The sequence below is a fragment of the Scyliorhinus canicula genome, chromosome 9, assembly GCF_902713615.1.
Source record: "Scyliorhinus canicula chromosome 9, sScyCan1.1, whole genome shotgun sequence".
Lineage (NCBI taxonomy): Eukaryota > Metazoa > Chordata > Chondrichthyes > Carcharhiniformes > Scyliorhinidae > Scyliorhinus > Scyliorhinus canicula.
Window position 1 is genome coordinate 37,933,978 of NC_052154.1, and position 283,222 is coordinate 38,217,199.

Genomic DNA, 283,222 nt, shown 5'->3' on the forward strand with positions numbered 1-283,222 from the left:
CGGATCCGAGTTTTTGTGCAAGGATGGGGAAGGTGATTGATGATTATGGTGGAGTTCAATAAGAATGGGGAGGTCTCACCGTCAGTGGTTTGGGAGGTATTGAAGGCTGTGGTGATGGGCGAGATAATATCATTTAAAGCACAGGTGGATCGGGAGGCAAGAGGAGAATGGCAGTGGCTGGTGGATGAAATCTTGGAGGTCGATGGGAAGTATGCGGAAGATCCTACTCCGGAAAGTTTGATCGATAGATAGGAGCTGCAGGCATGTCCTGTCTATAAGGAAAGTAGTACGTCAGTTTGAGACAGGCGAAAGGGGTAGTATATGAATATGGTGATAAGGCCAATTGCTTGTTGATGGGACAGCTCTGCCAGCTGGCAGCGAGAAATTGTTCAGGGGGTGAAGGGGCTGATGGTGGCACCGGAGCATGTGAACAGGGCATTTGGGGAGTTTACAAAAACGTTGTCTTGGTCAGAGCCCCCTGGGGAATGGGTAGGATATGAGAGACTTTTTGGGGCGGCTGGAGTGTCATACAGTGGGAGTGGGCAGGGTTGGAAGAGCCGGTGGGGATTGAGGAGGTTCAGAAGGCGATAGGAAAGCTGCAAATGGGTAAAGCACTGGGGCCGGATGGGTTCATGGTGGAATTCCATAAAAAGCTTCTGGATAGTTGGCGGCGTTGCTGATGATGATGTTTGACATGATTTTGAGATGCTGGCGTTGGACTGGGGTGAGCACAGTAAGAAGTCTTACATCACCAGGTTAAAGTCCAACAAGCTTGTTTCAAACACTAGCTTTTGGCGCACTGCTCCTTCCTCGGGTGAGGAAGGATCAGTGCTCCGAAAGCTAGTGTTTGAAACAAGCTTGTTGGACTTTAACCTGGTGTTGTAAGACTTCTTACGATGATGTTTGAGGATGTGATGGTTAAGGGGGTGCTCCCAGAGATGATAAGACAGGCATCTATTTCACTGTTGATAAAAAGATAAGGACCTGGTGGAATGCGGGTCGTATCAGCCAATATCTCTGCTAAATGTGGATGCCAAGGTTTTGCTGCTTATGTTGGAAGAGTGTCTTCCGCAGGTGATTGGGGAGGATCGGACAAGGTAGGCAATTGTCCTTGCATATGCAGCATTTGTTAAATGTGGTGCTCTCCCCATTTGAAGCGGGGGGGGGGGGGAGGGGAGCCGGAAGTGGTGGTGGCGCTGGATGCAGAGAAGGCGTCTGATCGGGTAGAGTGAAGTTACTTGTTTGAAGTGTTTGGGGTTGGACCTCAGTTTGTGATGTGGGTTAAGTTGTTATATAAGGAGTTGAAGGTGAGTGTACGTACGATTGAGGTGAATTGGGGTTATTTTCAGTTGAATAGGGGAACAAGATATGGGTGTCCGATGAGCTCCCTCCTCTTGTTTGCATTGGTGATAGAGCCCTTGGCCATTGCGCTGGGATGTTTGGATAAGTGGAAAGGGATAGTTAGGGGGGTGTGGGGGTTTCCTTGTATGCTGATGACCTTTTGTTGTATATTTCCAACCCGGGTCCCATGGTGGGGGTGTAATGGAGCTGCTCAATAGCTTTTGGCTTTTTTAGGATATAAACTGAATTTGGAAAAAACGAGTGCTTTTTGGTTTCTGCTTCGGGGGCAGGGGCTGACTCGGGGGAATTGCCGTTTTGTGTGGCGACTACTCACCTCAGGTATTTGGGGATGCAGGTGGCTCACGACTGGGCCCGGCTCTGTAAGTTGGATATTACGAGCCTGGTGGGTAGGGTTAAGGTGGATCTGTCGAGGTGGGATAGCCTTCCCTTATCATTGGAGGGCCAAGTGCAGACAGTAAAGATGAATATCTTGCCGCAGTTCTTATTTTTATTCTAGAGCTTACCGGTCTTTTTGCCGAAAGCATTTTTTGAGGGTGTGGAATGGTTGATTTTGGCATTTGTATGGGCAGGTAAGGTAGTGAGGATTCGGAAGATGATGCATCAGAGAAGGTGACAGTCGAGGGTTTGGCTCTTCCAAATCTGTTGTATTATTATTGGATGATGAACAGCGAGAAGGTGCAGGGCTGGGGTAGGGAGCCCGAGGCAATCTGGGTGAGGATGGAGGCAGGCTACTGTAGGAGGTCTGGTTTGGCGCCTCTCCCGTTGGCTCCAGGGAAATACTCGGGTAGTCAGGTGGTGGTGGTCACGCTGAGGATTCGGTGGCAGTTTCAGCAGCATTTTAAGTTCGGGACGGGGCCGAAGTTGATGCCAGTTTGCGAAAATCATGTGTTTGAGCCAGTGAGACTGGATGCTAGGTTTCAGCGTTGGGAGGAGTGGAGCTGGGGGTGACAGAAATGAAGGACTTATTTTTGGAAGGACAGTTTGCGAGTTTGGAGGAGTTGACGGAGAAGTTTGGGATTTCACAGCTGGAGGCCTTTAGCTAAATTCAGATGCAGGACTTTGCAAGGAACGTTTTCCCGATGATTCCGGTGAAACCGGCCTCCTCATTGTTGGAGGGGTGATGTTGGTGATGGGGTTGGAGGGAAGGGTCATTTCAGCGATTTATGGGAGAATTCTGGAGGAGGATTGATGTTGCTGGATAGGGTTAAGGCCAAGTGAGAGGAGGAGCTGGGAGTGGCGCTGAGGGAGGGGTTGTGGTGTGATGTGTTGCGGAGGGTGAATGCCTCAACCTCGTGTGTGAGGCTGGAGTTAATACAGTTGAAGATGGTGCACAGGGTGCATCTGATGAGGTTGAGGATGAGCCAGTTGTTTGAGGGGGTGGAGGACATTTGCATGCCATGTGGTGGAGGTGCGGCCAACCATGTACATATGTTCTGGTCCAGCCTGAAATAGGAGAAATTTGGGGGTCTTTTTCAGCACCATGTCGGCGATCCTGCATGCAGACTTGGAGCTTATCCCTAGGGGCCATATTTGGGGTATCGTACATGCCAGAACTGCAGACGGCAGGGAGGCGGATGTTTTGGACTTCACCTCGTTGATTGCTCACAGGTGGGTCCTGTTGGTTGGAGGTCAGCTTCTCCACCTTGTGCCTCACTATGTCTTGGATATCTGATGGAGTTTCTGTATTTGGAGAAGGTTAAACTTTCTCTGAGGGGATCGATTGAGGGGTTCCACAGGGATGGGGTCTGTTTATTCTACACTTTCAAGAGTTGGTATCATCAGCTACTAAGGGAAGGGTGGTGGTTGGGTGGTGGGGGTGGAGGGAGCAGTGGGGGGGGGGGGGGGGGGGGATTTGTAGTGTTATTCGGGTGTTGGCATATTGTTTTTACATTGTTTTGTTTTATGTATAAAATGTTAAAAAACAAATAAATATATTTTTTCAAAAACTCCAAACATGCTTTTCTAATAGTTAGTTTGTTTTGTCAAATCAATGTAAAAGGGAGATTCTCATCATCTCCAAGTGATAGTTGATTTGGAAACACTTCATATTTTAATTTGGTTGGAAAGTGAAAGAGAAAAGAATCCTTGAGCATTGTTATTCACCGTTCTGCATATCCAAAGGTATAAGGATTGAAATAGTTTGAGTATCAAGTGAATTTTCTGGGTGTTGTCTTCTGATTCAAATGTCTTTGTCTGCTAGCTAGCTGGAATATTCTTCTAAGAATAAGCAGACTAATCATCATGCTATAGCGAATCAGTAGTGTCATATTGGATTAACAGAATAATCTTGTGGGATGAACTAGCTAATAAAGTACTGATTATGGGCACAGGCTGGGACTCTGTAGAAACACTCATGTTTTTTTTACCCAGGTCAAGGTCAAAGTGCAGGAGACAAGAACAGGCGTTATAGAAAATTTTGTCACTGAACAGATATTTCTGATCATGCAAATACAGTATGGATTTTAAAATGAGACCAAAAATTCTATTTGAATGCAGCAAAACATAAATAATATATAAATTGAGTCGCATTCTTTAATATTTTAATGATTGTTTTGAAGCAGTGAGGTGTCTCCTCTTTCTCTGCCCTCTGATCATTCCTTACCCACAGTTGATGCCTCTCTCCTAATCATTTAATCCCTCTTCCTCGTGTTACCTCAGAGTCACTACTCAGGCTCAAAATTCAAGTAGTCCTCAACAGTGAGCAGACTGGGCATCTGCAGTTTACCAACATGATATGAATAAGGCTTGAGGCCCAACATTGAGACCCATTTCAGCAAAGGGATCATTCTCTGCAGCATGTTTGGACTGACAGTTAGGCGATGCACTATCTTGTATGCTGTCCCATGATACTGCCTCTACTACTCCAGATCCAACTGTTTAGAGGTGTGAAGAAACATCTTAATCATTTTCTTTTCTTTTTTTTTGTTTTTTGAAAATAAATCTAGAGTACCCAATTAACTTTTTCCAATTAAGGGGCAATTTAGCATGGCCAATCCACCTACCCTGCTCATCTTTGGGTTGTGGGGGTGAAACCCACGCAGACACGGGGAGAATGTGCAAACTCCACACAGACAGTGACCCAGAGTTGGGATCGAACCTGGGACCTCGGTGCCATGAGGCAGCATGCTATCCACTGCGTCACCGTGCTGCCCATCATTTTCTTTTCTTATTAGATATATATATAATATCCTACTGGACTGACAGCTGTTAAGAACATTGGACTCTAATTTAGAAGATTTGAGTTGACATCTCAATTATAATCCATTCAAATTTGCCACTCACAACGGTCAATTCTGTTTGTTAGTCCACAAGAGGATCTACCTTGGTTTGGTGAAAATAAATGCTTGGCTTGTGGTCTTTGCCTAAACACAAAATAGCCATGTAGTTGGTGAAAACAACATAATTGGTAATAGCTCTAGAGAAACCTAGTCAATGTGCTCAGCTCAGGAGAGGAACCTGAAGTAAGAAGAAATATTAAACTTGTTCATTATCAGGCTTGTGAGATCTTCCTTTACACATGAGAATTCAGAGAAAGTACAATTAAAGATTGATGTAAATCAATCAACATTTTGCACACCGAAAACTCTTATATTAAAGCACATTTGAAAATCTTGAAGGAAAATATTTGAAGGACTTTGGAGTTATCAATCAGTTTTTTTAACAGGAGTTGTATGAGTGAAGTACAATGAGGTTGGCTATTTATTGCTTTACATAGTACTTGGAATAAGATATAGGGCTGGATTTTCGCATTTCCCATTGAAACCACCCCATACCACTGGGAAACCTGCAGGTGGGTTGCACTGCCGGCAGGAACAGGGATTTCCAACGTCGAGAGAATTCTGGCCACATTGTTTAAAGGTGCACAGCCATAACCAGAATCAGTTTTCACAAGTGTAAATCTTTGCTCACTTGCAGTAAGAATCTAAAGAAAAATTGCACTAAAGTGCTGTGCAAGAAAAATTATTTTTAAAGCTTAAATAAATTTCCTTCAGGGCATTAGTCATTTCATTATTCCAGGTTTATTGTTTGAGCTGAACCGAGTATCAGTCATTAACTTACTATGGTGAGTGGTGGAATTTTGTTCCCTATGTCAGTTTTTAAAATATGATGTATGCGTGATTCAGTAAGAACCCAAGAGACTGCTATTATATTGAACAGGAGTGAGTTGGAAATGTATTCATTGTATCATAATGATTTAGGAGCATTGGTTGTATCATAACAGTTACTGAAGGGATTTAAGAAGGTCACCATGGTTTTAAAACTACCGTACAGAAATCCTTATAAAATGAGGCATTTTTGAGGGAGAGTGAAGTGATAAACAAATATGAAAACAAAGACAAAGACCTGGTGTAGCTTTGAACTATTTCTTTAAAATTAAATTAGAATGAATATAATTCGTAAGTCAACATTCCCTTTTAAAGCATAAAATCTTCACACATTATCAGAGAGTAAAGAATGAATCTTCAAACATCTGCTTACATGCAAAAAAACATTTTCAGGTTGAAAAAACTGACAGATTCAAACCATTGAACTCTACTTTGAGTCACAAAAGGCAACAACTTGTTTATCATAATAGGCATTTTTGTGCTGTCTGAGGCAAAGTGTATACTTGAACAAAGTTTTTGTTTGCATGTTATCAACTGCAAGTAACTCTGTCATGCAATGTTCAACAAAGTTTAAAATAACACAGAAACCGTAGTTGTACATTGGAACTTATTTCCCATCTGGAAAGCATACAGAAACAGAATTGTATATTTGAGATTGATATTTTGTGATTTAAAACTGCAGTATCCGATATCCAACATACAAATTTCAGACCAATTTCAAAAATCATTACCTATGAATCACAGATCATAATTGGGCTGATTTAGAAGTCAACTATAAAATAATTACTGCAATCAAATTCAAAATTTGTAAATGAAATTTGGAAATGAATACATTATCACTTTTTAAAAAACCAACTAACATAGAAGTCCAAAACAGAAATAGTGAATCGTTAATGCAACTTTTGTTAATTAGAAACTTAGAAACCCTACACCAATTTACACGGCTCTTAAATTTGTGTCAATTGGAATTATTAAACCAAATTAATTTACCCTTGCAGAATTTTATTATGATACACTGCTCTCTGAAGGTTGCTAATATAACTAAGTAGACAAATAACATTTCTGTACTGTTCAATGATTTACTAGTTTGCAGTTGAATTCTAACCAAACCTGATGAAAGCAATACCTTCTCATAGGCTGACGTGTACAATGCCATAGCTTTCCATGCTCTGTGCAGAGCTGCAGCATGCAGACTGTACATTAATTGGCTAGATTACAGTCCATGTACTTCATCAAAGCCCCAGCATAATAATTATAAAGTAGATCAATGGTGGTTTTTAGCAGTCTAAAAGCTTGTTGCATTTTATCCCTGTAGATGAACTGTTATATTATGACACATGCAAAGAAATGCACAGGGCCATTTTAATAGTCAATACTTTTAAGATTGCACTAAAAATGAAACATGTATGTATTTATATATTTCCCAAGTTTTTCTCTTTTCTGCCAAAGTCTTCCATAATGTCATATTCTTCATTCAAAAGATCAGGGCCTGCAGTGGTTCTGGGCTTCTCTATGACAGCAGATTGGCCAGTAGAAGGCACACTTGTAGTTGGACAACATATACAGTATTAATAAATTGCTCACATTGCTGCCAATGGCTGCCAATCCTGGGTCTGAAACAATAAAAGTGAAAAAAAGGAGTGCTGATACTCAGGCCGTGCTATTCTACTCACCCACTAAGGGGTTTAGTCAATTCTTCTCTGGCTGTAAGCTTTAACAGGATTACCTGCCAAATAAAAGTGCCCACAAAATGCATAGAAGGGTGGAAGGTTGGTAGTGTAGTCTCCAGGTGGCCCCTGACTTTAAAGAAAGAGTTGTCGATAGTATTTACACATTGATAAAGTCGTTATCAATTTTAGTTGAGTGCACCTCTGTGAAGCACCTTGGGGCTTTTTTCTATGTTAAAGATGCTATTTAAGTGTGATTTGTTATTGTTGTATTATTTCTGGTCTCATCAATACAACTGCTGGATATCCTTGAACAAACGTTATGGCAGAAGTGTTAAATCATATAATGATGCTTTACTTCCATTCTTCATTGAACCCTTCTCTCCAGAGCATTCAGAACAGTTTGTAGTCTAGATGAAATACGCTTGAGTATATTGTGTTCCCAATGCTTGATCATTTAACAAAATAAAGAGAAGAATCTTCAATAGTCATGGACTTCTCTATAGCTTTAGATGTAGTTCACAGAAAAAGATCTCCATTTTAGTACCTTTGGAATTCTGAATCTTCAGATATAATTTCAATAATTTTATTGGAGTAAGGTGATGATGTTACACATTGTTGTACCAACTCACTGCACCTTATAGCGGTCGGATGTGAGTTCATGCCTGTGATTCTCATTCAGCCCGTTCCTAAACTTAGATGAGCCATTGAAGGGAGGCAGTAATTGGAAGCTGAGGAACAAAGAAGAGGGAAAATTTCAGGGTCGGTCACCCTGGCCCACTTGTCCTAAAGCTGGTTACAGAGTCCGTATCTTTTGTGCTCATTACTTTGACCAGGGACAAAAAGTGGGAAAATAATTAAAAAGCAGGGCTTTGAAAATAAATAGTAAAAACATTCAGTTTACAATATGTTATGAGGCTTTTGTAAATTTGACTTGAAAAGAGTTTCAACATCTTATCAAGTGAGGGGAAATACACTGTACATCATCTCTGCTCTTAATATCATCCAGGCTATAGGAAATACTCACTTCATATTTCAGGCACTTATAAAATCAAGCTGGAAAAGACCTGGTAGTCTTTCCCCCTCTGTTGACCTTGTTCTCTTGACTAATACCAAGAACTGTTCGAACAAGCAGGATAGCTAACAATAATGACCAATCTCTAGAGTAAACTCTGACAATTTAAGAAAATCCAAATATATATCCTATTGTACACATTACAAATTTACTCAGCTGACCCCCCCCCCCCCCCCCCCCCCCCCCCCCGTAAAGAGGATGGTCTAACCCAAATGAAATCTAAGATTAAGATTAACACTGGTTTGAACTGTGGAACTGTGGAAGTGAGATTAAGAGTATTAGACAGTTTCACTTCTATGCTTAAGAAAACATATAATATCTGAGGAGACCCAAGGCATCATGCTGGTGTCTCATTGTACATATGAACATTATGGGGAAATGCTTTTTATTTGCAAGCTGATATCACCAGTGTGAAAATCAATCATGGAGATACTGGGTGGGATTTACCAGCTGTTCACGCCAGCAGGAAATTCCGGTCCCATGCCAGTGCACAGGAGTCTCAGCGAGGAGGGGAATGCTGTCACCGGTAAATCCCATTGACAAAAGCGGGGTCGGTAGATCCCGCTGGTGGGCTGCCTCTGCCACTGATAAACATGCGGCAGGGTGGTCGGTAAATCCTGCCCACTATCTCTGAGGAACACTAATAGTTATTGCCAAAGAACAAGATTACCACCCCACTCCAGCCCCCCAACATGGCTCACTTTCCTCCTCCCACCGGATAATCAGAGATCCTTCATTTCAGTCAGAGTCAGTTATTATACATAAGATGGTTCACTCTTTTTAAAGTATTCCGTCTATGTAATCAATCAGTATTGTTGGACCTAACTCATGCCTTAATCAGAAGTTGTAAGAAATTTTCTTTGGTGACTCTAAAGCCCTGGGTGAAGCACCAATAAAAAAGAGAAGTGACCCATCTTGCCTTATTTTACAGGACCAAGGAGACTAAGTTATAAATACCAAATTCCAGAAAGTTTGAGTAAAATGTATCTCTCTTTGAACTGTTAATGGCAGGATTGCAAGAAGGGGCCTCTTCTGAATATGAACTTGTTTCTTTAAGGACATTGTAAAACAATTTATCCAGAGCCCTCAGAATGTAGCGATTGAATGACAGGTATTTTACAGTAGGGATGGGCAATAGCTTTTCAAATTAACTAGCCCCATTTTGTTTTTCCTGAGGCCCTGGCACATTAGCCTAGAAAATTAGCATAGCTCTTAGTTTGTAAAATGCTGCCACTCAGCTGGGTAGAAAGCCCATGGAAGATCTAACGATTTTAAAAGACAGACTTTCAGGTTAACTAGCATCCCTTTTCACCAACTTTTTCTAGAACCACAATTTGAACAATATTACACAAAATCTGCAAAAAATGAGGTTGGAAGTTGAAGGAGCTGATTGTTCCTTGCCTGAAGGAAACACATTTTGCCATGTAAAAGACAAAGTAGAGGATATCAGGAAATGTATTCTCTATAATACATGTATAGGCAAAACTCCGATATCAGGATAGAAGATCAATGGGGTGAAGAGATAGAAAGAGATATGGATGAAGCGTTAGCCTTCTCGCGTAATCACAATTTGTATCATTAATACAATTTAATGAATTTCCAAAAATGAAAAAAATGGAAATTCAGGTAAGCATTGAAATAAGGTTAGGGTGGCACAGCGACCCAGTGGTTAGCACTGCTGCCTCACATTGCCGAGGTCCCAGGTTCGATCCTGACCCTGGATCACGGTCCATGTGGAGTTTGCACATTCTCCCCGTGTCTGCGTGGGTCGCACCTCCACCACCCAAAGATGTGCAGGGTAGGTGGTTTGGGCATGCTAAATTGCCTCTTAATTGGAAAAAACGAGAATTGCGTACTTTCATTTTAAAAAAGTGTTGAAATAATATTGAGGCAATGTTCAATAGTGTTCAGGTGTTGGTAACATTTCCTCTAATTTGTTTTTGTTGTGCATGGCCTATTCATTTAAGTGTGTGGGTATCTTAAAGGGGCTAATTTGTGTTAGGTCTGTGTGGGAACATTGATCATTGGTCACTTCTGAAATCATTATTACTGGAAGATGCTTTTCAAAACAAAACATTCTTTGACACTAAAACTGCTGTTTCTTTGATTCATTTGAATTAAATAAAGAGGGAAAATGGCAAAGCAGAACACCTCAGATTTGGAAATATAGATAAGGATACCAGGAGAAAAGAAGAGCAGATATGCTGCTAGGGATATGATGAAAGGTGGCACGAGACCCATGTGAACCATAAACATTCACATAGACTAGTTAGATCGAATAGTGCATGTTCCGTGTAATATAAGAAATATGAATCTGAAATGATTTGTTCACAGATTTGTTAAAGATTATTTATAAACAAATAAACATATGACTTAAGCACGTTAACAGTTAGTTTACATACTGAAGGAAGAAGATCATTACTGTTTTTGTGTGTGATTTAAATGTGCCGTAACAATATATATCACCTGAAATTTATAATGCAAGGTGAGACAATATTCAAATTTTTCTTTTTCTTATTTTGACTGAAGAATAGAACATCAATTGTCAACCACTCTCTGGATCAGATTAATAGTTTTGGAATGATGGCAAAACATTTTGGATTTTATTTATTGGGGTTCAAAGAGAAGCAATGTAACTATTAGTGAAAAAATTTAAAAATGAAGGAGGGAACTTATAAACTGCATTAAACATATTGAAAAAACTTACATATGGAGATATTAGTATACTCCAAATATCACACTAAGATCAGACATAGTCATAATTGATCAAGTTTTATAATTTATCATAATTTATAATTAATGCACGCATAGCATTTTAAGACAAATTTGTATCATGCTACTGCTGTTCTTTAAATTATAATTTACCACTTTTTATTTGGATTTAAATAAAGCAGTCACATCAGAATTACTTAGGAACTCTATGACCATCCAACCTCATACACAATATTCTTAGTCAAATTAAACTGATAATATGAAGAGATCCTAACCCCACTTCTGGCTGAACTCAGCTGATATACCTTCAGAAATTATACTCTCACACCATGTTCACATGGCTGCCAGCTTTCTGATCAATACACGATCAATCATTACAATTTCTACAATTTCCTCGATAGTCAAACACAACAATACACCCAGGAGTTCGAGAAGATTACAGAATTATAACAAAAATCCATCCCTGACTAAATACTGTTGTTATTCATAGAATCATAGAATTTACAGTGCAGAAGGAGGCTATTCGGTCCATAAAATCTGTACTGACCCTTGGAAAGAGCACCTTACTTAAGCCCACACATCCACCCTATCCCCCGTAACCCACAAACCCCACCTCATCTTTTAGACACTAAGGGGCAATTTAGCATGGCCAATCCACCTAACCTGCACATCTTTGGACTGTGGGAGGAAACCGGAGCACCCGGAGGAAACCCACGCAGACACGGGGATAAATTGCAAACTCCACACAGTCACCTGAGGCCGGAATTGAACCTGGGACCCTGGAGCTGTGAGGCAGCAATGCTAACCACTGTGCCACCGTGCCGCCCTGACAAAGAACTTCAAAGACCATCTATAATCTCAACTTAATAGTTAATTTCTAGTTTTGCCACTGCAAATCAATAGCCAATAAACAAGCATGTGACAAAAAATATAATCTTAAGTCATACAAGTGCAGCCTAGACTCAGTTGAAGCGCACTTGCTTCTGAATCACAAAGCTCCAGGTTTGAATCCCATGTCAAGTTTTGAGCACAACAATCAAGTCATTCCCGGAATATTTATCCCTCAATCAACATCATAAAAACAGATTGTCAAACTTTAGTGCATTGATATTTGTGGGAATTTGTTGGGTGAAAATTAGCTGCCATGTTTTCTACATTCCAACAGCAGCTACACTTCAAGAAAGTTCTTAATTCACCATAAAGCGTTTTGAGATTTCTGGTGATCATGAAAGGTGCTATTTAAATATCAGTCTTTCTTTTTCTTTTTTTCAAATTGACTGACATGAGATTAGTTTTAGTCTCCAGTCAACTAACAGGGTCACATGACTTTTGTTTATGCAATGTGAGTTTCACGGTGGAGACCAGCATTTGTTGCCCAATGCTAGCTGCCCTTGGGAAGATGGTGGAACACAGCTTTCACACACATTGAATTTGTCACAATACCAGCATGCTCCAATGAATATAGATAGGCAAAGCAAGCAAACATAAAGTGACATTTATGTACCATGGAAAAGGTATGTGGTTGGACAGTTCCTTATGGCTAAAATAACTGAATTAATCAAAATAACTTTAATGTTGAAGAGTAGGTATATTAGTTACTGAGACAGACCATGGAAACAGCAGTGTGGATTAGTTAATGATACAGTGAAACATTTATGAAACCATTGAGGAACTTGGTGAAAAAGTGGGAGTGAGGTCAGCTAAAAAGCAATGATTTTCTGGAGGTAACTGACCTTTCCACATTCCTAAAATGGAATATTTTTCAAAATGGCATGAACCTCTTTGGATTTTGTTTTGTCTCCAGTAGAAGTAGTTCACAGAAGTGTAAAACATGACTGACGTGTCTTGCAAGATAACTTTTGACATTGGAGCCCTACAGTGGTAACTCCATCATGACGAATGTTGAAAAAGGTTTAAAGCAAAATAATCAAAGCCTAAATTTCTGATTCATAGTTGAAAAGATTAGCCACTTAGAACCACAGAAACTTGATCAGGAAACTTATTTGGTGGGATATCCTAAATAATTCATAGCATTTTAAATGTTGAAATGTGGCTCAGGTAGTTTTTTTTTTTAACTCTTAAATTCAGGTATTTTTATGTTGTAAACTTGTCAAAGTACTACAATGTGATATAAAGTAATATAAAGTACTATAATGTGACTATAAAGTACTATAATGCAATGTACAAAACAAATAGTTATATCTCATCAAGCAGCAAAGTTGAAAAGTTTATACTGTACTTCTGTGCAGGTTATTGAAGTACGGGGTGGGACTGTGGTTTATTCTGCGTACAATGTTGATTTCCATTCAAAACAAAACATTTTTTTGTGCGCATGACTGGTGTCAAGGCATAAAATGGATTGGATAAAAATCTCACAAACTGTGATGAACCCAGGTGCTGCAGAAAATTAAAATCAAAAACTTTACTGAACACAAAGCTGGACTTTAAAAAGATGCCTTTCTGTGTAAAAATCTATAACATGCAAAAATAAGCTGTTTAACATACAGGTGTTACAACTGCTTTTGTGACAGGTTTTAGTCTTTGTTGTACTGTTTCACCTCTAGTTGTTGGTTGATCCATGTACTTATTTCTAACTAAAAGCTAGTATATAAAATAAATGGATTATCCCATTCAAGAAGTGAGTAATACAATGAAGGTTTGAGTCTGTGAATGGCTACTTACGCACGTTTTTAGTTGTTTAGACGTATTTCTAATGCTGGGCAAATACCCATGCAGTCCAACTCAGTCAAAGTGGTGTTCTTAACCAAGTATCAACTTAGCTACACAATGGCCTAAGTATCATCATTAGTGGTGTGTGTCTAATTTTCCCTATTTCCCTTGTTTAAAAAATCACAGTAAACTTTTACATGTGGCTGGCCTCAAATTTCTACTGAGAAGTAATACTTTCCAGTCAAAGTGCTATCAGTATTATACCCAATCAGGTAGTGGATGTGCAGTCAGGTTCCTTGAACAAGGCCAGCTTGAAGTTTCTCTGCCTTTACTGTGATTTATCTTCTGTTTATTAAACATTTTTACTTGGTAAGTGATGAGATGTAAAGGATTTGGGTAGGTTGTGCACCAAAAATATACTTGTTTAAAGAAAAATATTTTTAGAGAAATAGAATTCCATTTTAAAAATGAGTTTTTCCCTAAATTTGTTGATTTCTCACGATTATGTGGAAATATTTAGTTTGAAACATATCAATTGAATGGCACACAATGGCTGCAGTAATATTTATTTCTGACAAACCGAATGTCAAGTGGCCCAGAAAAATAGATGATGTATAAAAAATGTTGGTGTGTTCCTTGCAAATGTCAGCAGTAACACTTACCTCTTAGTCAGAGGGTTGTGGGCACATGCTCTAGTACAGGACGTTAGCATTTGACCCGAGGAAATGCTGCCCTGTTGAAAGTACCACATTTTGGATATGATGTCAAGCAGTCATTAGTCTGTTTAGGTCGCACCATTTGAGAAAGCACATGGGATTTCTCTCGGCGTCCTGTTTACCCCTCAAGTAAAAAATATGAATTGACCATTCATCTTATCTGTAGAATGCTGTGTGAAAATCGGCTGTTTTGTTTCTCTACATCTACATTACAATGATGAACACCCTTTAAAGATATTGAATTGAATGAGCGTTTTGGGGTATCCAGAGGATGTAAAAAGTGCAGCGTAAATGCAAGTTCCTTCTTCTTTCTGTCACTTTATGACTGTATTTTTTTTATTGGTCATCTTCCCAGCTGATGTGTTCATTGAACTCAATTATGAACGTTACCGATTGTATGTGTATTTGTAAAATAGTGTCAAGTGTTAGAATTGTTAGAGCGGAATAGTCTATCTAAGGTCGGGGTATTGGGTTGGGGTTGGTAAGAGAGGGATGAAATGGCTGTGTTTTTCTTGAAAAGGTGGTTCCATTGGGTTAGATTTTCACAGAATCGCCGAGGCCTTTAAAAATGGCGGGCAGGAGCCAGATTCAGAAGTCCGAGCCCATTTCCAACAGATCCCATTTTTGCTGGCAGGAGTAAAGAGGGTCTGGGTGTGAATCGCACAAGTAAGAAATCCAAACTCAGGAGGACCTTTTGAAGTTAGTGTTGAATTCAAACATGCACCATTTTCCTGTTCCAAGGGCCTTAGCACACTGTGGAAATCACAAATTGCTACAATAGACGTTAATGTTTTTGACAGGTGGATAAAGTTTAAGTGTCATGATCTGAAGTTTTTTTTAGTTCCCCAGTCCTTTAATTAAGAAAAAAACAGGCTGACGCTGTAAGTTAAAGTAATGTTGTAGGTTAAGAAACATTACTATCTGTTCCTACAGTTTCAACAGTTATTTTTTGACATTTTAAAACATTAGGAAGATTTAAAATCTTTGAATGGGTTTCATGAATGGGAGTTTTATTTCATTATCAAGTGTGTATGAGTAAGAGCTATATTAGCTTGCTCGGAGTTTATTTTTTTTCATCTCCAGATGGCTCCTGAGGCCTACCCATAGTGAATACTGCATGAGTGGCTATATAGGTGGCATGGGCGTGTGAAATGGCATGGAGGGGGCATGGGGTATGAGGTGGCATGGAGGTCAGTGGGGGGCATGATTTGGCAAAAAAGGGGCTGTGGGGAGAGGGTGGGGATGGAGGAGGTTTGAAAAGTGAGGGCTAGAGGGCCTAACATTTCTAAAACAACTGGGACAAGTTCAAGAGAAACTGACTTTCTAGCCAGTCTGCTTCAGCAGCCACCCACACCTGTGGTCGTCTATGGCCTACTTCTGAGATTAGGGGGCCGGATTCTATCCCACCCCGCCTCCATGAAAATTGGGTGTCATGGGGCCCTTTAAACTGAGGTTGGTCTGCTGAATCGGGAGATTTCCCATCTGACGTTATCCGCTTCGGTAATAAAAATCTGGCCCACTATTTCTGATGCCTGGTTATAAACTCATTACTGCCAACCTCAAGTGGCCAATGTTCTGTGAACAATTAATTGCAATTATCACTTTTTTCCCCTCAACTAATAATGGGAATCCAGATAATACCAATATAATTACAATGATTTATAAATTCCTGCTGTGATCTGACAATCTGTTAATTGTTGACACCTAACTTGGGGGAAAAACTTTTATTAAAATTAAGGAAAGCTCAATTTCAACATGATTGATATCTGATCAAAGAAACATATAGCAGTAGCAATTCGGTTTTTTGTTGGACTACCAAGATTCTAAATTTTCTAACTATCAATCCCTGCCCCGGGTGCAAAGTCAGATCTTACTTATTTTGTAGCCTGCTTTATATTTACAATTATTAAAAAGTAAATGCACAACCATTTCACCATTTCATGCCAGCTGTAGCTTTGGAAGCAGTCTTGCATTGTTGCATATTGAACAACTATGAGAAACCATTGACAAAATATACTTTATAAAAATTAGATGCAAAAGCCACAAGGTTGTGTGGTGGGATTTCCTCCGTGGGCTTCAGGACCCCCACTGTCTACTCAAATGGGGGTCAGAAACACAATTAGTAGTCAGGGCGTAAGATCACCATCCAATTGAGTAGAGCAGGTGGGTTTTCAAAGCTGGAAGGTCAATAGGAGGTCATCCAGCTTTGAACCAGCAGCAGGATGCCATGGTAGGTATGTGAGGGAAAGGGCACCTCAAGATGGAGGTGACCTCTTTCCAACACTTCTAAATTTAAAATAAACAATGGCCTCAGCAGCTGGCCCACCATTGTGTGGTGGGGGGAGGGTGGTGGTGGATCCCTCCATAGGGTGGCCTGCAGCTGAAGGCAGATAGGCCAGAAGGGTTTCTAAGTCTGTGTGGAGCGTGGTCTGCAATCTGCCACCAGGAGGCTGCTTCTAAACAGCCACACTGTTTTCCAATGCCTCAGGGAACTTGGAGTCAAATGGGAAAATTCGAGTCAGCCTCCGACTATAGGCCATATTAGGCCACCTGCCACATTGCCATCACCCTCCCCCACCATCACACCGCTGCCACCACCCCCCCCCCCTCTTCCCCCCCCCCCCCCCCCCCCCCGACAGGAAAATGGCCAGGTGCTAGATGAAGCCAGAGAACTAGAATGCCGGCCAATAGTGCAAATTTCCACACCTCTCGTACCCTTCCCCAACAGGGCTAGAAATCCTCCCTTTGGATTCAGCATTGACCCCTTAAGCCCTGAAACCTTTATGTTTCAAGATGTACACGTTTTCATGCCTGGAAAATTATTTTCATTAAAATTTCAAATATTAAATATTATGAAGTAAAATTACAGAAATGGTCCATATGGAGCCAGGAACACCTCTTAATTCACAATCTCTGAAAGAGCTAAACAGTCATTTGCAGATTCTGATTGTGTTTTGATGCAGAAATACTATTGTTATGCAAAAGGTTAAATAGCTTCTATCACCTTTTAAGCTACTGAACTCTTCAAAAGGATGTGTTTGATAAAAACTGATCAAAAGTTATGAAATAATTGTATAGATTTGTGAGTGAACCTAATGAGTTGATTTCTGTGGCATATTTGTTTTCTTATTCAGCTCATTTTAATCAAAATACTATGAATGTTTCCACAACGATAAATAAGAGAATATTACGATAGTTTTGAAAATTGACTTGAGTAGACCAACAAAAAAGATAATGTAAACTATACATTCAGAATAAATCCTCATTGATAACCAAATGGACATTTCATTATTTTAAGTTTCTTGATGTCAGTACTAAGGTAATGTTACCTTCCTCCTGGTTTGTCTATAGTTCTGCTCTTCAAACATTGCATGTTAAATCATTGAAGTAATGGGGAAGCATATTTCACCATTCTGTCATGCCACAGAGCTATTTTATTTATGCCATTAATTTTGACTAAATTCCAGTATTGTTATCTAGGAAAGGCAAAATGTGAAGAAGTTGACCATGTTCTCAGTAAAAGCTGACTTTTTCAGATTGAAGTACATCAGTTTCCTTTTATGCAATTTCATGTTTTCTCTTATTTAAATTGACAAATAGGCATTCAAATAAAAAAGTGAATAAACAAAATGGCGACACTGATGTTTAGCAAAATCACCATAGCAACCAGAATAGGATTGGAGCCCTAAAAGAGAAAAGAAACAAACATATGAGACATGGAAATTAGGTGACCACCAACAATATCACAAATAAGTATGTTTGACATAATTCTTTTTCTTGTTTTTAAGAAGCAAATTTACCCAAACGTTTCACTCCTAAAAAATGGTAGTAATTTTTAATAGCAGAAACAACTTTGTGATATGTACTCACCACTGTTAGCCCTTTATGAAATAAAAACTTACAAAGAATTAACCTGCACATATACGTTTGACCTTAAATTTCTGTCAGCAGCAGTCACTGTTTAAACAACAGCATTCAAATGAAAACAAATGAGAAAACTGAGGTGAAATTACTCTTCATGTAAAATAAATGAATGCTGCTTTTTCTCTATAATTGATCAAACATTAATATATGTTTAAAAGTCTTTGGTCTGATGAGCCTGTTTAGGGAAGTTAATTATAGAAACCATATCCTCCTTACCCAGCATATGAAATATGTTGGAAAACTTATTTTGGAGAGTGAAAAACCAGAAGTTTGTCCCAATGATTTCATAGGCACGTGAGCAATTAATACTGATCTACGACTAATAACGTCAGATTTCAGAAAGAAATGTCTCTCAATGTCGTACTAAAAGATGGTGGTCCATTATCATATTGCAAATCTATCAAGAGAACATTCCAGAATCTGATGTTGCAACGCCCATTATCATTCAAAATGTTGCATTTGCAATTTGCTGCTCCAGTTTGCAATCGTTAACAATTTTAAAAGTTGAGATTTGGATGGGGCACCATCACTTCTTGTGCAATTTTAGGTTCATTAGTTATTCTGGAACTACAACTGGTAACAACAGCCGGGTCATTTGCACAATTCAAACATAAATTTGGATTAATCAGAGCATTTCAGTTAGCCTCTGATTGTACAATGAAAAGGATGTTGTCCCTGTCAAAGGAACTGTATCTGTTCCGATACATTTTACGTTTAAAAGCTATAACTTCCAATTTTATGACAAAAATGTATGTCAGCTGTTGTCTATACAAAGTAATCTTATTGAGCTGCAGGTGATATATCTCAAATATATCTTTTAGAAGTAAATCACTTAAAGATTTTTAAGTAGTTTTCCAGGTACACCATTGCACTATGACACAGAGCAAGATTTGGGTTTTCCTCTGTGCTTCCTAAAGCAGCAGGCAAAGAACTAGGGAAAAAATTTAACTGTATCACCATTGCTCGCTTGGTCAAGAATGGTACATGCAAAAACCTGGGTCTAAATCACCGGCCAAATCTTGCAGCTTGGAAATGGTTCATGGAATACATGGCATTTAAAAAGAAAATAACAAAAATCACAGAGAAATAATTTTTAATTACTCTTCAACCTGATTATTTACATGGTATTTACATGGTACCACAAGTGCTAATCAATATCTGAGTAAACTGTCAACAATTGTAGCTAATATTTAATGCATACCAATATTTAGACTGCCTGAAGAATGTACTGCGTTGCAATGCTTTAGTGCAGTTTTTGTTGAGTGAGGCAAACATCTGTGTGACTGCAAGTACTTTTGTTAATATTCTTTAGACTGTGTGGGATTTAAGTAATTAACAAATTGAGTTCCCTTCCTATTCATTCCTTGCATTCTATACTGAAAATTAATTCCTAGTGAGGATAAGGCAATATTATTTAATAATGTACCATAGTTATAAAGAGGTTAAAAGCGATTTGCCTTATACAGGCAAGCTGCCACAATCCAAAAATAATTTATTATGTCCGACAGGAACTTAGATTAAGCGGCTAACGCAAAGTATTGAACCTGAACCTGGATTAATCAGGCCATTTCAGTTAGCCTTTGACTGTACAGTGAAAAGGATGTTGTCCCTGTCAAAGGAACTATATCTGTTTCGCTAAATCATATGTTTAAAAGCTATAACTTGCAATTTTATAACAAAAATATATGTCAGCTGTTGTCTATACAAAATAATCCTATTGAATTGCAGGTAATTCTGTTCATTTCAGATACGTCTATTTAAATACAGGGAGCCTTTAATGAAAGTATAAGCTGTTGCTAGGTGACTACTGAGAAAGCTAATGAGATGGCAGTATTTAAGGGCTCAGCAGATCTTAGGCACTGAAGTAGTTGTGCTGCTTAAAATGAGCTAATGAAAGGTTGGAGAAATAGCTAGGGTAATATACAGAACTGAATATCAGTATGAAGTGACACCTTACTCTTTATATATGTGTCAGATGTTAAATGGATCCTTATGCTGATTTTCATTGGGATATTGATATAAATAATGTGATGCTGGTATTAATAAAGGACAAACCTGTCAATTTCCATAAACTGGTTAACATCCAGTAAATAGAACATTTTTGTGACAGAAGGAAATCATTTGGCCCATTCCTAAAGTAGCAGACTAAGAACTGGCTAAGAATATTTTGTGTATTTCTTTAAATAATTGTCCTGCAAAAGTCACATCATATTTCATATCAGCCTCAGTTAGTTTACATCATCTCTACACGGTAATAGTAGTATTATAATAGAAGTGCTGCATTTAAAGCATTCTTACGACACTGATAATGAATATCTTTCACCTAATGTATTAGTTAGATGCAAAGAGAATTATTTGACGGTGATAGTGTAAAGTGGGTGATCGGGAATTGAAGCCCAGTTAACATCTCTCCCAATTTTTTGTTATTGAATCTATAACTGGCTTTGCAATCCCTTCAGCTCTAATGAATGTTTCAACTGTCTGTGCATCTGAATCAAAATCCGGTCATGATGCAATCTACTCCAACCCTTTAGCAGAAAGAAGATGCACAGTCTTGCTGCTGGAAACATAACAAAATATGTGGGATATTTACCAATCCCAAATAGTTTTGTTGCAGGTATAAATGACTTGGACTTGAGTATAGAGAATAGAATTTGAAGGTCTTCGCTTGAAAACCAAAAATTCCTGATATAGTAAATAATGAGCAGGATAGTAGCAGAATTTAGGAGCATATGGACCGACTTGGTGATATGGGGTAGACACATAGTCAGTGCAATTTAATGGGAGTAAGTGTGAAGTGGTGCACTTTTGGAGAAATTACATGGAAAGGCAGCATAATATAAATGATGCTGATTTGAGGGGTTTGAAGAACAGAGGGAGCAAAGGGTATAAACTCACAAATCTTTGAAGGTGGCATGGTAAGTTCATAAGGCAGTGAGGAAAGCATATGGGGTACTTGGCTTTGTAAATAGGGGCATTAAATACAAAAACAAGAAAGTCATGCTGAACATTTACAAGTGACTCGTTCAGCCTCAACTGCAGCATTGTGTGCAATTCCAAACACCACAGTTTAAGAAAGGACGTCAATGCCTTGGGGAGAGTGAGGAGATGGTATACAATGGAAAGGGGAGTTAAATTATTTAGACAGACTGGGGAATCTGGGATTGTTTTCCTTAAAACAGAAATGGTTAAGGGGAGACACAATAATGGTGGATTACAAGGGTTTTTTTTATCAAGTAATCGGAAAGAAACTGTTTCCACTGGCAAGTGGGTTGGTACAGAAACCACAGATTTAAAATAATTGGCGAAAGAGCTAAAGAAAAAAATTAGGAGAAATTTCTTCACACAGAAATTGTTAAGATCTGGGATGTCCTGCCTGAAATGCTGGCGGAATTAGATTCCATAGTAACTTCCAAAAAGCAATGGGATATGCAATTGAAGAAGGTTAATTTACAGTGTTAAATGGAAAAAGATGGGAAGGGAGACTAAATTGAACAACTCTTTCCTAACAGGACAAGTGGCTTCCTTTGGTGTTAAAAGATTCTCTGATTCTACGAAATGTGTACTCTGTAATTGTAATTGTAATCTGTAATTGGGCAGCACGGTAGCATGGTGGTTAGCATAAATGCTTCACAGCTCCAGGGTCCCAGGTTCGATTCCCGGCTGGGTCACTGTCTGTGTGGAGTCTGCACGTCCTCCCCGTGTGTGCGTGGGTTTCCTCCGGGTGCTCCGGTTTCCTCCCATAGTCCAAAGATGTGCGGGTTAGGTGGATTGGCCATGCTAAATTGCCCGTAGTGTCCTAAAAAGTAAGGTTAAGGGGGGGGGGGGGTTGTTTGGTTACGGATATCGGGTGGATACGTGGGTTTGAGTAGGGTGATCACTGCTCGGCACAACATCGAGGGCCGGAGGGCCTGTTCTGTGCTGTACTGTTCTATGTTCTAACACAAAATCAAATCTCCACTGATGGAATTTTGAAGTGGACAGAATCAGATATTCTGTAGCAACTTCCATATTAAAGATATGGGAGATTTTAACACACTCCATGCTTTTACCGTAAAATTGATGTAATGTTAAAATATAACTTTCATGTATTGACTTTTGCGCAAAATGAATGATCCAACTTTGATATATCTGATCTACTCGCTACTAAACCGTTAAATATGGAATGTAGCCAATGAGCTGTAGGACGTACGCTGGTTATTTGATTAAACCTGCTGAATAATCTGATAAATCGATGGATATTTTCTTAGTAAGTATATCAAGGTATATGAAGCACAGGCAGGTAAATGCAGTTAAGGTACAGATTGACCATAATCTAACTGAATTGTTAAACAGCTTTGAGGGGATTGAATGGCCTCATCCATTTTACCATTAGATGAATGATTTATTTAATAGCTACCATTAAGACTCTCTGTTCTCCACAATTTTCAATTGTGAATTAAAAATTTCACCACTAATACTAAATATTTGTCGGTATGTGTGATATTTTACAAGCAAACAGTATTTTTTTTCTTTCTGATTTCACAGATTGCTAGGACATTAAAACAAATAACTCTAGTGTGCTAGGTAATTGGCTTTCTCTCTGTACCTATATTCAGTGTGCCATTTGCCAGCAATTTTAGTCTGTATTTTGTGTCAGAGATAATTCAAAGGTATAATTTTGTTTTAAAAGATCACGACTGGAATTTTTTTGCAGATGGTTGGTTTCCTATATAATTTTAGAATAATTTCACCGGAATTATACAAAGTAAAATCAACTTCTAACTGACAGCCACATTGGTAATCAAGGATTGCCACCAGTTGAAAAGGGCGTTAAGAGTAAAAGCTATGCCAAATGTTTTGAACTAGTTTTAGGCCCCACTGGGTACTGGATCACAGTTGGGTGGGAGTTAAAAATAGCCCAGTTGACTGGCATGGCAGTTCCCCGGTTCCATCCAGCCCCTGGGCCATTATTGCGGAGAAACGATGGAGGGGTGGCAGGATTATCCGCTCACACATGGCAGGCTCAGTTAGGGCCTCAGTAAGGATTTCCCAGGTTCTGCACGCAACTGGATCAATTTAGGTACCCGTAGGGAGCCTCCTTGTGGCAGACCAGGGGACAGTTCTCCAAGGGGCTGGTTTAGCTCACTGGGCTAAATCGCTGGCTTTTAAAACAGACCAAGCAGGCCAGCAGCACGGTTCGATTCCCGTACCAGCCTCCCCGGACAGGCGCGGAATGTGGCGACTAGGGGCTTTTCACAGTAACTTCATTGAAGCCTACTCGTGACAATAAGCGATTTTCATTTTCAAGTGGGCTGCGAGGCCCACCCTTCCTGCTTGGGTACCCCACTGAAGGGAGGGCCTGAAAAGGTGGCCTGACTGCAAAAGCAATTTTTTTAGTTCAAACTTTATCAAAGCTGGAGAGTGTACGCCTCCATTTTGAAGCACCAATTCTCTTACTTACGTTCCATTGCAGCCTGCTATTTCTTTCAGGCTGGAAGGCCTCTGATTGGACCTCCAGCTTTTAATTCCGATCACCATCCTTAATTGGATAGTGAGCCAGTCCTCTGCCCATTAATTGGCTGCCCTGGGGAACTCACATCGAGGGACCATTTCCCACACTGTGGCCTCTAAACTACATTTCGGTATCTCGGCAGGGTTTGAAAGCCTTCAGGAGATATCCTCTGCCTCTGGAATTAGCTTAATGCTCGAGCAGGAAAACCCTCCCTCCCATTCAAAGTGGGCATTCCTTTGTCTGGCCAGTGCTTAGCTAAAGGTCAGACCACACTTTCTGCTAATTTGAAAATAAGGCGAAAAACCTCAGAGAATGTAGCAATTAAAAATGAAAGTTGGTGAGGCCGAGTCCTTCTAAAACATTAAACTAACTTGTAGGATATTGCTTCTCAAAAAATAAGTCAACTGGCGTCTGAGAATAATTGCGCCAGACTGTTTTGAAGTTTTTCTTTGATAGCTGTAAACTACAAATAAAACTTGCAGCTTGAACCATATCTCAACTTTAATTTTATATTTTTTTGTGAATGCTTGTGTTTATCAAAGTGCGGGATGGCACTGCAGGAAATTGAACAGACACAAAATAGGGACTTGATCCGAGTGTCAGAGCTGCAGTAACATATAATGAGATCCTGTTGCTGGTTATTGACATACAGGAATTTATCCTGTGCCCAGGGAGCTTCAGTATACGTACAAGTTTGTCTTTAACCTCAAACAATCAGTAAATATAATTACATTTCCAAAACCTGAGTTTGATTTGATCAAAGTTGAAATTAGTTGCTCCTATTTAACAAAGGTAAGTTTTGCAAACTACTTACTGAATTAGATTTATATTGAACCATCATTTCCTCTTCACACTGTGGTATAGTTACTGTCTTTGAATTTGGTGACATACTAATATCATGCCGTGATGGTCGAGGCTCCAGCTTTACATTCATTCTCAGTGTCTCCAGCCTTTGTACATTGGGCTCAGAGGGGGACATAGGTCTGAAGTTCTCTGTATTTTGTGTTGTGTGTTTTAGCCTCTGGACTCCATAGCTGAGAAAGTCTGGGTGGTAATCTTCCATCATGTTTTTGGAGCTGAGATTACTGTGGTGTTTTTCTGAAAATGTATCTTGCACATAGGACTCCATGCGTTGTAAGGGCTTCATTTCCATTTCGTAGTTACTAAGTTTTTCTTCGTCCTGTTCATGCAGCTGGCTACCTGAATCATGATTATGCAACCGATAGGAAGTCCATGAAAACGTTGGTGACTCTGTCTCTTTTCTGTCAGTGGATCTGTGTTTGTATTTGCATTCATTACCTCTTTCCCTGATCTCCTCAGCTATTGATGGTGTATTTGGGTGGCTGCTTCCTTTCCTTCGATTGCCCAATCGCTGCTTATCATTCCAGTTAGTAGCTCTTGGGTATTCATCCCTTTCACCTTCCAACAGCACCTGAATGTCTTGCCCTTTGTCATGTTCTATGTTGACCTGCCTCACAAGCCTTGAATTCTTTTTTCTGTACTTTGGCGGTGAGGTTGATGGTGAGCTGGATGATCGGCTTGGCACAGGGCTGTGTTCTGGCGTAAGGTCTGGGGGTGTTGTTCCCTTCCGGTAGAGCTCTGGACTCTCTTCAGCAGGTGGACTTTCTGATGAAATTCTATCTATCTCATTCTCAGTTGAATTCTGGTGTTTCGGCCGTTGATACTCAATTCCTGAGGGGAAAACAATTACAGCATTAAACTTTCAATAAATCTTCAATATGCACACCCCAACACCGCTTGCTAAAATCTATATCATTGAATGTTTATTTAAATACGAATGATGCACAGTACCTTACTCAACTGATTATGAATAGGAAAACCTTTTTAAAATCTATTCTTTTCACAGGATGTCAAGCATTCATGTAGAGAGGGCTAGAATACAAGACCAGGGATGTACTTCTGAGGCTGTATAAGGCTCTGGTCAGACCCCATTTGGAATATTGTGAGCAGTTTTGGGCCCCGTATAGAAAGGAAGGATGTGCTGGCCTTTGAAAGGGTCCAGGGGAGGCTCACAAGAATGATCCCTGGAATGAAGAACTTGTTGTATGAGGAACGTTTGAGGACTCTGGGTCTGTACTCGTTGGAGTTTAAAAGGATGAGGGGGGATCTTATTGAAACATACAAGATACTGCGAGGCCTGGATAGAGTGGACGTGGCGAGGATGTTCCCACTTGCAGGAAAAACTATAACCAGAGGACAGCATCTCAGGTTAAAGGGCCGATCCTTTAAAACAGAGATGAGGAGGAATTTCTTCAGCCAGAGGGTGGTGAATCTGTGGAACTCTTTGCTGCAGAAGGCTGTGGAGGCCAAATCACTGAGTGTATTTAAGACAAAGTTAGATAGGTTCTTGATTAATAAGGGGATCAGGGGTTATGGGGAGAAGGGAGGAGAATGGGGATGAGAAAATATCAGCCATGATTGAATGGCGGAGCAGACTCGATGGGTCGAGTGGCCTAATTCTGCCCCTATGTCTGATGGTCTTATGTGGAAATTGCTGGCTAGCCCAACATTTGTTGTCTATTCTTAATTGCCTTTGAGAAGGTGATGGTGAGTTGCCTTCATGAACTGCTGCTGCCCATGTGTTGTAGATGCACCCAAAGGGCTGTTCAGGAGGGAGTCCCAGTATTTTGACCCAGGAACAGTGAAGGAACGGCGATATAATTCAAAGTCAAGATGTGTGTGCCTTGGAGGGGAACTTTCAGGTGGTGGCGTTCCCATGCATTTGTTGCTCTTGTCCTTATAGATGGGAGAGATTGTGGGATTGGAATGTGCTGTTGAAGGCGCCTTGGGGAGTTCCACAGTGCATCTTGCAGATGGTAGACACTGCTGTTACTGTGCATCAGCTGTGAATGGGGTGCCAGTCAAGTGGGCTGCTTTGTCCTGGATGGTGTTGAGTTTCTGTTGTTGGAGTGGCACTCACCCAGGCAAGTGGAGAGTATTACATTACGCTCATGACTTGTCCATTGTTGACAGTAGGCAGGCTTTGGAGAGTCAAGAGATGAGTTACTTTTTGAAGAATTCCCAGTCTCTGACCTACACTGGTAGCCACTGTATTAATATGGCTAGTCTAGTTCAGTTTCTGGTCAATGGTAATCCCCAGGATGTTGTGAGTGGGGTATTCGGTAATGGTAATGCCATTGAATGTCAAGGGGAGATGGTTGGATTCCCTCTTGCTGGAGACAGTCATTGACTGGCACTTGAATGGCACAAATGTTAATTGCCACTTATCAGTCCGAGCCTAAATGTTGTCCTAGTTTTGCTGCATAGGGGCACAAACTTCTTTAGTGTCAGAGGAGTTGCAACTGGTGCTGAAAATTGTACAACAATCAGCAAACATCCCAACTTCTGACCTTATAATGGAAGGGAGGTCATTGATGAAACAGCTAGCTTGATGGTTGGATCTAGGACACTACCCTGAGGAACTCCTACAGCAATGTTCTGGGACTTAGAGTATTCACCTCCAACAACCATGACCTTTGAGAGTTTTCCCCCATTCCCATTGACTTCATTTTGCAAGGACTCCTTGATGCACACTCATCAAATGTTGTCTCGATGTCAAGGGCAGTCACTCTCACTTCACCTCTTTAGTCCAGATCTTTAATCCATTTTGACCAAGGCTGTAATGAGTTTGATAGCTAACTAGTCCTGGAGGAACCCAAACTGAGCTTCAGTAAGCATTTATTTTTGAGGAAGTGCCTCTTGATAGCACTGTCAACAACATCTTCCATCACTTTGCTAATACTGAGAGTAGACTGATGGGGTGATAATTGGCCGGTTTGGATTTGTCTTGGTTTTTGTGCACAGGACTTACCTGGGAAATTTTATACATTGTAAGGTAGATGCCAGTGTTGTAGCTGTACTGGAACAACTTAGCTACGGGCTAGTTCTGTGCACACATCTTCAGTACTATTGCCGAAACATTGGGCGGGATTTATTGACCGCCCCGACCCATGCTTTTCGGTGGTGGAGATGGCCGACCATCAGGATCTACCAGTCCCAACATTATCAACGGGATTTCCTATTGACAGCATCCCTCGTCACCGGGAAAGCCGTGCGCCGGCATGGGACCAGAATTCCCCGGCGGTGTGACCAGCCGGTAAATCCTGCCCATTGTCCGGGCCCATGGTCTTTGCAGCATGCAGTGCCTTCGGCCATTTCTTTGCATCATGTGCAGTGAATCAAATTGGCTGATGACTGGCTTCTGTGATGCTGGGGAACTCAGAAGAAGAGCGACGTGGATCAACCACAAGGCACTTCTGGCTGAAGATGGTTGTAAAAGCTTAAGCCTTGTCTTGTGCACTGATGTACTCAGCTCCCAATCATTGAGAATTGGGCTATTTGTGGAATCTCCTCCTCCAGTTGTTTAATTGTCCACCACCATTCACAACTGGATGTGGCAGAACTGCACATAATTCTTTTACTGAAATCACTGCATGAATTAAAAGTATTCCCCTCTTGAAATGAAAATGCAATGCTTTTCTCCAGAATAAATCAAAACATAGGATAGATTTTCTGTGAGGTGTACACAGGGAGCTGAATCCTGTGCAGCAAGTCATCTGCCATTTGTGGTGAATTCTGAGTGCCCAGGACCCCAGCCTGGAACCGATGTTTTTTTGTTTTGAATATGCTAATTGTCTGATTTAACACCCCACTGCCAAATCTGTAAAAACTGGGTGGAGCATAGTTCTCAGTTCTTTCAGCTCTTTAGCAATCAAACTAAGGACAGTTGTTGACCACAGAAGAACATATTTAGGATTTGTATTGAATAAGGAGAACTTGCCTGCACCTCGGTATTGCAGGCTGCTGTTTTATCTGCTGAAATATCATAAGACCTGAAACTTTAACTTTGTTTTTCTCTCTTTACAGTGGCTGTCTGACTTGCTGGATATTTCCACTTTCTATCTGTAGTGTTTTGTTCTTGTATTAACTGGTCTTTTATCTGATTGTGGAATCTTGCTCTCCACAAATTACAACACTGATTGCATTTCAAAAGTTAAATTGATGGTGAAGCAAGCTGGGACATTCTGAGGGCTTATAAAAAGCTACCAAAATGAAAGTTCCTCATTCCCTCATAGAATTCCTGCGGTGCAGAAGGAGGTCATTCGACCCATCGAGTCTGCACTGACCCTCCAAGAGTGTACTGTACTTAGGCCCACGCCCCTGCCCTATCCACATAAACGTGCGCATTAACCATGGCCAATCCACGTAACCTGCACACCTTTGGACTGTGGGAGGAAACCAAGCACCCTTGGATGCAGACACGGGGAGAACATGCAAACCCCACATGGACAGTTACCCAAGGCTGGAATGAACCTGGGTCCCTGGTGCTCTGAGGCAGCAGTGCTAACCACTATGCCATCGTGCGACCTGTAAACATGATGAAAATAGGCACCTTTAGATCAGATCCCCATATGTAGGTTTCCTCTTTTTCAGGTGTAAGTTTGATTCATAGGATTAGCCAGTGTTTTATTCCATTTACTAACATACTACCTGATATCTGAATCCAGTGCTCCCCTCCTGTCCTACATCTGTCTCCTTTTTTCTCGACTTATTTAACCTCAGATACTAGTTCCTGTGTATGGAAGATGGGCGAAGAGATGAAAATAAAACCTGAGAGGGAAAAATATAGCTACGGATTGAAGGTCAAATAAGAAATGTGTAATCAATAAGCACTTAATGGAGGACAAAATAAAACACCTGGGAAAACCTTTGAAAAGATTTTGGAAGCTGTATACTATTTGTAACGTTTGTTCATCCAGCCATTTTATTCACAGAAGCCTTTTTTTTCCAAACAATCATTTTCTCAGGGTATCATTTTTCACTATTTTCTCTTGTACATTTTAGTATGCAGTAGTACTGATTAAAGGACAGGTATGGTTGCTTCTCCCCAGAGTGCTCACAACACGATTGTTTCTTCAGCAGTATTGTTACCAATACTTGAGGAAACTCCTGCTCTGAATATTGTATTTACTATTGTATGACTATTTGCTAATTGACAAATATACATAAATACGGGTTAAGATATTGTTCTAGTGTTGAGCTTTTTACTGGCAGAAAAGGCGTGACAGTGCAAATTTACAGCTTGTTTTACTGCAGGATAATTTATTCCTTTGAGTGTCAATATGGTCAATCCATGCAAAGCAGCAATAAAACCATCAGATTGGAAAGGAGATGCATTTCATATTGCTCAATGCATGAATTTCACAAGCTATCATTAACACAGTGGGATGCCTGTCAGTTCACAATTCGATTGACCGCACCAAGTGGTTATGAATTGTTTGATGTGGAGCTATGAATACAAATGCTTGTTTTTATAATGGATTAAGCATTTGAATGAAATAGTTGTTTTTATGAGCTATTATATGGTAGAAGGAACACGAGGCCGGGATTTTCCATTCCCGTTAGTGTCGGGCGCGTTCGGCGACCGGAACGGAAAAATTACAAGAAGGGGCGGCATTGTGGCGCATTGGTTAGCACTGCTGTCTCATGATGCTGAGGATCCTGGTTCAATCCCGGCCCCGGGTCACTGCTCATGTGGAGTTTGCACATTCTCCCCATGCAGGGCCGGCCCAAGGCACCGGCAACTCGGGCAGTCGCCAGGGGCGCCATGTGTTAGGGGGCGCCAGAGACTCGGGTCCCGCGCATGCGCAGTTGGGCCGGTGCCAACCAGCGCATGCGCGGTGGCCGCCCTCCCCCAGGGTGGCCACCTCCGCCCCCCCCCGCCCCCCTCCGTCCGCCCCCCCTCGGCCCCGCCCCCCTGCCTCGGGCCCCTCCCCCCGCCTTGTGCCGCCCCCCCCCCCCACCCTCGGGCCCGCCCCCCCCCCACCTCGGGCCCGCCCCCCCCCGCCTCGGGCTCCCCCCCCCCCCCCGCCTCGCCCCCCCCGCCTCGGCCCCGCCCCTCCCCCCGCCTCGGCCCCGCCCCCGCCCCCCTCGCCCCCGCTGGCCCCTCGGCCCCCCCCCCCCCTCGGCCCCCCCCCCCCTCGCCCCCCCCCCCCCCGAAGGGCCCCGAAGTTCAGCTTGCCCGGGGCGCCAGCAACCCTAGGGCCGGTGCTGTCCCCATGTCTGTGTAGGTCTCACCCCCACAACTCAAAAGATGTGCAGGGTAGTGGCTTGGCCACGATAAATTGTCCCTTAATTGGAAAAGAAAATTGGGTACTCTAAATTTTTTTAAAAAGAAAATATCATCAGAAAGCCAAAATTGTGTTTACGCCAGTGTGAAAGCTTGCCGTGATCATCTCCTCCCCATATCAGTGGCAGGCTGCATTTCCCATTGGTCAATGTCAGGAGTCTCATTATAATACATTTGCATCTCATTATCGTGCCAATAAGTCAGAATCATAACCCCCCCTCCATCAAATAATCTATCCACGGTGGTGGGATGTCAGAACAGCACAAACCATGACTGATTTCAAAAGGCATGCAGCTGGCGAGCAGCCCTTTGAGGGGACTTTGGAGGTCAACGCAGTTCTCATGGAATGGCTCCACATATTAAGGGGGTTGACTTGGAAGTACCAACTCTGATTGAGGATGACCAACATTTGACCGGGGTGACCAGCCTTTGACTGGGGGACACCAACATTTGACTCGGGGGAAACTGGGGTAACACTGGAGAAAGACCGGAATAACACTGGAAAGTTACCGGGGCCTAGTTGGGTGAGACATGGGTAGACTGTAGGGTAATGGTGGTAGGACCCAGGAGAGGCTTGGGGTAGACTCCAGGGTATCCAGAGGAAAACTCCAGGTGGAGGAGTGATATGTTTCCTCTGATGAGGAGGACGCAGATGAAGCTGAGGGGGTCCTCAAGGGAAAGGATGTTGGCCATGAGGCAATGGCAATGTCCAGATGAGGCAGATGAGTTGAGATGCGTTTATTGTTAGATTCCTGGAGGGTGATGAGGAGATCCAATGAGGACATCCAATTATCTTCACGTGGCTCTGTGAACATTGCTCTCCTGTCTGACTGAAAACAGCACGCACTCTCTCTGGTAAGGCTCCTGTTATGGGGATGCAGCTGTTACCCATAGTCCCCCCACTGGAGGAAGATGATGATGACTTACATTTGGGACAGTCCATAGATCCTGTCAGACTCATGCCTGGCTGATGGCAGCTTGCTTGCTCTCAATGACCCGAGTTATATCATGGTGATGCAGTGGAGAAAATTCACCTCTCTTAATATAATGTCATCCTTCATGAACTGTACCATAAGGTTTAGTGTCACCGGAGGCTGAGAAATATGGGAGAGCGGAGCCAGCTACAGCTCAAAGGTGCAGAGAGCAAGCATGGACAAGGATTGGAATGAGTGACGCTCGCCCTGTGCATTGTAGGAGACATCCTCATTCCCTCTGAGATTTAGCAAAGACTGATGTGTTCAGTCACTGTGAAGGGATGCCACCAATGTGCTGGCAGCCTTGCACAAAGCACTTGGAGGAAGCCCTGGGCTGAGGAACTGCCTTTATCTTGTTCAGGGATCTGTTTTCGGGTTGGGCCTACAGGAACTCAACTCGTCACAACAATGAGCCATAGAAAGGATGCCATTAGTGATAGTTTATTTACCGAGGTAATTGTGGCAACTGCTTAACACTGTGGCCACACAGTGTAACTAGCGATTCTTAACCTTTCTAACTGTTATAACCTGCCAGCAACTCCTTTGCTGCTCCTCTCCTCTCTAGCTGGTTCCAAACTGGCCAGCTTTATTTATGCAGGAATTCTGCCTACTGTTGTGTGTGTATGGTATATATATATGTTATTGTAAATAAATTGTATTTCTTTCTATCCTTCAACTCGTGCTTGATTCTTCCTGGCCCTCATAAAACTAACATTGCCACTACGTCTTGGTGCATCCCAAATATCCACAGTGGAGGTGGAGCAGCCTGCAGTCTGCCATGCCCTGCTGTCTGTGATGACACTGGCGGACACCTTCTAGAGGACTAAGACCTGGAGGGCCCAGGCCTGCTTTCAGGGTTCTGCTGTGGGGCAATGCCACCCTTCTCGGTTGATGGAGCTGGAATGGCGACAGGAAGAGGGGATTCGGATGGACGGAACACTCCCGGAGTCACCTGGACATGCATCAACTGATCTTCCTCTTAATGTGTGCCCAAGGGGCTCTGGCCTCCTCCTTGAGACATGAATAAGAGTGTTTTTAATGAATAAATGGATTTTTAATGAAAATAAAGTCTGCAATTGACTCTGAGAATTTTTATCTCAGCATCTCGTAAAGTCTGCCCATGGTAGATACTGGATGCTTTGGCATTTAGGGTGTGAGGGCAAAATTGCCTTTTTGGGGTATGGGTTGGTATGAGTTGTTACCAAGTTGGCATCAGGGCATCAGCCCCATAAATTGTCCCACATAGCTATAGATTTTATATGGCAACCTGATGGTGAACAGCATATTTTCCACAAGGGCTAAAAAGGCAAAGTAACGAGAAAAAGTCATTCAGCACTTGCAAGTTGTCCCACTCAAGACCTCCAGAAACTAATCTTAGCATCAATTCCACACCTTTCTACTCCTTATGCAACTCCTAAAGTTTCTGACAGAATTTTGAGCTTCCAGATGGATAAATGATTTAACCAACTACAGTTCTACTATAGAAGAACACTTATGCATCACTTCAGTACAACACCACTGATGGTTAATTATTAACAATATATGAACAAAAGTTCATTAAACCACTTTATTTATAATGCTTGCATTCTTATCTGTCTTGGTCACAGCACAGATGGCATGTAATAAAATGTGGGCTTAGCACACTCTATATGTTTTTGGAAGCAATCAGGACTAAGTACTTGTATATATTTCTTAACTTTGTCCCTTTCTCAGACCTGTGACAAAAACGAAAATTAGCAGAAAACAGTGATAACACCTCTATCCTCGAATTCAAGTTGCACTGTGAAAATTGCACCTATGAATTTTGTCCAGCTCCCAGTGAATAATGCATTGCACTCAAATACTCAAAATGGGAAATTTACGCGGACAAACAATTCTGCTGAGATTCAGCGATCAATCCCGAAACTGACATCTTATAATGAACACACAGATCAGAACAGAAACCAGCTGAAACTTGCTGACTGCGATTTCATGATTGGCAACTTGTACGTAACTGTCAATGTTTCAATATACTCAGCAATTTAATCCACATGCTGACATCAACCAAGAGAGGGCCAGAATCTGCATATGACAATAAATAAAGAATTTAACCCCATGAAACTGTGGAACAAAAAAATAAATCGGAACCAATCCGATTAAGTATTTTCTTTTAAAAAAGGGTTTACTCAGGTGAAAATTCTTTGCTGACTTTATATTAGCTGAAGAGCTGAAGTTAGAAAAATATAATTAATGCCTGCAGATACCAGCCTTCTTTTCTTCAGAAATCCCAGGAACTTCTGAAGATTAGAACAAAAAAGGATGTTTGGTTATACAAAATTTGCTATTATTCTCATTGAAGTTTCGTAAATCATATCTGTTGTGATGTCGGTCCTGGATTACATTGTGTATGAAAATGCCTAGGATGTCTCTCGCCACACCAGAACATTGCCAATTTATTCTAAAACCTCTACTCAAACAGTGGAGGGAAAGATGAATAGACCGATTGCTAGGCCACAGTTCTTAGCTCACATTTTCAGAGTCTAATTGGAATGTTTTGTCAGATCACATGGAACTACAGTATGCTTCAGGGAACTGAAGAATAGTAAACCAGTTTTATGAAACAGGCAAAGATCAAATTCTTTTGAGAGTTTTACAGTGCCTGAAAAAATGTCTCAATATTTGTTGAAAGGAAATTAACTTTGATGAGGAGAGAGGTATTGGAATTTTAAAAAAACAAGACATATAGGCTAGTGTTAGGAACAAAGTATAACTTTAAGTTTAATTATATTTCCATTTGCATGTTAAGAAATGTTTTTTGTATTCTGGATGCTGGAAAGAATTTTTGACTCATGCATTTTGATTGAGGTTTTACAACCCTTGAAGTGTTTCAAAGGTTACAAAGGGATTATTAGTACGATGAAACTAAGCTCTCCAGCTGCACAGACCAGTTTTCTCTCTGAGTAAAAACAATGAGTGGGCAGGGATTACGCCCTAGAGAGCCTGAGAGAGCCAACAAGGCTGTTGCCACATACTCCGTTAACTTACTTCAACATACTCCATGGATATTGGAATGCCATCTTTAAAGAGTGCCCTGATCAGCACTGAAGTGCAACTTCTCCTCCCTCACGCCAATCACAGAGACATTGGGGGGCTCCCCTCCTGCTGACAATCATCGGTTGCTCTCCACCCACCCGGACAATCGTCGGGGGCTTCCCCCCTGCACAATCAACAGGGGCTCCCCCCTAATCACTGCGGAAATATCACCAACATTCCCCCTCCATGCGTGTAAGTTCCCCCCTCGCTGTCTGCTCCTCCCCACCACACATAACTGGAAATCTCACCTCTCCATGGATCTCTACGAGGGCCCGCCCCAACACTGACCCCTGTCACTGCCCCTTGGCACAGGTTAGATCTGGTTGGCACAATGTATTGAAATCCATTAAAATGAGATTCTCGCCCATTGTGAGTGTGGGGAATTTGGAAACATGATCAGCTCACCAGCAGGAAATCTCTCTGAATGTGGCCCAGTGAGGAGAAACTCCTTAAGGCCAAATAAAAGCCTGCTAAAAAAGTGCCATTGAATAGTGGGTTGATTCTCAGGGCGGCAGTCAGTGGGAAATACCCCGCCAAACGCAATCAAAAGTGGACTTTAACATTTGTCTGTTGAATCATGCACGTAGTGGTTTCTCTGACGTTGAAGTAATGATGAGTTTAGATTGTGGTTTTTGCGTGTCTCAGGGAGAGATATCAACTGCGGGAAAAACATCTAGAGAATGCTCAGAAATCCACCAGAAGAAAAAATTGTATGCATCAGCCATGCCAAGAAAGAAGCTTTTATGTTGGGATAGTGGGAAATCTTCACTGGGATTTTGTGTCTGTAAAAGTATTGCTGTGATAAAAGGAATAATGTGAGTTTGAATTGCTTTCTGGTGTTTGTATTGAAGTCTTTCCAACCTTTTTGTCTCGTCTAATATAATTAATTTGTCTTGTGCAATAAACATTTTATACCTTGTGTTAAAATCACACTGGCAGACTCTTGTGAATGTGTTCAGTAACTGGCCTCCATGGTTTCTAAGAAAAGTTTGGATCTATTAAGCCAGGTTTGAATCTGGAACCTGACTTGTCCACTATTAACATCAGCTGGGGTCATAACATCTAGAAAAAAAGCTGCAACTTCAAGCGTATCTTTTCACAAATTTTCACAAATGGATCTAGTTTGGAAAATATTGGCCCACATCTTCTGGGGAGCAGCAATCATAGGATTGCCACTGTATCTGTAAATTTCCCAACCCAACGCTACTCCATATTTCTGCTTTGGTCTTCCGAACTAGAAATACAGAGTGCAATGGAGAACTCCATCGGATCATAGTAGAAGGGAAGACATGCCCCCTTTTTATGAAAATAGCTGTGGTGTGGTTATTTTAAATATCCAGTCTGAATGTTGGTTCATCAATGAGTAAATTGTTGAGAATGGAGTAGTGAGTAAATGACAAGGTGGGTGAGGTGGGTAAGAGGTTAATTGTGTTGGGGTAGGTAGGTGAGGTGGATAGGTGGGTGAGGTCGGTAGGTAGGTGAATAAGGGGCTATGTGTTGAGATGATGGATGGATGAGGTGGGTAAAGGGTAGGGGATAGGTGCATGTCATAGATATGTGGGTCGAGGGTAAATGGGTGAGGCTGGTAAGTGGGTGAGGTGTGTAGATAAGTCAGTGGGTAGGGAGTAGGTGGGTAAGTGTGTAGCCAGGTTGGGGGGTAATGAGATTAGTCAGTGGTTGAGGGTAGGCAGATGGTTGGGCGGTGGGCAGATGGTTGAGAAGATAGTCATGTGTTCTAGGGGCAGTTTGCTGCTCAGAGGGGGCAGTCAGCAGGTTGAGAGTATAATGGGAAGTTGGGAACAACTGGGGAGTTGGGAGGGTAGTCAGGAGGTGGGAGGTAATCTGGAGGGTGGGGGTGTAATTAAATAGTCGGGGGGGATTGGTTGGGAGGGGGCAGTTGAGTTACTTTAGGTTGTAATCGGTCTAATATTTTCTGGGTAATTATTCATGGAGCAGTTGTGAAACTTTCTGAATCTTAGAGCCATAGAATCCCTACGGTGCAGAAGGAGTCCATTCAGCCCATCGGGTCTGTACTAGCCCTCTGAAAGAGCACTCTACCCAGGCCCTGTCCACCCCGGCGTAACCCCATAACCTAACCTGCTCATCCCGAGACACTAAAGGGCAATTTAGCATGGCCAATCCATCTAATCTGCATATCTTTGTCTGTGGGAGGAAACAGGCGCACCGAAAGGAAACCCACAAGGTATGAGGAGAACATGCTAACTCCACACAGTCATGCAAGGCCAGAATTGAACCCATGTCCCTGGTGCTGTGAGGCAGCAGTACTAACCACTGTGCCACCATAATCAGTTAAAGGAGTCATTTTAAAAATAACCGTGTTGTGAAGTTCCATATTTGTAATACTTCTGTCCAGTATGTTTCTGACTCTAACTCAGAGATGGAGACATTTGCAGAGGGTCCCAAAAGGCAGTAATATTGCCCATCTGAAGATCAAACTTCTTGGGCAATTCACAAGGAAGATTGCATATCAGGGATGGGATTCTCCGACCCTCCGCGCCGGAATCGCGCTCCTGCGGGGGGGGGTGGAGAATAAATGTTCACGCCAGAAATCCAACGAGATGGCGCTTCCACGATTCTCTGTGGACCCGCCAGTCGTGCTCACGCGGTCGACACGGCGCCGGTCGGGGGGCCATTGAAAGCGGCCCCTGCGACAATTCTCCGCGCTCGACAGGCCGAATGCTTGGCGAGTCCCACCGGTGTGGTTCATATGTGGTCCCATCCGGCGGGACCTCGCCGTTCTGGCTGCGGGTGCCGTCCTCGTTGGGGGGGGGGGGAGAGAATCTGACTCTGGGGGGTCCTCCAGAGTGGCCAGGCCATGATCAGGGGCTACCGATCGGCAGGCGCACACATTCCGGGGTGGGTGCCTATGTTCCTTTGCGCTGGGCCATTGCAGGGCTCTGCAATGTTGTGCGGGGGCTGGCGCGGAGACGGCCGTTGCACGCATGCGCGGACCCGTGGCAGCCGTGCAGGGCAGCCTTTCAGCACCCGAGGAGCGTGCAGTTGTCCGGCTCCATGCTAGCCCCCTGAACAGCGATGCATTGCTGGGCCAGGGGGCCCGTTGACGCTGGAGTACATCACTCCGATGTTTTGGAGAATCCCAGCCCAGAGATTTGGTCCATTGTTTGAGCTTTGATGTTGTTAGTGAAATAACTTTTTTCAGTATTATCCTCTCCTCTTATTGCTGGAATTGCCATGTCTTGCTCATTTCCATTTATATTGGTTTTCAACATTCTTTCCCTACCGCGTATGACCCGTGGGTGCAGGTTATGACAATTGTGCAGTGAAAAACAAGAATTATTTAATTATATGAATGTAGATGCAAGGGTGAATTTAATTAGATGAGTTTGTTAATGATAATTTTAACTTATATAATACAATTTAGCTCGTAACTAATTGAAAAACAGGCCCTATAGGTAATTGGAATGTTGAGTTTGAGCACATGATTGTAATAGAACATAGAACAGTACAGCACAGAACAGGCCCTTCGGCCCTCGATATTGTGCCGAGCCATGATCACCCTACTCAAACCCACGTACCCACCCTATACCCGTAACCCAACAACCCCCCACTTAACCTTACTCTTTTTTTTAGGACACTACGGGCAATTTAGCATGGCCAATCCACCTAACCCGCACATCTTTGGACTGTGGGAGGAAACCGGAGCACCCGGAGGAAACCCACGCACACACGGGGAGGACGTGCAGACTCCACACAGACAGTGACCCAGCCGGGAATCGAACCTGGGACCCTGGAGCTGTGAAGCATTTATGCTAACCACCATGCTACCGTGCTGCCCGACTTTAATGAAAGTGGTTGAATTCTATATACCAGTTTCTATAATGGAATCTTCTGGTCTCTGAATGCTGAACTACTATTTTAAAAATGTCATTTTTTTAATAATGTTTCTGGAATCTAATATGAGGCTAACTTATATTCAGAAGAAGAGGGTAAAGTATAATTCTGCAGGTTACTGTTGTATCAGTTCCATATTAGAGCATGAATGGCAAGATGTTTAAGGACTTTGGTGGCTTGTGTGTCTGTGTTAAGTGAACAGATTTGTGCACTTGTTTCGAAAATGTTTCCTGCCAAGTAAGACATCAAGCAAACCTAAAGATTTACTTGCTCAATACAAGTCGAGTATTTTTTGTGTCAAATATATCTTGTTGCCAGGCGGTTAGTTAGATTTATCAATTAAAAAGAACGTTGGTTACTTGAAAACATATTTTTGACAAACTTTCATTTGGTTGGGGAGGAAGAAGGACCATAATTTTTGTTGCAAGAGCCCTCCATATAATGATGAAACAATGCAACTTATAGCATTGTGCGTTTGTAAACCAAGAAATGGAAACCAAGAGAAAAAATTGTATGGCCTTTTCCTTAAAGGTCATGTTGTTTTAGAACATAGAACAGTACAGCACAGAACAGGCCCTTCGGCCCTCGATGTTGTGCCGAGCAATGATCACCCTACTTAAACCCACGTAACCCGTATACCCGTAACCCAACAATCGCCCCATTAACCTTACACTACGGGCAATTTAGCATGGCCAATCCACCTAACCCGCACATCTTTGGACTGTGGGAGGAAACCGGAGCACCCGGAGGAAACCCACGCACACACGGGGAGGACGTGCAGACTCCACACAGACAGTGACCCAGCCGGGAATCGAACCTGGGACCCTGGAGCTGTGAAGCATTGATGCTAACCACCATGCTACCGTGAGGCCCAAAGTTCCATGTGTTATAATTTGAGAGAAATAGGAGGGAAGCAAATAATATTTTTGAGTTTTTCTGTTCTGTTTCATTGTGTATCACTGATATTCCAAGAATTATCATTGGCTAGCAGATTTAACAGTTCCCACGCTCATTTTAATAAAATCGAATTATTGCTAATCTGCATGAAGAAAAAAGCTGTAACAAACCCGACATAACATGGTTTATGTTCTTTCCAGATGCAGAAATGACACTATAACTAACAGAGGTTCTAAGTACCATTTAAGCATTGTCGAATATCATGGGGCGGGATTCTCTGTCCTGCCACACCCATTTTCCGGTGCGGTGCGCCCCCACTAGCAGCGGGGCACATAGTTCTGGCAGCCGGCCAATGGGGTTTTCCATTGTGGGCACCCCATGCCGTCGGGAAATTTGCAAGCGTGAGTGCGCTGCCGGCGAAGCGGAGGATCCCGCCAACAGAGAATCCTGTCCTTTAACTTTAAAAGGACAATAATGAACAAAAGTGCCGTCAGTTCCGTCAGTAATAGCGGGAGTACCCAAACTTGGGAGAAATAAGCATAATATCTAAGCTCAATTTAATGCAAATGTGAAGAATCTTGGAGCAATCAGATTATTTTCCCAAGTTTGTTTGCATAGTTAAGATGGGAGTTCTAACTTTGGTAAATAGTGCCGTTGGAACCATTTCCTCTCATGACGAACTGAGGTATAAACAGGATTCTAGAGGCAATGGGGTGGAATTTGAAATGGGAAGCAACTCAGAAATATTAGTTTATAAAAGAATAATATTAGGGTGACTTAGCTCAGTTGCCTAGATGGCCAATACGTGATTCCAAATAACGGCAACAACATGGGTTTGATTCCCATTCTGGCTGACATGGGACTTCCCTCCTACCCCTGAGAATAGACGGCAATGGCAAGCCACCACTGACAAAAACTGCAAAGAAAATAGCTCAGTGTTGTATCAGCAGACAATGAGTCAAGGAGTTACCTTTGGCCAGAGCACACATAACATACTATAATAAACAGAAGAATATTTATAGAGCACTAGTATGTTCAAATATATTTCAAAGAACAGTTTTGAGAGTTTACAGCAATATGTAGACAATGTAATCCATTAAAGCAAGTTAGGAGAAGCACAAGAAGAATATGATAACTGTGTGAGTCTGTGACAGATGTGAGCTAAAAGTTAAAAAAATGAGGCTACCAAATAATTGGAAAAATAAAACTACAGACAATCTGAAGAAGGTAAAGCATTGTGGCTGGAATTAATGCACGGCACAGGAAGGTGGAGACATTTTAACATAGTATATAAAGAAATTGTGTATCTTTCTATTAATGTTGTCCAAGATATATTCATGTGCAGGTAAAGTTTAATTACCCGTTACTTTGCTATTTAAACGGAAAAAGTGCAAGCTAGGATTGTAAACCTTGAAATTGAGTTTCATTCTATTTGATTGAACTTCTGCTGAAACCTATTTATTGTATTTTTAATGATTACATTGAAAATTGTGTTAATAATGACAGTGCAGGAGCAGTGAAATAATAATTGTTAGTAATATGTCATGATCAAACGACATAGAGGGAAATTATATTTATATCTACGTCACCTACTTTATAAAATTACAATGAAAAAAAATGGACAAATGGCTGGACTGATAAAATTAAAGTTTCTGAAAAATGGTCAAGAGGCTAACACATCAAACCCTGGAATGTAACACTCCTTGCATTGTATAAATTCAATTCAGCACGCCAACACAAACATCTGCACCAGCTAGCTATGGACAAAGGCAGATCTCTTTATGACTCCTCGTCTTCATGGGTTTTAACCAGGGGCTTAATTAGCTGCTCAGCTCGACACAATATCACCCTGTCACATAACCGAATGTTGAGCTTTTGGAATTCCTTTAATTGAGATGAAATGAAAATCACTTATTGTCACAAGTAGGCTTCTAATGAAGTTACTGTGAAAAGCCCTTAAGTGCCACATTCCGGTGCCTATTCGGGGAGGCTGGTACGGGAATTGAACCCGCGCTGCTGGCCTTGTTCTGCTTTACAAGTCAGCTGTTTAGCCCACTGTGCTAAACCAGCACCTTACTTATACAGCTTTTGAATTCCACAGTCAGTTGTAGTTCAACCTCCGAAAAGAACTAGACTCCAGGCGAGCAACCTGCTTTCCACATCCATTTCTCTCAAAGTCTGATCTCCAGAAAGAACCCTGTATTTCACCGCCAGAGTGTGTAGTGATCTCTGTAAATGTATATACATGAAGGGTTAATATGTAGTCAGTACAGTCAGACGATCACTAGAGTATTTGCGTGGATTTCGCCCCCACAACCCAAAGATGTGCAGGCTAGGTGGATTGGCTACGCTAAATTGCCCCTTAATTGGAAAAAATGAATTAGGTACTCTAAATTTATTTTTTTTAAAGATCACAAGAGGGCAACACTAACAGGGAGTATAAATACAAGCTCAATCTGCTTTCCCGCTCGCTTCAGGTGTGTTGTGGCTAGAGAACAGAAGTATAGTTAGCTCAGAGAACAAAGTATAATATTCATAGTTAATCTAATTCAATCTCGATCATTTGACTACTAGTAAAAGTATTGAAGACTCACAAGTTAATTGATTAGTTACTCAATAAATTATTTGTTCTCACTGGACGACTTTGTATATTCATCATCATCAAAGTTAAGTACAACTCAACATAAACAAATGAGTAACATATATTACTCCAGGTAATATAACAGAGTGAACTCATTTCCAGCACGCAAGAACTTTGTTGCATCTTCAATGGACTCAACCTGTAACTGAGTTCTTAGGACCAAGATCAGGAATTCTGCCAGACAAAGCCACCTGAACGAATCTTTGTTGGACATTTTCTTACTGAACTTACGTGAAACCATAACTTTTATTTTTACCGTGCTCTTTGCCCTGAACCCCTTTCCCTTATCCCTCTTTTATTAGATGAATGTAAAAAGGGGGGATATTGCGATACCCATTCCCATGTTTTGTCTGTGTCTAAAATAAACCAACCTTCTTATTCCACCATGTCTCCAGTTTGCTGTGGGGTTATTAATGGAGGATTGGATCTCTCCAAAACTGAACGGGTTGGGGAAAATCAGAAATCAAAAACAACGAGCGGAGAAATCAGGACTGTTTAAATTAATCCCCCTCCTGTCTTAACCAATGTCAAATTATTATCTGTTTAGTTTTTGGTATTTTTTGCAGTGAACTGAAAGTCAAATGCAGCCTGATCAATGTTAGATTTAATTCCTGCTTGGTGCTTGAGCTATGTTGAATCTTCCTGGTTTGATCCATTTATGTAGCACAAATCAAACAGAATTGGATACTGCATTGGACATTGCAAAGCTAAACCATGTTCTATTATTTCCACATGCAAAATCATTCCTGTTTCAAGATCATTTTCAGGCTGAGGTAAAGCCACATGAATTCTCACATCACGGGTGTGATTTAATGGCCTTGTCGCGCTCGACTTGGTGTCACGACGAGACCGTTAAATCTCGCATGAGGCCTCTCATGAGATTTGCGATGCTTGAAACGTCTCGCCAGATTTAATGAGAGTCGTGAAATGTCGTGATCCAGATCGGCATATTTAAATGAACCGTTAGAGGCTCATTGCAATATGCATTTGCAGGATTCTCCCATCACCCAGAACCTATTGGCTGCGCCTTGGAGATCTCGCCACGGCACCGTTTAGTACTGGACCAGTCGTAATGGCATGGGGCGGGGGCTGGAGGGGGTCTCCCACACCATTAGAGATTCCCGGGTGGTTAGGGACAGGACAGGTTAGCACACTGGCACTTCCTCTGGCACCCATGCACTGTGGCACTGCCAGCCGGGCACCCTTGCACTGCAGTAATAAAGTTTGTTTATAAAATAACTACGCCCTATTTTTTATATTTTCACTCCTGGAACGAATCAATCTTTCCACACCACATTAAAACTTTAAAAGGTTATGACATCTGTTCCAGTCTCTTAGCCACTGTTGAAGGGTGACCAGGCATCCATAACACTTGACAACAGCATCCTTTTAGTGATGAATGGCACTTGTGTTGCTACTGCATTGTAGAAGAGTGAAACAGCTAGCGTCATCTGTTGCTCAAATTTTGAGCTACCTTACACTTCCAGAGTAATCTGAGGTAAACTGGATACTTCTCAGTGCTGAAAATGATGGCCTTAGACTCGTTCATGAGTTTGCATGATATGTAGACGGTATGTTTGCTATATTCAAATCCACAGCTCCACATAATAATTTCCTTACGGGCCTTAATAGACTCCGTCTCGCACTCAAATTCACTTTTGAAATGGAGCTGTCAAATTAACTACCTTTCCTTGATCTAGAAGTTGAGAAATCTTCCAGGGTTTCTCTACCATGGTCTACTGCACGCCTACCTTCACTGGTCAATATACATGTTGGGATGCTCACAGTTCCACGGGCTATTAGATTGACCTTATCGGCAACCTTGTAAATAGTGACTGAGCCATTTGCTCACATGCAATCTCAATGCTGAAATAGGATGCATCGAAGACATCCTGTGGGATAATGACTACCCTGATCAGATCATTTTGCACTGTATGTCGAGGGAACTGATCTTTCCCACTTCCAGAGACACATATATAAGTGAGGTGAAGGCTATTAATTAACTCGCTCACCACTAATGAAACTGCTGATCAGCCAATGGGGAATAAAACAGAATCAAACGAAGCTGCAGATTCTCACAGACTGCTGACATATGCCTTCTGTTTCCAGCAAGCAACTCTTGCTTCCCAGTCATTATTGTGGTCTGAATTTGTGCCCGAGCCCCATGATTGCAGAGATAAATGAGAAAAAGGGATAAACATGGAAAGGTTAAGAAAAAGGAAGATAAACACAGAATGAAAAAAATGTAAAAGAAAATAAGTAAAGCAGCAGAGAAGATGAGGAAAACAATAAAGGGGCCAAGAAAGAGAGCCTGGTGAAAAAATAGGGAGGTACATTGTTCAAGGACTCCGAGAAATGCAAAATAGATTTGTAGTTGACTATACTACTTAATATGATTTAAATCTACTAGTTCTTCTCATGTTGCAGAGCAATATTCAGATCACTGCTCCAAAAGACAACTTTGCTTCACTGTAAATAAGTTAGAGCATGGCATAATGGCACAGTTGTTAGCACCATTACTTCACAGCGCCAGAGACCCAGGCTCAATTCCCGGCTTGGGTCACTGTCTGTGTGGAGTTGCATGTTCTCCCTGTGTCTGTGTGGGTTTCCTCCTGGTGGTCTGGTTCCCTCCCACAGTCGAAAGATGTGCAGGTTAGGTAGATTAGCCTTGCTCAATTGCCTCATAGTGTCCAGAGATGTGCAGGTTAAGTGGGGTTACGGAGTTGCAGGGAAAGGGCGGGAGACTGTTTAGGGTGCTCTTTGAGAGGGTCAGTGCAAACTCGATGGGCTGAATGGCCTCCTTCTGCACTGTCGGGATTCTATGATTCAATAGAAAATCTGCAAAATGTATAGTATTAGTGATATAAAAACTGTTTTATCAATTCTACTAAAAATCTGAAATTACCATCTTGAAATCAATATTGTCTCCGGAGCTTTGGAATTAATTTTGTGTGGGCCTCTCTTCAGAATAGAAACATCTTGAATGCATACGGAATACTGATGCCTCTGTCGAGTGTTATGGTATTACACAATCAAGTTGCCCTTCTTTTGATTAAATATTAAACCAGGCTCCCCTTATGCTACATGGCACTGTAGCACAGTGGTTAGCACTATCGCTTTACACCGCCAGGGACCCGGGTATGATTCCTGGCTTGGGTCACTGTCTGTCTGCACATTCTCCCATGTCTGTGTGGATTTCCTCCGGGTGCTCCGGTTTCCTCCTACAAGTCCCGAAAGATGTGCTTGTTAGGTGAACTGGACATTCTGAATTCGGTCTGTGTACCCATACATGCGCCAGAGTGTGGCGACTAGGGGATTTTCACAGTAACTTCATTGCAGTGTTAATGTAAGCCTACTTGTGACACAGATAAAGATTATTATGTAAACTGGGCAGCACGGTGGCACAGTGGTTTAGCGCTGCTGCTTCACAGCGCCAGGGACTCAGGTTTGATTCTGGCCTTGGGTGATTATGTGGAGTTTGCACGTTCTCTCCTTAACTGTGTGGGTTTCCTCTGGGTGCTCCAGTTTCTTCCCACAGTCCAAAGGTGTGCAATCTAAATTGCCCCTCGGTGTCCAAAGGTTAGGTGGGGCTCCAAGGGATAGGGCGGGTGAGAGGGCCTGGGTGTGTGCTCTTTCAGAGGGTTGGTGCAGACTCGATGGGCCGAACGGCCTCCTTCTGCGCTGTTGGTATTCTGTGATTCTATAATTCTAGGAGTCAGAGATTCCTTGCCAATAATTTTTCAGAATAAACCTTTGTTGCACAGTATGGAATCCAGCACCATAATTTGAATCTTATCAGAACATAGATTGCATCGCGTGTTTATCTTTGTTCACTGTGATCAGCCTTCTATGCTGTTTTACACATTTATTGCCCTGGTCAATAGTTAACAGACTGATGGAAAAACAACAAATTTTTAACATACTAACCATTGCCTGGGTGTTGGGTGGTTGGTGAGAACTCTTTGGCAGTGATCCTGGCAAGCTGCGCTTCATCCTGAGCTTTGTGGGCAGCTGTTGCAGCCACCTCCGATTTTGACTTAGCATGAGATGTCCTGCATAAGGAACATGAAGCAATAAAGCTCTTCAGAGGAGTGACAAATACCTCCGACAATTTATAAAAACAGCATTGTGTCCAATCTATAAAATTCATTCATCTTGTTGAATTTACTAGCATACTGCAAACAAATTACACATTTGGTTACCATTGTTGTTTCCATCTTAAATAAACAGGGAGCTGAACCTTTTGCTCCAGCTGTAGTAAACCAAGAAAGTAATGGTCTTATCCTCTTCATAGTTTTACTAGCTTTCTACGTCAAAATTTGGATTACAAAACATCTTCACTTTTTGTTACTGAACTACCAATTCTGGATCTAACACCTCGCAAATTCTGATACTCTGGAGAAATTACATTGGCAAATGCTCAATTCTACTGCCTCTGAATAAAACTGCAATACAATCCTTAAAATTGATTTTTCAATAGTGATTTTGAAGAAACAATGATGGAATTACTTCCCTGAAAAATCAAGTCAATTGTTGATTATGAAGATAATTTAAGACCATATTTTTCTAAATATCCACTTCTCAAATTTTCCTTAAGAAAAGTACATGTAGAGTTTGGGTTAAAAAAAATAGATTCACAAAATTAGCTTATTCTCCAAATCACACACACAATCCAGAAAAAACATTGACCCTTATCTGGAAGAGCAGGAGAAAAATAATTTTTAGAATTTTAAATCTGAAATTTAGTATTTCATTCTGGAACTTGGTTGAAACGAAGAAAGACGTTTTATTTTGCTCATCTGCTACATAGCAGGGGATTTTCCAAGCTTGTTTGCTCTGGGCACAAGTCCTGTTATGGCCGCTAACTCTCACGAGGGCCTGACGGGATTTGGGCCATGGAGATCTCAGAATGAGATCTTCTCCCCCCCCCCCCCACCCCCCCACCCCCCCCCCCCCCCCACCCACCCACCCACCCACCCCACCCCCCCCCCACCCACCCACCCACCCACCCCACCCCCCCCCACCCCCCCCCCCCCACCCACCCACCCACCCACCCCACCCCCCCCACCCCCACCCCCACCCCCACCCCCACCGGCGATGTAATCAGGTTTGCACCCTCTCCATCAATTTGTATGGATTTAAATGTGCCATATCATCCGGGGCATCAAATGTTCCCCCTCGCCGGCATTGCATCATGCTGCTGGGAATCACTACCGTTCTCCAGCAGGCGAGATGACCACACCGGGGGACAAAGAAGCAAGCGTAGCCCCTGTGTGGTCAGTGATATGGCAGTGCAGACCCCTGGCACTGTCCCTGGCAATCTGGCAGTGCCAACCTCACACTGCCAGGTTGGTAGTGCTGAGGGTGGGGCCAGGGCCTCCAGGGAAGTCAATTGGTGGTGGTGGGGGGGGGGGGGGGGGGTGACTTCCCACTATGTGGGGATGCCTACAATGGTGGCACTAAAGCCCCAGTGCTGGCTATGGTGGTGGGGAGGAGCCTTTGCTTTCACTTAGAGCCAGGCTTGCCTGCTCCATGATGCCCCACCCCCTCCAGACTGACGGCGTAAAAAAGGCCCCCTGCTTTTTTTGACAAAGGGTCAGAAGATCTGGAGAGAAAACCTGCTCGTTTCTCTGGGAAAAAATATTTGCCATTTTTGGGGGAAAATTCCACCACAATCTAAGTGAAGGCTAATATCCCATCATGCACTACACATCATAGCCACATTATTCTTTCTTGCCAGTGCCAGTGATGTGATCAGTGACGAGCTCTGCAAGCTCAAGTAGACATAATATAGATATTCACTGGTTGCAGCAGTATTTTTGAAGCTGTATCTGCAGAGCGTCAGAAGGAACAAAATTCAGAAAATCGACTTTGAATCGGAATGAAAGTAGTCAATTAATGATTGGCCAACAGGGCTTCAAATTTAACATAACTAGCATCATTTACTTATTAATGAATCCCCCGTGTGGTAAATACACCACTTCTTCCAACGTCCAATTCTACGTTAATTTTTAGAATAACGGATGACATGTTAATGACAATGTTTAAGGTTATTTTAATTATCCCAGCACATTATACAGGTGGATGTTGGTGGAAGCTTTGGTTTTTCTTTTTCTCTCCATTTCCATTTTACACTCATTCAAAATCTTAAATTTCACAACTAATTGCCAATCGGTACACTAAAAAGGTCAAAATGTAAAGTCGTGAAATCTGAAATAACAATAGATGAGCCGTTAATATATTCGGGTACGATATATCTGTGGTAGCGTGGCCCCTTTAAGGAGGTGGGCTTGCGACCACATGACCGGCTCAGGGCCAATCGCGAAGGAACTCGCAAAACCCAGCCAAATTGGAGTTTGCGTAGGGCCCTGGGAGCAGCGGGGACCATGGAGCCGAAGAGACAAGATCCATCTTGTTCCTGTATAATTGCCAGCCTTTGCCTTTCGTTATTAACCCCCTTTGTCACTACTGGAAGCCTCCAGAGCGCTTCTTGAGCTACAACAGTATTCTTCATGAGAACAGATGGCGGGTACATGCCAAAAACCTGATCTTCTCTTTACAGATTTTACAAACCTGCTGTGTATTTTCAGCACTTTTTGTTTTAATTTCAACTTCCAACCAGAACTTGCGAGTGAAATTAACTCTACACCATGAACCCACGGCCATTCCATCCTGAGGCACCCTTTCAACAAATGTTAAATTAAAAATGGCCTCAGTGTCAGGGGCCTGGTTCAATTCCGGCCTTGGGCGACTGTGGAGTTTGCACGTTCTCCCCATATCAGAGTGGACCCCCCCCGCCCCGCCCCGCCCCCCTGCTCCGCCCTGCCCCCCCGCTCCGTCCCGCCCCCCCGCTCCGTCCCGCCCCCCCACTCCGCCCCGCCCTGCCCCCCCACTCCGCCCCGCCCTGCCCCCCCCGCTCCGCCCCGCCCCCCCGCTCCCCCCTGCCCTGCCCCCCCGCTCCCCCCCGCCCCCCCCGCTCCGCCCCGCCCCCCCGCTCCGCCCCGCCCCCCCGCTCCGCCCCCCCGCTCCGCCCCGCTCCCCCGCTCCGCCCCGCTCCCCCGCTCCGCCCCGCTCCCCTGCTCCGCCCCGCTCCGGTTGTCTTCCGTAGTCCAAAAATGTACAGATTAGGTGGATTGGCCATGCTAAATTGCTCCTTAGTGTCCAAGGATGTGTAGGTTAGGTTAAGGGGTTATTGGGATAGGGTGGGAAAGTGAGATAGGGTGGGAAAGTGGGCTTGACTGGAGTGCTCTTTCAGAGGGTTGGTGCAGACTCGATGGGCCAAATGGCCGCCTTCTGCACTGAGATTGTATGATTCTATGCTTTGCTGGTCCACCATTGTGGAGGGATTCATTCCACATGATGGCCTAAGTAGGCAAGGTGGGGCAGATAAAAAGCACCCTGCAGCATCAGCCCATAGCTCCACCCCAGTCTGCGGCCTGTTCCCGGAGCCAGGCCCAGTGGCTAACTGGAAAATTCCATAATTGGCCTTTAAATGATCTTAAACTACCCACCGTTCTGTGCACCACCCTCCTCCCCCCCCCCCCCCCCCCCCCCCGCCCGAACCGGCCTCCAGGGCAATTGCTTGGGGAACTATAGTGCCAGCTAGCTAACATAAATACTGGTGTGAAATTACATACCCACCAGCATCCGCCCCACCCCATATCAGGGCAAAATCTTGTTTCAGATAACTGAAAGGCTGATGTAAGGTGGGCAAGAATCCATAATGTGGATGTCGGAGAAGTTTTTAGTGTCTCCACATTCACTTGGCAAAGTGAAGCATGACAGTGCTGGAAATGACCCATCTTCCTGCTTTGAAGTTAATGAAAAATCCAATCAGCTGTGCATGGCAGCTGCGGCTCAGTTGCTGGCACTCTCAGCTCTGAGCAGAAGGTTATGGTTCAAATTGTACTCCAGAGACCGGAATCGGCGGCAGGAGCGCAAGATCCTGCGGGAGGCCCAAAATCCAATTTACGCCAAGAGGATGTCCCATTACGATTGCCCAGTCAGTGGCGTAACGGGAAGCCCATTACAATAAACCTGGATTTCATTATCAGCCCTCTGTGTCTAATAATTCCCCTCCCCCATTATATAATCTTTTCACATTGGCATGCGGTCGTGCTGACCTGAATTACAATAGGCCTCCCACGCATGCACCTGGCCAGCTGAACTCACCAGAGGAGTTCAGGTGGGCCCATCACTTGGAGGAGAGGGTCATGCCTGGGCACTGCCCCCTGACTGCCCAGGCACGTCCTCTCCTCGCACACAGGTGTAGTTAGGACACTCACTGATAATAGACCCTCGGTGTGGCAAGTTGCCCCCACTATCTGGGTCTCTGTTCCACAGCCTGCTGTCGATGGTTAAGCCCCCCTGGCCATGTCCCCCATGCAGTGCCTCCTACTAGAGTTGTGTGCACTGCTGACCCCTTTCCTTCCTTCCCCTCCTGTACTGATTGAGGATTCTGAGAAAAGCTGCCTGCATCATTAGATCCATTATCACTTTTGCCTCCGCTCTGAAAAAGTATATTGAAGACCAGAATGTTTAAAAGGTGTGAATGAGAGGCCTATGGGCGAAGTAGGGCAGCTACACTTTGGCAGCTTGGATTGTATGTTCCTCATTCTAACTTACCCCTGGGACTCTAGCACAGACATAGAGACAAGCAACATTCCATTCCACAGGTTTTACAGCTGGAGCCCTGTGGGCAGTGAGAACTTGTGAATTACATGATTGAACCAATGTGGTTCTGAACTCCACTCATTGACTTGACGAGCTCTCGGTTGCTCAAGGTGAATGAATGGGATTTGGGTACTCAAGATTAGCATAAATTGTTAACCCATGACTCCGTCCTCTGATCGGATGGCAGAATTGATGCAGCTGCGCCTCCTTCACTATAGCCTTCATCTTCCAAGGCTTCATTCCTCTCTTCCACTATGTAGCTTTTCAAACTTTGATGTGAGGTTATTGAATTGTGCCGATTCCTTCAAAAGCGCAAAATTGCAAATCGAGCTTGCTGTAACTTCCTGGGCAACAGGCTCTGAGTCCTATATAATTGACCTGGATCCGGTCCACTGTAGCAACACCGATACTTGAGTATGTGTTCCAAGAAGGAGCCCCATAGCCCAGCTTAACGATCCTCCTACACTTCATCCTCCCCCTCAGACAGAATCGATCTTGCTTTTCATAAATTCTCAACAGTGCAGAAGGAGGCCATTCAGCCCATCGAGTCTGCACCAACCCTTCGAAAGAGTACCCATGCCCACTCACCTGACCTCCCCATCCTATCTCTGGAGCCCCATAACCTAACCTGCACATCCCTGGACACCAAGGGGCAATTTAGATAAGGCAAGATAAAAATTTATTGAGAAGGAGAGCTTGGGCTCAACTTTACAGATGACTGGTAGGAGGAGGCCCTTTTTAGGGTCAACTCCACATCCTCCTGTGCTCAGTTAAGCTTAATTCAGTTTAAAGTTCTACACAGAATTCACTTTACTAAGGCCAGAATTAGAACGTTTTTCTCTAACACAGGCAACACATGTTTTTTTAAAATAAATTTAGAGTGTCCAATTCATTTTTTCCAATTAAGGGACAATTTAGCATGGCCAATCCACCTACCCTGCACATCTTTGGGTTGTGGGGGCGAAACCCATGCAAACACGGGGTGAATGTGCAAACTCCACACAGACAGTGACCCAGAGCCGGGATCGAACCTGGTTCCTCAGTGCTGTAAGGCAGATGTGCTAACCACTGTGCCACCGTGCTGCCCCCCCAAGCAACAAATGTGACAGGTGCTCACTCGCCCCTGCAGACCATACCCACATGTTCTGGTCGTGCCGAAGTTGCCCGATTTTTGGACATCCTTCTTTGACACTCTTTCCAAAGGTCTAGATATTGACCTTCAGCCTTGTCCATTAATAGCCATATTCAGAGTCTCATCTGCACTGGTCAGTTTCACGAAGACTGAGGCAGACATCATTGCATTTACTTCATTAATAGCCCACAGGTGGATTTTGTTAACCTAGAAGTTCCCCAAGCCACCAAATGCCTCATTCTGGTTGGAAGACTTAATGTATTTTCCATATTTGGCGAAGATTAAGTATACAGGACCCTCTGAAAATGGTATGTGTTGATGGTAACCATTTTTCTCTAAAGAGTTAATTACTGCGGACTGTTAATTACTTGGTTTTGTTTTGTACAGCTTTTGTTTATCTGTTTATTGGGAGGGGCTGGAAAATCCAGTCCATTGTCTTTTGGCTGCACTCCAAATGTTCCTGTTCCCTTCTGTGATGATGCTTGCCACTGATGGGGCCAGAAAATCCTGACCCCAAACTGGCTTTTTATACCTTTGCAAAACAGCCACCTTCCACCACTGAAACTCCAGCTCAGTTATCCCAGTTCCCTCTTTGTCAGCATTTTATCCCTTATAAACTCAAGTTTGCCTATATTCAGATGCCTGTAGCTTCTCCTTTACAAAATTCAACTCAACCATCAACCCTAGTCTGCATTAACATTCCTTCATTCACTCCCAGCTAACGCATTAAATTTATTTTTTTCAATTTAAAATGTTCATCTTTGTATTAAAAGAACCCCGGCTTTGTCCCAACCAATCTCTGCAAACCTTTCTAGCCTTATATCGTCCGTCACATATCACGTTCTGTAGACTGGCCGAAGTGAACGATGAATGACAGAACATGTAGTTTAAACTGATTTATTATAGAATAAATTGCATGGTAAAATAACTAGGGTAAATTAACTAACAAACAACTAACACTAAACAACTCTCATGGAACTACTGCGAATATGTAATCTCTGAGCACGGCCAACCCCCAACTCCCAGATCACATGGTAATGTGATGATTTACGATGTCACCTGTGGTCAGAGGTCGTGCATAACATTACGTACAAACTTACGTTATGCATATCATCACATCACGCATTTTGGATCCCTGACTCCGGCCTAATATGAATGATTCTGTTCTAAAATTGGGAACAAAGTTTACCTCTAATTTGACCTTCTCTAGAACTCTCTTTGCAAACTTCTTCACCTATTAAATATGTATACAAGTCAACCTTCCACTGTCTAAATCTTTCCCTTCGTGGCTTGAGATCTGTTCCCCCCTTTACGTCCATTGTGAGGTACCTTGTGATGGTTTGTAAGTTAATGGCTACAGAAATGCAAGCTCTGGTTGAAGATCTCAAGTGAAATCAATTGGAATAAAATCTTCCCATTTGTTTGTGTTTGATCTTTAATATTATTAAATTGTTATAGACATGTTCTTTGTTTGCACTTTATTTTAAAGGCTACATGGATAAATTATTTGGCTGCAAAAAGAAACACTGACAGGAATCCAAATAAATTGCTTTTTTCTGAAAGGAGCATGTTTGAATTTTCAAATGGATTTTGAACATCTCACAACTATATTGATCGATCAGAGGTTACTGAAAGAATGCTGCTCTTCTATCTTGAAGTCATTACAGGAGATGATGACGTCATTGCAAGGTAGCTTTTTATTTAATGACTAACTAATGAAATTGCTAATAAATGCCAGCTTATTCCCCAGTGCTCATTATTTAATCATAAATCCTTAATGTTTGCTTAGTAATGGTGAAGGAGCTGAGTAAGACAAACCAGAAAACCATCAGATTAAATTTATGGCAATTCTCTCAAATACTTGGCCTGCTTCATTCTGCTGGAGCCAGTGAAACTTGCAGTAACATGGTTTTTAATCATTAAAAAAACACTACTTTATATGAGAAATATGGGGCAGGATTCTCCGTTTCAGCGGCTAAATGGTGGCTGAAACACTGAATTTGTGGGCGTTTTACGATGCCAAAATCGGCGCCGTAGCCTCACCGATTCTGGGACCGGTGAGGGCCTAGTAGCGGCGCCAGGTAAAACTTCCAGCTGCTGTGTCAAAAATGGGCAGATCCGTGGCCGTGCCAGTGCACGGCGACGACCTGCAGCGGTCGCGTCTTACAACTTGGCACAGGCCATGTACGGACCTGACCTGCCAAATACAGCCCCACATGCCACCCCAGGCCACCCCCCACCCCTCGCGGATGCCCCCCCGGCCAACGGCACAGCTCCCGGCCGTGTGTGATGCCGCTGGACGCAGTCCGCAGCTGCCGCACCGGGTTTCTGACGACTCAGACCACACGTCAACCACACTTTTTAAAAATACATTTAGAGTACCCAATTAATTTTTTCCAATTAAGGGGCAATTTAACGTGGCCAATTCACCTACCCTGTACATGTCCGCTATGGCTAGGGGATCCACCATGTAGGTGGCTAGCCTCACCTCAGTGTCCCACAAACTCAAACATTGAACCCTAGTCCTGATTCTCTTGAAAGTCTGTCTCCCAATTAACAAAACAACGGCCCCTGTGTCCATCTCCAGATAGCCGTTCACCTGAATGGTAATTCTAATGGGGTGCAATGTGGTGACGCAATGCAAGTGCTTACACTCCTCGTCGTCAGGCTGATCGTGGTGGAGGATCTGGCCTCTGGGCTGGTGTCTTTCTCCGGTAGGGTGGCAAGTTTGCTGGCTGACCTGCGATATCCTATCCCTGCGCTTCCAACTGCCACAAGTGTGCGTCGCATTGGATCATCCTCCGACTCCAGGTAGGTATACCTTCTGGCTATAGTGGCCCTTGACCAATGGGCCTGGCCCTGGCGGTGCTCAGGCCAGGGTAGGGTCCCGGGGTTCCTAGTCCTGGGGGGCACTGTGCACCCTACGCCGTTTATCTCCATCCCTAACATTCACTGGAGTTCCTGGACTCCTTTCTCAGCACTCTCCCATGAGACGGAGATCTCAACTGCCTTCTTTAGGTCCAGCCATGGCTTGGCCAGCAATTTTCACTAGGTCACCATATTGTTTACTCTGCATACAAGGTGATTCCCAAAGCATCTCGGCTAGGAATGGGCCATCGTTACAAAATTCTGGCATTTTCCCAAACGCGGCAAAAACTCGATAACGGACACCCGTGGGGTCCTCTTGGCCGTATTAAATCGGTACCTCTGCACGATAACCAACGGCTTGGGGTTCGTCAGGCTCTTTATGGCATTAAAGGTGGGTCCCCACAGGCAGTCAGAAGAATTACCGTCTTGGTGATCATCCCCGATGATAGCATGTACCTTAAAAAAAATTGTGCATACGGTCCACGTACTAAGTCCAGTCCTCCACACATACATCAAAATCATGGAGTCTGCCAAAGAGCAGCATTTTCAAGATGGTTCACGAAGCATAATGGCTGAGCTCCAATGGTTAGCAGCGCAGACTGTAGTTCCACTTTACCCTCATTGTCAATTTAGCAGTCATGGAGGAGTCCAGAAAGGTGAGTTAAAACAAACAAATGGCCAAAGAAAATATATACAAGTAACAGTCCCAATTGGTACTACTCTTCAGCTCAGCTCCCACCTGGGCCAACTTTTAATGTCCAGAGTTAACTATCCCACTGATGGAGCTCATACTCCTCGAGGCTCATGGGGAGATTAATCATAGAACATAGAACATCCAGTGCAGAAGGAGGCCATTCAGCCCATCGAGTCAGCAACGACCCATTTAAGCCCTCACTTTCACCCTATCCCCGTAACCCAGTAACCCTTCCTAACCTTTTTGGTCACGAAAGGCAATTTATCATGGCCAATCCAGCTGACCTGTACATCTTTGGACTGTGGGAGGAAATCGGAGCACCCGGAGGAAACCCACGCAGACAGGGGGAGAATGTGAAGACTCTGCACAGACAGTGACCAAGCGGGGAATCGAACGTGGGCCCTGGCGCTGTAAAGTCACAGTACTATCCACTTGTGCTACCGTGCTGCCCAAATTGGGTCATTCCCGTGGGTCTTGTGGGGGTTATAACAAAGTTAAAGTAACTTCAAAAATGAAGAACAAGAAGATTTTTAAAGATGCAGAAGCGAATTGGTAATATGTTGAATCAATACTGTCATAATATACACACAAGTATATGATGATGCACACAGGCAATGATTGACACACAGAATGACCAATGAACACACAGAACACAGCAGCCAATCACCAGACAGGACACGACCAGAAAGCCATAGGGCGGTAGTTTTCCCGCTCTCTTGGGATCCAGCCTCTGAGACAGCCAGAGCCTGTGAGCAACAACTGGAACATACACCATGTCGCAGTAAGATAGTCTGGTCAGGTTAGCCTCAGGTCTCCAGTCAACTCAGCATAGTGTCAACCCACAGTTAAAGTCTGTTTAATAGTTAAGAGTTCAATAAAATAGAGTTACATTTCTTCAAGTGTTGGAAGCCTGTCTCTCTCACTGCTGCAGTAAACGCAGTCCTCGCAGACCCAGCATACCCAACACATCAAATACAGCATTTCAAACTGCAGTTGTGACTGAAATTACTGGCTCCAATCGGGGTTTTTGGATAGCATCACAATTCAAGCATGACCAGTGTGTCCACTCAGTTGAAGCTAATTTAATAATAGCACTGCCCAATGAACTGAGGAAAATATTCTCTTGCCTTGTCCAAACAAATCTGAAAAAAATCCTTCCTCTTTTCCTATTGTTTTCCATAGCACTGCCTGCAGTAGGCCAGAAAACAAGCTTTGCCCAAGACTTGAGGAAAAGCAGAAGGATTTTCACTCAGTGAGATATCCATGTTGTAGTGAACGGACTGTTGGATATTTATAAATCGGAACAAAGTTCAGAATTCAGAGAAACTCAGATTCCAGATTAAAGGATTCTACTTCATTGTGATATATTTGCAGTACAGGCCAGTACTTTGATAATTTGTCTAAATTTCTTAAGTGATTATGTAAAGAAAGGAGCTTTCTTTTTTTAAAAATTCTGTGGGTGTAATATCACCACATTTAGATCGGCTAATTCACCGAGGAAATAAAATTTAAAACTCAAAATAATGCTTTTAGTGTCCACTTGTAGAACAGATCAAATATCCCATCCATGATTTCCATTATCCTTTTATCATATAGCAGACCATCATAGCTCTTCCACGTCTACAGCACTCATGAATTATAGGTCTCTCATACCAGTGGAAGACAGGCCATAACTCGCGGTCACTGAAGAGATCCAGTACACTCGTCCACGCGATAAGCAAGGTAACATTTCTTAAAGTAACTGGGGATTGACCCAGGGTTGACAACATTACAGTAAATAATGTGATTTTTGGAGCACTAAGGAAGCTACAAGAAGGATAATAATGTGGGGAGTTTTACGGCACCCCAACCTGTGTATTTCCACGCGGGGCAGGGAGTGGGGTGGGGGGTAGAGGCATGAAAAATAGATGGCCAGCCCACCGCCTTCCCACCCATCCTCCATAATACAGTGGGTGGGTAAGGCATCAGCCATCCCGCCTATCCTGATGTCTACTGTTAATTCATGGCATGGTGTCATCATTGGCTGGGCCATTTATTGCAAATCTCAGAGGGCATAAGAGTCAACCATATTGCTGTGATCTGGGGTGACATACAGGCAAGACCAGGTAAAGATGACAGACTTCCAGATGGGTTTTTACAACAATTGATAATGGTTTCATAATCATCATTAGGCTTTTAATCCAGAGTTCTATTGCATTCTAATTTCACTATCTGCAATGGTGGGATTTGTACCCGGGTTCGCAGAGCATTACCTGGGTCTCTGATTACTAGTCCAGCAACAATACCACTGCGCCACTGTCTCCCCTAATGACCAATTAAGGACATGTTTCCACCCTTGCCACAAAAATATGTGTGGCTGAAGAAGGAAGGAGGCAAGCCCCTACTCCACCATCTCCGGTGAAAAGGCAAGAAAGAAGAGGTTTGCCTCCGTTGAGGGTTCCCTGTGACCATTGAGGGTTTCACCAATATGTTACCTCTCACCTTGTGATTCACTCCCTGGCATCCAAAATCCGGCCCCCTCGTCCCCTTTGTTCCTCCTCACTATGGTCTCTGATCCCTCCATAAGCAAAATCCCCGGATTCACCTTTGTGCAGTACAGTATCCCTGTCTTCCTTCTCCGGACTGCTTGCAGTTCCAGCAGTGGCCACTACTAAATTCTGGCGCTGGTGGGACTACCCAGTACCTGGCCAATCATTGATGGGCAGCTCTTGAGGGATGGAAGTCCCATAATTAATTAATTAAGGCCATTGCCAGTGCATAAGCTGGTCATGTCACGGTTGCCTTTTCTACTGGGGTGGGTTGGTGGGCAATACAGCTCTCAGTAATATTTGGCTCTTTCTCAAACACACACACATACTTATGGTTAAAGACTGGTGCAGTTTCAATAAATGACTTTAAGAAGAAAAGATATTGGAATTAAAGAGTTATTGGGGGGGAAACTTAATTTATTTATGGATCAGTGAAAGAATCTTGGGCGGGATTCTCTCGTACCCGGCGGGGCGGGGGGTCCCGGCAGGACAGAGTGGCGTGAACCACTCTGGCGTCGGCCCACCCCAAAGGTGTAGAATCCTCCGGCCGGCGTGGAAGGCATTTGGTGCTACGCCAGCCGGGGCCGAATGGACTCTGCCGGCCGATGCAAGTCCGCGCATGCGCGGGAGCGTCAGCGGCTGCTGACATCATCGTTCACCTTCGCGCCGGCCATCACGGAGGCTGACACGGCTGATGCGTAGGAAAAGAGTGCCCCCACGGCACAGGCCCACCCACAGATCGGTGGGCCCCGATCGTGGGCCAGGCCACTGTGGGGGCACCCCCCGGGGCCAGATCGCCCCGCGCCCCCCCGGACCCCGGAGCCCACCCACGCCGCCAGGTCCCGCCGGTAAGGGACCTAGTCTAATCCACACCAGCGGGACTGGCAAAAAACGGGCAGGACTTCGGCCCATTGCGGGCTGGAGAATTCGGGCAGCCCTGAAGCCCATTGAGTCGCGCCGGTCCCTGCCATTCTCCGAGGCGGGCGGCGCGATTCACGCCGGGCCGATTTTTGGGGGGCCGGAGAATTTGGAGGACGGCGGGAGCGGGATTCATGCCGACCCCTGGCGACTCTCCAACCCGGTGGGGGGGTCGGAGAATCCCTCCCCTTGTGTTTAGGTTTGAAATATGATCATTTCTACATGATATGACTTTCCATAGTTGGGTGACCTGTGCCACGAGGCAATCCCTGTAAGCTGCCATCGTAGAATCAGTTCAATAAAGACTTCTGACTGAGAAGACACTGATGAAGCTCTGCAGCCTTTAAAGATGTAACATGGTGTGAGGAAGAGGGGATAGAACTGATTTTTGAACGCTGGAAGTATCGTAGAGAAGGATCAGCTGTTCTCGATGCTAGGCCCCAGGGTGGCCTGCACTATCCAAATCCTGCCCTGCTTGATTCAGAAGGTCAGGCGAAATACAGCCAAAATAAATTTGAGGTAGAAAAGGAGGAGTGGAGAGGCAATCCGACTCTGGTTGCCAATCCATGGAAGTTTTATGGAAGGACACAATAGTCTTCACAACAGAAATTTCCAGGACTGCTGCCAATGCAACTGGGCTTAAAACCTATAAGATATCCCCTTCAGACAAATGTTTCCATTTGTGATCCATTCTTTTCTGAGTTGGAGAAATTTATGACCTGAAATGATTATTCTTTTAAAAATCCAGTGTCACGGGGCTAGATTTTAGGGCCCAGGTTGGGTGGGCAGGTAGAGTTCACCATTAAACTGGGTCCCCTAATCCCACAACCATTTCTCCAACAGCTGGGGAAGCATTGAGAGGCCTGGAAAACTATGGGTCAATTGAATCCCTTAAGTGGCCTTTTAATGGGCAATTAAGGGGCTTTTCCTTCCACAGCTTAGATTAATGCATTGGTGGAAGAGGTCCTCACGAAGTGTGCAGCCTGGCAGTTCTCACAGCTCAGGCTGGTGGATGGGTAAGGGAGTGGTACCTCATTTACAAGACCCTCTGCCCATCAGAGACCACCCACAGTCTTCCCACATCCATGTCTCTATGGGGTAAATTGAGCCAGGGTTCTATTCAGCGATCTTCCCATCTAGCGATAAAACCAACTGGGATAGCAAGACAGCACCCCAACCAACTCGCCAACGTTGCAGGGGTCTGCCAGTCTCTTGCATCTGGTTCCATTAACAATCGCCAATGAGGACTGGATAGTGTTCTAGACGTAGTACCCAGTGGCGCTGCTGGAACCAGAAACTTTCTGACCGTTTAATTGGTCAGCAGCATTCAGAGGCAGGACTTCCTTGTCAGATGGCGGCAGACGTTTCGCCTCAAGTCAATTATCAGCCCAATGGCAGTGAAATGCTTGTGGGGCAGACCAGCCAAGCAAGGATCGGGCTCACCCCTCACTTTTATGCTGGAGATAGTTGGGCCCTGTACAACCCCAACATCCCCTGTAAATTCCGTCCCCTGGTTTTTCAATGTAACCTAATAAATGCTACCTCAAACAGGGGACTGACGTTTGTCCACTGACTGTATTTTCAAAGTCTTTGGGTCTTTTGTTCAATACAATTTGAAACAATTATCCTCTTCAGAATAGAAGCTGCTGAGGACCCAGCATCAACACCCGTGCCATATTTTACTTGCTGATTTATGAGAAGTCAAAGGTCAATAACTAATAAACCCTGAAAGGGAGAAACTCAAAGCTGGGTACTAAATATCAGATGTTGCATCCTGAACTGACAGTAATACATATGTGTAGGTCCCAGTAATAACAGGGAGTCAAGGAGGGCACAGGGAGTTTGGAATTGTTCTGGTGAACCTGAGGGTATACAGGCTCTGCCAAACTTTGTGGCAGGGCCTCGTTGGAATATTGTTGGGCCCGCCTCTTGCTTAGCAGCTAGCCAGGTTGACTGTGAGTCCAATGGCAGGAGAGAAAACTGGTGGCAGGAGGTCATAGCCAACCACAGCAAGGATGATCCCAGCACTCAAAAAGCAGCATCCACTCCAGCCTCTCGTCCGAGAATGGCAACATAGGAGGCTGGAACAAGGAGCTTTGGGAGAGGGTGTCTTACTAGGATCATGGCTGGGTACAAGTCAGTCAGAGGATGTTCAAAGCTCTTTGTGAGGTCTGGAGGAGTGATCCAGTCCCTTCCAACCAAAAGAAAACCTGAAAAATAAATTTGAAACTTACGTTCTGGTCCTGTCCTGCTGCCAGTTCTTGTTTCCAGCATTAAAATTGGAATAAGGGCTGGGATTCTCCCCTACCCGGCGGGGCGGGGGGTCCCGGCGTGTTGGAGTGGCGTGAACCACTCCGGCATCGGGGCGCCCCAAAGGTCTCTGCACCTTTAGGGGCCAAGCCCTCACATTGAGGGGCTAGGCCCACGCTGGAGTGGTTCCCGCTCCGCCGGCTGGCGTGAACAGCCTTTGGCGCCACGCCAGCCGGGGCCGAAAGGCGTAAGTCCGCGCATGCGCCGGAGCGTCAGCGGCTGCTGACATCATACCGGCGCATGCGCAGGGGAGGGGGTCTCTTCCGCCTCCGCCATGTTGAAGACCATGGCGGGGGCGGAAGAAAAAGAGTGCCCCCACGGCACAGGCCTTCCCGCCGATCGGTGGGCCCCAATCGCGGGCCAGGCCACTGTGGGGGCACCCCCCAGGGTCAGATTGCCCCGCGCCCCCCCCCCCCCCCCCCCCAGGACCCTGGCGCCCACCCGCGCCGCCAATCCTGCCGGTGAGAGAGGTGGTTTAATCCATGCCGACGGGAGAGGCTTGTCAGCCGTGGGACTCCGGCCCATCGCGGGCCGGATAATCGCCGCAGGGGGTCCGCCGAGCGGCGCGATTCCCGCCCCCGCTGAATCTCAGGTGGCAGAGAATTCGGGAAACAGCGGGGGTGGGATTGACGCCGGCCCCGGGCGATTCTCCAACCCGGCGGGGGGCAGAGAATCCCATCCCATATTTCCACTGCTCTAATTCCCATAAATATTTTTATATAGAAACCCAAATGTATCTCTTTTTAGAGAAAGTTAGGTTTTTCTCAGGACTGCATGGTGGCGCAGTGGTTAGCACTGCTGCCTCACGGCGCCGAGGACCCGGCATCGATCCCGGCCCCGGTTTCTGTCCGTGTGGAGTTTGCACATTCTCACCATGTCTGTGTGGGTCTCATGCCCACAACCCAAAATGATGTGCAGGGTAGGTGAATTGGCCATGCTAAATTTCCCCTTCATTGGAAAAAAATAATTGGGTACTCTAAATTTAAAAAAAAGGAATTGCAAAGGATCGATAGAAACAGGGGTTGGATTTTCCAGTTCCCCAGCCACCTGTTCCTTGGCAGCATGCCATTCCCTGGGAGCAGGATTCAATACTCCTGTAACTTGTCAATGGGATTTCCCACTGAAACTACCCCATGCTGCCAGGAAACCTGCAGGCAGGGATGCACTGCCATCAGGAACAGTGAATTGCAACAGCCGGAGAATTCCAGCCAGGATCATTTGGCCCAACAGATCTATGCCAATGTTTGCACTGTAATGACGCACAACAGATTTCATTAGAAACACAAAAGGTATCTATCAATAAGGAAAACTGTACAGCAGCCCATATGGTTGCCCTAGTCCCCTACATGTTACCCACTCACACTCCCAATTGGTCCCCCAAACCAGGTGACATTTATGCTGCTGTGTTACCCTTAAAGGGACAATCACCCGGCCAATTTGGGCTGCAATGTAAATTAAAAGAGACATCAGGCTTGTAGTGACATAACAGGATGGCTCAAGAAGCTGATACAATTTTTCTTATCAGAAAGGGGGGCGGCTTATCTCTGGTTTATTTAAAAGAGCTTCACAAAGACAAACTAGTCAAATTGGTGGGTGAATTAAGATAAAGGTACTGGCTAGAGCTGAAAAGGTGGAGATAATTGAAGTGATTTCTCAACATTTAAATTTGAAAGAAATGCAGGAAACACAGTGTCGGTCAGGGCAACAATCAGTAGAATTGGTTAAAATCCAGTTACACGTGAAACAATTGGAAATGCATGATGGAACCATCAATTCACTGAACACGTGCTTTAAGATATGAACAGTGGTTTTAATCTACTTACAACAGAGCCAGCCTGTTCCGCGTTGAACTCTCGATGAACTGAGCGACTGGCTCTGAGCATTGGTATTTATACAGCAGTCCAGGGGGAGGAGTCATGGGCGGAGCCAAGGGTGGAGCCCTGTACAAACTCCTAAGCATTCCCAGCGCTACTCTCCCTAGTGGTCGGGCAACGCAACTGCGCTTACAAATGCATGGTCTCATGTATATACAATACAGTGTGAATTACGGAGTTACATTTACCACAATGCAGCAAAAAGAAAAAGAAATGGAGCTGAGGCAGCAAGGCAGAGCAAGAGAAATGCAGCTGGAAATTAGGAGCTTGGACTTAGAGAGCGAGAGAGAAAGAGACAGAGGTCAAAGAAAGAGAGAGAGCGAAGGGAATAAGAGAGAGAGGAAAAAGCAAAGGGCGAGATCCTTCCAGCTAAAGGCACAAGAACTGAGTGGGAAGCTGCCAGAAAGTAGAAGGGAGCTTAATCCTAGAACAGAACCCAGTGGCAATATGTTGAAATTTATACAGGTCTTCCCCAAATTCAAGGAGAAGGATGGAGAAACATTTTTAGGGCTTTTGGGAAAATAGCAACTCAAATAGAGTGGCCAAGAGAAAAGTGGACATTAACCGTGCAGAGTAAATTGGCGGGACGGGCAGAGCAAGTTTATGCTTCCCTGTCAGAGTGGGTGTCGAAGAATTATGATGAGGCAAAAATGTATATGAATTGGTTCCCGAAGCATATAGACAAAAGTTTCAGAATTTAAGGAGACAGTCGGGACAGACTCGGAGAATTCGAAAGGGTTAAGCAGAAACATTTTGATAGGTGGGTACGAACATTTGAGGTTGTAACTACCTTTGATGCTGGAAGTGACGTCATTCCCTTAGAGCAATTTAAAGGTTTTCTACCTCCTATAGTAAGGTAGACTAGAGGCTGAAGACTGCTAGGCAGGCAGCAATTAGGAGCTAATCCATTAATTTAAACTTTTGTTCCATTGCCCCCATAATTTTGAAAAGGATAGGAAGTGGGAGGGTGGGAAGGTAAGGAATTGATAGCTAGGAATATGTTGAGATCTCCTCCTCAGACCAGGAATGAAGGTATTGAGGGTGGAGGTGAGACTTGGAAGCCGAGATGTTACCATTGTAACAAGGTGGGAAACTTCCATTCAGCATATTGGAAGTTGCAAGGAAATCCTTGGACTTGTGGGAGTTAGGGCAGCAGGGGTTAGCACTGCTGCCTACAACACTGAGGACCCGGGTTCGATCCCGTCCCCGGGTCACTGTCTGTGTGGAGTTTGCATATTCTCCTCATGTCTGCATGGGTTTCAGCCCCACAACCTAGGGGCAGCACGGTAGCAAGGGGCAGCATAGAACATAGAACAGTACAGCACAGAACAGGCCCTTCGGCCCTCGATGTTGTGCCGAGCAATGATCACCCTACTCAAACCCACGTATCCACCCTATACCCGTAACCCAACAACCGCCCCCCCCCCCCCAACCTTACTTTTTTGTAGGACACTACGGGCAATTTAGCACGGCCAATCCACCTAACCCGCACATCTTTGGACTGTGGGAGGAAACCGGAGCAGCCGGAGGAAACCCACGCACACACGGGGAGGACGTGCAGACTCCGCACAGACAGTGACCCAGCCGGGAATCGAACCTGGGACCCTGGAGCTGTGAAGCATTTATGCTAACCACCATGCTACCGTGCTGCCACACGAGTGTGGTTTAGTGTCAAGTTCAATAGTTGTCGGAGTGGTTAAGGAATGCCCAGCGGGTGGAGTGGACCTACTTTTGGGGAATGATTTGGCAAGAGTAAAGTTGTAGCCTCGCCCATGATTACAGAGAGTCAGAAGGAAGTAGTGCATGCAGCACATGAAACAAAAGTAATTAGTTACAGCCTCTTGCAGTAAACCCACTGCATCCACTTTGGTGCAAATATTTCCTACAGCATGCCTGCTTTGAATAAAAATCCCAGGTTAAAGTCCAACAGGTTTGTTTTAAACACTTAAATTCAAAACAGCGCGAGAGGAGAGACAGCCAGGACATTGAAAGGAGCGCGAGAGGAGAGACAGCCAGGACATTGAAAACAGCGCGAGAGGAGAGACAGCCGGGACATTGAAAAGAGCGCGAGAGGTAAGACAGCCGGGACATTGAAAACAGCGCGGGAGGAGAGACAGCCAGGACATTGAAAACAGCGCGAGAGGAGAGACAGCCGGACATTGAAAAGAGCGCGAGAGGTAAGACAGCCGGGACATTGAAAACAGCGCGGGAGGAGAGACAGCCAGGACATTGAAAAGAGCGCGAGAGGTAAGACAGCCGGGACATTGAAAAGAGCGGGAGGGGACACATTGAGAGCGGCGGGGTGCCAGTGGGAGCAAAGATAATATAAGGCGGGAACCGGAAGTACGACCCGCGGACTTCTGGGAAGGATTTTCTCCTAGCCAATAAATTGTGGTGGAGCGGATACCCGAGACACTACACGTGTAGTGTCTCCCACCCGCCCTCCTCCTCTAACCTAATAATAAGACCCATTGGGGTGAGCAGGTAAGTGCTATATTATATTATTATTTTTTTATTTGTTTTATATTTGTTTACCAGAACTTGGTTGAAATTAAGTGGGATGGCAGGGAAGGTAGTGCAATGTTCCTCCTGCAGGATGTTTGAGGTGAGGGATGCTGTTAGTGTCCCTGCTGATTTTACCTGCAGGAAGTGCAGCCAGCTCCAGCTCCTACAAGACCGAGTTATGGTACTGGAGCTGGAGTTGGATGAACTTCGGATCATTCGGGAGGCAGAGGTGGTCATAGATAGGAGCTTCAGGGAAGTAGTTACACCAAAGACTGGAGATAGATGGGTAACTGTAAGAGGGACTGGGAAGAAGCAGACAGTGCAGGGACCCCCTGCGGTCGTTCCCCTGAGTAACAAGTATACCGTTTTGGATACTTGTGGGGGGGACGACTTACCAGGGGTAAGCCATGGGGTGCGGAACTCTAGCACGGAGTCTGTCCCTGTTGCTCAGAAGGGAAGGGGGGAGAGGAGCAGAGCATTAGTAATTGGGGACTCAATAGTCAGGGGCACAGATAGGAGATTTTGTGGGAGCGAGAGAGACTCACGTTTGGTATGTTGCCTCCCAGGTGCAAGGGTAAGTGATGTCTCGGATCGTATTTTTCGGGTCCTTAAGGGGGAGGGGGAGCAGCCCCAAGTCGTAGTCCACATTGGCACTAACGACATAGGTAGGAAAGGGGACAAGGATGTCAGGCAGGCCTTTAGGGAGCTAGGATGGAAGCTCAGAGCGAGAACAAACAGAGCTGTTATCTCTGGGTTGTTGCCCGTGCCACGTGATAGTGAGACGAGGAATAGGGAGAGAGAGCAATTAAACACGTGGCTACAGGGATGGTGCAGGCGGGAGGGATTCAGATTTCTGGATAACTGGGGCTCTTTCTGGGGAAGGTGGGACCTCTATAGACAGGATGGTCTACATCTGAACCCAAGGGGCACCAATATCCTGGGGGGGAGATTTGTTAGTACTCTTTGGGGGGGTTTAAACTAATTCAGCAGGGGCATGGGAACCTGGATTGTAGTTTTGGGGTGCGAGAGATTGAGAGTAGAGAGGTCAGGAGCACAGATTTGACTTCGCAGGAAAGCGGCAGTGTTCAGGTAGGTGGTTTGAAGTGTGTCTATTTCAATGCCAGGAGTATACGAAATAAGGTAGGGGAACTGGCAGCATGGGTTGGTACCTGGGACTTCGATGTTGTGGCCATTTCAGAGACATGGATAGAGCAGGGACAGGAATGGTTGTTGCAGGTTCCGGGGTTTAGGTGCTTTAGTAAAGTCAGAGAAGGGGGCAAAAGAGGGGGAGGTGTGGCGCTGCTAGTCAAGGACAGTATTACGGTGGCAGAAAGGGTGCAAGATGGGGACTCTTCTTCCGAGGTAGTATGGGCTGAGGTTAGAAACAGGAAAGGAGAGGTCACCCTGCTGGGAGTTTTCTATAGGCCACCTAATAGTTCTAGAGATGTAGAGGAAAGGATGGCGAAGATGATTCTGGAAAAGAGCGAAAGTAACAGGGTAGTTGTTATGGGAGACTTTAACTTTCCTAATATTGACTGGAAAAGATATAGTTCGAGTACATTGGATGGGTCGTTCTTTGTACAATGTGTGCAGGAGGGTTTTCTGACACAATATGTTGACAGGCCAACAAGAGGTGAGGCCACTTTGGATTTGGTTTTGGGTAATGAACCAGGCCAGGTGTTAGATCTGGAGGTAAGTGAACACTTTGGAGACAGTGACCACAATTCGGTGACCTTTACATTAGTGATGGAAAGGGATAAGTATACCCCGCAGGGCAAGAGTTATAGCTGGGGGAAGGGCAATTATGATGCCATTAGACATGACTTAGGATGTGTAGGTTGGAGAAGTAGGCTGCAAGGGTTGGGCACACTGGATATGTGGAGCTTGTTCAAGGGACAGCTATTGCGTGTTCTTGATCAGTACGTACCAGTCAGACAGGGAGGAAAGGGTAGCGCGAGGGAACCGTGGTTTACCAAAGAAGTGGAATCTCTTGTTAAGAGGAAAAAGGAGGCCTATGTGAATATGAGGCGTGAAGTTTCAGTTGGGGCGCTTGATAGTTACAGGGAAGCGAGGAAGGATCTAAAGAGAGAGCTAAGACGAGCAAGGAGGGGGCATGAGAAGTCTTTGGCAGGTAGGATCAAGGAAAACCCAAAAGCTTTCTATAGGTATGTCAGGAATAAAAGAATGACTAGGGTAAGAGTAGGGCCAGTCAAGGACAGTGGTGGGAAGTTGTGTGTGGAGGCTGAGGAGATAAGCGAGATACTAAATGAATACTTTTCGTCAGTATTCACTCAGGAAAAAGATAATATTGTGGAGGAGAATGCTGAGACCCAGGCTATTAGAATAGATGGCATTGAGGTGAGTAGGGAAGAAGTGTTGGCAATTCTGGACAAGGTGAAAATAGATAAGTCCCCGGGGCCTGATGAGATTTATCCTAGGATTCTCTGGGAAGCCAGGGAAGAGATTGCTGAGCCTTTGGCTTTGATTTTTAGGTCATCATTGCCTACAGGAATAGTGCCAGAGGACTGGAGGATAGCAAATGTGGTCCCTTTGTTCAAGAAGGGGAGTAGAGATAACCCCGGTAACTATAGGCCGGTGAGCCTAACATCTGTGGTGGGTAAAGTCTTGGAGAGGATTATAAAAGATACGATTTATAATCATCTAGATAGGAATAATATGATTAGGGATAGTCAGCATGGTTTTGTGAAGGGTAGGTCATGCCTCACAAATCTTATCGAGTTCTTTGAGAAGGTGACTGAACAGGTGGACGAGGGTAAAGCAGTTGATGTGGTGTATATGGATTTCAGTAAAGCGTTTGATAAGGTTCCCCACGGTCGGCTATTGCAGAAAATACGGAGGCTGGGGATTGAGGGTGATTTAGAGATGTGGATCAGAAATTGGCTAGTTGAAAGAAGACAGAGAGTGGTGGTTGATGGGAAATGTTCAGAATGGAGTTCAGTTACGAGTGGCGTACCACAAGGATCTGTTCTGGGGCCGTTGCTGTTTGTCATTTTTATAAACGGGCATCGTGCGACTATCAACAGGCAGGACTGTTCCCTTCCAGTTGGGGAACACTTCAGCAGTCAAGGACATTCAGCCTCTGATCTCCGGGTCAGCATTCTACAAGGAGGCCTTCAGGAGACGCGACAACGCAAAATTGCTGAGCAAAAACTTATAGCTAAGTTCCGCACGCATGAATGCGGACTCAACCGGGATCTGGGATTCATGTCGCATTACATTCGGCCCCCACCAACAAGCCTGGACTTGCAGAGGCCTACCGACTGAACTGGCTTGGGACAATTCACACCTCTTTAATCTGGAGTTACCTCTCTCTCTGCATCTTTGATGATTTGATTGCCTGCAGGTGCTCGCATTCCGGGGCATCTCTGACTGTGTCTATATAAACATTTCTGGAACAAGCCTTTCCATTCACCTGAAGAAGGAGCCGTGCTCCGAAAGCTCGTGTTTGAAACAAACCTGTTGGACTTTAAACTGGTGTTGTAAGACTTCTTACTGTGCTCACCCCAGTCCAACGCCGGCATCTCCACATCATTTTTATAAATGACCTAGAGGAGGGAGCAGAAGGATGGGTAAGTAAATTTGCAGACGACACTAAAGTCGGTGGAGTTGTAGACAGTGCGGAAGGATGTTGCAGGTTACAGAGGGACATAGATAAGCTGCAGAGCTGGGCTGAGAGGTGGCAAATGGAGTTTAATGTGGAGAAGTGTGAGGTGATTCACTTTGGAAAGAATAACAGGAATGCGGAATATTTGGCTAATGGTAAAATTCTTGGTAGTGTGGATGAGCAGAGGGATCTCGGTGTCCATGTACATAGATCCCTGAAAGTTGCCACCCAGGTTGATAGGGTTGTGAAGAAGGCCTATGGTGTGATGGCCTTTATTGGTAGAGGGATTGAGTTCCGGAGCCATGAGGTCATGTTGCAGTTGTACAAAACTCTAGTACGGCCGCATTTGGAGTATTGCGTACAGTTCTGGTCGCCCCATTATAGGAAGGACGTAGAAGCTTTGGAACGGGTGCAGAGGAGATTTACCAGGATGTTGCCTGGTATGGAGGGAAAATCTTATGAGGAAAGGCTGATGGACTTGAGGTTGTTTTCGTTAGAGAGAAGAAGGTTAAGAGGTGACCTAATAGAGGCATACAAAATGATCAGAGGGTTAGATAGGGTGGACAGCGAGAGCCTTCTCCCGCGGATGGAGGTGGCTATCACGAGGGGACATAGCCTTAAATTAAAGGGTAATAGATATAGGACAGAGGTCAGAGGTGGGTTTTTTACGCAAAGAGTGGTGAGGCCGTGGAATGCCCTTCCTGCAACAGTAGTGAACTCGCCAACATTGAGGGCATTTAAAAGTTTATTGGATAAGCATATGGATGATAAGGGCATAGTGTAGGTTAGATGGCCTTTAGTTTTTTTTCCATGTCGGTGCAACATTGAGGGCCGAAGGGCCTGTACTGCGCTGTATCGTTCTATGTTCTATGTACTAGCTTTCGGAGCACTGCTCCTCCCTCAGGTGAATGAACCTAAGGAAAGAGCAGTGCTCCGAAAGCTAGTGTTTGAAACAAACATGTTGGACTTTAACCTGGTGTTGTAAGATTTCTTACTGTGCTCACCCCAGTCCAACGCCGGCATCTCCACATCTTGAATAAAAATATACATGATAGCATGGCATTAGTTAGTCAGTCATGGCGGAGACAGTAAGGACTGTGAAGTGATAGCAAGCAAACGCTTGGTTAACCCACATTCTTTTAAAGGTCCACAGTGCTTCTTCAAGATAAAACAAGCAAAGAGCAATGGGGATTGGATAGTCAGTAATCAATTGTTTTTAAAGATTAAGAAGAAGGTGGATGAGAACCATTTGGTGGTTCTACCACCCTATCTATTAACAACAACCAGAAAGTTTGTGGCATTAATAACGTGCCATTCTCTGATCCTGAAAGTAAAGAACAATTGAAATCTAGAATTGTTTCAACCCGTATTACCAAAAGGGGATAAGGGCTGTGATTCTGAAACTCTGATTAGGAGGTAAAAGTTGTAACTCCAAGAATGATGCATATAAAGTCAACAAACTCTGAGAGGATTGAACCCTCAGCTGTACTTGTTCCTGAAGGAAGCCATGTGAAGAACAAGAGAGAATTAAATTTGGAGGGGTTGAAGAGTGTTTATTGATCAAAAATGAATCAAATATTCCACTCAACATTGCCGATACTGCTTATAGTTTGTCTCCAAATTTGGTTACACATTCATTCGACAATCAGAAAAGACTGAGTGCATTACGCAAGATATTGAAAGAGTATAGACAAAGGTATAGGGAAACACCAGGGGGAACTCTGTTAGCTACTCATGGTGTAGACATAAGAAAGACTGAACCAATAAAGCCACACCTGTCTTGACTAAACCACGGAAACTGACTTTTTTTTTGTTTATTGCACGTGTACAGAGGTACAGTGAAATGTATTTTTCTGCGAGCAGCTGAGCAGATCATTAAGTACATGAAAAGAAAAGAAAATAAAAGAAAAATACATAATAGGGCAACACAAGGTATACAATGTAACTATATAACACTGGCATCGGGTGAAGCATACAGGGGTGTAGTGCTAATGAGGTCAGTACATAAGAGGGTCGTTTAGGAGTCTGGGAACAGCGGGGAAGCAGCTGTTTTTGAGTCTGTTTGTGCATGTTCTCAGACTTTTGTATCTCCTGCCCGGTGGAAGAAGTTAGAGACTGAAATATAATGCATGTTGGACATGTTGAAAAAACAAGTGAAACCGCTGTAGTCCAGCCAACACCAAGTAGGGTGTGAGAGATTGAAGGCCATGTTAGTAGATGAACAGATGCTGGCTGCTCAGGACTTTCCCCGACCATTTAAAATGGCCACGGATACCAGTAACCTGGGGACCGGGCAGTTCTATTACAAGATGAAGATGCAGGAATAGAGAGGCCAGTGGGATATTTTCCAGAAAAAATTAAATCTGTGCCAGAGAAAGTATTCCACCATTGAACATAGAACATAGAGCACACAGTGCAGAAGGAGGCCATTCGGCCCAGCGAGTCTGCACCGACCCACTTAAGCCCTCACTTCCACCCTATCCCCATAACCCAATAACCCCTCCTAATCCTTTTGGTCACTCAGGGCAATTTATCATGGCCAATCCACCTAACCTGCACGTCTTTGGACTGTGGGAGGAAACCGGAACACCCGGATGAAACCCACGCAGACACGGGGAGAACGTACACACTCCCCACAGACAGTGACTCAGCAGGGAATCGAACCTGGGACCCTGGCACTTGAAGCCACAGTGCTAGCCACTTGTGCTACCGTGCTGCCCTTGCTACAATAATGATATTCAAATGGGTTGCAACTGCACACAGTGCGCGTCTCGATGATGCCAATTTGGAGGGGCAGAGCATCGTGACCCAGCGTCAAACCACTGCCTGCCGCGATTTCAGCATCGGGAGCCATTCGCCACCCGATCGCCGTTCACAATTTCGGCGTTGGGCAACAGAGAATGCCGTCCTATGTTCTCCCGCCAGAGCTGAATTGCACTAGTTTATGCTCCCATTGAAGTCATAAAGCGGGATGTAATTCAGTGTCCCACACCATGCCATGCAATGTATGCATGGTGTGGTATATGAGGGATTCGCAGCGGAATCTCGACATCGGGCTGATATGTGAGCATGCCGATAGCAGAATTCCGCGGCCAGCCAACACTGCCCCCCCCCCCCCCACACTGCAAAGTGGTCTGACCCACCTGTACTGCAAAGCAGCCCCGAGCCGCCTCCACATCGCAAATCGTTCAATCTCTGCACTGCAGGAGGTGAAAGTGCAGTGAAATCACACGCCTGAGTGATTGGAATGCACTTATTGACCTATCATCTCTTTGATGTGGACAATGTTTACAAACATTGGGGCTTCACCACTTAGGCCACGGAAGCATTAAGGGATATGAATGGATCAAAGCTGCAGATGGTTTTGACAAGCTGTCAATCACTATTTGAAAGCCATGAATGGACTTCGGACAGTGGATCCGTGGGAACCAGGTGCAGACACAGCTGCTCCCCTTCAAGGAATAGACAGGTGGAGCTTCAAGGTAAGTATTACAGGTATAATACTTCCTGCAATCCCTGTCTGGACTGGTCTTTTCTGAGGGTGGGGGTGGGAATTTGTGGGGAGGGTTCCCATAGTCAGAGGGTCACTGGGGGGTTCCTGGGGAGCCCCTTTAGTCAGGGGATCACTGGCGGGTCCCTTTACTCAGGGGGTCCCTGTAAGGGTCTTCCTATCACAGGGGTCCCAGTGGGGGGTTCCCCCAACACAGGGGCCCCTGTCGGGGGGGGGGGGGGGGGGGCGGCGGCTCAATATTACTGGGGTACCTGTGGGGGTGTCATAGGTTCATACGTTCATAAGATATAGGAGCAGAATTAGGCCATTTGGCCCATCAAGTCTACTCCACCATTCGATCATGGTTGATCTCCTCCTGTCCTCCCTATTACAGGGGTCTCTGTGGGGGGGGGGTCCGCCTAATTCTGGGGTCCCTGTGGGAGGGTCTACCTAATAGAGGGGTCCCGGTGGGGGGCCCCCCTATTACAGGGGTTCCTGAGGGTCAGCAGGGCGGGGTGAGGGGCACCCAGGCAATTCAAGGGTTGGGGCTGCTGTGCGGTGGGGGGGGGGGGGGGGGGGGGGGGGGGATGGTCAGGGCTGATTTGCAGTGTGGGGCTTGATGGGCTCGGGTGGTCTCTACCATGGTGGTCCTGGCATGGTGAACCTCGCTGTGGGCCAAGGAGCCCCCTTGGTCCACTGCAAGATCCACCATGTGAGGTTCACGGTATAGAGACCACAAGTGAACCTTGCCCACGTGATCCTCGGCCATGAGAACCGGAGTATCATGGGAGGGCGAAGCATTGGGCGCTGGGCCCACTAAAGCTCCTGCTGGCGTACGGCATGGAACCCGTTCACACCGCCAGCAAGGGGGCGGAACATGATGTTTGGGTTGGCATCCGGCACCGATCCTGATTTTGTCCTGACACCTTTTTGTCCGTTCCATCAGGGAACGCATTGTAGGTGTCCCGGGCACGGAGAATCCTGCCCAATGTGTTTCCGGTTTCGGGACATGAGGTCATTGCCAAGTGGAGCTCAAAAAGACAGAGAGGCAGTGAGTTTGGAGAAGCTTTGAGAGAGAGAGAGGAGTTGTGTTCTAATGTCTGACTCTGAGTCCACAATTCTTTCCAAATAGGATAGTTAAAAAAAGTAATAATATTTTAAAGTAGAGCAGTCTTGTCTGGGACAGCAAGAGGCTGAAACTACCTAGTTGAAAGGCTATTTAAAGATGTTCAGCCAGAGTCTGAAGGGTTTCCAATCAGAGCCAAATCTGTTTTATAAAGCGAGTATTCCTCTATGCCCTGCTAATTTTAAGGTGGATTAAGAGCAGTATGTTTCTTGTCTTGTTGTTTAATAATTCTTTAGTTGTGTTAAGGGGTAATTGTAGGCTGTTGTTTTTGGGTGTGAATTTAAAAGTGTAATATTGTATTCAGAATAGAGTTTTGTTTTAGAAATACCAAAGCCCTATTTTTCTGTGCAATAACTCCTGGAGTGAATTATTCTTTTCACACAGTCTTAAAATATTGAGGTCCGGTATCCTAGCCACTGTTGGGATCTGGTCTGGGATCCTAATACGTTGTCTACTCCTTGAGGTCTTCATTGCCTCCTCTGAGGTTTTATATTGCCTCTTCCTTGAAGTCTTCATTGTTTATGGACCTTTTTTGGGACTTGCCCTTCACCTGAGGTCTTCTCCAATTTCCTGTCCTTAGCCATGGCAGTCACTTCTTCTGATTGCCACTGTGCATTGTCACTTTGAATGCATGACTGGTTTAAGACCGTCATTTTCTTACTGAGCTGTCCGCAGTTACCAGCTTTCTGTTGTTCAGTTGTTCGTGGGCTTCTGGCTGCCCTTTTTTCAACGTTTAAAACTACACTTTTACTGATGAAAATCCCTTTTAGTGATCTCTTGTATTTTTTTCCCCCCTCTGGCCATTTGAAGAGTTTGTTTTGTTTCTTCTTTTTGATGTACAAGTTGTTTCATCGTAATTCAGTGACACTCGAGATCCAATGGGGCCATTGTGTTTCAATTGTTGAACTTATTTTTATAAAAAGGTTGAGGAGCTTGTTTATTTTAAAACTTCTGCAGTCCATCAATGCAGCGAATGGTACCACGGATGGACCCCCCCCCCCCCCCCCACCTCGCCGCTCGCGCTTAAAACGTCTACGGTGTTCTTACTTTAATACAAAACTTTGTTGCAACTCGTTTTTTTTTTACTTAAGTTCTATTTCAAAAACTTAAAGCCACGTCTCTTGCTTCGCTAGGTTATTTTTTTTCTCTAAACCTTTCACTGCCGGCTAATTCAGGTTTCTTCTGTGTCTGTCCCTCAGGGTCTGGTAATATCTCAGTATCTCAAATGGGTTTATTTGCCCAAAGAGAAGCATTCTCATGAGTATTTTATCTCAGACGTTGTTTAAAACAGGATGCTCACAGGTGTTGGGACAGAGGCAGTATCATGACAATCCCATCCTCGTCACCAAATGGGTTCACTTTCACAAATTCCATTAGAAAGCAAAAGTTATTTATAAATAAGAAAAACTGTACAACAGTACGGCTGCCCTAATCCCTGACATGTCTTTTGCCTAAGAGAGGACTCCACCCCCTGGGGTGATTACCCCACCTCACTCCCAATTGGCCCCCCAAACCAGCTGACCCTTACTCTGCTGTGGTGCCCTTAAAGGGATAATCATCACAAACCACAACTCATAGGAGCCTCACCTCACTTTCATAACCTCTACCACCTTGCTCCTGTATCTGAGTATCCCCTTCACACTCATGTATTTGTAAATCCTTCCCTTAAATGTATCCATACTATTTATCTGCTTCAACTAATCCACCTGATGGCAAACTTCACATTCTCAGTGTACTTTGCTTAAAGAAATTCCTCCAAAATTATTCATTTGCTCTGTTGGAGGCGCTGTTATGTTTGTGCCACGTTGTCCTGGACTCACCCTCAAGTGAGAGCAATCCCTCCATATTAAGCATCTCAAACCCCTTCACAATTTTAAAGACCATCACTAGAAAACTATATCGTTATTATTAAAATATTTTGCACTTTTAAAGAGTCTATGAATGGAAGTGCATGCTTAAGGCAGCATGTTTACAGTACCAATTAGTGCATTTCTTCTGAACCCAAGCAGCAGCACAGATTTACTCTTTTGAGCATGTAGCGAAGGTTTTGCAACAGCTCCTTAGCTAAATTATTGTTTCACCTGAATGCACACTGATGAGTGACAGCACAGGTGAAGGAAATCCAAGTCAAACTGCTGGGAGGATCAGAAGGTGAACAGTATTGAGACTCAGTTAGATGGGCAAACACAGCAGGATTGGGACTCACACAAGTAACGGTACTTGTCATGTATTGAATGCATGGCAATAGTTGGGAGAGACTTCAAAAAGAAAAATTTGAATGCCTTTCTATTCAGTGAGAGCAGGATACAGGTAAAATACTCAGGTGCATGGACAGTCCACTATATCGATGTCCTTGTATTCCATTTCAAATATTTTGTTAGGTTAGGGATAACTGCATAGAGATTGAGGAAAAACTATGATAAGGATAATCATATTTTAGTAAAGTCTCCACTCCCCTTGAGTACCTGATCAGCAGGCTCTTTGTTACAGTGTAACCTTGATTACTGACCATTTCCCACCAGGGAATTCTTCTCAATTACAGTAAATGATCAAGGTTCCACTCTATTAAGCAGTTAGCGATTTCTGAATAATAGCTACTTACAACTGGAATATAAAAAATGGTGGATTTATTTGAACGAGCTAACACATTTTATGGTGGATTAAAACAATAGGTTCAACATTGGTGTGGCATTAATGCATAGATCGGGGTGTGATTGAACCATCGCGGTACGCCTGACGCGGATCTGGGTATGACGGTTAAATAGCGGGAAGGGCCAAAATCGAGATTCACTCCAGACACGAATCAGTTTGCCATCTAACCGGCCCGCTCTCGATGGCGCCCAAATATGGCGAGCATATCCTTGACCCCAATTTGCATCAATTTCCATCTCATTAGCCAGATTGAAGTTGAATCTAAAGGGCTCCCGGGAATTAACCGGCTCCCCAGTGAGAAATAATGCGGGCCTCATTTACTATTGCTTTTTAAAAACGTGAAGCTGGCACAGTGGCTGCTGAGGGGAACTGAGGAAGTGGAGTAGCCATTTCCATTTTCTGGCATGCAGCTCCAAGGCACTGGAGCTGCTGCCCCAGTGTTCAGGGGGGTGGGGGGGCACTGTGAGGGGTTGGGCTTGGTAGGGGGGCTGAAGTGTTCCAGGTCGGGGGTTGTTTTTATGTCTCTTGCTAATTTACTCTCATATTTTATCAATTTTTTTAGTCACCATTTGATGAATTCTAAAATCTTCCCATTGCTAAGGCTTACTATTCTTTTTGGCAACCGTCATGGAATAGAACTGTACACTGTAAATTTTTATTTAAAAATATATATAATAATTTTTATTAGTGTCACAATTAGGCTTACATTGCTACTGCAATGACGTTATTGTGAAAATTTCCTAGTCACCACACTCTGGCGCCTGTTCGAGTGCATTGAGGGAGATTTCAGAATGTCCAATTCACCAAACAAGCACATCTTTCGGGACTTGTGGGAGGAAACCGGAGCACCCGGAGGAAACTCACGCAGACACAGGGAGAACGTGCAGACTCCACACAGACAGTGACCCAAGTCGGGAATAGAACCCGTGTTCATGGCACTATGAAGCAACAGTGCTAACCACTGTGATACCGTGCTGCCCAATACTCATTGCTATTTCCAAGTTTTAAAACTAAGCATTGGTTGAACAAGGTCCTTAAAATGGCTGAACCAATGTTTTTCTGTGACCCTAGAACAAAATAAGTCACTCTGCAGTTTCAGGAAAACACATACCTCATTATCTCGGAGGAACCACTAACAATCACCCAGGGACTACAAAGCCCAGCTTCAAACAGGGCTATACAAATTCATTTGCATTTGATAAACCAGGTTTGTCAGCAGGAGATAGAGAGTCTGCTGAGACAAAATGCCGCACAAGCATTCATTTCAACTCATAATGGTTGGGATGTTCAGCAGTCTTTGAGACCCAGTAGAATTCCACATGATGGATATACACCTTTGTTGAAGATCTGGTGGGGATGTAGGTGCCATGTGACATAGGCTTCTGGCTTGTTGAGCAAGCAATATTGCCTTGCTGAGCTGAATACCTCAGTGTGTTCTTTAACATCTGACTAGCGGACAAGGAGCTCTACCCAGGCAAACACCTGCCCCCATCTCCACTGCTTCTGTTGGATGTTCTGTACCATCGCCTACAAGGCTGATTTACCTCTGGATGCCTATTTCATCATATGAAGTCAACACCACCAGGACAATGTCTTCTGCAACATTAGTTTTCAGCCTGCCAATATCTGTGAAGGAATACCTCACTGGACATTGATTCTGTAACTCACGGAAACAATTGTGAAGGGACTAAAGCATCATTCTGTCTATTTTTATGAAATATGTATGGATACGCTCAGACTTATTTCTAAAATTCAAAAAACTGGACAATGATCTTTTAAAATGGCTGAATCAATGTCTGTGACCCCCGAACAATAGTAGCTACCTAGCAGTATCTGGAAAACGTGCATTTTCTTATCCCTGAATAGACACCAATGACCCCACTGTGGGCTACCCCTTTGTGAGCTACACAGATCAAAGAGATCTATACAAAGGCCACCTGTATTTTATAGCTCAGGTTAGCCAGCCGGAATCTACATGTCTGCCAGGACAAACAAATTTCCTTGAGGCATTTAACCATCTTGGTGACCCAGACAAGGGATACATATCCCTAGTCAACGGCAATGCGGAGAGGTTGGAGTCATGTGACATGGACCGCTAACTTATGGAACCAGCTATATTGCCTTGCTGCACTGCAAAATCTCAATCTGCTGTTTAGCATCCTACAGATAGCCTCACAGAAAATGTGCTCTGTCCAGGTTGAATCCCAACTCACACCTACACTGCTTCGATTGAAACTTCTGTACCCTTGTCTATAAGACTAATTCATCTCTGTAAGCCTGTCTCATTGTGCAAAGTCAACACCACCGGAATAGGCAGCAAATATAGCCATGGTAAGGAAGTAGGTAGTGGGGGAGAGGTCGGTTTGGGAGCGCTTGGAGGCAGCCTCGTGTAAGGGTGCTAGTTCTCACCGGCCAGGTACTCCACAAGTCCGGTAATAGTGGTGGCCCTAAGGGTGTGGGAACAGTGGCAACAGAACCTGAGGCTTGGGGGGGCCTCAGTTTGGGCCCCGATCTGTGGGAATCACAGGTTCGCTCCAGGGGAACTGGACGGGGGCTTTCAGGGTTGGCGGCGGACTGGAATTGAGTGGTTTAGAGATTTGTTCGTGGAGGGCAGCTTCCCAAGTTTGGAAGGAGAGGTGGAGGAGCATGAGTTACTCACTGGAAATGGATTCCAATACTTACAGGTGCGGAACCACGTGAGAAAGCAGGTGCTGACTTTTCCTGTTCTGCCACCCCTGGGTTTACAGGGCAAGGTGCTGTTGAGAACAGGGGTAGGAGAGGGCAGGGTGTCAGAGATATATAAGGATTTGATGGACTGGGTGGGTGCCCCGATAGGAGTAGTTAAGCGAAAATGGGAGGAGGTTCTGGGGGTGAGCTGGACGCTGGGTTATGGGAGGAAGCTTTAAGGAGAGTGAATGGGTTCAAGTGTGCCAGGCTGTGTCTCAATCATTTTAAGGTAGTCCATAGGGTGTATCTGACAGTGACCAGAATGAGTAGATTCTTTGAAGGGGCGGAGGATGGGTGTGGGCAGTGTGCGGGGGGGCCCCCGAATCATGTTCACATGTTTTGGGCCTGCCCGAAGTTGCAGTGATTTTGGTGGGGGTTCGCTGGCGTGATGTCGGAGGTACTGGGGGTGAAGGTGGTCCCAAGTACGGAACTGGCAGTGTATAGAGTGTCAGAAGACCCTGGAGTCCAGGGGATGAGAGAGGCCGACATTCTGGCCTTTGCTTCTTTGGTAGCCCGGAGACGGTTCCTGTTGGGGTGGAGGGATTCAGAACCTCCGAAGCCAGGGGAAAATCCGCATGGATTTCCTTAGTCTGGAGGACGGGTTGCGGTTGTAGGCTATTTATTGAGTAATGCTGTGTTCTCCTGTTTGTTATCTGTTGGTTAGCTTTTTTTTTATCTTGGTTGTCTTTTATTTGATGTTTATTTATAAATGCCTTCATCAAAATATTTTTTAAAAAACACCACGTGAAAAGTGAATTATACCGCATTGCTTTTCAACCCACCGACCTCCGTGAAGGAATATCTCATTGTTTTTGATTCTAGACTCGGCTCGTGTAACAATATTGCTTTTTTCTGCAGTCTCTACAATGTAAATCTTTACTTCTTTCTATCCCTTTTCTACTGTACGAATGCAAAGGAGGCAGCATTGCTACCCTCCTCCCACGGTTTGATTGTTTGCAAGGAAACTAAACTTTGAGTTCATCCTATCTTGTGTTTGTTGTGGGGTTATTAATAGAAACTTGTATTGCACATAAACCGAGGGGCTGGGGAAAATGCCCCCAGCTCTAAAGAGAGAAACACATCAAAATTAGTGCTGTTTGACTTAACCCCCGCCTCTCCGTAACAGAACTTTATATTCCCTTTTGGCACGGTTGGCATGGCGCCGGTCGGGGGCCGCTCAACGCGATTCTCCCCGTGCGATGGGCCGAATTCCCGCCGAGTTAGGCTGAGTCCTGCCGGCATCGTTCTCGTGTGGCCCTACCCAGCGGGACCTCGGCGTTCATGCTGCGGGGGGTGGCCTGGTTTGGGGGGGGGTATCTGAACCCGGAGGGGGCCTCCATGATGGCCTGGCCTGCAATCGGGGCCTACCGATCGGCGGGTGGGCTTATCCCTGTGGGGGGCCTATGTTCCTCCGTGCCAGGCCCCTGTAGCTCTCTGCCATGTTGCGTTGGGGCTGGCCGCCGTGGCGCGCATGCGCGGACCCCGCGGCGCCCATGCTGAAACCCGGATCGGCAGCTGGAGAAGCATCAGGCTCTCCAGTGCCATGCTGGCCCCCTATGCTGCGCGGGATCGCTGATCCTAGGGACCAGATGACGCCGCCGTTAAACGCTCTGGCGTTTACGACAGCGTCAACACAGCCCCAGGATCAGAGAATCCCGCCCATCCTATTTACAAACCAAGCAGTAATTCCAAAAATAATGACTTATCACATCGCAACAGGAACCAGCTTTATCCAGTTTTCTAAATATCTGGAACTGTTGCTGATGAGGACGCTGCAGTAACATTTCCACAGCAAGCTCATTACATGCAAACTCTGCAGTTTCATAACCACTGCATTAATCAATTGCAAAAATGTCTGCTAGGATTTTTTTAAAGCGCAAACAGACAGAGAGGAAATCTCTTCACGGAATACCCTATTTATTCCTGCTATCAAACTGTTTTTCACCTTACACCACCATTACTTGCCGTTAACTGCTAACCCAGAGCTGACATATAGTGCAAGAGGGAGTGTTTTTTACAGACATCAACTGCACAGCCAACATCTGGATATTGATCAAATTTCCTTTCACCTGTGACATGAAAATGGCCTAATGCTGGGGATTTAACAGGAACAAACGCACAATCAGTGAGTTGCAAACAGCTAAATCATTGTTTTATGGCTCCTGATGCAATACAGAGACATCAAATGAAACCTGATACAATTTGCTTTCAGTTGACAAGTTAAACTGGAAAATATACTGTGGTTTAGATTAGATCTTTCTAGCTTCCTGAATGGACTCTGGGAAAAGTTGAATAATGTCCCCAGGCTCGTCTGTCTCCAATGACACATCAGCTGTCATTAAGAATTTGAATATTTCATTTGTTATCATGCAGGACGTCAAAATTGTCTGGGATGCAACAACAAATTCTTAATCCTAATTTATTTCAATGTGTTGAATTACTATTTTCGTAGTTTAAATGCTACCAGGCAAACATGAAGAATTTTGCCTTTCAGATTTTACTGTATAATTAGCATACAATCGTTAATGATTTGTTGCTTGGCAACATTCTGTATGTAGCACACACGATAGTTACTTTCAGGGTTTATACAGGACATTCATTACAGACAGTTGATACAATCATCTCTCATCTGGAAGCAATAGGTTGTATTTTTTAACAGTATGTATATCCACTCAGATCACCCTATCTGCTGCATTTTCTCTTTCTTCAGTGTGCTCTGCTTCACTCCCACATCATTTATCAAAACAACTGCGTAGAATTGTGTTTCGGGTCTATGTTATATTTGTTATCTCCCTTTTATGAAAACGGTGTACAAATCTCAAACTGCTAATTGCACAAAACTCATTTTTTTTGTAGTTAATAATGGGCTATACATACTTCAGAGTGGCAATCAGCGGTGGATTGCCACTCCATACCCACTTATCTACGCTTAAATTTTAAAGCACCTGTCAGACCCGACCTTCCTGACTCAGGCTGGGTGGGACTCTGGCGGCAAAGCGCCTCCCTGGCGAAGGAGCGGAGGGAATGAGGACATGCCCCCTTTTTATGGCACTGGATGCTGCAAAGCTGGTGAGCCCAAAGGTCCCATTGCCCATCGCAAGGGAGAACGTAAGTGAATGGGATGTGGGAGTGGAGGTTTGGACATTAAGGACAGTCAGACATGATGGGATGGAGTTGGATATGGGTGGGGGGTGCGTGTTTCACACAACAAAGGGAACTGGGTGAGTGAGGGGTCCAGACGTGGGTTCTTCAAGATGGTGGGGTAAAGTTGGACATGGGGGGGGGGGGGGGTGTTTGAACATTGGGAGGACTGGGGGGCTCGGAAATCGGAGGTGGTGTGGCTTCAGACATCGGGGGAGTTGGGGGCTCGGACAATGGGGGCTGGGGAATTGGACATCGGGGAATGCAGACATCAGGGGGTGAAGGGTTTGACATCTGGGGCATGGAGAGCTGGGCAACGAATGTAGAGCATTCGGACATCAGAGTATGGCGGAGGTGAACATCGGTGTGGGGGTTTGGACATCAAGGGGTGAGGAATTGGACATCTGGGAGCTGGGTTCAGACATCAAGCATCAGGCATCGAGGAGTGGTGTGTTCAGACATCGGGGAGGGTGAGGGTTCAGACATCGGGGAGGGTGAGGGTTCAGACATCGAGGAGGGCGAGGGTTCAGACATCGGGGAGGGTGAGGGTTCAGACATCGAGGAGAGTGAGGGTTCAGACATCGGGGAGGGTGAGGGTTCAGACATCGGGGAGGGTGAGGGTTCAGACATCGAGGAGGGCGAGGGTTCAGACATCGAGGAGGGTGAGGGTTCAGACATCGAGGAGGGCGAGGGTTCAGACATCGAGGAGGGTGAGGGTTCAGACATCGAGGAGGGTGAGGGTTCAGACATCGAGGAGGGTGAGGGTTCAGACATCGAGGAGAGTGAGGGTTCAGACATCGAGGAGGGTGAGGGTTCAGACATCGGGGAGGGTGAGGGTTCAGACATCGAGGAGAGTGAGGGTTCAGACATCGAGGAGGGCGAGGGTTCAGACATTGGGGAGGGTGAGGGTTCAGACATCGAGGAGAGTGAGGGTTCAGACATCGAGGAGGGCGAGGGTTCAGACATCGAGGAGGGCGAGGGTTCAGACATCGGGGAGGGTGAGGGTTCAGACATCGGGGAGGGCGAGGGTTCAGACATCGGGGAGGGCGAGGGTTCAGACATCGGGGAGGGTGAGGGTTCAGACATTGGGGAGGGTGAGGGTTCAGACATCGGGGAGGGCGAGGGTTCAGACATCGGGGAGGGTGAGGGTTCAGACATCGGGGAGGGTGAGGGTTCAGACATTGGGGAGGGTGAGGGTTCAGACATTGGGGAGGGTGAGGGTTCAGACATCGAGGAGGTTGACGGTTCAGACATTGGGGAGGGTGAGGGTTCAGACATCGAGGAGGGTGAGGGTTCAGACATCGAGGAGGTTGACGGTTCAGACATTGGGGAGGGTGAGGGTTCAGACATTGAGGAGGGAGAGGGTTCAGACATTGGGGAGGGTGAGGGTTCAGACATCGGGGAGGGTGAGGGTTCAGACATCGAGGAGGTTGACGGTTCAGACATTGGGGAGGGTGAGGGTTCAGACATTGGGGAGGGTGAGGGTTCAGACATTGAGGAGGGTGAGGGTTCAGACATCGAGGGGTGGGAGGTTCAGACATCGAGGAGGGTGAGGGTTCAGACATCGAGGAGGGTGAGGGTTCCGACATCGGGGAGGGTGACGGTTCAGACATCGAGGGGTGGGAGGTTCAGACATCGAGGAGGGTGAGGGTTCAGACATTGAGGAGGGTGAGGGTTCAGACATTGAGGAGGGTGAGGGTTCAGACATCGGGGAGGGTGAGGGTTCAGACATCGAGGAGGTTGACGGTTCAGACATTGGGGAGGGCGAGGGTTCAGACATCGGGGAGGGTGAGGGTACAGACATCGGGGAGGGCGAGGGTTCAGACATCGGGGAGGGTGAGGGTACAGACATCGAGGAGGGTTCAGACATTGAGGATGGTGAGGGTTCAGACATCGGGGAGGGTGAGGGTTCAGACATCGAGGAGGTTGACGGTTCAGACATTGGGGAGGGTGAGGGTTCGGACATCGAGGAGGGTGAGGGTTCAGACATTGGGGAGGGCGAGGGTTCAGACATCGAGGAGGGTGAGGGTTCTGACATCGAGGAGGGTGAGGGTTCAGACATCGGGGAGGGTGAAGGTTTAGACATCGAGGAGGGTTCAGACCATTGGAGGAGTTCTGGAAGGGGGTGGCGAGGACGGTGTCAAGGGTGGTGGGATCCAGGGTCAAGCCAGGATGGGGACTCGCGATCTTTGGGGTTGGGGTAGAGCCAGGAGTGCAGGAGGCGAAAGAGGCCGGTGTGCTGGCCTTTGCGTCCCTAGTAGCCCGGCGAAGGATTTTGCTACAGTGGAAGGACGCGAGGCCCCCAAGCGTGGAGACCTGGATCAATGACATGGCGGGCTTTATTAAGCTTGAGAAGGTTAAATTCGCCCTGAGAGGATCGGTGCAAGGGTTCTTTAAACGGTGGCAACCTTTCCTCGACTTTCTGGCTCAACGATAGGGTACTGGGACAGTAGCAGCAGCAACCCGGGGGGGGGGGGGGTGGGGGGGGGGGGGGGGGCGTTGATTATGTTAGCTTATTTTATTTAAATTTGATTTATCTAATTTTAATTTATGGTGAAGTTCTCTTGTTTGGGGGGGGGGGTGGGGGAATGTGATACATGTGATGTTACGGTATGGGGGGAATTGTGGGTGTTATGGGGCTGTTAGTTGCATATTACTGCTTTTTGCTATACTTTTTGTTATATTTTCTGCAAAAAATTCCAATAAAAAAATTAAAAAAAAAAAAAAAAAAAAAAAATAAAAAAAATAAAATAAATGATATTGGGATAATTTAGGGTTATTATTATCGTGTCAAATAAACTTGGTTGAACTTTAAAAAAAAAAAAAAAAAAAGAGGAGGGTTCAGACATCGAGGAGGGTGAGGATTCAGACATCGAGGAGGGTGAGGGTTCAGACATCGAGGAGGGTGAGGGTTCAGACATTGAGGAGGGTGAGGGTTCAGACATCGGGGAGGGTGAGGGTTCGGAAATCGGGTAACAGAGGTTCAGATATGGGTGGTGGGGGTATGGTTATCGGGGATCAAGAGCGTGGCGGGATCGTACATTGCAGGGTTCGAGGGTTCAACTGTCGGGGTAGGGTTAAGACACCTGGGGCAAGGGTTCAGACACTGCGAGGTGGGAGTTCAGACACTGGGAGGTGGGAGTTCGGACACTGGGAGGTGGGGGTTAAGACACCTGGGGCAAGGGTTCAGACACTGGGAGGTGGGAGTTCAGACACTGAGAGGTGGGGGTTCAGACACTGGGAGGTGGGAGGTTCAGACACTGGGAGGTTCAGACACTGGGAGGTGGGTGTTCAGACACTGGGAGGTGGAGGTTCAGACACTGGGAGGTGGGGGTTCGGACACTGGGAGGTGGGGATTCAGACACTGGGAGGTGGAGGTTCAGACACTGGGAGGTGGGAGTTCAGACACTGGGAGGTGGGAGTTCGGACACTGGGAGGTGGGAGTTCGGACACTGGGAGGTGGAGGTTCAGACACTGGGAGGTGGGAGTTCGGACACTGGGAGGTGGGGGTTCAGACACTGGGAGGTGGAGGTTCAGACACTGGGAGGTGGAGGTTCAGACACTGCGAGGTGGGAGTTCAGACACTGGGAGGTGGGAGTTCGGACACTGGGAGGTGGGGGTTAAGACACCTGGGGCAAGGGTTCAGACACTGGGAGGTGGGTGTTCAGACACTGGGAGGTGGGTGTTCAGACACTGCGAGGTGGGAGTTCAGACACTGGGAGGTTCAGACACTGGGAGGTGGAGGTTCAGACACTGGGAGGTGGGAGGTTCAGACACTGGGAGGTGGAGGTGCAGGCACTGGGAGGTGGAGGTGCAGGCACTGGGAGGTGGAGGTTCAGACACTGGGAGGTGGAGGTTCAGACACTGGGAGGTGGAGGTTCAGACACTGGGAGGTGGAGGTTCAGACACTGGGAGGTGGAGGTTCAGACACTGGGAGGTGGGAGGTTCAGACACTGGGAGGTGGGAGGTTCAGACACTGGGAGGTGGAGGTTCAGACACTGGGAGGTGGGAGTTCAGACACTGGGAGGTGGGAGGTTCAGACACTGGGAGGTGGGAGTTCGGACACTGGGAGGTGGAGGTTCAGACACTGGGAGGTGGGGGTTCAGACACTGGGAGGTGGGGGTTCGGACACTGAGAGGTGGGGGTTCAGACACTGGGAGTAAGGGGTTCAGACACTGGGAGGTGGAGGATCAGACACTGGTAGCTGGGAATTCAGACACTGGGAGGTGGGGGTTCAGACACTGGGAGTAAGGGGTTCAGACACTGGGAGGTGGAGGATCAGACACTGGTAGCTGGGAATTCAGACACTGGGAGGTGGGGGTTCAGACACTGGGAGGTTAGGCTTCAGACACTGGGAGGTGGGGGTTCAGACATCGCTGAGTGTGAGGGTTCAGACATCGAGGGGTGCTGGGTTCAGACACTGCGAGGTGGAGGTTCAGACACTGGGAGGTGGGGATTCAGACACTGGGAGGTGGGAGTTCAGACACTGGGAGGTGGGGGTTCAGACACTGGGAGGTGGGGGTTCAGACACTGGGAGGTGGGAGTTCGGACACTGGGAGGTGGAGGTTCAGGCACTGGGAGGTGGGGGTTCAGACACTGGGAGGTGGGGGTGCAGACACCGGGAGGTGGAGGTTCAGACACTGGGAGGTGGGAGTTCGGACACTGGGAGGTGGAGGTTCAGACACTGGGAGGTGGGGGTGCAGACACTGGGAGGTGGGGGTTCAGACACTGGGAGGTTGGGGTTCAGACACTGGGAGGTGGGAGTTCAGACACTGGGAGGTGGGGATTCAGACACTGGGAGGTGGAGGTTCAGACACTGGGAGGTGGAGGTTCAGACACTGGGAGGTGGGAGTTCGGACACTGGGAGGTGGGGGTTCAGACACTGGGAGGTGGGGGTTCAGACACTGGGAGGTGGAGGTTCAGACACTGGGAGGTGGGGATTCAGACACTGGGAGGTTAGGCTTCAGACACTGGGAGGTGGGGATTCAGACACTGGGAGGTGGGAGTTCGGACACTGGGAGGTGGGAGTTCGGACACTGAGAGGTGGAGGTTCAGACACGGAGAGGTGGGGGTTCAGACACTGGGAGGTGGAGGTTCAGACACTGGGAGGTGGAGGTTCAGACACTGGGAGGTGGGGATTCAGACACTGGGAGGTGGGAGTTCAGACACTGGGAGGTGGGGATTCAGACACTGGGAGGTGGGGGTTCAGACACTGGGAGGTGGGGGTTCAGACACTGGGAGGTGGAGGTTCAGACACTGGGAGGTGGGGGTTCAGACACTGGGAGGTGGGGGTTCAGACACCGGGAGGTGGGAGTTCAGACACTGGGAGGTGGGGGTTCAGATACTGGGAGGTGGGGGTTCAGACACTGGGAGGTGGGGGTTCAGACACTGGGAGGTGGAGGTGCAGGCACTGGGAGGTGGGGTTTCAGACACTGGGAGGTGGAGGTTCAGACACTGGGAGGTGGGGATTCAGACACTGGGAGGTGGAGGTTCAGACACTGGGAGGTGGGGATTCAGACACTGGGAGGTGGGGGTTCAGACACTGGGAGGTGGAGGTTCAGACACTGGGAGGTGGGGGTTCAGACACTGGGAGGTGGAGGTTCAGACACTGGGAGGTGGGGGTTCAGACACTGGGAGGTGGGGGTTCAGACACCGGGAGGTGGGAGTTCAGACACTGGGAGGTGGGGGTTCAGATACTGGGAGGTGGGGGTTCAGACACTGGGAGGTGGGGGTTCAGACACTGGAAGGTGGAGGTGCAGGCACTGGGAGGTGGGGTTTCAGACACTGGGAGGTGGAGGTTCAGATACTGGGAGGTGGGGGTTCAGACACTGGGAGGTGGAGGTTCAGATACTGGGAGGTGGGGATTCAGACACTGGGAGGTGGAGTTTCAGATACTGGGAGGTGGAGGTTCAGACACTGGAGGTGGGAGTTCGGACACTGGGAGTTCAGACACTGGGAGGTGGGGGTTCAGACACTGGGAGGTGGGAGTTCAGACACTGGGAGGTGGGAGTTCAGACACTGGGAGGTGGAGGTTCAGATACTGGGAGGTGAAGGTTCAGACACTGGGAGGTGGGAGTTCGGACACTGGGAGGTGAAGGTTCAGACACTGGGAGGTGGGAGTTCGGACACTGGGAGGTGAAGGTTCAGACACTGGGAGGTGGGAGTTCAGACACTGGGAGGTGGGAGTTCAGACACTGGGAGTTGGAGGTTCAGACACTGGGAGTTCGGACACTGGGAGGTGGGGGTTCAGACACTGGGAGGTGGGGGTTCAGATACTGGGAGGTGGGAGTTTGGCATCGCCGACTGGGGGTTTGGATATCGGTGAGTGGGGGTTTGGACGTTGGCGGTGAATTGCTGTGTAGGTGGGGAGGCCGGATTCCTGTGTGGGTGGGGGGGTTAAGATTCCTATGTGGGTGGGCGGTGGGGAGGCGCGGTGTGGATTCCTGTGTGGGGGGGGGGGGGGGGTGTATTCTGGTGTGAGTGGGTGGGGGGTGTGGATTCCTATGTGGCTGAGGTTGTGGATTCCTGTGTGGCTGGGGGGGGGGGGGGGGGGGGTGGATTCCTGCGTGGGGGTGTGGATTCCTGTGTGGGTGGGGGGGGGTTGTGGGGGGGTGCGGGGGTGTAGATTCCTGTGTGGGTGGGGGGGGGGGGGGTGGGTTCCTGTGTGGCTGGGGGGGGTGGATTCCTATGTGTGTGGGGGGTGTGAATTCCTGTGTGGCTGTGGGGAGTGGATTCCTGTGTGGGTGGGGGGGTGGTGGATTCCTGTGTGGGTGGGGGGGGTGTGAATTCCTGTGTGGCTGTGGGGAGTGGATTCCTGTGTGGGTGGGGGGTTTGTGGATTCCTGTGTGGGTGGGGGGGGGTGGATTCCTGTGTGGGTGGGGGGGGGTGGATTCCTGTGTGGGTGGGGGGGGGGGTGGATTCCTGTGTGGGTGGGGGGGGTGGATTCCTGTGTGGGTGGGGGGTGTGGATTCCTGTGTGGGTGGGGGGGGGGGGTGGATTCCTGTGTGGGTGGGGGGGTGGATTCCTGTGTGGGTGGGGGGTGTGGATTCCTGTGTGGGTGGGGGGGGTGGATTCCTGTGTGGGTGGGGGGGTGGATTCCTGTGTGGGTGGGGGGTTTGTGGATTCCTGTGTGGGTGGGGGGGGAGGGTGTGGATTCCTGTGTGGGTGGGGGGTGTGGATTCCTGTGTGGGTGGGGGGGGGGTGTGTGGATTCCTGTGTGGGTGGGGGGGGGGTGTGGATCCTGTGTGGGTGGGGGGGGGGTGGATTCCTGTGTGGGTGGGGGGGGATTTGTGGATTCCTGTGAGGGTGGGGGGGTTGGATTCCTGTGTGGGTGGGTGGGGGGGGGGGGTTGTGGATTCCTGTGTGGGTGGGTGGGGGAGGGGGGGGGTGGATTCCTGTGTGGCTTGGTGGGGGTGTATGGATTCCTGTGTGGGTGGGGGGTGTGAATTCCTGTGTGGCTGTGGGGAGTGGATTCCTGTGTGGGTGGGGGGGGGGATGGATTCCTGTGTGGGTGGGGGGGGGTGGATTCCTGTGTGGGTGGGGGGGGGTGTGGATTCCTGTGTGGGTGGGGGGGGGGGGGTGGATTCCTGTGTGGGTGGGGGGTGTGGATTTCTGTGTGGGTGGGGGGAGGGGGGGTGGATTCCTGTGTGGCTTGGTGGGGGTGTATGGATTCCTGTGTGGGTGAGGGGTTTGTGGATTCCTGTGTGGGTGGGGGGGGGGGTGGATTCCTGTGTGGGTGGGGGGGGGGGTGTGGATTCCTGTGTGGGGGGGGGGGTGGATTCCTGTGTGGGTGGGGGGTTTGTGGATTCCTGTGTGGGTGGGGGGATTTGTGGATTCCTGTGTGAGTGGGGGGGGGGGGGGTAGGATTCCTGTGTGGGTGGGTGGGGGGGGGAGGTGTTGTGGATTCCTGTGTGGGTGGGGGGAGGGGAGGGGGGGATTCCTGTGTGGCTTGGTGGGGGTGTATGGATTCCTGTGTGGGTGGGGGGTTTGTGGATTCCTGTGTGGGTGGGGGGTTTGTGGATTCCTGTGTGGGTGGGGGGTTTGTGGATTCCTGTGTGGGTGGGGTGGGGGGGGGGGGGGGGGTTGGATTCCTGTGTGGGTGGGGGGGGGGGGGGGTTGGATTCCTGTGTGGGTGGGGGGGTTGTGGATTCCTGTGTGGGTGGGGGGTTTGTGGATTCCTGTGTGGGTGGGGGGGGGGGGTTGGATTCCTGTGTGGGTGGGGGGTTTGTGGATTCCTGTGTGGGTGGGGGGGGGGGGGTTGGATTCCTGTGTGGGTGGGGGGGGGGGGGTTGGATTCCTGTGTGGGTGGGGTGGGGTAGGATTCCTGTGTGGGTGGGGGGGTTGTGGATTCCTGTGTGGGTGGGGGGGGTTGGATTCCTGTGTGGGTGGGGGGGTTGTGGATTCCTGTGTGGCTGGGTGGGGGTGTATGGATTCAGTGTTGGGATAACCATGGGAATTTGAGGTGCTTTGTTGGTGAATGTGGGATCCCCTGGGGGTCCGGGGTGTGGGGCTGGCTTGTGTGGTGCCAAGTCTGGGTGTTTAAAATAGTCATGCTGAAGTTAGCAGTGCGTTTATTCATTTTAAATCTTACCGAGTAACTATCCGCGTAAAACTGGCAGAACCATCTGTAATTAGCAATTTAAATCGCTTTGTCGGATGCTTCCCAGCTCAGTATTGTCCAGGGAAAGTTAACCCTCATGGACAATTGCCTGGGTGCTTCCGAGAGGGATTCCCCAGCGTATTTTTGGGGGACACCCCAAATTTGACGCTGGGGTGCCAGGAAGTTATGGGTAATATCTTCAAATGGTGCTCGGTTCAAGTCAGGAGAAATAAATGGGCATAAACAACACAGCTTAACACTAGGAGTATTAGAATTTTGTTTACTGAAATTTACCTAGTCCCTTTCTCCCCTGAAAATTTGGTAGAATTGCTGATTTTCTACTTGGATGACACCTGTGATACACGCACAATACAGAATACATCTAATCACTGATATCACTCATGGTCAAGGAAACACTTTCCAATGAGCATTAGTGGCGATTGATAACACAACAATTAATGGATATTTATTTTAGAAAGAAAATCCCCTGCCTCTCATCACAGAGATTTCCTTAATTTGATCTTTTGTCCTTCTACAAGTTTTTGCTTTCTGAAACAATACAATCTTTGGCCATAATTATCTGCTTGTATCGTCCAAACAACTTAACTTGTACAATTGATTCCTTTATCATTAACCCAGCATTTCCTTTTTAATATCAAGGTACTGCTCCGGTATTATTGTAATTTTCAGGTACAAACAAGAGGAAAGAATCTTCGCCAACTCTTGCCCACTTGCACTGCTGCTGAGTGACCGAAGACACACAATGGCACTGGTAGAATGGCCCTGAAGGCTGTTTAAAATTGTATTTCTGGCGATTTTCAGTCATAATTTGAAAACAATGACAGGTATCGCATGTATGCTGCCAACACTCAGCTTCACTCCACCAACACTTCTCTCACATCTCCAGTACCTCTGCTTTGTCACATTGTTTGACTGATGACCGGTACTAGATGCATAGAAATCCCTTCCAACTACATATTAGGAAGAGCAAAGCCATTGTCTTCAGTCCTGACCCACACTGCATTTCCCCCCACCAATTCCATCCCCCTCCCTAACCACTGTGCGTGCTTGAACCAGACTGTTTGCAACTTTAGTGTCTTATTTGACTCTGAGCTGTACCTTTATCCATTCCAATACCATTACCATTCATTTCCACCTTCATAATATCGCTCATCCCATCCCTTCTTCAGGCAAATGCTGTTGTTCATGTTGTTGTTATGTCCAGATGAGATTATTCCAATGTCCTCCTGCACACTCCTTCAGCCCTGCAACTCTTCAAGAATTTTACATTTTTCCAATTCTAATTCTGACTTCTCAAGCAACCCCGATTCTCTTTGCCCCACCAGTGACTCCAGCTAGGTTGTAAGCTCTGAAATTTCCTCTCTTTCTTTAGGATGAACCTTAAAAGGGAATTCTTTGACCAAGCCGGTTTTAATTATGTGAGTCAGTGTTGAACGTTTCTGATAATGCTTCCCCTTGGTGCATTTCACTATATTAAACACAATGTATAGATGCATGTCATTATTATGAACTGATTGGTTCATTAAATTCTTTGGTATGTAATAAACATATTTGTTATTTTGCAGTGAGCTAAACAAATAATATATCTACGATTGTTCGAACATAATACCTATAGAATGTTTTACTTTGGTAAAGGCTCAAGTGCTGTGCACTGTGCTCCAAGGATGGTCTCACTGAAGTCCTATATAATTGCAGCAAGACTTCCTCACTTTATCACACAAGCTTTTGTAATAAAGGCTGAAGTATTTGCTTTCTATAGCTGCATGTTAATTTTCTGTGATTAGTGTGCAAGAACACCCAAATACCTCCAAGTACCAACATTTACTAACCTCTCTCCCTAATAAAAATATTGTTTTTTAATTCCTCCTACCAAAATGGATAATTTCACATTTGTCCACTTTATATTCCATCGGTTGCCTTCTGACCAATAAATTGACTGGTCCCTTTACATCCTCCTCACAGTTTATATCCCCACTTAGTTTTGTATCCGCAGCAAACTATTATAATCCCAGACCCCAACAGTGGACTGAAACCCCAATATTTTAGTTTATTTTGTAAGACTGTGCAGAAAGAAGGATATTCTCCAGGAGCATTAATATTCTTAATATTGCATTAAGAAAATAGGGATCTGGTATTTTAAAACAAAACTTTATTATGAATGCAATATTAAACTCTTTAATTTCACAACTAAAAAGAACAGCTTACAATTACCCCTTAAACACTACTACTCAATTTTTTTAAACATTAATTTGCAGGATGTGGGTGTCACTGGTTATGCCAGCATTTTTTGGCCATCCCTAGTTGCCTTCTTGAACTGCTGCAGTCTTTGAGGTGTAGGCACATCCTGTGCTGTTAGGAGGGAGTTGCAGAATGTTGCCCCAGCAACAGTGAAGGAACGGTGATATACTTCCAAGTCAGGGTTGTGAGTGACTTGGAGGGGACCCGTCAGGTGGTGAGGTTCCCAGGCATTTGCTGCTCTTGTCCTTCTAGATGGTAATTGTCATGGGTTTGGAAGGTGTTGTCTAAGGCACCTTGGTGAGTTACTGCTGTGCATCTTGCAGATGGTTCACTGCTGCTACTGTTCTTCGACAGTGGAGGGTTTGAATGTTTGTGGAAGGAGGAGCAACCAAGCGGGTTGTTTTGTCCTGGATTGTTTTGAGCTTCTTGAGTGGTGTTGGAGCTGCACTTGTTCAGGCAAGTGGAGGGTATTCCATTACACTCCTGACTTGTGCCATGTAGATGGTGGGCAAGCTTTGGAGGGTCAGGAGGTGAGTTAGCGATTCCTAGCCCATCCCATTAAATTCACCATTGAATTTCCCATTAAACACCAAGAAAAGAAACATACAGCTCCCAATCCAGCTTAAAATCAGCCTAGCATAGAGTAATACTTGCATACTTGCTTTACAGAAAAGATTTGGGCTCCGTTTAGAATCCTTTCATACTCTGTGAATGTCTTCAAATAACGAATTCAACTGGGTTGTTTCAGCCTCTTCCTTGTCTTCAGACACGACTGCTCTGCATTATGTATTATTACTCTCTTTTTTTAACTATCCTGGTGTGAGAGAAAACTGCCTTTGCTTCTGGTCAAAACAAGGCTTGCCAGATCAAACTTCAACTCTTCTCAAAAGCTTTTTCAAAATCTCTCTGAATCTCTTAGCTCCACCTAGCAATGACATCATCTCCACAAGCTGAAAAAAAATTAACTTTCCAGTGACTGAAAACACATTAACTTCCCTGGGGCTGCCCCCAGTCAAACCACAGTGCATTAACCCAGACTGCAAAACACATTCCTCTGGTCAATTTCACCTTCCTGCGCCTAAAACTCCCCAGGCCCTGCAAAACAGAATCCTTTTTAAAAACATGACTACTGCATTCAAACACACTATAACCCCTGGCTCTAAACCCTTAAATTGCTGAATATTTTGAATCTAATATTCCTAAAATCTTCCAGATGTGACACAGCCCCCTTAAAAAAATGAACCAGTAATATAACCAGATGGCTTTATTTTTCAAAAACCTTTTAACTTTAAACATTTCTTATGATTATCTGCAACTTACACTCTATGAGATATATCGTTGTACATTTTTAAACAGGCAAACATAACCATGAGTATAGTCCATTTTAGTCTTCCCACATGTCACAGTTGTGGGAATCGACAATCACATTTTCTCATCCTGTCACACGTAGAATTAGTAAATTAACCGGTTGTAACAATAAACTCCATCAGAACAGTCTTGCATCTTGATTTTTTAATTTTTCTAAGAATTGTAGTGCAATATGATCTGTACAGTTGTCTCAAATAAATTGCTAGTCACATAAATGTTAAAGTGTTGTCATGCCAATACCAAACTCAATGTCTCCTTCTCGATGGTCAAATATTTCCTTTGGTGAATATTGATTTTCCTTGAAAAATACCCGATTGGTCTTTCAGTTCCTCCGTTGTCTTCCTGCAGCAGTACAGCACCAACACCCACACCACTTGTATCAATTGTCACCTTGAATGGCTTGGCATAATTAGGTGTCACCAACACTGATGCGGTGGTGAACACAGTCTTCAGATTATCGAATGCCTCCTGACATTCCGAAGTCCACTGAAATTTGTTGTGTTCTTTTCGACGTTCGGTCAGTGGAGCAACTACCTGCTGAAATTTGACACAAACGTTTGGTAGAAACTACTCATAGCTAGAAATCTCAGGACTTCTCTCCTAGTTGATGGGATTGGAAATTCTCCAATAGCTTTTGTTTTCACATTCCTTTGGGCCATCTTACTATGTCCAATTTTATGGTGTAAGAATGTGACTTGAGCTTCCAGCCAAATTTACCACCAATCCAGGATCCTTTAGTCGATTGAATAATTATTTCAAATGTTCCAAATGCTCCTTTCATGTTTCTTTGAACACCACCAAATTGTTGATGTACACTGAACAATTGTTTAGTCCAGAAATGACCTTGTTGGTCAGTCTTTAAAATACTACAGGTGCATTAATCATTCCAGATGGCGTAACCTTAAATTAATACATTTGGCATCACCAAAGCTGAAATTCCTGTCTGACAAAGGTACTTGCCAATATGCTTTAAGTAAATCAAGTTGGGTTATACAATGTGCTTGGACCACCTTTTCAACATAGTCTTCCAAACGAGGACGAGGATAGGAATCTGGCTTTGTAACTGCGTTAATCTTTTTATAGTCCACACACATTCGTTGTGTTCCATCAGGTTTTGGAACCATGATAATTGGTGAGATCCAATCGCTGCAACTCACTTCGATGATATCTTCCTTCAGCTTGTTGTCAATCTTCTTTTGTACCTGTGCTAACTTTCATGGATTGAGTATGTACGGATGTTGTTTAATGCGAATAGCATTTCCTACATCTACAGCATGCATAATTACTTTCGTACTTCCCACTTTAATAACTCTTTTAGGCCATTTTGATTTTCTTCCAGAAGGTAACTCATAGTTTATCCCAATTTTTTAATACTTCCTCATTATTCAGTTTCATTTGAGGAATATCAAATTCAGAATCATCTGGACTTATCTTTTCTCCCCGAGTTACAACAACTAACAGTTCATCCTTCTTTCCTTCTCTATCAATATACCTTTTGAGCATTCGTTATATACATATAAATGATTTGGATGAGAATGTAGGAGGCATGGTTAGTACTTTTGTAGATTACACCAAGATTAGTAGCATAATGAATAGTGAAGACGGTTATGTAAGATTGCAGCAGCATCTTGACCCATTGGGCCAATAAATGGCAGCTGGAGTTTATGTGAATAAATGTGGATAAATGCGAAGTGATGCATTTTGGTAGATCAAATCAGCGTAGGACATACTCAGTTAATGGTAGGGAGTTGGGGAGAGTTATAGAACAAAGAGATCTAGGAGTACAGGTTCATTGCTCCTTGAAGGTGGAGTCACAGATGGACAGTGTGGTGAAGAAGGCATTCAGGATGCTAGGTTTTATTGGTCAGAATATTGAATACAGGTGTTGGCGTGTCTTGTTGAAGTTGTGCAAGACATTGGTAAGACCACACATTGAATACTGTGTTCAGTTCTAGTCACCCTATTATAGGAAGGATATTGTTAAACTAGAATAAGTGCAGAAGAGATGAGGATGCTACCAGGACTTGATGGTCTGAGTTATAAGGAGAGGCTGGATAGGCTCAGATTTTTTTCCCTGGATCATAGGAGGCTTGGGGGTGATCTTCTTGTGGTCTATAAAATAATGAGGAGCATAGATAAGGTAGATAGTCATCATCTTTTCCCAAAGGTACAGGAGTCTAGAACTAGAGGGCATAGGTTTAAAGTGAGAGATACAAAAGAGACCAGAGGGGAAATTTCTTCACACAGAGGGTGGTGAGCATCTGTAACGGGCTGCCAGAGGCAGTGGTAGAGGCGGGTACAATTTTATCTTTTAAAAAGCAGTTAGACAGTTACATGGGCAGGGTGGGTATAGAGAGATATGGGCAAAATGCGGGCAAGTGGGACTAGCTTAGGGATAGAAACTGGGTGGCATGGACAAGCTGGGCCGAAGGGCCTGTTTCCATGCTATAAACATCTATGACATCTATGAGCATATTAACATGACACACTGTGAATTTTCCTTCTGTCTGGCATTCTTATCAAATAATTCACCTTACTCAATTTCCTTTCAATTTGATTAAGCCCACTAGATCTTGCTTTTAATGGTTCACCTACCATTGGTAACTGTACTATGACTTTCTCCCCACTAACAAAACTAGAATTTTGATTTCTTATCCGCCTTTTTCATCACAGGTTGTGACCATTTTAAATGTTTCCTAGCCAACTCACCAGCCCTAGTTAATCTCTCTCTAACGTTTGACACATAATCCAACAACGTAGTCCCCAATTGCTGACTCACCAGTTTTTCTTTCATCAATTTAAGTGGTCCTCTAAAATCATGCCCAAAAATCGATTTGAATGGACTGAATTTAGTTGATTCATTAGGTGCATCCCTAATTGCAAATAGTACAAATGGAATTCCTTTATCCCAATCCTCTGGATATTCCTGGCCCTCAACATGGTCTTTAGAATTTTATGCCACCTTTCTAATAGCCCTTGTGATTCCAGATGATAGGCCGTTGAGTTAAATTGCTTTATTCCTCAGTTATCCATAACTTCCTTGAATACCTTAGACATAAAATTGGATCCCTGATCTGATTGACTTTCTTTTGGTAGTCCATGACTCGTAAAAAAAAGTGGTTAACTCCTCTACAACCCTTTAGATGTAATGTTTCTTAATGGAATTGTCTTCAGAAATCTAGTAGACACATCCATTATGATCAACAGATACTGAATCCTACTTCTGGTTTTAGGCAGGGGTCACATGCAATCAATTAGGACCCTGGTAAATGGTTCCTCAAATACTGGAATGGGTATTAAAGGTATTAGTTTGATTACTGCCTGAGGTTTCCCTATTACCTTACATGTGTGACATGTATGGCAAAATTTAACTACATCCTGATGCAGTCCAGGTCAATAAGAATATTTTTGCTTGAGTTTTCATTACTCCTAAATGACCCCCTACTGGAATCTCATGCGCTATCTGCAAAACCTCCTTTCTATAAACTACCAGTATTACCACTTGATGAACTTCTGCCCATTTCTCATCTGCTTGAATATGTAACGGTCTCCATTTTTTCAATACATTATTTATAATCTAATAACACTCCATTTCCGTATATGCTTTCTGGTACAACTGCTTTATCTCTGAATCTTTTTGCTGTAATTATACCAACTTGTTTGAACTAAAGATATCCATTTTATCCACCACCTGCTCTTGATCTTTACCAACCATCTGATCAAACTTGGTTTCTGACAACTAAATCTCAACGTCCCTATCGGCACGCCTCAGGTTCTCTTCCTCCTGTCTCAACCATATGCTTTATAATCTTGTTGCCACACAATCAGGAAACACTCCAGGATATACTTCTTGCAACACCTCAGTTGTCTGACTTTCCACTGGATTTTCAACCACAGTAGGTTGCACTCCCACCAGTGATCCAGCTATATAATTCCTCAGGATAAGCTGTATCCCTGAAAAGGTAGTTTTTCTATGACTCCTACTATCACTTTACTACTTTTCACCAAACTCTCTAACCTTACTTTACATAGTAACACACCACGACTCTCATCACTAATTCCACATATTACTACCTTTTCTGGCAATACTCCTACCAAACTACTTATCTCCTTATCTGTCGTCATTAAAGATTGACTTGCGCCTGCATCCCTTAAGATCTTAATCTCCTACGCCACCTTGTACACATGAGTAAACCTCACCCTCATAAATAAAATCCTTAAAAGGTTCTGGTACTGGCTTTCCAGCAACCTCTGAACAGGTTGTACACTCTTGCACCTCTTCAACTGGGAAGAGGTGCAACTTTTTTCCCACTTTAATAAACCCCACTGACTTATTCAGTTTTACCAAGTCTGTTTGTCCAGTACTTTTCTTAAGCCACGAACACTGCGACTTTACATGTCCAACTTTACTACAATGAAAAAACTTACGTTTTTTTAAAAATCTCTCTACCACTATCATAGGGTTCCTTTTTACTCTGAAGCACATTCTCCTTCACATCACCAACTAAACCTCCTTTGCGTTGACCACCTGTAAATTTCTTATTTCCCCAGTTTTTAACTTTAACAGATTGAAATTGATTTTGTAAACAAAACTTTGCTTTGTGAACCAATTCAAAGTCATCTGTTGTTTCTGCTGCCTGTCTAGCAGTTTTAACTCTTTGCTCTTCCACATGAGTTCTGGCTACTGCAGGAAGTGAATCTTTAAATTCCTCCAAAATAATTGTTTCCCAAACAGACCTTTGGTCTATTTTTAATGCTCTTATCCACCTATCAAAATGATTTTGTTTAATTCTTTTGAATTATATGTATGTCTGACCTGGTTCTTTCCTTAGATTGCTGAACTTTTGTCTGTTGGCTTCTGGCACTAATTCATATGCACTTAATATGGCTTTTCTGACCTCATCATAATCCCTAGATACCTCCTCTGATAATGATACAAACACCTACCTACAAGCTTTGTTTGAACCAACACTACCCACATGGTCTTTAGCCAATTCAATTGTTTAGCCACTTTCACAAATGAGATGAAATAGGCTTCCACATCTTTCTCATCAAATCTCGGCAATGCTGGAATGTATTTCAACATATCCCTAATAAGCTTTGAGCAGGCAGTATTTTTTTCTTCTCGACCTACCTCAGCTTCTGCTTTAAACTCCAATCTTTTCAGTTGATGTTTGCCTTGCAGTGTGAGTTTCCAAAGTTCACATTTCCTCTATCTTTCCTTATCCATTTCTTCCGTTGATAATCTTTCTCAATCTTCCTCCTTGCAACTTCCTTTTGAAAAGGTCTCTCCTTTTCCTTTGCTTCTGCCATTGCCAAATTCTCCTATTTCTTTGCTTCGATTTCCAATTTCTTCACTTCTATTTGTAATTGAATTCTAGCTCATTCTAATGATTCAGGCTGTCTCTGGCAAATTTAAATATTGAGCGATGGGCTTGTATTATCTCTACATACCTCACCCATTTAAATAATGCTAACTGCTGCTTCTCTGCCAAACCCAAACGTTTTGCTTATTCTCCCTTTGTAAACCATCCCGAGTAAACTTCCACACCCCAGAGGGTTTTGCAACTAGAAGAGCCATCTCCAGTCACTCTTTATTTAAATTTCAAAACTTGAAAGAATGCAATTGTTCCACACACACTCACTGTCTTTAAATTCAATAATCCCAAGCCAAAGGAGGAATTATACAAAAGATCCCCGACGAGCCTCCAATTTTATTATGATCCTAGACCAGATCCCAACAGTGGCTAGGATACTGACTGAACCCCCAATATTTTAGTTTATTTCATAAGACTGTGTAGAGAGAATGATTTGCTCCAGGCTGATTGAATTTAAAAAAAATAGGGATTTGGTATTTTAAAACAAAACTTTATTTATGAATACAATATGAAACTCTTTAACTTCTCAACCAAAAAGAACAGCTTCCTATTACCCCTTAAACACTACTACTCAATTCCCCATTAAACAACAAGAAAAGAAACATACAACTCTCAATCCAGCTTAAAATCAGAATGACATAGAGCAATAATTGCATGCTTGCTTTACAGAACAGATTTTGGCTCCAGTAAGAACCCTTTCAGACTCTGGCTGAATTTGTTCAAATAGCTGTTTCAACTGGGTTGTTTTGCATTTTCCTCGTGTTCAGACAAGACTGCTCTGCTTTAAATAATATTACTCTTTTTTATAACTATCCTGTGGTGAAAAAAAAACTGCCTTTACTTCTGGTCAGAATAAGGCTTGCCAGATCAGACTTCAACTCTTCTCCAAAGTTTTTAAAAAATCTTTCTGAATCTCTGAGCTCTACCCAGCAAAGACACCACCTCCCAAGCTGAAAAACAAGTTAACTTTCCAGGGACTGAAAACACATTAAACCCCAGGGACTTTCCCCAGTCAAACCACCGTACATTAGCCCAGACTGAAAAACACATTCCTCCGGCCAATTTCACCTTCTGGCTCCTAAAAGCTCCCAGACTCTGCAAAACAGGTTCTTTAAAAAATACAACCGCTGCAGTCAAACAGACTATAACCCCAGGCTTTTAACCCTTAAATTGCCCATAATTAGAACACAATATTCCTAAAAATCGTCCAGTCATCACAAAACTTAGATATTTACATGTGGTCCTCTCATCTAAGCCATTGATATAGATTGTAAATAGTTAAGGCCCAAACACAAATCTTTGTTTTAGTTCTGCAGTTACAGGTTGCCATCGCAAAACTGAGCTTTTCATTCTTCCTGTGCTCTGTTTTCTATCCATTAATCAATGCCCAATCCATGCTGATACACCTTATTGAACGCCTTCTGATGATCCTAGCCGCTTGTGTGACACCTTATTTCATAGATGTCATAGAATTTGACAGAAGGAGGCCATTCGGCCCATCGAGTCTGCACCGGCTCTTGGAAAGAACACCCTACCCAAGCCCACTCCTCCACCCTATCCCCATAACCCAGTAACCCCATCCAACACTAAGGGTAATTTATCATGGCCAATCCACCTAACCTGCGCATCTTTGGACTGTGGGAGGAAACCGGAGCACGCGGAGGAAACCCACACACACACGCGGGGAGAACGTGCAGACTCCGCACAGACAGTAACCCAAGTCGGGAATCGAACCTGGGACCCTGGAGCTGTGAAGCAATTGTGCTAACCACTATGCTACTGTGCTGCCCCAAATTGAATGCCTTCTGATGATCCCATGTGTTTCTATTTATTTGTGGGATGTGAGGGTCGTGAGTAAGGCTAACATTTGATGCCCATTCCGAATTGGCCCTGGGTAAGTGGTAGTGAACTGCCTTCTTGAACCACTGCACTCCATGTGGTGTAGATACATCCACGGTGCTGTTTTGACCCAATGGCAGTGAAGGAACACTGAAATAGTTCCATGTTTGATGGTATGTGGCCTTCAAGGGAACTGCTGCTGTAGGTATCCCCAATTGTCTGCTCTTGTTCTTGTAGGTGGTAGAGGTTGCAGGTTTGGAAGCTGTTGTCAAAGGAGGTTTGGCCAGTTGCAGCATTGCATCTAATATTGGCATTAATTTCATAAAACTGTGACCTAATACTATGATTTTCCAGTTTCCTGTTACAATGTCATGAGGAAAAATTCTAGTGGTTTCCCTACTACTGTTATAAGGCTAACTGGCCCCTTGTTCCCTCTTTTCTCTCTCCTTCCTTTCATGAACCGTAGGGTTACATTCATATCCTCCCAATCATTAAGTCATAGAAATGTACAGCACAGAAAGAGGTTATTTGGCCAATCATTTCAGGATTCTGTGAAAGAGTAATTGTACTTAGTGCCACATCTTTGCTCTTTAACTGTAACTGCACTGTTCTCAAACCTAGAATATTCTGGAGTATCTAAGCCAATGCACCCACTACCTCTGAAGTCCTAGGATGTAGGCCATCAGGTCTGTAGGATTTGGCAGGTTTTAGTCTCATTAATTAATTACTGAAAGCTAACAAGCAGGTACAACAAGAAATTAAGAAGGCAAATAGTATGTTGGTCATTATTACAAGAGGATTTGTGTATAGGAGTAAAGATGCCTTACTTCGATAGAGCCTTGCAGAGACCACACCTGGAGTATTGATTGCAGATTTGGTCTCTCCTACTTAAGGAATGATGGATTTGCGGAGGGACTTAACTGAAGGGGAGTTTCTTAACTCGGAGGGTGATTAATCTTTGAAATTCTGGCCCAGAGGGCTGCGGAGGCTCAGTCAGTGAGTATGTTCAAGACTGAGATTGATAGATTTCTACATATTAAAAACATCAAAGGATACGGGGCTAGTGCAGGAAAATGCTGTTGAAATTGAAGATCAGCCATGTTCTAACTGGGTGGCAGGATGAGCTTAAAGGCCAGAATGGCCTACACCTGCCCCTATATTCTTATGTTCTAATGTTCTAAATTCTCCTGCACCTTTTCTTTACTAATATGAATTATTTTGGGGGAATGTTCATTGATGATTGCACAATGTTCGGAATAATTTGCGACTCCTCAGATACCGAAGCAGTCTATGTCCAAATAGAGCAGGATGTGGACAATATCCAGGCTTGGGTTGATAAGTGGCAAGTAACATTTCTGCCACGCAAGTGCCAGGCAATGGCCATCTCCAACAAGAGAGGATCTAACCATCGTCTCTTGACATTCATTGGCATTAATATCACTGAATCCCTCAATATCAACATCCTGGGGGATGCCATAGATCAGAAACTGAACTGGATTAGCTATATAAATACTGTGGCTACAGGAACATGTCAGAGACTAGGAATCCTGCAGCGACTAACTCACCTCCTGACCCCCCCAAACCACTCCACCATCTACAAGGCACAAGTCAGGAGCGTAATGGGATACACTTCACCTGCCTAGATGAGGGCAGCTTCAACAACACTCAAGAAGCTCCACACCATCCAGGACAAAGCAGCCCGCTTGATTGCTCCCGGTCCAAAAACATTCAAACCCTCCACCACCGACGAACAGTGGCGGCTGTGTGTACCATCTACAAGATGCACTGCAGTAACTCACCAAGCTTCCTTAGACAGCACCTACCAAACCCATGACCACAACTGTCTCGGCGGATAAGAGCAGGAGATATCTGGGAATCCCATCACCTGGAGGTTCCCCTCCAATTCACTCGCCACCCCAACGTGGAAATATATCGCTCCCTAACAGCACAGTGGATGTACCTACATATCAGGAACTGCAACGATCCAAGAAGGCAACTTCCCACCACTTTCTAAAGGGCAACTAGGGATAGATTCTTGCCTAACCAGCGATGCTCACATCCCGTAAATGAATTTTTTAAAAATGCAGCTTAAAATGTGCTCATCACATAAAGTAAGTCTGATAAATCACAGTGTCCATCCACCACCATTTCTAGTCATTAAAGATATCAAGGGATAGGGGGATAGTGCAGGAATCTGGCGTTGAGGCCAAAGATCAGCCATGATATCATTGAGTGTGGAGCAGGCCTGAGGGGCTGGTTGAACTCTGGCTACTATTTCCTATGTTCATTTCTGGGACCTCCTGAAGGCCTGCAAAGGGGATTAATTTACCCTTTGGCGGTTGCCATTTTGTGGGCGGGGTCAGCCTCTAGAACGCTATTTCTGAAGCTAGTTCAAAAGATCACAGAAACTTGAATTGCACTGAACACAATTTATGCCTAAAATTCCTCGATCTTCTTGCATTGCCCATTCAGACACAGGGGGGGAATTGTGTCCTATAAGCCAGAACAATCTAGTTGAAAGTCCAGGTTCTGATTTCCAAGGGCTTCATTGAGCCATGGGTAGAAACGATCCAGAGTTACAATATTTGTCACATTACCAAGAATTTGCATTGGAATTAGCATCCGGAGGATGGTATGTTATATAACACCTGCTACCACATCCTTCTTGGAGAAGTATTAACACTTTTGGGTAACACTGCTGTGAGAATTGGTGTATCAGCTGCAGAATGATTGAAGATGGTGGGATGTGGGGTGAATATTGAAATCCACACCAATTCAGGTTCAGGCCTACTTTGTATCTTCTGTTTGACACAGGAGTCAAGCTATTTAACTTGTATATTTGAACAATGAAGAGGTAAGTGCACTTCTAGTCAAATAGTTTTAGATTTTGTCTTTATGGTTATTGGAGAATCAATGTTTCTCCAAGCGACGAGCACAAGAGATGCAATTCTTATATAGGAAAGTGGTAACATTGTCTTGTAAATAATCTAGCCTGATAGGTTAAGCATAATATATTATTGTTCTTTGTGATAACAGTGTTTAATGAAATGCCTCCACCTAAAATAATAACTTGCCTTTTCTCCTATCCCCACACCAAGGTTCTTCAGGCCACTTCATTACCAATGGAATTGATGTGTCTTTCCAGAAATTCTGATTTTAATCCAAAGTTTTATTCATAATTTCTTCAAAATACCATAATACACCATTCCACCAGCAGGGGGAGGAGTTATCACAGCATGTGTGTTGCGGGGGGGGGGGGGGGGGGGGGTTGTGTGAGCCACCTGATTCTTCCATGAAAAGCAGATGACTTACAGAAGAAAGTCTTGTCAGGCAGGCCTTTAATTGGCCACCAGTACTCCTGTCCAAAATAGGTTGCTTCAGTATGCAAATTCCTCCTGCATTAGCTATAATTTTAATGTACAAATGGTGGAACGAGAGCCATGTACCAGGTGTCAAGCAGACGAGCAAGCAGCCCATAAACCCGTAAAAAAACTTTTGGAGGCTGCTCACGTAAAAAAATACATTTTTCTTCATCTTTGTGGGTCCAAGATGAGCACAAAAATCTTTCAGACTGTAGATGGCCCTTTCTCATTCTCCTAAGGACTTGCACCACATCAACAGATCATAATTGCTGGCTAGCTCGTTACAGAATTGGACTACTTCACACTGTTTGGTAGCAGCAAGCTGCAACCCACCTGGGTGCCTGCAGCTCCCCAGTAAACATCGAATGAGGCCTGCATCTAAAAATGATCTGGACCTCCCAACAGGGTAGTAGCTCGGGTATACCATTGGTTGAAGCCACAGCTATCCTGTGGGATAATGGCTCCCCCGATCAGATCATTGCTCACTGTGTATTGTACTTTTGGACCTGAAATGCCAGTCTACCTAAATTTAAGATGCTGCCCTCAAGCTAAAAATATGTTCTGCCTACCACACAATGAGTGCCGTGATATCTGAATTTCAGTGTCGGTGCGATACCAGGTATTAAACTCCACGTCCCAGGGACTGGTGAATTGTATCAAACAGCATGTCCCTTCACTTGTTCACAATAGGCAGTGTACTGACTGTACTCGACCAACTTGTGTTTGGGGCAGTATGGCGGCGCAGTGGTTAGCACTGCTGCCTCACAGCGCCAAGGACCCGGGTTCAATCCCAGTCCCGGGTCACTGTCTGTGTGGAGTTTGCATATTTTCCCCGTGTCTGCATGGGTCTCACCCCCACAACCCAAAGATGTGCAGGGTAGGTGAATTGGCCATGCTAAATTGCCCCTTAATTGGGAAAAAAAGAATTGGGTACTGTAAATTATTTTTAAATACAACTTGTGCTTGTGAAACTTGGACATAGGGAGGGAATTTCTACGCAACCTGCCGCATGTTTTTCTGCACCGGAGGGGGCCAGCCTTTGCCCAGAGGCGGGATCTTCTGGTCCCTTTGTTGTCAACAATGTCTTCCCATTGAATGCATCCCTTGCCACTAGGCAACCCATGGCAGGGGTGCATCGTTGGCGGGATCATAAAACCCGGCTCAATGAACGGCCAGAAAGTTCCAGCCAAAATGTTAGGCTTGATTCCATGATTGGGCAGCATTTGCTGAACAATCCCAAGTGTGCTAAGAATTACAGTAACAATCAATTTTAGATTATTAATCGGGCTGGTAGAGTAGCGCACTTGTGCTTACCAGAAGCTATGGGCATGAGCTACCAGTCACATTGCGCCAGGCACGAAAACGAGCAGGTCGGTTAGATCACGGGTGCGGCCAAAATCGGGAATGACGCTGGCCGCCGATTGGTTTTTGATCTAACCGGCCCGCTCCCATTTTTGGGATGAGGATGCTGCCGTGGCGTGAAACCAAATTCACCAATTAAGTCCAATCTCCATCCCCTTAACAGGAAGGACCCCGTATCGAACTGCCACTTATGATCTAACCGCCTCCCATTGAGCGGTCTGATAGATGCTGTTTAGTACACCTATTTAAAAATGTGAAGCTAGTGGGATGATTGCAGTGCAGATCTGAGGAGGTGAGTTGCCATCTTTGAAATCGGGCCAACGAAAGCCACCAGAAGTCCAAGATTTCTATTTCGATTTCAGTGTCTCGCAGTGTTTTGCCCAAGTCATTTTTCCAAAGAGTCAAGCAGCTTCTTTCTGTTTTTATATAGGTGATAAGACGTAAAGGATTTGGAGGGGGTACTCCAGATGGAGAGACAGGCAGGGGGTCTAGCGTTGTCAAATTTGCGGTACTATTATTGGGCCAAGTGGAGAAGGTGTTGGGGTGGTTCGGGGACTTGGGGCCCTCTGGGTTCAGATGGAGTCAGGGTTATATTGGGGGAAAGGTTTGGAGGCATTGGTAACAGGGCCACTTCCATTGGCGCCAGTAAAGTACTCAATGAACCCAGTGGTGGTGTCCACACTACAAATTATAGAGGCAACTCCGCCAACATTTTGTGAGGGGCAACTCAAGGCCTGATCCCATTTATGCTAACCACCTGTTTATGCTAACCACAGTTAAATGCCACATTTGGTGTCTGAAGAAGGCTGGAGAGAGGAGGGGGAATTATTTTTGATGAGGCGGTTTGCCAAACTGAAGGAGCTGAAGGAGAAATTTGGCTGTTAGGCTTGGACGTGTTCAGGTACCTCCAGACGAAGAGCTTTGTTAAGAGGTTTTTGTTAGATTTCCCAGTGGTGCTGCCATCTTCCTTATTGGGCAGGATTCTCTCCTGGTCGGGGTTGGGGGAGAGCATTACATCTGGCATTTATGAGTGGGTGGTAAGGGAAGAGTTCAGTTCGGTGTAAGGGGAAGCGAAATGGCAGGAGAAGTCAGGGCCAATATTGGAGGAGGAGGTGTGGAGTGAAGGGCTGCGGAGGGTGAATGCTACGTCGTTGTGTGCGAGACTGAGCCTTATGCAGCTGAAGGTAGTGTTTCATGTGCACCTCACTCAGGCTAGGATGAGTTGTTTTTTGAGGGGGTGGAGGGTAGATGTCAACGCTGCTCAAGGGGGTCCATACATCACACGCATATGTTTTGTTCTTGTTCTAAGCTGGTGGGTTTCTGCAGGTCTTTTTTCCATACCATGTTGGCAATTCTAAATATAGAGCTCGAGCCCTGCGCCCTGGTAACTATTTTTGGATGTGCCACAGCTTCCGACAGGTGCGGGGGCAGATGTCCTTGCCTTTGCCTCGTTGGTGACGCAGAGGTGTATCCTGCTGGGTTGGAGGTTGGTGATGCCACTGAGTGCCTCGGTGTGGCGAAGGGATTTGGTGGAGTTTTTGCACCTCAAGAATGTTAAATACACCGTGAAGGTGTTGATTGAAGGGTTCTACCGGAGATGGCGGCCATTTATACTATATTGCAGAGAATTGGTCGCTATTATATGTTGGATGGGGGGTGGGGGGGGGGGGGGGGGTGGAAGAGAGATGAGTAGCTAGTGGTTTCTTTTCTTTTTTGTTTTTGTTGTCTCACGGGTTGAAAGGTTGGGGTGGGGGTTTGTATGGAGTTTGTGTTTGGTTCAAGGTATTTGTTTGTATGTTTTTAACTTTGTGTAAAACGTTAAAAACTTAATAAAAACATTTCCAAAAAAATCGAATAATATACTATGTCACAAACAGTCCTGAAAAACCTAGCAATGATTTCAAGGTGTGATTATATAGTAAACGGTAGGTGGTGGAGAGGACTGGATGTAGCAATATTTATTACGTCTGACAGGGATTGTGTTTTTGTTTGTGGCGAAGGTCATGTGGTACTGGTGTCACTCAATGGAAGTCCATGTGCTACCAAAAGTAAAATATTACAAGATTATAATGCTCTATCAATAACTTGTCACTCTGCTTCTATGTCAGAGACACAAAAAACCTGGTTTCACTGCTGATCTAAAGGATAAAAGTTGTTATACATGGGTGTTGATAAATAGCAATTAAACTATGATGCGGAAGTATAGTGTCTATATTCAGAGTGAATTCATCAGAAATTAAATATTTTCCAGTACTATTTATAGATTCCTAATTCATGTTATAAATAAGCCTCGACAGGCTGAGGAGAACAATTGCATATTCAGATGAGTACATTATATGTACATTAGTACATTATTAGGGCAGCACGGTAGCATAGTGGTTAGCACAATTGCTTCACAGCTCCAGGGTCCCAGGTTCGATTCCCGGCTTGGGCCACTGTCTGTGCGGAGTCTGCACGTTCTCCTCCAGGTGCTCCAGTTTCCTCCCACAGTCCAAAGATGTGCAGGTTAGGTGGATTGGCCATGCTAAATTGCCCTTAGTGTCCAAAATTGCCCTTAGTGTTGGGTGGGGTTACTGGGTTATGGGGATCGGGCGGGGGTGTGGGCTTGGGTAGGGTGCTCTTTCCAAGAGCCGGTGCAGACTCGATGGGCCAAATGGCCTCCTTCTGCGCTGTAAATTCCAGGATTCTATATAATGAAAGATGATCACCAAAAAGGATGTAGCAACTTTCCTTTGAAATTATATTTCTGTCATCTGAAAGTGGTGATTTCAAAGCTATGGCAAGCTTGGTCAGAGTGTCAGTTTGTACAGCAAGAACTAGTATAAGAGTCTGTTTGTCACAACCACAGAATTCCAGAACATCCCCTCCCCTCCAACGTATCCTTCCAAACGCCAGTTTTTCTTTGGTCTACGTTGCAATTTTATTGCTGGAGAAATCCGCTGTTAATGCCTGTTTACTGAAATGCCCTGTGGGCCGCAAGCTTGAGTTAAAAATTCTTCTGGTAATACGCCTGACAGTGAGTTCTCCAGTAAGTACAAGAGCTAAACACAGGGGGATATTAATTCCCCCTGGTCGGTGCACAGTTGGTTTATCCTGGTTGAGGCAGTAGTGGGAATATTACAATTGACCTCCATCCCCATGAGTTTATAAAGAGAAAAATCAATCAGAAATGCTGCCTTTGATCGCTGGTTTGTGACTTGCGTGAGAATACCACTTTGAGAACAGGATTGGGTTCAACAGAATTGTTTTTACATACGCCTGTGGGCAAATAGACTAAATGCTCACTGTCAAGGTCAACGTGTTTGTGGTGGCTCGAGGCAATACCAGGTGGATGTCAGTAAGGAAGAACAAAGGTTTAATTGAACTAATGACGGTAACTTATAACTCAGCACAGAATCTCTATACAGATCCTCACACACAGGCTCCGGGACCAGGACCCTGTTCCCCGGGCCCCCTGCTTTTCCCTATTGGTCAGGGTTCGTGCACCCCCACACGATAGGCCCCAGGTCAGTTACATGGACCGTGAGAGCATGCCCCTTAAAGTGGCCACACTACCAAAAGGTAAATAATGATCATTAGAGTCAAGTACAGGAGGGTTTCAGTCACCCTTGGAACAATAACCCAGGAAGAGGCTGAGTTCAGAGGGGGTGGGAGAATATGGCAGGAAAAAAATGTTATTTTAAATAATTTAGATGAGTCAATGATGTGGAAGGAAGCAACATACGAGGAGTCATGTTCCTTTTTACAAAAGCTCAATCTAATCTTGCAGTCTTCCTGTCCATATCTTACGTAGAATCAGAAATAAATTATAACAAGAAAAGCCATTCAGCCTACTATTCTGTATTGATATCTGTAAATTGTTCTAATTTATTTACCATCCTATTTCTATATTATTTCTACCCCTTTTCATTCATTCATTCACCTATCCAATTAAACCTTGAACACATATCAATTTTACCTCAACCATTATGCAAATTCTGCAGCCTCACATATTTATTCTTGTTTCTGTGGCGCTTCATGTCCGACACCTCAGCCAGTGAAACAGTCCACTTTTATCTACCCTGTCCTCCCTTTCATAATTTCAAACACCTCTATTATATCTACTCACGCTCTAGATTCTTCTAATGAAAAATGCCCAGGGGAAATATTGGATAAGGCCCAGAAACAGCCACCGGGGATCAGAATGTGTTTATAATACTCGTCTGTTTGTTCCAATACTGGCAGCAATCAAACTTTATGCTCCCTGCTCATTTACAGAGTTGCAATGTGCAGCCAGCACTAAGTCTACTGTTCAGCGGCTGCATGTTTGCGCAGTGGGTGCAAAATCTTAAGGAGCCAGTATGTTCAAAGCTAGTCTGTACTGCTTAAAACAACAAGCCTGCCATTCTTAAAGGAGAAGTTCATTTTAGCTGCAACAGGTGCTGGGGTTCATTTCACAAGTGACTTTGACCGAAGAAAGATGGAGGAATGGCAAAATTTAATATAGAGTAGTCTCCAATGTTCTCCAATGTAGCACTGGAGGCTTTGCTGCATTAGGTCAACAGGAGGAGACAGGACCTGTATCCACAATGGGGAAAGAAATCAGACACATTTTGAGACGGAAATGGGAGCAGATAGCCATACAAATCACTGTCTGCTATATGGCCCTCATTCAACCTCACATAAGACATAGGAGCAGAATTAGGCCACTTGGCCCATCGGGTCTGCACCGCCATTCAATCATGGCTGATATTTTCTCATCCCCGTTCTCCTGCCTTCTCCCCAGAACCCCTGGTTCCCTTATTAATCAAGAATCAATCTACCTCTGTCTTAAAGACACTCAGTGATTTGGCCTCCACAGCCTTATGTGGCAAAGAGTTCCACAGATTCACCACCCTCTGGCTGAAGAAATTCCACTTCATCTCTGTTTTAAAGTATCGTCCCTTTAATCTGATATGGTGTCCTCTGGTTCTAGTTTTTCCTACAAGTGGAAACATCCTCTCCACGTCCACTCTATCCAGGCCTCGCAGTATCTTGTAAGTTTCAATAAGATCCACTCTCATCCTTCTAAACTCCAACGAGCACAGACCCAGAGCCCTCAAACGTTCCTCATACAAACTGTTCATTCTAGGGATCATTCTTGTGAACCTCATCTGGACTCTTTCCAAGGCCAGCACATCCTTCCTTTGATACGGGGCCTAGAACTGCTCACAATACTCCAAATGGGGTCTGACCAGAGCCTTATATAGCCTCAGAAGTACCTCCCTGGTCGTGTATTCTAGCTCTCTCGACATGAATGCTAACATTGCATTTGCCTTCTTATCTGCCGACTGAACCTGCACATTAACCTTAAGAGAATCGTGAACAAGGACTCCCAAGTTCTTTTGTAATTCTGCTTTCTGAAGCATTTCCCCATTTAGAAAATGGTGTATGCCTAGATTCCTCCTTCAAAGTGCATAACCTCACACTTTTCCACATTTAGGACCCTGGGGTGGAGCCCATCTTTTAGGACCTGGGGTGTAGTCCATCAGGTCCAGGTGACTTATCCACCTTCAGACCTTTCAGTTTCCCTAGAACCTTCTCCTTAGTGATGGTCACTGCACTCACCTCTGACCCCTGGTTTCCCTGGAGCTCTGGCATCCCACTGGTGTCTTCCACCGTGAAGAATGATGCAAAGTAACTATTCAGATCATCTACCATTTCTTTGTTTCCTATTATTACTTCTCCTCTTTTATATTACTCGCTAGCTTGCACTCATTTCATCTTCTCCCCCTTATTGCTTTTTTAGTTGTCCACTGCTCGCTTTTAAAGGCTTCCCTCTGGTTTCCCATTAATACTCGCCACCTTGTATGCTTTTTCTTTAGCCTTTATGCTGTCCTTGACATCCCTCGTCAGCCATGGATGCCTTGTTCTCCCCTTAGGATGTTTCCTCCTCCTTGGGATGAATTTCTGTTGTGCCTCCCTAATAACACCCAAACACTCCTGCCATTGCTGTTCCACTATCTTCCCTGCTAGGCTCCTTCTCCAATCAACTCTGGCCAGCTCCTCCCTCATGTCTTTGCAGTTCCCCTTATTTAATTGTAAAACCGTTACATCTGATTGCAGCTTCTCCCTCTCAAACTGCAGGGTAAATTCTATCATATTGTGGTCACTGCTCCCTAAGGGTTCCTTCACTTTATGTTCCCTGATTAAGTCTGCCTCATTACACATCACCAAATCCAGAATTGCCTGTTCCCTAGTGTGGTCTACCACAAGCTGCTCCAAAAAACCATCTTAGATATTCCACAAATTCCATTTCTTGGGATCCATTACCAGCCTGATTTTCCCAGTCCATCTGCATATTGAAGTCCCTCATGATTATTGTAATATTGTCTTTTTTGCATGTCTTTTCTATTTCATGATTTATTCTCTGCCCCACATCCTGACTACTGCAAGGGGACTGTACGTAACTCCCATCAGGGTTTTTTTACCTTTGCGATTCCTCAGCCCTACCCACAGAGATTCTAACCCTTCTGATCCTATATCGCTCCTTGCTATCGATTTAACTTCATTCCTTACTAACAATGCAACCCCGCCCTCTTTGCCCATCTGCCTGTCCTTTCAATAGGACACATATCCTTGGATATTTAGATCCCAACCCTGATCCCCATGCAGCCACGTCTCTGTGATGCCCACAACATCGTACCGACCAATTTCAATGTGGGCAACAAGCTCATTTACCGAGTTCCATATACTGCGTGCATTTAGGTACAACACCCTCAATCCTGCATTGACCACCTCCCCTTTCACACTCTCCTCAGTCCCTGTACCCTGTACTGTGGCCCTTTTAGATTTTTGACTATGACTTCTCTTTCCCCCTTACTGCTTTTTGTTTCTGGCCCCGTGTTACTTCCCTCCAACTTCCTACATTGGATCTCATCCCCCTGCCACATTAGTTTAAACCCTCCCCAACAGCTCCAGCATCCCCCCCCCCAGGACATCGGTTCCAGTCCTGCCCAGGTGCAGACTGTCCGGTTTGTACTGGTCCCAACCCCCCCAGAACCGATTCCAATGCCCCAGGAATTTGAATCCCTCCCTCTTGCACCATCTCTCGAGCCACGCATTCATCCTGTCTATCCTGACATTCCTACTGTGACTAGCTCGTGGCACTGGTAGCAATCCTGAGATTACTACCTTTAAGGTCCTACTTTTTAGTTTGACTCGTAACTCCCTGAATTCAGCTTGTAGGACCTCATCCCATTTTTTAACCTATATCGTTGGTGCCTATGTGCACCACGTCAGCTGGCTGTTCACCCTCCCCCCCGCCAAGATTGTCCTGCAGCCGCTCCGAGACATCCTTGACCCTTGCACCAGGGAGGCAACATACCATCCTGGAGTCTCGATTGCATCTACAGAACCGCCCGTCTATTCCCCTTACGATTGAGTCCCTATCACTATCGCCCTGCCATTCTTCTTCCTGCCAGGCTGCGCAGCAGAGACAGCCACGGTGCCATGAACCTGGCTGCTGCTGCTTTCCCCTGGTGAGCCATCTCCCTCAACAGTATCCAAAGCACTCTCTTCCTACTCTTTTGTTCACCCATTTTCTATCTCCCTCAGTAACCTTCACCTGCGGTGTGACCAACTCGCTAAACGTGCTATCCACGACCTCCTCAGCATCGCGGATGCTCCAAAGTGAGTCCATCCGCAGCTCCAGAGCCGTCAAGTGGTCTAACAAGAGCTGCAACTGAACACACTTCTTGCACGTGAAGGAGCCAGGGACAGTGGACGTGTCCCTGAGCTCCCACATCGCCTACGAGGAGCATGACACGGGTCTGGGATCTCCTGCCATACCTTAAACCTTAGGTTAAATTATACAACTACAATTCCAAAAAACGAAAGAAAAAATAAATAGACAAATGAAAATAAAAACCACTTACCAGTCACTTACCAAGGATAAAAAGCACCTCCTCCCAACCCAGCTTTGAATTCCCACCTATCTTCAAATTCCCAAACTCACTCTTCGCTGTGGCTCACTCTGGCACGAGTGGTCAAGGTTGGTGAATACATTTTCAAACTCCACTGCTGGGTTCACACTCTGCTCAATGCACCACAGTTATCACTCACCTACCAACAAGTTCCATCAGTCACAGCTCACTACCTAACATCCATAACTTCACTACACCCGCATACACATAACGCCATCCAAGCCTCCGCCCACATCTCACAATTTGTACACACTGTCAGCTATTCGATGTGGAACAACCACATCACCCACATGCAATACATCACACGGACTGACGTACTTCCCTCTCTCTCGGAGGTTAAGGCATATAAGGCAGACAGGAGCATGTAATCATTGAGGGGGAGGAGGGACTGAATCTCCTCCCTGATGGAGGAAACAGTGTTGGCCATTACCAGAGATGTCACATCATGGCCAATGGCACAGCTGAAAGGATCAAAACCCCCATCTCCCATTCCACATCCCTCTCATCACTCAATCTCTTCTGATTCCCAATCTGCACACATATAAGGACACACCTCTTGCTTTTCCCTGCCCCCTTCACCACAACCCTTGTGTCTTTCTCCTTTCAAATACACAAGAAGTGCCATCTAACTCGGCAGAAATGCAGAGTGTGAAATGGAGGAGGAAGGAGAGTCTGATGATGAAACACCATCACTCAATCTCAGATCCATGAGCTCAGATCCCGGCACTGTGCATACTTTAGAGGGGAGGATCGAGGCAGGATCCGCAGAGGGTAAATTACCAGCCATAATATAAAACCAAATTACTGGGATGCTGGAATCTGAACTAAAACAGAAAATACTGGATAACTGAAGCAGGTCTGACAGCATCTGTGGAGAGAGAAGGGAGCTAACATTTCAAGTCTGGATGCGATTGTCTAGTATTTTCTGTTTTTGTTTCAAATTACCAGCCATGATGGACCTACAACAAAGACAGGAGGAAAGGGCCGCGTGGGTGTCAGATCACTGGAGTGTGAGGTTACACACAGGTCTGCTGCTGGCATCTCAGGTGGAGACTTCAAAGAGATGTCACACAGGAAAGGTTGATAGGTATGCGCACAGAAAGCTGGGCTATCACAAAACCTATGCTCACTGTTAAGGAGCATGGGGGAGTTGGCTCCAACCTGGCATCAGGCTCCACAGAGAACTTAGAACTTACCGTTTCTATCACAAAGTGGTGGTCATCTCCATCAGCACACTTGTGGATCCGCCCATGGTGCAGCATCTGATGACCAATAACTCAGCTTCCAATGCAGCACCAACAAAAGCCACCCAATATCTGAGTGCTGCAGTGGAAGCTCAGATTGAGGTCATTCTCCACATTGCACCTAGCTCATGCAGACTCAAACTGCGGCCATCATGACTGTGGATATTGGTGCTCAAAGGGGCTTGCAGTGTCTCATTGAAGTCCAGCAATCTGTAATCCAACAGATTACAAGGTGTCATCGCAATCACGGGGAATTCACTGTGGCTCTGTGGAGCAATAACCTGCTATCCATGGTCAGGGTGATAGCATTCATCCTCCCACCACTGCCACTGCCACTAGTGACCTTGTTGTTGCCCGTCAGCCAGTCTAGACTGCTACCACCTATGCCAAGATGGTGCAGACCAAAGCTGGGCCTCCTAGGGCTAGAACTCCCTGATGTCACCCTGCTAAATCATCAATACTCTCCCACAGTGCGACCTAGTAGCCGTCCACCAGCCATGCTGCAGCCACTAGAGTAGCACTGGGTAGGAACACTCAGTCAGGCAAAAGCACATGGAAAATAGGCACTGGGGGAAGCATAAAATTATTACTTGGAATGGCTTTTATTTCAGTGTGTGGCCGCAGGCATTGTACTGGTCAGTAAAAGGAGAAATATAATGTGAAGGGCTGTTGTGGACTGAAAATTGGGGTTACGTTGACTGGGCCAACTGTTAGATGAGCTGATCACAAATGGCCCGTCCAGTAAGTAGATTTCTGGCCTCCCCACTTTCTCTTCCTCCACCACCTGCTCATCTTCCCCCACTTCCTTCTCAATTGTATATGATATACCTGGTGGAAATGGCTGCGCCTTCATGATGGCAGGGTTTTGTAGCATACAGTAAGCCACAATGAATCATGGCATACGCTCTGGAAAGTACTCAGGGATCCTCCCAAGTGGCCTAGGCAATGGATGCATTCCTTACGTATCTCAAAGATTTGTTCAATGTCATATTGTGTGTGGATTGTGCACCAGAGCCATGAAGCAGATGAAGGGAGGTAGCCCTTGCTATCTTTGGTTATACGTTGTGCACATATACAAATGCCACATTGGGCTGGCACAGAACAAATTGACTGCTGCCAGGACACTGGGCATCCACCTACATGACGTACTGAGCATGATCATACACTAACTGCACATTCAGGGAGTTGAATCCTTTTCAGTTGCAGTATACCTCATATCTCTGCATTTAGATGTTGTGCTCAGAAACCAACATATGGGGAGTCAGTGGCTCTGTGCACCATGGGGAAGCCTGCTACCCTGGCAGACCCACATGGATATGGGGGGTCAGTGGCTCTCTGCACCATGGGGAAGCCGGCTACCCTGGCAGAAGCCTGCTACCCTGGCAGACCCACATGGATATGGGGGGTCAGTGGCTCTCTGCACCATGGGGAAGCCGGCTACCCTGGCAGAAGCCTGCTACCCTGGCAGACCCACATGGATATGGGGGGTCAGTGGCTCTCTGCACCATGGGGAAGCCGGCTACCCTGGCAGAAGCCTGCTACCCTGGCAGACCCACATGGATATGGGGGGTCAGTGGCTCTCTGCACCATGGAGAAGCCTGCTACCCTGGCAGAACCACATGGATATGGGGGGTCAGTGGCTCTCTGCACCATGGAGAAGCCTGCTATCCTGGCAGAACCACATGGAAATGGGGGGTCAGTGGCTCTGTGCACCATGGGGAAGCCTGCTACCCTGGCAGAACCACATGGATATGCGGAGTCAGTGGCTCTCTGCACCATGGAGAAGCCTGCTACCCTGGCAGAACCACATGGATATGGGGGGTCAGTGGCTCTCTGCACCATGGAGAAGCCTGCTACCCTGGCAGAACCACATGGATATAGAACATAGAACATAGAACAGTACAGCACAGAACAGGCCCTTCGGCTCTCAATGTATGGGGAGTCATTGGCACTCTGCACCATGGGGAAGCCTGCTACCCTGGCAGAACCACATGGATATGGGGGGTCAGTGGCTCTCTGCACCATGGAGAAGCCTGCTATCATGGCAGAACCACATGGATATGGGGGGTCAGTGGCTCTGTGCACCATGGGGAAGCCTGCTACCCTGGCAGAACCACATGGATATGCGGAGTCAGTGGCTCTCTGCACCATGGAGAAGCCTGCTACCCTGGCAGAACCACATGGATATGGGGGGTCAGTGGCTCTCTGCACCATGGAGAAGCCTGCTACCCTGGCAGAACCACGTGGATATGCGGAGTCAGTGGCTCTCTGCACCATGGAGAAGCCTGCTGCCCTGGCAGAACCACATGGATATGCGGAGTCAGTGGCTCTCTGCACCATGGAGAAGCCTGCTACCCTGGCAGAACCACATGGATATGCGGAGTCAGTGGCTCTCTGCACCATGGAGAAGCCTACTATCCTGGCAGAATCACATGGATATGGGGGGTCAGTAGCTCTCTGCACCATGGAGAAGCCTGCTACCCTGGCAGAACCACATGGATATGGGGGGTCAGTGGCTCTCTGCACCATGGAGAAGCCTGCTACCCTGGCAGACCCACATGGATATGGGGGGTCAGTGGCTCTCTGCACCATGGGGAAGCCTGCTACCCTGGCAGACCCACATGGATATGGGGGGTCAGTGGCTCTCTGCACCATGGAGAAGCCGGCTACCCTGGCAGAATCACATGCATATGCTGCCTGTTTCTCTCTGGAAAGAGAGATAGCAATATATTCTCCTCTCCTTGAACAAAGGGTGTCAGTAATATCCCCTATACAACGGTGGCCAGAGAACTATGAGAAGTTAGAATGTTGTTGTTCTCGCCGAATGGTCTCCTTCTGCACTGTAGGGATTCTATGAAATCTACGAAAGGATCTCGATGTGAAGAGGTTCATGGCTACATTCACCTTTACAACCAATGGCATTGTCACCCTTCCTCAGCTCTGAGGCTGCAGATGTGTCAACCTGTGGCAAATTTCTGTGAGCCTCTCCTCTGAATATCAGAGATGTGGCAAACATTGATCCTCACTATCGTTGAGAAACAAGAAAGTTCCTTGAAGACCCTGGGTCCCAGTTTTCTGCTGAAAGGCCTTCTCACAAGTGGTCTGAACTGAGTCTTTAAAATGAGAACCAAACCCTTCAATATATGCTACACCACCCCCCTGTATACTTCACCAATGTTAAATAGCAATAGAAAACTCAGGGCATTTCTGCAAACTCAAAATTAGACAGTGGAAATCCACCAGTAACTAAGCTGAAATATTGCTAATGGGAGTCATTCCTGCTGCTGAAAGTATGTTCAGCTGTGTGAGGTTGAGAGAGAGTTTTAGCTGGAGCATTGAGATTGAAAATGGCCCTGTTACACTCAAATCAGCATAATAATAATAATCTATAATCTTTATTATTGTCACAAGTAGCTTCCATTAACACTGCAATGAAAATCCCCTCGTCGCCACACTCCGGCTCCTATTCGGGTACACAGAAGGAGAATTCAGAATGTCCAATTCACCGAACAAGCACGTCTTTCGGGACTTGTGGGAGGAAACCGGAGCACTGGAGGAAACCCACACAGACACGGGGAGAATGTGCAGACTCCACACAGACAGTGACCCAAGTGGGAATTGAACCTGGGGCCCTGGCACTGTGAAACAACAGTGCTAACCACTGTGCTGCCATGCTGCATCACACATTAACTGGAGCACAGTCTGCTCACTCTGCATACCCACTGCAGACGCTGCAGACACACAGGCTAACATCCTCAGCAAGGTGGCATCTAGCACCAGATATTTGTACATGTGGCATAGATGCCATTTTGTACCCAAATTGCATCTATAGCGCCAAGAGAACTGGTGCTATTGGCTGAATTTTCCAGTTCCAAATTTTCAAGTCTTTCTTTATATTTCCTTGCACAAAATAGCACCCTCTTGAATCTGTGTACCCTCTTTGTGGCCTCAATAACGTTTCTGTAGCATGGATCCCAATACCACACACATTCCATAAACTGAGGTCCTACTATGGTTTTATGTCGACTCATCATTACCTCTTAGCTTTTATATTTTACACATCATAGTAAAACCTGAAAACATTATCTTACCGTAAAATCTTGTTTAACTATTGTTTAATCTTGCCTTTTCTAAAATCTTGTTAAATCTTGCTGCTGCTTTTAACATTCTATCAATTTGCACCTCTGTTCTTCTACATTGCCAAGTTTCTCCAATTCAAAATATAATTGCTGCAGTTACTATCTTTTTAAGTCAGTTACTTGTAGCGCCGCAAAAATTTTTTTTTAAATCTCAGAAATGTATCATTGTTGTATATACATAGACCTCCCCTGCCAAAAGAACCTCAAAATTAGATTTTCAAACTTAAAACATTAATGGGCGATTGTATTTTTTATGCAGAGTGTTCCTGAACCAAAATTAATATTGTTTCAATTTTGTTATTGGAGTGCAGATTTAACTCGGGTGCCTCTGTCAGATCACTTTATTTAATCTGTAACTAGAGTGCAGCCAGTCACAAAATGAATTGTAATAGGAGTGGAGTGATACATGACAAAGATTCACAGAAAGTACAAATTATCTCAGTACTGTACTGAAAACAAAATTAAATTATCCTGCAGAACAGTCTGTGTTCTGTACACCCATTAAATACCAAGTTACTGTCCATGTGGAGTTTGCACATTCTCCCCGTGTCTGCGTGGGTTTTGCCCCCACAACCCAAAGATGTGCAGAGTAGGTGGATTGGCCAAGCTAAATTGCCCCTTAATTGGAAAAAATTAATTGGGTACTCCAAATTCATTTAAAAAAAACAAAACAACCAAGTTACTGATACATTTTATGGTCTACACGTGAGGATTGTCTAAATCACACTTGAGTGAACATTTCTAAAGCTGAGGATTTAGTTTCCAATAAGTGATACGTAAACTATAGGAAAAAGAAGCGTCAGTTTTTGCCATCGAGAACACCAAACAATGGAAAACCTTTAGAAATTGGTCTAAAAGGTTTGTTTGCATGAAGTGAAAGGCTAGTTTCGGAATGCATTAAGGACGTGAATTGATTGATTAAAGCTAAAATTCACAAATGACTTAGTTTTTAAAAAAAAGAATATATACCCAGAATGTTTCGGAAAAAGGCTAAAGGATTGTAATGGATACTTTTTATTTTTGATTTTTGAGTTGAATTGTAGCCTGGGTGGGTTAGTCAAATGGGATACTGCCTTTTAAAATGGTAAACGCAGCATGTAAAATCCTATAACCAGCCAGTCTGCAATTGAATTATCATCCATTAGATTCTAGCTAAAAGCCCACAGGGACATCTCTCAGTCCATCCATTGCATATACATCTCTTCCTTGATCGTCAAAAAAAAAACTGACCTTCGCTTGAATAACTAACAACTATCATATGTACTGTCTACAAATCCCACTCGAAACACACTGTACCTCTCAGTCAGAAAGGAGTCTAATATAATTTTAACAAAATATAATCTAAAACATTTTTTTATAAAAGTTGAGAAGTTTATTTTGGAGCTGATTAAATTTGACGATTTTAAGAGCTGATAAAGAATAGATAACCAACATAAATTGAAAGAGGCAGTAGCTGCTATGTGTCTTTGGTTAAAAGATGCATTTTATCAAACCCATTCAGCAAGGCAGAGTTGGTTAAAATACTGTTACATCGTAGGCACAGCAAAAAACCTTCCACTTTCAGACGCAGGAAGCCTTCTGCTAAATTTTGCAGTAACCTTGGAAACCATTTTATTTGAACAAAATTACTGATCTGAGAATTGTACAATTGGCTTCTTGCTGGCAATCCCACTTTACATGACATATATGTATATTTGGAGGAGGAAGAAGAAGAGGAGCAGTAGCAAGCTGTCGGGGAAGCCAGTTTAATTAGGCAGCATTAGAAAAGAGTCAGAACCTTGATCAGGATCTATAGACCCAGTCACACTTTCCAAGATCATCCTGAGAGTTTTATTTGATGCTTATATTCTCAGACGGGCTGTTGTTTGGGGGTTGGTGGAAGAATGGGATTGTTGTTGTTGATAAGGGGATTGACATTGTATTCGTTACCGTTTACCGTTGGTGGGGTGTAAACTTTGAAGAAAATATGAAAATGGAGAATAAAATATTTAGCAGAAAAAACATGGAGGACTGGTATAATTATAAATAAAGGTTTTATCTTAATTAAAAACTTTAGTGATTGGAAGCCAGTGTCCAGTGGCATCCCACAGGGATCTGTGCTGGGTCCCCTATTATTCCTCATTTATATAAATGACTTAGATGACTATGTCGTGGGTGGGGGGGGGGGGGGGGGGGGGGGGGGGGGGGGGTCGGATCAGTAAGTTTGCGGATGACACAAAGATAGGCCGGGGGGGGGTGGTTAACAGTGAGGCTGAGAGTCTTGGGTTGCAGGAAGATATAGATGCAATGGTCAAATGGGCAGAAAAGTGGCAGATGGAATTTAATCCTGAAAAGTGAGAGGTGTTACACTTTGGAAGGAGCAATTTGACAAGGAAATATTCAATGAATGCCACTACACTGGGAAGTCCTGATGAACAAAGAGACCTTGGTGTGTTTGTAAATAGATCTCTGAAGCCAGACGGGCAGGTTAATAGGGTGGTGAAAAAGAACATTCGTTTTTATCAATCGAGGCATAGATTACATAAGCAAGGAAGTCATGTGGGAGTTATATAGAACATTGGTGAGGCCACAGCTTGAGTACTGTGTGCAGTTCTGGTTGCCACATTATTGGAAGGATGTGATTGCACTGGAGCGGGTGCAGAGGCCTTTCACCAGGATGTTGCCTGGGATGGAATATTTTAGTTATGGAGAGAGTTGGATAGGCTTTTGTTGTTGAAGACTGAGGGGCGACCTGATCGAGGTGTACGAGATTATGAGGGGCATGGACAGGGTTGATAGGGAACAGCTATTCCCTTAGTTGAAAGGTAGGTTACAAGGGGACACAAGTTCAAGGTGAGGGACGGGAGGTTCAGGGGGGATTTGAGGAAAAACCTTTTTACCTTGAGGGTGGTGACGGTCTGGAATGCACTGTTTGGGAGGGTGGTAAAGGCGGGTTGCCTCACATCCTTTAAAAAGTTCCTGGATGAGCACTTGGCACGTCATAACATTCAAGGCTATGGGTCAAGTGCTGGCAAATGGGATTAAGATTGGTAGATCAGGTGCCTTTGATGCGGCGGTGCAGACTCGATGGACCAAAGGGCCTTTTCTGCACTGTATTTTTCTGTGATTCTGTGAAATAAGAAGGAGATGAGGATAAAGTAAATGGGCGGGACTCTCCGGTCCACCAACAGTGTTTTCCTGCACGATTCACACCCGCTGACAGCGGGATTCTCCGTTCCCACAGCCAGTCACTGGGGTTTCCCATTGTGGCCACACCACGCCATCGGGAAACACATGGGTATAGGTGCGCTGCCAGCGGACAGGAGGGGCTGACGTAGGATTCCGTTGAATGTTTTTCTCACCATGGCGGTGCTGGATACCTTTGAGGTAGTCTCTAATTAACGTTGCCCATGGGACCCCAGTAATATAGCCAACTCCAAAACTAATGAGATCCTGGACTCATATTCTGGTATAACTAAGAATGAGATTGCATTTCATATATAAGGAAGCAGTTGCCAAGTAAGATTACATTCTTGAATTTAAAAATAACTGTCTCATATCATTGATGGTAAAGCGCAAACTTAGAAATCAACCTCAGAGACACACTTGTAGGAGGCCTCAAGAAGAATAAAATCCAGGCCAAGTTTTTAAGCAAAGGTAATAAGCTGATGAGGAAGGAGACCTGTGCTGAGGCCACAGCAATGGAAAAAGTCATAAAAGCGATAGTTGCAAATTGCAAGGGAGTTCTTTTCCTCAGCTGGGGTTTTATGTATTAGGACAGGAGTCTTCATCAGTGTCTTGTGTCAGTGAGAGGCTTTATTGAGCTGGGCAGAAATGGCCGCCTACTGTCAGTTTGCCTTTTAGGAGCCTGAGAGGTCTTTACAGAGTGGATGTGGAGACGATGTTTCCTCTTGTCAGAGAATCTAGAACTAGGGGACACTGTTTAAAAATAAGGGGTCGCTCATTTAAGACCAGAAGAATTTTTTTCTCTCAGCGGGTTGTGAGTGTCTGGAACTTTCTTCCTCGAAGGCAATGGAAGAAGAATCTCTGGGTATTTTTAAGGCACAGCTAGATGGATTCTTAATTGACAAAGGGGTAAAAGATTATCTGCGGTAGGTAGGAATGCGAGGTTGAGGTTACAATCAGATCAGCCATGATCTGAGTGAATGGTGGAGCAGGATTGAAGGGCCGAGTGGCCTACTCCTGCTCTTAATTCATATGTGCGTATGTATATTCATGACAGAGTCACATGACTATGGTATGCTAGGTAGTACTCTTACTAAGATTGCGTTTTCAAAACCCAAACCATGCCCCTTTTTGTATCAAACAAATGAAACTAACACCCCCTTTTTCCTAGCAAACAAAAACAAGATTTGCATGCACGATCCTGTGTGACTGTGAGTTACCAAGTTACTCACTCTACACCCACTGTTCTTATGCATTAACAACTGTTTGTTCTGCGAGTCAGTCACTGAACATGCATTTCACACAGTCTTTAAACTGTGCAGATCTCTTAATGGAACGCGTTCACGTTGACATTGGCTGTTCATCTGGTTGATGTTCCATATCCCGAGAATATTGTTCCTGTGGCCCTTGTTATGTTGGTGACTGTTGTTGTTCTACTCCGGTTGTTGGGGATTTGGGGATCTCTGGTATTAATCATAGTTCTGTATTCAATACAGCTGGTGACATCCCTGTTCCTTAATCTGCTGATTGCAATGAAGGAACAACTTCACTCGTTAAGAATATATGCCTGCAATTGGGCTGATATCTTTGGTCATTCGCTTCCATTACGTGCAATCAAGGTGACATTTTCTCTACACATGTCTCAAGTTTACAGGTGGACTGACTACTGTTCAGAATGTTGAGGGTTTGTACCCTAACTGGCTCCTCATGTTTTTCCATGGCTACATATTGATTCTTCAAGGATTCTTTCAAGATCGCATCTACTGCCAACAGTAGAATTGTGGATCATTCTTTCCTCCAGTTACTTAGTGTTGTCCCTGCAATTTGCTTTTCCTGATCACACACAGCTTGATTCATTGAAGACTTCAGTTTATCATGAGTTTTCAATGGTATATACTCAGTTTGAATCTTGCCCTTCAAATTCCAGTTCCACCCTGATATATACATTTTCCTCTAGATCTTCTTCATTTACCTTCCACTTGCGCATTTCCTTGCACTGGTGTTGGCGGCAACCATCTTCTGGTTTACTTACACATAATCTCCCTCACTCTGGAATCTTTTGTTTTCCTATCTCTGTTGGTATGTTCAAGGTTTTTTTTCTTTATACATTTAGAGTACCCAATTCTTTTTTCCCCAATAAAGGGGTAATTTAGCATCACCGATCCACCTACCCTGCACATCTTTGGGTTGTGGGGGTGAGACCCACACAGACACAGGGAGAATGTGCAAATCCCAACAGGCAATGACCCTGGATCGGGGTCGAACCTGGATCCTCAGCACCGTAAGGCAGCAGTGCTAATCGCTACGCCACCGTGCCGACCAAGGCATGCTTAAGACTATCAGTCCAAGCTTTATACTTGCTTCAGCTGAGATGAGTGGCCATTGCATCCCAACTATGATCTAGAACCCCCGATCGTCTTTCATACCATTACATTTGGTTGTCCGACTAATTTGTACTCTCGGTATGAGTATCAGATAGCCTCAATCTCATTTTCGAGGGCTTCATTTTTGAACTATTGAGCCACTTCACACAAATCTGTGAAGGTCATTGTACATGATGTACCAGTGTCCTTCTGACATTTTTGTTCACTTGATTATCTCCCTCTGCAGTCACCATGGGACCGTTTGCCACCTATAGACTTTACTGAACCAAACTGTTGTATCATATATAATTCTATTATTTGCTGATACCTCCCCCATGGCCACATGTATAGACTTGTTTTGCTTCTTTCTAGCCAAATATTTGTGCAAAATGATTCTGGTTCTTACATTTAATACACTGTTCTCCCCATGCCAGAAACTCCTTTTCCTGTGTTTTCTGTCCCCTGCAGTATTTGCATTCTGCCCTTTATTTGCAATTGTTTTGTTATTTCGGCTTGGACGTCTCACAACATAATATATTTCCTGATATGCTCTGCCTTACATAACTCCACTTGACGTTTCACAAATTCCCCACTTTAACACATGTCTATCGCTCTCTTTAAGCATCAGTTCCTCATATTTAAGTAGACCTGCTTTCACCGAGAGGTCTCGCACACCAAAGACTAATCTTTCAGCTCTCCAAATTCATATCATTCTGCCAGCTGCATTATTGCCAACACATACTGTTCATTGGTCCCCTTTTCATTCTGAACTCTAGTATTGAATGCATAATGTTCATATGTAACATTCACTCAAGGTGAACATGCAATCAACACATTCAAAATCTCTGCTGTGTATTTTCTTTGCTTGTCAGTTAAATTTAGGGTGGTATACACTTTGTAGCAGTTCCTTCCTAGCAGTGTTAAAAGTGTAGTTATTCTTATCTTTTCAGGCGTGTCAATTAAGTCTGTTGCAATCTCATAGTTTTGCCACTATCATGCCATATATCATCATTCATTATGACTAAGATGGAAATGGAAAATTTACTGCAGTCATTTTTACTCCACAGGTTACCTTGCAGTCATTGTTTATGTTCCTTGTGCCCTTTCATGTCTCTTTTCCTTTCTCCCTTTGCAGTAGCTGTCTGTAGATTTGAACTTTGCTGTATGCCTTTCTTAGTTGTGTCTTCTCTCTGCAGCCAATATTTCGCTTCCAGCCTGTGTGTGTTTTTATTTTGTCCTGTTTTTGGCATTTTTTATTTGCAGATTTCAACCTTTCTGTGTTCCTGGGTTTTCAGTGTATTTTCTGCATCAATTCCAGGGTTCAAAGTTCTATTATTCCTCCACTTTTGTACACCATGTTTCATGTATAAGGACAGCAGTGCTTCATCGGTGTCTTTTCTCAGGAAGTGGCTTTATTGAACTGAGTAGAAATGGTAGTCTACAGTCAGTTTGCCTCGTGACAGAGTCACATGACTATGACAAGCTAGATAGTACACGCAAATATAAGGACAGATACACTTCTTTGGTCTTTCTCAGTCTTTATTGAACTGGGTAGAAATGACAGCTTACAATCAGCATTCGGGTACACACAAAGAGAATTCATGACAGCTTACTCTCTCTATTACACCCTTTCTCTAATTCAGGCCATGAGTACTTCCTTATCAAACTCTTGAAAAGTTGCCTTTTCATCTCTTTATCTCCTGCCCTTTCAATTTTTGCTCTGAGTGACTACTTTGCCTTTCAATTGCATATAGCCCTTCAAACTCAGAAGTTGTACCCTTGCAAGATGCCCCCTTTTCTGAATCTTTTGGCTTGCCCTGGCATTATTGGCCTCCTGCTGATGGATCTGCTTTTGAGTTAAAATAACTGATCCCGGGACTTCCGGCGGCGGCAATGAGTGAGTGAGCCGCACATTCGGGGGCTCTCACTCCGGCGGCATTTGAGGACCTGGTTCCCCGGTTTTGCGGGACTGTGGAGCGGTGAAAGGACGGCCAGGGGGGTGCGGAGGAGCGAGCAGAGCTGCATGGAACCACGGGAGGGCAGAAAGCAGCGAAAACGGGAGAGGAAGGGACAAAGGCAAGGTGCAGGGGAAGCTGACCCGGGAGCCAAGATGGCGGACCTACGGACCTCGGACCCGGTGATCCAGCAATCATTGGAAAACATGCTGCAGGTTATTAAAAACAGTTTTGAGTCGTTGAAGCGGGATAACTTGGACCCACTTCAGAAGGCAGTGGATCAGCTGAACCAGAGGCTGGATGCCCAGGACAAAAAAGTTAAGGAGCTGGGAGAGGCGGTGGAGGAGCAGGCAGATGCGCAGACGATTGCGGCGCTAGAAGTCGACGGGTTGAAGGAAAGACAGAGAAGACTGCTGGACAGAGTAGAGGAGTTGGAAAATAGAGCCCGTAGACAAAATCTGAGGATCATCGGCCTCCCGGAGGGGGCTGAAGGAGCTGATGCCACAGCATTTGTGGCTGACCTGTTGATGCAGCTGATGCCTTTCCGTGACCGCCGGAGCTTGAGGGGGCATACAGAGTACATGCGAGACAGGTGCGTCCGGGGGGGTCCCGTCCCCCCCCCCCCCCCCCCCCCCCCCCGTCCGACGGTGATTAGGTTCCACAGGTTTGTGGAAAAAGAGCGGGTGCTGCAGTGGCCAAAGAGCGCTAAGAGCAGCACGTAGAATAACAGTGTTCTTTGCATTTACCAGGACCTGAGCCAGGAGGTGGCTAGGCGGCGAGCAGCCTTTAAACAAGTTAAGGAGGTGTTATTCAAAAAGCAGGTGAAGTTTGGTCTGCCCTTCCCGGCCCGTCTTTGGGTTACGCTGGGGGGGGGTCTGAAATAGGTAATGGAAAGGAGGTCGGGGTGGAGGCAGCTAAGAGGCGAGCCAAGAATGGCGCGGCGCACAGGCCAGGGGCGGGCCCAAGAAAGGTTATGGCTGACCGCCGTTGGGGGGGGGGGGGGGGGGGACCCCCAACCAGGCTGATCACCTGGAATGCCAGGGGATTAAATGGGCCAGTTAAAAGGGCACGTGTGTTTGCGCATTTGCGGGCTCTGAAGGCGGACGTAATTATGTTGCAGGAGACACAACTGAAAGTGTCTGACCAGACTAGGCTAAGGAAGGGCTGGATCAGCCAGGCCTTCCACTCGGACTTGGATTCTAAGTCCAGGGGGGTAGCAATTATGATCAATAAGCGGGTTCAATTTGAGGCGGAGGGCGTAGTCGCAGATGGCGGGGGCAGATTCCTTATGGTAAGGGGCAAACTGGAGGGGAGAAGAGTGGCGCTGGTGAACATATATGCTCTGAACTGGGACGATGTTGACTTTATCAAAAGAGTGCTGGGGAAGATCCCGGACCTAGACTCACATAGGTTGATAATGGGATAATGGGGGGGGGAGGACTTTAATACGGTCCTTGACCCGGGGCTGGACCGGTCATGTCCCAGAACGGGTAGGCTCCCAGCAATGGCAAGTGAGCTGAAAGGGTTCATGGAGCAAATGGGGGCAGTGGACCCATGGAGAGCCAGACGGCCGATGGGAGGGGGCTACTCGTTTTACTCGCCTGTTCATAAAGTATATTCTAGGATTGATTTTTTTTATCATGAGCAGGGGCTGTGTAGGGGAGGTAAAGAATACGGAATATTCAGCAATCACTATTTCGGACCATGCCCCACATTGGGTGTGCAGATCAGTGGGGTGAATTACCAACGCCTGCAATGGAGGTTAGACGTAGGATTGTTGTCGGAGGAGGGGTTATGTGAGAGACTTCGGAAGTATATGCAAAACTACTTGCAGCTGAACGATACGGGGGAGGTTTCAGCAGCGACCCTGTGGGAGGCGTTGAAGGCAGTAGTGAGGGGGGAGCTGATTTCAATTTGGGCTCACAGGGTCAGGGCGGTCAGAGCAGAAATGGACAGATTGGTTAGGGAAATTTATTGGATAGATGAGGAGCATGCGGGGTCCCCGGGGGAGGACCTACTCAGGGAGAGACGGAGATTACAGGCGGAACTGGGGGTGCTAGCCACGAGTAGGGCCGTGGAACAACTTAGGAAGGCGAGGGGAGTGGTGTATGAGCATGGGGAGAAGGCCAGCAGATTGCTAGTGCAGCAACTCAGGAAGAGGGAGGCGGCCAGGGAAATAAGTAGAGTGATTGATGGGGAGGGGAGCAGAGTGGAGGACCCGGCAGGACTGAATAAAATATTCCAGGACTTCTATAGTAAGCTGTATGCTTCAGAACCCCCTGAAGAGCCGGAGGAGATGAAAAGGTTCCTGGACGGGCTAACATTCCCAAAAGTAGGCGGGGGACTAGTGGACGGGCTGGGGGCCCCCGATTAGAGCGGAGGAGGTATTGGGGGGCCTAAAGGCCATGCAGTCGAGGAAAGCCCCGGGGCCGGATGGATACCCAGTAGAGTTTTACAAGAAGTTCTCGAGATAGTGGGACCGGTCTTGACTAGGGTTTTTAATGAGGCAAGGGACAGAGGGATCCTGCCGCTGCCGATGTCGCAAGCCACTATCTCGCTGATATTGAAGTGGGACAAGGACCCGGAATCCTGCGGGTCATACAGGCCAATCTCCCTGATTAATGTGAACGCCAAGCTCCTGGCAAATGTCCTGCCGATTAGAATTGAGGACTGCGTACCGGAGGTGATTGGGGACGATCAGACAGGGTTTGTGAAAGGCAGGCAGCTGACAGCTAACTTGAGAAGATTGCTTAATGTGATCATGATGCCCCTGACGGGCAAGGAGGTGGAGGTAGTGGTGGCAACGGATGCTGAGAAGGCCTTCGACCGGGTGGAGTGGGGCTATTTGTGGGAGGTGCTTGGACGGTTTGGGTTCGGGGAAAGACTGGTTAATTGGGTCAGACTATTGTACCAGGCCCCAAAAGCTAGCGTTAGGACGAACAGGATAATGTCAGATTATTTCAGACTACATCGCGGGACCAGACACGGATGCCCACTCTCCCCGTTGCTGTTTGCGCTGGCCATAGAGCCGTTGCCGATTTTGTTTAGAGCTGCGATGGGGTGAAAGGGAATGACAAGTTAAATTTGGCCAGGGTGGTGGAACAAATGAAGAGGGAGTTTCGGAGATGGGATGCACTCCCGCTGTCACTGGCGGGGTGGGTGCAGACTGTAAAGATGACAATCCTCCGTAGATTCCTGTTCATCTTCCAGTGCCTCCCGATCTTTATCCCATGGTCCTTCTTCAAAAGGACTGGCAAAATCATCATGAGCTTTGTCTGGGCGGGAAAATCCCCGCGGGTGAAGAAGGTGATGCTTGAGAGGAGCCGCAGCGAGGGAGGGCTGGCATTGCCGAGTCTGATCAACTACTACTGGGCGGCTAACATAGCCATGATAAGGATGGTGGGTACGGGGTCTATCTGGGAGCGGGTGGAGGCGGCTTCGTACAGGGGCACCAGTTTGGCAGCCCTGGTCACGGCTCCACTACCACTGTTGCCGGCCAGGTACTCCACCAGCCCGGTAGTGGGGGCGGCTCTGCGGATATGGGGTCAGTGGAGGAGGCATGTAGGGGAGGTGGGTGCATCTGTCTGGGCTCCAATATGTGATAACCATCGATTTTCCCCCAGGAACATGAATGGAGGGTTTTGAACATGGCGGCAGGCGGGGGTGAGGAGGGTGAGCGATATGTTCCTGGAGGGGAGCTTTGAGAGTTTGAGGGGCTTGGAGGAGAAATTTGGGCTGGTAAGGGGAAATGACTTTAGGTACTTACAGATGCGGGACTTTGTCCGCAGACAGGTCCCATCCTTCCCACGCCTCCCGCCAATAGGGATCCAAGACAGAATAGTCTCTAGAAGAGAAGGAGGAGACGGTAGAGTCTCAGATATTTACAAGGTGCTCATGAAGGGGGAAGAGTCCCAGATGGAGGAACTGAAACTTAAATGGGAGGAGGAGCTTGGCGGGGAGATGGAGGACGGGCTGTGGGCAGAAGCCCTGAGTAGGGTAAACTCAACCGCAACATGTGCCAGGATCGGCCTGATTCAATTTAAGGTCGTTTACCGGGCCCACATGAGGTAGCTTGGATGAGCAAATTCTTTGGGATAGACGACAAGTGCGCTAGATGCGCGGGAGGACCAGCGAACGACGTTCACATGTTTTGGGCATGTCCTAAGCTTAGGGGGTACTGGGAGGGATTTGCGGGGATCATGTCCCGGGTGCTAAAAACAAGGGTGGTGATGAGTCCAGGGGTGGAAATTTTCGGGGTTTCGGAAGACCCGGGAGTCCAGGGGGAGAAAGAGGCCAATGTTCTGGCCTTTGCTTCTCTGATAGCCCGGCGACGAATACTGCTGGCATGGAGGGACTCAAAACCCCCGAAGACCGAACTATGGCTTTCGGACATGTCAGGTTTTCTGGGTATGGAAAAAATTAAGTTCGCCTTGAGGGGATCTGTACTGGGGTTCGCCTGAAGGTGGCAACCATTCATCGGCTTCTTCGCGGGAGAGTGAACGTCAGCAGGGTTGGGGGGTGGAGGAAGAGGGGGGGAGGGGGGAGATTAGAGTAGAGTAGGAGGGATAAATAGGCAGGTAGTGTCTATGGGAGAGCAGAGGGCATGTGCAGTATGGTTTGATTGAAGTATTGGTTTTATGTTGATGTTTGCACATTTTTGTTATCTGTAACTGTTTACAATGCCGAAAAATACCTCAATAAAATTGTTTGTTTAAAAAAAATAGCTGATCCCACCATTTCTGATGGGGTTAGTCTCCTCCAATTTCAATGGGCATAAATCCCACTCTAGCACATTCCAGTGAAGTGAAACTCTGAGTTTTCAAACCTTTATAACGTAAGTAGGTGTAACGTTTATTTTCCAGCATCAGGCAAGCTATGTGGAAAATTATATGGTAGAAGTATTTTGTTTCCCATCAAAAAGAAAATCTAGTCCAATATTTATCAGTTTTGCAGGAACCATGAATGCTACTTGTCGCAGTGGCTACTATGTAAATTAGTGCTGGACCAGATCAAACTGGTAAATGTTGATTTTAGATTTTTAGAAATGTCCACCTCTATTTTGTATTGACGTGTTTATTAAATCTCTTGATAAATAACGTATGTATAAGTTAACTTCAAATTGGCTAACCAAATAATGTTGTTAATATTAACAGAACGCTCTGTTGTTGCTGGTCACCAGGAGCTGAGAATGTTTAAAACCTGGTTTAGATTGCTGGCTGGGGTACTTCTGCCAATCATGTGTTTCTTCATTTAATTCAGCTTGATGTTTGCAAAAAGAAATCCTGTTTCTTCATATGAGCTTGCTTGAAATGTGCTTCATTCCCGGCAGCTGAGTGTAGCTACGTTCTGATCTCCGCAGTCTCTTGTCCCATGAGTCTTTGAAAGCAGACGCTTGCTGATCTTGCCTCCAGCTCAGTTTTGCATCACTGATGATTACAAGCTCAGGGAAGCATTATTAAAATGGGCAGCACGTGTAACTTTCTCCTAATCAGTACATTTCTGTTTGGGTGGCAGGAGGTGAGGAATGTAACCTCTAATTAGCTTTTCCTAACTGTCAGCTCCTCAAATATTTGGCAGGAAACTAATAATTTCACAAGAATTTAAGCAAACAGTGGAATGAGCAAAGGCCATTCAGCCCATCAAGCTTACTTCCTCTACCAAGCACCTAAATTTAATGTACCAAAGGCTCAAGCCACCCATTTCATCTCATTAATCAAACTTCGAGGGCGGCACGGTGGCGCAGTGGCTAGCACTGCTGCCTCATGGCGGCGAGGTCCCAGGTTCAATCCTGGCCCCGGGTCACTGTCTATGTGGATTTTGTACATTCTTCCCTTGTTTGTGTGGGTCTCATCCTCATAACCCAAAGATAGGCAGGGTAGGTGGATTGGCCATGCTAAATTGCCCCTTAATTGGAAAAATTAAAATTTAACTCAAGTATCTAATTTATCTCAAATTTAACTCAAGTAACCCGTAACCTCAGTCCGGGTGCTCTGGTTTCCTCCCACAAATCCCGAAAGAAGTGCTGTTGGGTAATTTGGACATCCTGAATTCTCCCTCAGTGTACCCGAACAGGCGGTGGAATGTGGTGACTAGGGGATTTTCACAGTAACTTCATTGCAGTGTTAATATAAGCCTACTTGTGACAATAAGAATGATGTTTAAAAAAAGATTAATAGTATAGTCTGGGTGATGTGTGTTGAAGTACGAATGTTCACAACCAGAATAAGGAGAAATATCTATTCAATCACCTTGATTTGAGCTGTAACGCCATGCTGAGTTGGCTCTCCAGAATGTCGGAGGAAAAATTGGAATGGAAATCCACACATGAGAAATCCTTAGTGACTGGCTAGGAGCATTTTAATATCAGTGTATAAGCAGAAAAAACATCAGTGTTAGTTATACAAAAATCCAAATAAATTAAAATACCAGTTTAGCTGCTAGTTGTATTGTAGATAGCATTTCAAATTGCATTCCAAATCATCATTTAAGTTTTGATGCTGACATTTGTCCGCTTTTTTTTTTAAAGGAGTTAGTTGATATTAATTTCTTTTGGTGGAGTCTGTTCCATAAATCCACTCTCTGATGAGATTGAAATTATTCTATTCTCTCATCAAACTTGCGATTTCCTAGCTCTATGTTTGCATTTTTTACTTGAGCACTCATAATCCATGTTAAATAGTGGTCCGAACTTTACATGAACCGTGTCCCTCACAGTTTTGTACGCATAGATGATCTTCTGTTTAATCTTTTTCCCTACTGAAAACAAGTTTACATCTGTATGTGTTTCATCCTAATTTAGACATAAACTGTCTTCAATAACCAGTATTCGTTTGACAGCAAGGTGCTTGAAATTGGGCAACTACTTACATCCCAATTGCATACAATTCCGTGTTCCCTACCTCCTAATGCTCACCCTATACACAGAGGATACGCTAATAATGGATGAGTCCCTGAATTACACATTCCATTCTGAAGAAAGGCTGTCAGAAGATACAGGGAGGAAAGGGCAAGCTGCCAAAGAATGTTATCAATTGCAGGCACATTTGTCTTGTAGATATTGAGCAAGCTTTGCACCTAATGGCAGCAGATTCAGGTTCTACTCAAAAAGACTTACTCCAGGATAAAATAATTTGATAAAATGAAGCAATTCATCTGTTAAATATCTGTAATTACAACAAACAAGTTCACAGCCATCTCACACCATATACGTCACCCTGAAGGTCACAATGTCCAATGTGCCATTCTGCTTCCAGTGCTGACATTTTGATGCTACCCTTCCTAGTGACCCAGCTGAGAAGATGCAAGATGATGTTCATATCTGTGGACAATGGCAAGCGGGTCTGTGCTGACTACGGATAGAATGTTAATCTCCAAGTCTGACAGGCAGGTGCCAGGTTTTATGTGTTAAACTGATTTTTTAAAATTCCAAGATAGAGTTGGGGGTCTCGATACAATGTATTGGTACTTCTACCTGGATACAAGGCCCATGAAGTATGTGCTGCCATGGAGTTGGACTTTGGGAAGAGGAGAGTCCAGAGCAGTATATCGGGTTTCCTAACCACAGACCCAAGTCAGTCTGCAAGAATCTAAGAGAGAGGCAGTAGGAGATATAGGCAGCTAGTCCTGCACCGGGAACAGAGAAAAGGTGGATGCTAGGATTCATCATGAAGCAAACAGTTTGTGAGGAGTTGAAGGGGGCTGGAAGATTCATCTAACTTGGGCCAAAGGGAAGAATCCCCAGTGTAACCCTCACAGTGAAGATCTATTCTGATGTTCGGAATTACCCAGCTGGGAAAGGAAAAAGGAGGCAGGACATCGGGAATGGAGATCAGCTTTGTGATTCCAGAAGAATAAAGTGTCCACTTAAGGACACCATAAAGTAGGCTCATGGCGAGTAATATTCGGTCACTATAAAAGTTAAATAAGGAAAGTTGAGTTGAGAAAGGAGTTAGAGGCGGCACTGTGGGAGGATGTGCTGAGCAGAGTCAACATGTCCTCATCATGTGCCAGGCTCAGCCTGATACAATTCAAGGTGGTTCACCGGGCACACATGACGGTGGCCCAGATGAGCAGGATATTTGGGGTGGAGGACAGGTGGGTGAGGTGTGCAGGTGGGCCTGCAAACCATATCCACATGTTTTGGGCATGCCCGAAGCTTAGGCAATACTAGCAGGGATTTGCGGATGTCATATACACGGTACTAAAAACGAGGGTGGCACCAAGTCCAGAGGTGGCGATTTTTGGTGTTGGAAGACCCGGGAGTCCAGGGGGCGAAAGAGGCTGACGTTTTGGCCTTTGCCTCCTTGGTAGCCCGGAGACGGATATTGCTAGCTTGGAGGGACTCGAAGCCCCTGAAATCACGGGTATGGGTTAGCGACATGGCTGGGTTTCTCAGGCTTGAGAAAATTATGTTCGCCCTGAGAGGATCAATGTTAGGGTTCGTTCGGAGGTGGCAGCCATTTATCAACTTCTTCAGAGAAAACTAAACTGCCAGCAGATTCAATAAGGGGGGGTGGGGTAAGGGGGGTAGGGGGGAGTTAGGCTATTTTTTGTCTAGATTAGGCAAGAACAGTGGGAGATGGAGGGATGTGTTATGCACTGAACTATGATTACATTTGTATTTGTATCTTTTATTGTTATAAAACCATAAATGCCTTAATAAAATGCTTTTTAAAAAAAGGTAAATAAGGACGCATGGCTGTAGTTTAGAGTATATGTTGTCTACAAAAGTAGTGTTTTGTCAATATTGTTTTTCCATAGAATCCCTCCAGTGCAGAAATAGGCCATTTGGCCCATTGAGTCTGCACCAACGCCCTAAAAGAGCACTCTACCCAAGCCCACTTCCCTGCCCTATCCCTGCAACCCCTTGTATTGATCATGGCCAATCCACCTAACCTGTACATCTTTGAACTGTAGGAGGAAACCGGAATACTGGAAGGAAACCCATGGGGAGAATGTGCAAACTCCACACAGTCACCCAAGGTCGGAATCGAATCCAAGTTCATGGTGCTGTGAGGTAGAAGTGCTAACCACTGTGCCCTTAATTTGTTTATTGCAGTAAAACTCTTAAAACCTGAAACATTGATGTGCGATCCTTCCAATCAGTCCCTGGAAATTCAAATATGCTTTTAAACATTAACGGCTTGTGCGAGGATTGTAACATTATGGCTAAAACACATTTTAATGAGGGTATAACAACGTTTATAGAAGAATGACGACTTCCGGTGGCTGTGATGGATCAGTAAGCCACACATTTGGAAGCTCCCGTTTTAAAGAGATTTTTCGGCTCTTTTGAGAGCCCAAAACGGAAATTTTTTGACGTCTCCCGGTGGGGGAAGGCGTGCTGAACGACTTTCCCTGCAGTCCATGACTCGAACTCGGAGTGGAAAGGGGGAAAAAACAGCAGCAGCTCCTCAGAAAAAACGGGGGAAGGGATCCAAGATGGCCGCCGGAGGAGCCCCAGAGGATTGGAGGCTGTGGGCCCAGGAGCAACAAACTGATCTCCTGCGCTGCTTTAAAGAATTCAAGGATGAAGTACTGAGCTCTCTGCAGGAAACGAACAGAAGGCTGTCAGAGATTCAGTCCACCCAGGGTGCTGCCATCAAGAAGTTGCAGACACAGGCCATTGAACGAGAGGAGGAGGCCGTGGTCCTCATGAGTAAGGTGGAGGGGCACGAAGCACTCCACAAGAAGTGGCAGGAACGCTTTGAGGAGCTGGATCACCGCATGAGGCGGAAAAACCTGCGGATTTTGGGCCTTGCAGAGGGGCTGGAGGGATCGGACCTGACAGCCTATGTGGCTGTAATGCTGAATTCGCTAGTGGGGGCCGGATCTCTCCATCTGCCCTTGGAGCTGGAGGGAGCGCACAGGGTGCTGGCCAGGAGGCCCAAGGAAGATGAACCCCCGCGTGCAGTGCTGGTGAGGTTCCACCGGTTCAGTGATCGGGAGTGCGTGCTGCGCTGGGCCAAGAAGGTGAAGAGCAGCAATTGGGAGAATGGGGTAGTGCGGATCTACCAGGACTGGAGTGCGGAGGTGGCTAAGCGGCGGTCCGGATTTAATCGGACGAAAGAGGTGCTTTATAGAATAAAGATAAAGTTCGGAATGTTGCCGCCCGCGCGCATGTGGGTAACTTATTTGGATCGGCACCATTATTTCGATTCCCCGGAGGAGGCGTGGGCCTTCGTGCGGACGGAGAAACTGGACTTGAACTAGGGGTTGGGGGTTGCGAGGTCGGCTGTAAGATATTAGTGCTGGATTCTGCTGTTGCTGTGTTCTCTTTTTCTTCTGTTGTTTTCTTCTTGTTTTAGTACTTTTGCAATTTTGATATGGTTATTTGCGGAGGGGTTGTTCTGCTATGTTTTTGTTTTTGTGCTGTGGGACATTGTTTGGGCTGTGTATCTTGAGGGGAGGGTCGGGGGGGTATGTTGTATTCTATGCCGGAGTGGGGGTATGGAGTGGGGCTGATATTTGGGAGCTGCGTCAGAAGGGTGTGGTGGGGCAGTGCGAAAGCGCGGGCTTTCCTCTGGTTTCCCGTGCTGCGGGGCTGGGGGGTGGAGATGGTGATGGGGGAGGCGGGGCCTTAACTGGTTCTTCCCCGCGCTGGAGCAGTGCCAGGAGGAGGGATAGATTGGGGGATGATCCCACTTCGGGAGGGGTCGGGCTATTGGCGGGAGTTTCCGGGGTCAGCAGAAGTTAGCTGACCCACGGAAGTACAATGGAGGACGGTTCGCGGCTGGGAGGGTTCCTAGCCTGGGGGGGAAGGGAGGGGGGGAAAGGGGAATACCGGGTTGCTGCTGGTAGGGTCAAGAAGGAGCTGGTGGGGGCTGGGGGGACAGAGGTGAGGGGTTGTCGCTATGGGGACGGGGTCGAGCAGGGGGTGCTGGCCTGGGGCGGGCAGTCGACGGGCTATGGCTAGTCGACGGGGGAGGGTGGCGGGACGCCCTCTGATCCGGTTGGTCACCTGGAATGTGAGAGGGTTGAATGGGCCGGTGAAGCGGTCGAGGGTACTGGCTCACCTGAAGGGGCTAAAGGCGGATGTGGCAATGCTTCAGGAGACCCACCGGAGGGTGGCGGACCAGGTCCGTCTGAGGAAGGGATGGGTGGGGCAGGTTTTCCACTCGGGGTTGGATGTGAGGAACCGGGGAGTGGCGATTCTGGTGGGGAGAAATGTGTCGTTTGAGGCATCGGAGGTGGTGGCGGATAAGGGGGGTAGGTATGTGATGGTTAGGGGCAGGCTACAAGGAGAGAAGGTGGTACTGGCTAGTGTGTATGCCCCAAATTGGGACGATGCGGGCTTTATGAGGCGTATGCTGGGACGGATCCCGGATCTGGAGGCGGGAGGTCTGATCATAGGAGGGGACTTTAATATGGTGTTGGATCCTTCACTGGATCGGTCCAGCTCTAGGACGGGTAGGAGGCCGGCGGCGGCCAAGGTACTGAGAGGGTTTATGGACCAGATGGGTGGGGTGGATCCATGGAGGTTTGTGAGGCCGAGGTCACGCGAGTACTCTTTCTTCTCCCACGTACATAGGGTCTACTCTCGGATAGATTTCTTTGTGGTGAGTAGGGGACTGATTCCGAGAGTGGAGGAGGCCGAGTATTCGGCCATTGCAATCTCCGACCACGCTCCGCATTGGATAGAGTTGGAGATGGGAGAGGTGCGAGACCAACGTCCGTTGTGGCGGTTGGATGTGGGGTTGTTGGCGGAGGAGGAGGTGTGTAGGAGGGTCCGGGCAAGTATTGAGGGGTACCTTGAGGTGAATGATACGGGGGAGGTTCAGGTGGGGATGGTCTGGGAAGCCCTGAAGGCAGTGATTCGTGGGGAGCTGATATCCATCCGGGCACACAGGGAGAGGAGCGAGAGGAGTGAGAGGGATAGACTGGTGGGAAAGATGCTGGAGGTGGACAGGAGGTATGCAGAGGCACCAGAGGAGGGACTGTTGGGGGAGAGGCGCAGCCTGCAGGCTAAATTTGATTTGCTGACCACTAGAAAGGCGGAGGCACAGTGGAGGAAGGCACAAGGGGCAGTGTACGAACATGGTGAAAAGGCGAGTAGGATGCTGGCTCATCAGCTGCGTAAGCGGGATGCGGCTAAGGAGATTGCTGGAGTGAGAGATAAGAGTGGGAATGTGGTGCGGAAGGGGGTAGAGGTGAATGAGGTCTTCAAGGATTTTTACGGGGAACTGTACCGGTCGGAGCCAACGGGGGAGAGGAGGGGAATGGAGAGGTTTCTGGACGGGCTTTCTTTCCCGAAGGTGCAGGAGGAGAAGGTGGAGGGGTTGGGTGCGCCGATTGAGCTGGAGGAGCTAGTTAAGGGGATCGGGCAGATGCAGTCAGGGAAGGCACCGGGGCCGGATGGGTTCCCGGTGGAATTTTATAAAAAGTTTGTGGATCTAGTGGGCCCCTTGCTGGTGCGAACACTCAATGAAGCGTGGGAGGGGGGGACTTTGCCCCCGACGATGTCACGGGCACTGATCTCGTTAATTTTAAAGAAGGACAAGGACCCCTAGCAGTGTGGTTCATACAGGCCCATATCTCTCCTCAACGTGGACGCTAAGGTGCTGGCAAAAATCCTGGCCACCAGGATAGAGGACTGTGTGCCAGGGGTTGTGCACGAGGACCAGACAGGTTTTGTGAAGGGAAGGCAGCTGAACACGAATGTGCGGAGATTGCTGAATGTCATTATGATGCCGGCGATTGAGGGGGAGGCAGAGATAGTGGTGGCACTGGATGCGGAGAAGGCCTTCGATAGAGTGGAGTGGGGGTACCTATGGATTGGATTGGATTGGATTTGTTTATTGTCACGTGTACCGAGGTACAGTGAAAAGTATTTTTCTGCAAGCAGCTCAACAGATCATTCAGTACATTGGAAGAAAGGGAATTGAACAGAATTCAAGAAAGTACATGAGAATACATAATAGGGCTACATATAGGCCCCGATGGCGTGCGTGGCCACGAATAGGAGGAGGTCGGAGTACTTCCGGCTTTACCGAGGGACCAGGCAGGGTTGCCCCCTGTCCCCCTTGTTGTTTGCACTGGCAATCGAGCCGCTGGCGATGGCATTGAGAGATTCAGAGAGGTGGAGAGGCTTGGTGCGAGGTGGAGAGGAACATAGGGTGTCGTTGTATGCCGACGACCTGTTACTGTATGTGGCGGACCCGGTGGGAGGGATGCCGGGAGTGATGGAGTTACTAGCCGAGTTTGGGACCTTCTCAGGTTATAAATTAAACTTAGGCAAGAGCGAGGTGTTTGTGGTGCACCCTGGAGACCAGGAGGAAGGAATTGGTAGGCTCCCGCTTAGGCGGGCAGGGGAGAGCTTTAGGTACCTGGGGGTGCAAGTGGCCAGGGACTGGGGGACTCTCCACAAGCATAACTTTACCAGGCTGGTAGATCAGATGGAGGAGGAGTTCAGGAGGTGGGACATGCTGCCATTGTCGTTGGCGGGGAGGGTGCAGTCCGTCAAAATGACAGTGCTTCCGAGGTTCTTGTTCCTTTTTCAGTGCCTGCCCATATTTATCCCCAGGGCCTTCTTTAGGAGAGTGACTAGCAGTATTCTGAGTTTTGTGTGGGCACATGGGACTCCGAGAGTGAGGAGGGTGTTCCTGGAGCGAGGAAGGGATGGAGGTGGGCTGGCACTGCCCAACCTTCTGGGTTACTATTGGGCAGCCAATGTGTCAATGGTGCGTAAATGGGTGATGGAGGGGGGAGGGGCGGCGTGGAAAAGAATGGAGATGGCGTCATGTAGAGGTACGAGCCTGGGTGCCATGGTAACGGCACCGTTGCCGCTCTCCCCTAAGAGGTTTACCACGGGCCCGGTGGTTGCGGCGACCCTAAGAATCTGGGAACAATGGAGACGGCATCGGGGGGAAACAGGGGGCTCGATGGAGGCTCCACTGGGTGGCAACCATCGGTTCATCCCGGGGAACACGGATGGGGGATTCAGGGGGTGGCAAAGGGCGGGCATCAGCAAATTGAGGGACCTGTTTATTGGCGGGAGGTTTGCGGGCCTGGGGGAACTGGAAGATAAATTTGGCCTTCCCCAGGGGAACATGTTCAGATACCTGCAGGTAAAGGCGTTTGCTAGGCGACAGGTAGAGGGATTCCCTTTGCTGCCCTCGCAGGGGACGATGGACAGAGTGCTTTCGGGGGTGTGGGTAGGAGAGGGGAAGGTGTCTGACATCTATAAGGTAATGCAGGAGATGGAGGAGTCGTCAGTGGAGGAGCTGAAGGCTAAATGGGAGGAGGAACTCGGGGAGCAGATAGAGGACGGGACTTGGGCGGATGCCTTGGAGAGAGTCAACTCTTCCTCCTCATGTGCGAGGCTTAGTCTCATCCAATTTAAGGTGCTGCACCGGGCCCACATGTCCGGGACTAGGATGAGTAGGTTCTTCGGGGGTGCGGACAGGTGCACCAGATGTTCGGGGAGTCCTGCGAACCACGCCCATATGTTCTGGGCATGCCCAGCACTGGAAGAATTCTAGAAGGGGGTGGCGGGGACGGTGTCGAGGGTGGTTGGATCCAGGGTCAAACCAGGGTGGGGACTCGCGATTTTTGGAGTTGCGGTAAAGCCGGGAGTGCAGGAGGCGAAAGAGGCCGGTGTCCTGGCCTTTGCGTCCCTAGTAGCCCGTCGAAGGATTCTGTTACAATGGAAGGATGCAAGGCCCCCAAGTGTGGAGACCTGGATCAGTGACATGGCGGGATTTATAAAATTGGAAAAGGTCAAATTTGCCCTGAGAGGATCAATACAAGGGTTCTATAAACGATGGCAGCCTTTTCTGGACTTCCTGGCTCAGAGATAGGTAACTGGGTCAATAGCAGCAGCAACCCGGGGGGGGGGGGTGCGCATTATTGTAGTGTTTATTCTGTAACTTTATAGTGTGTTAATTTGCGTTGTTGTTAAAATGCTGGGTTGTTCATGGGGATGGGGCGAATGTATATGATTGTTAATATTATTGTTATTTTCGGTATTTTACTAAGGTGCGTCAATGTTGTATAAAATCAAAATTTCTCCATAAAAATTATTTTAAAAAAAAAAAATAGAAGAATGACTAGATGGGCTGAATGAATTCCTGTGTCTACATTTATCATTATATGCCAATAAGGTAGTTTATAGAGGTTATACAATTGCCTATAACTCTGCAAGAAAAGTGCAAAGTAGTGGGTATATAGACACACCAGTGATGAGTTAAGACAGCATGATGGCCATAATTCAGGCCAACGGTAAGAAGCATTGATGACCAATTTGGAGACATTCACCACCAAAAAGTCATGCTGATCTCTCTCAAAACACATCAGGGATTGAATTTCTCTCCTGTTGGTCACTTGTGACTTTGATAGCCTAGGAAATTCAGACTAATAATGTAAATGCCATCTAATCCATTTTCTGTGGTTTACTTGACTCCTTCCATGAATGTACAACAGACAAGCAGGAGAACCCAGTTGGGAATTTATCCACAGTGTGGACGCAGATGGCGCGATTCAGCCGACTTGAGTTAAGGGGCCGAGAAACACCCTGCTATTCAATGGCACTTTGCTATTTTTCTGTGGCCTCGGGGAAATTATTTCCACTGAGTCGCACTTAGCGGGAATTCAAGCTCGCCAGCAGGAAAAGCTCCTCGCAGAACGGGGCAGCATTTTGGAAATCTGCCACAATCTCCCCCCCCCCCCCCCCCCCCACTTCAGACCCCCTGTTTATGACCCCCCCCCCCCCCCCAACCCGGTAAGGCTTCCCGGGCCCGATCCCCTGGCACTAGCAGCCTGATGCCAGGCTGGAAATCCAAGGTGCCTGGGTGCCAGAGAGAGAGCCAGGGTACCATCCTGCCCTGCCCCCGACCATCCAAGCATCTCCATTGGCCTGGGGACGTTACAACGGGTCCGGCTTTGTGTGGATCAGTAATAAACGGGGCCCTGGTGAAGTCTCCCAGGCGCGGCCATTGAGTCCCGGGTGTCGATTGAATCCGGAGAACGTATATTTAAATGAGCCGTACGGCTTGGGCAAGATCCAGATTGTGACATCTTGCGAGATTCAGCGGCCTTATCACAGCACCAAATCGGGCATGACGAGGCCCCTGAATCGTGCCCATTATATCCCAGGAAAATATACCCTTGGCTTTTATTGTGCTCAGAAAGAGAAAGATCTTCAGGCTTACTTTATCAATATTGATTTCAGGGTCAGAATAGAAACATTGTACTGAAAACAAAGAAATTCAGACTTAAGTATTGAATCCATAATCCAATGTCTACACTTCCCAGCGCTGCTTAGTACAAAAGCATCTGGGCATAGGAAGGGAAAGAAAATAAAAATTAGAAATGTTCATGGGCTTCTCTTTCAAACTTGATCCAGCTGTGACCACTTCCTTTTACAAAAGGAACTCCACAAAAATTGTAATGATTGATTGTACGATTTTGTTTTAATCTTAATCAGTAAAGATAAACAATAACATCCTCTATGATAATCCTCAATACCGGGGCCCTGCTAGGCTGCATACTTAGCCCCCTCTGTACTCCCTATACACACACATGACTGCATGGCAAAATTTGGCTCCAACTCCATCTACATATTTGTTGATGACATGAACATAGCGCGTTGGATCTCGAACAATGATGAGTCAGAATACAGGAGGGAGATCAAGAACTGAGTGGAGTGGTATAACAACCACAATCTCTCCCTCAATGTCAGCAAAACTAAAGAGCTGGTCATTGACTTCAGGAAACAAAGTATCATTCATACACACCGCTGTCTGCATCAATGGTGCCAAGGTGGAGATGGTTGACAGCTTCAAATTTCTAGGTGTGCACATCATCATTAATCTGTCTTGGTTCACCCATGTCGACATTAGTATCAAGAAAGCACAACAGCACCTGTACTTTCTCAGGAAACTAAGGAAATTCGGCATGTCCACAACAGTTTCTTCCCCGCTGTTACCAGACTCCTGAATGAAACTCTTATGAGCTGATCTGAGCTCTTCACACATCTTCGCGACTGAATAGTACTGCACTCCTGTATACTTCACCCGATGCCTGTGTCTATGTATTTACATTGTGTATTTATGTTTGCCCTATGGTTTTTTTTTCCATGTATGAAACGATCTGACTGGACTGTACGTAGAATACTTTTCACTGTACCTCGGTACATGTGACAATAAACAAATCCAAATCTAATTCAGAAAAAGATGGTAATTTGTCTAAATTACAGTTTTCAAATTTATAATGACAGTGCTCTGCCTTATGAAAGTTTGATATACCCTTGTCTGAAATGCACAAATCAGAGGATAATTACCCATTCTACTCAATGATGGTTTGTTCCATTTTATTAAAATGAGCTAATGTTATAATGGTAAAATCACATGAGTTCGGGCTGATATGTTAATTCATTACAAATGCTTGCTGTGATATTTTGTGAACAACTTGGAGGATGCTTATGTCATGTTGCCTGTGTCACACAATTCAATGTGTGTCACAAACCTGCCCTTGGGCATCTAGATGTCATTTAAAGTCTCCCACTGTCACAACCTACAGTGTTGAGGTTTTGACAGGCCAGTATGTCAAACCATGTAAACCAACCAATGTTAGCACAGCACAAAAATAAAGCCAATCTGTGTTAGCCTTTCAGATTGGGCAGTAAATATTCTAAGCTTAAAACCTGCAGAAAAAGGGAGAGTGGCACTATTAATTAAAGACACAAATGCAACAGTAAAAAAGAAGGGATGATAGTAAGAATGATCATGCGATGGAAACAGAATGGATGGAATTAAAATACACTAAAAATGTAATGCTTCTGTAGAAATTATCAACAGAGCTACAGATGGTAATGATACAGTAACGGAATGTGGAGATATAGAGATCAAAAGCGTGTCAGCACTTATAATGGAGATTTTAATTATGTCAAACTGGGAGAAGCAAAATAGCTCAGACAGTCTAGGCACTGAATTACTAGACTGTATCCAGAACCTGAAAATCTCTGAAAAGGGAGATATGTTGTCGAAGCTTTTCATTTTTCATTCATCAGGCCCAACTATCACAACAATTTATACCGTATGAAAAGAAAGAAGCTAATTGGATGGCAAGAGGACTCTGATTGGCCAAGGCATTGCCATAGAGAAAGTAACAGGTAGCTATTGGTTCCCATGATTCTGGGTGATTCAAAAAAAAGCACAAGGTTTGAACATATTCCTTTTGTTTGTAGAGAACATGCCCTTGCAAATGAATGTATGTCACTTCTAACAAGAATAAATGAGCCGCATTATGAACTCAATCTAACAGTATGTTAACATTACAATCCTGTCACAATGAAATGTATGCTTTGGTTTAGCATACCAGGGGCTGGTTTAGCACAGTGGGCTAAACAGCTAGCTTGTGAAGCAGAACAAGGCCAGCAGCATGGGTTCAATTCCCGTACCGGCCTCCCCGAACAGGCGCCGGAATGTGGCGACTAGGGGCTTTTCACAGTAACTTCATTGAAGCCTACTTACGACAATAAGCGATTATTATTATTAGTTGTAAATGAGAACAACTGTTACTAATTGGAGAAAGGTTATGGCATTATTCTTAAGTATGTATAAGAACCCGTTTTCACCTGTGAGGGTTAAGGAAAAGGAAGACTGTGCCTGTGTTCTCTGGGCTTTGTGAATAAACCTACGTTAAGGAAAGACTGGCTTCAGATTCCTCTTTTAGTCAGTGAATAAAAAGCCAGTAGACATTTTGTTTTGGGTTCCAAGTGTGGGCTGATTGAGTATGGCCTGTACTCTGCCTATTGAGTAGGGCCTGTACTATACCTATTGAGTAGGGCCTGTACTCTACTTATTGAGTAGGGCCTGTACTCTGGCTATTGAGTGCGGCCTGTACCCTGCCTATTGAGTGCGGTCTGTACTCTGCCTATTGAGTGCGGTCTGTACTCTGCCTATTGAGTGCGGCCTGTACTCTGCCTATTGAGTGCGGCCTGTACTCTGCCTATTGAGTGCGGCCTGTACTCTGCCTATTGAGTGCGGCCTGTACTCTGCCTATTGAGTGCGGCCTGTACTCTGCCTATTGAGTGCGGCCTGTACTCTGCCTATTGAGTGCGGCCTGTACTCTGCCTATTGAGTGCGGCCTGTACTCTGCCTATTGAGTGCGGCCTGTACTCTGCCTATTGAGTGCGGCCTGTACTCTGCCTATTGAGTGCGGCCTGTACTCTGCCTATTGAGTGCGGCCTGTACTCTGCCTATTGAGTGCGGCCTGTACTCTGCCTATTGAGTGCGGTCTGTACTCTGCCTATTGAGTGCGGCCTGTACTCTGCCTATTGAGTGCGGTCTGTACTCTGCCTATTGAGTGCGGCCTGTACTCTGCCTATTGAGTGCGGCCTGTACTCTGCCTATTGAGTGCGGTCTGTACTCTGCCTATTGAGTGCGGTCTGTACCCTGCCTATTGAGTGCGGTCTGTACTCTGCCTATTGAGTGCGGTCTGTACTCTGCCTATTGAGTAGGGTCTGTACTCTGCCTATTGAGTACGGCCTTTACTCTGCCTATTGAGTGCGGCCTTTACTCTGCCTATTGCGTGCGGTCTGTACTCTGCCTATTGAGTGCGGTCTGTACTCTGCCTATTGAGTACGGCCTTTACTCTGCCTATTGAGTGCGGCCTTTACTCTGCCTATTGCGTGCGGTCTGTACTCTGCCTATTGAGTGCGGCCTGTACTCTGCCTATTGAGTGCGGTCTGTACTCTGCCTATTGAGTAGGGTCTGTACTCTGCCTATTGAGTGCGGCCTGTACTCTGCCTATTGAGTGCGGCCTGTACTCTGCCTATTGAGTGCGGTCTGTACTCTGCCTATTGAGTGCGGTCTGTACTCTGCCTATTGAGTGCGGCCTGTACTCTGCCTATTGAGTGCGGCCTGTACTCTGCCTATTGAGTGCGGCCTGTACTCTGCCTATTGAGTGCGGCCTGTACTCTGCCTATTGAGTGCGGCCTGTACTCTGCCTATTGAGTGCGGCCTGTACTCTGCCTATTGAGTGCGGCCTGTACTCTGCCTATTGAGTGCGGCCTGTACTCTGCCTATTGAGTGCGGTCTGTACTCTGCCTATTGAGTGCGGTCTGTACTCTGCCTATTGAGTGCGGTCTGTACTCTGCCTATTGAGTGCGGTCTGTACTCTGCCTATTGAGTGCGGTCTGTACTCTGCCTATTGAGTGCGGCCTGTACTCTGCCTATTGAGTGCGGCCTGTACTCTGCCTATTGAGTGCGGCCTGTACTCTGCCTATTGAGTGCGGCCTGTACCCTGCCTATTGAGTGCGGTCTGTACCCTGCCTATTGAGTGCGGCCTGTACCCTGCCTATTGAGTGCGGTCTGTACTCTGCCTATTGAGTGCGGTCTGTACCCTGCCTATTGAGTGCGGTCTGTACTCTGCCTATTGAGTGCGGTCTGTACTCTGCCTATTGAGTAGGGTCTGTACTCTGCCTATTGAGTACGGCCTTTACTCTGCCTATTGAGTGCGGCCTTTACTCTGCCTATTGCGTGCGGTCTGTACTCTGCCTATTGAGTGCGGTCTGTACTCTGCCTATTGAGTACGACCTTTACTCTGCCTATTGAGTGCGGCCTTTACTCTGCCTATTGCGTGCGGTCTGTACTCTGCCTATTGAGTGCGGCCTTTACTCTGCCTATTGAGTAGGGTCTGTACTCTGCCTATTGAGTAGGGTCTGTACTCTGCCTATTGAGTAGGGTCTGTACTCTGCCTATTGAGTGCGGCCTGTACTCTGCCTATTGAGTGCGGTCTGTACTCTGCCTATTGAGTGCGGTCTGTACTCTGCCTATTGAGTGCGGCCTGTACTCTGCCTATTGAGTGCGGCCTGTACTCTGCCTATTGAGTGCGGCCTGTACTCTGCCTATTGAGTGCGGTCTGTACTCTGCCTATTGAGTGCGGCCTGTACTCTGCCTATTGAGTGCGGCCTGTACTCTGCCTATTGAGTGCGGTCTGTACTCTGCCTATTGAGTGCGGCCTGTACTCTGCCTATTGAGTGCGGCCTGTACTCTGCCTATTGAGTGCGGCCTGTACTCTGCCTATTGAGTGCGGTCTGTACTCTGCCTATTGAGTGCGGTCTGTACTCTGCCTATTGAGTAGGGTCTGTACTCTGCCTATTGAGTGCGGCCTGTACTCTGCCTATTGAGTAGGGTCTGTACTCTGCCTATTGAGTGCGGTCTGTACCCTGCCTATTGAGTGCGGTCTGTACTCTGCCTATTGAGTAAGGCCTGTACTCTGCCTATTGAGTGCGGCCTGTACTCTGCCTATTGAGTGCGGCCTGTACTCTGCCTATTGAGTGCGGTCTGTACTCTGCCTATTGAGTGCGGCCTTTACTCTGCCTATTGAGTGCGGCCTGTACTCTGCCTATTGAGTGCGGTCTGTACTCTGCCTATTGAGTGCGGCCTGTACTCTGCCTATTGAGTGCGGCCTGTACTCTGCCTATTGAGTGCGGCCTGTACTCTGCCTATTGAGTGCGGTCTGTACTCTGCCTATTGAGTGCGGTCTGTACTCTGCCTATTGAGTAGGGTCTGTACTCTGCCTATTGAGTGCGGCCTGTACTCTGCCTATTGAGTAGGGTCTGTACTCTGCCTATTGAGTGCGGTCTGTACTCTGCCTATTGAGTGCGGCCTGTACTCTGCCTATTGAGTGCGGTCTGTACTCTGCCTATTGAGTGCGGCCTGTACTCTGCCTATTGAGTGCGGCCTGTACTCTGCCTATTGAGTGCGGCCTGTACTCTGCCTATTGAGTGCGGCCTGTACTCTGCCTATTGAGTGCGGTCTGTACTCTGCCTATTGAGTGCGGTCTGTACTCTGCCTATTGAGTAGGGTCTGTACTCTGCCTATTGAGTGCGGCCTGTACTCTGCCTATTGAGTAGGGTCTGTACTCTGCCTATTGAGTGCGGTCTGTACTCTGCCTATTGAGTGCGGCCTGTACTCTGCCTATTGAGTGCGGTCTGTACTCTGCCTATTGAGTGCGGCCTGTACTCTGCCTATTGAGTGCGGCCTGTACTCTGCCTATTGAGTGCGGCCTGTACTCTGCCTATTGAGTGCGGCCTGTACTCTGCCTATTGAGTGCGGCCTGTACTCTGCCTATTGAGTGCGGCCTGTACTCTGCCTATTGAGTGCGGCCTGTACTCTGCCTATTGAGTGCGGTCTGTACTCTGCCTATTGAGTACGGTCTGTACTCTGCCTATTTTGAACAATGGGGGGAACGTGTTGTTTGATTTGGGCAGCCAATCATTGGGATGTACAGCCCTTGAACCTGGTTTTGCACTACCACTGAAATTCATACATGGATTTGCTCAATTAGGTGACAGGTATAATGTCCTTTTGGACTGACAGCAACAACCTTTGAGTGGAAAATACCACTCATGTAGTCATTGCTTAGTAACAGCACAAGATAGCTTGCCGAACTGGTTGTTTGAATCTTTGAGATACTTTGCCTTGCCAGGGTTGGTAGACTAGGCACTTTAAAGGTCCAGAAGTGGTGGTCTCTAGCCCATTTGCAAGTTTGCATGATACACAACAAATAATGATGTGATCAGAATTGCATTGCCCTGCAGATAACTTTGATGTGCTCTATTTCTGTGCCAAGCTTGCAAGATGGGCAAATGGATAGGGCCCGATTGATGATAAGGCCAATTGTATAGCATGTGGAGCCGTACCAATCCCAATGTATATATTGACCAGTGAAGGTAAGCTTGCAGAAAGCAGTGGTAGAGAAACCATTCACAGATTTTTCAGCAAGCACGTTGAAGAAAGGGAGTGTGATACACTGCTCTATCTCAAATGTGAATTGGAACACAGGACGGAAAGGATTAGGATCAACACATGGGATTCTATAACTGCACACTTTAGAAAAAGTATCAGAATAAAACAATTTTCCAAAGCATGAGTTGGGTAAGGAGGCAGGCCCTGCATCTACCTCACCTGTGCTATTGGTGTAAATCTGGTCAACACACGAGGCAACTGAGCTAACTGGTCCCCATACATTGATATATTTCATAATTTAAAAATTAGTGAGAGTTCACGAGTAAGCTGATTTTCCTTTTGGATAAAGTGCTTTCCTTACAACATTTTAGACATGGTTTAACCACTGGGTTGTGCTCGGTGTGGATCTGGGTGCGCCAGTTAAATAGCAGGAAAGGCCAAAATTTAAATTCACACTGTGCACAAATCAGTTTGCCATCTAACTGGCCCGCTCCCAATAGCGAGTTCTGGACCTTATCCAAATACGGAGAGCATATCATAACACCAATTTGCATTAATTTCAATCTTATTAGCTGATGGAACCATCAATTCACTAGACACGTGCTTTAAGATATGAACAGTGGTTTTAATCTACTTACTACAGAGCCAGCCTGTTACCCGTTGAACTCTCGATGAACTGCAGGCTGGCTCTGGACAAGGGTATGTATACAGTAGTCCAGGGGGAGGAGTCATGGGTGGAGCCAAGGGTGGAGCCCTGTACAAACTCCTGAGCATTCCCAGAGCTACTCTGCCTAGTGGCCGGGTAACGCTACTGCGCTTACAATGGTATTGGTAAATACAGTGTGAATTACTAAGTTACAACCACCACATTAACGAAATTGAAGTTGAATGAAACAGACTCCCGGGAATTAACCAGCTCCCAGCGAGAAATCATGCAGGCATTATTTAGCGCTTCTTTTTAAAAACGTGAAACTGACGTAATGGCTGCTGAGGGGAACCGAGGAGGTGTGTAGCCATTTTCATATACCGGCATGCAGCTCAAGGGCACTAGAGCTCTCACTGGGGCTGGATTTGTTCGGGGGGCTGAAGCATTCCAGGTCAGGGATTGCCCCTGGGCCGGGGGGGTGGGGGGGGGGGGGGGGGGGGGGGGGGGGGACGCAGTCATCCGTGATGTATTCACGCCATCTTTAAATATTGCGAATACTCATTTTTAAAAAAATAATTAGAGTACCCAATTTTATTTTTCCAATTAAGGGGCACTTTAGCGCGGCCAATTCACCTACCCTGTCCATCTTTTTGGGTTGTGGGGCTGAAACCCACGCAAACACGAGGAGAATGTGCAAACTCCACACGGACAGTGACCTGGGGCTGGCATCAAAGCCGGGTCCTCGGTGCCGTGAGGCAGTAGTTTTACCCATTGCGCCACTGTGAACCACACATTTGATGGGTCAGGGAGGTCTATAGCAGGTGGAATGTGTGGGCACCGCACCTGGACGTGAAGGGATTGTGCTGGTGGGTGTCAGTAGGTTCTGTGGAGCGAGCACAAAGTTCGGATGTGGGGAGGGTGCGAGGTTCAGCCACTGATTTAGGGAGGGTGGGGTGGGGAGAGTGGGAATTTGAGGGGTGGCAGGTGGAACTGATGCCAGGAGTCAGGTGGTCACTTCCCCTTGCAGCTCATAGATCATAGAATTTACAGTGCCGAAGGAGGCCATTCGGCCCATTGCATCTGCACTGGCCCTTGGAAAGAACACCCTACCTAAGCCCACGCATCTATCCTATTACAGTAACCCAGTAACCCTACCTAACACCCGGAGGAAACCCACGCAGACATGGAGAGAACGTGCAAACTCCACGGGAATCGAACCTGGGACCCTGGAGTTCTGAAGCAACTGTACTAACCACCGTGCTACCGTGCTGCTCAGTGGAGGTTGTTGGTCATCTCCCTACATTGGACAGTGGTCGTCTTTGTCCTGCTGCCCACTGACAGCCATTGCCACTGCCTCCCAAGCGGTATTGGTGACCCTGCTGCTGTTCCTCTGACCTTCCTCGGGGGAACAGGATGCCCTCTCTCACATCCACAGCATTGAGAAGACTGGCCAGGTTGGCAACCCCAAAGCGAGGAGCAGGTCTGCACGCTGCCATGCTTGTGTGTTGACTAGAGTGAGTGGTAAAGGAGCCGATCCCCCTTGTCAGCAGCAAAACTGAGGTGCAAGTCTGGCGAATCAGACAGTGAGAGAGTAATGGCAAGAAGCTCATGGGGGGTTATTTCCAGCACTAAGTGCCATTAAATACGGGCTGCGATCTCGCCAACACGGCCATCGAGCAATACCCTGCCAATCGCGGCCAAAATGACACTTCAAAATCTTTCCATTAAATCATGCCCGTTAATTGTTCTTGACTAAATATTTCTGCCTATGTTCATGAGAACCATCTGCATGTTTTGAAATGTTTAGCTGTCTGTTTTTTGAAAGCAAGCAAAAATTAGCAAGTGAAAAGCACCATAGAAAGGAAATTAGTTGAAGTGTAACAGGTGTAGGTCCCATTCCATTGCAATACTCACTGACGATGTATGGTCACTCATTTTCCACTCCAACATACAACATGGTTTAAATATTATCGTTCTGTACAAAAATCATTATACTGCATTACAGTAATAAGGTTTACAGGAAAAAAACATGTCACCGGTTTTTCCACCCTCCCCCCTTCCCAAAAATAATACAACCGTGAAACCCATATTTTCAACTGAATATGAAAATGCTGAGGGGTACTTTTGGCTGTGTGCATCACATTTCATGGAATATTTAACTGTAACATTTGTTATGGATAATCCCCGACCAGAAATTTAAAACAGTAATGTATTTTATTATGTAGAATAAAGCCGTCTCTTGTAGGCTCTGATACTAACTAAAAATCAGCGGACAAACCAAGAGCCTGGTTTTAGTCATGGCCCAAGCCTATTTTGCTGACTCACTTTTAATATTGGTGCAGTATACATCAGCTTCCATTATAAGCAATCCAATTCCCAGTGCTGTTCAATATATTGTCATGCAGATACACAGAAAATGCAGACAAATATACAGTTAGGCTGCTACTTTATTTTGATCTGGGTTATGTATTGGGAATTGGCTCACCTACAGTAATTATTTGCTGATTAGTTGTAATTATATATATTGCTTTTAGATGTTGCACCATTTTAGAATGAATATACCATGCTATTTTGCTATTAGATATATGTCCTCACACTCCCCAGCCCTCTCAAGATATTGCTATGTTGCTAGGGTACAGCTCTGTGACAGTCAGTCAGCCAAATGACCAGTTTTTAGTATGAGCCATAACTTTAGCACTGTGTTCAACTGCATGAGCATAATAACCATGCCCATCAATCGTGTACATCCACAGTCACCTCCTTCCAGTATGGGTCACAGAACAGCAACAAACTCTCTCTCTCTCTGTCTGTCTCCAACCTAGATGTGCTGAGGCCAATTGTATTACCTTTAAACTAACCCTTTGCACCCTATTCTGAATGTCAACAAATTGCTACAAAAACACCTTCAGCTGTGTGGGTTTTGATGGGGAGATGGTCTGCCCCACAAGAAAAGAATATTCTTTTGTATGAAAGTCAAACAGCATTTTACATGCTTAAAATTGCAGAAAACAGTTGCTGCACTTCCCTTGCAAACAATTTTCAGATCATCTTAAGTGGCAAATCCTGAAGAATAGGATATAATCCGTACAGTGCAGAAGGAGACCATTCGGCCCATTGAGTCTGCACTGACCCTCTGAAAGAGCACCCTACCTCGGCCCACTCACCTCCCTCTAGCTTAGTAACCTAACCTGTACATCCCTGGACACGAAGGGGCAATTTGATCATGGCCAATCAATCCATCCTAGCCTGCACATCTTTGGACTGTGGGAGGAAATCTACGCAGACACAGGGAGAACATACAAACTCCACACAGACAGTCATCCAAGGTCTGAATTGGAGCAAGAATTTTTTTTTAGGTTTAGAATACAAAGGCAATCGGAACATCAACACTTCAAATATATTATACTAAAGGTTAACATACTTCTGGTTTGACCATTTTTATCCATTTTTGATTTTGTTATTCCCATGGTATATGTTTTGTCAAAAAAATATTCATACACAAACATACTGAAGCATTTGACTGGAGTCTTCTTTCATTCAATAGAAACACAACGGAGATGAATTTCTGCAAAATTTCTCCCGTTCAGTCACCCGAACTTTGGGTGAAGAGATACTTTTCCAATGTTTCCGCTGAGGTTATAACAGTATAGTAAGTGGTGGAAGTGAAGATCAAAGATTTGAAACGGAAATTGGATGGATGGGAGCTTGGAAATAAACCTGCAGGGATACAGAAACAGAACAGGGAAGTGGGGTTGACAGTTTTTCTCTACAGAGTCGGTATAGACTCAATAGGCCCAATGGCTGACTTCTGTATGATGATTATTGAGCCAGATTTTCAAATGGGACCCCTGGTGCGGATGTAAGTAAAAGATTGAGGTCCAATAGGCTGCCTCAGGTCCCAGATGCCTCTGAAACTGTTTGAAATTTTAAAGGGCTGGCAGGGGAAGGAAACTCAAAAGCCATTTTCCCTCAATTACCGCCCATGAAGTTCGTTCATGAGTTTGTCAAGGAGCATGTCCAGTGGAAAATAGAATTATTACAAGTTTTTATCAGAGAACCAAAACAATGATCCATATTAGTCACAGCTGGTGCATTTGCCCCAGAACCAAAGAAAGTTTATCTGTTCTTGGCTTAAGACAAACTTTGAGGAGCTAACTAACACTGGTCAAATGCTGTACCTTAGCCTGGTGTCCATAGGCACTTTCCTCTGTGTTTCGGCTCCTGGTCTTTCCAGGAGCTGCCTCTCCTATCCGGCAAGACAGCAGCAGCCCCCAACATGGCTGTCACCTCCCTTTGCCACTTGCACCAAGCAGGCAGCTCCCACCTCCTGGAGACATTTGACCCCACTAATTGAGGGTCAATCCCACCTCATTCAGAATTAAGTAATGTGTATTTTAAAATTGAGTTGAGACACAGAACACACCCGGGCTTTGTGATCCCGACCCCTGGTTTGAAAATCCGCCTCTATGATTTAGATTGGCAGGAGCATCACCAAAGAACTTCGCCCTCATGCACGATGCCTTTCATATAAGGGATATAATTTCCACAAAGATTCCCCAATCTCCTGCTGTAAAGTCAGTGGAAAACTAACAGAAGCCCTGAAAAAACAATGTTGAGATCCAACAGGAGGTCAGGGAAACACCTGTGGAAATTACAGGCATTTTCTTTCAATTGAAGGAGTGAATCTTCGGCAAGATTCTCCCATTAGTTTGTTGTAAGTTGGCATTTGCCTACTTACTTTTTTATTCATTCATGAGATGATGGTATTGCTGGCAAGGCTATCATTTATTGCCCAACCCCTTGAGAATGTGGTAATGAGATGCAATGTGGTGGTGAAGGTACTCTCAACATGCTGTAAGGAGGAAGTTCCAGGATTTTGACCTAGTGATGATGAAGGAAAGCGATATATTTTCAAATCAGGTTGGTGGGCAACTTGAAGGGGAAATTGCTGTGGTGGTGTTCTCATACATCCGCTGCCCTTGACCTTTTAGGTGGTAGACCCTGGTTTGACGGGCGCTGTCAAAGACACCTTGGCAAAGTTACTATAGTGATCTTGTAGATAGACTTCACTGCAGCCACGGTGTGCTGGTAGTTCTCACTTTTTATATTCATAGCAAGACAGAAGAGAGATGAAACATTTTCATCCTACTATAACTTGCATTAACTACCAGCAAACTACATCATATGGCCCTTCTGTTACTCCTTCTAATGAACTCTGCTCCTAATCTCTATTCCTCCTTTTTACATTCTCTCTCCTCCCCAAGACACATGGCTAAACTAACACCCAGCTTTGTCTTTCCTCTTACCCATCCAGATAGAAATGCTCTCTGGACGTTATAATGCCTGGAAAGAAAATGCAATAATTATTGTAGCGAAACATTAGTACTTGATTAATGAGTTAACTCGGAGTATTAAGTTACCAGAGAAAAATTTTCAATCAATGTTCGTGATCTTTTTCATGATGGGATGTAACAGGAAGCAAATGATCCAACTGTAACTGGGACAGATGCATTGGGCATTAACTTCAAATTATTTTGTAAATTTGAATCTCACTCTTCAATATGAAATCTCTTCCTGGGAGCATATATTAATTAGTCTGGCGAATCAGCAATACCTGTTTGGTCAAATATGACACACTTACCATTATCATATTTGTTTTGTAATTTTGCTGTTTAAAAAGTGCATTCAAAAGTATTGCACCAAAATCCTAAAATTATTCCCAAATTAATATAGTTCAAATATATTAAGCAGCAGAACGAAACATGCCAAATTTAAGACTAATTGGTTAAATTAATGTTACAGCTAGGTTTTTTAAAAAAAACACTGAAAGATTGTTTTGAAGAGCACTTATAAGAACTAGGTTCTACATTAACAAATGCAGTAAGTAAAGATTTTCTCAGTTATTCTGACGGCAGCTACTTTCTCAAGGACTGCACTTCACACCGTACTAGGTGTTAGCATTTGGGTGTGCTGTGAAATACAACAGACACAATCACCAAAATTTGAAACATAGTAAACTGCAATTGGAATCAGCTCTGAAAGGAATCACTACCACCTAACCCCATCTGTATATAGCACTTGAATAATTTGACAACATAATGACATAAAATAGTCACACATAGATGACATACTAGAGTAGGAATTATCGAAAGGCTGAGAGGGCAAAAGCAAGCCATGAGAGAGTACACGGGCCCGTGGCAGTGCACCTTACTAATCCAACAATATACTTAATTGTGGTGAATGTAACTTGGTAATTCACACTGTATCTTTGTAAGCACAGTAGCGTTATCCGACCACTAGGGGGAGTAGCTCTGGGAATGCTCTGGAGTTTGTACAGGGCTCCACCCTTGGCTCCGCCCACAACTCCTCCCCCTTGTGCTGCTGTATAAATACCCTTGTCCAGAGTCAGCCTGCAGTTCACCGAGAGTTCATCAACGGGTAACAGGCTGGCTCTGTAATAAGTAGATTAAAACCACTGTTCATATCTGAAAGCACGTGTCTGGTGAATTGATGGTTCCATGACTAATCACTGGTATATTGTACTTTTGCTAACATTAATGAAAATAAAAATAAATTGTGAAATATGAATCATGAATTATTAAATATCAAACCAATATTAAAATTTCCGCCTCAGGTGATTAAAAACAATTTGGCATGGTTTTTCAATATCAAGTGGTTAGTGTTAAGGACGCCAAAGTAAATTGATATCCATTTTTGTGTAGTTAAATTTTGTGGATTTGGATTGTGAAATTTAGAAGGAAATGGGTATGGAATGGAATATTAAACATTCCCTTTCTGGCCAACTAAGTACTTTTGAAGTGTAGTCACTGTTGGAAATGTGCAGAAAACTCACATGATCAGCAATGTGACAATGGCAGATAATCTGTTTATGTGATGTTGATTGAAGGATAAATATTAGTCGGGATACCAGGCATTAATTCCCTTGCTCTTCTTTGAAACAGAGTTTTATTGTGTGCCTGCCAGCTGAGCCACTGCTGGGACAAGCACACAATAAAAAAATTAGAAATTTCCATGATTATTTTTGATGTATATGATCGTTTAACTTTTGGAGGAAATTTGTTTTTCCTTGAGTCTGTGTTTTGTACATTCTTACATACAACTGTACACTAAAAGCCTGATGAAACAAAGGAATGCTTTGCTATAGTCCAATTTTCAATGTGGCGACAAGCATTATTTCTTCTCCAGATTAGATTCTATTTGCATCACAATCAGTGTAAATTCTGTAGATTGCTCAGTTAACCAAAACACTGTTATTTAAAATCACTAGTTAACAGTGATTACTGTTAACTCATGGGAGGCCATTCAGCCTATCGGGTCTGCACCGATCCTCTGAATGAGCACCCCACCTAGGTCCACTCCCCCGCCCTATCCCTGTAACTCCATATCCTCACCTAAGCTGCACATCGTTGGACACTTAAGGGGCAATTTATCATGGCCAGTCCACCTAACCTGCAAGTCTTTGGACTGTGGAAGGAAACCGGAGCAACCGGAGGAAACTCACGCACACACGGAGAGATTGTGCAAACTCCTCTCAGACATGAAGTGGAGATGCCGGCGTTGGACTGGGGTGGGCACAGTAAGAAGTCTTAGACCAGGGGTGGGCAAACTATGGCCCGCGGGCCGCATGCGGCCCGCCAAAGGTCTTTATGCGACCCACCAAGTCATTAAAAAAAAATTTTTTTTTTAAATTTTTTTAAAAAAACATTTTTTTTTTAAGGTTAATGGGGGGGGGGGGGGGGGGGGGGGCTGTTGGGTTACTTACTGGTATAGGGTGGATACGTTGACTTGAGTAGGGTGATCATTGCTCGGCACAACATCGAGGGCCGAAGGGCCTGTTCTGTGCTGTACTGTTCTATGTTCTATATGAGGCGCCCAGAATCATAACCGGGTGAAGTAATTATTTTACTTAATATACTATGCGACCCTTTAAAATTGTGAATTTCTGAATGTGGCCCTTGCACGGAAAAGTTTGCCCACCCCTGTCTTAGACCATCAGGTTAAAGTCCAACAGGTTTGTTTGGAATCACTAGCTGCGCTCCGAAAACTAGCGGTTCCAAACAAACCTGTTGGACCTGGTGTTGGAAGACTTCTTACTGTCCTCTCAGACAGGCACCGAAGGCCGGAATCAAACCCAGCTTCCTGGCACTGTGAGACAGCAGTGCTAACCATTGTGCCACCATGCCATGTATTACTGTTTATTAAGGTTCTAAGTTAATTCGAGTGTAAAAATCCATGCTTATTTCCACTCTGATCTTCTGGGAAAGTAATAGCACTGATGGTTCACTCACAAACGGAAGCTGTTCAATTTTTTTTTAGTGTTTGAAAATGCTATTTTCTTAAATAATTGAGCTGAGCAAGATATACCTTTCGCTTAGACAATTCAAATCCTATGGTATTCAGTGAAATGAAACAGTGGAATAGTTACCAATTTCTTTATGACATTAATTTAAGTATCATTGTATGTATAGTATATAAAGTGTAACTGTTCTAATTCACCTGTACTTGCACTGCTGCTTTTTCCCCCAAAAGCTTTATGGAATTTACAAATCCATGTGTGTCAAAATAGTCTGCTATTTGTTGACTTTAAATGACTGGTTAGCATGGAGGATATTTTCAAGATGCAGTATTGCAGCTTTAATATCCAATAGTTATAGTTTTGTGTCCAGATAGCTATCGCTAAAGGTTTGTTTGCTGTGTTGAGGAATGAATTATCAGATGTTGGCAATCTTCTGATGAAAAAATGGAAGTGAAAAATATAAATACGTCAGCCTCAAAACCTCTGACAACATGATTGCTCATATTGGTACATTGAATTATTCTTTTCCGCATAGAACCATATGCAATAATTTAATTTAAAGTTTTATTTTATTATAAAGGTTACTGTTGAATGGAAACTGTTTTCCACCCCGTGTTGAGAGGAACAGTAACCTCCTGATCTCTATCTAGTCTGATAGTTTAATCTTGTTCAGCCTCTGGAATTGGTAAATTGGAGTACTTTCCCATTGAAATGACACTGGTTTCCAAAGTAGAGGGAAAGCAACATCCCCCAATATAATATCAGACACATATTAACCACCCGCAGATTAGTCTGAAGGGAAAACAGTAATCAAGCTCACATAGCTCTTAGTTTTGAACTGAACCATAGCTTATTGTTTACAGCAATTCAAATATTCCTGTTTTCCCACTATCAAAGTGTCCATCCAGAACAACAAGGAGGAAGACGCTTCCATCAATGTTCCATTGAAGTATTTAAGTTCCCCAGAAAGAAGACCGTGGCATTACACCAATGGCATTTGACTGCAATCGATATTCTGACACCTTTCCCACAGTGAAATCTGCAGAATTTTCTTCCATTTGTAGTATCAATTAAACATTTAGTATAGCACAATAGACTGTAGACTATTATTTTGTCGTTAATTAATTATCATGGTAGTTGTTAGGCATAACTGATATTCAGGAAAGATACAATTTCAATTAGCATTCATGTAGCATGAGGATGTACATTTCCTAACATAAACGTATATGAATTAAAAGCATTAAAAAATCAAATGTAAAAGTCTGTGCTGCTTGTTAAGAAAGTAGTTTAACCTTCAACCTAATGTACCCAGTGGGAAACTGATGGGATCAGATTCATTGACCATTTTACCTCCCACCTGATTGAACTCTCCACTGATGTCATATATACATAGGTTTGAAACCGCCTTCGCAAAATTTGATTGCGACTGACGACAGCAAGTGTCAAGCACGCTGGGTCAGTTTCTTCAGGCACTTGATAAAAGCAAATTATTGCGGATGCTGGAATCTGAAACCAAAGAGAAAATGCTGGAAAATCTCAGCAGGTCTGGCAGCATCTGTAGGGAGAGAAAAGAGCTAACGTTTCGAGTGCAGATGACCCTCTGTCGCAGCTTTGACAAAGGGTCATCTGGACTCAAAACATTAGCTCTTTTCTCTCCCTACAGATACTGCTAGACCTGCTAAGATTTTCCAACAGTTTCTCTTTGGTTTCTTCAGGAACTTCAGGCACTTAGCAGTCACTCCAAAAGGTTATTGAAGGTAAGATGAGTTTCAATTTGTTTTTTTAACTTGTTGTGGAGCTGGGAACAGCTGGGGTGCGGGTGGCCAAAATCCATCCCACCTGCAATTTTAAAATGACATCATCAGCTAGAGTCATCTTGTGAATGGATTTGGAGCCCAATCCCCTAGGGGCCATATTTGGGGTGTCGGACCTGCCATCTGAACAGACGAGGGCGGGGCGAATGTTTCAGCCTTTGCCCCGCTGATTGGTGGAGGTTAGCTTCTCCACCCTACGCTTCAGTGTGAATGGGGAACTTAATGGCAATCCTACACCTTGAAAGAGTTAAGTTCACCTTGAGGGGGTTGATCGAGGGGTCTACAAAAGATGGCGCCCATTCATTCTGTATTTCAGAGTTAGTCACCATCAGCTGCTAGGGAGAGAGGTGTGAGTAGGGTTATGGCGGGGTGGTGGGGGGTAAGGGGGGTGTTGTAGGTTTCTCTTTTTGTACTCGTTCTGGGGTTGGGTGTGTTTTCTTATTATGTGTAAAATGTTAAAATTTTATTAAAATATTGCAAAAAATAAACAACCAGAACCATGGAACCAAGAGGCAAACTAGATGGTCATCCAGAGCACCAAAACTTGGCCAGTGCGGGAGGGCTGGGCGGCAAAAAACTAAATGAATTATTCATGAAACTACATAAGTAAATAAACAGGCTTCAGCAGTGGGAATAAGACGTATAGGTCTACTGAAATACATTTATATATACTTACATACAAATATTTACATTGCAATCTTTCCCAAAATTGCGTACTATTATTCCTCATTCAGTTTTTGCAACAAAAAGTTTACAAATTTGTATATCTACATGATTATTCCAAAATTGCAATATCAAAAACGCAAATTAATTTTGCCCACTCCATTATAATGATTATTGATTGTGTAAATTGTATATAAAATCATCCAGTGAACATCATGTGAACCATATTCCACATTATAATGTGCATGAGGTAAAATAAGTTAATTAAGGCTCCATTTGTTTCTTTGTAACAATGTCAAACAGTATAGTAAATGAAGCTTAGCAATATGGTAAAAGCTATTTTTCCACATTCGCCATATTTGGGAAAATGGAAACAAAAATTGATTGCAACTTCAACTGATGTCAGCTACAAAAATAAATAAATTAATACTTATTTCAGTGTTCAGGAGGACAGGCTTGAGTTTGTGGCCCATGCTTAGGAAGAGGGTGTCTCTCCACTCCTCACTGGCATTGAGCTGTGTATCCAACTCAGACTCCCCACCTCGGGGGCAGGTCTTCTCTGAGCCATCTTGGTGGCTGCAGTGAATGTGTGGTAAGTGGAGCCCTTAATAACAGCTCCAGTTGCCAGGCTCTTTGAAAAACATTTCATTGGAGGTATTTTTTAATTTATACAGACCAGAAATGAGCAAACAACAATAGTTAACCATGCGAATTGTCACTATTCCCTCCACCTGTTCCTTTTACATCTGTTGTATTTTATATTTTCCCCGCGTCTTGACTGTGATAGAGAAATTCAAACAGCATTCATTAGGTAAGCAAAACTGAACTTTATTCACTAATTAGAACTGCTAGCAGAAATTGGCTGATACTTGGAAAGTCGGAAGGCAGTCAATTACAAACTGCGGAGTCCGTCCCAAGTCTGCGATAGTACAGAAAAGAAGGCGATTCTTATACATTATAGGATCAAGATAACATGAATACAGCTTGGTCAGGAATTTGATTGAAAGTAAAACATAAGTAATAATCGTTACAATGGCGTCACCTTCTGACCTTTAGGGGACTTGAGTTTCATATCATTATCTTGTCTTTGTTTTAAGAAAGGGACGAAGTTGTTTAGGAACAGGAAGAAATAGTTGTTCAGCTTGTTATGTATTAAGACTACTTCTAGTTCCAAGCCTTATCTAGACTCTCAGAGTCACCCGGTTCCCATAGACAGGCTGTCTCTGTATTCTGGGCCTTAGGTTATATGAAAATCAGTTTAAATTCACTTGTACCAAGAAGACTTGACTAATTTTCCCATCATGCCATTATTTGCTTCACACAATACCACACATCCAGCCTCCCCCGACCCCAAACCCACCACTGATGTGTTACCGTTCCTTAAAGAAATCAATGTATATCCTCCACCTTGTGGAGAACCCCTCCTCTGCCCCTCTTATGTCAAACTTGATTTTTTTCTAGAGCCAAGTTTCTCACCCATGCCCCCAATTTTGGTGGCTCCAAGTCCCACCAGCACAACAAAATTCACTTCCGGGTTGTCAAAGAGGCAAAGGCTATCACTTCAGCCTCTCTCCCGGCAAGCATACCCGGATCCTCCGACACCCCAAAAACCGCCACCCAAGGGCTCGGCACCATCTCCACTCCCAAGATCTTTGACATTACGTTTGCAAACACGTTCCAGAATCCTTCCAAATTTGGACATGCCCAAAACATATGGACATGGTTCGTCAGACTCCCTGCACATAGCCCACACCTGCCCTCCACCACTTGAAAAGCTCATCCTAGACCCAGTCATATGAGCCCTATGCACCTCTTTACACTGTATGAGACTCAATCTTGCTCATGGTGAGGCCGTGTTTATCCACCGCAAAGCCTCACTCCACACCCCAGCTTACATCGCCCCTCCGAACATCTCCTCTCATTTGGGCCAGACCTCCTCCACTGGAGCACCCTCTCACTCCATCAGCTCCTCATGTATATCTGACTCCTTGCCCTCACGTATCTCATCCTCGGACAGAAGCATACCCCGTAGAGCTGAAGACGGCAGTCGAGGGAACAAACCCAACTCCATCCTCAAAAAGTCCTTCACTTGCAGGTACCTGAACCCATTCCCCTTTGGCAGCAAGTACACCTCAAGGTCCTCCAATTCCACGAACCTAACCCTCACAAACAGATCACAAAAATACTCTATCCCCAACTGCCCTCAAAACCTCACATCCAGCCCAACGGAACAAACCTGTGGTTACCGCAAATCGACCCACAGGAAATTTCTTTCATCCTACAGTGCTACCGACATTGGTTGCACACCCTCAACGCTATCTGGCCAGCGAGAACAGAAGAGGTGCCAACAGTAGTGCCCTCAGACTTATCCCTTTACACAAGACCTCTCTCCTCCGTACCAACACCGACCTCTCCTCCACTGCCCACTTCTGTACCATGGCTATGTTCGCTGCCCAATAATAATTCTTCAGATCTCTCTCCCCCCCCTCACACACCACCACCCGCCTATCTCTTTCAGAAACACGCTCCCGGTCTGGGGAACCTTACCCGCCCACACAAGCCACAGTATCATTCTTATTTACCCAACTAAAATATACTTGGGCATGAAAATCGGGAGATTCTGAATCACAAACCAAAACTTTGGTAGCACTGTCTTCTTTACCGTCTGGACCCTTTCAGCCAATGACAAATACAACACATCCTACCTCCTAAAGTCCTCCTTCATTCCCTCCGCCAGTTCTGCCAGATTCAACTTGTGCAGTTGAGTGGAGCTCCCCACAATACAAAACGGGACTATATGTGGTCTCGGCCTCGTGTTCCCTGTTCTAGAACATAGAACGATACAGCGCAGTACAGGCCCTTCGGCCCACGATGTTGCACCGACATGGGAAATCAAAAACTAAAGGCCATCTAACCTACACTATGCCATTATCATCCACATGCTTATCCAATAAACTTTTAAATGCCCTCAATGTTGGCGAGTTCACTACTGTTGCAGGTAGGGCATTCCACGGCCTCACCACTCTTTGCGTAAAAAACCTACCTCTGACGTCTGTCCTATATCTATTACCCCTCAATTTAAGGCTATGTCCCCTCATGCTAGCAACCTCCATCCGCGGGAGAAGGCTCTTACTGTCCACCCTATCTAACCCTCTTAAACACATGGCTAAATACACTCACTGGGGGATTTTGTTACCCTTTCAGGAGAACCGCACCCTAACTCTCACAAATTGAATTTTGCCCACTATTTCAAGGCTAATAGACTTGTTATGGATTTCAAGTATGTTTGAGTAAAATATGCTATTCCCCAGCATTGATAATCCTTCAAAGTGTTGAGTAACAATTTAATCCCTCAGTCCCAAAAGAATTTTCTGCGATTTACCCGCGATGCTGCACCAATATTGAAGCTGTGCACTGTTTTCCTTACAGCTGCTAAAAATGCTGAAGTACAGCAGTTTGATCTATATTTTAAAGCATTGTTGAAATTCAGTCTGCAGCCAACAAGAATCAACTGATTCAGCTTTAAATTCAATTTTGTGTGCAATCTGTTCAGCAGGAAACCAATTTCAGTTTCTGCTGATCAGCTTAATCGACACACCACATTGATCCATCTTCACCAGTTGCTGGGTAAAGGCATTAATAAAGGCCTTCCTTCAGATCCAGTGATGTAGGTCGGCAGAGAAAGCTGAAGTACAAAGAATTTGTCATGGAGTGGAGTACTGTCTGCTGATAATATCCTGATGTTAAAAAGAACAATGCCCCTATTAGCAGAGCAGATCAGCAAAGTACAGGCTGCTGCAGTTCTTCAAGTGAATAGCTAATATAAAATTGCCTGTGTCTGCCAGAACTATCACATTTGCAGAAATACTATAATATTTGATGCAAATTATTCAATAAAATATGATTAATCTCAGCTACCAGAATGGTAGAAATCCAGGTAATCAGGACCAAAGCCTCTTTAAAACACTGTTGATTATGAAGAAACACATTCTGATCCAATGAACAATCACTGACAATACACTTCAATTTTTACTGAAAATATTAAACTAAATACAGAATTCCTGGGAAAAATAGCTGACAATTTGCCACAAATGCAGAAAAGGATGGGGGGGATTGAGTTTAATGACCATTTCTTGTTCATATAATCATACAGCACAATGGAGGCCATTTGACCCTCCTGTGTCTGTGGCAACACCTCTTTGAAAGAGCTATCCCGTTAGTTCCACCCCACTTCTCTTTGCCCAAAATGTTCCCTTTAAAGTGCATATTCAATTCCCTTTTTGAAAGATACAATTGAATCTATGCATTTCACATCATAACAATTAGCTGTGTCAGAAATTCTCCTCATCTCCCCTCTGATTCCATTGCTGATTATCTTACACATGTGTCCACCAGTTACTGACTTTCCTGACCATGGAAAAAGCTTATTTATATTATCAAAACCCTTCATAATCTGAATGCCTTCACTGATTTTTCCTTTGTCCTTCATTGCTCTTTGGAGAACAATCCCAGCTTCTTTAGTCTCTCCACATAACTAAAGTCCCTGGTACTGTTTAGTAAATCCCCTGTTAAAATTATCCCGTTTTATGAACCATAAAGTTAATTCTTGTAGGAAAACCATGGGCTGAATTTTCAGGAAGAGGCTAAAGTCCCATTGCCAGGACCAAAAGCGGGGATCAACCCTGCTTTGTCCTGTGAAAGGATTTTGGAAGTAGTATATTGACAGCAGCGGCTAATTAATTGGCCTGTTAACCAATTTACCATCCAATTGGGGATGACAGCCCACCCCCCCCACCCTCAATCAGTGGGCTGGCAGCTCAACAGCCTTGACTGGGCCACTGTGCGCACCCTTGTACCACAGGTATGTTTAAGGGAGGAAGACAGGGTCAGATAGGTGAATTTCCTCTGTGGCTCATGATGAGTGAATTAGGAAGGAGCCGAAACTTTGATTTCCCGACAGCGGGTTGAGATGTCAAGATTAAGTGAGTGGTGTGTTTGTGGCATGTTGGGTCTCATGCTGGCCTGCAGCGGGTTCACACTTGTAATATAATTGCATGTCATGAATACTCATTAGCAGAAAACATTTATAATTGCATCCTACTTTCAAGATGAAGTCAGTGGTGCAGGAGAATCTCGAGGCACCCAGTTCACATTTGTTTAAAGATGCTATGCATCAGTTGGCTTTGTGCAAAAATGTTTCGTTGCTGAACTCTGTGGCACAAGACAGGGAAACAGGGCACGTCAGGGGTCACGGTGAGTGCGTGGAGCGGGATTGACGGCATCGAGGAGTGGACGAGGGATTCAAGGGAGTATATAAAGTGTTATTAGGGGCTTCAAGGAGTGGAAGGGCCTTGCACCCTGGATGTGGGGAGGGCAATCAAAGTAAGAAAATGGGGGGGGGGCCTAAAGAACAGTGGCAGCTCTTTTATAGCCGCCAGTAGCTACAGCATTGTTGCAGGTTTCACCAATGAAAGTCTTCTCCCTGCACTATTATTAAGAGATGGTGGCTCAGTGGTATTGTCACTGAAACAGGCCATCAGAGACCCATGGTATTGCTCTGGGGACCCAGATTCCAATTGCATCACAGCAGATGGCAAATTCAATAATAATCTAGAATTAAAAGTCTAATGATGGCCATGAAAACATTGTTGATTGTCGTAATAACCCATCTGGTTCACTAATAAAAGATTTAGGGAGCGATTCAGCGGAATCAGCTTAAAGTCTTCTGAAAGGCGGGTTTTTCAAAAATTAAGTAATGGGAGGTGGGCATCGCTGTCTGGGCCAGCATTTATTGCCCATCCCTAATTGCCCTTGAACTGAGTGGCTTGCTCGGCCATTTCAGAGAGCATTTAAGAGTCAATCACATTGCTGTGGGCCTGGAGTCACATGTAGGCTAGACAGGGTAAGGATGGTAGATCTCTTTCCCCAAAGGACATTAGTGAACCAGATGGGTTTTTATGACAATTGACAATGGTTTCACGGTCGTAATGAGCCTTTAATTCCAGGTTTATATTGAATTCACATGTCACCGTCTGCCATGGTGGAATTTGAACCTGGGCCCCCAGTGCATTACCCTGGGTCTCTGGCTAACTAGTCCAGTAACAATACCACTGAGCCACTGCCACCTCTGCCTCCACAGCACCTGCAGTGCTGAGCTATTCAATAGCAGTTTGACTGTTTTGGGGGCTCACCGAGGAACTCCCTGTCGAGGCCAGTATTTAAGTCATTGCCTTCACTGGCGAGCTGAAGACTGCTCGCAGATCAGGGAGCCATTTCTAAAGGCAGCCCTGATCTTATGATCCCCCACTGCAGCTTCAGAACTCCCCCCAGTTCACCCACCTTGACTCTTCCGGGGTCCTCGAGTCCCCCTCACCCACCTCTTATGCGCACGGTCCCCAGGGGTCCTACCCCTGAAATGGGCAATCTGGCATCTGGACACGTGGGCACCCTGGCAGTGCTCCTGCCAATTGGGCAGTTATCACCTGGGCACCAGGTTAGCACTGCCAGGGTGCCAGGCTGTCAGTGCAAGGTGCCCAGGTGCCAGGGGTGTGCCACCCTGCCCAGGGCCCAATCACCCAGTGGCCTCATCTCCCCAGCGAGACCCCTCCACAAAGTGCCATCACGACTGGTTCACGACTTTGTAAACCTGTACCAAACAGTGTCCGGTTAAGGCCTCATTGGCGGGCCGGTGAATCCCGTGCCCCAGGTGAATTGGGCGAGCGTATATTTAAATGAAGCAAGTGAATCGTTTAAATATGCGCGCCTGGATCTCGTCCAGCGAAATCCAGATTCCGGTGTGCCATGAGATTCTGTTGAATCTCGTGAGACATTTCGATGTCGCAAATCACGATGCAGGCCTCTCGCGAGATTCAATGGCCTCGTCCCGACACTAAGTCGGGCATGACAAGGCCATTGAATTGCACTTTTAGTCATCTCAAATAACTGGTAACAGTTGTTAAATACTGATCAGTATGTTCTTTAGTGAGATTTTGGAAAAGGAAACTACAGGTGGCATAAAGAAATATGCAATAAGAAATCACCTTATCCAACTTGTTCCTTGCACGCCAATAAGTGTGGTCTGACTAATCAGTGATCGAACCTGCAGAGTGAGCAAGCTGGCCTGTCTATCTCTCCAGTGAGAGGCCCAGTCCATCTTTAGGGCAGAACCTCATTAACATTAATTAGCTGCACAATCCAATTCCAGATTCTCGAGATCTCACTCTATCTGATATTTCATCATGTCTAGTTTAGTTTCTTCTCATCATTTAGCAGTTGAAGAAAGTGTCATTGGCCAATCATGTCTTGCTCAAATTCAACTAGTTGGATATAAAACTTGAGATTGAGTTGTGACTGCAGGAGGTGAAATAGCTTCATGAAGCCAAGGTGTTGAGACCTAGCTCTGCGTTAAAGTTCAGTTGGGAGACCTAGGGCTGGGATTTTCCAGCCCCCACAGAGGCAGCTCGCATTAGCAGCCGGCAGGACCTGCTAGTCTGGCCGAAGTCTACGGCATTTTGCATGGCTTGCCCACTCCGTCACTAGGGAACCTATCAAACTATCCATGATTGCAGTGAAACTGTTTCCAAAATCCCCATAAGCAGTACAGCGCCAGCAGAAGCTTCTTAACAGAAAATAGTCTACAAAAATCTAGAAGCAGCCTAAAAGGACAAACCATCTAATTACCAATATGTAATGGTGACCCTTTAAATAGCACTGCTGAAGGGTCCTTGTGCCATGCGTCTTTGAGTGAGTTTATCACATGGTGAGTCAAACTCTGGGACAGCCTAGTTTCAGAAAAGGTTCCAATAACAATCCTAGGAAGTTTAATTACTGTTTCACATATATCTGGTGTGCGCCTTGGACAGAGGAGCACAATTCACCATGGCAGACGGTACACTCCCAGAGACAGACCAGCATGTGCGCACAACCTACTATGTTCCCTGCATTGCAATTGTGACTCTGGATTCTCCAGTCTCCCGGCCAAGTGTTTCTCGATGGGTGCTGTCTGCTGGCAGTGGGATTCTCTGTTTCCACCACTGTCGATGGGATTTCCCATTGATGACATGCCACGCCATCAGGAAATCTGCGGGCAAGGGTGCACTGCCAGTGGGAACAGAGAATCTCAACGGACAGACAATTCTGACCTAGCTTTCAAAATTACTTCTTTAATGGCTGTAAAGCACTGAAATGTCTTGAGATTATGAAAGGTGCTTTATAAATCCAAGTTTATTTTTCTACATTGGTCTCTCTTGCACCAATTAATTTCTAGGCCCTGATTTAGTCATTAGCTCCAATACTGACAAACACCCAGTAATTGTTATGCAATGCAGTTCTGTTTTTATATGTGGGTACTCAGATCTTAACAATGCTTTTTTTTTAAAAGTTAGATCCTTCTGGCAGATATTAAGGATCAGAAATGAAACATTTTCCTCCAATAACATCCAGTTCCCAGCTGGTGTGAGATGACAAGAGAAAATTGCTCTTTTTTTCACTTTTGCACTGACTTGCATGACTAAGCATGCTGCAAACAAAAACATCTCCAGCTCTTCAACAACTGCACTCCAAATGAGCGAACTGTGCACAACAGCAGGCTTATTAAAACAAAAATTCATGTTGACTGAACAAAACCAGGAAGGTGCATTTCAAAGCATCATGTCTTCAGGTGAGTGGTTCTACTGAGCCAGTGGTACGAATTTTAAAATAACCTAGCTACAATTTATGTCGCCCACAAACTACAAGTTGACTGATGGTTTTAAAAAACAAAGGCTGAACATTATTTTCTTGTAAAAGAATTTGCATCTCATTTGGCATTGATTGGACATTCATTTTTTTGTCCAAGAAGTAGAAATACTAATTTGTTTGTATCCATTTGAAGGCCATTAATTATTATTTTCCATCTGCATCAACAGGAGAGAGAAATGTACTTATTCCATATTTTAATTTGCTTCTACGGTGATAAAATGGAGTTGGTATATATGCTAATCTACCCCAACTTCAACTTAGATTAGGATAGGTACAAATTGCCTTTAGTTTCCCAATCAAATGGTATAATCAGTGAAGGCTTAATGTTAATGTTTTTCTCTTTGGATATTAACATTGTAAACGTCCACATTTCTGTAATGGAATAAATAACTATTGCTGAAGTACAAAACTGTAGCATGTCAGAACAAAAGTTAACTCGTCCAAAATCATTTTGCAATTGAATAGCTGTTACAAGATTTAACCCCTTTTATTAAGCCAACTCTTACCTTTATTATTTTATCCCTCGTTAAGATCACTCACTTTCATATGTCTCTTCTCGTCTGTAATGTCATGTGGTCAATTCATTGGAAGCACTTCTCTGAGCAGCAACAGACTGTGCTTCAGTTTACTCTACATGAAGTAAACTACCTACTGCTGTAATTTGGTACTTGATAAAATGTATAATATTTCCAGTTGTTAGATTGAAGCATGTGGACAGTAAGTACTGGCATTTCACCCCATAACTGTGTGAAATAGTTACATTTTCTTACTACTTTGGTGCCTTTCTAAACGGAAGTTTAAATGACTGAGTATCTTCGTGAAAATTAATGACCAAGACACAGAAATGATGACTATTTACAAACATCAGTGGAAAAGTGTCAGTTTTGCATTGCACACCAATTAAGCACAAGCATCGCTACTGTTAACGTTCCTTTCAGGATCGGGTTGAAGATAAGGTTGAGGGACTGGAGGGGGGTGGGGCTCAGATTTAATTGACAATCCCTGGATTTGGCTGAGTTTATGCCATTATTTAATTGTCCACTGTAAAATTGCAGCCCTAAAGTTAACCTCCTCCACCAGCGCATGTTCTTCTTCACTTTCATCAGTTCTCCTGTTTGCATACCAGAACCCTTCTCTCTATTGGCTCATTTCTACATTGCACATGCCAACTCCTGCATGTTTTCCAGCAATATTGCCACCCTGGCACTAATTCCCTTCCGGACTCCTCCTTATTGCTCTTTTAATCTTCCAATATTACTTTTCTTGTTCTCCTTTCTAAATATCTGAGATTTTCTTTTCTTGAGCTAATAATGTTATCATTCAGTATCAAGTTGGCCAACCTCAGATCAATTGGGTGTTCATGGGCCTAGCAGCCACTTGCACTGACCACTTCCACTGACTCTGCCACTGTATTACTACCACTGTAATGCTACCACTTGCACACTAGGTCTTCAGTCTTGGCACCTCTAGTGCCATAATCAAAACTGTCTAGGGCATGATTATTTGTTTATGTAAATTTAGGCTCATACAAAATCATTGACAATCTCACAATTGGAAGTGAGTCAGTAGCCAGCTTCTTACCTGGATGCAGAAATCTCAGCTTTTTGTTTGGCAATAGCTGCAGCCCGTTCAGCTGCTTCCACTGCCCTATCCACTTTGTCCCGAATCTTACTTGTCCGGAGAGGAATCAAGTTCTTCCTCTTCCCACTCACCAACACATTTTGTTTATATTTGCCTTCTTCTTTTGTTCCATCTGGAAATGTTGTACATCCATAACCATGCCTCTTGTTGCTCAGCCACTCCCCTTCAAATTTCAAGCCATCTGACCGGTGGCTTAACCCAAAACCAGAGCGTTTGTCATTTTTCCATTCTCCAACATACGTTTCTGTTGTTGTTGCATCTATATCATCTTCAATGACTGACAAATCTGTCTCGACCTCACCAAAACTAATTGTGGAATTGATGTCACTGGCTGTAGAACTGACTGTACTCATCCCAGCTTCACTTCGAAATGAGCTCTGCTTGCTTCTTTGGCTGGCCAAGGAACTTTTGGACTCGGACTTGCGGAGTTTCAGTCCACTCAAAAGGGACCTGCGGAAAATCCCTTTCTTTTTGTTTTTGGTTGAAAGAAGATCATTGTCACTATGCATAGTGAGAACAAAGCCCCCCCTTGATCCTGCAGGACTTCCAGCTGGAGTGTCTGGGTGTATGGCTGTACCATTACTATGTTCACTTCTTAGAGAGTTAATAGAAGTTCTAAGAGGAGACCTGATAACAGCAGCCATCCCATAGGGAACACTCTGACGCACACCATACCCATGGCGCATTCCTCCAACCCATTGTCCTTGATAGGTACCTGAAACAGAGAACAGATCAATTTTAAATATTTATTATATTTATAGTTTATAAATATAATTTAAATAATGAATAACTCTCACTGATCAGACATGGTTAAATAAATCAACAAGTTAATTCTTGTAGCACTAGTCAAATGTTAGATACTGATCGACTCATCTAGGTTTATTGAACTGCCTCTTCCCCTCACATGAGTACCATCTCTAGGAGAAACATCCTTATTTACACCACGTAAACCATAAACAAAATAAAACATAAATGCTGGCAATCGGAAACAAAAGAGAATGCTGGAACTCGCATTGCGGCAGGTGAGTCAGAGAACAAATAAGTCAGCATTTCAGACTGAGTGTGCATTTTGTCTTCATATCTAAGCAAATCTGTTCACTTGTCAGTAAGATTTGGAGATTGAACATAGAACATAGAACATTACAGCGCAGTACAGGCCCTTCGGCCCTCCATGTTGTGCCGACCTGTAAAACCACTCTAAAGTCCCTCTACACTATTCCCTTAGAACACAGAACAGTACAGCACAGAACAGGCCCTTCGGCCCTCGATGTTGTGCCGAGCAATGATCACCCTACTCAAACTCACGTATCCACCCTATACCCGTAACCCAACAACTCCCCCTTAACCTTACTTTTTAGGACACTACGGGCAATTTAGCATGGCCAATCCACCTAACCCGCACATCTTTGGACTGTGGGAGGAAACCGGAGCACCCAGAGGAAACCCACGCACACACGGGGAGGACGTGCAGACTCCGCACAGACAGTGACCCAGCCGGGAACCGAACCTGGGACCCTGGAGCTGTGAAGCATTTATGCTAACCACTATGCTACCGTGCTGCCCTTATCGTCCATATGCCTATCCAATGACCATTTGAATGCGTTTAGTGTTGGCGAGTCCACTACTGTTGCAGGCAGGGCATTCCACACCCTTACTACTCTCCGAGTAAAGAACCTACCTCTGACATCTGTCCTATATCTATCTCCCCTCAATTTAAAGCTATGTCCCCTCGTGCTAGACATCACCATCCGAGGAAAAAGACTCTCACTGTCCACCCTATCGTATCCTCTGATCATCTTGTATGCCTCAATTAAGTCACCTCTTAACCTTCTTCTCTCTAACGAAAACAGCGTCAAGTCCCTCAGCCTTCCCTCATAAGATCTTCCCTCCATACCAGGCAACATCCTGGTAAATCTCCTCTGCACCCTTTCCAATGCTTCCACATCCTTCCTATAATGAGACGACCAGAACTGCACGCAATACTCCAAATGCGGCCGCACCAGAGTTTTGTACAACTGCAACATGACCTCATGGCTCCGAAACTCAATCCCTCTACCAATAAAAGCGCTCCAGTGCTTTGCTTATTGCTTTGTTGAAGACTCCTCACTGGAAACAAATTAATTATTTTCTCTTTCACAATACCTAGATGACTACTACTACTTAATATTATAGCGCAATAAAAGAAATGAGTAGTACTTTGAACAGCTTGCTTTTATTAGGAATTTAAAGGACTCCCTCATGGACTGAGAAGTCATTTGCAGAGGAAGCCCTTCAGCAGATCATCATGTGATTCAAAGCTTAAATATTGATGTTATTAAAGATGTGATAGTATTGATAGAAGAAAATGCTAGTAGTGTCCCTGAAGCTGTAGTTCCTCCTCTTTTAAGCACTCCTTAAAGTGTACCTATTTAGCCTCTGTCTGGCCATCCTAACGTCTCCTTCTGTGGATTGATGCCCAGTTTTGTTTGAAAGTGCTTGTGAAGTGCCTTGAGATTAGTTATTACATTCAAAATGTTATCTAAATGCAAGTTGTTGCTGTACTTGCACTTACAATGGTATTTTTCTCACATGTAGAGGCAGCTTTCAAAGCCAAAACATGAGGGATCCTATTATACACTGGCACACAGCTGAAACACAAGCTGTATTCTATGCTCATTAAGATCTGACCGTCATTTAAGTTAGGTTCCTGCCCCATATTGCACCTGAAGAACCTATTAAATGAAAAGGAGACTATTGCCTTAAAATTAGGGCACAAAATTGTGCCCCCCCCCCCCATCTTTTGTTTCCTATTTCATCCAGGCGTAGCAACATTGCTCCCATTTCCCTACTTCGTCCCTCCTTGGCGTGTGTCTGGTATTATTGCCCCCAATTGAAGAAAGTACCCTGGAATGCTGTAGGAAACTAAAAACAACTTCTCAAGTTGCTGTTGCTCAATAATGCAGCACTACTCCATCATGAGAGATCCTCCAGAAGTAATATTTTTACATGATCTGACCTCACATTACACTGCAGGACCATTGTAGTGCCTGTGCAGGTACCCCAGTGTGCACACATGTTTTAGTGTTTTATACCTGTGGACCATAATTTCTTAAAAGGATAAAGAACTCATAACCAAAGTGACCCAAATTCTGATACTCATCACTGAAACCAAAATGTGACTGAGTCTTTTCAACGTTTCAGTCTGGATTTGCATTCATTCAGAGTAATTAAGTTCAAGTTTTACTTCATGGTTATACCTTTAATTATATTCCCTAAAGTGCATGTATATAAATATTTAGCATTTTACAGCAAACTCGCAGATCTCCGTTGGCATTGACCCGCAGTAGCCTGTGGCTTCAAATTTTGTTTCTGGACTTTAGTCTTATTGCACAACAGCTTAGATATGATAGTATTTGATCTATACCTTTAATAGCAAATTTACGAAATCAGTCTATCACAAGACAAACTTGAAACAAAAATATTCCACACTTACTGCTGGTGAAAAACTTAGTGTTGATGCCAACTCAGAATTTGTGGACTTCCATGACAGCAAAATTAGTGCCGTACCAGGACTGATTCCGTTACTGTTAAAGGGCTAGTACTGGCACCGCGTGGAGCACAATCCATTCCAATGAAAAACGGTGCAGGATTCGTCATCTGTGAGTGACACCCAGGAGGCTGACAAGCTGCAGTCGCATATATACATTACAGTCCCCACACACACTCTTCCCAGCCAACAAGATGGCACTAGTTGTGCTGGAGGGCATCCATACAGCTGATGGGTCGGCTGGGGCCAGAGGAAACCTAGGGGTTGGCCTGGGGGAACACCCATATGACTTGTGCCACTAAATTCACAGTGGACCGTCAGCAGCATGTGCAGCTGCATGGCTGCCATGCTGGCTGCAGCAATGGTGTTCCGTACCCGTCCACACCCGGCCCTGGCAGAATCCCCCCGGTGAGCAGCTCAACTGTCAGCAAACTATGGTGATGTTGGACACTTTCCATATCCCCTCTCTCTCCATCAGCAGCCACCACGCCAGCTTCACGATTTTTGAATGCGCACGTGAACCGCGCCGTCGGGAACTTGTCCCATTGGAGGAGGAGAATCGTGGAGGCCCCGGAGAATACTATCAGGCCTGCTAATGACATGCAAATAGTGTTTACTGCATGTGCGTTCCAGAACACATTGGCGCCACTGTCGAGGTGACGGAGAAACGTGATTTGGCGTCAAATAGGCACCTGCCGCGATTTCGGAATCCAAACCGATTCTCTGCCCAATCACGTTTTGTGATTTTGGCGTCGGCCAACGGAGAATCATCTCTCAGATGAGCTATTTATTTTACTAATTAACTCCAGTTTCAAAACTTTTTGTGACCCAAGAAATTTGTGCATTATCATTTTGTTGCTCTAATTAACAGTGTGTGTTTCTATTATTTGCTTTGCCAGCACAAGTAGTATGTGCGCTCCGTTGGCAGCACTCAAAAGGGAGCTGGATAAATTCTTGCTGTGACATACAAAGGGGCCGTTGGGTACTAGGTAATATGTTTCAATGCCTTGCATTTGTTTGTTCCACTTGGAGTTCGGAGAGGGTATCCCAGATTCTTTTGCCCTGAATTAGGGTCGTATTTACTTCTCTATTTTCTGCTTCTCCCAGAAATGCAGAATGTCCAGAAATGCAGCTGTTGTTGGCTGGGAATACTGGAGGTCATGATGCTGGGTTGCACCATGAAGTAGCAGATCAGTTGGATGGATCAGCTCATTTTTTTCTGTTCAATGTTTTCATATGTTGGTGTATTTTACCCACTCCCTCACAATGGGCGTGATTCAGCGGAAATAATTCAAGTTCGCTTTTGGGACTTTTCGGCATGTTTGGCAGGTGTGTTTTATGACGGCCGTGTTGGTGAGATCCCAGCCTGTATTCAACAGCACTTAATGCCAAAAATGAGCCCCCACCTGAATTTTGCCATTACAGGCTCCCTCGCCGTCTGTTTCTCCCAACTCGCGTTTCAGTTGCTTGCCGCTAACAAAGGGGAGCTGCTTTTAAACGTTCCCTCAGCACTCACTCCCAGTCAACACACAAGCATGGCAGCACGCATACCTGGATTTCCAGCATTGAAAATTCCTTACATTTGATACCATCCCTTTGACATTGAGAGCATGATCCAATGGCCACTCTGCACCCAAAAAGCAGCCCACCGCAGCGCAATGTGGTCGATAGAAGCCAGGAGACCCCACTCCCAGGATCTACCTGGCTCGCAATGCCTCGCGAGTTCTAACTTTTTAGCAAATCTGCATATTTGAGCGAGACAGTTAGAGTCACTTTAATATGCAGTTTCTCGAGGTACCCAGGGGGTTGACAACTATCCCCTTCCCCTAGGAGACCTCGGGCGAGTGTCTTTCAGCATTGGTCTCCACAAACTGGGAGCAGATGGAATTGCAGCCATGGGGATTTTCCAGGGGATCGGAGGCCCCATAAGGCCATAAGACATAGGAGCAGAATTAGGTCATTCTAATCGAGTCTGCTCTGCCAGTCAATCATGGCCGATATTTTTCTCATCCCCATTCTCCTGCCTTCTCCCCATAACCCCTGATCCCCTTATTAATCAAGAACCCATCTATCTCTGTCTTAAAGACACTTAGTGAATTGGCCTCCACAGCCTTCTGCCGCAAGATGTTCCACAGATTCACCACCCTCTGGCCCCAGGTGCAGCCCTTTGGTAAGGTACCCTGGCACTGCTGGTGCCAGCCTGGCAGCACCAACCTGGCACCCTGGTACTGTGAGCCTGGCAGTGCCACCTGGGTGCCAGTGTGGCACTGTCTAGGAGGCACTTCCAGCTGGCAGAGGCACTGCCAGGGTGCCAAAATGGCATTTTGAGTGCTGGCGATTGGGCCAGGAGTGTCCTGCATGGGTGGTGGTGGTGGTGGTGGTGGTGGGGGGGGGGGGGGGGGTTGTTTTTGGGGGTCTCAGAGATCCGGATGCCATTTTAAAATGGCGTCTCAATCTCTCGCTATAGAGGAGTTCCGGCGAGCAGAGCTCCTCGATGTAGAAAAGGGGGCAATGTGCGTCCTCGACCACATGGTCCCCCGCTGAGGCCCTTTATATGACACAAGTGGCGTCTTATAGCCATGTGTATCTCGGCACTGCGAGTGCCGGGAAACAAGCGGCTAAACATGCTCCCTATGGTACTCTGTTCCCATTTAGTTGAATCGCGGCCTCAGTGTCGAAGTTGGAAATTTCTCCCACTCAAAGCCTTCCACAAATTGGGTGAAAGTAGGTAGACTCACCCAGATTTCTCAATGCTTCCAAGATTTACTACTTTTTTGCACAAATGGAAAATATAAAATTTCCAACTGTGACTGAAACATAACACCCGTTTGATGCTTGTGCAAAGAGAACTTTTTCCGGGCATTTTTAACATTTCACGAACAATTTATTATTGAGGTAGAGTTTGCATTAGCTTTATCAGTGTGATCCCAGTGAAACCAGACAAACAAACTCAAAAGATTGTGGAATTTTAAACGTTATTTATGTCAAGCTTAATCGAATTTGTGCAATGTTGCTTAAAAAAATTATTTCAACTGAGGGCAGCCGTATGCACAAAACTGGTGTGACTGCCAGTCAGAATAATAAGCATGGTGGACCTTCTGCCTGTTCTCCCATTTGTGGCCTTGCAAGGATTCAAATTGAACTGCTTTTCTCATGCACACGGGGACAAGTAGCACATTTTATTAGCTTTTACAGGTTAAAAATATGTGATTTACTAAGAAACTAGTAAATGGTTCACTGCAGTGTTTTTAAAGTAATTCTCAGTGATTTAAAATCAGGTTTAATCACAGGTGGAGGTCCAGACTTGCATTAAAAAAAATTTTTGTGATAAATCAATTTTCAACAATATTAGTAAAACTGCAGCAAGTTATCACTCATACGTAAATGAATATATCAGTGAATAATTTTTAATGCAACAATTGCATTTTATTATGCTGACCAATTCCATTAAGTCCTGGATGATTTTACATCTTTGGTTATGCAGAAGAGCAGAAACTACAACCTAGCTAGAGCAATTTATGCCTGATTTTCTGATACGTCCGAAGCAGATGTGTATCACCAAATTGATTTTTCTCACAATTGTTTATCTTTTTATGTAGAAAGGAAATAAAACTTAAATGGAAGAAATATGAAATAATAGCAGAATATTAATAACATTGCTTTTGTTAGCGACACTGCTTCATCACCTGAAAGGGAAAATGGCAGGCAAAGAAATTAATAATTTGATCACATTTGATTGCTCAGCTTGTGAGGATCTTTGGTTGCTGGTTTCAGGTATTGACAAAAAAACCGGCTGAATGGTGCTGTGGTACTTGTTCAGTGAAGAATGGTAGCATTCCCACCCTCACCCATTGAAAGGAAATTATTAATAATAATATTTATTGTCACAAGTAGGTTTACATTAACACCGCATTGAAATTACTATGAAAAGCCCCTAGTTGCCACATTCCGACGCCTGTTTGGCTACACAGAGGGAGATTTCAGAATGTCCAAATTACCTAATAGCGTGTCTTTCGGGACTAGTAGGAGCAAACTGGAGCACCCGGAGGAAACCCACGCAGACACGGGGAGAATGTGCAGACTCCGCACAGACAGTGACCCAAGCCGTGGATCGAACCTGGGACCCTGGAGCAGTGAAGCAATGGTGCTAACCACTGTGCCGCCCGATCATATTGCACCCGTGAAACCACATGTGAATTCAAGACTTCTTAATCTTGCATTCACTACCATTTCTTCTAAGCACTCCCCCAACACCTGCAGCAGGGGTGGAGGCAGCCTGCTGACTAATTCACAGGGGTATCCAACAGCTGCTCCTCATCTATTTGGGTGCCCGAGGGCCCCTGCCTGACTCCTTGAGGGGCAGACACACCTGGAGGGTGGGTGATGTACCCCATCCCCCTCTTGCATAGCCATTGAAAAAGCTCATTGATGATTACAGTGATGGCATGCAGATCTTTGCACATCTCCAGCAGAAACTGGGTGTTCTGCTGAACCAGGCCCTCCATGGCATCCGTTACCCCCTCTCCCCTTGGAGACCTCAATGTGTGCACATAATCAGACGGGCAGACTCCTCCACCTCACGTGCCACTATTTTGAGGGACTCCGATACCTCTGCATGTTTCTGCAACTTTTGCAGTTTCACCAGGATTTTCTGCAGGGCTATCTCAGAGGTTTGGTGTCTGACTTGGATGTTGCGGATGCCTCTTCCCCAGCATCCTCTGGGTGGAGAACATCCCTCCTGGCCTTTATTGCACTGAGAAAGATTTTAAGGATGTGTCACTGAATCTGGGGGCCAGGGTTCCTTGTGATTGGTGGGCCATCTCCTCCTTGAATGATGGGTAAGTTGACGTCCGGGCACCTTTTAAATATGGCACCCAGGATGAGGCATGAGCCATCCATCCCACCCCACTGTGAAAAATGTCAGGAAACCCCCTACTGCAAAAGGAGGCTGGCATCGAGCGATATGGCATAAACAACCCTGAGTCAAACCTCCACCCCGGCCTCAGCTCTTGTCCCATTCTATACCAAATCTCCAGCCAGTGAGGTGCATGGTCTGAGATAATTATCCCCGTATATTCTGCCCCCTCCACCCCAACCAAAATCCCACAACTCACTACAAAGTAATCAATCCTCGAATACACCTAATGGACGTATGAAAAGAAAGAATACTGCCTTCCCCCTGGGTTCTGAAAATGCCATGAATCCACCATACCCATCCTCTCCATAAACCCCTCCAACTCCCTCGCCATACATACCAACCAATCGACCCGGGGCTCGACTTATCCACCTTCAACTCCAGGACACAGTTAAAATCTCCTCCCATGAACAACTGGTATGTGGCCAAATCCGGGATCGCTGCCAGCTATCCCCTCATAAAACCCACATCATCCCAATTTGGGCATACATATTTACCAACATTACAGATGCCCCTTCCAATACCCCACTCACAATCACATATCTCCTACCTGGATCTCTCACACCTTCACACTCACAAATCCCATTTTTTTGCTCATTAAAATCGCCACTCCCCTCGATTTCAAATCAAACCCGAGTGCAAAACCTGCTCAACCCACCCCTTCATCAACCTAACCTGGTCCTTCACACAGTGGTGCGTCTCCCGCAGAAAGGCCACCCCCGCTTTCAAGCTCTTGAGGTGCACGAACACCTGTGACCTTTTAACTGGCCCATTCAGTCTCCGAATGTTATACGTTACCAACCTTACCGGAGACTTACGCCTCCAATCTCCTCTACCGTCAGTCATCTTCCCTACTTAACTCCTGCCCCCTTAATTCCTCCCTATACCTAGCCCATCGCAGATGGCCATTTCCTCCACCCCTGACCATGTCATCACTCCCCCCCCCCCCCCCTCCTCACGCATTTCTTTCCTCTGTTGATGGAATTCCTCCTTGATAAAAGCCACCAGCTCCTGTATCTGGGGCCTTCCAGCTTGCATCAGCCTTTCCCCCGCCTGCATATTTAAAGAGGCTGCTGCTGCAGCACCAGCTTGTTTCAGCGTTTCAGCCAAATCTCTCACTGTTTTCTGCCGGGTCTGGTGACCAGCAGACATATCACTCCCGGGGGAAACCGCGCCTCTAGCATTCACCTACACTTTTCATCAAAATTCCACCCAGTATTTGGTAAAAAGAGCTCTTTTCTGTGACTTTAAGCAGGAGCTACCCTGTATGTGACCATTCACTCCATGGTCACAACCAGCAGAGAGAAGCTTTTACAATTTGTTTTGATGTGTATTTAAAGTTTACTCTCATATCTCTTTCCTCTTTCTTAATCAATTTCTTGGTCCGCCATGGCAGAATTCTAAAATCCTCCTTTGATTTCAAAGAGAGAGGACCCATCATGGTGCCAAGATGGCAGCTGGGCCAGACTGCCCCAACAGAAGCCAAGTTGCAATCACCCAGTCGTCAGGAACACCCAAAGGTTACTGGACAAGTAGAAGTTCCAAAATAAACAATAGCAGCCTTCCATCAGCTTTGTTGAGGCCACAAGGCGAGCATCTCATAGGAGTAATAGATTTAGTAAACTTTTTAAAGAAAGGCACCATTGGTTTACAATGAAAATAGAAAATTCTAGAAATAGGTTAGGCAGCATCTGCGAGGGAGAAAATATAGTTTATGTTTCAGGTCGTTGAGCTTCCGTTTGATCCCAGTTCTGATATAAAGTAATTGATCTGAAAATTTTCCCCACAGGTGTCGGGAACACAATGTTGGATCCAAATTGGCATCCTGAGTCTGCACTCCTGGGAAAGCTATTTTCCTGGAGGCAACTTCCTAATTGACCGCCGCTGTGCTTGCCAATTAAGGATAGTCGTAGGGAACCCAATTCAGTGAGCCCAATCACCCAGTCGTCAGCTTTAGAGTCTCAGGAGCCCCCCACGGCAGCTGCAGACCAAACAGATTGGTTGGCAGCTCCATCAATCCTGGCAGAGCCAAAAGTGGGTTATTGGGTTCTGCCATTGCTGTACCCAGCAGCAAGAAGACGGCCCACGGAGCTCGGAGCTAGGAGGTCTTAGAGGGGAGGGTTTGGGCAGTTTAGGAAGGGGGATGGGCTTGGCACGTTTCAGAAGTATGACCTGCCTACTTCCACCCACTGCCCATGCCAGCCGTTTAATGGCATGTGCATTGTATTATCAAGCTTGTTTTTTTTAACAAATACTTTTATTCAGAAAGTGTTTTGTGATAACAAGGTAAAACAAAACAATAACATACTGCAAACACCATTTCAAAATAAACCCACCCAGATCTACTCCCCATGCCAACCCTCCATAAACAATCAAACGTAACAAAAAAATAAACCCACCCCCCCCCCCCCCCCTCCCCGCAACCACAAGCAACTGATAGTAACCAACTCCCTGAAAAGGGAAATGAAAGACTGCCTCCTCGAGTAGAAACCTTCCACCGACCCCTCATGGTGTACTTAACTTTCTCAAGATACAAAGATTCCATTAGATCCCTCAGCCAGGCCGAGGTTCTGGGCTGTACCGGGGACCTCCACCCTAGCAGAACTTGCCTCCATGCTATCGACGAGGTGAAGGCGAGGACATCCACCTTCACCCTCACCTGCAGCACCGCCGACTCCAATACACCAAAAATAGCCACCAACGGGCACGGCTCCAGCTGAATTCCCAGAGTCCCCCAACATGGTGTTGAAGGAGGAGACCCAAAAGCTTACACGTTTAGGGCAAGACCAAAACATGTGTGTATGATTCACCAATATCCTAGCACAATGTTCACACCTATCCTCCTCCCCCAAGAAGAAATCACTCATCCACACCCTAGTCTAGTGCGTCCTGTGCGCCACCTTGAACTGGAACAAGCTGAGCCTAGCACAAGAGAAGGTGGAGCTGACTCTGTGAAAAGCCTCACTCCACACACCCCCCCCCCCCCCAACTCATCAAAATCCAGAGCCTCTTCACACTCCCACTTTCTTTTTACTTCCTCCAACAAAGTCTGCTCCATGGACAAAATCCGGCAATAGATATTGCTCTTGATAAAAGGCCTGTGATGAACGATTACTGCACCTTTAATGTAATGATCCCTTTAAGACCGGGTTTGGAACCCTGGGGGACTCCGCCTCTGACTCCACCCCCCCAGGGAGCCATATATAAGGTAATGTTCAGTGTGCAGTGAGCACACTTCTCGGTAGCTGTCTGGTGCTCTGCTGATTAAAGCCTTTGTATTACCAATCAGCTCTCTCGAGTTGTAATTGAGGGCATCTCAAGGCCTCAAATGCCGCATTAACCTTCCCTGGGTGGAAACCAACCCACCACCTAAATTCCTTATCAACATTATCTCCCTGCCATCTCAACTGGTGTGCCAAAAGATGACTGGCCTTCTCCCCATATTCGTAAAAGGGTCCCCCTCAAGCTCCACAGCTGGTTCACCACCTTGCCTGTCGAGATCAGCTCAAATTCCATCTGCACTATTTTCCTGCCCACCAACAAATCTGGTGTTGGGGCAATCAAGTACTGCCGGTCCATCTCGAGGATGGAGTGCACCAGAGTTTGCCTCTCCACCCTTCTAGATTTATCCTTATGTGCTTTGTAGGAGATTAACTCCCCCATAATGACTGCCTTCTGAGCTTCCCACAGCATGGAAGGTGAGACCACCTCGCTTCTATTGAACACCATGTACTCCCCAATGGCAGAGGATATACGCTCACAGAATCCCTTGTCCACCAGAAACGCCATATCCAATCTCCACAGGGGTCACTGAGAGGGACCCGGCTCCAACATCCAGTCCACAAAATGTGGAGCATGATCCAAAATAAAGGTCGTTGAGTAGCTTGCCCCCTTCATCCCAGGAAGAAGAGACCTACCCACCACAAAGAAGTCAATCTGGGAGTAGACCTGATGGACTTGAGAAAAAAAAGAAAATTCCTTATTGCTTGGATCCATAAAACTCCATGGGTCTGCACCTGCACCCCCCCCCCCTCCCCCCACCACCACCACCACGCCTATTCTGCTCCATAAAGATCAATATCACATCCTGTTGGGCTCTGAAACTTTGAACTTGACCTGTCCAACTAAGGATCAAAAACGGAGTTAAAGTCCCCACAGAATTAGTTGATGTGAACCCAGATCTGAATAGAAGCCAGCAACTTGTTGATAACTGTGATATCATCCCAGCTCCGTGCACACACATTAGCTCGGACTGCTGACCAATGACCAACTCACAATTGCAAACCTCCCGCCTGGGTCCGCCAATATTTTAGCAGCTGAAAAAGATACCTTCTGTTGATCAACACTGCATCTCCCCGAGCCCTACCATCAAAACCCGCATGGTATACCTGTCCCACCCAGCCCATCCATAATCTGTTTGGTCCTTGATCCGCAAATGGGTTGCCTGCAAAAACACCACATCAAACTTCAAACTTCTCAGCTGCGCAAACACCCGTGACCTTTCTACTGAGCGGTTTAACCCCCTTACATTCCAAATTATCAACTGAACACGGGCAAAGAATCAGTCACCACCCTGCCGTCTACCCCCCACCCTGCCTCCCAGCAGTCTACCCCCCACCCTGCCGTCTACCCCCTACCCTGCCGTCTACCCCCCACCCTGCCGTCTACCCCCCACCCTGCCGTCTACTCCCCACCCTGCCGTCTACCCCCCACCCTGCCTCCCAGCAGTCTACCCCCCACCCTGCCGTCTACCCCCCACCCTGCCGTCTACCCCCCACCCTGCCGTCTACCCCCCACCCTGCCGTCTACCCCCCACCCTGCCGTCTACCCCTCACCCTGCCGTCTACCCCTCACCCTGCCGTCTACCCCTCACCCTGCCGTCTACCCCCCACCCTGCCGTCTACCCCCCACCCTGCCGTCTACCCCCATCCTGCCGTCTACCCCCCACCCTGCCGTCTACCCCCCACCCTGCCGTCTACCCCCCACCCTGCCGTTTACCCCCCACCCTGCCGTCTACCCCCCACCCTGCCTCCCAGCAGTCTACCCCCCACCCTGCCGTCTACCCCCCACCCTGCCGTCTACCCCCCCAACCTGCCGTCTACCCCCCCACCCTGCCTCCCAGCAGTCTACCCCCCCACCCTGCCGTCTACCCCCCACCCTGCCGTCTACCCCCCACCCTGCCTCCCAGCAGTCTACCCCCCACCCTGCCGTCTACCCCCACCCTGCCTCCCAGCAGTCTACCCCCCACCCTGCCTCCCAGCAGTCTACCCCCCACCCTGCCGTCTACCCCCCACCCTGCCGTCTACCCCCCACCCTGCCGTCTACCCCCCACCCTGCCGTCTATGCCCACCCTGCCGTCTACCCCCCACCCTGCTGTCTACCCCCACCCTGCCGTCTATCCCCCACCCTGCCGTCTACCCCCCACCCTGCCGTCTACCCCAACCTGCCGTCTACCCCGCACCCTGCCGTCTACCCCGCACCCTGCCGTCTACCCCCCACCCTGCCTCCCAGCAGTCTACCCCCACCCTGCCGTCTACCCCCCACCCTGCTTCCCAGCAGTCTACCCCCCACCCTGCCGTCTACCCCCCACCCTGCCTCCCAGCAGTCTATCCCCTACCCTGCCTCCCAGCTGTCTACCCCCCACCCTGCCATCTACCCCCCACACTGCCTCCCAGCAGTCTACCCCCCACCCTGCCGTCTACCCCCCACCCTGCCTCCCAGCAGTCTACCCCCCACCCTGCCGTCTACCCCCCATCTTGCCTCCCAGCAGTCTACCCCCCACCCTGCCATCTACCCCCCACCCTGCCTCCCAGCAGTCTACCCCCACCCTGCCTCCCAGCAGTACCACAGCCCAATAAACAAACAGTGAAAAGGAGAACAAAGACCCTTAACCCCCCGTTACACAAAAACCCCAAACAAAACAAGAATAAAATTCCGAAGCTCATTACTTAAAAAAAACTAACCCTAAGTAATGAGCAGCCGGTACCCCCAGTCCTCCGCTCCCATTAACTAACTTTACAGCTAACAGGGTGACCGCTGCTTCAGAGTAAAACCAGAAAAAAATAATCATACCCCCAATCACCCCACCTCCCACATCCAAATTTAATACAAAAAGATAGATGGTAAAAGAACACCAACACCCATCCCATAAACAACCCCAAAAATATAAAATACAAACTCCAAACTCGCCCGGATACCACCCTCCCTCCCCAGAGTAAATTCTTATTACCACATGCCCTCACCCGCAATATAGAAACCTTGCCATATCTACAGATACAAATGCACCTAACGATTAACAATTAATTTGCCCCCCAGCCCATGCTTCTTTCTGAACTCCACGCATCCTCCAACACCTCTAAATAATAGTCTCTCTCTGTAAATGTCCCTTGAAACATGCAGGCTATACCACCCCAAATCGTACATTACTTCTGTACAATGTGGCCTTGTTGAACTCAGCACACTTTCTAGCCAGCTCTGTTCCCAGTTTCAGCACCCACCCACTCTCCGTATTCTGAGGTTAGGCTCTGGGGTCGTGGGAAAGTGGTGTGTTTCTGATGGGGGTAGGCACATAAAATTGGGTAGGTGCCTACCTCCACCAGAAACACACCTATCAGGGTCATGTGAGATGCAGTCTGAGATCTTCTCAAAATGGAAACATCCTCGGAAGGTTAAAACATCAAAATATTTAGAGAGGGAAGGCGGCTGGTCCGACAGAATGGAAGAGAAAGCCCTCTGGAGGGAGCTTTGGGGCCATAGCAACAGCCTTTCCTTCTAAGGCCCCATCAATGGGGTATGGCACCTCTGACTCCGATGGACCCCATGCCTGCTCTAAGGAGGCCACTACCTCAATGTAAGCGGCTTCAGTTGCCTTATTGGCCTCCATATGTGGCAGCAGGTTATAAAATGCCAGCAAGCCCATTAAATCACCCCTAAATGGGGTCTTATGGGTGGCACGGTGGAGCAGTAGTTAGCACTGCTGCCTCATGGCGCCAAGGACCCAGGTTAGATCCCGGCCCGGATCACTGTCCATGTGGAGTTTGCACACTCTCCCCATATCTGCATGGATCTCACCCCCACAACCCAAAGATCTGCAGGGTAGGTGAATTGTCCCTTAATTAGAATTAAAATTTAAAACATTAAAAATACATTTAAAAATGGGGTCTTAAATATTTCAATAGGTTTTCCATTTCCAATCCGTATCCCAGATCACTGGGAAACTTCCCTAGCAGCAGGGATGCAGTCCTGATGAGCGCCCAACTGTTTTTATGGCCTTGCTCCATAAGTTTGAGGGGGAAATTCTGCCCATTAAGTCTGCTTCTCCCTTCATAAGTGTTGTTTGCCCGGCCTGCTGAGTATTTCCAGCATTTTCTGTTTCATTTGAGATTTGCAGTAATCTGCAGTAATTTACTTTTTACCTTTGGTTCATACTCAAGTGCAAAATGAATTCATGGCAATTATTGTGTTTGCCATTAAATTAATCACCGATATCGCATAAGGCACTTGGGCCTGCAGTGTGGGTTAATAGCAGTTTCTAAATCAGTATGTCATTGATATGGTGGCTGAATGGTTTCAATGCTCTTTAGTGCAGGATTAAGGGATTGATGAAGGATGCTATAAGAACTGTTAATCCAGAGGGTCTTTATGTGAGTGATCAGGGCAGAGTGATAAACAAGGCCACCGGATTGCTCTTCATATATTTCATCCCTTATTTCTCTAGCTTCAAAGCTTTGAAGTGAAACTCATTTTCCTTCCAACTATGAATGGTGAGGCTCTGCAGAATGCAGCATATCAGTATGATATGGGAACCCCATTGTGGGGGACATTATAGGGAGTTCATAGATCTGTCTAGACAGCTGAGCCCTTGTTGAAGATGATATTTGTGATCCCATGACTTTGATTATACAAGTGTTGTTCACTCATGATGGGTTTGCTGAGGAGTGTCATGGACCATTATGTAGGTGTGTACTGCGGCAGATGTATTGCCATATTCCTGTAGGGTCAAATAAGAACAAAGAAAAGTACAGCACAGGAACAGGCCCTTCGGCCCTCCAAGCCTGTACCGACCATGCTGCCTCTAAACTAAAATCTTCTCCACTTCCTGGGTCCATATCCCTCTATTCCCATCCTATTCATATATTTGTCAAGATGCCCCTTAAATGTCACTATCATCCCTGCTTCCACCACCTCCTCTAGTAGCGAGTTCCAGGCACCCACTACCCTCTGCGTAAAAAACTTGCCTCGTACATCTCCTCTAAACCTTGCCCCTCACACATTAAACCTCTGCCCCCTAGTAATTGACCCCTCTACCCTGGAGAAAAGCCTCTGACTATCCACTCTGTCTATGCCCCTCATAATTTTGTAGGCCTCTATCAGCTCGCCCCTCAACCTCCGTCGTTCCAGTGAGAATAAACCAAGCTTATTCAACTGCTCTTCATAGCTAATGTCCTCCATACCAGGCAAAATCCTGGTAAATCTCTTCTGCACCCTCTCTAACACCTCCACATCCTTCTGGTAGTGTGGCGACCAGAACTGAACACTATACGCCAAGTGGGAGAAATTGTTGAGTATTGTAGGGTAAAAGCATCATGACATTTGCCTGGGAACCTCACACAGTCGTGTATTATCCTATCTCTGTGACTGGAAACAAATTGTTCATAACTGGTTGGTTCCCCTTCTTATTTACAAAGGCTGCTGGCTGGTACTCTAGTGCCCGGATAGCATCATGTGTACAATCTATTATACCTGGAAGTGAAGGATGCCAGCCACTGCTCTAAATCTCTGAGCTCTCCTGTTGATGTCAATGGGGAAAGTAATGTACTAGTTAGCCCTGGCAAACAAAGCTTGTTGCAGCCGTGCATGATGGAATGAAATATATGGGGAGATGTACCTTGAAGCAGCCTGGAGAGAAAAAACTGTGATGACTTTTACAGTCACCAGCAAAACAGCCTGCACAGAGAAACACAGCACCATTGCCCCCTATTCTCCCCCCCCCCCCCCCCCCCCCCCCGGGTGGGGGGGGGGGGGGGGTTAGGAGCGGCGTTCCATAAATCTCGGCCGCCGGGCCTTGACGCTGGCGTCAAGGCGGCGTGCTGAGAATGACGCGGCCGGCGGCGCCTAATGACGTCAGCCGCGCATGCGTGGTTGCTGTCTTCCCCTCCGCTGTCTCGCAAGTCGTGGCGGCTTGATCTTGCGGGGCGGCGGAGCGGAAAGAGTGTGTCCCTTGGAGACGCCGGCCCGACGATCGGTGGGCACCGATCGCGGGCCAGTCCCCTCCCGAGCACGGCCGCGGTGCTCAATCCCCTCTCCGCCCCCCACAGGCCCCATACTCACCTTTTGCACTGTGTTCACGCCGGCAGCGACCAGGGGTGGTTGCCGCCGGCGTGAACAGGTTGGGAACGGCAGGCCGCTCGGCCCATCCGGGCCGGAGAAACGCGGGTCGCCGTGAAAAACGGCGACCCGCGATTCTCCGAGCGGCGTGTCGCGTGGGAGATTCACGGGGGGTGCCAGAGCGGCCCTCCCGTGATTCTCCCACCCGGCCTGGGCAGTGGAGAATCACGCCCGTGGGCTCTGTGGGCTGGGTATGGCCTTCTACAAGCAGCCACCCTTACCTACCATCTTTTAAAAGGCTCATCTGTTGCTTGCAAATTCTGCTATCATTCCTCTTATCCAAATCAAAATATATAATAACATTTATAATGTGATATGATAGGCTGGCAGAGATTAATTGGAATAAGTAAGGTTTAAAAAAAATCCTTAAAGCAGCAATCTGGTGTCTGGAAACTCTCTTGGTAATCCAAACTGCACAATGACACATAGATCCCTGTGATCCAATTGCCAGTACTCAGTTCCCTTTTAAATACAGCTGTTAGTGGCCCAGAAGGACCAATCCCCCGAGGTTTTAGAAGCAGGTTGTATGCTGGGCAGGATGAAAAAAAAAGAAGTGCATAGTTAAAATAATAGTTGGCTGGAAATCAGTATTAGCTACCTAGGGGCAAGTTTAACTGTGCTATACCGCCCCTATTTCTGCCAGACAAGGTTAAATCTGCTCCAGAATGTTTACAGAGAGAACATGGGCAATGAAGTCTGTGAATTTTAAACTATATTGGAAGCTATGTACCAAAGTCTTTGCTCATCTATTATCTTTAAGGATCATGAAGTGCAACAATTGTCCAGAATCTGTGTTTGTTTTTGCGATTGGATGCAACAATTAGCTATTTAACCGATCTCAGTTGGGAAATTGTCTCCTCCGAGTGCCCCCCACCTTTCAATGAAGCTTTCCTGCAGTTTGAAATGCAGTGGGATTCACAATGAAAATAGATGTAGTGCTGCTCAGGACATCGCTAATATGGTTGTCAATGAGAATATCTGTCCAATTGCCATGTTGTTCGACATTGACACTTGAGCAATGTTTGCCTCAATAATGTTTCACATTTAAAAGTGTTTTCCATTTTCATTAATGTCCTTATTTCAAGAAAATAGCTATTTAGAAGGGGCCTATTTTGTCATTATTCTGTGCATGTTCAGTGCATTTAATTCCATATTATTATTCCTACGCATTTGTTGACTTAATTCCTCTGTTATTCTGTCTTATTGCAATGTTCATAAATAGCTTGCTTCACTGCTCCTTCATTTTGTGACTATGATGGTATTGTAAAAATCCAATTGGTTTATTAATGTCTTTTGAGGGGGGGAACTCTCCTTACTCAGTATGACCAATATATGATTCTCAGCATATGCTAATTTTGTTAATGATTAACCATCCTCTGAAGTGGTCCAGCAAGCCACTCAGTTGTGCCAAACCACAGTTCAACCTCTCCAGAAATAGGTCCATCTCCGCCTTATCAGTACAACTAGGAATGGGTAATGAATGCCAGTGGTGCCTGCATCCTGAGAATGTAGGAAGAGGAAAATTAATTATCCTGGATGGATTCAGTGGATGTGGTGCTATTCAATCTGATGGGATCTTGTGGCTTCTAACAACAATTTTCATGCTCAATTTATTCCTGTCTGGGCATAAATTTGTCACAACTGTTCCTGAAGCAAAAGGTTTGCCGACATCCTCATAGTAAGTTACTGGAAACTGATCAGAACCATGGTGAGCTCCCTGTCAGCAAGATGTTGTCTGAAAAGTTTCCTTTGGAGCTCAAATATTTACTGCTAATTCTACATCTTTAGTCAAAATAATGTGATACCTCTGGTATGACTCATCTGTCAGTGTTCTCAGCTTGGCCTTGCAAAGAAATCTAACGTGGAGCCCACCAAACAAGTCCAACAGGAAGACATGGTTTAGTGGTAATATTAGTTTCTCAACCAAATGCCATTGAACCATCAACCTGCTTCATAGCCACAGTTCTTGTTTAGCTTGAAGATCTATTTCTCTTGGCATTTGGTTGAACAACTTATACCAGTGAACAAGAACAGCCATTGTGCCTGTTGCTCTGTTACAAGCACACCAGGCAACCCGACATGCCATCATCAATAAATATTCAGTCTTGACTGCTCTGCCATCATACCTGAAAGATACTGTGAAAATAAGGTAATCATGGGCGAGAAAGAAGCAAATGCATTGGTTAAACTGACTAGTACATTTTTTTAAACTGACTAGTACTTGACAAATTTTGGTTGATAATAAACCCAAGCGAAAAGAACTGATTGAAACAGATATATTTATATATATTGTCAAAAATCAAATACATTATGGTGAGTTTTAGTGTTGTGGTACAATTCAAAGTGTTATATAGAATCATCAAATTTACAGTGCATTTACATTCGGCCCATCGAGTCTGTACCGACCCTTAGAAAGAGCACTCACTTAAACCCACGCCACCACCCTATCCCAGTAACCCCACCCAACCTTTTGGACATTAAGGGGCAATTTAGCATGGTCAATCCATCTAACCTGCAAACCTTTGGACTGTGGGAGAAAACCGGAGCACCCGGGGTAAACCTACACAGACACGGGGAGAAAGTGCAAACAGTCACCCGAGGCCGGAATTGAACCTGGCTCCCTGGAGCTGTAAAGCAGCAGTGATAACCAGTTTGCCACTGGGCCAATATAGTCCTCGTACTGTACACAATATTATTATTTTTAATAAATATAAGAAAAAAATCTAGCGATTTTATTCAGTGATATGTATGTTTTTTAATGTAGGCAAACTTGCAGCAAATCTGTGCTTATTGTCCAACAACACCCCCCCCCCCCCCCCCCCCCCCCCTCCACTGACATCTACCACACCTTAAAGAAGATGATGAACAACCTATACTTTGAGAAGAAGCCCTCCTCGGACCCCCTAATGCAAATTTTTATTTTTCCAAGTTAAAGACTTCCGTCAAGTCACTCCCCCCACCCTGCTGCTTTGGGCAGCAGGGAAGCCCGCCACCCTAACAAAATCCACCTCCAGGGAGGCAAAGGCCAACACGTCAGCCTCTCTCGTACCTGCACACCCAGATCCTCCAACACCCCATGGACTCAGGACAAACCTCACTCCCAAAATCACCGACATAACCTCTGAAAGAGCCTCCCAAAACTCCCCCAACTTTGGGCATGACGAGAACATGCGAGTGTGGTTTGCCAGCCCCTTTGAACACCACCCACGTTTATGCTCCACATCCATGAAACTGTCATGTGCGCTCTCTGCACCACTTTGAATTGAATTAGGCTCAATCTTGCACAAGAGAAGGTCAACTTTATCCTCCGCAAGGCCTCGCTCCATATCCTGCTTCATAACTCTCCTCGCCCAGCTCTTCCTCCTACTTCCGTTTTACCTCCCCCATCTCCCTCTCCATTAGTTCCCCATAAATATTAGAGACCCTCCCCTCCCCTATCGCGTCCTCAGACATAATCATTTCAAGCAACAAGGTGGCAGCCTCGGAAATGTGGCCAACTGCTTCCTCACAGAGTCCCAAACTCGGTCAATACTCCCATAATCCTAACCATACTATCCACCAGGTCTGTGTCATACAGCAGCAAGTTATCTGCATACAGAGGCACTCAATGCTCCATCTTCCCTCTCTCCTTACCCCTCCACCCAGTTGAAGCCCTTTGCGCCATCACTAATTGCTCAATCGCCGATGCAAAAACCAACGGGGACAGTGGACAGCCTTGCCTCATTCCCTGGTGCAAACAGAAATACCCCAAACTTGTATTATTCTTACATACACTGGCTTTGGGAGCCCTGTACAACATGCTGATCCAACCCACCAAGCCTGGCCCAAAGCCAAACCGCCCCAACACTTCACACAAATAATCCCACTCAACCCGGTCGAATGCCTTCTCTGCGTCCATAGATATTATTACCTCCATTTCCTCTCGCCCTCGGGGGTGTCATCACCACATTTAGTGACCTTCTAATATTAGACGCTAGCTGTCGCCCTTCACAAATCCCGTTTGGTCCTTTCCTATCACTCCAAGCACACAATCTTCCATGCGCTTTGGCAGCACCCTAGCCAACAACTTCGCAGCCACATTCTAAAGCGATGTCAGACAATACAACCTACCTTTCTCTGGATCCTTATCTTTCTTTCAAATAAGCAAAATAATGCTTCTGCCAGCGTGGGCGGAAGCTCCCACTTATTAAATGACTCAGTAGCAAACGTTTTATAGAATTCAGCTGTGAAACAATCCTCTGCCGAAGCTTTCCCAGACTGCATCGACCTGATACATCTCATCCAACCAAACCCAGCCCCTCCACCTTCCCCTCCTCTACCTCCAGGAAATCCAACCTATCCAAGAACTGCCTCATGTCCAGGTCCCCGGTAGACAAAAGTTTGAACTCCATCCGGATCTATTCCCTCTCTTTCAACAACTCCTCCTCAGGGGCTGCTGAGTAACTCCGATCCACCGCTAAAATGGCCTCACTCACCTCTGCCTATCCAACCACTCCAACTTATCTCTGTGCGCCTTGATCAAAATAAGCTCCCCCTGAATTATCGCCTTCAGCGCCTCCCACTGCAGGGAGGTAGAAACCTCCTTTTATTAAGTTCCACACAGGTGTGTGTAGCCACCCCTAACCTGTCACACGCCCCCATATCTGCCAACAATCCCACACCCAGTCTCCACTGTGGTCGCTGAGAGCTCCCATTTCTACACACAAATCTACAAAATGCGGCACATGATCCAACACCACAATCGCTCAATACACTGCCCCAACCACCCCCGCCAACAACATCTTATCCATAATAAAGAAATTGATTCTGGAATACACCCGATGTACATGCGAGAAGAACAAATATTCCTTCACTCTCAGTCACCCAAACCCCACAGACCACATTCGCCCCATGAACCCCAACAATTCCCTTTCCATCGCCTACACCTTCATAGTTTTGGGCACGACCGATCCAGCCTAGGTTCCAGAACCATGTTGAAATGTCCCACCCCCATTATCAACCAATGCGAGTCTAGGTCCAGAATCTTTGCCAACATCTGCTTCTTAAAATCCACCTGTAATGGGAATGTCCCTTTAAGAAATGTTTTTGGCTTATCACATGGCTTCAGTGATGTCATTGTGTGGGTGGGGCTGGGCTGTGGCTCTGAGGGTTGGTTTTACTTTCGCTTTGAGTTTGGACTGGTTTCGTTCTGCACAGGTTGAAAGATGTTTTTTTCTCTATCTGTATTTTAAAAGCTGTTTCCAGACTGCTTGATAACTTGAAAAAAAATAACTGTTTTCTGGAAGAAATTCAAACCTGCTGTTTTGAAAAGGAAACAGGAGCATTCGTACCAGGTCCTGACTGCTGTGTGCTGGGCCACACCTTTGAAAAGGGGTTTCTGGTTTATGAAACTTGTTATTAAATTGGAACAGCTAAAGGAGCAATTTATTCAGGGTTATACATAGAGTACTGTAGCTGTGTGGGGTATTTATGTTGGTAGTTGATAAAAATGCTTACTGTGTGTGTTTATAAAAATGTTAACTAAATTCATAGAATAAACGTTGTTTTTGATTAAAAGTGCTTAAGGCCTCTGTTGAACAAGACCTGAAAGACAGGCCCTTGTGCTCATCGTAACCAAAATCTGTAATCAGGTGAACTCCATAATATACTTTGGAGGTTTCTAAACCCTGGCCCATAACACACCATCCCAATTGGGGGCATAGACATTCACCAACACCAGGGGTACCCCCTCCAATCGTCCACTCGCCATGACAAACCTACTCCCCGAGTCCTCCACAATTCTGGTCGCCAAGAAAGCCACTCTCTTACAAATTAACACCATAGCCCCCTCACCTTCATATTCAACCCCAAATGCAACACTTGCCCCACCCAACCTTTCCTCAACCTTGTATGATCTTTTACCATCAGGTGCATCTCCTGCCTTCAAGCTCTTTAAATGAGCGAAAACGCAGGACCTCTTGATCTGTCCATTCAGACCCCTTAATGTTCCATGAGACCAATCTGGTTGGAGGAGGGGGGGGGGGGTATTCTCTCCCAACCTCAACTAGCCATATTCAATTTTTAATGGACTCCTCCAGGCCCAGTCTCGCCCACCACTCTGGTCGCCTCAAGCTGGCCACCACCATCTCCCTCCAACAAAAACCTTTGACGCCAGCAACACCCACCTCTCCTCCACCCCAAAGAAAGAAAGCCCCACTCCCAGACTCACTCTCCCAACCCAAGCCCAAAACAGAGAAACAAAAAAAACAGAAAAACCACCACTTTTCTCCCCTCCATAACCCACCACAACTAGATACAGTGAACGTTCAGAGACTATTTCCTCGGGTGGATGTAGCTGTTACAGGGGGGCATAACTATAAGGTTGGGGTGGGAGATATAGGAGGGATATCCGAGGTAGGTTCTTTACTCAGAGAGTGGTTCGGGTGTGGAATGGACTGCCTGCTGTGATAGTGGAGTCGGACACTTTAGGAATTTTCAAGCGGTTATTGGATAGGCACATGGAGCACACCACAATGACAGGGAGTGGGATAGCTTGATTTTGGTTTCGGACAAAGCTCGGCACAACATTGAGGGCCGAAGGGCCTGTTCTGTGCTGTACTGTTCTATGTTCTATAACTCTACCCCCCCCCCCCCCCCCCCGGCCATTTTTCATCCATTAATTAGCAAATGTTAATTAGCAAACATTAACGTGTTAATGTTTATTCCCCCTGACCCTCCTTGGGCGCGATTCTCCGCTCCCCACGCCGGGTGGGAGAATCGCGGGAGGGCCACTCTGGCACCCCCCCACCCCCCAAAATGGCATGTCGCGTTTTGCGACACGCCGCTCGGAGAATCGCCGCTCGCCTTTTTTCCCGGTGATTCTCCGGCCCGGATGGGCCGAGCAGCCTGACGACCCCGACGGGTTCACGCAGGCGGCAACCACACCTGGTCACTGCCGGCGTGAACATAGCGCGTGACAGGTAAGTGTGGGGCCTGTGGGGGGGCGGAGAGGGGAGTGAGCACCACGACCGTGCTCAGGAGGTGACTGGCCCGCGATCGGTGCCCACCGATCGTCGGGCCGGCGTCTGTAAACGACGCACTCTTTCCCCTCCGCCGCCCCGCAAGATCAAGCCGCCACATCTTGTGGGGCAGCGAGGGGTAGACAGCAACCGCGCATGCGCGGGTTGGAGCCGGCCAACCTGCGCATGCGCGGCTGACATCACTTAAGCGATGCCGGCCGTGTCATTCTCGGCGCACCGCTTTGATGCAAGTGTCAAGGCCCGGCGGCCGAGCTTCCCGTAACGCCGCTCCTAGCCCCCCGGGGGGGGGGGTGAGAATAGGGGGCGAGGAGCGGCCTCCGACGCCGGAGTGCAACACTCTGGGTTTCACTCCGGTGTCGGCCGTTGCGGAGAATTTTGCCCCTTATAACCGCATTGCACCAATTTCCTTTGTCCCCTCCCACCACGCTAGCCACCAAACCCCACACATTTTAAAACATACTTAACAACCGCACGTGAAAACATACCATCCCTCTCACCCACTACATAAAACTTCCCCAATGCAGGTCACAGGTGAACCCAACCAAAATCCTAAGAATTCAAACGTTCCCAGCTCATGGTCCCTTAAAACAGTGACTTTCAGAACTTTTTTTACGGGGTTCCATTTTTACCAACCTTCGGGACCCACGCCAGCCGACCTTCGCGACCTCTGCCGGCCAACTGTCACAACCCACGACAGCCGACCTTCGTGACCCAACATTAATCCCCAACCAACAGGAGTGAAAGAGATGATTTGGTCGATGTTTGTGGGAGCGTGTGTGCACATAGTGACTGCTGCGTTTCCTACCTTCCAGCAGTGACTACACATGTAAAGTACCTACTCGGTTGTGAAGCACTTTGGGAACATCCTGAGGTCATGAAAGGTGCTACATAAATGCAAATTGAAACAGTCCCAGGGTGAGCTTGCAGTGCCGGGAAAGACCACTCTATCTATCAGGACTCTGTTGAAGTTCGGGGCCTCAGCATGGGACACCCTGCCGAGGCCGCACTTAATCCCGTTTTCTGCTCCTGAGTGCAGGAAGACATCGGGGAGGGGAGGGCGGTGGTGAGGGTGGGGGAGGAGTTGGCATGACCCCGCTTTGCGGTCAGCAGTTGCCGGGGCTGCACCTCATCAATGACAGAGGCAGGAAGACTCTTCATTGGCCTCTCAAGCAGCACAATTGAGCTTTTGCAAGGTAGCTTGGTGGCGGTAAAATTTCAGGTATGACTCCACCAGCCCGCCCCGGCAGCTGTGCATCTTTCCCGCTTCCCTATATCACTATATGGGCCACCTTGCCTCCCAGTCCATCTCCAGTTGCCTGATAAAATCCAGTGTAATGAGTTTGCATTCCACAACCAAATAAAATTTCTTGTCTTATCAGTTCAATAAGCTTACAGGAAAAACCTACCCAACAACCAGTTACAAGGCATAAACATTATTTCATTATTAGAATACATGTTAGGAACGTGGTTCTGCGCATGCGCACCGATGAGCAGGCACGCACACGCAGCGCACCCGCATTTCCTTTTATGGTTGCGGCCGTCATTTTGAAGGCCACTCACAGCCAGCATTGTTAAAAGCCGGCTGCTGCGACTGTTGTGGTGAATTTGCGCAATCGGGAGCGCCGCGACGACAGCTCCATGACCCTCCCGACACCCGCTCGCAACCCACCCGCGGGTCGTGACTCCGACTTTGAAAATGCCTGCCTTAAAAGGTTACTCGTTTCCTCCAGCATATCAAAGTAGTCTCCTTTCACATATCAGAAGAATTCGCAAGAATACCAATTTAAGGGAAAATAATACATTTATACTATTTGAGAAGAGAATGCTGATTGGTTAGCAAGTGGACTCTGATTGGTACAGATGTTGTCATGGAGAATGCACCAGTTCATGGTTACTGACAGTGCCTCCTTTTTCAACAATACTCAAGCTCCATACACCAAATTCATTGTTAGGTTTGTAGAGTTGTAAATGAACTCTGCAAAGCCCATCTGGAATATTGGACCATCGTTTTGCTTCAGAGTCAACTTGGAAAATATTTATCCACATTGTGTGGAGAAAGTACCAGAAGCATGTTAAATTATTTATTAAATGTATTAATTTTTTGTTTGTCAAGTTCATTTCTTTGGAGAAACAGGAATACAGCTACACAGCACCTTAATTTCACTAGCATTTTCCCTACTAACTAAATACAATGACATTTGAAACCTTTTATAAAAGAATGTGTTTGCAATTCTGTTTCACCTCACACAGATAACTTTTTACACCACTGTCTGTACGAAGGTGGTCTTAAACTATAGCTCCATGCACCTAATAAAAGTCAAATTCAGTTGTGCAATTGGATGTCCGGTGTGTCAAGTAAACATGGATTGTTTATTTCCTTAATGTCCATCATACTTTCATATTGATATGTCAAAATCACAACAATGGCACAGAGAGAAATTTGCTTATATGATATAGAAAGACAAAGAGATCACAAAGCAAAGCTTGGAAAACATAAGCATTGATTCTCTTTCTTTTATTTTGACATTATTATTGATCCATGGATAATTAATGGATATGTATCTTGAATTCAAGCAGCAGAATTCAGATGTTACTGGAGATAATTCTGCTAGCATCAGCTCGTTTGAACAGGAGACTGCAGACTTGTCTGCATCGGAGAGAGGGATGGGGTGCATCTCGGTTTGATTGATTGGCCCAAAAGGCTGTACTGTGCCCAGTAACAGGTGGTGATTCGATCCTATCCTGGTGGAATGAATTTCAGAGTGCCAAGGAATTTCAGTTTGACTCCTTAGAAAGGAAGAATCTTCTCACTTTTTCTCCAGAAAGGCTGTATTTCTGAACTTTCAGAGAACCTGAATGAATCTATCTACCGGAAAACAATTACAGGCTTCAAACAAAGACCACAATGTGCTATATCTCTCAGTAGGGCCTGCGAGTTCTGTATTTGTGAAACTGCAGAGACATGAATGACCAACAATAAAACCATAAACTGAAAACAAGTTTTGAAGAGGAGTAAAGTGCTGGAAACCATAATCTGAAACAAAGACAGGGCGGAATTCTCTGCAAGGCCTGACGCCATTGTGAAACCCGGAGAGGTTCACAATAGCGTCGGAGGCCGCTCCTCACCCCCTATTCTCCCCCCCGGGGGGCTAGGAGGGCCATGCCGTAAATCTTGGCCGCGGGGTCTTGTCGCTGGCATCGAGGCCTGGCGCGCCGAGAATGACGCGGCCGGCGTGCCTAATGACATCAGCCACGCATCCGCTGCCCCGCAAGACGTGGCGGCTTGATCTTGCGGGGCAGCGGAGGGGAAAGAGTGCGTGCCTTTGAGACATCGGTCCGACGATCGGTGGGCACCGATTGCTGGCCAGTCCCCTCCCGAGCACGGTCATGGTGCTCACTCCCCTCTCTGCCCCCCACAAGTCCCATACTCACCTTTGGCGCGCTGTTCACGCCGGCAGCGACCAGGTGTGGTTGCCACCGGCGTGAACCAGTCGGGAACGGGAGGCCGCTCGGCCCTTCCGGGTCGTGAAAACGGCGGCCCGCGATTCTCCGAGCGACACGCCATTTTGGGGGGGGGGGGGGTGGGAGAATCGCGGGGGGTGCCAGAGCGGCCCTCCCGCGATTCTCCCACCCGGTGTGGGAGCAGAGAATCGTGCCCTGTTTTTCCTTTTAATTATCATTTTTACCCCTTTTTCCCCTTTGTGGCTGTATGTCTTGTGTGTGGGTGTGTGTGTGTCTGTCTGTGTGTGTGTGTCTGTGCGTGTCTGTGTGTGTCTGTGTGTGTGTGTCTGTGTGTGTCTGTGTGTGTGTGTATATAGAGGGTGGAATTAGATAATAATTAACCAGTTGTATTTACTGAATATTTCATTAATAGTTCTTGTTTTAAATAAACAATAATTGTGTTTGCATTTACAAACTTGTGACTGTAATTATTGGGCAGTCAGGGGCCAAACACTTTGGGTTTTTTTTTCAAAGAATTATTGGTAAATCACTTGTGTTGTGACTCCAGGTCAAGTGGGGCTGAAATTGACCATGTACCAGCCCAGGGTATTGAAACATAATATGGGGGCTCACTTGGGATCTTTGGAATGATAGACATCGAAGTTTGAGTTCAGTATAAATTAAACAGGAGCACCAAGTTTGTAATGACGGTTCTGGAAGCTGCTATGGGTTTTCTTCAGATGACTTGTCTCTGGTGTATTTAAAAGAGTTTTAAAAGTACAAGCTAGTTGAATTGGAAGGGGAATTAGAAATAAAGCTACCAGCTAGAGAGTCTCTCTCCAAGCTCTGCCCAGCCCTTCAAACAAAGCTTCTCCCTTCAGATGGTCAAACCTGCATCTATCCCCATTATTTGGTTGCTAGCCCATTCCAATTTACGTGAAAGGCCGAAGCTAGGCCATTCATATGCAACTAGATTTCTATTACTAGACCATTAAGTAATCAGACTCTGTTTATGGGAGGAAGTCTGGTCCTGTAGGAATGTCCTGAATGGGTCTTTGCTGAATCACATTATGCATTCTCTAACGAGGTTAGGTTTGAATAGGAGCCTGTGACTCAGCTAGATATGGACATATTCCTTTGCCTCTGCTGCTAGCAGTTTTCCATTCTGCTTAAACCTTCAAATTGTCTGCTTTATTTTTGGGTACCATTTCTGAACCCATGTTTCTAATATCTCCCTGTCGTGACACCATGCAGAGCAAACTGATGGAGCCGGCACAGAAGGTTTATGCTACCCTGACAGAGCGGGTGTCGAAGAATTATGATAAGGTGAAAAAGGCTATTTTGGGTGCATAGGAATTAGTTCCCGAAGCATATAGGCAAAAGTTTCAGAATTTAAAGAGACAGCGGAGTCAGACGTATGCTGAATTTGAAAGGATTAAGCAGAACAATTTTGATAGATGGATATGAGCATTCAGCAACTACTTATGAGACTCTGAGAGAGGTCCTTCTCTTAGAGGCATTTAAGAATTCTCTACCTTCTGTAATAAGAACCCATTTTAAATACCAGGGGCACAATTCTTCCCGACCCGGCGGGGCGGGGGGGTCCCAGCATAGCGGAGTGGCGCCAACCACTCCGGCGTCAGGCCTCCCCAAAGGTGTGGAATTCTCCGCACCTTTAGGGGCTAGGCCCCCGCCGGAGTGGTTTCCGCTCTGCCGGCCAGCACCAAAACTGGCGCCAACAGCCTTTGGCGCTATGCCGCCCAGCATCGGGGCTGGCCGAAAGGCCTTCGCCGGTCCGCGCATGTGCTGGTGCGTCAGCGGCCGCTGACATCACCACCGGCGCATGCGCGGTGGAGGGGGTCTCTTCCGCCTCCGCCATGGTGGAGGCCGTGGCGGCTGCGGAAGATAAAGAGTGCCCCCACGGCACTGCCCGCCCGCCAATTGGTGGGCCTCGATCGCGGGCCAGGCCACTATGGGGGCCCCCCCGGGGTCCGATCGGCCCGCGCCCCCCCAGGACCCCGGGGGCCCGCTCGCGCCGCCAATCCCGTCGGCACAGAGGTGGTTTAAACCATGTTGGCGGGATTGGCCTGTCAGCGGCGGGACTTCGGCCCATTGTGGGCCGGAGAATCGCCGCGGGGGGCACGCCGATTGGCGGGGCGTGATTCCCGCTCCCGCCGATTCCCAGGTGGCGGAGAATTCCGGCCACGGCGGGGGCGGGATTTACGCTGGCCCCGGGCGATTCCCTGACCCTGCAGGGGGTCGGAGAATTCCACCCCTGAGGGTGAAGATTGCTAGACAGGCAGCAATTATGGCTGATGATGATGAGCCAATCCATAAATTTTAATCTTTGTCCCATCACCACATAATTTTGAAAAGGATAAGAAGTGGGAGAGTGAAAGGAAGGCAGGAAGCCAAGGTAAGGAATGGACAGCTGGGAATACTCCAACATATCCTCCTCCAACCAAGAAGGAAGGTACTGAGGGTGGAGGTGAGACTCAGAAGCCTAGATGTTTCCATTGTAACAAGGCAGGACACATTCGTTCAGTATGTTGGAAGCTGAAGGAAAGCCCCTGGGACTGTTGAGGATTCATGAGGAGGATTCCAAAAAGGGAACAAAAGTGGAGAATACTACAGACTCTTGCTTGAACTGGACTTAGGAGACCTGAGGTTAAGACTGCTGTGGGAGCAGGTGTGAGGAATAAGGTAGAGGAGAGATATGCAGGGATTTTGTCTGAGGGGAAGATCACCCCATTTTCCACAACTGATGGAGACAAACCCATAACTATACCTTAAAATAAAGTTAGAGTACGCAATTCATTTTTCCAATTAAGGGGCAATTTAGTGTGGCTAATTCATTTAACCTGCACATCTTTTTGGGGTGTGGAGGTGAGACCCAAACAGTCAAGGGGAGAATGTGAAAACTCCACATGGGCAGTGACCCGGGGCTGGGATTGAACCTGTGTCTGCGGTGCCGTGAGTCAACAATGCTAAGCGCTGAACCATTTTGCTGCCCAAACCCTGGGCAGCATGGTAACATAGTGGTTAGCACAATTGCTTCACAGCTGCAGGGCCCCAGGTTCGATTCCCGGCTTGGGTCACTGTCTGTGCGGAGTCTGCACGTTCTCCCGGTGTGTGCGTGGGTTTCCTCCGGCAGCTCCGGTTTCCTCCCACAGTCCAAAGATGTGCAGGTTAGGTGGATTGGACATGGTAAATTGCCCTTAGTGTCCTAAATTGGGGTTACTAGGTTATGGGGATAGGGTGAAGGTGTGGGCTTGGGTAGGGTGCTCTTTCCAAGGGCCGGTGCAGACTTGATGGGCCGAATGGCCTCCTTCTGCACTGTAAATTCTAATTCTATGAAACCCATAACTATTTTAAGGGACACAGGTGCTACTCAAACTCTCTTACTGGAGAAGGGTTTGCTTTTCTCTCCAGAAAGCTCAATGAAAGCTAAGGTATTAGTGAATGGTATACGTGGAGATCATATCCCAGTTCCATTGTATTAAGTACAATTGAAGAGTGATTTAGTGTCAAGTCCAGTGGTGCTCGGGGTGGTTAAGAACTTCCCAGTGGATGGAGTAACTTATTTTTGGGGAATTATTTGGCAGGAGTGAAGGTTGTAGCTTCACCCATGGTTACAGAGTCCAAGGGAAGTACTGCAGATAGCATACGAGGCACCAACGGTCGGGCATGTTGAAATTAGGAAACCTCATTGGGCATTGAATGACTCAAAGAAAGAAATGTTGAAAGACACGAATCCCATATCAATTGACAATGATAGTGGATCTGATTATGCTGATACTGATGAAATTATCTCTATAAGAATGATTCCTCACAGAGACTTGTCAATGACAAATTCTGGTAGGGAACCAGATTCTGAGAACTCCAAGCCTGAAGGTGACCATAAGAAAGAGGAGTTTGCATCTAATAATAATAATGGTGATGAAAGTGACGAGAGTTCTGAATTCAATTTCGGTTCTGATTATGAAGTAATGATAAACAATTGCAACTGAATAGACCTGTCACTAACTAATCTTGAACAAATGGCAGGTAATTCTTCCAAAGTTAGGAAAGAAGACAGCAAATTGGAAGACAAAAGTGAATTGGACTTTTCTAAAAGTAATTTGTTACAGCCTCTCGCAGTAAACCCCATGTCATTCACTTCAGGTGTAAATATTTCCCAGTGCAAGCCTGTTTTAAAGGAAAATATACATAATAGCATGGCATCGGTTATTCAGGATGTGGACCGCAAGGACTATGAGGTGACACCAAGCAAACAGCTGATTGACCTGCATCCTTTTAAAAGTCCTCAATGCCTCTTCAAGGTAAAGGAAGCAAATAACAAAGGGGATGAAATAATCAGTAATCAATTTCTTTTGAAAATTAAGAGGAAGGTGAATGGAGAACCATATAGTGATTCTGCAACCACATCTGTTAACAAAAAACAGAAAGTTCATGGAGCCAGTAGCATGCCACCCTCTGATTCTGAATGTAAGGAAGACTCTGCAAAGCACAAGTTGTTTCAGTTCATATTACTAAATGGGGATAGGGGCTGTGATTGCAAATACTCCAATGAGGATGTAAAAGATGTAAAACAAAGAATGGGGCATATCCAGCTAACCAACTCAAAGATTGAGCCCTCAGCTATACTTGCAGCTGAAGGAAAAGTTGGTAAGAAAAATAATGTAAAGCAGGAGGGGCTGAAGAGTGAATATTGATTAAAAATGAACCAAATATTTCCCTCAGCATTGATAACACTGCCTGTAGTTTGGCTGCAGAAGATCCTCGAAATTTGGATATTCATTGGACAATCAGAAAAGACTGGCTACACTGTGGGAGAGACAGAAATGCAGAGGAAACTCATTCAAGGGGGCCTTTGCAATTTGGACAGTCAAAGGAATGCATGTTGTTTATGATTTTGTAGATGAGATCGAAAACAAGACACTGTTTGAAGATATCAGAGGGAGATCAAAAATGAAAGATGCAAACCTATTGAAGGAAGAAGAAAGAAGATATGATAAAGACATTGAAAGAGTATAGACAGAGTTGTAGGGAAACACCAGGTGGCACTCTGTTAATTAGTCATGATGTAGACATAGGAATCTCTGAAGCAATATACATCTCGACTAAAACCATGGAGACTGGTTCAGTTAGAGACTGAAATACAGTGCATGTTGGGCATGTTGCGGAAACAAGTGAAAACACTGGTCCACAGAATGCCAAGGAGGGTGTGAGAGATTGAAGGCCAGGTTATTAAGTGAACCGATGCTGGCCACCACGGACTTTTCCAGGCCATTTAAAATAGCCACAGATTCCAGTGGCCTGTTGGTAGGGGCAGTGCTACTATAAGACAACAATGCAGGGATAGAGAGGCCAGTGGGATAATTTCCCCAAAAAACTAATTCCATGCCAGATAACATTTTCCACCATTGAAAAGGAAGCCTTAGCCTTGCTATTAGCCTTTCAGCTCGTTGAAGTATATTCCAAAAAGACATTAATCAAAGCATAGTTTTTACATACCATAATCCATTTGAAGTTATAAAAAGGTTTAAAACCCGGAATGCAAGGTTATGCCATTGGAGTTCATTGCTACAACAGTTCAACGTTAAAATTATACAAATTCCCAGAAAGGATCATGTGATTGCGGATGCTTTGTCAAGCATTTAAAGGTCGACTAGTCACCAATGTAGGGATTGGGAAGGGAACTTGTATAACAGGGATGGGTTGGATGGATATGATTTATGTCTTGCATACACCATAATGAAACGTCCTTCCCCTGAAGTTTCATTCTTTTAGGGAGGAGCTATATTTATTTCCTTATTTCCCCTTTCTTTTATTTTGACGTTATTATTTTTGATGTGTGGATGATTAATGGACAAGTATCTTTAAAGCAAGCAGCAGTAATCAGAAGTTACATGAAGCTGCTTGTCACAGCTGGTTTGAACAGGAGGCTCTAGACTTGTCGGCACCAGAGAGAGATTGGGTGGGACTCGAAATGATTGGCTGGTGGCCAATGAATTGTCCCAAAAGGCCATACTCTGCCCGGTAACAGGTGATGGTTGAATCCTATTATGCTGGAATAATTTCCAGAGTCCCAAGGAGTTTCAGTTTGATTCTTGGCAGCAGAGAGACAAGAACCTTCTCTCTCTTTCTCCAGAAATACTGTATTTCTGAACTTGCAAAGAACCTTAATGAATCTATCACCAGGAAAACCATTACAGGCTGGAAACTAAGACCAGAACTGGATACATCTCTCCAGAAGAGGCTGTGAGTACTGTATCTCTAACACTGCAGAGAACTACAATAAAAGCAAGGTTTGAAAATGAGTAAAGTGCTGGAAGCCACTATCTGAGACAAAGACTATTTTTCCTTTTACTTATGATTTCTTACCCCTTTTTCCCCCCTCTGTGTTTGTCTATGTTGTGTGTGCGTATATAGAGGGTGAGGGGCAAGTTAAAGCGGAGCAGTAGGAATTAGATAGTAGTTAACCAGTTGGATTTGCTGCAGATTTCATTATACTTCTTGTTATAAATAAACAGTAATTGTGTTTACGTGTACAAACCTGGTACCAAAGGGCAGTATGGTGGCACAGTGGTTAGCACTGCAGCCTCATAGTGCCAGGGTTCCAGGTTTGAATCCGACCTCATGTGACAGTCTGCGTGGAGTTTGCAGTTTCTCCCTCTGTCTGCGTGGGTTTCCTCTGGGTGATCCGGTTTCCTACCAAAGTCGAAACAATGTGCTGGTTATGTGGATTGGTCATGCTAAATTTTCCCTAAGTGGCCAAAGGTTACGTAGGGTTACTGGGCGAGGGTGGGGGGTTGGACATAAGTAGGGTGCACTTTCGGAGGTTTGGTGCAGACTTGATGGGCTAAATGGCCTCCTTCAGCACTGTAAGGATTCTATGACTGTAATTATTGGACAGACAAGGGTCCAATGCTTCGGGTAGTTTTTGCGACTCCAGGTCAAGCGGGGCTTGCATTGACCCCACACTAGCCCAGGGTGTTGCAATAAATTATGCAAGTATATAATATAATTGAATTATGTTGATATTGTTCTTGATTTTTGAATCATTCATTTATTACACATACTTCCAGAGGATTGGGGATTTCACAAAATTGCATTGCTACAATATTGATGATGTATTAAAAAAATGGTTTTGTCATCTGCAGATCAATTAGTTCATATAACTGAGTGTCATATAATTGTGCACACATCAGTGTGGAATTGAATATTTAAAGTGACCTAAATTAAGACATTTCAGCATTATTTGAGCATTTTAAAACTTGACTCAAGATATGCTAGTGATCAGTGAAGACCACCCAGCTTTAATTGAAATAGAATGGCCCAAGTTTGATAGCTTGGTGTAGATTTCTGTCTTTACTGCCTGGGCATTAAGTACCACCTAAGCTGAGCGCAGAAGGGTAACTTTGGCCAAGAGGATCACGTGAAAATGACAGTCCTCCCGAGATTGCTGTTTGTGTTTCAGTGTCTTCCAATTTTCATTCCCAAGGCATTTTTTAGGAAGTTGAATGTGGCGATCTTGGGTTTTATATGGACCAGGAAAGCCCCACGGGTGAAGAAGATCCTACTTGAGTGGGAGCACAGGGATGGGGGGTTGGCCCTTCCAAACGTTATTAATTATTACTGGATGGCTAATATATCAATGGTTAGGAAGTGGGTAGTGGGGGAGGGGTCGGTGTGAGAGTGAGTGGAGGCGGCACCTTACAAGGGCACGAGTCTGAAGGCTTTGTTAACGGCACCTCTGCCGTTCTCGCCGGCTCGGTACTCCACAAGCTCAGTGATAGTGGCAGCCCTGAGAGTGTGGGAGCAATGGAGGCAGCACATGGGACTGGAGGGGGCATTGGTATGGTCACCGATCTGTGACAATCACCAGTTTGCTCCAGAGGGGTTGGACAGGGTCGTCAGGAAGTGGGAGCGGGCAGGGATTGAGAGTTTGGAGATCTCTTCATTAAGGAGAGTTTCCCGAGCTTGGAGGAGCTAGAGGAGGAGTTTGAGTTGCCAGGTGGGAATGGGTTCCGTTACTTACAAGTGCGGGATTTTGTCCGGAAGCAGGTTCCGGGCTTTCCTTGCCTCTCACTAAGGGGACTACAGGATAAGGTGATGTCAAAAACAGAGGTCGGGGAGGGGCGGGTCTCGGAAATATACAAAGAACTGATGGAATGGGAAGGGGTTCCAATAGGGGAGGTGAAGAGGAAGTGGGAGGAAGAGTTGGGAGAGGAGTTAGAAGCGGGTAATGGGTGGAGGCCCTGAGGAGAGTCAATGCATCCTCATCATGTACCAGGCTTAGCCTGATCCAATTCAAGGTGGTCCACAGGGCTCATATGACTGTGGCCCGGATGAGTAGGTTTTTTGAGGTGGAGGACAGTTGTGGGCGGTGTGGGGGAAGTCATGTGAACCATGCGCATATGTTTTGGCCATGTCCGAGGCTGAGGGGATTTTGGCAGGGATTTGCAGATGTCATGTTAGAGGTCCTGGGAGGGAGGGTGACTCCGAGTCAGAGGTGGCAATATTTAGAGGGTCGGAAGGGGGGGGGGGGGGGGGGGGGGGGGGGAAGAGAGGCCGATGTTTTGTCCTTTACCTCCCTGGTGGCCCAGAGACGGATTCTGATGGGCTGGAGGGACTCGGAGCCTCCAAAGTTAGGTGTTTGTGTCAGTGACATGGCAGAGTTCCTTCGGCGAGAGAAAATTAAGTTTGCCTTAAGAGGTTTAGAGATTCGCCCGGAGATGGCAGCCGTTCATCGACTTCTTCAAGGAAAATTGACCGTGGGGATGGCATGGAGGTGACAAATATGGGTAGGAAATATAATGTATGGGTAGTTAGGGTCTGTGCTGGGGGGGGCGTAGGATCTGTGCTGGGGGGGGGGGGGGGGTATGTTATTGTGGGGTTTTTGTGTGTTGGATCTCTTTCTTTAAAATGTTAAATTATAAATGCCTCAATAAAATATTTTTTTCTTTAAAAAGAAGATCATGTGCCACTAAGGGATTTAATTCCATTTAAATTAATTGAAAGAAAATTTGGGTGGGTTTGAAAAGGAGGTTGTAATTCTCTCCCCAACAGCGTTTTCTCTCTGCATTCCACCCAGGTCATGTTTAATGCTTGGGAAATAAAGGCAAAGACCTATAACCATCAGCTGATTATAGTGAGATGTTGGAGAGTTACAATGGGCTTTAGCACCCCAGGGTCTTGAAAAGTCAACCAGGCTTCCAATTCATGATTATTATCTGGTTACTTCTCCTTAAGATGCCTGTTTGCATCAGAGTGACATGAGATATGTGTGTGATGCCCAGCACAGTCAAATATCCTGTAGGCACTCACTGTTTAAGCTCAAGTATGAACCATAGAATGTTATGATGCAGAAAGAGGCCATTCAGCCCATTGTGTCTGCACTGGCCAAAAATAGACAAAAGAAACAGCTCTCATTTAAATTCCATATTCCAGCATCTGGCCTGTAACCTTGCAGGTTACATCAATTCAGATGTAGATCCAGGTACATTTTAAATGAGATTAACATTTCACCTCAACCACCAATTTAGGCAGTGAATTGCAAATGCCCAAATGAAATATCAAAGAGAAAACAGTGCCTTGTATACAAATCGAGAGTTCATCTGATGATGAAATAATGGGAGTTGTGAAAAAACTGTTTGAAATTATGGCAGCCATTTAATTAAAATTCTTTTCTCATAACCCATATAGATTTCTTTATGTAGCCTAGTATTTTTTTTATAGTGTCAGTTTACCAAATGGAGGGTAGGATGGGAGGAAAGACTGCTTTAGAGGGTTGGCTCTTTGCAAAGATAAATATGGATCTCCATGTGAAATTACGGTTTCAAAATGAACCATTACAACAAGCACTTGAAACAATAACTTGCTTGTTGCGTGCCTGGTTGGTGTCCAACCAGAAACTCCTGCTCTATTAAATATGTTATTCCTGGATGGGAGTAATGCTGTTTTCATGACCTGGAATTTGCTGGATTTTGACAGCCAAGTGTCGATCTTTGCAGTTTTTTTATCCATCTGAACTTTGCTTCACCATTAACCACATATTTTTTGGGGGGGGGGGGGGGGGGGGGGTGATAGATTCAGTGACATTGAGTGCAAGTTATCCATTTCATCCCGATAAATCTGTGGAGTGGGGGTGCAATTAATGCAAATATATTTCCTGGTAGTCTGGTGTACAATGCACCCAAATTACTTGAAGATCAAGAGATGTTCATTTTCTGCACTATTCGCAAAATCTGAACAAAGGTCTTCAGGCAGTCCCACATTGCCAGCACAACCTTCACATCTGGTACAAACACCTATTTACATTCTTCAAAACCTGTCATTCTTGTATCTGTTGCCTTTGTTGCATGCAGAATTTCTATAACCGACAGAATAATCTGATTATCTCAGCCAATCAAAGATTGAATAACCAGTCAATGGTGTCCATGGAACTCATTGGTTATTCATGTATCCAGCAACTCGCAGTCAATTCATTTTTTTCCAATGACAACAGAGGTGGGTGGAGAGATTGGGGATTGGACTGGAGCAGCAGTGACCCATATTATTGCTCAACCTCTTGGACCCATCAAAGTAATGTGACACTTAACCGTTGACAGATATTTTGGTTCCATTATCCATAGAACTAATTAGAACATTCACAGACTCTAACCAATTTTCCTGAAATGGTAATTAGGAACACAATAGAATGACAATTTTGATATTAAAAGTAGTTCAGTACCTGAAACCACTCAGTTCATGACCTCATTACAGCTTTGGTCCAAAAATGGACTAAAGAACTGAACTTAAGAGGAGAGGTGAGAGTGACTGCCCTTAACCTCAAGGCAATATTTGACTAAACGTCACATCAAGGAGCCCTAGTCAATGGGAATCAGGGGAAACCTCTCCACTGGTTAGAGTCATACCTTGCACAAAGGAAGATAGTTGTGGTTGTTCGAGATCAACCTTCTCAGCTCCAGGACATCACTGCAAGAGTCCTCGGGATGGTGTCCTGGGCCCAACTAGCTTCAAGTGCTTCATTGATGACCTTCTCTCCATCATAAGGTCAGTTGTGAGGATGTTTACAGATAATTGAACAATGTTGAGCACCATTTGCAAATGCTCAGATTCTGAAACAATCTTGTTGACATGCAGCAAGATCCAGGCTTGGACTCAAAAGTGGAAAATAACATTTACGCCATACGAGTGCCAGGCAATGACCATCTCCAACAAGGGAGAATCTAATCATCTCCCTTTGACATCCAATGGAATTACCATCGCTGAATTCCCCACTATCAACATCCTGGGGGTCAGTATTGACCAGAAGCTGAACTGGACCAGCCATATAAATACTGTGGCTACAAGAGCAGGTCAAAGATTGTGAATTCTTTAGAGACTAACTCACCTCCTGATTCCCCAAAGACTGTCCACCATCAACAAGGCACAAGTCAGGAGTATAATGGTACACTCTCCACTTGCCTGGATAAGTGTGGCCCCAATAACACTTGAGAGACTTGACACCATCCAGGACAAAGCAGCTGCTTAATTGACACCCCATTCATCACCTCAAACATTCATTCCCTCCACTACTGAAACGCAATAGCAGCAATGTGTACCATCTACAAGGTATACTACAGCAACACACTGAGGCTCCTTCGGCAGCATCTTCCAAACACATGACCTCTATCACCTAGAATCACCAATTCTGGTCGCCACACTACCAGAAGGATGTGGAGGCTTTAGAGAGAGGGTGCAGAAGAGATTTACCAGGATGTTGCCTGGTATGGAGGGCTTTAGCTATGAGGAGAGGTTGAATAAACATGGTTTGTTCTCACTGGTACGACGGAGGTTGAGGGGCGACCTGATAGAAGTCAACAAAATTATGAGGGGCATAGACAGAGTGGACAGTCAGAGACTTTTTCCCAGGGTAGAGGGGTCAATTACTAGGGGGCATAGGTTTAATGTGTGAGGGGGCAAGGTTTAGAGGAGATGTACGAGGTAAGTGTTTTACACAGAGGGTAGTGGGTGCCTGGAACTCACTGCCGGAGGAGTGGTGGAAGGAGGGACAATAGTGACATTTAAGGGGCACCTTGACAAATACATGAATAGAATGAGAATAGAGGGATACGGACCCCAGAAGTGTAGAAGATTTTAGTTTAGATGGGTAGCATGGTCGGCGCAGGCTTGGAGGGCTGAAGGGCCTGTTCCTGTACTTTTCTTTGTTCTTTGTTCTAGAAGGGCAAAGGCAACAAATGCATGGAAACACCACCGCCTGCAAGCTCCCTCCAGGACACATCATCCTGACTTGAACCCCTCTCGCATTCCTTCAATGTCTCTGGTACAGAATCCTGGAAATTCCTTCTTAGCACACTGTGGGTCTACCTACAACATATGGCGTGCAGCAGTTCAACAAGGCAGCTGACCAACACCTTTGTAAGAGCAATTATGGATGAGTAATAAATACTGTCCTAGCCAGTGACACCCACATCCCATGAACAAGTAAAAAAACAACTATAAATAATACTTATTGTGACAAGTAGGCTTATGTTAGCACTACAATGAAGTTACTGTGAAAAGGCTATAGTCGCCATGTTCTGGCGCCTGTTTGGGTACACCGAGGGAGAATTCAGAATGTCCAATTCACCAACAGCACGTCTTTCGGGACTTGTGAGAGGAAACCAGAGCACCTGGAGGAAACCCACGCACACACGGGGAGAACGTGCAGACTCCGCACAGACAGCGACCCAAGCCGGGAATTAAACCTGGGACCCTAGTCCTGTGAAGCAACAGTGCTACCCACTGTGATGTGCTGTGGTCACTCGATGGGATGCTCATTTCAAAATTAAGCTGGTCATATCGCAGGTGTGGCAATGATTGCAGATCTTGAGGCTATTTTGCCTCATGAACACAAGGCAAAGGCAGTGAAAATTGATTCCCATATCTTCAAGTCAGGCTCTCAAGCACAGCTAAAACAGTTCACCCAACATCATAATCGGCTTAAACCTGAACTTAAGTAATTGTTTTAAAGGACAAAATTATTCAGAAAGGATTGTTTTTGTAATGGATGAATTTTAAAATCAATGACGATGCATGTTTCAGTGTAAGGCTACTAAATTAGAGGGGAAAGATTTTGTGATAGCTACAAATATGCCCAGGTAACTTGGCTTTGAGAATCTGTACATTTTCAGTGAATCAAGGCTTAAGTAATGGATGGCTACTGTCAGTCAGCCTAATTTTATTGTGTATCATTTTCATATTTTATTGACATTAATGTTAAAATTGACCCTCTTTGCATACTTTTTGTTGTTTTTTCTTGTTTTATGTTTTGTATTTCTAGACTCAGATCTGAACACTTTTGCCATAAAGGTTTTATGGTCCAGTTGAAACCATTTTTAAAAACATATATTGAAAAATGTTGTTGAAAATAGTATATTTTTATGAATTTATCGAGTATATAATAGCAGATTTTTGGAAAGCACTCCGAGGCAAGAAATTCACAGCAGATTTTGATTTTTTTCAGTTTTATGTAAGATGTTCTCTGTTCCATATTTACTGTGAGCATAGCATTGTGTGAAATTGACATCCATGTTTCTTTAGTCCTACTGGTAATATCAATAGCAACAACAAATTCATTTTCCTGCACGGACCCGATAGGCCTAATGTCCTCTTTCTGAGTTGTAATCATTCAATGGTTCTATGATACTGCGAGCATGTTTGGAAACATGGTTTATTTTTTCCCCAATACTTTACAATGGTGACTAACAGCTCTCCTGGAGAGCTCTTCATAATAAGTCAGTTGGTATCCTGTTTTATAATGAAAGGGGTGTTATATCATGTAATATATATTACTGTGCTCCTGGGATTTAGTTATGTTTAATTACCTGTTCCTTTAAGCTACATGGTTGAATTGCTGTAAATCCTAAGGTCAATTACTGATTAATTGCTGTTGGTGAGAAAGGTTTGTAGAAGTGCTCGTGCCAGATCAGAAGATAGTCCATTATGTGTGGAACAAAAGACATGTGTTTGCATATTAATATGTTTCCCCTATCTCTATCCCAAAAAGGACCAGTAATCACATTGTAAAACAACAACTAGTATTTTTATAGCCCTTTTGCCGAAATAAAGCGCCTTAAAACACTTCACAGGAACGTTATATTGCTAAATTTGATAAGGCGACATTAAACAATTTGGGCCAGAAGTGTAAAAGTAATTTGTCACCACTCCCTGCAACAATAGTGTGGAATATGGAAGAGTGACTCCAGAAATGAGGAAAAACAGCTCCAACAAATTAACATTAATCCAAGTTGACATATTTTACTGCAAGCTGGGCGCAGTGAGCACTAAACACAATTTTGCACATTTTAACATGTATGTATAGGAAAGCAAGTATTGTGATCATTTTGATACAGGTTCTCCGCAATTCGCTTTAAGATGATATTGTTTTCCCTGTGCAATGTCTGCTGCACGGATTAGAGAATTTATGAATTCTCTGACATCCTTCTGGTTACATTCGATTTTGTTTTTAATCGAACAGACTTATGCTTTCATTCTGCTTTTTGTAATTCAAAACCAAGGGTTCTGTAACGGGAGTAATCTAATAAAGCCTTGTTCATGGTTTCTTATAAATTAATAATTTATCATGCACCCATCAGAAGGAAAAGTTACTTTCGGCATTGTTCCTACTCAATGAATCCTTAAAATCTGTGTCACTATCTCCGTAATTCCATGTTTTATTCGCCCTTTTTATCAGCTCCTTTAAAAGGTTCTTGTCCTTGTTTAGTCTGGTCATTTCCCATCTCTTGCATGTTTCACACAGGTAGTTGGTGACACCAACTTTACTATGACCACCGCCATAGGGCAGAAGTCCTTGTGCCACCTTATTTATTCCACACGGAGTTGAGAAGCACATGTAACCGGTTGCTTCACTTCGGTTACAAGCTCCACAATCACAACCGCACTGGGAATGGTTTCAAAAAAGCGTTTTCTTCCACAGTGCACAATGCGGAAAACGGATTGTATGATTGCCAAGATAACAGGATTGCCAAGAGTTTAAGTGAATAAAATTGAAACCTTAAATGCTATAATTCCACCGTTTGTGCAAAGTCAGCAGACCCGCGTCTTAACTTGAAATCTTTGCCTAGTCATCACTAGCCTATCACGGTGCCCTGGCGTTTATCTCTACCTGTCTTCTCTTCCTTGCCTGAAGCCCAGTTGCAATATCACCGCCCCCCCCCCCCCCTCCCCTCCCCCCCTCCCCTTATGGATTTCTTTGCTTGTCCGATTTAGTGTTGTTTTGTGCTCTTTCAAAATTATGTTTTCAGTTATGTTGGTTTTCTGGTCCTGTGCAAAACCAAAGCACTCATTTACATCTGGTCTTGCAGATAAATAATGTTCATGTAATAGGATTTTTGGATGATCAGTTTCTAGCATTGCACCCCATGTTCTCTCGACAAGAAAATATTCTTCATCTTATTTACTTGTGAGACTTTTTAATAAGCCTCATCTTTATCACAATCTTCTTTGTTTTTTTGCCAAGTTTTTCTGAATCTTTAGAAATGGGGGGTGGTTGAACAAGCTGACAAGTGTGGATCTGTCTTGCCTCAGCTGCACTTTTTAAAACTGTAGTGGGCATTTTGACCCGCGTTTTTAGTTTGAGATCTATTGATCTTGCACCGACTCGGTCTCCATTATTATTAGGTACTTAACATTGTGGCTTTCTTTTTTGAAATCCGAGTTCTCCATTTTCACAGGCGATTCGCATTGTCATATTGGAATTTGGGATAGAAGGGGTTTCAGAATGTATTACAAATGTGTGGGTCACATGCGGCATTGGTCCTGTGATCCTCCGAAGACTAACGTCTCCAATTATCAACTTTTTGGCACGCCCAATAACGTTTTAATACAGCTTTATCACAATTGCCATCATTTTCGCCTGAAACCTTTTATTTTGCAAAAGATGGGTTTATTGAGACACCGGTTAAGTTTTCTTCTCCTACCTCCATCTCTGTAGGTCTCTGTTCCGTATCCATCTTGTAGTCCATTGTTCCATGTTCCCTCGTACTTGGCTCCACTGCCAGTGCTTTCCCGAACTCCATATCGTCCTTTGAAACCATGGCACCATTCGCCTTTGTAGACCCACTTTCCCTTGCTCTCCACTCCGATGCCGTGCCTCTTTCCTTGAGCCCATGTCCCCTGGTAAGTATTGCCACTTGGCCAGGTGTACACTCCCACCACCTCGAAGCCATGGCTCCAGGAGCCCGCGTATTCTCCTTGGCCCTTTGGGCCGGTGCAGATGCCATGTCCGTGAGCCTTGCCATCTTCCCAACCTCCACAATACGACCCTCCATCGTCAAAATCGAACCTGCCACCCCTGGACATGCATGAAATGAGGATCACAATTCAGAGCAAGAAGGCGCCTGGACAATTAAAGAAGCCGGGCAACAAAACAAAAAAAAAGAAACACGAGCAACGCCTTCAACAAAGATGATGAGTCCACCAGAAATGAACCAACACTCGGCTACTATAAAATTCCAGTCATCTGGGATTCGACCGCCTGCGATAATTATTCAAAAATGATGGCATATTTATAATGAAATCTTCTAAAGGACGAGATTCAGTTGGTTAGGAGGATTACGCCTTTTGGCACAGCAATGCGTCTCTACACCTCAAGAGAAAAACAACAGACCTGATGTTTTTTTCCAATCTTGCAGCATTGCTCCAATGCTGGAGGGAGGATGCTCCTGTTTTCAGAGCAGTCTGGAGTGGATGGTGCTGAATCAAGGAATATTCCGTGATGGCTCTTTCGCTCTCCTGAGTCCTGATGCTGCTGTGTTTGAAACCCCGTTAGAGCGAACAGGGTCCCTCTCACCCCCTTCTCGATGGATTGAAGGCGCAGGATCTTGCGTAATGTTCATGTACACTTAGAGAATCCCATTGCTCGGATCCGTTACTGCTATAGAGACCAGGCTAATCTCTCACCGCCGGGCTATTTTTTTTATAGCTTCACCGAACATTCAGCAAATGTCCAGTGTTGGCTATTCTGAGTATGGGCGCTGTGTACATTTACATCTGGGATTTGACTTATGTTTTGTACGAACGCTTTTATTTAAAAAAAAATATTGCTTCGAACGGACACCGCTGTTTAAAAAAATAAAATAAACAACTTGGTACGTGGTTACATTTGATTTTATAAATAATGCATATATCCTATTTTATTTTGACTGCAATTTCTGTTGCCGAATTGATTGGTATTCTGCAGCACGGGAGCTGGAGGCCTCCTTCCTTCCTTTCAATTAGCAGGGCGTCTATTAAAACGACGGCGTTGTATTTATCGGAACAGATGCCACCACCAAATGTTAACGGTGGAAAGACGGTAACATGTATTGCTGCCCATTTTATTGTGTGTGTGTGTTTATGATCACCGCTCTTGTTAATGAAATTGAACGGGTTTATTTCGTGGATTGCGTAAACAATTTCTGATTGTGTGCTCGCCCGGTGCTAAATGATACATTGATCAATAAGGACAAACCAGCCTCGAGGCAGAATAGGATTATTCCGGTCAGGTCGCTGTTTTTCTGCTTACATTTCCTCGATGTGGTCACTATTTTCATCGGGAGCTGCATGGGTTTGTTAGGAGGTGGGGGGACAATAGCTTTAATCATCAGAATGTGTTCATGGTGTGCAGCCTGTAACTCCAATGAGTCTAATTAGCTTTACTGTTTCCCTTCCGGCCCGTTGCCAACAAATCCGATCGCCTTAACTTGTCAAAAATAGTCATCCTTAGAAATACGACACGCACAGTCACGTGTGTTTTTATTAATTGTTTCTCTTTTTTTGTGTGAATAGCATATAATTTGCTCTTTTATGTACATCTACAAAGCCTTTTGGCATAATTGTGCGTTGGGAATCATCCAAGATGATTGATAGGGGTGCTGTGTGAGAAAGAGAGCCAGGGTCCTAACGGGGAAGCCACCATCTGGACACAAGCCTTTATTATTGTATTGCCAGAAAGTCAAATCCAAACAACAGCAATAAACAAAGTGGAAAGGGCTTATTTTTGCAGATCTATTTATATTTTGCATTCCCCAAATTCTTTTCATTTTAAGCAAAAGAAAATTCTCCAAATCAAAAAATTACTTCAGTACCTAGGAGAGTCAGCGATAGGAAAGATCTGCAACAGACAAAATGGTTAACAGTAGTTATAGGTTTTGAAAAATTGAATTGCATCGTGTAAATTCTCACTGAGTGCAGTTTGTGTTGCAGACAATATAGATCAGATGGCACCGAAATCGCCAACATGCAAGGTATGGTTGGCAGCACCCAAAACAGCAAAGTCTCGCAAGACTGCTCCATGTGTGGTTGTCTGGAGCGAGATTATGAAACCTCGGTTTATTAGCTGGAGGAGTGCGTTGCTGAATGTCACTTAGAGAGAGACACTCCGACTGGTACCCCCCTCCCATCCCAATTATAAGATGTAGGGAGCAGCTGGCATTCCAGTTTGTAATAACAACCCCCATCCCAATTAGATGTAGAGATCCGCTCGCTGGAGTCTTTAAACTTGACACGAGTTTCCGGCAGCCGAGAAAACCCCAAAGAATCCACCAAAACATAAATAATGATTTCATTAAACAGCGTCAGCAGCCTACCTAGGAAACAAGGAGTGTCACTTGTCCTTTAATGTATTCCCCTAAAGCAAGAGGCACAAACTATTATATCTCCGGTCCACACAACAACCCGATTCCATTTTGCTGGAAATTGAGCAGTATATCGATAATGTGATTAAATTCAATACCAGCATATCAGATACTTCCAGTCAGAAGAAAACATGTCAGTATAAGATTTGGTCAGATCGGATGTTGGCCCATGTGGGTTGCCAATAATTACTGACAGATTACATAAAGGTTAAAAAACAATTTCTTTTCATTTGCTTGGGAAGAAACTTTTTACTGCCAAATATTTTCTTTTCCAAGATGCACCTTGATGAGAAGTGAATAAAGTACTCTTGCGTGTAGTCACAGGGGAGAGCTCCAAACATCCCAGAAAAATTAAGGGCTGCAAAAGGAGGGGTGAGGGGGTAAGAGTTAAAGAGCTGGCAGAATAAACTCATTCTACTAACAAGCAGGTTTTGCCTCACTATTGTTGAGCAAATTGTTGCATGTATTGTTTTATATGCGACACATTCAGGACCCATATAAAAGTCAGCTCTCTCGAAAGGAGGAGAACAGCCTATGTTCCACTGTGACTATAGCAAATTTCATTCTCTATTGGTGCTTGGTAACTTCTGCAACCTGTGGGGGTTCCATTGGTTTGGGGGACAGTGTAATAGGATGGAAGTGCATGCTAACAATTCCATAAATTGAGTTAGCAATCTCAGTCATGCCATCATGGTGAGGGACAAGCATACTTTGGAAGGAAAATATAAAGAAGAGTTGCCCCAACTCGTGCTCTGGCTCTGCAACACATCAGTCCTGAGCCATCTTCTAAACAATACCCTTTCCTGCGTTCTCAATAGGATCTCTGCTGGGGTACAAGATTGGAAGAAGCAAAGAGAGAGAAAACGTGCAGCAATATTTTTCCAAAGTCTATATTATAAACAAGTAAACTACAATGTAGTCTTGATAAGTCCTAAAATTAAATTGATAACCTAGTCAAATGATGCCAATACTTTTTTTAATAGTAAGGAGAAAGTTAATCCTAGAAGTATTAAAAAAGTGAATGGATTTGAAAGTTACTGCAGAATTCAAAGATCTACTGCTGCTCGATGGTTAACACAGGCTGAAGGTATTGTACTAAAATGCAGTGATCTAACCCTTGTGTAACATGGTTTCTATGTGTCAATCATTAGGTTAAGTCCTTACCTTGTGTATTAGACTTACTCTATCATTAACTTAAAACAGACCCCTTTAGATATTTGACAGGCTGTATTCATCAAGCTTGATTATTGTTACTACTGATTTGTTACTAATTGTTATAATTTCATAGTTGTTAAATATTATTTTGCCCAACCATTTTCAAGGTTGTGATATCATGGCTAGCTTTGGCAACAATTGCTATGGTGTAATGTTACCTCACAAAAAAAAAGTCACGATGTGGAGATGCCAGCATTGGGCTGGGGTGGGCACAATAAGAAGTCTTACAACACCAGGTTAAAGTCCAACATGTTTGTTTGGAATCACAAGCATTTGGAGCATAGCTCCTTCATCAGGCAGATATTGATAAACTGAGGAAGACATTAATAAACTTGCAGAGTGGACAGGTAATTGGCAAATTAACTTCAATATAGATCAGCATGCGGTGGTTCATTTTGGTGGGAAGAATAAAGAGGTCACACTCAAATTGAAAACAAGTCTCTAAATGGGGTAGGGTGGCAGATAGATTTGGAGGTAGAGATATTGATATTTATTGTCACATGTACCGAAGTACAGTGAAAAGTATTTTTCTGCAGCCAAGAGAACGTACACAGTAGACAAAAGAATAATGACAGAGTATATTGATACACAAAGCATTCAAAGAAGCAACACATGTTAACATGTGTAAAAAGCAAGGCACTGGGTTTCAGTTCCAGAACAATAGAATTGAAAAGCAGAGAAGTTATATTAAACTAGTATAGAACCTTGATTAGACCACTTTCTCCTTACAATTAAAAAAAATATTGGCATAATTTGACTCGGTTATCAATTTAATTTTAGGACTTATCAAGACTACATTGTAGTTTACTTGTTTATAATATAGATTCATGATTTACATTACTGAGTAAACAACTTTGGCATATTGTGAACAGCTCTGGTCTCCATATTATATTATAAAAATGAGGCACTAAAAAAAAGAACAAGAAAGATTTTCTGAAATGATAGCAGAAGAGAGCAGTTACACCGACAGGAAGGATTGATCAATTGCTTCTCGGCCTTTTGGTAAGATCAAGTGTCAGATCAAAACCAAGTTGAGGTGCAATGCCTTTTCTCTTTCACCTTGGATCATGTATCTCTCTCTTGTGGAGACCATGAATGGCTTAAATTTTAATTTTAATTGGATTTTGGACAATCAATGAGATGGATTAAGGCTCATATAGAGCATAAATGCTGGCATGGACCTGTTGGGCTGAAATTTACATTTACAAAATCTTTATCTAACCCTATCCAACTAAAATTTAGAATTTAAAAAAGCTGGAAATACTCAGAAGGTCTGACACCATTTGTGGAGAGAAGCTGAGTTAGCATTTAAGGTTGAGGACCTTTCATTCGAACATTCTGCTGAGTATTAAGTTATTTTTTTGTTTTTATTTCAGATTTCCAGCATCTCTAGTACTTTGCTGTGATTCAAAATGTTGCTTTTAATAATAAAGCAAAAGGAAAATGTAACCAAAAACAAACTGGCATTTTCAATTAAGTTTAAATGTTTACTGCTCAGAACAGAGTTTTTGTACCTCTGTTTTCAATGAAAGTTGATCAGAATTACATAAGCTCTTGCTTCTCAGCATGCTTGCTCTAGCTCAGTATGATTCCATGAATACCAGCAGCAATTCTCGATGGGAACGCTTGGTGCAAGCCTGAAAAGTATTTGTGTTGTATTGACTGTAGGTTAGTTGTCTGTGAATTGAAAGAAGAATCCCAAATTTGAATTGGGCCAAGATGGCTGTCACTATGAAAAGGTTCAACATGCAGGAAGGTTTGATTGCCTCACAAAATTTCAAGAGATGTGTTTGTGAAATGAAGTGACAAGGCTAGGATACACATCTGTAGATACATTTGCATATTTGTAAATTCCTGCACATTGTCTTCATCTGTCCTCCAGTTGGAAAAATATCCAACAAGTCATTGATGTGAAGGTTTAAGTGACCAAGATTTGAAGAGGAAAATCCAATTCTTCAGGATAGCTATGCTTCTTCACCAAGTTCTGCATAATATAGAAACTATGGTGCTTGCATTCCTAAAGACTACATGTTAGCAACAGAAGCAGATTTGGTAAATTATGACATCGTGTTTATATTTTAGCGAATATAAGCATTGGCAATAATGAATAAATAATTACATTTTGTAAAGCACTGTCTGTGCGGAGTCTGCATGTTCTCCCAGTGCCTGCATGGGGTTTTCTCCCAGAAATCCTGAAAGACGTGTTTGTTAGGTGAATTGGACATTCTGAATTCTCCCTCACTGCAGGCGCCATAGTGTGGCGACCAGGGGATTTTCACAGTAACCTCATTGCAGTGTTAATGTAAGCCTACTTGTGACACTAATAAAGATTATTATTATTAACATTTTTAGCAAATGCTGGTCAGAAATGCTGACCCAAGGGCAGCACGGTGGCGCAGTGGGTTAGCCCTGATGCCTCAAGGCGCTGAGGTCCCAGGTTCGATTCCGGCTCCGGGTCACTGTCCGTGTGGAGTTTGCACATTCTGCCCGTGTTTGTGTGTGTTTCGCCCCCACAACCCAAAGATGTGCAGGCTAGGTGGATTGACCACGCTAAATTGCCCCTTAATTGGAAAAAATTAATTGGGTACTCCAAATTTATTTTAAAAAAAAGAAATGTTGACCCAGTTACTTTGTATGATACAGATTATAGTTCATGGCTCAAAGGGTATACTTTATTCACATCCAGCTGGGGCTTACACTTTCCACTGCAAAATACTATTTGTGTCTCAGCCTGTTGTATAATTATTTTTGTTTTGCTTATTTGCTCTCTATATGGTTGTTGATTTAACAAAATTGATTATTGTTGTCATCAAATGACATCAATTACACACACTTGGCCTGAAAAGGTGACCAGTTTGATCTTTCTAGAGTTCTGTTTTGTGGGCTTTTGGGAAACCTTAACAATTCAGATAGAGAACATTTGATTCTCTGCCCTTGGTCCAAATCAAGCTACTTCTGTATACAAGTTCAAAGGTTTGTCTCAAACTTTGGCAACAACAGGAAGAAGCAAATTATATTGAGCAAAATAAAAACAAACTGATGCATAACTTCAGAGATTCAAAGATTTTTAGCAGCAGTACTTCCCTGCATGTTGATGACAACAATTTTAAATTGTACATTGAGCACATTGAACACACCGCAGCTGGCCATTTACATCGTTCGCTTACAGTGATGAGAGAAAAATTGGACAGGAAGGATTATACATGCAAGTATGCCTGACTTTACATCCACTTAAATTATTGGACAAGAAATTGAACAGGCTTCCTTCCAATGTGTGATCGTCCTGCCCACTTTTCCTCTATACGCTTTACACAGCAAATCTGATAAGTCAAAGCACAAGGATGGGAAAATCTGCACCATAATTTCCCTGGAACATATCCAGCTGGCCGATGCTCAAGTGGCTGGAAGATACAAATTAAAGAAGTGACAGTCAATTTTATAATGGTTTAGGCTCCACTGTTGTCCACATATCATGGCTTACTATTTTATAGTTAAACCTTTTATAATTACACAGATCCTGCTTCCTTATTTTTGCGTTTGCTTCATACAGATCTCTTGTTACAGGTGGTATGGGCTCAGTTTTGGATAAATGAGCTAACTCATCCATGTAGCTCCACTGAAGGCTATCCAATTTATGAAAATGTCTGTGAGGAATTCCACGATGCAAAGAGGACTGGTATTCCTCTTCTGTTAGCATATCCATTTCAGCTTTAGGTGGTAGCTTATGGGTACCATCTAAAGACGCCAATGCAAACAAAACCTGGTTGTGGAACAAGGGAAAAGGACAAACAGTCTTGCATAAACCAATAAAAAAGAGAGTTGGAAAGGTTGTGTGAACAATATGTTTGTAAAGTGGTGCAACTCTGCAATCTTTCACCTTTAAGTCCACGTCTTTAAGAAAAGGAAAAGAATAGTTATAACCAGTACAGAACATGAAAACGTCTGCAGGATACTCCATTCCATCATCACAAATCACTCCAGTTTCTGAAAACCTGTTCAATCCTTTGACTTGCAGGAAATTTGGAGGCAGCTGTGAGGATATCGGCAGATTATTGTGTATCAACACAACTTGATTTGCAACCGAACATAACTCCAATGCTATATCAGTTCCTGATGGACCAGCACCAAGGAGAACCAGATTCTTTCCAGTGAAAGGCTCAGCAAACCTGTACTCGTGACTGTGCATCTTCTGTCCTTTGAAATGTTCAATTTCAGGGATGGGAGGGATGAAAGGATCAGAATAGTGGCTGTAAATACAAATTAAAACATACCAAGAACTTAATTATTGTGACATTTTAAAAGTAATCTAAATATGACAAGACATTTCAAAGATTTACAAACGCTTGCTCATGCGGTGTTAGATTTTTCTGCTTGCTATAAACCTATGTTTAATTGGGGAACAGGTATACATTTGACTTACAAATTTCTCATTTATTACAGTTTTGTTAAGGGAACCATGGCACATAATTCGTGGTCAGTGGCAGAGAAACGGTACACATCATTCTTCATGCTCAAAGCTGTCCACAGAGTTTTTGTGGGCTTTTGATCAGCAATTTATGGTAATTAGAGATCCTTCACAGTATGGCGCCCTCTACAGGGCGTCTGTGGCATGTGTGATAAAACAGCAACAGCATATATATATATCTTCAACCAATCAGATTGAAGAATCTTCATGGAGACATGCAGGGTTTCAACCATGAAGTGTCAATTAGAATATTTAATTCAATGGAAAATCATGTACAGAAAGCAAAATAATGAGGAAAAGAAAGACGGGACATAGATGGAATCAGAAAAAATATATTTTTTAAATTTTCAATAATAAATTCTGAGGGAATGGCACTCCGCACATGCAAAATTAAATTTTCTGGGCCAGAAACTTTTTTATGGCAGTAATTAAGTTTTGACACACCATTCAAAATTTCACTTACCCCTGAATGAATAAGCCCTAACTTTTACTGCCTATGTTTATGGTTGACCAGTGGGCAAATACTACAATTTCATGTGTTTTACTGCTGAATCTATTGGCAAGTGTAATAGTGTAACAAAGATCGGGGGGTGGGGGGGGTGGGGGGGGGGGGGGGGGAGAGAGAAGCAGGAAAATACACACAGTATATTGGGGATTTTGTGTTTATCAGCATATGAAGGAACTCCAGAAGTTGCTGTCCATTTTATTTGAAATACCATTAGTGCTAATAGCCTCACCATTACTCCTATTGTAAAATCTGGACCACTATAGAGGGGAAGGCACACTGTACACCTGCTTTATGAATAAATTATTAAATGTATTCAATGGTAGCAAAGTTAATCCCATTTCCAGCAGAATCTGGAGGCAGCCCCAATCGCCTTCTTTCTGCTGTGATAAACGTTTTCAATTAGATTGATTGACAATATGTCTTGCAGCTACAATGCTTCACGTCAGACAGCATTTAGACCTCAACCCATCCTCTGAGCCAAAGGTGGCTGTGAGAAAATGGGTTGTCAAAATTATGTGAAAAATAGATGCGGAGAAACAAATTACTGTTGAATTTATTTCAGATATCTTGGAGATAAAAATAAGCATTTTGGATTGTTAAAATTTAGTGTTGCAGACTCACCCATTACAAATAATAACAGAATCAAATCTGTCCCTACTACGACAATGGCTGTTCAGATTCAAGCAGGTTACTTCCCATGTGTTCTGAGCATCTCCAGTGGTTCCAAAAACAGGATTCAATAGTTCAACATATGTGCAAAACTGTGAAAAGATTTGACAAGTATTCACACATTTCTCAAAATATACAAATATAATATATCTGTTGTAAGACAAAATACCCCGCCCTCCGGAATTACTCCTTCCAATATTACTTACCATAAACACGCAATTTGACAAAGATTTGGATAGGCAGGTGGCGGAAGGGGATGATAGTGGGAAGGTTATAACATGGATGAAAAGAAAGAAATTTAGTGGAGATTAAAAGGGCTATTTCAATAATCTTGGTAAAATATAGTGCTGCACGAGTCCAAAATCTGCAGCAGTGGTACAATGAACATCCCTCTCACCGATTCTCCAAAGCCAGCTCATCAATGTTATTTTAACACGTTTCCTGCAAAGCATGGAAGAATCTGGTCAATGGTTCACAAAAGACCAATCTAAAGCTTTTGGAAGATCAGTGTAGCAAAGTTTACAATTGAAATGAAAATCGCTTATTGTCACGAGTAGGCTTCAATGAAGTTACTGTGAAAAGCCCCTAATTACAAATTGCATCAACATCATGGTGGTTACCACTGACCAAAAAATTAACTGGACTAGCCACATAAATACTATGGCTACAAGAAAAGTCAGAAGCTAGAAATCTGCAGCCAACAACTCACCTCCTGATTCCCCAGAGCCTGTCTACAAATCAGGAGTGTGATGGAATACTCTCCCCTTGCTTGGATGAGTGCAGCTTCAACCACACTCAAGAAGCTCCACACACCCAGGACCAAGCAGCCCACTATTGGCAGCCCATCCACAAACGTTTACTCCCTCACCACCAATGCACAGTAGCAGCAGTGTATACCATCTACAAGATGCACTGTAGGAACTCCCCAAGGCTTCTCAGGCAGTACCTTCCAAACCCACGACTACTACCATCTAGACAGACATGGGCAGCAGATACCAGGGAACAACCACCCCTCCAAGCTACTCACCATCCTGACTTGGAAATATATTAACATTCCTGCACTGTTGTTCAGTCAAAATCCTGGAACTCCCTCCCTAACAATACTGTGGGTGTACCCACACCACATGGGCTGCAGCAGATCAAGAAGGCAACTCACCACCTCCTTCTGAATATCATTCAGGGAGGGCAATAAATGCTAGCCTAGCCAGCGAAACCCACGTTGCTTGAATTAATAAACTAAATGGAAGAGTAGTCTCAGACTTGTGAGAGCTAGTGAAATTAAAGGGATGTGGGTATTTAAAGACAAATGTGTGCAGAATGCCCACACATCAGTTGGGACCAATCAAGATGCAATTTTGCTACACTCATCTTCCAAGAGCTTTAGATTGGTCTCTTGTGAACCAGTGATCCCCTGTAGTTTGCAACAGTGTGTAGCATTGAATAACAGATTATGCTATTCACTGTGAAATGATGCTACATTGGCCAATGACTCTAATCTGCAGCCGAGCAAAACGTACACATAAAGTGGGTAAATACTTAAACTCGTTAAATTAGATGAATGCCAAATTGCAGATGGGGGATAGCAGGGTCAGGCGGGGGCAGTTGTCAGAAAGTGAGGGAAATCCATGTGGAGGGGGCAGGCAGCAAAATCTGCAGATTGTGGGCCTTCTGGAGGGAGTGGAGGGAACGAGTACAATTGGCTATGTTGCGTGGATGCAGGCCAGGTTGGTGGAAGCGAAGCTGCCAGACAAGGTCCCGAAGGTGGATCGGGCCCATAGGTCCATGAGGCAGAGGCCAAGAGAGGGAGAGTCGCCTCAGGTGGTGATTGCCCTGGAACTTGTGCATATGCACAAAGAAAAGATTCTGAGGTGGGAGGCAACGCAGCAGTTATGGAGGATGAGCTTAGTCACGGGCGGGCGGGGTGACATCTTGGATGGGCCCGATTCAGAGTGGGGACGGTGGAGTGGAGCCCAAGGGTGATGATGCTGGACTCTAGGGGAGAGGGGATGCTGAAGCCTCCAGTGAAAATCGGTAAACAGTCCAGGGTGTTTGTGCACTTGAAGAGTTTGAGAGCAGAAGTGCTTTTCTTGCAGGAGATGCATTTCTGGGTGAAAGATCAGATGAGGCTGAGGAAGGGGTAGATGGGGCAAGTGTGCCACTCGGGATTTGACTCGAAGCCGAGGGGGGTTGCCAAATTGTTGAGCAAGAAAACGGGATTTACAGGGGCCAGGTAAGTACGAGACCCGGGGGGGTTTCTGATAGTGAATGGGTTGCTAGTGGGGACTCCGGTGGTGTTGGTGAATGTGAATGTCCAATTGGGATGATGCCGGATTCATGACGAGGCTATTGGGTGCAATCCTGGACTTGGACTCACACCGGCTGGTAAAGGGGGGTTTGGAGTGGGATTTCAATTGTGTATAGGTCGAGGGTGGATAGGTCGAGCCCTGGGGAGGTCGAAAATGACACAAGAGCTGGGAGGGTTTATGGAGAGGATGGGGATGGTGGATACGTGGCGGTTTGGGCACCCAAGAGAGAGGGAGTATTCCTTCTTCTTGCATATGTATAGGATTTATTCCAGGATTGAATGTTTTGTGGTGAGCCGAGTGGAAGTTGCGGAGTATGCAGTGATTTTGGACCATGCTCTTCACTATGTAGACAGGAAACAATGTTCGGGTCAGGCACAGAGGCTGGGGTGAAGGGTGAATTCGGGGCCGACAAGGAATTCTGTGGGAAGGTGGTGGTGGTGATTAATAGAATCATAGAATCTACAGTGCAGAAGGAGGCCATTCGGCCTATTAAGTCTGAACCAGCCCCTGGAAAGAGAACCCGACCTAAGAAGACACCTCCACCCTATCCCCGTAACCCCACCCCTTTTTGGACACCGAGGGCAATTTAGCATGGCCAATCCATCTAACCTGCACATCTTTGGACTATGGGAGGAAACCGGAGCAGCCAGAGGAAACCCACGCAGACACGGGGAGAACGTGCAGACTCCACACAGACAGTGACTCGAGGTGGGAATCGAACCTGGAAACCTGGAGCTGTGAAGCAACTGTGCTAACCACTGTGCTACCGTGCCTGTATTATGTTGAGCTCAATCAGAAATGGGAGGTACTGGCAGCCATGTTTTGGGAGACCTTGAAAGCGGTGGTCCGGGATAAATTATTTCGTTCAATGCCCGTAAGGGTAGGATGAGGGGGGAGGAACACTGTCTGTTGGACGAGATATTCTGGATATGGATCGGAGGTATTCTGTGGCCCCACAAAGGAGTTGTTGGCAGACAGAAAGAAGATGCAGGGGCAGTTTGACCGGTTGACAACAGACAGAGCGGTGGGTCAGCGTGGGTGTGTCAGGTGGATGTACCTTTAAGAAATGGGTGTTTATCAAATAGCTGCAGTGATGTCAGTGTGTGGGTGGAGCTGGGCTGTCTTTCGTTTTGAGCTGGGCACTGCAGTATGTTTGGTTTCATTTTCAGAGGTGGAAACTGCATTAAAAGTAAGCAGCTGTATAATGATTTCTCTCTCTACAAGCTAAGGAATGTCTCCAGATCATTGATGATTTCAAAGTAATACCTGTTTCTGTAGAGTATTTAAACCTGCTGTCTTTATTTTAAAAAGGATTTAACTTATGGCTGTTCAGGCAAGGGCAGGGTGGGGGGGGGGGGGGTGCATCAGGCGAGGATAGATGAGGTGTTCAAGGCCTTTTATGAGGGGCTGTACAGGCTGAGCCGGGGGGTGGGGAGGAGGCCAATATGGGTCGGTTTTTGGACTTTCCAGAGCTGGAGGAGGGGAAGAGGTACACACTGGAGGAGCCATTAGGGCTGAAGGGGGTGATGGAGTGTATTGGAATGATAAGTCGGGGAAGGCACTGGGGACGGATGGCTTTCCGGCGGAATTTTATAAGCAATCATGATGGCGTTGACTCCCCACCTTTTGGGGATGTTTAGTGAAGTGGTGGAAAAAGGGAGCTGCCGGCTATGTTGGTGTAGGCATCGGTTTCGCTGATCACGAAAAGGGGACGGATCCATTGGAGTGCGGGTCCTGGAGGCACATGTCACTGCTAAATATGGAGGTGAAAACCCTGGCAAAGGTATTGGCATGAAGGTGAGAGGGGTGCGTGCCAGAGGCAATTTTGGAGTGGCTTTGCGAAGGGGAGGCAGCTCTCTAGTAATATTAGGAAGTTGCTAAATATAGTTATGGCCCCGTCAGGGGGCGGGTGCCGGAGGTGATAATGTCCATAGATGCGGAAAAGGTTTTTGATCGGGTAGAATGGAGATATCTGTTTGTGATTCTGGGGAGGTTTGGGCCAAGGTTTGTACCATGGGTTTGGTTGTTATATCCATCCCCCTTGGCAAGTATGTGAATGAATGAGAAGAACTCAAAGTATTTTGGTTGTGTAGGGGAACAAGGCCCACTGTTGCGCCATTGTTCACATTGGCGATTGAGCCCTTGGTGATAGCACTTTGGGCCTTGGTTGAGTGGCAGGGGTTTGCGAAGGGGGGGGTGGTGTCATGGAGCACCGGGTGTCGTTGTACGCTGAAAACCTGTTGTTGTTCATGTTGGACCCATTGGAAAGCATGGGCAGAATCATGGGCTTACTGGAAAGGTATGGGCCTTTTTCGGGTTATAAATTGAATGTAGGGAAAAGTGAGGTGTTTCCAGTGAATACAGCGGGGCACGAGGCAAACCTGGGAACTCTGCCATTTAAGGCAGCAAGGCAGCGATTTTGGTACCTGGGGATCCAGGTATCGCATGAGTGGACCACAATGCAAAGATGAAACGTGACGGGGTTTGGTGGAGGAAATCAAAGGGGAATCTTGAAGATGGCATACACTGCACCTGACATTGGTGGGGAGGGTGCAGGTGGTGAAGATGAATGTGCTTTCGAGATTCCTGTTTGTGTTTCAGTCCCTCCCGATTGATCTCCCCAAGGCTTTTTTTCAGAAGGCGGATGCATTAATTGTGGAATTTATGTGGGCAGGGAAGGTGCCGAGGGTGTAGAGGGCTTTATTGCAGAGGCAGAGGCGAGAAGGGGGGGCGGGGGGGAGGGGGTGCTCCGAAACCTGTTGCATTATTATTGGGCATGAACATGGAGATGGTGAGATGATGGTTGGGGGGGGGGTTCTTGTCAGGGTACGGGCCTGAGGGCTCTGGTGACGGCCCTGTTACCACTCGTTCCGAGGAGGTATACGGGGAGTCTGGTGATGGAGTCATAAATAAAAATCTGGAAGCAGCCGAGGAGGCACTTTAAATTGGGTCACACGTTGTTGTTGATGCCATTGTGTGGGAGATGGATGGGATGTCGAGGTCCTGGAGGGAGGAGGCGTTGGAGGGGGTTGGGATCATATTTTCAGAGGGGACGTTCGCTGGGCTAGATGAGCTGCGGAAGAGGTTTGAGTTACCAAGAGGAGTGAGTTTAGGTACTGGCAAGAATGGGACTTTGCACATAAAGAGCTGTCTACATAGCACAGTGGGCTAAACAGCTGGCTTGTAATGCAGAACAAGGCCAGCAGCGCGGGTTCAATTCCCGTTCTGGCCTCCCCGAACAGGTGCAGGAATGTGGTGACTAGGGGCTTTTCACAGTAACTTAATTGAAGTCTACTTGTGACAATAAGCGATTATTATTATTCCATCAGGTACTGGAGTAATCGCTTCTGGAAAAAAGGGGAGGGGCAGGGAAGAACAATGGAGGACTAGAACAGGAAGACATCTGACCGGGGGGAGGGTGGGTGGTCGGAGTCAGACCCGGACTGCAGGCGGATCAGACTTAGACTGGGGGAGCAAAGGGGGTGTCCGATGTCAGGTTGCATTGGGAAGTTGTAGGTGGGGGTGGTGTGGGGGTCGTGTATGTGCGGGATGACCCATGCAAGGCTCAGTCTGGCTGCTAAAAATAGTTATTTGAAGTTATGCATGCTTTTTTTTCCCTCATTCCAACTATTTCAGAGTAACTAGCAGGGAAAAACTAGCACAATCATCCAAAGTTAACGATTTAAATAACTTTGTTGGGTGGTTCCTAGCCCAATGCAAATGTCATGGGGAAGTTAGCCCCTCTGAACAATTGCCCATACGTGGGAACGTCCGAGCGGGATTATCCAGCGCATAATTGGAGTACCCCCCCCCCCCCCCCCCAAATGCCAGGCTGGGACACCAAGAGGTTATGTGTTCTTAATGGTGCAGCACTTCCTGTACTCGTTTCTTTTGTTCCTGTTCCAACTATTTTAGATGACAAATTTTTAACTTTCCAAAAGCAACTGTGCAAAATTTCATACTGAAACCTTTATGTGGGGTTGAATTTTAAAATAATCAGTGTATTGTTCCAGATATGACTTCACATCAGTGTGATGGACGAAAGAAGGGAGTTGAATGTCAAATGGAAAATCCGGGAAGGGCATGACCTCTTTTGGAAGGTTAGTCCTAAAGAAAAGATGAGAGACAAAAGCAAAATCAAACTTTGTGAATTTAATATTGTCGCTCAACAAATTAAAGTTTTTTTTAAACATAATAAAACAGTTATTATAGGTGGTAATTTCAGACTTTGTGCTGCCAGTAGGTAATCTTGCCCATCAGAGACAAGTATCAATAATATGGCTGAATTCTGTACATGATTTTTCAACCATTTTTAATTTGATGGCCAGAGGAAACACAAACAGAGCTGATCTGAGATTTTGGCACACATTTCTAGTGCTGAAGTTCCTTTGCAGGAGTGTGAAGTTGAAAATGACCCTATATTGCTCATCTTAATGAACTAACATTGTTTGATTACAAACTCGATCCTGGCAATAGGCAAGTATTAATTATGAGTTAAAATAAGAGTGTGAGGAAATTGGCAAAAGAACTAGTGGCACTGTAAGAAAGAAAAAAGCGAAGCAACGAGTCATTGTGATCCAGGATACACTGCTCCGGTAACAGATTCAATAATAACTTTAAAAGTAACTTGACAAAAACTTGAATTGGAAAGCAACAGCAAGGCTTTGGAGAAAGTATGAGAGTGAGAATAACTCGATATCACTTTTAAAAGAGCCAGCACCAGCAAAATGGGTCAAATGGCCTCCTTCTGTACCGTACCTTTCTAATTCTACATAATAACTCTATCAGTCATCACAGAATGTTAATGTTTTGTTCTCCTTCATAACTTTGATTATTTACAATCTTATTTGTTAGTTTGTTGATCGCCAAGTGTCGAGTTGTTTGTGGCCAAGATAATTATGCAGGAGAAAATGCCCCAAAACTGAATTTGTTACTTTACCACAAGCACCATTTTTAACTTTTTCAGGTTCTGGCATCTACACGCCTACCAGGTAAGACAGTAACAGTACAGGTAAAAGACGGGAGCAATGTTCAGAAAGCACAAAAGGGAAGATATGTGATAAAGTGGAAGGCAGGAGAGATTAACTAACAAAAGATTTCATGATGCACAAGCCAAAGGGAGTGGTAATGGCTATAGTAAAAGGACAAAAGTTGTGTCCAGATGAGGTGTGATTGGCTATATAGCAGCCATCTAAATGTAACATGAAGGGATAACGAAAGAAAAAGGCCAAGGGAAAAAAAAAACACAGAACAAGATGAAAACAGAGGTTATGATCTGCAGGGATTGCATTCAATACTGAGCCCAGAAGGTTGTAGAGTGCCGAGACAAAAGATATGGGGCTGTTCCTTGAGCTAGTTTGGTGCTTCTTTGGAACAGGCCGTGGACTGAAAGGACAGTGTCATAACCAGGAATTAAGCAGGTCATGGGACACTTACGAGACTGGGGGATTGGGATTGACTGTGGGGAATACAGCCACCCCCCCCCCCCCCCCCCATCCTCACTGGGTCAGAACGTCCCTTCTACATCTTGTGTAAAACCAGAGGGCCATGAACTGTGAGCTGGGCTCCTGTGGTAGAGTGCTCTATATTTTTGTTCTGTTGCATTAATCCTTTTTCCTTTGACTCAACATTTTATTATTTGAATTAGAAGTACACAAGCAGACTCCTGTGAATGCATTCAGTAAATGCCCTCCACGGTTTCTAATAAAACGTTAGGATCTATCAAGCCAGGTTCCACTCTGGGATCAGACTTGTCCAGGAATAACATCAGCAGGGACTGTAACAAGTTCAAGAACGCTGTGCACTTTGCAATTTTAGAACAGGCTGGCATCAAGCTCCTTTAGTTTTATTTAAGAAAGCACAAAATATGGGCGGCACGGTAGCATAATGGTTAGCACTGTTCCCTCACAGCACCAGGGTCCCGGTTCGATTCCCACTTGGGTCACATTCTGCACAGAGTCTGCACGTTCACCCTGTATCTACGTGGGTTTCCTACGGGTGCTCCAGTTTCCTTGCTAAAGTCCCGAAAGACGTGCTGTTATGCGAGTTGGACATTCCGAATTCTCCCTCAGTTTTCAGGGTATTAGTTAAATATGGGGAAAAGTGAAATGTTTGCAGTCTGGGCGAGGGGACAGGAGAGGCGATTGGGGGAGCTGCCGTTTAGATTAGTAGGGGGAAGCTTGAGGTATCTTGGCATCCAAGTGGCAAGTTTTGTTACACAGAGGGTAGTGGGTGCCTGGAACCCGCTGCCGGAGGAGGGGGTGGAAGCAGGGACGATAGTGACATTTAAGGGGCATCTTGACAAATACATGAATAGGATGGGAATAGAGGGATACGGACCCAGGAAGTGTAGAAGATTTTAGTTTAGACGGGCAGCATGGTCGGCACGGGCTTGGAGGGCCGAAGGGCCTGTTCCTGTGCTGTACTTTTCTTTGTTCTTTGTTCTTTATACCCAAACAGGTGCTGGAGTGTGGTGACTCGGGGATTTTCACAATAACTTCATTGCAGTATTAATGTAAGCCTACTTGCGACACTATTACAGAATATTAAATTTATGAATTTCAATAGTCCTTACACTTGAGTCATTAAAGTACACTTGGATCAGTCACACAAAATTCAATATTCAGAGCCCAAAGTAAAAGTCACTGTATTCATATTAAATACAGTTTATTTTTGGAACCAAGGCGGGTGTCCACTTGTGTACAGCTAGGATTCCACATCCACCAGGGGTTAATGCTGAGTCATAGTTTGTCTTTAGGAATGGTGAGCTCATATAACAGCAGGTTAAAAAGTGTCAGCAATGCCTACATGCAGGTCTGTCCTGATTAACATAAACTTTTTTTTAGTTCTAATGTATGGATCTTTCCAAAGCTGCTTTATCCTACACCTAACTCGCCCCACTTGGCTTTCTGTTAACTTACTATTAATTTCACTGAGGGTATATTATTCCACCCACCACTATCCAGTGTGCCTGTAAGTTTTGTTTAAAATTAAAATCTAGGCCCGCCTGTTTGCTGCAACATTTCAGTTACAACTGGGATCAAATTCCAATGCAGGCATGATTGATATTCAAGTTTAGACTATCGCTTCAACCACTGGTAGAGTTCCACTTTCTAACCATCGTTTGGGTAAAGAAGTTTCTTCTGAATTCCCCAATATATTTCTTATAAAAATTAGATTTTTCTGGTGTTATCATGTTATTTATGGAATGGAGGAAAAGCTGAAACTAGAAAAGCCTTTGTGCATGACTTGAGTGATACATAGAACATGAAATGAAAATTGCTTATCGTCACGGGTAGGCTTCAATTAAGTTACTGTGAAAAGCCCCTAGTCGCCACATTCCGGCGCCTGTTCGGGGAGGCTGTGACGGGAATCGAACCGTGCTGCTGGCCTACCTTGATCTGCTTTCAAAGCCAGCGATTTAGCCCAGTGTGCTAAACGGCCCCGCTATAATAATAACAACAACAACAATAGCAACATAGAACAGTTCAGCACAGAACAGGCCCTTCGGCCCTCGATGTTGTGCCGAGCTTTTCCGAAACCAAGATCAATCTCCTTGGAACTGGTCAGTTGCACTAAAATGTTTGCAAATTTCATTATTTCACTCAATCATTCAAGGAGGATAGCGTGAAAATAAATTGACATGGAAAAATACCAAAAGATCAAGTACAGAATTAGAAAAACAATATTGTACTCAAACAGTAAATACTGCAAAACCCTCTTTGCACTATCAATGATAATAGCAGTCGGCAAACTTAAAGTCTCATTGGATAAGTTTGCAGTTAAATTTCGAGAACTGATTTACATAAGGTTACCTGTTTAAGGATGGTCGATATACCATCCTGAGCAAGCTATAATTAAACTGAACCAGGCAGTTTTGTCCACGGAGAGAATGTGTCACTTCTGATGGCATCAATCTTTAACAAATCCTTTTTATTTTCATTGAAATATACTGGAATATCCTCTTCCTACTTTGGGTACCATGCCCTAAGAAGACATTTGCAACCATGGACTTTCATTGGATTGGTCCAGGATTATGCCTAGCCAAGTACAGTGGTTTGCCATTGCCTTCTGCAATATAACTGGTCAGGAAACTCTGCCACTCTTACTTCCTGCCATCACGTGTATTGGAAAGATTTACAGCCTGTTAATTAACCTGTTTGGCTACATTATGAATGCAGCTTCCATGACCATCAAGTTCTGAAGTGGGAATCCAGAGTTTCTGGCCCAGAGGTCGGGACACTACCAATGCACCACAAGACCTCCATGGACTGAAACGTACAAGGTGAAATGCAGACACAACACAGAAACAAACAAAAATTCGCTTTTTAAAACTTTTTAAAAAAGCATTGCTATAATTTGTATTAATTGCTGGATTGTGAAAATTTGGATATCCTGAAATTCAAGTAGTTCAATCCAAATGTTATTCAAGTTAATTGGCTTAATAATATCACTTCTTGACTTTGCTTAACATCGCAGCACTGAATAAAAGCTGGATGTTCCATATCCTTCAAGCTTATATCATACAGATGTAATATTAGAATTCTTAAATCGGCTGATTTCCAGTGGCGGCTATGAAGAAGTAGGTTGCACATTTGATGGCTCCTGCTTGGGTCGGACCTTTGGATCTTTTCCCCCGTTTTGTCGGATTTGATTCGGAAAATTGATGGTGGATGCAATTGTGAAGAGGAATCCTGCATCAGTGCATGGAGGGGCAGACCAGGAGTGCTCGCAAAGGAAGAAATAGGCGAACAGAAAAGGTCTGTAAGGGCAGCACGGTGGCATAGTGGTTAGCACAATTGCTTCACAGCTCCAGGGTCCCAGGTTCGAATCCCTGTTTGGGTCACTGTCTGTGTGGAGTCTGCACATTTTCCCCGTGTGTGCGTGGGTTTCCTCCGGATGCTCCGGTTTCCTCCCACAGTCCAAAGATGTGCAGGTTAGGTGGATTGGCCATGATAAATTGCCCTTAGTGTCCAAAATTGCCCTTAGTGTTGGGTGGGGTTACTGGGTTATGGGGATAGGGTGGAGGTGTGGGCTTGGGTGGGGTGTTCTTTCGGGGGGCCGGTGCAGGCTCGATGGGCTGAATGGCCTCCTTCTACACTGTAAATTCTATGAAAGTCTGGGCTGAGGCAGGAGAAAGCATGGCAGACGACCAGAGTCCTGGCTCGATGACCCAGCGGTCGACGGAGCAGCTGATGCAGTTCATACAGGAGGGCTTCGCCAAGCAGAAACAGGAATGCTTGGACCCGATTAAGGAATCGATTCTGCGGCTGGATGCTCAAGATCGGGCGATATAGAAAGTGGAGAAGGCACTGACTGAGCAGGAGGAACACCATGCAGCAGTGGGGTTGGAGGTGGGGATGTTGAGAGACCAACAGAAAAGGCTCCAGGAGAAGGTGGAGGACCTAAAGAATAGGTCCCGCCGGCAGAACTTGAGAATTGTTGGTCTCCCGGACGGATCCGAAGGAGCGGATGCTGGGGCATACATAGCGGGCATGTTCGAGAAGTTACTGGGGGATGGGACATTCTCCCAACCCTTGGAGGTGGACAGGGCTCACAGAGCGCTCCATGTGTGCACCCCCCCCCCCCCCCCAGGGCGATGGTGGTGAGATTCCACAGGTACCTGGACAAGGAGCGTATTTTACGGTGGGCCAGGCAGACAGGGAGCTGTAAGTGGGGGAACAGCATCCTGCATATATATCAGAACCTGAGCGCGGACGTGGCCAAGAGAAGAGCAGGGTTCATCCAAATAAAGTTGACCCTTTTCAAGAAGAAGGTGAAGTTTGGACTGCTGTATCCGGCCCGTCTTTGGGTCACTTATGAGGAGCAACATTTTTACCTTGAGTCGCCCGAGGAAGTGATGGACTTCGCCAGAAGGAAAGGATTGGCAGTGGACTGAGGTGTTTAAACTTTGCTGCAGCGTTCATGTTAAAAAGGTTTTTGTTTTTGGACGTTATCAGTACTGCCTTCTGTATTGATTTGGGGCCTGCTGCAGAGCTGTGTGAGTTAAAGTTTGCATTTGCACTGATTGGGGCTGGAGGTGTGAATTTTAGATGTTGGGTTTTCTTTTTGACTATCTTTGTGTTTCTTTCAGGCAAATGGGTTGGGATTGCTTCCTTTTGCATATGTGTGTCTGAGCGGGGGGGGGGGGAGGAACAATAGCTGGGAAAATGGCTGGGGCCATGGGCGGGGACTACCAAGCCAGCTGGACGGGCTAGCTCACAGAAGCGCAGTGGGGGTTGAGCAGATGTTATGCTTGTTGAAGGGGGTGGTTTGTATAGTGCTGTTATTGTGAGGGGGGGGGCAGAGGGGGAACTGTTCTGCTGGCGGGGAGGGACTTTTGCTGGGGAACAAGAGGGAGGTCGGGGGTGGAGGCTGCCTGAAGGCGGGCCTGCGGATGCGTGGGCTGGAGACTGGCCCAAGAAAGGTGATGGCTGATCGGTGGAGGGGGGAGGCGAGAAGCCCCCCAATCAGGCTGATCACATGGAATGTAAGAGGGCTAAATGGCCGGTTGAAATGAAATGAAATGAAAAGAAAATCGGTTATTGACACAAGTAGGCTTCAAATGAAGTTACTGTGAAAAGCATCTTGTCTCCACATTCCGCCGCCTGCTCGCGGAGGTTGGAACGGGAATTGAACCATGCTGTTGGCCTGCCTTAGTCTGCTTTCAAAGCCAGCGATTTAGCCCTGTGCTAAACCAGCCCGGTTAAGAGGGCACGCGTGTTCGCGCATTTGAGGGGACTGAAGCAGGACATAGCAATGTTGCAGGAGACACACCTTAGAGTAACCGACCAGATTAGATTAAGGAAGGGATGGGTTGGACAGGTTTTCACTCGGGACTGGACTCAAAGACTAGAGAGGCCGCGATTCTGATTAACAAGCGAGTGTCATTCAAGGCGGGAAGAATAGTTGTGGATGTGGGAGGCCGTTACATCATGGAAGCTGGAGGGGCTGCCAGTGGTGCTCGTGAATATGTACGCGCCAAATTGGGATGATGTGGAGTTCATAAGGAGGATGTTGGGGAAGATCCCAGACCTGGATTCGCACAAGTTGGTCATGGGGGGTGGGGGGGGACACAGTCATTGACCCAAGGCTAGACCAGTCGAGCTCAAGGGCAGGCAGGGTGCTAGCAATGGCAAAGGAGCTAAAGGGGTTTATGGAGCAGATGGAGGGGGGGGGTGGACCCATGGAGATTTGGGCGGCCGAGAGTGAAGGAGTTCTCCTTCTACTCACACGTGCATAAAGGATTGACTTTTTAAAAATCTTGATCAGGACTTTACTGACAGGGGTAGTGGACACTGAGTATTCCGGCTTCACGATCTCTGATCATGCCCACCACTGGGTGGACCTACAGGTGAGAAAGGAGGGTGGCCAACGCCCGCACTGGAGATTGGATGTCGGACTTTTAGCTGATGAAGAGGTGTGTGGGCGGGTGAGGAAATGCATCCAGAACTATCTGGAAGTTAATGATATGGGGGAAGTCTTGGCTGCAATAGTCGGGGAGGCGCTGAAGGCGGTGGTTAGAGGGGAGCTGATCGCGATACGGGCCTACAGGGAGAAGGCAGACAAAGCAGAGATGGACTGACTGACAAGGGAAATACTTCAGGTCGACAGGAGATATGCGGAGACCCCAGAGGCAGGGCTTTTAAGGGAACGACGGAGGTTACAGGCAGAGTTTGGCTTGTTAACTACAGGGAAGGTGGCGGAGCAGCTGTGTAAGGCGAGGGGAGTGATCTATGAATATGGAGAGAAGGCCAGCAGAATGCTTGCGCAGCAGCTCACAAAGAGGGAGGCAGCCATGGAGATCGGGAAAGTAAGGGACAGGGATGGGAACCTGGTTGGAGATTCAGCAGGGGTTAATAAGGCGTTTAAAGAGTTTTACAGCAGGTTGTATGAGTCGGAACCCCCAGCTGGGCCGGAGTGGATGAGGCAATTCTTAGGAGGGCTGAGGTCCCGAAGGTGGACGAAGACTTGGTAGAAGGGCTGGGAGCCCTGTTTGGGTTGGAAGAAATAGCAGAAGGGCTAAAGGCCATGAAGTCGGGTAAAGCCCCGGGGCCGGACGGGTACACACTGGAGTTTTATAAAAAGTTCTCTGGGATACTGGGGTCGCTGCTGATGAGGGCATTTAATAGGGCAAGGGAGAGAGGGGTACTTCCCCTGACGATGTTACAGGCCACTATCTCACTGATCCTGAAGCGGGATAAGGACCCCGAGCTATGTGGGTCCTACAGACTGATCTCCCTGTTGAATGCGGACACCAAACCGTTGGCCAAAATCTTGTCCTCTAGGGTTGGAGACTGCGTTCCGGACGTGTTTGGGGAGGACCTAACGGGATTCATTAGGGGCAGGCAGTTGGCGGCCAACGTTAGAAGGCTGCTGAATGTGATTATGATGCCCCCAGAGGGTAGGGACGTAGAGGTAGTGGTCACAATGGAGGCAGAGAAGGCATTTGATTGGGTGGAGTGGACCTACCTGTGGGAGGTACTGGGGTGGTTTGGATTTGGATGGAGCTTCATTGACTGGGCCAGGCTGCTGTATCAGGCTCCTGTGGCAAGCGTACGGATGAGCAGGTTAACATCGGGCTACTTTAGGCTGCACCGGGGGACGAGGCAGGGATGCCCCCTCTCCCCACTGCTGTTTGCGCTGGCCATAGAGCCGCTGGCAATTGCACTGCGAGCCTCAAGGGGCTGGAAGGGGCTGGTCCGGGAGGAAGGGGCGGAACACAGAGTCTCGCTATACGCAGACGACCTGCTCCTATATGTTTCGGACCCACTAGAGGGAATGGAAGAAATAATGAGGATTCAGAGGGAATTTGGCTGGTTTTTGGGTTATAAATTGAACATGGGGAAAAGTGAGATGTTCGCGATCCAGGCAAGGGGGAAGGAGAGGCGATTGGGGGAGCTGCCGTTTAGAGTGGTCGGGTGAAGCTTTCGTTATCTAGGTATCCAGGTCGCACGGGAATGGAAACGGCTACACAAGTTAAATTTGGCCCGACTAGTAGACCAAATGAAGGAAGATTTCCAAAGGTGGGACGTGCTCCCGTTATCACTGGCAGGGAGGGTACAGACAGTGAAACTGACGGTCATCCCACGATTCCTGTTTGTGTTTCAGTGTCTCCCCATCTTTATTCCACGGACCTTCTTCAAACGGGTCAATAAGGTGATCTCTGTCTGGCTTTGTATGGGCAGGTAAGACCCCCCCCCCCCCCCCCCACCCACGAGTAAAAAAGGAGATGCTGGAGCGCAGCCAGGGGGGGCGGGGAGGGCGGGCTGGCACTCCTGAACTTTAGTAATGATTATTGGACGGCGAATATTGCCATGATTAGGAAGTGGGTAGTGGCGGGGGGTCAATGTGGGAGTGAGTAGAAGCGGTATCATGCAAGGGCACTGGTTTGGGGGCATTGGTATCGCGCCTCTGCATTACTCGCTGGCACGGTACTCCACCAGCCCCGTGGTGGTAGCGGCCCTCAGAGTCTGGGGGCAATGGAGGAAACATGTGGGAGCATCGGTCTGGTCACCGGATTGCCCCGGGGAGGCTAGATGGAGGGTTTCAGAGATGGCAGAGAGCAGGGAACAAGAGGATGGGAGATCTGTTTATAGAGGGGAGCTTCCCCAGCCTGAGGGAGTTGGAGGAGAAATTCAAACTGACGGGTGGAAATGAGTTCACGTGCTTGCAGGCGCGAGATTTCCTGTGCACGCAGGTCTCAACCTTCCCGCTCTTACCGCCAAGGGGGATACAGGACAGAGTAGTTTCCAGAATGTGGGTGGGAGAAGGGAGCGTTTTTGATATTTACAAGGAACTGATGGGGTCAGAGGAAACACCGACCGAGGAGCTGAAACACAAATGGGAAGAGGAGTTAGGAGGAGAGATAGAGGATGGTCTCTGGGCGGACGCGTTGAGTAGAGTCAACGCGTCCACAACATGTGCCAGGCTCAGCCTGATACAGTTTAAGGTCGTTCACCGGGCTCACACGACAGTGGCCCAGATGAGCAGGTTCTTTGGGGTAGAAGATAGGTGCGCAAGGTGTGCGGGAGGACCAGCGAACCACGTTCATATGTTGTGCGCATGCCCGAAGCTTCGGGGATTCTGACAGGGGTTTGCGGTTGTCGTGTCCAAGGTATTAAAACCAAGGGTGGCACCGAGTCCAGAGGTGGCGATTATCGGGGTGTCAGAAGATCCGGGTGTCCAGAGGGAGAAAGAGGCAGACATTCTGGCCTCCCTGGTAGCCTGGAGACGGATACTATTAGCTTGGAGGGACTCAAAGCCCCTGATGTCGGAGACCTGGCTAACTGACATGGCTAGCTTTCTCTTTCTGGAAGAAAATGAAGTTCGCCCTGAGAGGGTCACTGTTAGAGTTCGTTCGGAGGTAGCAGTTCGCCCTGAGAGGGTCAATGTAAGAGTTCATTCGGAGGTGGCAGTGGCCCTGAGAGGGTCAATGTTAGAGTTCGTTCGGAGGTGGCAGTTCGCCCTGAGAGGGTCAATGTTAGAGTTCGTTCGGAGGTGGCAGTTCGCCCTGAGAGGGTCAATGTTTGGATTCGTTCGGAGGTGGCAGTTCACCCTGAGAGGGTCAATGTTAGAGTTCGTTCGGAGGTAGCAGTTCGCTCTGAGAGGGTCAATGTTAGAGTTCGTTCGGAGGTAGCAGTTCGCTCTGAGAGGGTCAATGTTTGGGTTCGTTTGGAGGTAGCAGTTGGCCCTGAGAGGGTCAATGTTAGAGTTCGTTCGGAGGTGACAGTTCGCCCTGAGAGGGTCAATGTTTTGGTTCGTTCGGAGGTGGCAGTTGGCCCTGAGAGGGTCAATATTAGAGTTCGTTCGGAGGTGGCAGTTGGCCCTGAGAGGGTCAATGTTAGAGTTCGTTCGGAGGTGGCAGTTGGCCCTGAGAGGGTCAATATTAGAGTTCGTTCGGAGGTGGCAGTTCGCCCTGAGAGGGTCAATGTTAGAGTTCGTTCGGAGGTGGCAGTTCGCCCTGAGAGGGTCAATGTTTGGGTTCGTTCAGAAGTGGCAGTTCGCCCTGAGAGGGTCAATGTTAGAGTTCGTTCGGAGGTGGCTGTTCGCCCTGAGAGGGTCAATATTAGAGTTCGTTCGGAGGTAGCAGTTCGCCCTGAGAGGGTCAATGTTAGAGTTCGTTCGGAGGTGGCTGTTCGCCCTGAGAGGGTCAATATTAGAGTTCGTTCGGAGGTGGCAGTTCGCCCTGAGAGGGTCAATATTAGAGTTCGTTCGGAGGTGGCAGTTCGCCCTGAGAGGGTCAATGTTAGAGTTCGTTCGGAGGTGGCTGTTCGCCCTGAGAGGGTCAATGTTTGGGTTCGTTCGGAGGTGGCAGCGTTCGCCGACTTCTTTGGGGAAACTTGTTTATATGTTTATATCTGTATGTCCACTGTTTTCTTCCGTCATTGTTATAAAACCATAAATACCTCAATAAAATGTTTGTTAAAAAAAAAAATCCTTAAATCGAAAGGCAAAATACAGACTTCCATAAAATAATACTGATTTCTATTCATATTTCAGATAAATTCTCTTTGCCATTTCGTACTAATCAACTGAAGGTTACTGCTTAAGTTTGCACTGTTTAGCAGATACTGATTTTATTATCCTGGGAGGGTTATTTCATTCGGTTACATCGAAGTTCAGAGTCATCAGATTTTTATTCCCCCCAGTTTCCTCTCCAGCCTTAGCTGGTGCACATTTCCATAGCTGCCAACCAGCCTTTGATTACCGGGGTGAACTGAGACAGTATTGACATGCTAATCAACTGTGGTCAGACTGTACTATATACAAGATTGACATGTACATTTTCCTGTAATTGTCAGTGGCAGGCATCACTGCAGGAATTCTGGATGATTGCCCTCTACCCAACACTCCTAACTTTGTTTAAATCTCAAGGGTCTGGCCCCAATTTGAGTACCTTTACCACCATCCATTGAAATTGGCTAATGCAATACAGACACAAAACTAAACCTATGGCTTTCAACTGGCTCATGACATTGTCTCTTTTCTGATTATGGCTTTTTGATTCTACTCAATTTACAGTAATTAGTACAGGTAGGTTGAAGAGCTATGTAATCCGCCACAACAGCTGATAATGCTAATAATGTCCCTACTCCACTCTGAGGTCCTACTTCAAGAAGACCACCATCATACCGCCAAACAACCAGGCAACATGCCTTAATGATGACCATCCGGTGGCCCTGACATCAATCACAATGAAGTGCTTTGAGAGGTTGGTCATGAAGCGCATCAACTTCATACTTCCAGAGCACCTTGATCCACTGCAATTCACGTACCACTGCAACCGGTTCACAGCAGACGCCATCTCCCTGCCCTACACTCATCTCTAGAACATTTCGACAACAAGGACTTCTACATCAGACTCCGCCTTCAACACCATAATCCCAGCCAAGATCATATCAAAGCTCCAAAACCTAGGACTTGGCTCCTTACACTGCAACTGGGTCCTCGACTTTCTGACTCACAGACCACAATCAGTAAGAATAAACAACACCTCCTCCACAATATTCCTCAATATCAGGGCCCGCAAGGCTGCACACTTAGCCCCCTACCATACTCCCTGTATACACATGTCTGCGTGGCAAAATTTGGTTCCAAATCCATCTACAAGTTTGCTAATGACACAACCATAGTGGGTCGGATCTCGAATAACGACGAGTCAGAATACAGGAGGGAGATAGAAAACCTAGTGGAGTGGTGCAACGACAACAATCTATCACTCAATGCCAGCAAAATTAAAGAGCTGGTTATTGACTTCAGGAAGCAAAGTACTGACACCCCTGTCTGCATCAAGGTGGAAATGGTTAACAGCTTCAAATTCCTAGGAGTGCACATCACCAAAATATCTGTCTTGGTCCATCCATGTCGACGCTACCACCAAGAAAGCACAACAGCACCTATACTTCCTCAGCCATGTCCACATTGACTCTTACCAACGTTTACAGATGCACCATTGTGGTAATCCACCACTGTGTAAATATATGTGTGCCTGTATTAGGGGATGTACAGCAGTACCTGTATTACAGGTTCGTCGGTAGCCCCTACCGGCTAGCTCCGCCCACAGGGATCCATATAAATATGAATGAGTTTTCTTGAGCTGATATTCTACCAGCTGCAGTCGGAGGATAAACATCTCACTGTAATAAAGCCTCTCTTGTACCGATTCTAGTCTTTAAGTGCAATTGATAGCGCATCAATTTATTACAGTGAGATTTTCCGCATCATGGACATCAGGATAAAACCAGATCGCTTGCAGCTGGATCCACAATCGTCAAACACCAGAAAAGACTTTAATTACTGGCTGGCTTGCTTCGAGGCCTATATCACCTCAGCGGATCCCGCACAGACGGAAGCTCAGAAAATTCAACTTCTCTACTCAAGGTTGAGCTCCAGCGTGTTCCCGCTGATATAGGACGCGCCGAATTACGCACCATGGAACTCCTTAAAGAAAATTACGTCCAGAAGACGAACACTCTGTTTGCAAGGCATGTACTCGCCACTTGCGTACAACTACCTGGTGAGTCGATTGAAGACTTTGGGCGGGCCCTTATCCCTCTAGTACGGGAATGTGACTGTCAGGCCACGGAACATTCCAATCTCCTCATGCGTGATGCATTTGTGACGGGGATTGCATCGGACCCATCCGGCAACGACTGCTGGAAGGGGCTCGACCTAACGGCGACAAAAACGTTAGCGCTCTCCATGACGGTCGCTTCCCGTAATGTACAGTCCTACACCGCCCGCCGCGTGGTCCACCCATTCTACCCCTCGTGGACCCCGCAAACCGACCCCCCCCCCAACTGGGGCCACTCCCGCACAGTATGCCTGCGCTGCTCGCCACACCGCGCACTCTGGGGGTCCCCACTGCTACTTCTGCGGCCAACAGAAGGCCCATGGGCGCCTCAGGTCCCCCCCAGGTCCACGTGCGGCCAGGGGGTGCCGCAATCTTGCCCCGCCCCATAATGTGCGCACCATGGGCGCCGCCATCTTGCCCTACGCCCGCAACGTGCGGTGCATGGGCGCCGCCATCTTCTTCCCCACAGGTACTTCGGACGCCTCCATTTTGTCCTCCCCTCGGGGACCGGAGGACCCGGGTCGCTGCCGCTTCTCGTCGGAATCCTCGGACGATCGCCCGCTGCTCGCCTCCATGACGCTGGACCAGTCCCGTCCTCACAATCTGACTACCGCTTCGACGACGGTGCTAATCAACGGCCACGCGACCTCCTGCCTACTAGACTCCGGGAGCACCGATAGCTTCATCCACCCGGACACGGTAAGGCGCTGCTCCCTCGCGGTCCATCCCGCCAACCAGCGGATCTCCCTGGCCTCCGAATCCCACTCTGTCCCGATCCGGGGTTTCTGTCTGGTCAACCTCACCGTACAAGGCGTTGAATTCAGTGGTTTCCGCCTGTACATTCTCCCCAACCTCTGTGCGACACTTTTACTAGGCCTGGACTTCCAATGTAACCTCCAGAGTCCCACCCTCAAATTCGACGGGCCCCTACCCCCACTCACCGTTTGCGGCCACACGACCCTCAAGGTTGACCGTCCCTCCCTCTTTGCCGATCTGACTGCAGATTGCAAGCCCGTCGCCACCAGGAGCAGACGGTACAGCACCCAGGACAAGACCTTCATCAGGTCCGAAGTCCAGCGGCTGCTTCGGGAGGGTATTATCGAGGCCAGCAACAGCCCCTGGAGAGCCCCGGTGGTGGTGGTTAAAACTGGGGAGAAACACAGGATGGTCGTGGACTACAGCCAGACCTCAATCGGTGTACGCAGCTCGACGCGTACCCCCTCCCTCGCATATCTGATATGGCCAATCAGATTGCACAGTACCGGGTCTTCTCGATGATTGGCCTTAAATCCGCCTACCACCAGCTCCCCATCCGCAAATCGGACCGTCCATACACTGTCTTCGAGGCGGACGGTCGCCTCTATCAATTTCTTAGGGTTCCCTTCGGCGTCACTAACGGAGTCTCAGTATTCCAAAGAGAAATGGACCGAATGGTTGACCGGTGCGGACTGCGGGCCACGTTTCCGCATCTGGACAACGTCACCATCTGCGGCTATTAACAGCAGGACCACGACGCCAACCTTGCCAAATTTCTCCACACCCCATCTCTCCTCAACCTCACTTATAACAAGGAGAAGTGTGTGTTCAGCACGAACCGCTTGGCCATCCTCGGCTACGTAGTCCAAAACGGACCCCTGGGGCCCGATCCCGACCGCATGCGCCCCCTCATGGAGCTCCCCCTTCCCCACTGCCCCAAGGCCCTCAAACGCTGCCTGGGGTTCTTCTTGTACTACGCCCAGTGGGTCCCACAATACGCGGACAAGGCCCACCCACTGATACAGGCTACTCAATTTCCCCTCACGGCCGAGGCACAACATGCCTTCACCCGTATTCGCTCAGACATAGCCAAGGCCGGGATGCGTGCAGTAGACGAGTCACTGTCCTTTCAAGTAGAGAGCGACGCTTCAGATGTCGCCCTTGCCGCCACTCTAAACCAGGAAGACTCGTGGCATTCTTTTCCCGCACCCTCCATGCCTCCGAAATTCGACATTCGTCTGTTGAAATGGGGGCCCAGGCTATCGTTGAAGCGGTGCGGCACTGGAGGCATTACCTGGCCGGCAGGAGATTCACTCACCTCACTGACCAACGGTCGGTAGCCTTCATGTTTAACAACACGCAGCGGGGCAAGATCAAAAATGATAAAATCTTGAGGTGGAGAATAGAGCTCTCCACCTATAATTATGAGATCTTGTATCTCCCCGGCAAGCTCAACGAGCCACAGACGCCCTCTCCCAAGGTACATGTGTCAGCGCACAAGTGGACCAGCCCCGTGCCCTGCACGACATCCTTTGCCATCCGGGGGTCACTCGGTTGTTCCACCTAGTCAAAGCCTGCAATCTGCCCTACTCCATCGAGGAAGTACGGACAGTCACCAGAGACGGCCAGGTCTGTGCTGAGTGCAAGCCGGTCTTTTACCGGCCTGACTGCGCGTGCCTGGTGAAAGCATCCCGCCCCTTTGAACACCTCAGTGTGGATTTCAAAGGGCCCCTCCCATCCACCGACCGCAACACATATATCCTTAGTGTGATCGATAAATTCTCCAGGTTCCCATTCGCCATCCCATGCCCGGATATGACGTCTGCCACCGTCATCAAGGCCCTTGATTCCATATTCGCACTGTTCGGTTTCCCCGACTACATCCACAGTGACAGGGGATCCTCATACATGAGCGATGAGCTGTGTCAGTTCCTACTCAGCAGGGGTATCGCCTCCAGCAGGACGACCAGCTACAACCACTGGGGAAAAGGGCAGGTAGAGAGGGAGAACGGGACGGTATGGAGGGAGAATAGGATGATTTGGAGGGCCGTCCAGCTTGCCCTACGGTCGAGAAACCTCCCAGCCACTCGCTGGCAGCAGGTCTTCCCGGATGCATTGCACTCCATCCGGTCTCTACTGTGCACTGCCACGTATAAAACGCCCAATGAACGTGTTTTTACCTTCCCTAGGAAATCTACATCCAGGGTGTTGCTCTTGACTTGGCTCGCAGCTCCAGGGCCGGTCCTACTGCGTAGGCATGTCAGGCTCCACAAGGCGAACCCTTTGGTGGACAGGGTACGCCTGCTCCACGCAAACCTCCAGTATGCCTACGTGGAGTTCCCCGACGACCGCCAGGATACGGTCTCGCTCAGGGACCTGGCTCTCTCAGGTGCCGATCCCACTCCCACACACCTCCCCACCCATGCACCACCCTCTCCTCCCCCGGCACTCCCAGCATCAGCCCCACCAGGTCCATCCCTCCTTCCCCTGCCCACGCCAGAGGACATGGAAGATTCCGCACGCTCCCGGAGTCATCCAGCCACTGGCCAGCACCAACACCACCAGCACCGCCAGCACCGACGCCATCAACACCGCCTGTACAGACGTCACCACCACTGTTGCGTCGCTCCCAACGAACCGTCAGACCACCGGACAGACTTAACCTCTGACGGGCACCAGGTTGCAAGATGGACACTTAATGTTTTTTCCCCCTCCCCTCTGTAAATAATTCACGGATTCTGTATATAGTTCCACGTCACCCCGCTGGACTCATTTTTAACAGGGGGTGAATGTGGTGATCCACCACTATGTAATTGTGTGTGTGCCTCTATTAGGGGATGTACAGCAGTACCTGTATTACAGGTTCGTCGGTAGCCCCTGCCGGCTAGCTCCGCCCACAGGGAGCCGTATAAATATGTACGAGTTCTCCTGAGCTGCCATTCTACCAGCTGCAGTCGGAGGATAAACATCTCACTGTAATAAAGCCTCTCTTGTACTGATTCGAGTCTTTAAGTGCAATTGATAGTGCATCAACCATAGAAAGCATCCTGTCTGGCTGCATCACAGCCTGGTATGGCAACTGCTCAGCCCAAGACCGTAAGAAAATTCACAAAGTCGTGAACACAGCCCAGTCCATCACACAAACCTGCCTCCCATCCATTGACTCCATCTACACCTCCCGCTGCCTGGGGAAAGCGGACAGCATAATCAAAGACACCTCCCACCCGGCTTACTCACTCTTCCAACTTCTTCCATCGGGCAGGAGATACAAAAATCTGAGAATGCGCACAAACAGATTTAAAAATAGCTTCTTCCCCGCTGTTAACAGGCTCCTAAACGACCCTAAATGTCTGACCTGATTAATTCCCTCCTGGTGCATCATCCAATGCCGGTGTCTATGTACATTGTGTACCTTGTGTTGCCCTATTATGTACTTTATTTCAATTTTATTTTATTTTCATGTACTAAATGATCTGTTTGAGCTGCTCACAGAAAAATACTTTTCACTGTACCTCGGAACACGTGACAATAAACAAATCCAATCCAATCTGCATTCAGATACTGGAGCATGTGAATTCAAAATCCTCTTCCTCCTTTCCCTGGCCATGCTCCTTCAACTTCTTCTAGTTCTCGTACACCCTGGTCTGCTCACTTCCCAACTCTGCTTCAACATTCTTCAGCCATCACAGCTCACCACTGTGCAACTCCCTTCCTGAATACCTCCGTCTCTAACCCAATCTTCATTAAGCCTTTTCAAAATGTTCCTCTTACCAATCTTTAGTAACTTCCCCTAACCTTTTCTGCATTCTAACGGTGTCAAATTCGTGCCTTTGCAAGGTATTGTTGCACGAACATAGAGTTTCGAAAGTGCTCCTTTCTCTCCTACTTCCTGTACTACTTTTACCAAGAGTTCTGCTGTCATGGTCACCATTCTCACCCATGGTCTACTTCTCTTCCTGCTGTTTTATTGATACATTTCAAATCAGTGCACCAAGATTGGTTAATCTGAGCGCCTGGAAACATGAGTTTAAAATGTTGAAGTGCCCATTAAAGCTCGCGACATCTATGCAGCCCAAACGGAGAAAGCAGGATCACTCCTGCTTCACTGCTCTGCTGATTTGACACGACCAGCAGATGGTGCAAGTTATCACACTGGGAATCAAAAACCAGTCCACTTCCTGACAACTGGATTATTCAAGCAGGCGAACGCATATGGGCATGCGGAAGGCGACAGCTCACTCTGGTGTACAAACAGTAGGATGCCAAGTTCATGACATTTTTATCTAACTGATACATCAAATGACCTGCCCGTTAGTTTGGCATGCGATGCACATTACCTTAAATCCCTGTACATGCTGGAGTGTATAGGCAGGCCATTGTCGTCCTTTCCCACTCTGTCGGTGTAAACCCAGGTGCCTCCGACACAGTCAGACAGCTCATACACCACAGGGGGAGCGAAGGCCTGTGGCCTGGCCAGCAGCTGGCGGGCAGCGCAGAGTCCGCCCGCCCCCGCTCCGATCACCGCTACCTTTAGCTTGTGATAACTCATTGTCAATGACTTTTCAAAAAAATGTAACCGGCAGTCATTTCCTAGGTCCTTTACTGGATAGGCGTGTACTTGCCCGACCCGCTGCCTGTTGCTGGAGATATTTTAATAAAGGCCGCGAGGAACCCTCTCGCCTCCTGTAAACTCCTCCCTCATCGGAGAAATAAATGAGGAATTTGAGTACGAAATCTGAGGACGTCTTCCCTTTAAATAGCCGAGAGATCTGGCGTCTGCTCCACTGCCCCACTCCGCTGATTGGTGGTTACTCTTTAACCAAAGGATTCTGCGGATTGCTGTCAATCATTAACTAGCCTGGTGTTACCAGAGGGAAACGGCAACTCGTTCACATATCGCCAGAAATGTCTGGTTCTTTCATTTAATAGCGCTGCTTTCCCTGAAAGAGATAACCTTTGTCGCCAGTGGATCGATATACATTGATAACTTTCCGACACCACGTTAATAACAGCCCATTTTTCAGATGTTAGTCTCTAGAGGGTACATACTCACAGACCAGGCACATTCCAATAAAGTCACGAGATGGCGAACAGGAATGCAGGGCCGGATTCTCCAATAATGGGGCTATATCCCCACTCCAGCGTCAAAATGTGGGCGAATCACTCTGGACTTTCCTGAAGAAAGTCCAGAGTGATTCTCCTAACTGAAAGGGGCTAGCAGGGACCCGGAGTGCTTCTCGCAGCTCTGACTGCCAATACGGGGCCCTACACTCCGGTCCGGGGTCCACGCATGCACATGGCAACGGCCGCCCAACGCAACATGACGGATACACACCGCGGACTGGCACCAAAGAGACAGGAGCCCCCCCGAGATTGTACGCGCCCGCGGATTGGTGGCCCCAATCGATAGCCTGGCCGTTTGAGATCCCCGCCCCCCACCAGGGCAGCCATGGACTGACTCCGCAGCCACCGTGGCCGTTCCCGTCAGGCAAAACATGGTTAGAACCACGCCGTCGGGAACCCGACCAGTTTACGTCGGTGAATCGCCGCGGGGGGCCTCTATCAATGGTCCCTGACCTGTGCCGCATAGACCGTGCACGGGAGCGGCGTTGGACCGGATTTTGCATTTGACGCCCATTCTCCACCCCCGCGCCAATCGTGATTTCGGCATGGAGGCTCGGAGAATCCCGCCCGGGAATTCTGGCTGATTTGTCTTTTTTTGGATTGCAATTATGGGGTACAAAAACTGTTGCCCTAACTAAGATCAGCTCACTCGCTACCTCCAGGTTGAACGTGAAGCTCAAGACATTCTTATACCTGGGATGTGTAGAGCAGTGTTGTTCAATAGGTTTGGTTGGCCACACATATTTGGCCAATTGATGTTCATTTTTCCAGCCACACAGTACTGAGTTGTTTTAATGTTTTAGAGGTGGGTTTGTGTATGGGTGTCACTCTGCTAGACCACTATTTATCATCTGCTGCAAATTGAGCGAGGAAGGCTCAACCAAATTGTTACTGGGCAGGAGTCAAAATATGGTTCGGTTGTCGGGTCTCTCGATCAATGAAACAGGAAAAAAATAATCTGCGAGCAAAAAAGAGGTATACTGGAAATCTAGAACTAAAAGTAGAAAATACTGGAAATGCTCACTCAGCACATTATGTCAGCGCCTGTGGAGAGAAATGGTGTTAATATTTCAGGTTGATGACCTTTCATCAGAACTGGGAAAAGTTAGAAATGTAATACTGTAGGTTTGAGCAGAGATGGGCGCGGCGGGGACAAAATGAAGGCTTGCGAAAGGTTAAAAGAGAGGAGAGATTGAATGAAGGAAGAGGTAGCCTTCCATGACAAATGGGGATGGTGATGGGGCAAGAAAAGAAACAAAGAATGTGCCTGGAGCAGGTGTACTGTTGACTGGAAAAAAATAGAAGGAAACAAAATGGAGCACAGATTATGGTCTGATATTATTGAACTCAATGTTAAACAAAGAATAGCACCGGAACAGGCCCTTCAGCCCTCCAAACTTGCTCTGATCATGATGCCTGTCTAAATTAAAACAGTCTGCATTACCCGGTCCATATCCCTCTATTCCCATTTTATTCATTTATTCGTTAAGATGCCTCTTAAACATCGCTGTCATATCTGCTTCCACCACCTCCCCTGGCAGCACATTCCAGGCACTCACCATGCTCCGTAAACAAAATTACCTTGCACATTTCCCCTAAACGTTCTCCCTCACACCTTCAACCTTTCCCTAGTAATTGACTTTTCCACCCTGGGAAATTGGTCTGATTTTCCACTCTTCATGCCACTCATAATTTTGTAACCTCTATCATGTCGCCTCTCACCCTCCGTCATTCTAGTAAAAAGAATCCAAGTTTATCCACCCTCTTCTCAAAGCTAATACTATCCAGACCAGACAACATCCTGGTAAACTTCTTCTGTTCCCTCTCCAAAGCATCCACATCCTTCTGTAATGTGGTGACTAGAATTGTGTGCAATATTCCAAATGTGGCCTAACTGAGATTTTGTACAGCTGCAGCATGACTTGTAAATTTTTATACTCAATGCTGCGGCCAATGAAGGCAAGCATTCCATATGTCTTCTTGACTATTTTATCCAACTGCACTGCCACCTTCAGTGATCTGTGGACCTGTACAGCCAGGCCTCTTTGCCTGTCAATACTCCGAAGTGTTCTGCCATTTACTGTATAAATCCCACCTGCATTATTCCTTCCAAAATGCATTACCTCACATTTATCCGAATTAAACTTCATTTGTCATTTCTCCGCCCAAGCCTCCAACTGATCAATATCCTCTGACAACCCTCTTCACTATCTACAACTCCAACAATCTTTTTGTCATCCACAAACTTACAAATCAGACCAACTATATTTTCCTCCAAATCATTTATATACACTATAAACAACAAAGCTCCCTGCGGAACACCACTAGTCACAGCCTTCCATTCACAAAAGCACCTTTTCGCTGTTACCCTCTGTCTTCTATACTCAAGCCAGTTCTGTATCCATCTTTCCAGCACACCTCTGATCCAGTACGCCTTCACCTCTGTACCAGTCTGCCATGAGGGACCTTGTGAAAGGTTTTATTGAAGTCTATGTAGACAACATCCGCCGCCCTTTCTTCATCAATCATCTTCGTCACTTCCTCAAAACATTCAATCACATTAGCGAGACATGACCTCCCCTCCACAAAACTATGCTGCCTATTGCTAATAAGTCCATTTGTTTCCAAATGTAAGTAAATTCTGTCTCTAAGAATCAATTCCAATAATTTCCCTACTACTGACATAAGACTCACTGGCCTATAATTTCCAGAATTATCTCTGCTACCCTTCTTATACAAAGGAACAACTTGGCTATTCTCCAGCCCTCTGGGACCTCACCTGTAGCCAATGAGGATACAAAGATTTATGTCAAAGAGCAAAGAACAAAGAAAAGTCCAGCACAGGAACAGGCCCTTCAGCACGCCAAGCCTGTGCCGATCATGATGCCCAAACTAAAAACAAAATCTTCTGCCCTTACTCAGTCCGTATCTCTCTATTTTCTCCCTATTCATGTGCCCATCCACATATCTCTTAAATGTTCCTGCTTCCACCACATCCTCTGGCAGCGTGTTCCAGGCACCCACCACTCTCTGTGTGAAAAATATACCTCGCACACCTCCCTTAACTTTCACCCTCTCACCTTTAACCTGTGCCCCCTTGTGATTGGCACTTCCACCCTTGGAAAAAGCTTCTGATTATCCACCCGGTCTATGCCTCTCATAATTTTGTAGACCTCTATCAGGTCTCCCCTCAACCTCTGTCTTTTCACTGAAAGCAATCCTAGTTTATTCAACCTCTCCTCATAGCCAACAAACTCAAGACCAGGCAACATCCTGGTGAATCTTCTTTGCTCTCTCTCCAAAGCTTCCACATCCTTCTGATAATGTGTTGGCCAGAACTGTACGCAATACTCCAAATGCGGCCTAACCAAGGTTTTATATAGCTGCAACATGATTTCCCAACTCCTGTATTCAATGTCCCGGCTGATGAAGGCAAGCCTGCCATATGCCTTCTTAATCAGCTTGGCCACCTGTGTTGCCACTTTTAGGGAACTGTGGACCTGCACGCCCAGATCCCTCTGTATGTTAATGTTTCTCAGGTTTCTGCCATTTACAGTAGAATTTATACCTAGATTTGATCCTCCAAAACGCATCACCTCGCTGGAGTGAGCCAGCGGGCACATCCAGAGTGAGACAGATCGTGGAGTTAGTTTGGGAGCTGGGAATTTGAAGTTAGGTGGGAATTCGAAGCTGGGTGTGAGGAGGTGCCTTTTATCCCTTGACTTGTTCTACTCAAATTTCCAGGGAGCAGCCTTGCCCTGCTGCAGGCCACTACAAGGAAGAGAGCTGATTGGTGAGTAGCAGGTAAGGCAGGTAAGTCCTTCATATCGGGAGCGGAGCTGAGGGGAGACATCCAGAGTGCAGTCTGGGAAGGGAAGTGGTATTTGTGTCTGTGTCTGTGTCTCTGAGCGGGAGACATCCGGAGTGCAGTCTGGGAAGGAAAGTGGTATTTGTGTCTGTGTCTCTCACTGTGACTCTGAGCGGGAGACATCCAGAGTGCAGTCTGGGAAGGGAAGTGGTATTTGTGTCTGTGTCTGTGTCTCTCACTGTGTCTCTGAGCCGGAGACATCCAGAGTGCAGTCTGGGAAGGGAAGCGGCACAGGCCTGAGGTAGTCTTTGGTCCAGGGGTCCACAAGGGGGGTCACGTGGTCAGCCGGGAACGCATTAAGGCTCTGGAATGCTACTTCCAAATAGGCGGTCCAGGGCCTCCTTTTCGAGTAGGCGCTGTCTCACGTAGTTGGACTGGACTCCCGCCACGTAGACGTCTTGGACGGCGAGTTCCATATGTTGAGTGGTCGTAACGGCCTGGTAGTTACAGCTGCGTGCGAGGACTTTGAGGTCGCGTAGGTAGTCTTCTAGCGATTCCCCGAGACGCTGGCGGTGAGTGGTGAGGATGTGTCGCGCGTAGACCTAATTCACGGGCCGTACATAGAGGCGTTCGAGTATCGCAAGGGCATCTGCGCAAGGGGAGGCCTCGTCGAGTTGAACAGAGATTCGATGGCTCACCCGTGCGTGGAGGAGGCTCAGCTTCTGTCCGTCGGTGATGGAAGGCGTGGAGAAGGCCGCGAGATAGGCCTTGAAGCAGCGGAGCCAGTGCGAAAAAATTCCTTTCGCCTCCGCCGCCTGCGGATCGAGTTCCAGTCGGTCAGGTTTGAGGGCCGATTCCAAAGTTGCATTTAAGTTGATTAAATTGATGCGACCATCAATTCACTTGAGACAGGAGTAGAAGTAAACCGTGGCTTTAATCAACTTAGAACAGTGCCTGCCTGCAACTGATCCAATACTGAGAACCACCTACAGGTTGACTGCTCTTTATACCTCCCTTCAAGGGGAGGAGCTATGGGCGTAACCCACACATGCCCCAACATGTTCCACTATGGATAATGACATACAATGGCCCATAGGAGGAGCCCACAAGGGCAACAGCATAGCACAGATACAAATACAAGGTCAACAGCACAGATACAAATACACTGGTGGATTATTGGCATAATACATTCACCACAGGGGGTGGTTGGGAGGGTTGGGGTGAGGGGGGCTTTGTGTGTTGATGGTGACTATGGGTGATTCCAGATTCCTTTTTGTCATTTGTTTATGTGAACATGCGGGATAATGTTTGGGGTTTGGTGGGAGGATGGGATCATTGTTATTGAAATGGGGATTGACATATTTGTTACTGATTATTATTTATTGTCGGTGGGTGTAAATTTGGGAGAAAATGTGAAAAAGGATGAGAATAAAAATATTTTTAATAAAAAACTATTGAATTAACTAGGTAGAGGAGTAACTAAACCTGAGAGCAGAGATTAGTATTTAGCATTTAATTTTGCAGTAAAAGTCTAGTGCCAGGGACCATATAATTAATTGTAACCATATCTCATAACAATTTAAGTATTTATTTTAAATTAATTAACTAGTGCTTCAATGACACTCAGCGGAGTGCAGTGCTCTAACTGTGAGATGTGGGAGATCCATGACACTTCCAGCATTCTGGTTGACTACGTCTGCAGGAAGTGTAACCAATGGCAGCTCCTCACAGACTGCGTGGTTCAGCTGGAGCAGCAGGTGGATGCACTTAGGAGCATGTAAGTGGTGGAAAGCATCATAGATAAGAGTTACTGAGACGTGGTCACAACCAAGGTGCAAACAGACAGATGGGTGACCACTAGAAAGGGCAGGCAGTCAGTGTCGGAATCCCATGCGGGACCGTTTAACCGACCCATTCAGTCCCCTCACATTCCAGGTGATCAGCCGGATCGGAGGGCCACCTGCCCCCCAACCCCGGCGACTAGCCATCACCCTTCCGTAATCCGCCACGTGCCCGCGCCCCCCCGCTCAACACGTTCCCCACAGCGACAGACCCCCATCCCGACCCCCTCTACACGCTCCAGCTCCTTCTTGGCCATTCCAGCAGCAACCCGGTATCCCCCCTCTTCCCCCCCCCCCAAACCTCCCCACCCCACCCCAAGCTAGGGCCCTCCCTAGCTGCGTATCTCCAGTCATTGTACTTCCGTACGTCAGCCGACTCCTGCTGACCCCGGCTGCTCCCGCCACCCCAGTTACCCTCCCCAGTGTCCCCCAACCATTCCCCCAATGCCGACCCCGCCCCCTGCGTCTCCAGCGCGGGAGAAAAGCCCGCGCCCCCATTCCAAGCCCCGCCCCCCTGACCCAAAACGCGGGAAGACAGGCACATGACCCAACAGGGCCGCGAACCCCATCCAAACCCGTAACCAGTGAAATAATAAAAATCCCAACATGATATGATAAAACACCCAAGTAAACAGATAACAGTCCCGAAAAGCAGTCAAGAAAAAACAGAACAGCAAAAAAACATCGTCCAATAGAACCAAAAAGAAAAAAGCGAAAGGATATCAAGGAGGACAAAGCCTCCGGGCTGTGTACAATGTTCCCCAGCCCCAAGTCTTCAATTCAAGTCCAGCTTCTCTGCCTGGACAAAGGTCCAGGCCTCCTCCGGGGAATCAAAGTAAAGTTGGAGGTCTTTATAGGTGACCCACGGGCGTGCCGGCTGTAACAGGCCAAACTTGACCCCCTTCTTGTGGAGCACTGCCTTCTCCCGGTTAAACCCAGCCCTTCTCTTCGCCACCTCCGCACTCCAGTCCTGGTAGATCCTGATCTCCATATTCTCCCACTTGCTACTCCTCTCCCTCTTCCCCCAACGAAGCACACACTCACGGTCGACCAAGCATTGAAAGCGGACCAGCACCGCCCTGGGCAGCTCGTTCGGCCTGGGCTTCCGCAGCATCACCCGTTGGGCACCCACCAGCTCCAGGGGTTCCCGGAACGAACCCACGCCCATCAGCAAGTTCAGCATCAGGACCACGTAGGCCCCCAAATCCGAACCTTCCAGCCCCTCCGGGGGGCCCAGAATCCGCAGATTCTTCCGGCGGGAGCGATTCTCCATCTCCTCCATCCTTGCCAACCATTTCTTGTGAAGCGCCTCGTGTGACTCCACCTTCACCGCCAGGCCGAGGAGTTTGTCCTCATTCTCTGAAGCCTTCTGCTGCAGCTCCCGCATCTCCGCAGCCTGAGCAGTCTGAGTCGCCCCGAGCCTGTCCAGCGATGCCCTCAACGGCTCCAGGATCTCAGCCTTTAGTTCCTGGAAGGAGCGCAGCAGCAGCTCCTGCTGCTCCCTCGCCAACTGCTGCCCGCCGCCATCTTGTCCTTTCTGCCTCGCACCTTCTTCTGCTGTAAAGTTGATTTTCTGGTCGCTCCACTTCTAGTCCAGCCCATCCACCGGCCGCCAAGCACAGAGGCTGCGTTTCTACCCGGGGAAAAGTCAAAACAGTGCCGTTGCAGGCCCTTAAAAGAGCCTGAAAGTCCAAAAATAGCGGGAGCCACCGAACGTGTGGCTTAGCACTGCATCGCCACAACCGGAAGTCCCATGTACATCACTTTTAATTGTCGTCCATTCCCTATTACTTGCTGAATCCCGTTCCTGAATCCAACTGTTTTTACACTGTATGGAAGCATTATTTCGGATGCTTCCAACTAGCAATAGGGTTTTCAATCTTTGTGAACTGTAGGCAAATCTTCCTGTTCTTGTGTGAATTGGCAACCACAAAATATACAGCCTGCAATCCCAACAGTTAATGCTAGAAGCAGCACTTGGAGGAGAGAGGGCCTGGGTTGGAGCAGAATTAAGAGGAGAATTATTTGTGTCACTGTTGGTGTTGTCACGACTATTATCCCAAACTTTGGAGACCTGGGTTTGAATCCCATCACAGCAGATGGTGAAATTTGAATGTAATAAAAGAAACCTGGAATTAAATGACAATTGAGGTGAAACCCCATCTGGCTCACTGATGTTCTTCAGGGAAGGAAATCTGCCATCCTTACCTGGCCTGGTCTACATGTGACTCCATACCCATAGAAATATGGTTGCCTCTTAAACGCCTCAGTTCATGGGTAATTCGGGATGGACAATAAATGCTGCTCCAGCCAGCAGTGCCCACATCAGGAGCGAAATTCTCCGACCCCCCGCAGGAATTGGCGGGGGCAGGAATCGCGCCGCGCTGAGCGGCGAGCCCCCTGCGGCGATTCTCTGCCCCGCGATGGGCTGAAGTCCCGCCGCCGTGGTTTGAACCACCTCTGGTGGCGGCGGCGCGAGCGGGCCCCCGGGGTCCTGGGGGGGGTGGCGGGCGATCGGACCCGGGGGGGTGCCCCCATGTTGGCCAGGCCCGCGATCGGGGTCCACCGATCGGCGGGCGGGCCAGTGCCATGGGGGCACTCTTTTTCTTCCGCCGCCGCCACAGCCTCCACCATGGCGGAAGCGGAAGAGAATCCCCCAGTGCGCATGCGCCAGTGGTGACGTCAGCGGCAGCTGACGCACCGGCACATGCGCGAACCGGCGAAGGCCTTTCGGCCAGCACCGGCGCCGGGCGTCAAAGGCCATTGTGCCGGTTTTGGCACCAGTCGGCGTGGTGCCAACCGCACCGGCGCGGGCCTAGCTCCTCAATGTGAGAGCTTGGCCCCCAAAGGTGCGGAGAATTCCGCACCTTTGGGAAGGCCCAACGCCGGAGTGGTTGGCGCCACTCTGCTACGTTGGGACCCCCCACCCTGTCGGGTAGGGGAGAATCCCGCCCCAGATCTGAGGAGGAAATTAGGTCATATATTAAACACTAAGTGTGCGATTTAATCACTGCATTGCACCCCGTGCCGATCTCGGCGAACTGATTAAATAGCAGAAAAGGCCAAAATCGACATTCATGCCAATCACAAATCAGTTTGCTATCTCATCGGCCTGCTCCCGATGGTGAGTTCCAGATCACGCACAAATATGGCGAGCTTATGATTGACCCCAATTTGCATCAATTTAAATCTCATTAGCACAATTGAAGTCGGATGCAATTGGCGTGATTCTCCGCAAATGCGGGAGAGTCGTGAAGGATGCCGTGAAACTGGTGTGTTTCACGGCAGCCTCCGCGCCCCCTCCCGGGACCCGATTCTGCTCCCCGGTCGGGGCTAGCAGCGGGACCCCGTGAACCACGGCATCGCAGGCTTAGCGAACTTCGCTAAGCCCGCGCGCCAAGGGTAACGGCGGCTGACGCGCATGATGACGTCAGCCGCGCATGCGCGGATTGGACGGCTCCAACCCGCGGATGCGCGGATGATGTCATCACGCATATGCGTGAAACCCGCGCATGCACGGGCCGTTATGCCCCTCAGCCGCCCCGCGGACTGATCCAGCGGGGCGGCGGAGGAACAAAGAGTGCGCGGGGTTCGGACCCGCTGCCCGCAAGCGGGCCCATGCCACCCTTGGCACGGCCGTGGTGTGGCCGTGCCCATCGGTGCCATGGTTCTGGAGAACGGCACTTTGCGGCCATTTTCACAAACGGTGAGAGCAGGTGTGTTGGAGTTCGTGAAAACGGCCGTAAAGGCCTGGGAACCCGGCCCATCGGAGAGGGGAGAATCGCTGCTCGCCGTAAAAAAAACGGCGAGCAGCGATTCGTGTCGTGGGGCGGCCGTGGGAGGGGGGGGGGGGGGGAATAGCGGGAGGTCGGGAAAAATGTGGGGAAGGCCCTCCCACTATTCTCCGACCCGTCGGGGGCGGAGAATCGCGCCCAATGTCTCTCGGGAATTCATAGAATCATAGAATCCACAGTGCAGAAGGAGGCCATTTGGTCCATCGAGTCTGCGCCGGCCCTTCAAAAGAGCACTCTACCCAAGCCCACACCTCCACCCTATCCCCGTAACCCAGTAACCCGGCCTAACTTTTTTGGACACTAAGGGCAATTTAGCATGACCAATCCGCCTAACCTGCACATCTTTGGACTGTGGGAGGAAGCCGGAGCACCCGGAGGAAACCCACGCAGTCACGGGGAGAATGTGTAGAGTTTGCACAGACAGTGACCCAAACTGGGAATTGAACCTGGGACAATGGAGCTATGAAGCAACAGTGCTAACCACTGTGCTACCGTGCCGCCCATTGACTGGCTGGCCAGCGAGAAATCACGCGTGCGTCATTAAAAACACGAAGCTGCCACAACTGTTGCGGGGAACTGAGGAACTTGTAGCCATTTCCATTTTCCAGCATGCAGTTCCAGGCACTGAAGCTGCTGCTCACGGGGTTTGGGCTTACTCGGGGGGGGGGGCTGAAGTGTTCCAGGTCGGGGAGACAGCAGGGAGGCATTGAGGTCGTGCTTTGGATAATCTATCACTGATCTTACTAACAAATGAGGAGAAAATGTGCAATAGTGATTTATCTTGGATAATTAGTGTTATAGGTATACATTGTCACCAGATACTTCATTGAGTAGCTTAAATTTTAAAAGATTGGAACACCTCTGTAGATCTTATGGCCAGAGCAGATTAAACTAATGTTTCAGTAATCAGAAGTGAAACCATTTTGGAAAGCAGTAGTCATTTCCTTGCTAGCATCACGTGAAATTAAAGAATTTTCTCATTTCTACTGTACGTGCAGTTTAAGTCTTTTTTTTTTTAACTCTTACTGCACCTACTGATCTTGTGCAAAGGAAATTTATGATTAACGTGTTACAAAAAAATCATCAAATATTTGTAAAAATTATTTAAAATAAAACATAAATTTGGATACAATTGGTAATACTTGGAAACACTTTCTTTAAGATGTTATTGAAATATAAATATGATAATCACCGACATTATATTGTGAAAGCAGTTCTAATATGCAAAGATTCACAGGCATCATAAAGTTTTTTAATTTGCATCGGAAATTCACTTTTCAGGCACTGATCTCATCAAAGTTTGATTTTTTTAACAGACAATTTTATTGAGGCATTGTAAACAGTAACAGTATACATTAGTGTGCAGATACCAATTACAAAAAACATAGTGCAAATAACAGTACCACTCTCGCAGATAGACCCGCCTATTCTTCCTCCCTACTCTACACTATTCTACCCCCTCCCCCTCCCGCTGGCGATTAGTTCCCCGTGAAGAAGTCGATGAATGGTTGCCACCTCCGGGCGAACCCCAATAGTGATCCTCGTAAGGCGAACTTGTTTTTTTCAAGCCGAGAAAGCTTGCCATGTCCGACAGCCATACTTCGGTCCTTGGGGGCTTTGAGACCCTCCAGGCCAACAGTATTCGTCGCCGGGCTACCAGGGAAGCAAAGGCCACAACGTCGGCCTCTATCCCCTCCTGGACTCCCGGGTCCTCAGACACCCCAAACATCACCACCTCTGGACTCATTGCCACCCTTGTTTGCAGTACCCTGGATACGACGTCCGCAAATCCCTGCCCGTATCCCGTGAGTTTTGGACACGCCCAGAACATGTGGACATGGTTCGCTGGCCCTCTCCCACATCTAGCACACTTGTCCTCCAGCCCAAAGAATTTGCTCATCCGGGCCACCGTCATGTGGGCCCGGTGAACCACCTCGAACTGAATCAGGCCGAGCCTGGCACATGTTGCGGTTGCATTTACCCTCCTCAGAGCGTCTGCCCATACGCCTCCCTCCAACTCCCCACCAAGCTCCTCCTCCCACTTGAGTTTCAGTTCCTCGGTCCCTGTGTCCTCCGCTCCCATAAGCTCCTTATAAATATCTGAGACTCTCCCCTCTCCTACCTCACCCCTGGAAATTACCCTGTCCTGGATCCCCCTTGGTGGAAGGTGTGGAAAGGACGGGACCTGCCTACGTACGAAATCCCGCACCTGCAAGTACCGAAAGTCATTCCCCCTCGCCAGCCCGAACTTCTCATCCAGCGCCCTCATGTTCGCGAAGCTCCCTTCCAGGAACAAGTCACCCATCCTTCCCACCCCCGCACTCCGCCACGCTCGAAACCCACCATCCATCTTCCCCGGGACAAATCGGTGGTTGTCACATATTGGGGACCAGACCGACGCTCCCACTTCCCCCGCGTGCTTCCTCCATTGGCCCCAAATCCGCAAAGCCGCCACCACTATAGGGCTGGTGGAGTACCTGGCCGGCGGGAGCGGCAGGGGAGCCGTGACCAGGGCTGCCAAGCTGGTGCCACTGCACGAAGCAGCCTCCACCCGCTCCCAAACCGACCCTGTACCCACCATCCACTTCCTTATCATGGCTATGTTAGCCGCCCAGTAGTAGTTGCTGAGGTTCGGCAACGCCAGCCCCCCCTCGCTACGGTTCCGTTCCAGCAACCCCTCTTTACCCACGGGGACTTCCCCACCCAAACTAATCCCAGGATGATTTTATTGATTCTTTTAAAGGACCGCGGAATGAAAGTAGGGAGACACTGAAAAATAAACAGGAATCTTGGGAAGATCGTCATCTTCACCGTCTGTACTCTCCCCGCTAGTGACAGCGGGAGTGCATCCCACCTCCGAAACGTGCTCCTCATTTTCTCCACCAGCCTGGACAAGTTCAACTTATGCATCTGGCCCCAGTCACGCGCCACTTGTATCCCTAAATACCTAAAACTTTCCCCAACCAGCCTAAACGGTAGCTCCCTCAGCCTATTCTCCTGACCCCTCGCCTGCACCACAAACATCTTGCTTTTTGCCATGATCAACTTGTAGCCCGAAAACTGGCCAAACTCCCCTAGGATTTCCATAATCCCGTCCATCCCTGCCGTTGGATACGACACATACAAAAGCAGGTCATCCGCGTAGAGACCTTGTGTTCTATCCCCCCCCCTGACCATTCCCTTCCATCCCCTTGCCGCTCTCCGAGCAATTGCCAGCGGTTCTATGGCCAACGCAAACAGCAGTGGAGAGAGGGGGCATCCCTGTCTTGTCCCGCGGTGTAGTCTAAAATACTCAGATGTCGTCCTGTTCGTCCTTACACTAGCCTCCGGGGCCTGATATAGCAGTTTAACCCAATCCACAAAGCCTTCTCCAAACCCAAACCGTCCCAGCACCTCCCATAAATAGTCCCACTCCGCCCAGTCAAAAGCCTTTTCGGCATCCATTGCCACCACTACCTCCACCTCTCTGCCCTCCGGGGGCATCATAATCACATTGAGTAGCCTTCTCAGATTGGCTACCAGCTGCCTGCCCTTAACAAACCCTGTTTGGTCCTCCACAATCACGTCCGGTACGCAGTCTTCGATTCTGGACGCCAGGATCTTGGCCAGCTGTTTAGCGTCCACATTAATCAGGGAGATTGGCCTATAGGACCCATAAGCCTCCTGATCTTTATCGCGTTTTAATGTCAGCGAGATGGTGGCTTGCGACATCGTCGGGGGGTAGCACCCCATTGTCCCTCGCCTCGTTAAACACCCTAACCAGCACCGGCCCCACTAAACCCGAGAACTTTTTGTAGAACTCCACTGGATACTCGTCCGGCCCTGGGGTTTTACCCGACTGCATGGCCTTCAGGCCCCCCATTACTTCTTCAGCCCTAATCGGGGTCCCCAGTCCCTCTACCACCCCCCTGCCCACCTTTATGAAGGTTAGCCCATCTAAGAAGCGCCTCATCCCCTCCGGCCCCGTGGGGGGTTCCAAGGTATACAGCTTGCTGTAGAAGTCCCTGAATACCCTGTTCAATCCTGCCGGGTCTCCAACCCAGTTCCCTGCCCCGTCCACTACCGTCCCTATCTCCCTGGCCGCCTCCCTCTTCCTAAGTTGCTGTGCAAGCATTCTGCTGGCTTTCTCCCCATACTCCTACACCGCACCCCTGGCCTTTCTGAGTTGCTCTACGGCCTTCCCAGTGGATAGCGCTCCCAGCTCCGCCTGCAGTCTCCGTCGTTCCCTAAGTAGCTCTGCCCTCGGGGACTCCGCATATTCCCTATCCGTCCGTATCATCTCCTGCACCAGTCTGTCCATCTCCGCCCTATCCGGTCTGTCCCTCTGGGCTCGGATTAAGATCAGTTCCCCTCTCACCACCGCCGTCAGCGCCTCCCAGAGCACCGCTGCTGAGACTTCCCCAGTATCGTTGACCTGCAGGTAGTCCTGCACGCATTTCCCAACTCTCTCACACACCCTCTCCTCTGCCAACAATCCCACCTCTAACCTCCATTGTGGGCGCTGGTAACTTTCTTTGCAGACCTGTAAGTCGACCCAATGTGGAGCATGGTCCAAAATAGTGATCGCCGAGTATTCTGTATCCCTCACCCCCTCCAAAAAGTCCCTACTCATAATAAAGAAGTCAATACGAGAATAAACCTTGTGAACATGTGAATAGAACGAGAACTCCTTTCCCATCGGCCGGCGGATTCTTCCCCCCCCCATTTGTTCCATGAACCCTCTCAGTTCTCTTGCCATTGCCGGGACCCTGCCCGTTCTGGAGCACGACCGGTCGAGGTCGGGGTCGAGGACTGTATTAAAGTCCCCACCCATAATCAACTTGTGCGAATCCAAGTCGGGGATTTTCCCCAGCAGCCTTTTGATGAAATCTACATCATCCCAGTTTGGAGCGTAAACATTCACTAGGACCACCTTCACCCCCTCAAGCTTGCCCCGGACCATGAGAAATCTACCAACCCCATCCGCAACTGTGCTGTCCGCCTCAAGTTTAACCCGTTTGTTAATCATGATCATGACCCCTCTGGTCTTAGCGTCAAGACCCGAATGGAAGACCTGGCTAACCCAGCCCTTCCGTAATCTAATCTGTTCCGCCACTTTCAAATGTGTCTCCTGCAGGAACATTACATCCGCCTTCAGAGCCCGTAAGTGCGCGAACACACGTGCCCTCTTGACCGGCCCGTTTAATCCTCTAACATTCCAGGTGATCAGCCTGCTTGGAGGGCACCCTGCCACACCCCCCCCCCCCCCCCCCCCCCCCCCCCCCCCCTACGCCGATCAGCCATTCCCCTTCTTGGGCCCACCTCCTGCCCATGTGCCACACCTGACCCTGGTCCGCCTCTTGGCAGCTCCCACCCCAGACCTCATCCCTGTTACCTGGTTCAGTTCCCTCCCTCGTCAGCAGATCATCTTCCCCCCCCCCTCCCCCAACAACACCCCCTTGTAACCTAACCCCTGCCATATACTGGCTGTATAGACACCCCCCACCTCGCTCCGGTTGACTAGCTCAAAGCAGCTAGCCTGGTGGCTCTCAACTCCGGCGCCACCATTTCTCCCACCTATTGTCCCCCCCACTCCCCTCCCCCCCTCCCATCAACACCACCTCCCCAGAACAGCCCTGTTCGAGCAATCACTCTGGGACCGAAACAGAGAGAAAACAAACAAAGAACAAAGCGGGCCCCCACAATAGTGCATTTGAACTGTGTAATGAGGTGGGCGCTACCACCCACCCCCCCTCCCAACACTCCCAGAAAAATAGCAAAAAGAACCCAAACAGCCCCCCAGCACCCAATAACTTAAACTTTAACTATAACTTTGCCTTTAACTTTAAAACTTTCAAATAGGCAAACACAAACACAAGAACACCCCCAATTTTAAGTAAAAGAGCATGCCGAACGACATCGCTAACACGAAGGGTAATCTGTGAACAAATGCAAACATCCCTTAATTCACTCTAACTCGAGTCCATGGGTCCTCAGTGCGGTTTGCGCTCCGCACAGATCGGGCAGTTCCTGGTGACCGCTTTTACCTCCTCGTTGGAGAAAGGCAGTTTTCGGGCTCTGATGTAGTGGGCGAGCCGGGTGACCCCCGGGTGGCAGAGGTCATTGTGGATGACTTTTAATCGGTCGATCTGCGCGCTGGCGCATGTCCCGCGGGATAGGGCATCCGGAGGCTCGTTGAGCTTCCCGGGTCGATATTTAATATTTTAATTGTAGGTGGAGAGTTCGATCCTCCACCTCAGAATTTTGTCGTTTTTAATTTTGCCCCTTTGCGAGTTGTCGAACATGAAGGCAACCGATCTTTGGTCGGTGATGAGGGTGAACCTCCTACCTGCGAGGTAGTGCCTCCAGTGACGGATAGCCTCCACAATGGCTTGTGCTTCTTTCTTGACTGAGGAGTGCCGGAGTTCTGAAGTGGAGAGGATACGAGAGAAAAATGCGACTGATTCGTGGGGCAGCACGGTAGCATGGTGGTTAGCATAAATGCTTCACAGCTCCAGGGTCCCAGGTTCGATTCCCGGCTGGGTCACTGTCTGTGCGGAGTCTGCATATCCTCCCCGTGTGTGCGTGGGTTTCCTCCGGGTGCTCCGGTTTCCTCCCACAGTCCAAAGATGTGCGGGTTAGGTGGATTGGCCATGCTAAATTGCCTGTAGTGTCCTAAAAAGTAAGGTTAAGGGGGGGGGCTGTTGGGGTACGGGTATAGGGTGGATACGTGGGTTTGAGTAGGGTGATCATTGCTCGGCACAACATGCTGTACTGTTCTATGTTCTATGTTCTATCTCCCTGCCTGATTTAGTGTGGCTGCTAGAGCTACCTCTGAGGCGTCGCTCTCTACCTGAAATGGAGTGGATTCATCCACCGCCCGCATGACCGCTTTGGCGATGTCCTCCTTGATGCCGTCGAAGGCCTGGCGTGCCTCGGCTGACAGGGGAAATCGTGTGGCCTTAAAGAGTGAGCGGGCTTTGTCCGCATATTGAGCGACCCACTGGGCGTAGTAGGAGAAGAAGCCCAAGCACCGTTTGAGGGCCTTGGGGCAATGGGGGAGGGGGAGTTCTAAGAGGTGCATGCGGTCCGGGTCTGGGCCCAGGACTCCGTTTTCCACGACATAGCCAAGGATGGCCAGTCTGGTTGTTCGGAAAACGCACAATCCTTGTTGTACATGAGATTCAGTTTCTGTGCCGTCAGGAGAAAACGGTGGAGGTTGGCGTCGTGGTCCTGCTGGTCATAGCCACAGATGGTGACATTGTCCAAGTACGGAAACGTGGCCCGCAGCCCGTACTGGTCCACCATTCAGTCCATTGCTCGTTGGAACACCGAGACCCCATTACTGTACTGTATCCTTGTTGTACATGAGATTCAGTTTCTGTGCCGTCAGGAGAAAACGGTGGAGGTTGGCGTCGTGGTCCTGCTGGTCATAGCCACAGATGGTGACATTGTCCAAGTACGGAAACGTGGCCCGCAGCCCGTACTGGTCCACCATTCAGTCCATTGCTCGTTGGAACACCGAGACCCCATTAGTGACGCCAAAGGGAACCCGGAGGAAGTGGAAGAGGCGGCTATCGGCCTCGAATGCCGTGTAGTGGCGGTCCTCCGGGTGGATTGGGAGCTGGTGGTATGCAGACTTCAGATCCACCGTGGAAAAGAGCCGGTACTGGGCGATCTGGTTTCCCATGTCTGCAATCCTGGGGAGGGGATACGTGTCGAGGAGCGTAAATCTATTTATGGTCTGACTGTAGTCGACCACCATATGGAATTTTTCCCCGGTTTTAACGACCACCACCTGAGCTCTCCAGGGACTATTGCTGGCTTCTATAACCCCCTCACTAAATAGCCTTCGGACCTCTGCTCTGATAAATACCCTATCCTGCAGGCTGTATCGCCTGCTACGAGTGGCTACGGGTTTACAGTCCTTTGTGAGATTGGCGAAGAGGGGACGGGGGGGGGGGGTGATTCGCAGCGTAGTGAGGCTGCAGATCGTGAGTGGGGGCAGGGGCCCTCCGAAGGTGAGGGTGAGGCTCTTGAGGTTACATTGGAAGTCTAGGCCTAATAAGAGTGATGCGCAGAGTTCGGGCAAAACGTAGAGTTTGAATTTCGAGTAGCTAGCGCCTCTGATTGTGAGTGTCGCGGCGGTGCGCCCCTGGATCTGAACCGAATGGGAGCCTGAAGCGAGCGAGATAGTTTGCTGCACGGGGAAAACGGGGAGCGAACAGCGTCTTACCAGGTCTGGATGTATGAAGCTCTCAGTGCTCCCGGAGACGAAGAGGCATGGCGTTCTTTACCCGTTGATATGGACCTCTGCCATCGAGTTTCGTAGATTCTTTGGTCGTGATTGGTCTAGAGTGACCGCGCTGAGTTGCGGGTAGTCGGCGGCTCGATCAGCTGTGCTGGAGTGGCCCCATGATGACTGCCCTCTGAGTTCATATTCGTATTCTTCCGCTTAGTTGTCCAAGCGCGGAGATGCCGATCGGGCCCGTGGATCGCACGTGGCGGGCGGCGAGGAAGATGGCGTCCAAGATGGCAGCCCCCATGAGTTGCACGTGGCCGGCCGCGTGCTGGAGGTTTTCCAAGATGACGGCGCCATGGATCGCATGTGGCTGGAGGGGGCGGAGTCGGGGCATAGGCCGCAGCGTTTCGGGCCCCGTGGGCCTACGAGTGAGGGGAGCGATTACTTCGAGTCCCTGGGGAGTTGGAAGCTGAGGCCCTTTTAGCGAGGCACACTCTCGCGTAGTTGCCTTTCCGCCCGCAGCTGCTGCAGGTCGCGTTGCGGGCCGGGCAGTGCTGCTGCGGATGCTGGTTCTGGCCGCAGAAATGGCAGGCTGGAGCAGCATATTGGCTGGCTGGAGCAGCATATTGGCTGGCTGGAGCAGCATAGTGGCTGGCTGGAGCAGCATAGTGGCTGGGCGGCCGTGTAGCACAGGCCTGGGGGAGTCGCTGGTCGGGGGCCCATGATTGGGTCGCGGGGTCTGCGGGGAACGAGTTAAGGCTGCGGAAGGAGACCTCCATCGTGGTAGCAGCTTCCACAGTCGTTTCTAAGTCCTGGGCCCCCTTTTCCAGCAGTCATTGGTGCACATAGTTAGACCTGAGGCCCGCTACAAAAACATCGTGTACAGCCGCGGTAACCGCTTGGTAATTACAGTCATTGGACAAATTATTGAGTTCCCTTAGAAATTCGGCGAGTGACTCTGTAGGCCGCTGGCGGCGAGTCGTGAACACATGGCGAGCGTAAACTTCATTAATAGGCCTTACATAAATTTTATCGAGAACTGCCAGCGTTGCAGTATATGAACTGGCAGAGTTTAGTTGCGTAGAGATTCTGTGGCTCACCCTCGCGTGCAGTAGACTCTCTGTCGTTTCGGCTGTGCTCGCTTCTCCAGGTAGGCCTTGAAGCACCGCATCCAGTGGGAGAAGATTTCTTTAGCCTCTGCATCCTGTGGGTCGAGTTCCAGGTGTCCAGGCTTGAGGGCCGATTCCATAATCGATCTTTACTGTTCTTAAGTCGATTAAATTGATGGGACCATCAATTCACCAGACACGTGTTTCCGATAGGAATCTAGGCTTTAATCAACTACTTCAGAGCCAGTCTGTTACCCGTTGATGAACTCTTAGTGAACTCAGGCTAACTCTGGACAAGGGTATTTATACAGCAGCATTAGGGGGAGGAGTTGTGGGCGGAGCCAAGTACAAGTTCCTGAATACTCCCAGAGCTACTCCCCCTAGTGGTAGGATAGCGCTACTGCGCTTACAAAGACAGTGTGAATTATCATATATATATATATTACATTCACCACACCCTGTCCAGCTCCAATGGACGCGGGACGAAATCATCCCCCACCAGCTTCTGCAGCATGTCTGCCACATATGCTGTGGCATCCACTGCCTCAGCCCCCTCTGGGAGCCCAATGATTCTCACATTCTGCCGGCGAGACCTGTTTTCCAGGTCCTCCAGCTTGTCCATCAGCCTTGCTTGCTGCTCCTTCAACGTTCTAATTTCCGCGTCCGCGACCGTTTGGAAATCCGCCTGCTCTTCCACTGTCTTCTCCAGTGCCTGGACCTTCTTATCCTGAGCGTCCAGCCTCTGATCCAGTCACTCGGTTCCAAATTATCCCGCTTCAGTGCTGTGAAGCTCTCTTTCATGACCTTCAGCATGTTGTCCAGTGCTGTCTGGACTGTCCGTTCCGTGGTCCGTTCATCGGCCATCTTTCCTCCCACTTGAGCTTCCACACCACCTTTGTTCAGCCCCTTCTTCGCCTGTTTTCGCTCCCTTCTGCTCCTTAAGTCCATACAACTCTGTATGGATTCAGATCTAGAGTGCTATTGCTTTTCACTCCAGCGCTCAAAAGTTCAAAAAAGTCGGGGGAAAAGGTCTTAAAGTCAGACCGGAGCGAGAGCCACCAAATGCGCGACTTACTCCCTCATAGCCGCCACCGCGGAGTTCTCATCAAAGTTTGTTGGGTTAGTGATAAGGAACTTAATTACAAGGAACCAACAAATGCATGCAGCACTACATTCATAACACTGGTATGTGCCTGCTCCATGTACCTGGAAAATCAACCATCTGCCAGCTCCGCCCCTGAGACTCTTCTAAGTGATGGGTAGGTCCCATTCAGATTTGAATGAAAAATATTCACCTCTTGTCTGAACCATCTTGTGTGCTGCGCTGGCACCCAGGTGGAAGTCAGTGTGCCTTATCTTACATGGTATACCATTCTCCAGTTAGATGCCAGTCCCAAGGGAAGTGTGAATTACCTATATGAGTACTGCCAATTCTAGGGTCTGCCAGAGGTGAGTGAAGGTTCCACCTCTCATAAGGTCAACCAGACACTCTTGAAATGGTGGGGGACCCAGATTAACCAGGTCTCGGCTGTTGGAGAGTGGATTCCATCACCCAGGGAGAGCAGCACAGTTTAGAGATCTGATCTTCTAGTCTGCCATCTCTTCAGAGAACCTTCAGAAGTGTAAAAGGCAGGGAAAAAGTAAACGAAAAGAAAACAAGAAGACTCTCAAATTCCAATCCTTGAAATGACATGGTGATATACTAATGTACAAATAGATAACAGCAACAATTCGCATTTATGTAATGCCTTTAACACTAAAACATCCAAAAACACTTCTCAGAAGCATTTTCAAGCAAAAGACTACATAATGGAGTAGGACAGATGGAAAGAGATAGATTTTAAGGATCATCTTACACAAGTGGTACAGTGGCACAGTGGTTAGCACTGCCCCCTCACAGCTCCAGGAACCCAGGTTCAATTCCAGCCTCGGTTGACTGTGTGTGTGGAGTTTGCACTTCCTCTCCTTGTCTGTGTGGGTTTCCTCCGGGTGTTCTTGTTTCCTCCCACAGTCCAAAGATGTGCAGGTTAGGTGGATTGGGCTTTCTAAATTGCCCCTTGGTGTCCAGAAGGTTGGGTGGGGTTACTGGGTTACGAGGATAGGGTGGAGGCCTGGGCTTAAGTAGGGAGCTCCTTCCAAGGGCCGATGCAGACTCGATGGGCTGAATGGCCTCCTTCTGCACTGTAAATTCTACGATTCTATGAAAATAAAATTAGAGACATTTAGAGTTTTAGGGAAGTAATTCCAATGCTTCTGGCCGACATAGCTGAAGATATTAGGGCTGGATTCTCCGATTCTGGGGCTATGTCACCACGCTGGCATGGGAACAGTGAGAAAACTGTCACCAAACGGCCACCGATTCGCCGTTTTGCTGGGGGGCTAGCAGGACAGCAGTGTAGAGCACACGGCTCTAGCTGTCGATAGGCCTCGGGGAATTGCCGTAGCCATGCTGTGCTTCATGGCGGAGACCACTCGTGGACCCAGCCCGCGAAATAGTCCCCCCCTTCGGCCGGCTTGCGCGCCCCGGACCACCCCCCACAGTGCTCCCAGCCCCTAATAAAGAATCCACAGCCGCCAAGCCTAGTTTCCCACAGGTGAGACCATGAGAGAACCACGCTGTCGGGAACTTGGCCGGTCGGGGGCGGAGAATCGGGAAGCGGGCCTCAGTCAATGGCCCGAGGCTGTCGATAGGTGGTGAAGGGTGCTGTCCGATTACGGTGCTTTGGATGGGGCGGAGCATCGCGAAAGAGGCGCCACCTCCAATTTTGTCAGAAAGTTGGATTTTCCAGCTGTTGCCGAATGCAATTGCGGCATCGGCGACCAGGGAATCCAACCCATGGTCCTCAATGGTGAAGCAATAATAATTGTGAATGAGCAAGAGGCCATAATAAGAGAGTACAGAGATCTGAGTACAGAGGCTGTAGGAGGTCACAGAGATAGGGAGGGGGCTGTCATGTCGATGATTGAAAACTAGGATGAGAATATTAAAATTGAGGCTTTGCTGAGAGCTAATGCTGGTCAACGAACAGAGATGTTGGGTGAACAGGTCTTGGTGGAAGTTAGAATATGGCAGTAGTTTTGAAAGAGCTGAAATTCATGGAAGGTGCAGATTGGTGGCGAGGCGGAAATAGTTGAGTCTACAGGTAATAAAGGCACGGATGAGAGTTTCAGCTGCAGATGAATTGAGGCGGGGCATAGGCAGATGATGTTATGAAAATGGAAGTAGGCAGTCTTTGAGAGAATTGGAGGTTGGAAGCTCGGGTTAGGGTCAAATAAGATGCCAAGTCTACTTCTTAAAACCATGTAGTGATTCAGACTCCACTGCACTATGGGCAGCGAGTTCCACATATTCACTACCCTGCACGAGAAGTAGTTCTTTCTCATCTCAGTTTTAAATCTACCGCCTCTCAACCTATATCTACCTCTCATTCTAGATTGCTCCACACGGGTAACATTTGGTCTACATTTACTCTATCAATCCCTCTTAGTATTTTATATACCGTGGTCAAATCTCTTATTTTTCTAAACTCAAGTGAGTATAAATTCAAACTGTTCAATCTCTCCTCATATATCAACCCTTTCATCCCCAGAATCAATCTGGTGAACAACCTCTGATCTGCATCCAATGCCACTGCATCCTCCTTCAAATAAGGAGACCAAAACTGAACACAATATTCCAGAAGAAGGGCGGCACGGTGGTGCAGTGGTTAGCATTGTTGCCACAAGGCGCAGAGGACCCGGGTTTGATCCCAGCCCCGGGTCACTGTCTGTGTGGCGTTGCACATTCTCCTCTTGGCTGCGTGGATCTCAGCCCCACAATCTAAAAATATGTGCAGGGTAGGTGAATTGGCCACACTAAATTGACACTTAATTAGAAGAAAAATAATTGGGTACTCTAACTTTTTTTTAAAGTGTAAAAAAAACAATATTCCAGATGTGGTCTCACCAACACCCGATACAATTGCAACAACACTTCTCTACTTTTATACTCCAGTCCTTTTGCAATGAACACTAAAATTCCATTTGCCTTTTTAAGCAAGATGCCACCTAAGAAATAAATTGAATAACTGAATAAAACAAAAACACACAACTTTGTATTCAGTGAATATAAGCCAAATACTTTATATAATTAGATAATGAATTGCATTTTGTCAAAGTTCAAGACACTTTGCATTCAAACTGAGCTCCCTCCTGCTTTGGTCTATTGTCTTTTAAAAAGGTGACACCCAAAGAATTTGGATAGTTTTATGTGGCATTCCAATCTGCATGATATTTAGGCTTCTCCTGTAAGCCTCCATCTTACTTGTTGAACAAAATTGTGCAAAACACGTTTCTGATTACATTCAAACGTATTTTTTGATGAGATGATAGAATCCCCTACAGTGCAGAAGGATGCCACTCAGCCCATAGACCCTCTGATAGAGCACCCCATCCAGGCCCACTCCCCCTCCTCATCCCAGCAACCCCACTCAACCCGTACATCTTTGGACACTAAAGGCAATATTTTAGATGGTCAATCCACCTAACCTGCACATCTTTGGTCTGTGGGAAGAAACCAGAGTACCCGGAGGAAACCCATGCAGACATGGGTAGAAAGTGCAGACTCCAGTCAGTCCCCCAAATCCGGAATTGAATCCAGGTCCCTGATGCTGTGAAGCAGCAGTGCTAACCACCGTACCATCATGCTGCCCATTGAAGCTATATAAAACAGATGGAAGCATTTATGGATGGTTTTAATATTTTCTCCAATTCATTATCAATTTCTACTTGCGTGATGTTTGAGAGTGTACTAAACGTGTCAGTACTGATGTGACCACCAATTCACAGGACACGTGGTTGGAAGTGAACAGTGGTTTTAATAGTCTTACAACAGAGCCTGCCTGTGACGTGATGAACTGGCAGGCAGGCTCACGACTGCAAAGCTTTATACTTCCGGTTAGTGGGAGGAGCCATGGGCGGAGCCATGGGCGGAGCCATGGGCGGATGGTTGGAGCCCAGTACAAACTCCTCCTCTCCCCCTATGGGCAGAGCCGCGCAACTGCTCGTATACCGAGCTAACATGAATACAGCACATCATATAACAATAGTGTGAATTACGAGGAATGTGATTCACCTCATTCACCCCCTGTAAAAAAAATCAAGTCCAGCGGGGGTGATATGTCTACAAATGACAAATTACAGATTACAAATTACAAACTGAGTCGATCCGGCGGCCGAGTCGTCCTCTGGGATCAACGAAGCACCGAGGTTGCAGCCTCTTCTGGTGGCTGGGTGGTGGCGGTCGGTGAGAGTACGATGGCGGACTCCGGGAGTGATTCTGTCAGAGCTTTGTATCCGACTGGTTCGACTGGTGACGGGGAGCGCCGGAAACCCAAGGGCGCGGGGTCGCGGAGCCCGGGCAGCGGACCTACAGGCGTGTGGGCGCCGGGCGCAGGGGGTTGGGAGTGGTATAGTGTGAGGGGTACCTCGGCGGAAGTAGTGTCGGAGTTGGATCCTGCAGGTGCCAGGTCCTGGAGGGAAACAGTGTCCTGACGGCCGTCAGGGTATTCGATGAACGCGTATTGGGGGTTTGAGTGGAGTAGGAGCACTCTCTCAACGAGTGGGTCAGTTTTGTGGGTCCGGACGTGCTTCCGGAGGAGAACCGGGCCCAGTGTCCTCAACCATGCTGGGAGCGAAACCCCCGTGGTAGTGCCCCTGGAAAAAACAAATAGCCGCTCGCAAGGTGTCTGGTTGGTGGCCGTACATAGGAGGGACCTAATAGCATGGAGCGCGTCGGGGAGGACTTCCTGCCAATGGGAAGTCGCGAGCTTCCTGGACCGGAGGTCTTCCAGACGGTCGCGTTCTCCCTCTCCACCTGCCCGTTCCCCCTGGGGTTGTAGCTGGCAGTCCTGCTCGAGGCAATGCCCTTTTTGAGCAGGTACTGACGCAGCTCATCGCTCATAAAGGACGAACCCCTGTCGCTGTGTACATAGCTGGGGAAACCAAACAGGGTGAAGATACTATACAAGGCCCTAATGACTGTGTGGGAGGTCATATCGGGGCACGGGATAGCAAACTGGAAGCGGGAGAACTCGTCTATTACGTTCAGGAAGTACACATTCCTATCGGTCGAGGGGAGTGGCCCTTTGAAATCGATACTTAGGCTTCAAAGGGCCGGGAGGCCTTGACCAGGTGGGCCCTGTCTGGTCTATAGAAGTGCGGTTTGCACTCCGCACAGATCGGGCAATCCCTGGTGATGGCTTTTACCTCCTCGGTGGAGAAAGGCAGGTTTCGGGCTTTGATGTAGTGGGCGAGCCGGGTGACCCCCGGGTGGCAGAGGTCATTGTAGATAGGTTTGAGGCGGTCGTCTTGCGCGCTGGCGCACGTGCTGCGGGACAGGGCATCTGGGGGCTCATTGAGCTTCCCCGGTCGGTACATGATATCGTACTTGTATGTGGAGAGTTTGATCCTCCACCGTAGGATCTTATCGTTTTTAATTTTGCCCCTTTGTGAGTTGTCAAACATAAAGGCAACCGATCTTTGGTCGGTGATGAGGGTGAACCTCCTTCCTGCGAGGTAGTGCCTCCAGTGACGTATAGCTTCCACGATGGCTTGTGCTTCCTTTTCGACCGAGGAGTGTCGAAGTTCCGAAGCGGAGAGGGTTCGGGAGAAAAAGGTGACTAGTCTCCCTACCTGATTTAGTGTGGCTGCAAGAGCGACCTCTGAGGCATCGCTCTCTATCTGGAAAGGGACGGATTCATCCACCGCCCGCATGGCCGCTTTGGCGATGTCCTCCTTGATACGAGTGGAGGCCTGACGAGCCTCATCCGATAGAGGGAAGAGTGTGGCCTTAAATAGTGGGCGGGCTTTGTCCGCATACTGAGGGACCCCCACTGAGCATAATATGAGAAAAACCCCAGGCACCTTTTGAGGGCCCTGGGACAATGAGGGAGAGGGAGTTGTAAGAGGGGGCGCATACGGCCCGGGTCGGGGCCCAGGACTCCGTTTTCCACGACATAGCCGAGGATGGCTAGCCTGGTCATGCGGAAAATGCATTTCTCCGTGTTGTAAGTAAGACTAAGTTTCTGGGCAGTTTGGAGAAATCGATGGAGGTTGGCGTCGTGGTCCTGCTGATCATGGCCGCAGATGGTGACGTTTTCCAAGTACGGAAACGTGGCCCGCAGCCCGTACTGGTCCACCATTCGGTCCATTGCTCGTTGGAACACCGAGACCCCATTCATGACGCCAAAGGGAACCCGGAGGAAGTGGAAGAGGCGGCCGTCGGCTTCAAATGCCGTGTAGTGGCGGTCCTCTGGGCGGATTGGGAGCTGGTGGTATGCAGACTTCAGATCCACCATGGAGAAGGCTTTATAGTGAGTGATCAGAATCATCATGTCTGCAATCCGGGGGAAGGGTACGCATCGAGGAGCGTGAACCGATTAATGGTTTGGCTATAGTCCACTACCATTCGGAATTTTTCCCCGGTCTTGACGACCACCACCTGAGCTCTCCAGGAGCTATAACTGGCCTCTATAATCCCCTCACGTAGGAGCCTATGGACCTTGGTTCTGATAAACACCCTGTCCTGCAGGCTGTACCGCCTGCTGCGAGTGGCTACGGGTTTGCAGTCCGGTGTGAGATTGGCAAAGAGTGGAGGGTGGGTCGATTTTTAGAGTAACGAGGCTGCAAATAGTGAGCGGGGGCAAGGGCCCGCCGAAGCTGAGTGTGAGGCTTTTCAGGTTACACTGGAAGTCGAGTCCCAGTAGGAGTGGGGCGCAGAGTTGAGGGAGCACGTACAGCTGGAAGTTCGAGTAGCTAGTGCCCTGGATCGTTAGGGTCGCGACGGTGCGCCCTTGGAAGTGAACAGAGTGAGAGCCCGAAGCGAGGGAGATAGTTTGCCATGCAGGGAAGATAGGGAGCAAGCAGCGTCTTACCAGATCTGGGTGTACGAAGCTCTCGGTGCTCCCGGAGTCGAAGAGGCATGGTGTCCTGTACCCGTTGATTTCAATGGTCATCATGGAGTTGCGGAGATGTTTCGGACGCGACTGGTCCAACGTCAGCGCGCTGAGTTGCGGGTAGTCGGCTTGATCAGCTGTGCTGGAGTGGCCCCGTGATGACTGCTCTCTGAATTCGTAGCCTTCGAAGCGATTTTCTGAGTGAGGAGAGGAAGGATCCCAAGATGGCCGCCCCCGTGGATCGCACGTGGCGGGCGGCGAGGAAGGTGGCGGCCCCCATGAGTCGCACGTGGCCGGCCGCGTGGAGGGGGGTTGCGAAGATGGTGGCCCCCATGAGTCGCATGTGTCGTTTAGGGGCGGAGTCGGAGTACAGGCCGCAGCATTTTGGAGCCTGTGGGCCTGTGGAGTTTGAAAACAAGTGCTCTGGGAGGCTGCAGGAGAGTTAGGAGATGGGGCCTGCTTTGCCAGGCAGACCCGGGCATAGTGTCCCTTGCGGCCGCAGCTGCTGCAGGTCGCGTTACGGGCCGGGCAATACTGCCGTGGGTGCTGAGGCTGCCCGCATAAATGGCACCTGGAGCTGCGTGGTGGCTGGGTGGCCGCGCGGCACAGGCCTGGGGCAGTCGCTGGTCGGGGGCCCAGGATGGGGGTCACTTGGTCCGCTGGGAACGAGGTGAGGCTGCGGAATGAGACCTCCAAGGTGGTAGCCAATTCTACTGTGTCCTCTAGATTCTGGGCCCCTTTTTCGAGCAACCGCTGGCATACATAGTTTGATCTGAGGCCTGCCACGTACACATCCTTGACGGCGAGCTCCATGCGCTGTTCGGCTGATACAGCCTGGTAATTACAGTCCCGAGCTAAAGTCTTTACGTCCCGCAGGAATTCTTCCAACGACTCCGCGGGGCGCTGGCAGCGGGTCGTAAAAATATGGCGTGTGTAGACCTCGTTGATGGGCCTCACATACATTCGATCTAGCATGGCTAGTGCCCCCGTATACGAGTTAGTACTATTGAGTTGAGTAGATATACGGTGGCTCACCCTTGCGTGCAGTAGACTGAGTTTCTGCTCCTCTGTAGTTTCTGGAGTACTTGATTCAGCCAGGTAGGCCTTAAAACATCTGAGCCAGTGTTGAAAGATTTCTCTTGCCTCTGCAGCCTGCGGGTTGAGTTCTAGTCAGTCAGGTTTGAAGGCTGATTCCATAGTCGTTTCCTTAGTCGTTTTCTTCTAGTTTCCTAAGACTGTTAAATTGATATGACTATCAATTCACAAGACACGTGGCTGGAAGTGAACAGTGGTTTTAACAGTCTTACAACAGAGCCTGCCTGCGACGTGATGAACTGGCAGGCAGGCTCACGACTGCAAAACTTTATACTTCCAGTTAGTGGGAGGAGCCATGGGTGGAGCCAAGGGTGGAGCCCAGTACAAACTCCTCATCTCCCCCTATGGGCAGAGCCACGCAACTGCTCGTATACCGAGCTAACATGAATACAGCACATCATATAAACAACAGGGTGAATTACCGGAATGTGATTCACCACAAGTACTTTTAAACAGGTGGTCCAGGACTAATTGTATTATAGTGCTAACTTTTAGTAACACTGTCAATCTTCTCATTGATCTTGGGTAACAAACTTGAAATAATAATATTCGTTAAATTCAGAACAAATATTTTTGTGAGAATTTTTTTCTTTAGACATTATTGACACTATACGCTTTCTTGATGTCCTAGAAATAAAAGGCACATATACCCAAATGGGATAAGTAGTGCAGTAATTTTATCACTTTGGCAGTCTTCCATCCCATGTCACGATGGTTTGTGCCATGATGCTCAACTCTATGTTAAACATTGCTGGTGTCACTCAGGGGCCCCACAGTGGCATGGGAGTCTCTGTTGCAGAGGAAGACAATGAATTGAGAAGGTGGACGACCAGGAGATCGTGACCCAATGGCCAGTTTACCAGAAAGTCTTTATTTAAGGGCTGTCATCCATCCAATGTACATTGCTGAGCCAGCATAGATGCCATTGGATTATCAATGCGTATTGATGAAATTAGCATGCTCCAGGAGTTGAGTTGGTGACCTTGCACTACCAAGAGATACTGTGAATAGCTCAGATGGTTAGTGTGGTGCGAATAACATCAAAAGTCACTAGTTCAATCCTTGCACGGAGCTGAATTGCTGTTCAGCCTCAAAGCAGACACATTTATTACCCCAATTGAATTTTTGCTGTCTCAAACGTACCCTCAATTTATCTACCTCACGGGTAGCATGGTGATGCAGTGGTTAGCACTACTGCCTCATGGCGCCGAGGTTCCAGGTTCGATCCCGACTCTAGGTCATTGTCCGTGTGGAGTTTGCACATTCTCCTCAATGTGCACCATCCACCTTCTCAATTCTCGTGTTTGGGCAGGTTCCGTCCCCATAACCCAAAGATGTGCAGGGTTGGCCATGCAAAATTGCCCTTAATTGGAAAAAATGAATTGGGCACTCTAAATTTTAAAAATAAATAAATAAAAATGTATCTACCTCATTGCCTTTATATCTTGCATTTCAAATCCGGTCTGGGTTAAATTTGCAGAGCTATGGGAAAGAGCGGGCTTAGTTGGGTAGTTCAATTAAAGAGCTAGCAAAAGTACAATGGGTTGAATAGCCTCCTTCTATGCTGTTATATTCTATGATTCTTCAAAGAGCACTTCAGGTTTTTTGGTGAGAAGCCTCCATGTGTGTAACCTAAAAGATATCTTCAATTTTATGAAAGGGTTTAAGGTAAATATTGATTAGTTACTCGACTGGTGGCGTGAAGATAAACGATGGGGTCCAAATTTAAGATAAACATAAAATAATTAAATGATGTGAGGAAACATTCTTTAAACATACTGTGGCTCGTGCATGGAATCTTCTATCCCAAACCACAGTTAAAGCAGTTCATAAATTTGTTAAATTGGAGATTTTTCTTCTCGGGTTCTCCATCTGTGGGCAGGTCTGACCTACAGTGCCTTGGCCTGCACCATGCATAGGGCAAGGAAGTGGGTCCTTAATCCACCCCAGTTGGCCAGCCAAATATCCCCAAGGATCCTTGCTGTATGAACAATGATGGTAGAAACTCCATTTTCTTTCCATCACATGGCTGACCAGGAATCTCTCCCGTTCTTACTGCCTGCCATTGCCGCATGTTGAAAGGATTTACAAGTTCTTATCAGTTTGGCCACAATATGAGTGTGCCTTCCTTGGCCATCAAGTCCTGGAGTGGAACTTGAACCCAGTTTCTGGCTCAGAACAGAGATGCTACTCACTGCACCAGAAGACTCCCATAAAGGGAATTACAGTTGCTTAAAATGGAAGCACATGAAAGATCACATGAAAAAAACGCTTGCAATTGAATAGAAGATTTCACAACCTCTGGTTGCCCCAGTGATTCAGTGAATGTAGTAATTTTGAAAGAAAGAACAAACTTACATTTATTAGTGCTTTTCTTGAGCTGTGAACATTCCAAAGAACTTTACAACCAAAGTGTGTCACTGTTGTAATGCAGGGAACATGACAAATAATTTGCATACAACAAGGAACCATATCCTTCAATGAAATAAATGATCTGTTTTAGGTGTTGGTTGAGTGATAAATGTTTGCCAGGATACCATAAATCCTCTGCCATGGGATATTTTATATTCCTCCGAGAGCATTAATGTCTCGCCCAAAAGGTGGTACCTCTACCAGTACAGCACTCCCTCGAAACTGACAGCCAGATTATGTGTTCAGATCTTTGAAATAGGGCTTGAATCCATGAACCGAACCCGACATGTGGAGTAAGCAGCTGGCATGTAGCTAAACATGAAGTAGATTGACCAAATGACCCATTTTTATGCTGTAACGTCCAAAGTTTTCAAAAGTGTCTTAGTTCTCAGGAAAAAAAACTACAAAATGGCACATCAGTTTCCTTGCTGAATACTGCCAGAATCAACAACCCATTTCCTCCAGCAGGATTCAGCAACAAGCGATATTACACAACAAACCGCGAGCATGCTGTGGACTTACTTCCAAGTCAAAGGAATTTTTTATTGGTAGAAAGTGCTAGGAAGTTGTTATGGCGTTGCTGACCATATTTTGTTAAACAAACACAGCTGCTAATTATGAGTACCAGACAATTATACTACAATTCTGATCAATGCCGAAAGATGTTTCTCTCCACAGATGATTGATTTTTTTTCTAGCATTTATTAGTATTGCAATGCCATCCAAAATCTATTTGCTGAAGTAATCTCCTTCCGTCCTTGCAAATGACACTAGAATCAGATTTGGAAAGTAGGTCGTTTAGAGGCATCACAAACATTGCATCCGCCGGCCCATGCCATCGCATAAAACCCCGTTCAAAATTTAGATCATCCACAAACTCCAGTTCACTTTTCTTTCCGCGAGTTATTTTTAAATCACAGTTCACACACTAGTGAAAGGCTCGGCCTATTCGACATTCTTGAATGAGTGCATCCCCTATTTGTATTGCATTACGTAACGGGGCACGAAGCCTCTGTAAACCGAGCCCCGCAAACTTCAGCAACTTGGGCCTGGCCAAGGTGATCTCGGGAGGGAGGCCGCCCCTCCTCTCCCCTCCCCGGACCTGTCTGCAAGGCCAATACTGACAGTGACATTCAGCAATGGAGTGACCGGATTGTGGACATATCCCAATGGAGAGGCGGGACTCGGGCCAGCATATTTGTCGAAAACGCCGTCTTTCGGAGGAATTGAAAGCAAGTCAAAAGAAAATGGATTCCGTGCGTTTTTAAATGAACAGTCTGAAACATGGACGGGAATAACGGGCCGCCCGATAACGTTCGGATTGTCT

General features: G+C 46.4%; 2 protein-coding genes and 1 long non-coding RNA gene across 6 annotated transcripts; 1 reads left to right on the forward strand and 2 right to left on the reverse strand.

Annotated features, from left to right (window-relative positions):
* Nucleotides 1–5,712: 5,712 nt before the first annotated feature.
* On the reverse strand, nt 5,713–217,327 carry jph3 (junctophilin 3). 3 transcript variants are annotated; one of them, XR_005461789.1, is made up of 6 exons: nt 216,367–217,291; nt 172,027–172,801; nt 46,261–46,385; nt 24,541–25,418; nt 17,638–17,993; nt 5,713–7,866 (listed from the first exon to the last, which is right to left on the reverse strand). XR_005461789.1 is itself a non-coding variant. In XM_038806526.1 (5 exons), exons 1-5 carry the CDS (start codon nt 216,746–216,748, stop codon nt 17,913–17,915), a joined length of 2,241 nt encoding a protein of 746 aa, XP_038662454.1. In that variant the 5' UTR covers nt 216,749–217,291; the 3' UTR covers nt 17,426–17,912. The 3 variants fall into 3 exon arrangements, 2 of the variants coding, with proteins under 2 accessions (XP_038662454.1, XP_038662456.1); XM_038806526.1 differs by lacking the exon at nt 5,713–7,866 and having other exon boundaries at nt 17,426–17,993; XM_038806528.1 differs by lacking the exons at nt 5,713–7,866; nt 17,638–17,993; nt 24,541–25,418 and adding an exon at nt 41,734–41,921 and having other exon boundaries at nt 216,367–217,327.
* On the forward strand, nt 48,714–57,416 carry LOC119971249. 2 transcript variants are annotated; one of them, XR_005461791.1, is made up of 3 exons: nt 48,714–48,862; nt 53,628–53,827; nt 57,297–57,416. It is a non-coding gene; the product is annotated as an uncharacterized LOC119971249 (long non-coding RNA). The 2 variants fall into 2 exon arrangements; XR_005461790.1 differs by lacking the exon at nt 57,297–57,416 and adding an exon at nt 56,883–57,017.
* A 5,601-nt stretch (nt 217,328–222,928) lies between the features above and the next one.
* On the reverse strand, nt 222,929–251,512 carry zgc:77439 (uncharacterized protein LOC378987 homolog). The gene is made up of 4 exons (XM_038806529.1): nt 250,895–251,512; nt 232,195–232,333; nt 225,873–226,012; nt 222,929–224,525 (listed from the first exon to the last, which is right to left on the reverse strand). Exons 1-4 carry the CDS (start codon nt 251,104–251,106, stop codon nt 223,715–223,717), a joined length of 1,302 nt encoding a protein of 433 aa, XP_038662457.1. The 5' UTR covers nt 251,107–251,512; the 3' UTR covers nt 222,929–223,714.
* Nucleotides 251,513–283,222: the final 31,710 nt, after the last annotated feature.

Excerpts from the sequence above, each read along its gene's own strand:
- jph3 (XM_038806526.1), bottom strand. The coding sequence starts at position 216,748 with ATGTCCAGGGGTGGCAGGTTCGATTTTGACGATGGAGGGTCGTATTGT. Across the intron at positions 172,802-216,366 it reads AGAGACCTACAGAGATGGAG|GTACCTATCAAGGACAATGG; the intron begins GTAGGAGAAGAA and ends TCTCTGTTTCAG. Across the intron at positions 46,386-172,026 it reads GCTGAGATTTCTGCATCCAG|GACATCTCATGCTAAGTCAA; the intron begins GTAAGAAGCTGG and ends TTCCTTATGCAG.
- zgc:77439 (XM_038806529.1), bottom strand. The coding sequence starts at position 251,106 with ATGAGTTATCACAAGCTAAAGGTAGCGGTGATCGGAGCGGGGGCGGGC. Across the intron at positions 226,013-232,194 it reads AAATTCAACCCCACATAAAG|TTTTGCACATATGTTGAACT; the intron begins GTTTCAGTATGA and ends ATCTTTTCACAG. Across the intron at positions 224,526-225,872 it reads TCTGTTATTATTTGTAATGG|CCACTATTCTGATCCTTTCA; the intron begins GTGAGTCTGCAA and ends TTGTATTTACAG.